General features: G+C 37.7%; 2 protein-coding genes across 3 annotated transcripts; one reads left to right on the top strand and one right to left on the bottom strand.

Moving 5' to 3' along the window:
- The first annotated feature begins 48979 nt into the window (after positions 1-48979).
- On the top strand, positions 48980-128466 carry PFKP (phosphofructokinase, platelet). Of its 2 annotated transcripts, XM_072652048.1 has the most exons (23): positions 48980-49298; positions 64701-64774; positions 75025-75102; positions 77577-77766; positions 80245-80410; positions 81136-81180; positions 82203-82311; positions 85282-85377; positions 87556-87648; positions 88503-88628; positions 90544-90608; positions 92724-92793; positions 96779-96925; positions 100282-100352; positions 102395-102482; positions 103464-103616; positions 112124-112276; positions 119974-120138; positions 122343-122404; positions 124082-124193; positions 124895-124994; positions 125889-125994; positions 127931-128466. In XM_072652048.1, exons 1-23 carry the CDS (start codon positions 49130-49132, stop codon positions 128070-128072), a joined length of 2580 nt encoding a protein of 859 aa, XP_072508149.1. In that variant the 5' UTR covers positions 48980-49129; the 3' UTR covers positions 128073-128466. The 2 variants fall into 2 exon arrangements, with proteins under 2 accessions (XP_072508149.1, XP_072508148.1); XM_072652047.1 differs by lacking the exon at positions 112124-112276.
- Positions 128467-129762: 1296 nt separating this feature from the next.
- PITRM1 (pitrilysin metallopeptidase 1) lies at positions 129763-177642 on the bottom strand. Its single transcript, XM_072652046.1, is given in 28 exon segments — positions 129763-130232; positions 130452-130554; positions 131348-131493; positions 132076-132201; positions 137486-137538; positions 137541-137600; positions 138907-138963; positions 140693-140813; positions 144306-144406; positions 145031-145196; positions 146284-146360; positions 146485-146605; positions 150037-150169; positions 154511-154627; positions 159469-159607; positions 161740-161874; positions 162890-162986; positions 163254-163367; positions 164302-164430; positions 164947-165035; positions 165250-165376; positions 166204-166364; positions 168796-168892; positions 168969-169083; positions 169935-170086; positions 170637-170743; positions 171445-171547; positions 177511-177642. Coding segments are annotated over 28 exon segments (3078 nt in total). The 5' UTR covers positions 177549-177642; the 3' UTR covers positions 129763-130138.
- Between the last annotated feature and the right edge of the window lie 110716 nt (positions 177643-288358).

The following is a 288358-nucleotide window of genomic DNA, read 5'->3' as shown; positions in this document are numbered from 1 at the left end:
ACAGAGCCCTAAAAGTGCTCTGGTTCTGGTGGAGAGGTAACAGTGAGGTATGGAGATTTTCATCACCATGAGGAGAAAACTCATTCCCTTCCACTCCCCAGATTTCAAGGTCAGGAGGCAAAGCCCCATTTGCCCTATATTAATTATGTCTCTACTTCTTACTACCTGGATCCATGGTACAGCACACTCAAAAATCTCATTATAGAACTGATAGCTATGATAATTCAAATCATTAAAATGTTAGAGTTAGAGGGGACTTCAGTGATCGTCTTGCCCAGCTTTGCCATTTTACAGATAAGGGAACAGAGCTTCATTGGGATGACCTGCTATTCGTTGTTTTTCAGTCATGTTCATCTCTTTGTGACCACATGTGGGGTTTTCTTGACAAAGATACTGGAGTGGTTTTTTCATTTCCTGCTCCAGATTATTTTATAAATGAGGAAACTGAGGCAAACGGGGTTAAGTGATTGGTCCAGGGTCACACAGCTAGTGTCTGCGGCTAGATTTGAACTCAGATCAGTGTACACATGACATATTTTTAACTTTAAAATCTACATTACTAACATTTTCTCCATTATTTTCTTAAGTCCAAACAATCAACAAAACAACAAATCAATCCCTTATTTGTGTAGTTTGTATACTGAAAATTTAACAATTGGTTCTTATGAGCTAGTTTGATTTGGATCCAGCTAACCCATATGCATACTTCCTCCATTTGCTTTTCAATGGATGACACTGGGAAGAAGCTAGGTGCAAAAGCCTTATTGGGGCAGCTAAGTGGCATAGTGGATAAAGTGCTGCACTTGGAGTCAGGAAGACTTGTCTTCCTGAATTCAAATCTGGCCTAAGAAACTTACTAACTTGGTGACCCTAGCCAAGTCACTTAATCCTGTTTGCCTCAGTTTCCTCATCTGTAAAATGAGCTGGAGAAAGAAATGGCAAACCACTGCAGCATCTTTGGCAACAACAAAAAAACTGAGCCATAAAGAGTGGGACATAACAACAGAGGCCTTGCTGATGTCCCCCAGGAACTGAGATGATTATTTAAGTGTCCCTTACATGCAAAAAAGCAGAAGCACTAGGAGGATAAACCATGGCACTCATAGCATATTCATATTCAGTAATCTATTTAAGTCTGACATTAAAAATTAAATGACTCTGATATTAAACACTAGGGTCATCTGCAACTGGCATAGCAGTTCTCATACTGTCAACAATAGTGCTGATTTTGAATCATAATCTACACTTAGATAATGATGATTGTGATATACATTATGAAAAAGTTGTATTTCCCCATTAATATTACCATGCATTTGTATAGCAATATACTTTTCCAAGAACTTTCATCCGTATTTGATAGTTACCCCAATGAAAAATCCTGTAATTTAGGAATAGCAAATATCATTGTCCCCTTTGATAGATAAGGTAATTGAGTCAAAGAAAAGCTTAGTGATCTGCCCAGAGCTAATGACAGACCTGCTCCTCAGGACTCAGATTTCCTTTTGATTCCTATTTCCATAGATATTTCCCAGCATTCCTCCCAGGCCACCAACTAATCCACAAATTCTCCTTTGAGCCTTCCCTCCCATAGAGGAAGGGAGCCTGTAAATATTTCTTTAAACCAAACTATTAAATTCAATTTCCTTCCCCACACCTGAGGAAAAGGGTATCATAAGCAGAACTTTATTTGCCCTTTCTGGGAGAAGGGAGAAACAAAACAAGCTTCCAGACCAGGCCCTGGGCAAAAAGTGTGAAACTGGCTAGCTCTAATGCCCCCATCCTTCCTTTTTAGCATCCTTTCCCCTCCTGGTCAGCTGCCTAATGCTCTGGTTCTACCCTTTCCTAAACTCCATTATAAAAACAAATTATAAACTTATCTGTACTAAGATATAAATGGCTGATGAGGCTTACTGCAATGGAGTGTCTTTATTTTACTGAAGGTGAACCAATAAATCATTATCTAACTGATAGAATCAGAGCTCTCCAGCCAGAAGGAATCCTCAGAGGACATCTAATTCAACTTCCTCATTTTATGGATGAGGAAGCTGAGACCCAAGGAGGTTAAGTGCCTAGCACAATGTCACATAGTAGTGAACATCAGGGGCAAGATTTGAACCCAAGTTCTCTCGTTCCCGAATGAATGATCTTCCCACTGTAACTCTGGGGCATACTAAGCATAACACTGTGGGGAAAGAATCTTTCTGGGACCTCTAAAATCACACTACTGAATATGATAGCTAAGTACTCCCTCTACCTTAAAGTTTAACCACATTCCCAGCTTTCTACCTTGCTTAAGATGCTCAGAATGGTTATAGAGCAACCTAAGTTCACTCAGAACAGAAGCATGGCCCCTTGGTGATAGAGTGGATAGAAAGTTGCATGAGTCAGAAAGACCTGAGTTCAAATCTGGACTCCTACACTTACTGGATGAGTGACCCTGGGCAAGTCACTTAACTTCCTTGTGCCTCATTTTCCTCATCTGTGAAATGGGGATAATAACAACACCTATGTAGCAGGGCTGTTTTGAGGACCAAACACAACCATTATGTTTGTAAAGCACATTAGCCTAGTTAGTGCCTCATATGTAGTAGATGCTAATTCCCTTCCTTTCTCCTTTCTGGGATATTGTATCAGGGTCATCACAAGCAAAGACACCCAACCTAACATCCAGAAGGTACACCTTAACAAAGCTGTCAGAAAAAATACAGAGAAGTTAAAGAAACAAAGTCTTCACATCCTCAAAATTCAGCCTAGTCAAATCCGTGTGATGCACAAAGAAAATCAAGACCTATTTCAGTCGTTTGCATTAAAGCCCCAAGGGCTTGGCCTCAGCAAAAAGCCGATGGCTTTGCTTACACTTGGCATGTTTCTACCGCATTTTAGTTATGGTTGCATCTTTGGAAATGAAAATTCTTAAGAAACCATTTAAACAGGGAGAAATCATCTGCTGTCATTCTAAAGAACGTGTCTGAGCCTGCTTTCCATCTGCCACAAGGTACACCACCAGCCTCATGATCCTGCCATCTTTTTCAGCGATTCATTTAGCATTTTTGTTATTAGTGTTTCAAACTGAGCACAGCTTGAGAGGTCAGAGGCTTAGAAGAGAGTAAGGTAGTCTATTAAGGACACCTGGGACTAATAAGCAGTCTTGGGAAGATGGGTACAAAGCATTATGTCTCCCTCTGGCGGCTTCTTGGTTTTATGCAAAGGTTTAATACAAAGACATTCACAATGAATTATTCAAAGAGAAAGAATTCAGGATTCTATCACTCAAGAAACAGCAATATAGACCAGAAGCAACCCAATGATGTTTAATAGCTCTACCCTTCCCCCTGCCTGACTGTAAATTCTACTGTATTTGTATTATATTGTAAACTGTAAATTCTAAATTGATTGTAAGCACACGAATTTAAGCTGTTACGTTTACATAGCACTGTTATGCCACAATACCTCCTTCAATTATTTTAATAAATGTGTAATCTAGTTAAAATAGTCCCTCCTGTTTTACAGATAAGGAAATTGGGAATTAGAGAAGCAAAGTCAGCTTGCCCAAGGATGTATAACTAGTAACTGAGTGTCCAGATGGCCAATTCTCTGTTCTAAGGATCCTTACAGCTAGGATAGTCTAATGTTCTGTACCAATATTGTGGCCAACAATGTCATCATTCCTGGGAACCACAGCTATATCTATTCCTTTACAAAATTCAGTGACATTAGTATCAAGAACACAGTGTTCATCAATGGTAACAACTTGGACATCAGCCATTGCTGTATTCTGTATAGCACTATATACAACTATGCCTATCCTTTCAAAGGCTATTAAAGACACTCCACCTCCCAATTTGGGGCCTTTTCACTGGCTGTTCCCCTTGGTGGAAAAACTTTCTCTGCTTACGTCCAACTTATGGCTTCCTTCAAAACTCATCACTAACCCACGTCTACATGAAGAGTTTCTACACGGATCGCACCCACCCCCAGTCATATCTTCCCTCTGTTATTACCTCCTATTTACACTATGTTTCTTGAATTTACATACTTATTTGTATGTTGCCTTTCTCTGTAACCTCTGAGCTCAGCACAGTGCTTGGCACATAATAAGCACTTTATAAATGCTTGCTGACTAACTTGTTGGACATATAGTAGAGTGGTTTTAGGCATCAAGTAAAAAAGATGGATTAACTTCGAAGGTCCCTTCCAACTCTGATATTCTATATCTCTGCATTCTACATCTCTGCATTTGCCCACAAAATATGCAAAGCTACCAATACCCTGTCTGAATATGATGCCATAATTGCTTTGATACAAATGAAATTTGTTCATATTTCTGAAATCAAGCATTTTAAAGATGAGCTTTAAAAAAAAAAGTAAAATAAAAGAAATCTGATTTCACTGATGTCTGTACTACTGCCTCCAATGAAGAAAAATGCGATTCATCCATATCCTCTCCTCCTCTGTAACTTATGTCTACATCCTCTTATAAATCCTCCACAGAAGGACTCCTATTTTTCTTAATCTTGTATGGATACCAGTAAATCATGGGAGCTCCCATCTCTTACTATTTTCCCTCATCATATTTTCTCATCTTTATGTACTCACCTGTCATATAGTGCCCTTTGCCAACCAAGAACCTCATGAAAGAAGTGGCACGACATTCACAGCCTATTCCCATTCACCACAGGGTTCTCTATTACCCTTTGGGTAACCCATAACTTAAGAGATTTTGCTGTGCTTTCAATATTACTCTTTGAGCATTTCAAGTAATCTATAACTGTTAGTATGATATGTATTTGTACATATATGTGTGCTATTCTGGGGATAATAAAGGTAGACAAGGAATAGTAGTCAGGTTTTCAACAAAGAAATCCTCTGTTGCTGGTAAGCTCTTTTTGGTTAATTCTAACCTAACTATGTACAGCATACAAAAAAGAGAATTTCAGTAGAAAGCTTGGTTCTGCTTCTTTCAATCCATTCATGCATATGAATCTTCCCATGTTTGTCTGACTTCATAGTGGTCATTTCTACAATCCTTTATAAAAGTATTCTAGTTTATTTAGCCACTTTTCAGTGAATGGGCACCTTCTTTATTTACCATCCTTTGCTATTTAAAATGCTATAAATGTTTTGTTATATACTGAATCTTTTATGTCCTTGACCACCTTAGAGTACATGCTTCGTAGTAGGATCATCAGACAAAAGAATAGGAACAGTTTGTTCACTTTTATTTTATCATAATTGTTTTCTAGACTATTTGAACCAAATCACAGCTCCACCAATAGTATATTATTGTTATTATATTATATATTACATGATTATATATTATATTATTATATTATGCCACTTCCACACACATTGGGTGCTTTATCACATTTAAATAAGATTAACTTCTTAGGTGTAAATTATATTTAATTTAAAACTTTAAACTCTCTACATGTATGTTGTCTTCATGGTCTGTTCCTTGTGAAACATATATTTTTACTCATTACCTCAAAAAAATAGAAAGGACATTGGCTGTAAGTTATATGGGAAACCAAAGTTACTTTGCAGGGGTCAAAGTTAAGGGACTTATAAAATAAAAGAAAGAACCCTGATATGGAATTTAGAAAACCTGGGTTCTCATCCCAAGTCTGCCACCCTATATGGGAGATCTAAGGAAACCTTTTTGTCTTCCTTAGGCCTCAGTATCCTCATTTTTAAAAGCAATGTGTTAGACATAGTGGTTTTCAAGTTCTCTTCTTGCTCTAAAAATCACCTGATTTTAATAATTACTCCTATATCAGAGATGAGACCTTCTGTGTATAGAATTGGGTTTGAGTGACTGGCTAAAGGTCATGAAGGATTTCTTCTTCCAAGCTGGACATTCCCTTAAGGTGAATAATATACCAGAATTGAATTGTCATTTGCAAGTTTCTCCCAGTTCCCATTATTTCACTCTCTTTGGAACATTAAGCTTCTGCAAGTAGTAACCTGTGAAGATTCAATTTGATTTTGTTCTTTTGGCTGCAAGATTTCATTTTCAGTTTTACCTTTGTCATATACAAATTGAGAAGTTTCTTTCTCCCTAGCTTTACTTTTCCTTCTTTAATTAGGATGGTTCATTGCCTTGACTGCAATTTGGAGACTTTCTTACATTCTTTGAATACTTCCCACACATTTATTTCTTAGATTTCATATCTTTCTGCCTTCTAGGCTGGAATTTTTCTCACACACCTGTTCATATACAGCCACATTGTTCAAGAAGAGCTAAGGGTTTTCCCTCTCTACTTCAGTACTTTGAAACTTTTCAAAAGAATATGATTTTTAAAATTCTTACTATGTATCAATTTGTCTATCTATAGCCCAAAATAGAAGTCTTCTTTAATAACACAGCACTTATTAGAACTCTAAAACTCTTAAAAAAAAAAAAAGTCCTCAACCAGTCACCTAGGGCTACACTCTATTTTTTGAAAGCACGATAATTTTGTTACTTGATAGGGAGGTTTATGTTTTGTTTTGTTTTTTCAGCCAGATAGATGATTTTATTGGTATGAGAAACTCCCAGTCAGGAAATGCCCTCATCCAATGCAGATTAAGATCTGCTTAAAAACACAGTCTTAGAGAGTTTTCCAGGGTTACATGCTCAATACACATCAGAGTTTGAACCCGGTCTTCTTGTTTTCAAAACTAGAACCCAGTCCACCACACTGTCTCTAAGCTCTCTGTTTAGGCAAACATATTAAATTAATGAAATGAATATGGTAGAATAAAATCACATAATAAGAAAGCCATTTATCCAAATCCAAATTTAGACCTCTTGAAGTCTATTTCCACATTCTGGTCCTATGAGCATACTGCTTTTCAAATAAAAATTATTTCTTGTTATGGTAAATCTGGTTGACAGTTTAGTACTGAAAACCAGACCCAAAGGCAGCTGGGTAAAATGAAACTTTGTATCAGAAAAGAATTAGATAAAGATCTACCATTGTTGGAAATTCCAATCAGTTGCTTGGCATATGTTGAAGTTATTTTGTTTACGTTATCCAACCGTCCTCTACATTCTCCATGTATCTATAAGAATGTACTAACAATAAGGACCTGGGCAAAGGATCACCCAAAAGACAATTAAAAGGCAGGACATGCAAACTAGGTAGGAGTTTCTGCTGCAAAATTAGCATTCATTTCAAAATAGTGATTTAGAAAAGAAAAAAGTGGGGGGCAGAGCCAAGACAGCGGAGTAGAAAGACACACATATGCTGACTCTCCCAACACAGCCCATAAAATACCTGTAAAGAGGGACTCTCAACAAATTCTGGAGCAGCAGAAGTGGAGAACAACAGAGTGGAGGAGATTTCCAGCCCAGGGTGACCTGAAAGGCCCACAGGAAACATCTGTTGCACCAGACGCAGAGCTGAGCCCAGCCCAGCCTTGGCAGCAGCATGTGGTTCCCAAACAGCCCTTGGGGGCAGAATCTCCAGTTGCAGCAGCAGTTCACAGATCCCTCAACCCACAGGGGACAAAGATCAGTGACAGGGCTTTTTCAGCTGGCAGGGAAGAGAGAAGGGCCTTCTCATAGTTCCGGCCTTAGCCAGCAGCCACAGAGGCCACATCAGGCAGGCAGCAGTAGTTCCCCTATTCTTACCTCAGCCCTGTGTAGAGGCCCTGCAGCATCTGATCTTTATCTCACACTGAATGGTGGCCCTGCCCATGCAGCTTATCTGAATCTCAGCCCCCAGTGCTGGCTTGCTGGAACTGGAGGCCAGGTGGCTGTGGAGAGGAAACTGCTAAGATTCTGGGCACAAAAATCTCCCAGACCAGTGTACATGCTTGATTGTGCCACCGTGGAGGAACTAAGATCTTACAGACCCCCAGAGTATACCCTACTCTTGACAAAGGACCCAAAAGTCAAGTAACTGGTTGGGAAAATGCCCAAAAAAGGGGAAAAAAAATAAGACTATAGAAGGGTACTTTCTTGGTGAACAGATATCTTCTCTCATCCTTTTGGATGAGGAAGAACAATGCTTACAATCAGGGAAAGACACCTTTTGTATCCCAAACATCAAAAATAAATATTCAATGGTCTCAGGCCATGGAAGAGCTCAAAATTATCTTGAGACATGAAAATTTTCAAAAGAAACTTGAGAAAATGTACCACCTTACTCATAACCAAATGACTATGATCTCATCAATGTGAATATTCTCTCCAGTGAAATGGATTTCAACCCATTTGTACCTGATCTTCCCATTTTGATTTATCTGTTTCCTCCCATATGTTCACCATGAGGCTACATCCAATGTGTTAAAGGCTTCCTTCACTTTCTTTTGGTATCATGAGGATACCAGTGAAACAAGCTCTGTGTTAGTCATTGCTTCCTTCCTTCTCACCTCATAACCAGTCCACTTTTTTCCATTCATAAATTCACCAACCTAAAAAGAAAAAAAAAAGCTACTAATAACATTTAGGAAGTGACACAAAAGTCATTAAACCAAAGTATAAATTCCCAAAAGTTGATCTGGTAAAGGTTAAGAACGAACCTGGTGTAGTGGGATACTACTGACATAGAGTCCAATGTTCCACAATAAAATTCTATTCTGCTATCTGTGTAGCCTCTCTGGACCTCAGTTTCCATATATGTAAAAGTTGACAGGGCTGTATTATCTCTAGTGTCCCTTCAGGTTTAAAATATTATAGTCTCACTGCTGTATAGGACACATTTTTTTTTAGAAGTTTAATTGATATTTTGTCCTTATATTAGTCATTTCTGGAAAAACCCTCTTTCATTATTCATGTGTTAAATGTAATAGGCACAATAATAAACTATATGCAAATAAAAGTTCACTATTTCAAATGCAAACTCCTTTTCTGTTTTTATGTAATTCTCAAGTTTATTGATGTTTATCAATATTTAATTAAAAAAAGAAAACTTGAAAGATTTCCATTCTCTGACTCCTACAAATTTAACCCTTCCTTGTAATAAAGCAAAACATCCATCTGCCTGATACATATAACAATGGAGCAGAGCTTGAATTTTTTTAAGTATGTATTTCGATTCAACAAGTATTTATTCAGTTATGTACTATGTACAAGATAACATGGAAAACTGACCCAAAACAGCATGACTATCTGGTATGGGAAAGTTGCGGATGAGTACCAAGAGATTTCAGTGGGATTTGAGAACTTGTGTAGCTTTGTAAAATGCTTGTTTTCAGTTGTGCAAGTGGAGCCATCTGGTGTCAAAAGAAGACTACCATGGAATGTGAATTTTAGCCTTTGGAGAAATAAGGAGATAAATGTGAAAGTAGAGCCATCATGTGGCTGAAAAAAGGTAACAGAATACTGACTGTAGTTATTGGATATCTAGAGCTATTGGATAAATTAGTCATGGGAAAAGACTTTAAGGGCATTTAGAAGCCAAAAGTAGAGAAGTGCCTAGAAAAATGAAAACACTATGCTAGTTATTGTACAATGTTATATATCTGTAATATTCTGTTTCATATAGGTATGTTCATTTAATTTGTTTTAAATTTAGATAGCTGAAGTTTGTTGCGGTTTTTTTTTTTTTTTTTTAGCCCAAGAGTTTAGTGACAGTATAACTTCTAGGAGATATACTAGGAAGTGACACAAGGAGTCAACAAACACAAGTTTGTTGTTTTTTCTTTTAAGCTCAAGAGTTTAATGACAGTATAACTTCTAGGAGATATACTAGGAAGTGACACTAGGAATGGCTCTGTTGTGTTTTAATGATCTTAAGAGAAAAATAGAAAGAGAGGGAATACACTAGGAGTGAGTGAGGGGAAAGAACATTATTATTAATTGATATATTAATTATATATCAATTCTATATAGATTATATAATTATATATATATATTATATTCCAAAGTCCTATTTTAGAAATGTTCACCCATTTCTCCATTGTGCCCTTAAGAAGTCCCTAATTTTTTCCCCAGATCACCTAAAATTTTCTAACATTCTTTCCACACCCTCATTCAACCCAAAACATAACTCTTCCTTGAGGATACCATATCAAATTAGTTTCTCCAGTGAAACCTCTCTCTCTCTCTCTCTCTCTCTCTCTCTCTCTCTCTCTCTCTCTCTCTCTCTCTCTCTCTCTCTCTCTCTCACACACACACACACACACACACGCCTCATTCCTCACTTCACCTGTCACTTTCAAATTATCCTTCTACCCCTTCCCTTCAAACTCATATCTCTTCAATTACATACAATCCATTTAGACCACCTTCTCATTGTTGATAAAGGTCACCTTTGAGTTACTTTAGACATTTCTTGCTTTACTTCTCATGTACAGATACATAGTTCAGTCTCTGTATTGATGATGCATTTTTGCTTATTGTTAAGATAATTTTGCTTCTTAATGAGATCTTCCCCACCCATTAAGGGGCCTGCCAATTAAGGGGAGTTTGATTATGGAAGATTTGTAGAAAGTCCCACACTTTTTGTTAATAAGCACTGATTCTCAAGGGTTATGATGCCTTCGGGCTCTGAAAAATGTTTAAGTACTTAGAGGTGAGGTTTTACTTTGGGGCTTACTCTTTGGAAGTGTTTAGTTGGCCAGATAAGACTCAGGGCAGCCACTAAGGAGCCTCTCCTGACCCCTGCTTTGAAAACTCAAATGTTGGTGTTTCTGTCTCTGGTAACTATGTATGCACATAATGGTCAGACAGTTGGATCTGTCTATTGATCTATGATTTATGTATTGCTTATGTCAGATAGTTGAAAGCCATGTCTATTGATTTTGATTTCTCTGCATTTTCTCTGAAGTTCAGGGAGCTGACTTTTTCCCCAGAACTAAGTGAATGATACACGTGCTTGATTAAAGTGATTGTTGACCCCTCAAAAGTTGCTTTCCTTTTAGAAAGCAGATCAAAAAACCTGCATAGCAGGTCCTCCTGTGTATGTCGGAGTCCTTGCTTTTATAGTTTCTTACCACCCTCACCATCCATCCTGTGATGTCTGCATTTCCTAGAACTGCTGGGTCTACCTGATCCTTTGGCTGAGGATATCTGGGCCATGGATCTTTGTAGACTTTTAGCCCTTGGTAGTTGCTTTAATGTTTATTGCTCTTGTTTCTAGGATGAGAATAAAAAAAAAAAAAACTGCATGGCTTGTAAGCATGTTAGTCTGCTCCTATGAAGGACTGAATCCTTCTTGTCAGTATTTCATGATTAGGACTCAATTTAAAGTGACATGATTTTCCCTAATATTCTTTCCCCTCACTCACTCCTTGAGTATTCCCTCTCTTTCCATTTTTCTCTTAAGATCATTAAAACACAACACAGCCACTTCTAGGTCTTGTATAATAAGACTCCTTTTATAATCCCTAATAATGATAGGGTTCATAGGAGATACACGTGTGTACTGTCTCCCCATATTAGAAGGTAAACAGCTTATCTTTGTTTAGTGTTTGTGAGTATTCATCTTCATTTACCTTTTTGTGTTTCTATTAACACCTGTGTTTGAACTTCAGAATTTTCTACAAAGCTCTGGTCATTTCATTGATCATTTCAATGCTTGGAAATCCTCTATTTCATGAAAGATTCATTTTTTCCTCTGTGGAATTATACATAAAGTCAGATTTTCTGGGCAAGTTATTCTTGATTGGTAAGCCTATATCCTTTGCCTTCCAGAATATTGCATTCTGAGTTTTCTGCTCCTTTATAATGATGGCTGCTAAATCATGTGATTGTGATTTGTGGCTCCTTGGTACTTAAAATCTTTCTGGTTGCTTGCAGTACCTTTTCTTTAACCTTGATGCTCTGGATTTTGATTATAATATTCCTAGGAGTTTTTATTTTGGGACTTCTATTTCCATCTTGAGTTCTGGTTCTAAGAAAATGACTGATTTTTTTTTTCTTGGATTTCCCCATCAGGATTCAATATGGTACATTTTCTAGATGTGTTTTGTAAAAATTTTTTGGAAGGAGGGACCTCACTATGCCTTTTTCAGCTGTTTCATCATCTTGGCTATGCTTCTCCAAAAGCTTTCAAAATAAAAATAATATAAAAATATAAATAATGCAGATTAGAATGAAGTCTTTTTTACCACTATTGTCTTATCTGCTATGGAGTTGTTCCAAAGATGCTTTTAGGAAGCCTAAAGAAAATGAGCTAGCATTCCCTCTCAACCCTGTTTCTTGCTTCTAGAATTTAAAATCATGCCTCTCCTATTATCTCACCCTAAATTTCCTTCAGTGTCTGGGACATCCTCAACCCAAACATCCATCATCCTGTGACTTTCTCAAACTTGAATATCCCCTTGTAAGTCCTGTCCCTTTCTCTCACTGAAGAGTTGGTACTGGCGCTTTTGTACTATGGAGGAGCCCTAACTGGTCATCCTTTCCTTCCTAGACCTATTCTTGTCTTCCAGACTTCAAAAGCCAGCTTTCTCTCCAGTGATACCTTCATTTCCCACCCCTCCCCACCCCTTTTTCATCTTCTTTTTGTATATAGTTATATGAGATGTTCATGGAGGACTAGTACATGGAGGACTGGTGGGAGGGCTGGCTGAGCCCTTTTCAGGGCTATTCATCCATCTTTGGTATTCATCTTTCTTCCAACTCTCACTTGTGGTCCCAAAGAGCTATAGCATGTGCAGCAGCCACAGCCCAATAAGACCATCTGCACAGATGGGCTAACCCAGGTTGAGGATAATCCATGGACCTCAGGCCTGATGGTGAGTTAGGGGAATGTCTACCCCAAGTACGTGAAGACGTCCCTAGCAGAATGTTTAGATGAGAACAATTTGTTCCAATCACCATAAAGGCAGCTGAAACGGGTGCTGTGGAGTGCTTAGAACTTGGTCAGACATAAAGATGCCAAAGTCATCCATTACAAACTAGGCCATTGCCAGTCTTTGTCTTACCCCTGGACTCTGGAACAGAGTTGATGACTTTGTCTTTCTGCCTCACTTAAATCCAATTCATGTGCAAGTCAAGACATCACCCCATGGTATCATAGTTCCTCTTCACAAACAAAGGATGACCCAATGAATTTAGCTAGTTCAACATGAAGGCTTAGTTCAAAGAATAGGTTAGAGTACAGAACAAATTTCTGATCTAGTAAATTCCCAAATACACACTCCTTTACAATGCTTTGGCACAAAACCATAGGGTAAGAACTGAGGAATAGAAGACCACTCACTGAATCTAAGAAACAGAAAACATGACATTTACTCAGCACTTCAAACCAGTAGGATATGCAGAAGTCACCAAGGTAAATGTGAGGCTGAATAAGATCACCTTAGTGGTTATCCACCTGACTGTTAAAAAATACATGCTACTCTGTGTCACCTTGGAGAGTAGAGGCCCTGGTCAACTGCTATTTCCTCCATCCTGTGGCTACTAAACTCCTACTCTTTATTTCCCTAATTCTTATGATTCAACATCACTGTCAGCCAAGTTAAGAATATCTTTCCCCTGCTACAGCTGTCTGATTAGCTCAGCTCTCTCTTAATCCTTCTCCTCTGCTCTTTCTCCATTTGAACCCTCTGGAATTTCTAGTCGGTTATTAGCTTAGAATTCTAGAATTCTCATTCATATTTTTCTACCATTTCATGCTCTTGGGAGTCTCTACCTACCCTTTAATGAAAGGAAGTCCTTCATCCATGTGCCAATACATTGAATCAAAAGGAAGAATACTTATATTTTTCCATCCCCACCATTTCTAGAACCTCCATCACACATAATCATTTAGTATCTCTTCTCCTTTTAGGTTGGCTACATCAAAAATTTATCTTGGATCTTCAAAGGCTTATATTTACCTTGGTTGTACGTGCCATCTGTCAATATAACTGAGGTTAGATAAACCCCTAACCCTCTAATCCTCAATTTCTTTCCATCTGCCACCCAAAAACTCACCTGCTATCCTCAACCTATTATCCTCTATTGCTCCTCCATTTCATAGCTAAATGCCTAGAAAAAACTCTGTACATTCTTTATTTCTTTAGTTCCTTCTTTACTTCAACCTCTTCTCTCATTTTTCAATAACTTGCCAACTAGTGACTGACCTCATTCAATTGATATTACCCTGTCCAAAATGACCTCTCCCTTGATTGCCAAGCTCAATGGTCTTATCTCCATCTTTATCCTGTTCGAGCTTTCTAGCATTCAACACTACTGACCACTCTTTTTTACCTTTCTCCTCATTCTTGTTTCTCTTCCTACATAACTGACTCTTCCTAGATCATCTACATCCCATCCCCTCACTAGAGAAGAAATAACAACTACTCCAGGATTTCCTCCATTGGCTCATTTGCTTGACCAGCTCTGAATGAGTCAAACTCCTAGAAAGAACTGTCTACCCCAGCTTCTGGGATAAGAACTCACTGTTTGACAAAAATTGCTGGGAAAACTGGATAACAGTGTGGTGGAAATTAGGCATAGACCCATACCTGACACCGTACACAAGAATAAAGTCCAAATGGGTACATGATTTAGGTATAAAGATTGATACCATGAATAAACTGGAGAAGCAAGGAAGAGTGTATTTATCAGATTTATGGAGAAGGGAAGAATTTTTTACTAAAGAAGAGATAGAAAGCATTATGAAATGCAAAATGGATAACTTTGATTACATTAAACTGAGAAGTTTTTGCACAACCAAACCCAATGCAACCAAAATCCGGAGGGATGTAGTAAATTGGGAAAGAATTTTTACAGCTAAGCTTCGGGGATAAAGGCCTCATTTCTAGAATATATAGAGAACTGACTCAAATGTATAATCATACAAGTCATTCCCCAATTGATAAATGGTCAAAGGATATGAACAGGCAGTTTTCGGAAGAAGAAATTAAAGATATCTATAATCATATGAAAAAATGCTCTAAATCACTATTGATTAGAGAGATGCAAATCAAAACAACTCTGAGGTACCACATCACACCTATATGATTGGCAAACATGACAGAACAAGAAAATGATAAATGCTGGAGAGGATGTGGGAGAGTTGGAACACTAATTCATTGTTGGTGGAGCTGCGAGCGCATCCAACCATTCTGGAGAGCAATTTGGAACTATGCCCAAAGGGCTACAAAAATGTGCATACCCTTTGACCCAGCAATATTGCTACTAGGACTGTATCCCCAAGAGATCATAAAAATGGGAAAGGGTCCCACATGTACAAAAATATTTATAGCAGCACTCTTTGTAGTTGCCAAAGACTGGAAGTCAAGGGGATGTCCATCAATTGGGAAATGGCTGAATAAATTATGGTATACAAATGTAATGGGGTACTATTGTGCTATAAGAAATGATGAACAAGAAGACTTCAGAGAGGCCTGGAAGGACTTATATGATCTGATGCTGAGTGAAAGGAGCAGAACCAGGAGAACTTTGTGCACAGCAACGACCACAGTGTGCGAGAGTTTTTTCTGGTAGACTTGGAATTTCGTAATAACGCAAGAACTTCTTAAAAAAAAAAAAATCCCAATGGTGGTTCTCAAGGCAAAATGCCTTCCACACTCAGAGAAAGAAATATGGAAGTTGTTGGGATTGGAAGCTCAGTTCTGTGTGGACAGTCTCGGGTGGGTAAAGGTGGGAGCTTCTAAATCTTAGAGCTCTCACGAGACCCCCCCAGGAAACGGCAGGGGATCGAGGTGAACCAAGCTATCTCGAGTAATTCTGCCTCTTCCCGTGAGAAACGTGATGGGGGAGAGATCTCCCCGCCCTCGAGATGGTCCCGGATCTGGGCACACCTAGTTACCTAACAGCACGGTATTCAGATGCAAACTATGCAGCTGAAGGTTAAGTAGGATTGAGGAAGCCTGAAAGCTCTCTTAGCACGTGAGGAGCCAAGAGGACAGTAGGCTCCGCTTTCTTCTTTCCTCTCTCCCCTCCCCCTCTCTCCCCGCTTGTACTTCTACTTCCAATCCCTTAAGATCTTAGCCTCCTTAGGAAATCTCCCCCTCTTCCTCCTAAGGAAGACCCCCTGCACTTGTAACCTAGACCCTGAAATAAAGCTCAACCCTTGTTCGACTCTGGAACGTCCTTTCTCTCATATGAGCATCCAGTTTTGGCCAACCGAAGACCTCGGAGGTGAGGTAAGAAGACTCGGGTGCCCACACAGGCCTCTAGGCCTGGCAGGAAGTCATTCGCAAAATGTAGCAGATCATGTTTGTGTATGTGTGTGTTCTTGTGTATCATGTTTTGATTTGTTATATGATTTCTTTCATTTATTTTAGTCTGACTACATAGCATGACTATAGTGAAAATATACTCAATAGGAAAGTATATGTAGAACCTATACAGAATTATATGCAGTCGTGGGGAGGGAGGGGGGTAGTGGGGGGTAGGTGTGGGGGGGATAAAATCTCAATTGTTTGGCAGTGATTGTTAAACATTAAAAAATTTAAAAAAAATTAAAAAAAAAGAAAGAACTGTCTATACTTGTTACTACCATTTAACTGGTAAAACTGCTCACCTCAAGTTTGTCAGTGGGTTCTTTATGGATAAATTCTCAGTCCTCACTCTCATCGATCTCATCAGCTAAGACACAAGGTCCTACCCAGCCAAACATCTTACCATATATTCTGCTTCCTCTCTCTCCACTAAGAATAGTGACCTTTCAGAGACCATCTTCTCTCCTACTTCTTCTGCTCAGCTAATCAGCTCTGATCTAGGCTTCTCTTGTATTAGGGCAGAAGGATTAGAACTACTGGCGTTTCAGCACAGAACTAGAAGATGTAATTTCTATTAGAAATAGCATCAGTCCTGGGAACACTATTGACATCCCTTGTCAAATGAGGAGGAAAAGGCCTCTTGCCTCCATCTTACTGCTTCCTACCCTCACTTTCCTCTGCAACGTACATCAGCACCTTCTGTATGGTCTTGATATGGATATTAGCTGTCATTTCTTTTTTTACATTTCTCTCATACCTCTCATTTATTACCACTCCCCTCAAGACTTTCCTTTTAAAATATCAGTCCTCACGGGAAAATATCACAATAGAACCTCAGAAGTCTATGCATAGAGATCTAGTCCAAAGTGAATTGCCTCCAAATGAGTAAAACAAAACAAAAAACCATGATGGAAACATGAAAATATAGTGTCCAGATACAAATAACACTCTATGATAGAAAAGAGAACAAGGAAAGAACAAAATATTTCTTCCTCATCAAGAAAAAAGTTAGGATTGTTGCCACAATTGTCAAAGTTCATTTTTTAATTATTTTTATATATGTGAAGTTTTCAGGGGTAGAACGCTGTCTCTTTGTTAATGCACGCACTGTGCTAAATAGTTCCTTTCTGAGAATCAGGCATTATCTGACGGAAGCAGGAGAGATAAGAGTAAGACAACTTACAGAAACGTTAGAAGACATGAGATCACTGTAGGAGATATTCCCACAAGAAGACTAGAAATTAGTATTTTGTACCTTTAGTTTTCTGCTCACTTCCTCCCAAGTAATACCTTTAAAGAAAGTTTGTTTCACTCTGTACAGTAAAGTCCATGCAAAAACTTTGTCATTGTGGGAGTCATTATGACTACACAACTGTTTAAATATATGGTTCTATTGTAAATAAACTAGAGATATTTAGTGTTGTGGTCTGATTTTGATTTAGTAGATTAAATTCCCTTAGTTCCAAGTTTAAAAATGGAGTCAAAGGGCTAGGTTAGCTTAATAAGTATCCTCTGATGCAGAATGAATTTTACTAAGAAATAGTGCTCAGTGATTGAGATCACTGATTGAAGGTCAATCAATCAGTCAACAAGCATTTTAAATGCCTACTATGTGCCAGGGTAATTTTAATTCACCTCAAAAAATCCTGGAACCATTATCTTGCCTTTTCTAAGACTTTATAAATTTTATAAGAATAACTACACATAATTTGAAACAGTGGAAACATGCCTAACTCTAAGTGGAAATTGAGACCCAACCTCTCATCCATAGTTCCATCTGTCTGCTAAATTCTTTCCCTGGATGTCCTAGGGGAAGATGGAAAACAAAGACAATGAAGTTGGTGCACCTGGGTTGTAATTCCAGCCCTGACACTTATTACCTGTGTGACCCCTGACTTATAGTGATCTCCTTATGTCCAGTTTCTTCCTTCTTCATTCCATCCTGCATACAGACTTCATAATGTTGGCAAATCTGTAGGTCTGGTCAGGTTACCTCACTTGCCTCGACTTTGTATAGGCTGTCCTCATTCACAAAAACTCTCTCTCTTCACCTCTACTTCTTGGAGCTCTTTGTTGTATTTGTCCTTCGTTGCCGAAGAAGACCATGTCCAACACCTTAGAGACCCAGAGCAGAAAAAAAGATTTGGCTCAAGTGACACAGGAAATACAGAGACAAGATTCAAATAGAGTTAACTTACTACAACTCTAGTCACTTTCACTGATTGGCCCCCATACATGTAATGTTCTCCCTCCTCATTTCATTCCCCTGGCTTTCTCTAGTTTCCTTCAAATTTCCTTCAAATTCAAGCCTTTCCCAATCTTCTTCACTTCCTTCAAATTGTCCCACCTTCTTTTGGAAGCCTTTCCCAATCTTATTCATTCTGGTGCTTTTTCACTCTTATTTCCCATTTTTCTTGTATATGGCTTGTTACATAGCTGTTTCCATGCTGTCTTCCTCATTAGGTGGGCTCTTTGAAGGAAGGGACTTTCTTTGTATCCCCAGTACTTAGCACAGTGCCTGGGATATAGTAGGCACTTAACAAATGCTTAATGACTTACTACAGTACTAGAATTCTCACTATTACACATTTTTCCTTCTTTTTATATATTCTCAACTTTTCTGGAGTAGGGATTGAGAAGACCAGAGAACAGATGCAAGATTATGCCTTAAAAAAAGGCTTAAAGTCTTGAAGGAATAAGAGGTTTGTGTTCGTCCTTCTTTGCTGAAGAAGACCATGCCATCAGAGAAGTGATGACATGACTTGCACTTGACTTTGTTTTGAGTGAGGGAGGGCTGTGCAGGTCACCAGTCTCACTTCTCCTCCAGAGCCATCTGAATCCAGTGACCTGATATTCCTCAGGAATTCCTTGGCCCCTTTAGGCCAAGGTCTTTGCAGGTGCTCACTTAGGGTGAGGTAATGTCCATTCATTGAATAGGCCTCTTTAAAAGGTAGCCCCTTTAATGAGGTACAGAAGAGAAAGACATCAGGCTGAGAGGGAAACAGCAACAGTAACTATTGATAATCCCTCTGTTGGAGTCCCTAGCTCCTCCTTCAAGGGTCAGCTCAATTACTACTTCCTTTAAGAGAGTTTTGCTGATTGTCCCTCATGTCAATGTCCCACCCCTAAATCACTGGGCATTTATTTTCTATATATCCTGTATCTGTCCTTGAACATGTATCATCCTTGATACTACAGCCTAATAGAATACAAGTGCCTCAATGGAAGGCACTGTATTCACTATATTTGTATCTTTTGTACCTTGTATAGAGCCTGACACATAGAAGGCACTTAATAAATGCTTGTTGACTGACAACTTTTTAATCGACAATTTTCTCCAGTGAAAAGAGGTTAAAATAGATTGAAATCACAGTCATATTTTAGAGCTAGATAGAATTATATAGGTAACTTAGTCCCACTCCTAATTTCAAGATTAGAGAACTAAAAAAGTGAAACAACCTGACCAAAGTCACATAAGAAGAGTCAGGATTTTTATCCAGTCAGTGAACAAGTATTTGTTAAGTACTTACTATGTGTTAAGTACTAGGGTGTAGTATGTATAAATATGCATACACGTACAAATACTATACTCTGTTGTAGACACATCTTCTGGAAACAACTTATATTAGTTTAACACTAATCAAGTATTTAAATATTTCTAGCTTAGCAAGAGGAAAGTCCCAATTGATACATTCCCATAGTTCTCTCTTCAAAGCTAATCCCCAAAGATAAAGATTTGAGGTTCCATTAGAGGACTCTTGAAAAGTGAAAGCAGCATATGTCAAAATTAACAAATATAATAATAATTATTCAGTTCCTTCCTTGACCACTCCCCTGAAGGAGAAAAAGGATCCCTGAGATCATTATCATAATCCTTTCCAGAAGAGAAATAGGACACTTCTTTCTAAATGGAAAAGAGGATTCTTTCTTCCCTAAGGGAAGTTGAAGATCAAGAGATAAGGAAGGCAATGATTTTAGAAAAACAAAAATCACTCTTTATTCAAGGTTTGGTTTCTACCTCTCTTCTAATTTCCTTAAAATATTTATAGCAGCTGTCTTTGTGGTGGCCAAGAACTGGAAATCCAGGGGATGCCCATCAACTGGGGAATGGTAGAACAAATTGTGGTATATGAATGTAATGGAATACTGTTGTGCTATAAGAAATGATGGACAGGAGGACTTCACAGAGGCCTGGAAAGAATTATATGAACTGATGCTGAGGAAAGGAGCAGAACCAGGAGAACTTTGTACGCAGGAAGCGCACAGTGTGTGAAGAATTTTTCTGGTAGACTTAGCCCTTCCCAGCAATGCAAGGACCTAAAAAATTCCCAATGGACTCTTGAGGCAAAATGCCATCCATATCCAGAGAAAGAACTATGGAATCAGAAAGCAGAATGAAACAGACTATTTTCTCTTGTGTTATGTTTTGGTTTGGTATGGCTTTTCTCATGATTTCTCCTATTCATTTTAATTCTTGTATGCAGCATGACTAATATGAAAATGTGTTTAATAAGAATGTATGTGTAGAACCCATATAAGATTCCATGCCATCTCAGGAAGGGAGGGAGGAGGAAGAAGGAGAAAATTGAAGACTTATGGAAGTGATTGCTGAAAACTGAAAACAAATTAATTAATTAAAATTTAAAAAGAAAAGAAAATGGGAGGGGAAGGCAAGTCTTTCCAAGGCTAAATGGGTTATTCAATCATTGGTGTGGGTTTGGCATTTGGAAATCATCACATACATTACTATTCCCTACGCTTCTCACCATGTGTATGATAATTATAGAGGAGTCTGTCACATTCTACTTTCACCCAATAAATCACAATTCAAGGATTAAAAAAAAAAAGACTTTTTGTTCTTCACCTAACTCAGCTTCCTAAGAGGATAAGTATGGAAAAGATTCTTAGATCAGAGAAATATTTATTTTTTAATATTTCTAGTTGAAATTAGAAGTTTCTAATATACTACCACAAAAGAAAGGAAAACTAGCCCCTATCTTCAAGGAACTCACTTTCTAATGAGGGGAGGCTGCATAAATAATTAGGTTCCTACAAGGTGTATACAGAGTCAGGTCAAATCAACAAAGATTTATTAATGCCTACTATGTGCCATGCACTGTGATAAGAGAAGATGGAAGGTAATTAAAGAGAAGATATGAGGGAAGGGAAATAAGATTGAGAAAGGCTTCTTGTAGATAATAGGACTTGAGCTGGGTAAAGAAGGAAACCCAATAAGCTAAGAGGTAGAGGTGAAGAGGAAGAGTATTCCAAACATGGGAAACATCCAGTACTAAGTCAGAATTGGAAGCTGGAGTTTTATATACAAGGAATAGCTATTAGACTATTATAGCTGAATCATATACTGTGTAAAGAACCCAGAGTTTAAGGGCAGGATGGGGGAGGAGAAATGGGCATAAGAAGACTGGAAAGGTAGGAAGGGGCCAGGTTTTAAAAGAAAGGCTTTAAGTAACAGACAGAGTATATAATGGAACCCTTCACACTAATAGGAAAGTTGGGAAGAGGAGGTAATTTGGGGAGAAAATATAACACTTAATTTTGTATATACTGAATTTGAGATATCTGTGGGGCATATACTTCAAGGAGCTCAGAAAAGAGATAAGGGTTAGATCTGGAAATCGTCTGCATAGATAGGATATTTGAATCCATAGTCACTGATAATGTTAACAAGCAAGATAGTGTAGAGAAAGATGAGGGCCCAGAAGAGGTCTTTGGGGGAAAGAGAATAGATATGGTTAGCAAATATGACCTGTATGAAGAGCTAGCAAAGGACACTAAGAAGGAGTGGTTAAAGGGGTAAGAGAAAAACCAGGAAAAAACAATATCATGAAAACCTGGAAAGGAGAGAACATCCAGGAGGAGGTGAAGTCTTCAGAGAGGGTAAGAAAGATGGGTATTTTATTTTTAAAAATGTTTCTAGGTATTTCATTAAATATTTCCCAATTACATGTGAAAATGTTTAACATTCATTTTTTAGAATTTTAAGTTCTTAAATTCTCTCCCTCCTGCTACTTCCTACTTCTTGGGGAAGGCAAAGAATATATCAATTACATATATGAAATCATGTAAAATATATTTCCAAATTAAGTACGTTGCAAAAGAAAATACATACAAACCAATAGAACCAAAGTTTAAAAAGGAAAGCTTCAGTCTGCACTCAGAGTCCATCTGTTTTCTCTCTGGAGGTGGATAGCATTTTTCATCATAAGTCCATTGGAATTGTCTTGGATCATTGTATGGCTGAGGATAGCTAAGTCATTCACAGTTGATCATCATACAATGTTGCTGTCACTATGTACAAAGTTCTCCTGTTCTTCATACTTCACTTTGTATCAGTTCATAAAAATTTTCCCAGGTTTTTCGGAAACCAAGGGATGAGTATTTTTTAAAAATCATTAGAGTTGTCTATTGAAAGGTCACTGGTTAACTTTGCAGAGAGCAGTTTCATTTGAATGATGAGGTCTGAAGCCAGAAGGTTTAAAGCAACTGAGAGAGCAGGAAGCAGAAGCACCCAGGAGAGATGGTTTTCTCAATTAGTTTAGTGGAGACAGGGAAAAAAAGATAGAGGATGAGTGCTACTAGGACCAAGTGAGGGTTTAAGGATCAGATAAATATAAGTATGTTTATAGGCATCAGGGAAGGAGACAGTAGGTATGAAGAGATGGAAAATTTTACTATGGGAATCATAGTGTGGTCAATCTGCTGAAAAATGGGGAGAGGGGTGGAATTAAGATCAAAGGTATATTTAGATGTATTTGCCTTAGCAAAGAGACAGGAATGAAGGAGTGAATAGTAGAGAAAAATGTCTAAATGATGTGAGATGAATAGACAAAAACTAAGAATTACCAATGAATGACCTTCATTTTTTCTTCAGTAAGAGGCAAAAACTTCTGATGCTAAACCAAGCATTCTTTCTACTGTACCATGGTAATACTCCTAGAGTCCTCTAAGTTTCCTTCTAGGTCTAGATCCCACTGCTGTTCTTACCTCAAACTGCAAAAGTTCAAAACTGAATTCTTCACTAACTTATTAAAATAACATTTCTATATTAACTTAAGACAAATGTAAATAAATTATAACCATAGGAGCTATGATATTTCTCAAATATATTAACATAAAGTATATTAACATGCCATAATGACAATTACCAACAGAAGAATGACCATAGTTACTGAGCTTATAAAAGAGAATGGAAGGATTCCTTAGTATTTTTGTAGCATTGATTCAGGGAACAGTCTTCTGATTCTTGATAACTAATTCCAAGCTTTAAGGGGGAAATGATCCCTAAGACAAGGGCAATTCATCATTTTTCAATAGCTTAATAAAAAATTATCCTTCAACGGTTAAGATGCTGATTCAATATTCACCAAACCAATTTCAAATCTATAATTGGTTTCCAAAATGGATCCATCACCCAGAAAGTCTGTATACTATGTGAACAGACCCTTTGCAAATTAAGTTAATCTCTTTGTGCTTCACTTTCCTCATCTGTAATATGAGGGGGTGAACTCAATGACCGCTAAGGGCCCTTTCAGCTCTTAATTTATGATCCTTCCCATAAATTAGGAGACAGAAGTTCAGGAAATTATTACCCACAAAATTCCCTCTCAGTTTATTCAACCAAGGGCACTTGGCTTTTATATGCTTCTCTAGGATGTTCCAAAGTAGTCCTGGCTGCTCCCATCCTATGGACTGAAAAAGTACAATTTTAGGTTTCTGTTGTCTGAATGGTTCAGAATGGAGGGGGAGAAATGGTGGACAGGAACTATCTCCTTGGGCTTTAGTGAGCACTCCCAACGCAGATAGTAACAGCTAATATCCCTTCTCTCACCATGCACTTTCTATGTTATCTGTAGAAGAAAGGTTTAAAAACAGCCCAGAGTCCTCAGTGACAACTCTTCTGTAGGACAAAACACAAGGATGATTCCTACAAGGAAATTCATCTTGGAAGCAACCACAGTCTCTGAAACCCAGCTGCTAAGATGCACCAAGGGGTAGCTCTAATCAACCGTTTCATCTTGAGGCAGGCCCTGTCACTTACACTTAGTCAAAAATTATCTGGTGTCCTCTTAGCAAGGTGCCAATGGGTATGTTCACATTCTCTGTGGAGAGAAGTATGGACAATCAAGGTTTGAAATAAAGTCTCATGTCCAGGTAGGTTCTTCATATTAACAAGGGAATTCCCTTGATCAACTTTATTTTTGTTTGGTGGTGCAGTGGATAGAGTGTTGGGCTTGGAGTCAGGAAGACTTGAGTTCAAATGTGATCTCAGACACTTACTAGTTGTGTGCCTCTGGGCAAACCACTTAACCTTGTTTGCTGGAGAAGGTTCTTTGCCAAGAAAACACTAAATAGGGCCATAAAGAGTCAGATGTGACTGGAATTAATGAACATTTCTTCAAAGACAAGAGTTTCCTTTATACCCAATGTCCTAAATGCTATGCAAAGAAGTTTTTCATTGTAGTTTTGCTTCCTTTTTTATGAGTTCTTTCCTAGTGATCATTTGCAACTATCCTTTCAATGTCTAAACCAAATATAACTTCTTTCATGAAACTATTTCTTCCATCATACCTTCAACCAACTCAATTCAACAAGTACCTAACCTAACCTAACCTACTATATCCCAGGCACAGTGCTAAGTATACAAAGATGAAAAGAGTCTCTGTCTTCAGAGAATTACATCATACTAAAGAGAGATATGTGTACACAACTAAACACAAATCAAGGTTAAGTTGAGGGGGGAGAGAAAACACTCACAACCGTAAAGAATGGGAAAGGCAAGGAGATATACAAGATGCTAGTCCAAGGAAATGGCAGGGTCAAGTAAAGGGTTTTTTAAGGTTGGAAGTAGTGAAGGAAGGAAAGAAAGAAGGAAGGGAGGGAGGGAAGAAGGACCCCACTATGCTATCCACTGAATGGAAGATGTTAGTATACATATAGGGAAGGAGCCCAAGAGAGAATTGATCAACAAGATAAGGTCCTGGAGTACATAGAAGAGGAATTCAAGAGTACAAGTAGGAAAGCTTGCCTTTGCAAAGAAGTGGTCCAACTCTTGCTAAGAGATGGGAGGAAAATACCTATGAGTAAAAATATGGAAGAATTTCAAGGTATAGAATAAATAAGTGAAATAAGAGAGAATGATTTCAATTTTCTCAGTAAATAGGCAAGGATATCTGCTAAGAAGGGGCTGGGGATGGCACTCAAGGCTTTAGGAGAAAGGAAAAGATTTAAAGAACAACTTAGAGAAGACTAGAAAGCCAAATAAGAGATGAATAAAACAGATGGTTATATAACACTGAGGATTTACCTGAGATTAAATTACATAAATTATGATGTATGTTATTGACCCAAAAAGAGTGGTGGTGTGACTTCTTCCTATGGTTTTTAGCAAGAGAATGCAGTGTCATTGCTCTTAAAGGAAGAAAGTCTACAGGAGGCATGATGGACTAAGAAATTAGAAAAATGCAGAAACTAGAGATTAAAGTAAGGAAAGGAAAAGAAATAAGTAGTAAAGCAGAGGACAAACTGGGGGGATGGATAGATGGATGGATAGATGGGCAGTACATTTTGAACAGGGAGGAGAATTTTATAGTTCAAAAATCATGTAAGTGTCACAGTTATGGATTATCAAGCAAGACCTAAGATGTGACCATCTTTATAGGCAACAAAAGTAGAATGAAGCTGCAGATTGTGAGATCTGCAATCATAAATTGATGACCCAAGTAGGATGAGGTCTTTTTTCTGGGATTTCAGTCTTTTTAGGTCCTGGTATCTTTCCTTGGTTAATTTTCTTTTTTTTTCCAACTTATTTCTTTTTCTTGAGGCAATCAGAGTTAATTGACTTGCCCAGGGACACACAGCTAGTAAGTGTCTGAGGCTGGATTTGAACTCAGGTCTGGCTCTCTATCTACTATGTCACCTAACTGATCCCCTTGTTAACTTTCTACCCTCAGGAGTACTTGCATATAAGTGGACATAGGAGGATTTGATTCATCAAAGCCTCATATTTTCCATTTAGTACTCAATAAATTCTGTCCAGGATCAATGGGCTAAGGGAGATGGAGATTAAATTGGCATCTAACATCATAAACACACAGACACTTAGGTCCATGTTTACTCTCCTCCTTTAATTATTTTATATTGTCTCCTACTTTTCATGATATGAGTGCACACACACACACACACACACACAATGCTTGTAATAAAAAAAAAAGTTGAAGTACTTATGCCTTAAATTTTTATTATCCTGTCCTTGGCATGGTGATAGAGGAATGACGGGTAGGGCAGGGTGAAGATGGAGAGAATCAGAAATAAAGAAGGAAAAAGCAAACCAGGCAGAACTTCGCATGCAATTTATTATACAAAGACTTTATTTACAAGACAAGTTAAGGGTATTGCCAATCTAATACAGCTGCCTCAAACTCTATGATACTACTCATCTAAAGAAGTCTAACTTGCTACTCTCTCAATCTATCACTCATTAGGAGGGGTCTTGAGGATCATCCAGTCTATCCCCTTATTCAATCCAGAAACTTCTTGCATAAATCATCCAATTTATATTTGAAAAACTTCAGTTCTATGGAGTTCACTACCTTATTCATTCCATTTGTGGATGATTGATTGTAGTCATTGCTTTTCAGCTCTTTCACACAGCTAAAATTTGCCTCTCTGTGATGGATCTAGTGAGCACTTCTCACCATTAGATCAAAAAAGATTAAACATTACAGAGGTTGTGAACCTGGGTGCCTGGAAGCATAGGGGTTCCCTCAAGAGAAGTAAGCAAGTCTGTGAATGGAGGAGGTTTGGAGGAAACAATAAGGTACTGAGATCTATGGAACAAATCATAAGCCATCCCTGTCTGCTCATCCTTTGAGAGAGACACTATTACACCCAGTGAAAAGAGGGAAGAGGCTCCTACAAGTCTCTGCCAAGGAGCATAGAACCACCCTTTGAGAACTGGTGAAATAACGGGGGGAGGTTGGAAAGAAATTCAGTGAGGTTGGAAAGAAAACCTAATGAGGTTAGGTTATTTGCCCTGAGGAGCCAGATCAGAAGATGGGAACTTGGGATCTTGCCTAAGTGAGAGAGAAAGAAGAGTGGGGAAATAATAGGCAATAAAGGTAGGTGTGGCTAGGTTGGATACAAGCCTCATGACTAACTAATCAAAATGGGACACATCCATCTTTCTTCTGACTAAGCAAATTCATACTCTTCTGCCCAAGCCAAACTCCCACTTTGGGAGAACTGCTGATCTAGATAAATAATGCAGATCCTATTATATTCCAGCAAGTAACAGGAGTTTTCTTTCTCTCCACTTCCCTCAGAAGCAATTTCCACCCCAGTCTCCTTCACAGAGACATTAGATGTGGGGTCAAGGCAATCCTCACCTTTTCCGTTTGGAATCTTTTCCCTCTCATTTTGAAAATGGAGAAATAGCAGAACTAGAGGGTTTACTACAGGGTTAGGACCCGAAGGAGGATTATAGCCACTGGAGGGGCTCAGTACAGCCGGATCTAGGTCAGATAGATCCAGAGGAGAACCAGGAACATGGTCCAGTAAAAAGAATCTGAACCAAAACTGGAACCAGGGACAAGAAGAAGACAACTAGATAAAAGTATACTCTCATAAGGCAGAGAAGCCTTAGGTTATAAAGAAAGGTCAAGTAATACATGTCCTGAGTAATAGTGAGAATAAGAGGGAAGGAAAGGAGCACAGATGGACACTAGCACATAAGAAGAGAAGATTCCATGATGAGGATGAAGAAAGCCAACCATAGTATGCAGAGACCTCTGAAGGTCTTAAAATTTTAAAGTACTGCTCAGGGACAAGAACTTCTTTGAGCAGCAAACTAGACAAATGCAGAGAGAAAGTAAGGTCATGGTGGGGCAAGAAGGACTTTTCAACACCCACTCTCTCTTGTCCACTCAGTACCAAAATACCTACAACTATCCATATGTAATAAGCCAAAGGACTGAAGACTTTTTAAAAATGCTGACCAGAAGTCAGCTAAATAAAATAAGGGGAAATGAAAGACGATTGAACCTTGAACCATGGAATTCAGAAGTCAAAGGAGAAAAGAGTATTTCCTAACAGGTACATAAATCTGTCTAGCCACTCAGAGTGCTAATTGACAATGTTTGGAGCTAATTCCAAATTAAGAACCAATGCCTGTCCTAAGAAATATTGTGAAATAACCAAAGTTTATATTTAGGCTTTAGCACTAGCTCACCTCCCCCACATACACACACTCCTTTTATCTTATTTTTTACATAAGCCTGTTTCTCAGTACTTTCATCTTTTATGAATTTGAATTTCATAATTCACCTGCCCCCCATCAGAGACAAATTGGATAATTTGATAACCCAATGATATTAGTGCCTTAAGGTAGAATGAGACAGAAGGGCTAATTCCTTTTAATTACAGCTTTCCAGAGACAAATTTCACTTATTTGTTATCTAACCTAGAGAAACAAAGCAGTTTTTACAGATTGAGAAAAATACTAGCTTGGGCAAAGAGGTGGAGAAGGGTGAATTATCCAAAGGACAGCGAGGATGAGATCAGGCATGTGCTATAGAGCTGTGACAAATAAATCACACACCCCCAAGGAATTGTGTCTATGTTTTAGGTAGTCTTTGAAACTGTTCTGCTAGGAGACCCATGAACTAGTGGTATCTGAAAAGGAAGTAAAACAGGTTAGACTAGAACCTTTTATGTGTCACCTTGGACAGATCCCTTCTCAGTATAATGTTTTTAAATGCATAAAATATATAAGATTACAAAAGAAAACAATCATGCTAAAATACAGTTATTAAAATGTGAAAAAATGCATTTTTTGGTGAAGAATAGCACTGTGAAGAGAAGAAGGAATTTTGCACCAGAGGTTAGATAATCACATATAGGAAGATAGGTCCACAGCTTTTCCTTCCAGGGGAAGGATTATGATATGTGCCAAGAGGGAGTTTGAGTTTGTTATCAAGGAAGGGAAAGAGTGCCATGATCTATGAATAGTGTGACAAATTGTTTTCCTGCACTGTACCTTTTTTAAAAATCTTTTTAAATTTTAGACTTGAACCCTAAAACTTAATGTATATTATATATATGCAATATATATTATATATTAAATATATAATAAGAAAAGAAAAAGAAACATCATAAATTTAAATATTAAAACAAATATAAAATAAGAAAAGAAAAAAGATGCCATGTACAGAACATGAGAGGATTAAAAATACATAGCAATTGATTTTCATTTCAATAAAGCCTACATGTTAAATACTTCATGTTGTGTTAAACACTGTCTTTGCTTCCTTGTAGGTTTTCTTTTGTTCTCTGCTGTACACCTTTTACTTTGTTGTTTTTTCCCCTTCCTCCCCCCCAAGCTACAATTAAGTATGGATATATTTACATATAGATACATACATATGCATATATATACATATACATGAATACATAATATATAAACATATATTTTCCCTAACAGATTCTACTTCTAATCTTTATTTTTATGTTTGTGTATATCTCTTACTTCCTGTCCCTCCTCGCTTCTCTACTTTACTTCTACCAGATACCTTCTTCTCCTATTACTTAACCTATCCCTCCCCCAAAGATTTCTCTTTTATCCTCCCATTTCTGTAAATCTAAATGTCCTTTTATATGTCCCTTTGACCTACTCTCTCATTCTCCCCTCTAAAGAACCCTCCCTTTTCCTCTCCACCTTTCCTATCCCCTTATCATTTTATTTCTTTCTAAATTTAGAAGACTTTTATACTCTTCTAGATATATAGGTACTGTGCCTTCTTGAACCCATTACCAATGAAAGTAGGTTTCCAGAACTACCAGACCTCCACCCCCATCTAATTTCTCTGTGTCTGTTCTTCCTCTTGCACCTCATTTGTACAAGATAATTATTCTTTTTAGTTGTTAATGAATGGTTTTACTTTTTGAAGTCATGTCATGCTCAGATCTACCCCAGTCTTTCTTATGAACTATCCAATTGCTAACAACAATCTTAGACATACATTCTACACATATAAAAAGTAAACAGTCTGTCCTTATTGATGCTACTGTAACTGGTCTTTGGTATGTACCTCATATTTCTCTTGGCTCTTATATGTCAAATCTTTTATTAAGTTCAGGTTTGTTTTTTTTTTTAAATAAAGTCCTGAAAGTCTGATAAGTCATTAAATATCCATTTTTTTTTCATTCAGGATTATGCTTAGCTTTTCTTAAAATTTATTTTTTTTTTATTTTAAATTATACTTAGCTTTGCTGAGTATGAGATTTTCGGCTGGAAGCCCAGTTCTTTTGTTCTTTAATACATGCTGTTCCAAGATCTGGAGTCTTTTAGTATTACCACTGCTAGCTCTTGTGTGATTTTAATTGTGGTATCACTATATGTAATTTTTTTTCTTGTCACTCTTAATATTTTGTCCTTGAGCTGGAGATTTTGGAATTTGACCACAATATTCCTATGCATTTTCCTCATAGGATCTCTTTCAGGTGGTGATCAGTTGATTCTTTCTATTTCTACTTCTCCCTCTTGTTCTAATGCTTCAGGACAATTTTCTTTAATTATTTCTTGTATTATTGTATCAAGATTCTTTTTTTGATCACAACTTTCAGGTAGTCTGATTATCTTATGTTTTCTCTTCTTGATCTGTTCTCCAGATAAGCTGTTTTTCTTATGAGATGTTTCACATTCTCTTCTATTTTTTCATTCTTCATATTTTGTTTTATTATTTTTTAGTCTCTTGTGACTTTACTGGCTTCCCTTTGCCCAATTCTTGATTTTCAAGGAGTCATTTTCTTCCTTGAGATTCTGGATCTCATTTTCTAATTAATTGACTTTCTTTTCATAATCTTGTTTTTCTTGGATTTTTTTTTTTTTAGTTCTTTATCTCTCTCATTTGATTTTTAAAATCTTTTTTTAAGTTTGTCTATAAATTTTTTTGGACAGGTAACCATTTGAGACACAAGAGGGTTTCCTTGCTTCACTATCCTCCTCTGAAGATGAACCCCAGGTTTCTCTATTCCCATAGCGTCTCTCTATAGATGGATTTTTTTCTCCTTTGCCTGTGCAATTTTCTTTTTGGTAATAGCTTAATTTTTGTAATCACCTCTAGTCCTGGGGCGTGGGGGATGGTACCTCTGGCCTCAGATCCTCCTTCAGTTCTCCTTGCTACCTTAATCCCAAACCAAGACCTCCAGTCTCCTGTAAGTGCCCACAGTCAGCCGTGTGCCTGCCCTAATACTTCTGTACTCACCAGGCCTGTGCTGCTTCCTTCTCACCTGGCCTCCTGGAAACAGAACAGCTGGGTCTGGCATTCCTTGTCAGCAAAGGTTCCCTTGATTTTCCCAGGCTCAGACACCCAATTCTCCTCACTGTTTGAGGGGTAAAAGTTCCTGTGGTTGGAGCCAAGGCAGCCTCCCAATCCAGCTAACCCCAAGGTTTGCTGCTTGCAGGTTAAGCTTACCCTAGTCTGGAGGTATTCACTCTGCACAGGGAGCCAACCTCCTGTGATCTTTCTTCAGATCTTCTCGGATTGTCCCCTGGAGGACTTCTGTTCTGTCCCTTCTCTTATTTATTTTTAGCACTCTATGTTTGCCCTAAGGCACTGTTTTATCTCTTTTGGACAGGAAAATCTTAAGGGCTTGGAATTTTCTGACCCATGCCACCATCTTTCCAGAATCCTCACCTATACTGCACTTCTAAATAATAATAGTAAAAGCAGAACAACAGTTTGGCATGGTGCACAGAATTCTCAGCTTGGAGTTCAAATCCCTTCAGAAACTTAGTAAGTGACTCTGTAAGCCTAAAGCAACTCCTTAGGACTTAGGCAGTAAATCTAGCACAGGATCCCAAAACAGGAGTTTCCTATACTGTTAAAAATCACAAAACTGTCATTTATTGTCACGATAATAGCTCAGACAACTGTGTTTCAGGCACTGTGCAAGCTGCTAAGGATGCAAAGACAAAGCAAACTGTCCTGCCTTCAAGGAGTTTACATTCTGCTGTGGAGTTAGGGGAGATGCAATGTGAAAGGAAGTGAGAAAATGCAAAATAGAGAGAGCATCATATTAGTCTGGGGGGCAGGAAGACTAGGGAGAGGAAGATGGCTTTCCACAGGCTTTGAAAAGAGCTTTGGAAGGAAGTAAAGCCCTACAATAGGCAACCAGGTGGCCTACTAATAGTGGATAGGATATTGGATTTGGAATCAGGAAACCTGAGTTCAAATTCTACCTCCGATATGGCTTACCTGTTTGATCCTGGGCAAGTCACTTAATTAATCTCTCTCAGACTCAATTTTCTCATCTGTACAATGGGGCTAATAATAGCACCTACTTCCTGGTGTTGCTGTGAGTGCAAATTAAATGGCACACATAAAGAGCATCTTAAACCTTAAAGCATTGTATAAATGCTACCTATGATTGCTGCTGCTGCTGTGACTGCTTTTGTTCCAAATGGTATAGATGAGGGAGAACATTCCAGGCATGAGAGATGGTCTCAGCAAAGATATAGAGGCAGAAGAGGATACGTCACGGAGGAAGAATAACATAGTACATAGGTCAGTTTGGCTGGAATGTATAGTGTATGAAGGGGCCTATTGCCAAATCAGGCTAGGAAGGCATACTGGAGAGACATACTATAAATTGCTACAAATGCCAGATAGGAAGATTGAGTTAGGTGAGGCCAAGAGTCAGAAAAACTCACCTTCCTGAGTTTAAAGACAGCTTCATACATTTACTAGTTGTGTGACTCTGGGCAAGTCACTTAACCCTGTTTGCCTCAGTTTCCTCATCTTTCAAATGAGCTAGAGAAGCAAATAGTAAACCACTCTAAAATCTTTGCCAAGAAAATTCCAAATGAGGTCACAAAGAGTCAGATACAACTGAGCAACAACAATAAATTTTTATTATGGTGGCCATAGGGAGCTAATAATGGTTCTTAATGTGAGAATGACATGATCAGACCTGTGCTGTAGGAATATAAATTTTGAAAGACAGCTGGGAGAGGCTGGAATAAGAGAGATTATAATAACAGTCCAGGCAAGTGGTGATAAAGGCTTGAATTAGGGTAGAAACCAATGAATGGAGAGATTAATAGGAGAGAGGCTATGAATGAAGGTGGAATGAGCAAAACTTGACATTTGATCATGGAGTATCAGGGAGGAATCAAAGATGAGAAATATGGTGTATCCTTGACATAAAAAGAGAAGTCAGGAAAAGGGATGATTTGGGGGGAGGGGTAGAGATGAGTTCCATTTTGAACACTTTGAGTTTAAGATACCAAAGTGTAGATTCCAAATGGAGGATGGCAGTCTAGCAAAGAACTGAAGACTAGATATGGAGATTTGGGAATCATTTGCATGCAGATTATGATTAAAACTAATGGAAACTAATGAGATAATTGAAAGAGAGAATCTGTAGAAGGGAAGGGGACCAAATGGCTCCTGGGATACACCCACGGATAGGAGTAGGACATGAATAATTACGTAGCAGAGGAGACTGGAGAGTATCCAGATTGTAGGACGAAAACCAAAAGAGAGCAGGGTCATGAAAACTCAGGGAGAAAAGAGTATTCAGGAAGAGACATTAATTATTAGTGTAGAATGCTGCCAAGTGATCCAAGGTGGGGACTGTAAATATGCTACTGAATTGTCATTGGGAGATTATTAGAGTATTAAAAGTTGCAGTTTCAATCAAAAGGTCGGGTGCCTGACTGCAAGGGGCAGAGAAGTGAGTGGCACGTGAAAAAGCTGAGGCAACAACAGACAGCCTTTTCTAGGAATTTCACAATGAAAGGGCGAAGGAACTAGGTTCAGATAAAGTACAGTTTTGTTTTTTAAGGGTAGGTTTGTTTGTAAGTATCAGAAAAGGATTAAGTGGATAAAAGACATTAATGACTAGAAAGAAAGAGTTGCTTCAAGTCACAAGTGGTGAGGGGCTGGGGGGAGACGGGTAGGAGAGAGGTGGCCTTGGAAGCAAAAAGGACCACTTTGTCCTCCAAGGCTGGATCAAAGGGAAAGTAAGTGGAGGATGATGCTGAGCAGATTTGAGGTACAAAATTAAGGAGGAACTGTCCTGAAAGATGGTTTCAATTTTGTCAATAAAGTATAAGATATCCTAAACTGAGAAAGAGTAGGGAGGAGCAGAGGTGTTGTGGAGCCAGCTCAAACTAAGTTTTCATGAGTTTATTGTTAAATTTTCAGTATAAGTACTTGCCCTCCAGAAATCAACAAATGCTATAAATCAGGTCTTGATTTAATAAATCTGTTGATTGCCTAGACTAGTAAAATGATGGAGATACCACTAATAATGCAGATTAAACTTAAAAGTGTGCCACATATGCATTTTTTGCTAAGAGAGCCAGGTAAGTTAGCACATAGTTTGTAGAGTGTGTTCGTCCTTCATTGCTGAAGAAGACTATGCTATCAGAGAAATGATGACATGACCTGCACTTGACTTTGTTTTGAGTGAGGGAGGGCTGTGCAGGTCACCAGCCTCACTTCTCCTCCAGAGTCATCTGAATCCAGTGACCAGGTATTCATCAGAATGACTGGAGATGACCCAGGATGAGGCAATTGGGGTTAAGTGACTGGCCCAAGGTCACATGACTAGTGAGTGTCAAATATCTGAGGTGAGATTTGAACTCAGGTCCTCCTGACTCCTGCACTGGTGCTCTATCCACTGTACCACCTAGCTGCCCCTAGTTTGAAGAGTACAATAGGAAGAAAAGAACTGCTTCTCAGTAGTGAGGGCCCAGTTGAAATGAAATGACATCAATTTGTAGTAGCCTGTCTGTGATTGTATGACTTCCTCCAGCACACATACAACAGTACACAAAATAGGGTCAGAAACAGCAAAAGATAGGTAGGGGTAGGGACAGCTTGATGATGCAGTAGATGAGTACCACATTTGGAGTCAAGATGATCTGAGTTCAAACTGGACCTTAGACACTTACCAGCTGTGTGACCCTGGGCAAGTCAACCCCTATTTGTCTCAGTTCCTCATCTGTAAAAAGGGGGTACACTGGAAAAGGAAATGGCATACCACTCTAGTGTTTTTGCCAAAAAAACCTCATGGACAATAGTCCATGGGATCACATAGACATGACTGACTGAATGAACTATAACAATAGGTAGGGGTAATTCAGAGTTGGTGTTTGGAAATAAAGGAAGACAAGCAAGGAGATACGAAGATAAGAGATTCACAGGTCAGAGGATGGCATCAAGTTGAACTGCAAAAATTAGGAATGGAGGAAAGAGAGAGTAGAACAGGGTTATAGAGACTTGAAAGGCAGGGAAAAATGGAGTGCTGCAGTCTTGTGATGAGGACAGTAAGTGGGGAAAGGTGGTAGACCTAGGGAATCTCTGATCAATTTTGAGAGATGCTGCATCAACTGGATGAGACGCCTAGGTCATTGTTGAGAGGAAATTGATAGCATATAGGGAACTCCTAAAGAAAGAAACACATCTGTATTTGTTCATGTGTTCCTATGAGTCCTTAACATCATATGAATTTTCTATGTGGTGAAATTAAGGCTATCCTGAAACCAATCAATACTCCTAAATATAAGAGTGGGAATTCGGGGAACTTGCATGTGAACTTTATTCTCAAGTTAATCCAAAAATATTCAGATAGAGGCAAAGAGCCAAAGAAAGAATTTGACTTTTTGTGAGGGTAAGTCCCCCAGATTCAACCTAGTGTTTTAAAAACACAGGGTCTTGGGAGGGGAGGGGAAGCCTGAGACATGATTTATAAATATGTTTAGGAGAAATGAAGCATAGGGAAGAAAATGGAAGATGATGAGATCAAAGATAGTATAACTATCCATCCTTGTGGTTGAGTTCATTTTGATTGTGGTAGCTTAGATGAAAATATTGAAATAATATTGTAACCCCACATAAAATGTTCTTTTCCTATAAATCTTTATCAAATTCCAACTTTTTTCTTAAAAGTCCTTTATTCATAGACCTTTGCAAAACTTGCTAGAGAATGTCCCATGTTGATTTTTTTTTTCTACAGTATGTCCTCTGCCATATCTACCCGCATTTCACAGTTTCTCATTGGAGCCTAAGGTACTCTGTAGCTCAGACACCATGGGGCCCTTGCTCCTGCCTAAAGGCTGTCTTCTGGACCCCCCTGCTTTCAGAGGGATTATCAATAGTAACTGTTGCTGTCTCCCTCTCAGCCTGATGTCTTTCTCTTCTGTGCCTCATTTATCATTCTGTGCCATGCCTTGACTACTTCTTAAAGAGGCCCATTCAATGAATGGGCATTACCTCACCCTAGGTGAGCACCTGCAAAGACCTTGGCCTAAAGGGGCCAACGTCTTCCAGTGCATCCTGGTCATCTCCATTCATCCTGAGGAATATAAGGTCACTAAATTCAGATGGCTCTGGAAGAGAAGTGAGACTGGTGACCTGCACAGCCCTCCCTCACTCAAAACAAAGTCAAGTGCAAGCCATGTCATCACTTCTCTGATGGCATGGTCTTCTTCAGCAAAGGACAAACACAATCCTCTTATTTCTTCAAGACTTTAAGCCTTTTTTAGGGCAAAATCTTGCATCTGTTCTCTGGTTTTCTCAATCTCCACTCCAGAAAAGTTGAGAATATATAAAAAGAAGGAAAAATGTGTAATAGTGAGAATTCTAGTACTGTAGTAAGTCAATAATGTGCTTACTATATCCCAGGCACTGTGCTAAGTACTGGGGATACAAAGAAAGGCAAAAAACAGTCCCTTCCCTCAAAGAGCCCACCTAATGAGGAAGACAACATGGAAACAGCAATGTAACAAGCCATATGCAGAAAAAATGGGAAATAAGAGTGTAAAGGCACCAGAACAAAGAGGACTGGGAAAAGCTTCCAAAAGAAGGTAGGATTTTGGCTGGAACTTGAAGGAAGCTAGAGAAAGCCAGGGGAATGAAATGAGGAGGGAGAACATTACATGTATGAGGGACAGTCAGTGAAAGTGACTAGAGTTGTAGTAAGTTAACCCTGTTTGAATCTTGTCTCCATATTTCCTATGTGACTTGAGCCAAATCTTTTTTTCTGCTCTGGGTCTCTAAGGAGTTGGACTAGATGACATTGAATGACCCTTCCATAACCCTACAATTTTACTTTACATTTCAGAAAAAAAAAACTCTTGTCTACATCTGAATTTATTTGTTTATTTAGACTCATTATCACATTAGTCATATTGCATAGAAGAACTAAAATGAATGGGAGAAACCATGAGAATAAGCAAACCAAACCAAACATAACACGAGAAAATATTCTGTTTCATTCTGCATTCCACTTCCATAGATATTTCTCTGGATGTGGATGACATTTTCCCTCAAGAGTCCATTGAGAATGTTTTAGGTCCTTGCATTGCTGTGAAGGGCTAAGTCTACCAGAGAAATTCCTCACACACTGTGGCTGTTACTTGTGTACAATAGTCTCCTGGTTCTGCTCCTTTCAGTCAGCATCAATTCATATAAGTCCTTCCAGGCCTCTCTGAAGTCTTCCTCTTCATCAATTCTTATAGCACAATAGTATTCCATTACATTCATATACCACAACTTGACCATTTCTTAATTGGGGAATGACTTGTATTCTTGTACATTTGACTCAGTATTCTATATATTTTACAAATGAGGCCTTTATCACAGATACTAGTTGCAAAAATTCTTTCCCAGTTTTCTGTTTCTCTCTTCATCTTGCTTGCATTGGGTTTGTGCAAAAACTTTTCAATTTAATGTAACCAAAATTATCCATTTTGCACTTTATAATGTTCTCTATCTCTTGTTTGGTTATAAATTTCTCCATTCTTCATAAATCTAATAGATACATTATTCCTTGCTCCCCTAATTTGTTTATAGTATCAGTATTTATACCTAGATCATGTATCCATTTGGACTTTATTCTTGTGTACTGTGTCAGGCATTGGTCTATGCCCAGTTTCTGCCACACTGTTATTCAGTTTTCCCAGCAGTTTCTATCAGTGAGTTCTTATCCTAGAAGCTGGAGTCCTTGGGTTTAACAAACAGTAGATTGCTATATTCATTGACTACTGTGTCTTGAGTACCTAACCTATTCCATTGGTCTACCTCTCTATTTCTTAGCCAGTACCAAGTGGTTTTGATGATTGCACCTTTATAATACAATTTGAGATTTGGTAGTATGAAGTCACTTTCCCTTGCATTTCTTTTCATTAATTCCCTTGATATTCCGGATCTTTTGTTCTTCAAGATGAATTTTGACATTTTTTCTAGCTCTAGAAAATATTTTTCTGGTAGTTTGATTGGTATGGTACCTAATAAGTTAATTAATTCAGGTAAAATTGTCATTTTTATTGTATTAGCTTGGCCTACCAATGAGCAACTGATTTTTTTCCACTTACTTAGATCTGACTTCATTTGTACAAAAAGTGTTTTGTAATTGTATTCATATAGACCCTGGGTTTGTTTTGGGCATGTAGACTCCCAGATATTTTATACTGTCTACTATAGCTTTAAATGGGATTTATCTATCTCTTGCTGTTGGGCTTTGTTACTAATATATAGAAATCTATATGATTTGTGTGTTTATTTTGTAACCTGCAGCTTTGCTAAAGTTGTTTATTATTTCAAGTAGTGTTTTACTTGATTCTCTAGGATTCTCTCAGTATATCATCATATCATCTGCAAAGAGTGATAACTTAGTTTCTTCTTTGCCTATTCTAATTCCTTCAATTTCTTTTTCTTCTTTTATTGCTAAAGCTAATATTTCTAGTACCATATTAAATAACAGTGGTGATAATGGACATCCTTGTTTCACCCCTGATCTTACTGGAAATGCATCTAGCTTATTCCCATTGCTTATAATGTTTGCTGATGGTTTTAGGTAGATACTGCATATTTTATGGAAAGTTCCATTTATTCCTACGCTCTCCAGTGTTTTCAATAGGAATGGGTGTTGTATTTTGTTGAAAGCTTTTTCTGCATCTATTGAGATAATCATATGGTTTCTGTTAGTTTTGTTGTTGATATGAGCAATTATGCTGATAGTTTTCCTAATACTGGATCAAACCCTGCATTCCTGGCATAAATCCTACCTGATCATAATGTATTATTCTCATGATAGATTGCTGTCTTCTTTTTGCTAATATCTTATTTAAATTTTTTGCATGTATATTCATTAGAGAAATTGGTCTATAATTTTCTTTCTCTGGTTTGACTCTTCTTGGTTTAGGTATCAGAACCATATTTGTATCAAAAAAAGAATTTGGTAGCCCTCCTTCTTCACCAATTTTACCAAATAGTCTATATAGTATTGGAATTAACTGTTCTTTAAATGTTTGCTAGAATTCAGTTGTAAATCCATCTGACCCTGGAGATTTTTTCCTAGGGAGTTCATTGATGGCTTGTTCAATTTCTTGTTCGGAGATGGGGTCATTTAAGTATTCAACTTCCTCTTCTATTAATCTGGGCAATTTATATTGTGTTAAATATCCATTCATGTCACTTAGGTTGTCAAATTTATGGGCATACAGCTGGGAAAAATAATTTCTAATTATTGTTTTAATTTCCTCCTCATTGGAGGGGATTTCACTCTTCATTTTTGATATTGGTAATTTGGTTTTCTTCCTTTTTTAAAAATCAAATTGACCAAAGGTTTATCAATTTTATTGTTGTTTTTTTTTAAAAAAACCCAACTCTTAGTTTTATTTATTAGTTCAATAGTTTTCTGAATTTCAATTTTATTAATCTCTCATTTGGTTTTCAGTATTTCTAATTTGGTATTTAGTTGGGGATTTTCAATTTGTTCTTTTCTAGCTTTTGAAGCTGCATGCCTAATTCATTGATCTCCTCTTTCTCTATTTTATTCATGTAGGCATTCAGTGATACAAAACTTTCCTTAAGAACTGCTTTTACAGCATCCCATAAGTTGTGGTAGGTTGTCTCATTATTGTCATTCTCTTCAATGAAGTTATTAATTGTTTTTATGATTTGTTGTTTAATCCACTCTTTCTTTAGGATTAGATTATTTAGTTTCCAATTAATTTTTGGTCTATCTTTTCATAGCCTTTGATTACATATAACTTTTATTGCATTATGATCTGAGAAGGATGCATTGACTATCTCTGCCTTTTTGCACTGGATTGTGAGGTTTTTATGCCCTAGTACATGGTCAGTTTTTACATATATGCCATGTATCACTGAGAAAAAGGTATATTCCTTTCTATCCCCATTCAATTTTCTCCAGAGAGCTATCATATCTACCTTATCCAGAGTTTTATTCACCTCCTCAACTTCTTTCTTGTTTATTTTGAGGTTACATTTATCAAGTTCAGAGAGGGGGAAGTTGAGGTCCCCCACTAGAATAGTTTTGCTTTCTATTTCTTCCTGTAACTCCCTTAACTTCTCCTCTAAGAATATGAATACTATACCACTTGGTGCATATATGTTTAGTAATGATATTGCTTCATTGTCTATGGTGCCTTTTAGCAGGATATAGTTTCCTTCCTTATCTCTTTTGATTAGATCTATTTCTGCTTTTTCTTTGTCTGAGATTAGGACTGCTACCTCTGCTTTTTTTTAACATGAGCTGAAGCATAATATATTCTTCTCCAACCTTTTATCTTTACCCTGTGATTATCTCCCTGTTTCAAATGTGTTTCTTGTAAATAATTGTGGCAGCAAGTAGGGTGGGATTTGCTTGTTTGGAGTTGTTTTCCAGGCTCGCACTAGATTGTGAGCACCTTAGGGTTCAGTCCCCTTTGATCCCTAATGTTTCACAACTGTGCTGAGTCATGTGGGTTTCGTGCCTGCTGATTCTGAGCCAATCAGAAACCAAGTCTTCGTTATATATACTGGGATGTTAGTATTTTACTTTGGGGTTCACTTATGAGAAGGATCTTGTGATTACCTGGTCAGGACTCTGAGTGGCCATATGTTCAGACCCCCCAACTACTCAGATGTAAACGCTCTATCAATTCAGGGATGTATATAAATTGTAAAATAATATTGCTCTGATTCAGGCAGTAACCTGTCTGTCAGTTTTGATAAAGATAAAAAGATTGTTTTTTGAATAGATGGAAGGCTTGGTAACTTTGGGAATGTAAAAGATAAAAAGGTATGTCTGGAAGCACTTGAATTGATTTAAGTGATTATTGACCCCTCAAAAGTTGCCTTTCCTTTTATAAATGCAGATTTAAGAATCTGGGATAGTAGGCCCCCCTTTTTATGTTGGGGTGCTTACTGATACAACAACATATTGTTGGATTATGGTTTTAATCCATTCTTCTATCTGCCTCCATTTTATGGGACAGTTCATCCCATTCACATTCACAGTTATGATTACTATCTGTGTCTTTCTCTCTATCCTATTTCCCCTCACTTATGCTTTTAGTTCTCCCTTCTCTCTTCCCCTCCACAACAGAGTCTTAATTTTTGACCAATGCCTCCCTCAGTCTTCCCTCCTTTCTATCAGCCCTCCTCCTTTTTATTCCCCTTTTCCCTTATTACTTCTTCCCTCTCTTTAAGCTTCCCTTCCCTTTTCTTCTCCCTTTCCCCTCCCATTGCCTATAGGGAAAGTTAGATTTCTATACTTAACTGAGTTTATTGTTCCCTCCTTGAAACAAATCAGAGTAAATCTCAAACAGTGCTCTCTCCCTCCCTTCTTTCCTTCTACTATAATAGGTTTTTGTGCCTCTTGCTGTGATGTAATTTACCTTTTTCTCACTTGTTCTTTTCACATCTTCTGCTACAATCCCTTCACACCCTTAAATCATGTTTTATCATCAATTTATACCCACTCCCTATCTCCATATATATCCCTTTTAAATATCATAATAAATATACAATTCTGAAGATTAAAAGTATCATCTTTCCTAATAGGAATGTAAACGGTTTGCCCATATTGAATAGCAAGTTATTTTTTTTCCCCTGTTCACACTTTTATGCCTCTGTTGAGATTTGTATTTGAAGATCAAATTTTTTTATTGTGCTCTGGCCTTTTCATTAGGAAGGTCTGGAAATCCCTTATTTCATTGAATGTCCATCTGAAATATTATCCTCAGTTTTACTGGGCATTTGATCCTTGGTGGTAGTCCAAGCTCCTTTGCCTTACAAAATATCATATTCCAGTCCCTCCAATCTTTTAATCTAGAAACTGCAAGGACCTGTGTGATCCTGACTATAGTTCCTCAATATTTGAATTGTTTCTTTCTGGCTGCTTCCAGTGTTTTCTCCTTAACTTGATAGTTCTGGAATTTGGCAACAATATTCCTTAGTGTTTTCAGTTTGGGATTTCTTTCAGGAGGTGATAGGTAGATTCTTTCTATGACTATTTTGCCCTCTGGATCTAGGACCTCAGGGCAGTTTTCCTTGATGATTTCTTGGAAGATATTGTTGAGGCTCTTTAATTCATCATGGCTTTCCAGTAGACCAATAATTCTTAGATTTTCTCTCTGGAACTATTTTCCAGGTCAGTTGTTTTTCCAATGAGATGTTTTACATTTTCTTCTTTTTTTTTTTTTCATTCTTTAGATTCTGTCTGACTGATTCTAGATGTCTCATAGAGTCATTAGCTTTTACTTTTCCAATTCTAATTTTTAATGGATTGTTTTCTTCAGTTAATTTTTGCATCTCCTTTTCCATTTGTACAGTTATTCCAGTTAAGTTTTGCATCTCTTTATCCATTTGTCCAATTTTCTTTTTAAATTCTTCCATGAATTCTTTTATCATATTTTAAAAGTCATTGGCCAATTTTTCTTCTACCTTTGTAACTTGGCTTTTGAAATCCTTCTTGAGCTCTTTCAAGAATGCTCTTTGGGCTTAAGATGAGTTCACATTCCCTTCTGAGGTTTCAGATGAGAGTACAGTCTCAATACTGACCTCTTCAGTATTTGCGTTTTGGTCCTTGTCCCCACAGTAAGATTCTATGATCTTTTCTTTTCTGGTTTGCCTCCTGCTCATGATGATTGCCTTTTTTCTAGCTTTTAAAGTGGATCTCTTCTTCTGGGGCATAGGGGGCTCTGTCCTACAGTTCTTATACTTAGAACTTGAGGCTTTGTGTATTGTGGCCTCTGTTTCTTTCATTTAGAGCTAGAATGCTGCAGCTTACCTGGTGGTGAGTTGGCTGGTGTGCCAAAGCTGAGGCCAGGTGAAGTCTTTCTGACTTTCTCCAGAGTTACCCTGGAGCTTGCTGAGCAAGATGTGGGGGAGTGGTGATCTGGCCGAGGGAGATCTCCTCTCCTGAACTAAAGCACAGGCAGGCTCAAGGGTTGGTGAACCTCATCTGTGCTAGTGTCTTCCCAGTTCCCCTGGCTATGATAAGGCCTGCCTATTGTCCTGGTGTTGGTGCTTAGGGGCTCTATCCCCAGGGTCTCAAAATCTCCTCCTGGTTCACTGAGGTGGGGCTGTCTGGGATAACTCTGGTCCTGCACTTGTCCCCTTTAGCCACAGCAAAAAGGACCCTCTTTGTGATTTTCCTTGCCTCTCGAGATAAGGGAGTATTTACTCCTTCGAGTGATCCCACTATTCTAGGATTTTTCCTGGGGAAATATTCTCTTGGTTTTTCAAGGTCAACAAGGGGAGAGGGAGAGCACTTACAGAACACTCCACCATCTTGTCTCGCGGAAGTCTGCATCTGTCTTTTAGAATGTCAAGTTGTCACAGTCAATATTTCAAGGATCTGTGATTTTGTAAATAGGGGCTTTTGCTATAGCCAAAAATGTTTATTCCCTAAAGCAGTCTTAATGAGGAGCCTCTATAAATTTAGCTATGCTAGTCTTCCAATGACAGGCACATGATATAACACAAGCATTAGACTTGAAGCCTGTCTAGCTTGACAGAACACAACAGAGTATATTTTTCAAGAGGTTACTTCCACGCCATAATTTAGAATGTCTTCCTCAAAGGAAAATGGACAGACTGTTTGCTTTTAGGATCTGTCTCCCAATAAGTTTGAGACCAAAAATTTTGAGAACTGCTGCTGCTAGAGTAACTGCAAAGAAAGAAGATTAGTACCTCCAGACACAAGAAATGAAATTGAAGAAAGGTTTTAAATCCAGGAACTCAAATGCCTATACTCAAATGGAAAAGTTAGAAAACAAACCAAAGGAGCTAGAGGCTCTTATACAAGCAGGTAAATTTGATTGTGTAGTTTTCACTGACACTTGGTTTGAAAAAATCCATAATTGCACTATGATTCTAGATGGGTATATCTCATTCAGAAAAGGGGGGTGAAGGTGAGGAGAGGTAGAATTTTATTTTAAGGAATTATGCTCATGTAAAGAAACCAAAGAACCAGAATGGGGAACGTGACAGATGATCAAAAAGTGAATTTTGCAGTGAAGGTCTAAGGAAGGAGAAATAGAAGTGATTTTGTCATTGGAGTATACTACCAACCACATGGACATAAAGAACTAGATGATGAGTTTGAGAGCTAGATCATCATCTTGTGAAGAAGACATGGGATTAAAGTAGTCATTAAGGACTTCAATTATCCAGACATCTGCTGGAATTTTCTTTCTGCCAAAAGCAGGCAAGTACTAACCCCTGGAACAAAAAGAAAAATCAGAAATAACCCCTGCCCTCAGGGAATTTATAATCTGTTGAAATATCGACCCAGTTTTATACATTTTGTATTTGAGGTGCCAGTGGGATACCCTAGAAAGCAAAGTTAAGAAGGTAGTTAGAAAGACAGGTCTAATGCTCTGAATGCAGGTTATGGTTGAATATATAAATCCAGGAGTTGGGAGTGAATGAGACTGCCAAAATAAAGAGTACAAAAAAAAGCTGAGTCAGTGATTAAAAAAAAAAAAACTTTCAGGATCATCTATCTGAAGGGCTTCAGAAGAGGATAAAAAGTCAGTAACGGAGACAGACAATGGTTGAAAAGGCAAAAGAACCAGAAATCTTTATTCTTTTAGAAACCAAAGGAGCTGACAGTATTCAGGATGAGGGGATGGTCAACATCAAGGACATTTGGTCAAGAAGGATAAGGATTTAGTCACTGGGGTTGATGACTTAGTCATTGGCAACCTTTAACAAGGTAGCTGCAGCTATATGATATACATTGAAGACGTTATTATACTTTGTTAAGAAAAAATAGGTGATAAGGAAGTGAAAGCATTGAATGTAAAAGCCCTGCTATCTTCAAGACTCAGTTCAACCCCTACCTTCTATGGGAAACCTTGAAGACCTAACTTCTAGTGCTCTTCCTCCCTAAGCTCTGTCCTACTTATTTTGTATTTTGGAAGAAAATCTTGAGGATGATCCCTGCTACATTTATATATCTACATGTGGTCTTCACTTAGAGAGCCTAAGCATCTTTAAGTATTTGATAAGTGCTCAAGGATTTATTGACAACCTTTTCAAGAAGTTCATCAATGAAAGGGAGAAAAGACATGGGAAAGTAACTAAATATTAGACATAAAGAGTGATACTATAAACAAATTAGGAAAGCAAGGGATAGTTTACTTGTCAGACCTAAGGAGAAGGGAAGAATTTATGACCAGACTAGAGATAGAGAACATTATGAAATGTAAAATGGATAATTTTGATTACATTAAATTAAAAAGGTTTTGCACAAACAAAGCCAATGTAACCAAGATTAGAAAGGAAGCAGAAAGCTGGGAAATAATTTTTACAGACAGAATCTCTGACATAGGCCTCATTTCTAAAACATATTGAGAACTGAGTCAAATTTATAAGTGAAATTCCTCAGTTGATAAATGGTCAATGGATGTGAATAAGTGGTTTTCAAATGAAAAATTAAAGCTTTCTATCATCATATAAAAATGCTCTAAATCACTATTGACTAGAGAAATGCAAATTAAAACAGCTCTGAGGTACATTTCACACCTGCCAGATTGGCTGACATGACAAAACAGGAAAATGATAAAGGTTGGAGAAGATGTGGGAAAATTGGAACACTAATGCATTGTTGGTGAAGTTGTGAACTGATCTAACCATTCTGGAGAGCAATTTCAAACTCTGCCCAAAGGACTATAAAACTATGAATACTCTTTAATACAGCCCTACCACTTCTAGGTCTGTATCCCAAAGAAATCATAAAAATGGGAAAGTGACTCGTGTACAAAAATATTTATAGCAGCTCTTTTTTGTGGTAACAAAGAATTGGAAATTGAGGGAACGCCTATCAATTGGGGAATGGTGGAACAAATTGTGGCATATGAATGTAGTGGAATACTATTGTTCCATAAAAAATGATGAGCAGGCAGATTTCAGAGAAACCTGGAAAGAATTATATGAAATCATGCTGAGCGAAGAAAGCAGAACAAGGAGAACATTATACACAGTAATAGTCACATTAAGATGACTTAGATCTTCTCAGCAATGCAATGATCTAAGATGACTCCAAAAGACTAAAGATGGAAAATGCTATCTACATCCAGAGAAAGAACTATGGAGTCTGAATTCAGATAAAAGCATAGTATTTTCTCTCTCTCTCTTTTTTCTTTCTTATGTTTTTTTCCCTTTGGTTCTGATTCTTCTTTGCCAACATGACTAATGTGGAAATATGTTAAAATGACTGTACATGTATTGCCCATATCAGATTACATGCCATCTTGGGGAGGGAAGGGGGAAAATTTAGAACTCAAAATCTTATAAAAGTGAATGCTGAAAACTAAAAAGTAATTAATCATTTTTTAAAAAGAAAAAAGTAACTGGATTGAGTAGAAGGGTCAAAATGTTGCTGTAAGATTGAGGAGATTTGAACATGCTTAGGGGCCAAATGAAAAGGAGCCAATGGAGACAGAGACTGGAGATGTATGAGAGAGCAAAAGGGATGACTTCTGCATCAAAGTTCTGAAGGAGAAAAGGAATGGAATCAAAGGTTCAGGTAAAGGAATTACCTAAGATAAGAAAGGAGTCTGAGAAAATAAATAGTAGCTTTTGAGGAACTATGGAGCGCCCTTTCCATGGCCTCATGCTTGCCAGTGAAGTAGGTTACTCATGGTCATTTTTTCAGAGACCATACATAAATTTTGATCTGGAAGGGACCTTAAAAACCTTCTAGTCCAATCTCTTTATTTTACATATGAGGAAACTGAGGCCCAGAGAAGTTACATGACTTGCCCAACAACACACAAGTAGTAAGCATCAGAAATGAATTCTCATCCTCTGACTTCAGAATCAGTTATTTTCATTGTCCTCTGATGCCTTCCTGTAAATACTTACCAATGTACCATGGGGATGCAATTAAGGAGAGAAAGGAAAAGGTTTGGAAAAGTCATTGTGAGGAATGAGTTGGGAGGACTTGGGGAAAACAGACAATAAGGAGCCACTGAAGATCTATTTTTGCCTTCAGAACTTTGTGTTTAAGTAGTTGCCTTACATCCTGTGACAATGGTATATAAGGCAAATGACTTTCAAGGTTAGGCATACAGGATAAAACAAATGTAATGTAGGCACTTTCTCCAGCGTAGAGATTTTGACCAAGGACTGCCCCTTTGGAGATGGTGTGCATGGAAGCAACAAAGTGAACAGCAGGAGGTTAATTTGGAATCTAGGAGGTAACCAAAATGACCTTGATGTGACCTTGGTCAAATGGCTTTCTTTCTCCAGTTCTCAATTTCATTATTTGTTTCAATGAGAATAATGTTTCTGCTATTTACCTCCAGTGGTGTGTAGAAAGCATAAAGTAATTCATAAATGTGGATTTTCCAGTGCACAATAAATACATGGGGTACCTCATGAATTTATTAAAAAAAATAATGAATGGAATATTTTAAATGATCTTTTAAAATTTCTGATGTTAACATTGCTAAATTCTTATTGTCTCATCGATAAAACCTTCTCTCCCCACCCCCACCCCCACCCCCACTACAACTGAACCTTCATTTGTGATCTGGTGTTTTCCGAAAGCTGTTAGAGGCTTTTATGCATGTAATATTTATTTACACAAGTTGCATAGGAAGCAATCTCAAAGCTCTATCACTAGGGTCACCTTGCTACAGGGAGGGTGCCATCAGGCTGGGCTAGGCTAGACTGTATACCTCTGGAGATGAAACCCAACTGGAGAATCAGAAAACGTGAACACCCACTTCTCAAATTCTGACACTGTCTCTATTCCACTAGTTAAATTTCACAGGCTCACAGATTTGCAGCTGGAAAGGGCCTCGGAGATGATCTAGCCCGCCCCAAACCCTCTTTACAAAAGAAGGGACTGAGGCAAAGAGACTTGCCTGTCCACACAGAGGGAAGTGGCATTTCTTCATCTACACTTCATCTACATCTACACACTGACAGACTGAGTGGATACTTCAAAATGCGAAGTTCACTGCGCTGCGGACTTCTGCGTAGTAACCCAGCTAGGGAACAGAGTTTATCCCCGGGCACATCCTTGCTGAAGGACCTTGCAGTGTCCTTCCTCCTCGCTCCATTCAACCATGGAATCCCTTCCCAACCTTTATAAAGGCCTCAACCTTGCCTCCCAGGCGAGGCACTGAGTGACGCCAGGAGGCAGTGGAGGCATGCATCTCGGCACGCAGCAGCTCAGACGCCTCCCAAATAGGGGAAATGCCCGAGCATACTCTAGGCTTTTCCACCCATCTCTCTCCCGCTCCGACCCTTACTGAAAATAGCGGAGATGGGCGACACTACTCTAAAGCAGGGCTCTTTTCCGAGAGTAGCTCATGATATCCTCTGCTCCTCCACTCGCTACTAGCACCTTGAAAGGGACTCCCATGCCCACACTACCTCACATCACGGATTTCCCTCCTGCCTCCACCTCCGCCTCCGCCTCCACCTCCACATCCACCCGGCTCAGAACCCTCCCGGGCCAGGGAGCTTTCAAGCCGGGATTGGTGCAGTGCCCTCCTGTAGCGCGCGGGAATTGGTTGGTGCCGCCGTCCATCGGTGCTTGGGACGTTGCCCGGGAGGAGGCGGGGCTGACCGAGGGGTGGAGCGTGCAGCGGCCGGTAGCTGCCTAGATTGAGAGTGCTCAGCTTCTGGCTTAGACCTCTGTGGATGCGCTGACTGCCCGGCACGGTAAAGCTGAAGCCATGGCTTCCGAGGACATAGCATGCAAGCTCCAGGAACCGAAGGGCCGCAGGAGCCCCACTCCCACCGGGGTAAATGAGGAGACAGAGAAGACAGACAAGAAGTTGTTCGAGAATCTCTCCGGTGCTGGCAAAGCCATAGGGGTCCTCACTAGCGGCGGTGATGCCCAAGGTAACGCCCACGCCCGCGCCACCCTCGGAGGGCGACCGAGCTGGAGACGGGGAGGGGGATGTGGGTACGATCCAGAGTCTTGGTGGCGGAATAAACCCAGATGGGGTTGGTATTGGCTACGAGAGAGGGTTAGCGCTTGGTGCAACTTCTAGGAAGCGATCAGTCAATTACACAGTTAAGCGTCACCTGTGTGCCAGGCACCCACTGTGTTCTTCTACGCACACCCCTGGGGGACTGGACGTAGACTGGACTGTGCCTGCCCGGAGGGGTAAAGGTTAAAGAAGGATAAAAGCGTTTTCCACCCATGCTATCTAGTCGTAGCTCTCTTCCTTTCGAGTGGAAAGAACACCCCCCCCTTTGCCCCCCACCCCGGGTTCCCTCTAGCTTTTGCCGTTTGTCATCTAGTCTTTCCATCGGTTTGAGACCTCTCTCCCGTGGATGGGTGCTGATGTGGAGTCTGAGGCGTGAGAAGTGGGATGTCTTGGTACTTGGTCTTTACTGCATTGCAGGGAGGCAGTGGTGTACGGGAAGTTCCTCGTGTCTGCCCACATTTCCTTGTGCCGCCTGGCCCGCAGAGAAGTTGTCGCGCCCTGTCCACCTCCTTCCCCACTCCTATCCTCCTCCCTCCCAGAACATCAAGGGAGCCTCTCCCAGCTTTCCTCTTTATAGAACTTAATGCCTTGTCTGAGCGTACGGAGAGGCTACTAAACAGAGACCCTGTGGGTGATGCCTACTTAGACTGGCTCTGACCCTTTTCTCCAAATACTACCTCTGATCTTTGGAAATGAGATCTTTGATCTTTTGCGCCCACTCTCTCCCTGGCATCAGTAAATCCATGGCTGCAAACCAATAGGGTTAATCTGGTAAACCCTACCGTCACAATCAAGGTGAACCAGCCATCTTAGAATCATAGCATCCTTAAAGCTGAAAAATATTTTTAGAAAATATTGAATTCGACCTTCCTGGTTTGCACACTGAAGGCAAAGAGGGGAAACGACTTGTCCAAAGTACTTCAGCTTTAGTTAATTGTACGACGCCTGCTTGAAACCCCCTCACACCCACCAAATAACCCTGTGCAATCCTCCTCCTTCTCTGCACTGTGCTGAATTGTATACTTTGTCACACTCAAGCTACAGGTAGTCTCTGCTTTGGTTTCTAAGACTCCAGAGTGCATGGAGAAGGGGGCTTTGGAGGGGCTTGCGTTTTGGGGGTCTTTGGGTTCTGCGTGCCTGAGGTGAGGAAGGGAGAAGTCTGGCTGGCTCTGAGACCCAAGCTGGGTAGCGGAGGCACAAGGAGGCTCCTCCCTCCTTCCCGCGTGTGTACGTGATCCTCAGCCAGGCCTCCCTAATTCCGCCTTCGTGCGTCATCCTGGAAAGAAATTGCCTTTCTCTTTCTCCTTCTCTTCGTCTTTCTCCTTCTCTCCATGCAATTGCAGAAGTGGGAAATCCTCCTCGGGCAGGCTGACTCCTCGCCTCCCAGATTTTAGGGATGGACAAGGCTGCGCTGCGCTGTCCAGCCCGGGGCAGCAGCTCCAGAAGCTCAGGCATCCCTCTCATTCCACACTTCCTCATTCTCTAAACCTGTAGAAAAACCACCCTGAGGCGCCCTAGAGGACTCTGCAGGGGTTGGGGGCGACATTTTTATCCCTTGTCCGAGGGCAGGCACATCCCCATCAGACTTCAGTACGGCACCCTTATAAGGGCAGTTAAGGGCACCTACTCCTTCGCCCCACCTCCCCTCCTCTCCCCCCCCATTACTTCCTGCTAGAGTGAATTGGATTGAAGTGTGTGATTTTCAACGTCAAACTGAAAGTGGAGACATTTCGTGTAAGGAGTTGATTATCTGAAAGAAAGAAGAGTGAAAAAAAAACGGGGCAGCAAGTGGGGGGGGGGGAGAGAAGTAAACCACTGTTGGTGCTTTAGGAATACATTCATTCTTTGAGCAGATGTTTATTATTTCACTAATTCCTCCCTTGTGCTATGCACCATACTAGAAATCTAAAGTCATGTAGGAATGCAATGAAGGGCATGAAGGTCCTGCAGGCCTGAATTAGACACTTTACTAGAACAAAGAAACCTGGGAGGGGGAAGGGAATATGACTCAGTTTTCGGAGGCCTGTCACTTATCAAAGTCACTCAGGGACTTCAAGGTCAGGAGTTTAGAAAAGGGTTTATATATGCATAAAAATGTGTGTGTGTTTGTAATTGAAACGATGCATGTAGGGGCCCCTTTTTGCATGGGGTTCCTTACAATCTCTGTGTAGTTAAAGAAAACCTGTAGAAACTAGAAATTAGGAAGCATAACTAGCCTCACCTTCCCTACAATACATTTGCATCTGATTTGTTTTGGGAAGGGAAGTGTCCCAGTGTCCATCAGAATTAGTCAAGCATCAATTTGCCAAATGATAATTTAAATTCACTTGGGTTATTTTTAAAATTTTATTTTAAAAAATTCTGAACCTTTGTATTACTGAAATCAGAAAATTCAGGCATTGCCAAAATATTTTATTAGTTTACACTCAATCATACGGAGTTGATAACTGAGCTACAGGAAAGTTTCCAGTTTTTCTGTTTCTTACACTTATTAGCCCTGATAAATTAGAGATAGCAAGGGATGACATTTATTGATTACTTATGTATCTAGAATTTCTAAAAAACAAAATGTGATTTTAAGACTTATGTGTACTAAAATTTAAAAGACAAGAAATTGGTAGCTTTAGTTAAACTATCTGGGCATGTAGGTGTTTGCTCTCTGAAAGTAAGCATTACTGATATTTACAAAATAGTTGGAATGCCTATCTTCACTAAATTCCTCTTCTGCTATTAGTCTGTTTCATTTTTTTCTTTAAACGATCTTCCAGTGGCTATTGAATGTCAGTGTCACGGTTACAATATAAATAACTTTAAAATTGATGTACATCTGCAAAGGGCTTTGATCTTCTCTGTAGGGTTGTTGAAACGTTACCGGTAAATCATTAGTATCACTTTTGTGATAAATGCCGACTTCTGTCCATGCTTCTTTTATCCCCTGATCTACAGAAGTTGTCTGGATATCAAGAAATTAAGCAGCAGCTGTTTAAATTTGGAGTAACCTTGCTATAGATGTGGTTAAAAAACTCAAAATTGAGATGAATAGTGGGAAAATAGCCTGAATTTCCTGGTAAGAAAAGTTATAAAATCATGGTGACTGCAGCTATGCAGAGGAAGATGGAACAATTTTTCAGTTAAATATTTCCTCTTTTCCTACTCAAGAGCACATGTGCTCCAAAGTGATTTTCTCTAGGGCCAAAATTTTTTAGATGTATTTTAGGCAGCATTTTAAGGACAGCAGAAAAGAAGTTATATCCCTACATAGATTAATTTATACATGTTTACTAAGCAAATAAGTTCCTTTGCATTTTGTATGATTTAAATTATGTTCAATAAAATAAAACTTTGAAGAGAATTTTTGCAAAGAATGTCATCTTTCACCCTTATCCTTTACAGCAAGTATTCTTTTTTTTTTGGAACCAAATTGGTGGATCAATTTCAATTTTCTTTCTTGATCTGGCAGTTCTGACTACATGTTACTATTCTTTTTTTAACATACATTATTAACGTTCTTTTTTTTTTACATCTAACCCCTCCTCCACCCATTGAGAAAGTAAATAATGTGATTGATATCACTTACACATGTAAAGTCTTGTAAAACATTTCCATATTAGCCATGTTGTAGAAGGGTGAGGGAGAGAAAAAAATAAAGTGGAAAAAAAACCTATGCTTTAATCTTAAAGCAAGCATTCTTAACTTGGGTTCCAGTACCTTTAAGATTGATAGACAGACAGATAGATAAACTCTTTTAGTTTAAAATTGGTTTCCTTTACAATTCTAGGTACTTTATTTTATTCATTTAAAAATATTCTGATAAGATGTCCATCCATAGATATCAACAAGTTGACAAAGGAATCTTAAAACAACAAGAATTAGACCTTGCTCTAAAAGGAAAAGGCCTTCATTTAAATATGTGTGTGTGTATACACACACATTCTTTTTTTAAAAAACTGAGTTCCAATTTCTCTCCTGAGCAGCTCCTCCCTCACTTTGAAAAGACTAGTAATATATCAATTACACATGTAAGCTCTTGCAAAACATACTTCCAAATTAGCCACATTGCCCCCCAAAAGGCAAGAAGAATAAAGAAAGCAAAAAAATTAAACTTCAGTTTGTCCTCAGAGCTCATGGAGATAGGTGGCATTTTTTCATCTTGGTTCCTTCTGAATTGTCATGGATCAGGGCAGCTAAGTCTTTTACAGTTCATCATGCTTACAGTATTCCTGTTGCTATGTATCTTGTTCTTCTGGTTCAGGTCACTTCCCTCTGCATCAGCTCATATAAGACTTTCCAAGCTTTTTCTGAAACCATCTCCCTGATCATTTCTTACAGAACAGTAGTATTTCATCACAACCATATAACACAACTTGTTCAGCCATTCCCCAACTGAAGGTCATCTTTTCAGTCTCCCATTCTTTGCTACCACAGAAAGAGTCACTGTAAATATTTTTGCACAAATAGGCCCTTTTCCCTTTATTTTTTTTTTAAAAATCTCTTTGTGATACAGACCTAGTAGTGGTATTGATTGGGTGAAAGGGTATGTGCATTTTTATAGCCCTTTGGGCACAGTTCCAAATTGTTCTCCAGGATGTTTAGACCAGTTTGCTATTGTACCCAAGATGTATTAGGGTCCCTAGGAAAAGGACTTCTTAAGAATCTCTGTGCTTTACTAACAGTTCACTGAAAACTCAAATTAGGATTTCAAAAGCTCTTACTGGCTCTATGTATGTGAACTCATTCTGCATCCTAGGAGAAAGTGGCTCTCTTTTGAATCCTATAGTTCTAGCCAGGTCTCCCTTGGAGGACATATCTGTAGATGGAGGGAGTGAAGGAGGGATAGAGAGGGAGAGGGATACGGATAGAGATATGGACAGGGAAAGAGGGAAAGGGAGAAGGGAAAGGGGAGAGGGAGGGGGGAGAGGAGGAGGAGGAGAAGAAGAAGAAGAAGAAGAGAGACAGGAGGAGGAAGAGAGAGAAGGAGGAGGAGAAAGAAGAGGAGTTATTTTACTATTTGCTACCCTTGCAACATTGGGTATATCACCTCCCTGGGTATTAGTTTCCTCACCTGAAAAGTGAAGGAATTGGACTACATCACTTCTGAAGTCGCTTCCATCCCTAAATCTATTATCCTTGTACCTAGTAGTAGGAATACCTTTTCCTAACTCCATGGTTGGCCCTTATCAGTATATCATGCTGTCTTTGTTTCCACCTTTTGTTTCATGCTGAATGACTGTTGTCTGGCCTTAGATCAGAGTGAAGTCTGCAAAGAGCTGAAATCTGCAACTTTGGCCCCTGTTATTACTATGCACTAACTAAGCCCCTCTGGTTAATGGCTTCCTAGATTAGTGATTCCCCTAAGTACTGCTTTGGCTGCATCCCATAAATTTTGGTATGTTGTCTCATTGTTGTCATTCTCTTAAATGGAATTATTGATTGTTTCTATGACTTATTCTTTGACCTACTTATTCTTTGGGATGAAATTATTTAGTTTCCAATAAATTTTTAATTTATCTTTCTACTGCCCTTTATTGAATGCAATTTCTATTGCCTTATGATCTGAAAAAGATGCATGAATATTTCTGCCTTTCTGCATTTTGTTGTGAGGAGTACCCTAATATAGTCAGTTTTTGTGTAGGTGTTATGTACTGCTGAAAAAAGGTACAATACTTTCTCTTCCCATTCAGTTTTGTACAGAGAGCTATCATATCTATCTTTTCTAAAATACTATTCACCTCCTTAATTTCTTAATTTTTTGGTTAGATTTATCTAGTTCTTAGAGGGAAAAGTTGAGGTCTCTCTACTGATACAGTTTTACTCTCTATTTCCTCCTTGTAACTCAGCCTCTCCTTTAAAACTTTGAATATGATATCATTTGGTGCATATATGTTTAGTACTGATATTACTTCCTTGTCTATTATACCTTTTAGCAAGATATATTTTCCTTCCTTATCTCTTTTGATTAAATCTCTTTTTGCTTTTACTTTGTCTGAGAGATTGCTACTCCTGCTTTTTTTTTTAACTTCAGCTGAATCATAGGAGATTCTGCACCAACCCCTTACCTTTATTTTATATGTGTCTCTGTTCTTCAAATGTGTTTCTTGTTAACAGCATATTGTATGATTTGAGTTTTTGATCTATTCTGTTATCTGCTTCTATTATGGGTGAAATAATTCCATTCACATTTATAGTTATGATAATTATGTATTTCCCTCCATCCTATTTTTCCCTTATTAATTTCCTCTCTCTCTCTTTTACACACACACACACACACACACACACACACACACACACCCTTTCACCCTGTCCCTCCTCAGAAGTGTTTTGCTTTGCTTTTGACCACTACTTTCCACTCCTTTCCATCAGTCCTTCACCCTTTTACCTAGTCTTTTTTACTTCTCTATATAAGATAGATTTCTATATTCAGGTGTGTGTTACTCCCTCTTTGAGCCAATTCTGATGAGGGCAAAGTTCAGGTTTGGCTTGTCACCCTTCCTGACCCCTTCTCCCTCTAGTGTAACAGTTTTTTCATGCTTCTTTTATGTAAGATAATTTACCCCATTCTATCTCTCCCTTCCCTCTTCTCCCACTGGAATTTTCTTTCTCACTCCTTAATTTTTTAAAATATCCCCTCATAACCAATACCTTCTGTCTGTGTGTACTCCTTCCAGTTGCTCTTATTATGATAAAATTCTTAAGAGTTGCAAGTATCATCTTGTCATGTAGGAGTATAAGCAGTGTAACCATATTATTTCTCTTATGTTTTCTCTTTCCTGTTTACCCTTTTATGCTTCTCTTGAGTCTTGCATTTGAAAATCAGATTTTTTTTTTAGTCAGGTCTGGTCTTTTACTTAGGAATATTTGAAAGCCTTCTATTTTATTAAATGTCCATTTTTTCCTCTTCTTAATTTTATTTTTTTGAAACCATTCCATCATACTCAACTCAAACTGGAGTTACAAGTATCACCTTCCTATCTAGGATTGTAACAGTTTTACCTTTTTGAATCTCTTATGATTTTCTTTGCCTATTTACGTTTTTTCCCTTGAGTCAGCTATGTGAAAGTCAAATTTTCTATTCAGCTCTGCTCTTTTCATCAGGAATCCTTAAAAGTCCTCTATTTCCTTAAATATCCATTATGTTCAGTTTTTCTGGGTGGGTTAGTTTTGGTTGTAATCCTAGCTCCTTTGCCTTCTGGAATATCATATTCAAAGCCCTGTGATCCTTCAATGTAGAAGAATAATATTTGAATTATTTCTGGCTGGTTGCAATATTTTCTCCTTGATCTGTGAGCTCTGGAATTTGCCCATAATACTCCTTGGAATTTTCATTTTGGGATCTTTTTCAGGAGGTGATTAGTGGATTCTTTCAATTTCTACTTTATCCTATGGTTCTAAGATATCAAGGAAATTTTCCTTAATAATTTCTTGAAATATGATGTCTTTGTTCATGCCTTTCAGGTAGTTCAATAATTCTTAAATTATCTCTTCAACCTGTTTTCCATGTCAGTTCTTTTTCCAATGAGATATTTCACATTTTCTTTTATTTTTTTTCATTCTTTTGATTCTGTTTTATTGTTTCTTGGTCTCTTGTGGAATCATTACTTTCCAGTTGCTCAGTTATAATTTTTAAAGAATTATTTTCTTCAGTGACCTTTTGTATCTTTTTTCCCGTTTGATCAATTCTGCTTTTTAAAGTTTTCAGTGAATTTTTATACATCTTTCCATTTGGTTCATTCTGTTTTTTAAGATGTTATTACTTTCAGTATTTTTTGTGCCTCTTTCACCAACCTGTTGACTCTTTCATAATTTTCTTGCATTGTTTCCTTTCCCATTTTTTCCTTCACTTCTCTTATTTGATTGTTAAAAATTGTTTTGAGCTCTTCAAGGAATTCTTGTTGAGATTATGTTCAGTTCAGCTTTTCTTTGAGGCTTGTAGCTGTTTTGACTTTGTTGCTTTCTTATAAGATTGTGTCAGTCTATTTTTTTTTACTGTTGTTTGCTCAGTTTCCCAGTCTATTTCTTGACTTTTAAACCAACATTAAAGTTTGGCTGTGCTCTTGGGGTGGATCCAGGAGCACTGTTCCAAGCTTTAAATTTTTTTGTGTTGCTACTTTCAGAGCTAGGGTCTATAAGTTTTCAGTGGTTCCAAGGTAGTATGATTTAAGGAGAGATGTGGTCATCGTTCTCCCTGGCCTGTCTCTGGTCATTACCCAGGAAGGGACCTAGTTCCCCTGTAGCCACAATTGCTGTCACTCCTGTTGACCCTGGAACTGTGACTGGGTCCCCTACTTTTCTAAGACTGTAATCTAATTCTCCTTTCTGCCTTGGAACTGAGACCAAGACTCCCTTATGATCTATCACAAGCACTCTTCTCCAACCTTGGAAACAAAGTCCATGTTTCCCTGTAGCCTCCAGTGCTAGAGCACCTTTTGACCTTGGAACTGTGACTAGGTCCCTTGCTCTCCTGTGGCTGCATTTCACCCCTGGACTATAACCCAGAACTAGTTTTGGACAATGCAATAGGGTCCTCAATGCAGCACCAGGAAAACGTCCCTGTAATCTCTTTCTGATTAGTAGTTGTCCTACCCCCTTACTGTTTGTGGTCTGAGAGCTCCTGAAGCTGCTGCTGTCACTGAAGCAGCCACCTCCAGGGCCTGCATCACACTATGCTCTGGGGCCAACAACCATTACCCTATGTGACAGACCTTTCCTGTCAACCTCTTATATTATCTTGAGATGAAAACCTGACCTTTTGTTGGTTTTGCCACTCCAGGATTTGATTTGAGACATTAGATTAAAGTTGTTAGCAGTGTTTCTGGGGGGGGGGGGGCGGTGAAGGAAGGGATGGCTTTGGGAGAGTTGAGGTGAGTTACTGACTGTGCTCCATCATCTTTCTTTAAAGAACTATTTCTCAAACTCTTTGTTACCAGGACCCCTTTCTCCTCTGAAAAATTCTTGAATACCTTCCCTAGAGCTTTTGTTTATGTAGGTTATGTCTATCAATATTTGCCATATTAGAAACTGAAATGTGTTATTTTATTATGAAGATAGTTTTGATTTTAAGGACCCCCTGAAAGAATGTCTAGGATCCTCAGAGGTCCCCAGATCATACTTTGATAATCACTGTTCTATGAACATAGAAATAACCAGAAACAGGAAGAATGCTTATGGGTGGTAGTTTTTCAGGTGATTTTAAAATTTCTTCCCTCTTAGAGAAAAAAGAAGAGCATAAAGAAAGTTAGATCTCTTTACTCTGTACTGCTTAATAGGAGGTCAAAGATACCTTTGGAGAAAAATTAATTTAATCTGACTAGCATTTACTGAATACTTGTTATATTACCTAGAAATTTGGGTTTATAATCTGGTTCCCAAAATCATTGTGTGCTAATATTTTCACACACACACACAATGTTTTTGGCCTTTTTTAAAGTATATTCTCCTCTCAAATCCTCTTTTCATGTTTTATTTTGGTGTAGAGGTGATCCTGGGTTCCTAAAGAGCATGCCATCTGGTTTCAGGTACTACATGGTAATGGACTGTATATTCAAGTGATGAAATTTTGGCCATAACAACTCTCAAAGACCATCTGCTAATTCAGAGGGAGGTCATTATCTGGGTCCATGGAAAAAGTAAACCAGAAAAATTACAGATCCTTGAAACAGTATAAGTCTGTGTGTGTATATACATATGGAAACAGTATGTAAGACATAGATTTGATGGTAATCAAATCCAACTTCCTCATTTTACAATTAAGGAAACTGAGGCCCAGAGAAGTTTAAGCAACTTGTCAAAATCACACAAATATTATGCTAATGCTAACATTGGGTTTCACCCTAAGATGTTCTTCCAAATCTAGTGTGATCTTTTCACCGTACCATGAATGACATAGACTTACAGAATAACCATCATTCAATACATTGACTCTTCCTCCACTGGCTTTATGAGAGTATTGGCTTAGATGTCAGAATCCAAATCCCAATTCTGTACTTGACTGCCTGTGTGACTTTGGATAGGGAGTTTTATCTTTATGGGGTCCAAGGGTTTTCTTGATGTAAAAAATCAATAGACTAGACTAGTTTATTTCAAAGTCTTTTGCAGCTCTATATCATAAGTTTCTATGTGTACTTACAAAATGGAAGGCTTTAGGGGAATTCCCTAGGCCTTGGGTGAGATCTTGCTTAGTTCCTCTTTACTGATCTTTTGGTGAGCTCAGTAGAATTCTCTGGCAGATTCTTCAATACCTAGGTCAGAAATCACCTCCTAGAAGCACCTAACTTATTAGCTTCACTTGATATCTGCTTTTTTCTCATAGGTAAAATGACAAAGTCAGACTAGCTTCTATATGTCTCCTTTACTCTTATCTCTTTTCTTTTTTTAGCTGTTGAATACTTAATTTGTTTTTGTATCATGGATCATTTTACCTATTAGGCCCTTATTTTAAATATATTCATATGAAATGCATGTTATGTCATCTTATATTTATATAGTAGCTATTTCTAATGAGTACTTTTTATTAATTTATTGGTTTTCAGTTTTCTACAGTCACTTCCATAAATCTTAGATTTTCTGCCCCTTTCTCTCTCATTCTTTCCCCCTCCTTCTCCTCTCCCTCCAGGAAAGGGCGTGCAATCTTATATGGGTTCCACACATAGATTTTTAGTAAATACATTTTCACCTTAGTCATGTTGCATGGAAGAATTAAAATGAATGGGAGAGAAAATAGTCTGCTTCAATCTTCAGTCCAAGGATGTGGATGACATTTTGCCTCAGGAGTCCATTGGGAATTTTTTAGGACCTTACATTGCTGCGAAGGGCTAAGTCCACCAGAAAAATTCCTCGCATACTGTGGTTGTTACTGTGTACAGTGTTCACCTGGTTCTGCTCCTTTCACTCAGCATCAGTTCATATAAGTCCTTCCAGGCTTCTCTGAAGTCTTCCTGTTCATCATTTCTTACAGCACAATTGTATTCCATTACATTCATATACCATAACTTGTTCAGCCATTCCCCATTTAATGACTATTAAAACTTAAAACTGCTTTTATGATTTTGGAGACACCCTATATTATAATGACCACTATATTTATTTCTCTGCACAGCTTTTTGTTAACTTATAATTGTTCATTCAGTAGACCTAATTAGATTAGAAGTTCCCATTTGCTTTTGAGTTATGTAGTGTGGGTCTTTAGAAGTTCATAGCAGCATTAAGTTTGCTGAAGAAAATAACTATTTGTTTTGGAGGAAATATCAACACATTTGTGTAGATTTTAATAGAGTGAACTAATCTAATAGAGTACATTTCTGCTTAATATGAAATCCTTTTCAGTGAAATTAGATATTTCTTGGGAAGTATCTCTCTGACCTTGAAATTAAATTCTTTTGTTAATGTTCATAGCTTTAAGGAAGCTAAAAGGTTTGGGTGGTTGAAGCTTTGCTTGCAGGACTAAACTTAGTGCCTTTGTCCTCTGACACCGTACCTTCCATCCCTACACAATATACTAAAGATCTGGCAAAGCTTTGACTTTAAAAGGAAACCATGACACACTGTATTTGTTGGTTTTCAGAGTCTAATAGATTGTTTAACAGTAATCTGATGAGAGTTCTCTAATTGAAGAACAAGACATATTTTTTCTTAAGAATCTTTAAATCCCCCCCAAACATTACTTTAAATATAACATCTAAATTTTCAGATTAGCTGCATTGGGAACAAATTATAAAGTAAAAGGTCCCAAGAATTTTGTGTTTCAGATTAGATAATTCTCAATCTGGCCTCTTAGAAAATACTGACTTATTTCACATTTGCATTTTTAAATGACCTGGGCCTCATTAAAAGTCATTAGATAACAATTTTCATTTTATTGTTTTTATTATTTTTTAAGGACTTCAGAAGTTACTCAAAAGAACTTGTCAGAAATAGGGAAGGCATGAAGTAAATTTAATTTAATTCAGTAAATATTTGGGAAAAGCTCTCAGTTTGAAATCAGAAAGCCTGGCTCTTTGCTGCCATTTATATCTTTGTGACCATGTCCTTGCACTTCTTGTTCCTAACTTTTCTCATCTGTAAATGAAGAGGTTGAACTAAATGACCCATAATGTGCCTTCCCAATGTAAATCTAGAATCTCTTGATTTCAATAAAATATTTGAGAAATTTTGTAACACTTAATGCATGAACACAAGTAGAAAACTGTAGATAAAAAATGGATTCAAACATTAAGTTTTCAAAAGCATGAATAATGATTATGAAGGCAAAGCATGAAAACAGAGTAGGAAATAATAATTCAGTTCAAATGTGTTGCTAGGAACTCAAGATTCACCAGTGAAAAAAGAATTACAGAATCCCTGCTCTAAAGCCTGCTCTGGGGATGGGACATGTTGATAGATGAGTATAAGACAAGATGGTGAGTGATGAGGTCAAATAGGCCAAGACAAACTGAGAAACATTTGGGGAAGGAGAGAACACTTATTATGTGGTGATGGGTTAGTGTGGTGAATGACATTTATGGAAGTGGCTTCTGAGGAAATATTACTGTAGAAAGAAAAGAGGATTTTGACCAGTAAGTGTCTTCAAACAATGGGGGCACTTTCTTGAATGAACAGAAATGGGAAATGACAGGTCAAAGGGCAGCAAGAAATATCTGGTACTGGGTTTGTCTGCAATGCAAAACATGAAAAGAACATTGTAAAATAAGGTTAGAGAGGCAAATAGGAGCTAGATTGTGGAAGACCTTAAATGGCAAACTAAGGAGTTTGTATTTTATCTGACAGCCAGTTGGGCGTTATAGAAGGTTTGAATGGTGAAGAGTGATAATGGTGATAAGTAATTTTTTTTAATTAGAAATTTTTTGAAAAATTATTTTGGCCACTGTATTAAGCATGGTTTAGAGAGAGAATCGAGATAGAGGAAACAATTAGCATATCGCAGTGTATTTCTTAGACAGGTACTGTAAGTGGATCGTTATCCTTACTAATAATCCTTATTAACAAATAAATTTTATCATAATTTTATTGTAATATATATTCATATACAATTATAATAAAATATCAGTTATTTGTTAAGAAGGCCCAGAATTGAATATGAAGAAGAGGATGGGTTTGGTTGCATTTGGAAAATTGTTTGGTACTTGCAGCAATTCCAATCTGCTTCCTGACACAAAGGTTTATCTTTTTAACACAAATATTTCTCTAGTGAATCAGATCAAGATCAAGAAACCCTCCAGTATCTGAAAAATCAACATTGTTAACAATGTGACAGGCAATGGAGAGGTGGTGGTTAGAAGGAGGCTTTATAAATGTTATCAGGGATGACTTGTATTCAATAATCCAGTGGGCTTCAGGATTGTCTTGGACTCTCTTCTGTCTTCCTTCTCTTTCAGTGGCCTCCCATGCATTCAGTTATCTCTTTACCAATGATACAAATCCATTTGTCACTTCTTTCTTGAGCTCTAGTCCCACATGTACAACTTCTCACTAGACATTTCTACCAGGATGTCCCTTAGACTTCTCAAAGTCAGCTTGTCCAAAAGGGATTTCATTCTCTTTCTCCCTTTCTTCCACCACTCCTCCCACTATCTCTTTCTGTCAAGGTTACCACCATTCTTCTGGCTGCTTCAGTTTGAAACCCAGGAGTCATATTTGACTTTCTATTTTCACCTACCCTATGTGTCTAATCAGTCACTAAATCCCTCATTCTACTTAGACTTGTCTGTACTCAAACAACCATTTCATTACTTCATCAATTCTCACCTAGACTCTTTGTGAAAGCCTCCCAGTTTGTCTCTTTCTCCAATCCATCCTTTTCTGCACAGCTGCCAAACTCATGTTCCTAAAGCTTACATTCAACCATGTTACTCCACAACTCAAAAAGTTTCAGTGACTTCCTGTTACCTCTGGGATAAAATATAAACTCCTATATAGCTAAGCCCTTCCCTCTGGCTCCAACCTATCTTTCTAGTCTGATTACACATATCCCCTCTCATGAGCTCTACCATACTTTCTAGCTAAACTGGCCCCTTTACTCTTCCCTATAGACCACATTCCCTAACTGGCCCTGAGCTTATGGTCTCACACATATCCATATATCTCTATCTATTTCTACCTATCTATGTGTCAACAACTTAGTAACAGTACAAGAAAATCAGTCTTAGTGGGGTTTGGTAGGTAGCATGCACTTGTAATTCTTACTACCAGGGAGGCTGAAGTTGGTACGTTGCTTGAGTTTGGCAATTCAGAGAGTCGGTGGGCTAAGCCATTTTGATGTGTCTGCATTAAATTTGGAATTAATATGGTAGTAGTGTGATGAACCCCTCACCCTACGACTAAGTAGGGAAGGGCCACCAGGCTGCCCAAAGAGGAGAATTGGTACAGTACCAAAAAAGGAACAGGTCAAATCTCCTATGTCTGTCAGAATAGACTTGGGCCAGGGAGGAGCCCCAGGACTTTCAGCTTAGGCTAGGTAGAAAGATCTAATCTTTTTGTTGTTTAAGAAATTTCGTTACTTTATGACCAACTCTTTTACGCTTCTTTTTCAAGTCAGCCTTATTTACCAGAACCAATCTTCATTTATCAGGTTTGATGCCAAGTGACTTCTGGTTCAAAGAGTCCAGATATATTTTGACTAAGGATGTTCAAAAAAATTCTCACTTGAGAGAAGAGTTTCTGAGCAGGTCACATTGCCAAGTTGTCACTACTTAAACAGTTAGGTTAAGGCTTCTACCTGTCAGTTTTCAGAACCTCTTTTAATATTCAGTCTCCTGATGAGGCTTTACTGATTAACTGACAAACAATTGTACAGCAAATACATCTAAGGATTCACCTTTCTCTGTACCGTAGGATGTGTGCTAGTCATGGGATTCATTTATAAGAAATAAAAGACTTGACAAATGTTCTATCTGCTGCAAAGGCTAGAGAGAATAGAGGAAATCCCATTTAAACATCCATGATGTACTTCTTTTGTACTAAAATTTGTGTAATTACTACTGTTTACTACTGTTACCACTCTTTTTACCCTCTAATTATATAAATTATGACAATTGCTTTTGGGGCTGTGCCTAAGTAGTCCTTTATGAAAATGATAGAAAATGAGCTATACTATCCTCTCCAAATTATGAAAACAATTGTTCTCATTATCCACATTATTTTATTTCAATTTGACTAAATTTAACCTAAGAAAAAAATGTTTTGTATATTTTCAGAACCAGTGATAACTCTCTAGGAACTCTGGAGAGAGGCATTTGAAGTTCTTAGGGGATATGTGATGACCTTTTAGATTTAAGCTTGAATGAATTGAATCATGCTGACCTACCTTCTTCCTTCCCAGGAATGAATGCTGCTGTTCGAGCTGTAGTGCGGATGGGAATCTATGTGGGAGCCAAAGTGTATTTTATATATGAGGTCAGTCTAACATTCATTCCTTTTATTTACATTCAAAGTTTCTTAATTAATAATCCAAATAATACACATGCATACATACATACACACATGTATTTGTATATATGTGTTTGGAGAGATTTTCATACATACACACATATATACATAGATATAGATAGATAAATGTGTGCATGTGTGTGTTTATATAAACTTCTGTATAGTCACATATCCAATACATGTATCTACACAGTTTATATATGTATACATATGTAGATATATACATTCATACACATTATACACATTATGGGTATATATTCTAAATTGTTAAATCAGACTGGGTCTATTAGCATATGCCTGTAATGCCTAAGACTGAGGTGAGCAGATTTCTTGAACCTGGGAGTTCAAGACCTGCAGTAGGGCTAGATCTGATGTCCATCAATATGGCATCAATATGTTAAGTCCGCAGGAATGGGAGAGCCCAGGCTGCCTATGGAGAGATGGACCCACCCAGGTCAGAAATAGAGAGGGGTAAACCTCCCCTAAAGATCAGTGCTGAAAAGAGCTAACGTATGGTCGCTGCACTTTTATCCTGGGCTAAACAGAGATCCAGTCTAAAACATGAATGAATAAATAAGCTAAGTTTTAAGATAATACCACACATGTCTTTTGTGTGTCAACTTGAGAGAAAAAAATACTTGGGGAGGAAAGGAATCCCTAGGACTGTTTGATATCTCTTCTTGTTAATACTGCCCAGTCTTTTTAGAATCCTGTGGCTTAAGTGTCAAAAATGTTTTTTTTTTTTTTGGTTAAGTCAGACCCACATAGCTATTGATTTTTAAAACCAAGCTAAAAAGAAAAGAACATTTTAAACTGCTAAATCTAATCAAAGCCTTTACAGGATTCTGTTTTGCCATTTCATGCTCTTTGGATCCTAGATTCCCATGGGCTGGGAATTTCCATTCCCAGAGCAATTGCTGTTATGACCTGGCGCCACCATTTGTGCCTGCCCAGTCACTTCGTTGGCATGAAAACGAGTAGTTGGCACCTTGCTGCGCCTGGGATTCCTTTGCTCTCTTCTCCTCCAAGTTGCCTTGTGAATTGCCTTTTGAATGGTTGTTGCAATATTTGCATGTCAATATCCAAAAATGCTTTTTTCCCTTGAAGCTGCTTCCTATTCCCCCCACTGAGGAATATAAATAGGCCTACACGTTTTTGTTTCATTCTTAGACAATTTTTGATTGTAAACTCTTAGCACTTGGGATTTTTCCTGACCCTCTCCCCTCTTAGTAAACATAAAAGTATCGTTTAAAGAATATCTTTTTTCTGACTTTTTTCTCCGTAGTAAGTGTGTTCTTTTGTTTTAGAGTATTTTTTAAAAAGGCATAGACATATTAGCTTGTTTTCTCTAAGTCTAAATTTCTCTTTACATTTTTAACCCCCATGCTTAGTAGTTTATGGAAATCTCTCCAAAGAAGAATTAAATTCCTCTTATGCCTGGATAATACTAGTATTTCAGATATAGTATTTTGCAGTTTTCAGTGTGTAGACATGTATTTTCACCTTTGATCCTCATAGTACCTCCTACCAGGTAAGCATAACAGATATACAATCCCATATTCTTTTAGGTGGATTCAACTAGTCTGACTTCTAACATCCTGCAGAATCCCTTTACCAACATTTCTGACTTATCATCCTACCTGTGCTATACATTTTTCATTACTTCACTGCCTCTCAAGAGGCAGTACATTTCATTTCTTTTGAATTACTTTAATTATTAGTTCCTTATTTTGGACTAAAACCTACTCCATAGTAACTTCCATGCCTTCTGTAGAAGGAGCATTGGTTAGAATTCTTCAGGGTCCAGGGATAGCCTTGTCAGTAACAAGAGAGAAGGTGGAAGCAGAAGACCTTTAGGAACAGTGCCCTTACAGTGAAAACTGTCACCAGGCTCCTCTCTGAAATAGTTTGTTGTGACCCACCCAGTCTTGAGGATTTTGATGGTTCTGCCTGGAGCCCTCAAGTAATTATTTTTTTCTTTATGAATCTCACAAAACCCAATTCTGTTTTCTTACCCACAAGGCACTGGGAATTGTTATTCTAGACCTGGTACCTTGACCTTTCCTTTTGTGAATATATGAGGTAGGGAAGCACTCTATATCTTCCTTTTCCTTCTACCCAAGGATATGAGACATTGGGAGACAAGGTGTCAGGTTGGTTACTTTAATTGGAAAAGTACTCTGCTATTTTAGGGGGAAATGAAGGCAATTTTACAGTCTTTTGTAAGCTAATAGGAAAGAGCCATCCATTGTGTAGGCCATTGGAAGATATTTTTGTCTTCAATATGGCCTTACCTCAATTTAACAAACATTTTTTGAGTACCAACTGTGTGCACATCATGGACAGATAAATAAAACACAGTCCACTCAAAGAGGTTACAAGTTTAATAGGAAAGATAAGTAATATACACATAAAGATTATGAATATGATAAATTCATCAGATATAAAATGCTTTGAGAGTTCGGAAGAGAAAAGTTCAGCTTTTGGCTGAAACCAAGGAAGGCTTTATGGAGGACTTTGAATTATGGTTAGTATTTGAACAAATGGAAATGGGGGCAAGGAAAGTGTATACCATTTGTAGGGGATGTCAGGGAGGTAGGTCAATGCTATTTTAAAGAATGTTGATCATATTTTTATTTAATTTAAAAATCTCATTTTTATTGTTATTTTTTGGTTTTATATCATCATCATTTCTGAGTGTTTCTCCCCCACCCCCATCTAACCTAGTAAGCCATCCCTTGTAACAAAGATTTTTATAAAAAAAAAAAAAAGGATGGGAGGCCCCTCCCTGGCTACCACTCCACTTTATATGTTGCCTCCCTATTAGTCTATAAGCCCCTTGAGGGTAAGGCTTATCTTTGTTTTTACTTTTTTAACTCCAGCACTTAGCACACAGTGAGTGCTTAATGAATGTTTTTTTCATTCCTTTAATGACTGTCTGGCAGTATATGCAATACTCTAAAGAACAGTCAAAAGTGAATGTTGCAAAATTTAAAGAAGCTTGATTAGAGAAAGCACCTCCTTTGCAGAGATGGGAAGGCTATAAGTGTTGAACTTTGACTTTATTGTCAGGGTTTTTTTCAATGCATGATTAGTTTTGCTGACTTTCTTCTTCCTCTTATTTTTTTTAAATAGTCTTCTAGGATGCCTGTCTGGGAGGTGGTAGAGGGGAACATTTAGGGAATATGAAAAACAAAAGGTAGCAATAAAAAGACCTGGAAAGAACTTCAGAGATTATCTAGTTCTTCCCCCATCCCCATTTTACAGCTGGAGAAACTTAGACCCAAAGAACTGAAGTGATTTGTCCATGGTCACATTGGTACTGTGGGAAAAGGATTGAGAATTGAGCCAAGGACTTTGGAGTCCAAATCCAGTACTTTTCCCAGTGAATTGTCTTGTCTATACTCTGTAGCTTCTAATGTTACCTAGATCTTTCTTGGTTACCAGCAGATTAAAAAAAATAGGTCAATAATTTAGTTGTTAAAGTATTATCATCTTGTCTTACTAGAAAATATGTGATTGATATGTTAAGCCAGAAGCATTGATAGTCCTGCTAAAGAATCGACATTTTATTTGATTGAACCAGTTCTGCTTGGTTTAAACTTGTACAAGTATAAATCTGGGACACATCTACGTGTGGTGAATGATTAGTAAAAGGCATGAATGAGAGCCAGAAATTTTCAATGTCTGCCTCCCCAGTACTGAATTACTTCTCTAGCAGCAGCATTCCATTACAGAATCCTAAAAAATGTCTTTAGGGTATTGGTCAAACGATGTCCATGGCACCAAATACTTTTAAATTCAGTAAAAATTTATCTCCTTACGAAAGTGTCCTTATATCTAAGTAGTGAAAGGGAGGAAGGACATGTAGAGTTGGCTTGTTGCTACACTAGTTCCTGGATATAAACTTTACCAAAAAAAAAAAAAACATTAAATTTTGGAACTAGAAGGGACTTTGAACATAGATATTTAACCCCCTTCTTTTATGATTAGTCAGATTGAGGCCCAGCAACATTTTGACTTTCCCAAGTTTGTAGAGCTGAGTAATAATGACAGTCATGATTAGAACCTGATTCATTCCCTGCGCTACATCAGGGTACCTCTGGTCTTTGTCTAGAGTTGCATCAATGTAAATGATCTGACAGACTGATGCAATTCAATTGACCTATTTGTTGAGCGTCTCTGATTGCTTGTAAGTGGCATCTAACTTCTATTTAGATAGGAGGAAATTGAAATAAAGTATATAGATTGAACAATGTCCATGGTACCAAATGATTGACCTTCCCAGGATTACCCAGATAGTAAGTAATAGGTTATCATCAAAGGTCATAAGTGTAAATTCCAGAAGGGACTTTAGAGGTCATCTGGTCCAACCTTCTCACTTTACATTTGAAGTTTCTGAAGCCTATGGAGGTTAAATGACTTTACCCCAAGGTCCTACAGGTAACAAAGAACAGAGATGAGATTTGAACCAAGGGTTTCTTTTGTTTAAAATTCAAACAGATTTTTATTGATCTTTGTTGTTTTTATATCACCTACATTTCATTTTATATCCTTCCCTCCCCATCCAACTCCATAGAGAGTAATCCCTTATGAAGATCAGTCTCTACTTTGCTTCCAATTCTTTGTTGCCTTATAAAAAGTGCTACTATAAGTATTTAATATATATGGAGTCTTTCTTTTTGTCATTAAGTACCTTAAGGTACATTTGCTAGAGAGGAATTTCTGTAGTGGTGTACTGGTTCAACAACTGGCTCACCTGAAAAAAAAAAAGAATGTATGCACGACGTACTTTAATTTTCATTATTAACATTTTCTCCATAAGTTTCTTAGGTTTAGACAATAGACAGAACAGTAACTGAAGCACTGATGTGTAGTATTTGCCTGTTTCTAAGGTGTAATGCTCATATTGAAAATTTAACAATTGGCTCCCAAGAGGTGGTTGAAGCACATTCCTACACATTGTCTGGATCTCTGGGCCAAAGAGTATGGATAAGTTGCTTTCCTGAATAGTTGCTCTAATTCACAGATCCACCAACAATGCTGGCCTCCATTGATTATTCCCATGTTTTGTTATCTTTGCCAATTGGCTAAATATGAGATGAAATAACCAGAATTGTTTTGATTTGGAACATTCTTTCATCTTTTGTCAGAAATTATTTTATTAAGATCATTCTAATCTAAACATAGATACTTAGAGGACTAAAGATAAGGCAGTTACTTCCATGATTCTGAAAATTACTCTCTGTCAAGTCATTTTCAAGAAAAAACTGAAAATTAAGAAAACATCACAATAATATAAAACATATTTTACAAGGTTCATATGGAAAGTTCATTTGGCCTTTTGCTTCATCAAAGAAAACAAGTCACTTAAGCTTTTGGCACATCCTTGGGCATTTTCCTAAAGCCATTCAGTTCTTCTTTGACCACTACCATAGATTCTCCTTTCCAGCTGGTTCAAGGTAAATTTGAGGGATTCTTCCATGGACTGAAGTAATTAAAGATTTCTTTCTTTCTCTTAGTCTGATCATTATTCTCATATGACTGAGGTATACTGGCCAAGAGTACCACTCCTAAGTGAACCAGTCAAGGGTCCCTTGTCCTTGTCTACTCCCAGCCTTGATTCTTTTAAAGGGGACAGTAGTGAACTCTCAGCCAGTTTACTTCAAGGAAAGTAGTTAGGTCTTTGGTAAAGAAAAATGATTTAGTGTTGAGCACAGTTTCAGAACTGAGAGTCAGAGTGACTGATAAGGTTTCTCATTAAGATTATTCCATACATTTCAGACTGGGGTACTGAGAAAAATACTGTTTCTAAAAGAACTGGAGAGAAGCCTTAGTCTTTTTCCTCATTTCCCACTTTTTGTTCTGAATATGACTAATACAAGAGTAATCTGTGCTCAGCAATTTCATGACCCCATTATGTACCTGTCAATCAGCTGTGACATATATTACTCTAATTGGACCGAGACAGAGTATTCTATATTTTATTTTATTACATCAGATGAGATAAGGTACTAAAATGACAAAAACTATTCTTGATGTCGCAGGCCAGTATTCCAGCAGTATAACAACCCTGCCTATTAGGGTCAAGGACATTGTCTTTAATACGTGGTACGGAATATCAATAGAAGTCTGTAAGTCTCCAGTCCTTTATTCTTCTGAAGAGTAACCAGAAGGCTATGCAGATTAATAAAGGTGTATGGGATTGAGGTGGTCAGGTTTAAAGACAATTGGAATTTCATAGTAACATTTTTGTGCTGGTCTTAACTTGCACTGGTCAGTAAGTTAGCCATATGCTATTACAAAATAGATATTCTGACTCTATATGCTGCTTCTTCTAACACAGCTATAATTTCCCTTTGGAGAGTGAACTTCCCAGATCTTAACATGTGCTTGCTACTACGTCGTCATCTCTAAATTTGGTATACACTACCACTGGCTGACTATAAAGGTCAGAGCATCTACTAATTCCCTTCCATACCAGATATCTGGCTCACTTCCAGAAATGCTTATAAGCCATTAGGCTCCTCTTTCTAGGGCTTGTTCATCTATGTATCATGATGGACTGCTCAGACCCATATGTTAACTTCCCCTATCGCTGAGTCATTGTCTAGACCCCCTTAAAGAAGCCTTTAGCATGGATGGTACGTTGGGAGTGATTGTGCTTCCAAACTGAGAATCTGTGGGGCACAATTTCGTTGCCATAGGTCAGAAGGAATGTTTGATTCTTGGTTTACACTGTTCATCTAACACTAATGAGTGAGGTTTTTCCTTATGGCTCATAACTCCTTATTTCAGAAATTCTGGCCCACAGAGCTTGAGAAGAGCATGCTCTGTGCTGCTGGAGTATCTAGGTTGTTGGACAATCTCCCTCTTCAGTAAAGAGAATTCTATTATAGTAACTAGTGCAAAAGTGTTGTGGGACTCTCCCAAACCATAGCTGATTTCATGTAGGCTTCTTTCATGACAACGGCTTTCCTAATGGTACCAACTAGTGGTGTTTGTCTAGGCTTTTACAGACATTCTGAACTTTTTTTAATTGAAACTGCTTTTAATATTTGTGAAAAGACAACCCTTGGTGTACAAATGGAGTTGTTTCTAAAGTTCCTTTGTACATAAAGATATTTGAAATTCTTAAGTATTTTCTCATTAGTGCCATGATATAAATGTTGGTTGAGTTCCCAGGACAACCTGCAACAGACTATTAAACCTATAAAGCACCTGAAATTGAATCTAGCCGCCATTTACTCAGTGTTTCTATACGCGTCCAGAGTTCTGACTTGGAATGCAATTGGAGCATTCCCTGTTTCTCTCAATTCTGACAACCCTACAGTACAATGGGGGTGCTGTGAGTAACAACAATGAAATAAAGCACATTCAAGTTCTAATCTTTGCTCCTCTGTTTATTAGCCTTCTGAATAGGGAAGGTTCTCTGGGCTTTGGATTCCTCATGTAAAATAAGGGGACTTGAACTAAACCAGGGGTGGGGAGCCTGTGGACTCGAGGCCACATTGGCCTTCTAGATCCTTGAGTGCAGCCTTTTGACTGAGTTCAAGTTTTACAGAACAAATCCTTTTATTAAGGGAATGTGTTCTGTGAATTTTGGATTTAGTCAGAGTCGCACTTGGGGACCTAGGGAGAAATGGTGAGTTTAAATAGAAGAGGTGTCTGCTTTCATGGAGTTTTAAGTGTAGCAGGAACATGAAATTTTTACTCCATTCTCATACGCAATGCTACCTGATAAGAGCATCAGATGTTATCATGTCTGGAGGCAGGAGAAGAGGGGAGTCACCTTCCCATAGAAGCTCAGTGGGGCTCTAAGGAATGAATAGGAATCCAGCAGCTGGAGGTGGAGTACAAGCTTTTCTGCATATAGGAAACAACTTGCCCCACACAAGGGTAGGAAACCTGATATGGTTACCAAGGGTGGAGAATAGTTCAGTTTTCCTGGATTATTAAAGAGAGGTACTGGAGAAAAACAGTGTAGTGACTATAGCCTTTGTTTTGCAGAGGGCCTTGAATAGGATTGGGGGCAGGGGTAGAGTAGGAGGAATGGAACACTAGCACTCTCCCTTGTCTGAGATGATCTTGTAGCTGAGTTTTGAAGAAAACTAGGTATTCTAAGAGACAGAGGTAAGGAGAAAGTACATGCTAGACATGGTGAGCCACTAGTCCCAGAATATGAAGATGGAAAGCTGGGAAGGAACAGCCAGGAGGACAGTTCGGTTGGACTGTACCGTGACCAAAGAGGACTAATTTATTATAGGCCTGGAAAGAGTTGTTGGAGCCAGGTTGTAAAGGACTTTAAGTGCTACATAGAGGTGTCTATATTGAATTCCAGAAGTAATAAGTAGCCAATGGAGTTTATTGAATAGTGTAGTGACATGATAGTAGAAAGATAATCTTGAATTTAACTATATTTTGTTCCATTTATTTATATGCTTGGAGGAGGAGCAGGTAAAGAGATAGGAAAAAAAGAATCAATTTTGTTATGAACGTGTTAAGTTTGGGATGTTTATAGGACTTTTAGGAAGAGAGAGGGAATAAGCATTCATATAGTGCCTACTATGTGCTAGGCATTATGCCAAACACTTTATATAACTCTCATTTGATTCTCACTACAACCCTGTGAGGTAGGTGCTATTCTGATCTCCATGTTACAGCTGAGGAAACTGAGGTGGATAGAGGTTAAGTGACTTTTCCAAGGGCCACAAAACTAGTAAGTGTGTGAGACCAGATTTGAATTCAGGTTTTCCTGACTCCAGGTCCAGTGCTGTACCCACTGTACCACCTAGCTAGGAAGAGATGTCTCAAAGGCAACTGAAGATGTAGGTTTGGAATTCAGGAGAGATATTAGGGTTCAGTGTACAGAAATAGGAGTTATCTTTCTATAGATGATACTTGAACCCACTGGAAAAGATGAGATCACCAAGGGAGACTATAGAGAGATAGACAAAAGAGGGCCTTGTATAGTGATGTCAAATTCAAATAAATATGGAGGTCACTAAACTATACATAAGGATCCCTGCAGACCACATATTGACTTAGTTTTATAATGTGATATTTCCTCTTTTATTGCATTTTAATTTCTTTTGTTAAATCTTTTGTGATTACATTTTAATCTGGTTTGGGCCACACTCGGGAGGGTTGGGGTTACATGGAGAACATGTTTGACACCTCTGGTCTGGAACATAGCTCTTTATTACATCCAGTGTCATAAGACTACAGAGGATGAGGTGGGGGAGCGTTGAGGGAGAAGTTGTTCAGTTCTCTCAAAAGCTGCAAGGAAATTAAGAAGATATCCCAGAGATTACATAATCCCACCCCATTATTTTGTTGATCAGAAAACTGAAGCCTGAGCCCAGAAAGATGGAAGACTTCCCAACACTTAGATAGGTAGATGATTTCTAAGATCCTTTCTAGCTCTTAAATTTTGTTTCTGTAATCTGAAGTTTAAATGTGGAATAAAATACGATCAGAATTAAGGACCAGACATCAATTAACTACCTTTATCAACTTTTCCTAATCAGCTTTATAATATTTTCCCCTTTCTAACTTAAGCACTGGGAATAGATGGACAAGCAGAAAGAGAGATGATCCTTCTCCTTAAGGTGCCTACATTCTAATGGAGAAGACAGCACATAAAAAGGAGCTAAAAGGAGGGGAGGAGAGAGGATGTCACAGAAGCATGGAAGAGGAAGTCCTGTGGAGAGCTGAGTGCAGCCTCCAGAGGAATTATTAGATTTAATATGATCTTAGTCCAAAATAAACACTTTGGTGTTTCTGCAGTCTCCTGTTTTCTTTGGAGGGCATCTAATAACAATACCAGAGTGGGGAACCTGCTGCCTGGAGGCCACATTCCCCACCCCTGAGTCATATAACCTTTAGAGTTGTTGTCTAAAAGTATACACTCCCCCCCCCCAAAAAAAAAACTAGACTGACAGCATAAAAACTTTAAATTCAAGAAACCTTACTTATTCAGACTCATCAAAGGCGGACTAGTCTGCATTTTTTAGTATTAATTTAATTTTTATTTCTAGATAACATAAAGGTAAACGAAAGATCAACCCAGAATGAAATTCCAATCAGTAGAGTTTGTTAATGAGCTTTGTTGTAACATACTTTTAATCAATGATTGTATTTTTTCTAATTCATTATAAACACTAGGCATCCTTTTTTTTTCTTTTTTTGAAACTACATGTTCTTTCTCTTCTTAGGGTTATCAAGGTATGGTAGATGGAGGCAATAACATCGTTGAAGTGACCTGGGATTGTGTTTCCAGCATTCTCCAAGTGGTATGTAACTTTGTATTTGTATGTATCTAGCTATAGCTAGGCACTTTACTGGGCACTCAAATCAAAGTCAACTGCAAGTCATGTCATCATCTTGATGTCATGGACCTCTTTGATAATGAAGGACAAATTCCAGCCATTATGAGACTTTTAATATTTTGAAATGTCTTATCTCAGCAATATGGAGAGAAGATGAAGATGAAGATGAAGATGAATATAAGACAGGTTTCCGTCTCTAGCACAGATAAGCAACTGAAGCAAACAGGATTAAGTTACTTGCCTAGGGCCCCACGGTTAGTTGGTGTCTGAGGCCGGGTTTTGAACTCAGGAAGAAGAGTCTTCCTGACTTCAGCATATTATATAGTGTTCCACCTAGCTAGCTGCCCCATTGAATTAAATGCTGATAACCAAAAAATATTGGGTAGGGTGGTGTTTTTTTTTCCTAACATCTTCTCATTACTGGATTATAATAAACCTATTAAGAACAACAGTGACATTTCCATCCTGCTCATCTAGTGAGTATTGAACTATGCAATACTTGTGGCCAGAAAGTGTGTGTGTGTGTGTGTGTGTGTGTGTGTGTGTGTGTGTGTGTGTGTAACCCTAACCCTAACCCTAAATGCTATTCTAACCCTAACCCTAACCCTCGATTCTAACTCTCTATTCTAACCCTAACTCAATTCTAACCCTAACCCTAACTCTAACCCTAGCCCTAACCCTAACCCTAAATGCGCTCTAACCCTAACCCTAACCCTGAATAAAACTAGCAGAACTGCAGTTTACCATTCGAAGTTTTCTTCTCTAAGATTATATGGAGGATTTCTATGGGAATGGAGCATTTGTAGCTTACAGATTTCATTTCAACATTATAAATTCCATGATCCTCCAATGATTTAACCATGAGACCATAATAATCAAGACAATTTTTAGCTTCTGTGCTTAATACCTTTGCTCTTCATAGTCATAATTTACTTAATCATTACTATTATCAGAAGGGGACAATCACATGAACACTACTGAACTCTACCACTATTGTTGGTAATAAAAATTATTCCTGAGCAAATTTGAACTTTTACCTTGGGGCACACTGGGTGATTGTATGCATATGTACTTATGCAAAAAGGCCATTTAATTAGTATTGGGTTGTTAGTTTTGTTTTGTTTTTTTAATTTTAGGTGTTATGTCAACTTTTGTTTTGAAAGAAATAAAATGTTTCTAAAAGTCAGTTTTAGATATATTCATATCTGGTATTTGTGTTTATTATGTATGAATGAATAAATGTATCCACACAATTGTAAAGGTTGTTGAAGGTATATATTTCCTTTTATACAAACAGCTTTCTCCCAGTAAATGAACTTCTCTTTGTGCAGAGGTAATCCTGAAAGTTTGCAAGTTCAGATTTAATTATTGCAAACTGAATCATGTTAAATGTACAGGGTATTTCAGCATTTAAAGGAGGCCCTAAGTAAATCTTTTTCGTTTTAAGTGAAAAATCTTTTATGTTACAAGAATTTTTTTTCATAGTTTTGTGCATTTGGATTTTTGAGTATCAGTTTCTATTAAAAAGAAAGCGCAATCAAAAAGCAAAACTTAGAGCACACACCTTCCTTCCCTTTTTATCAATTTACATTGAGACCTGATGGCAAAATCTGAAGGTCAGTCATCCAGGATGATTTTCTAAATAAGACACTCTCTTAAAACAGGTCATAATGTCCAATTCAGGAAGGGAATTTAATTCTTTTCATATCTCCCATAATATGATCATTAAGCACTGATATTATTATTCTGTACTGTCTTCATTATTTCTGAGCATATGCAGACCCTTTGGAGGTTTATATCTGTGTATGTGTTCAGATTTCTCCGTTCTATAGTCTGATAGTATCTGGAGGGCTAGCTTTGGGCTCAGAAAGACCTGAGTTCAAGACCTGCCTCTGATCTACAGGAAGTAACTGGGTGCACCTTAGTGTCTCAGGCAACTGTGTAAGACTGTAACTTAGAGATAGTTGTGCCTATGCATTGTTGGAGAGAGTTTCCACACTGGGAGTCTCTCACAGAGATAAAATTGGTCTCTCTCCTCAGAAAAAAACCCATATATACTGAAAAAATATAATATGGTAAGATTATAAGCTCCTCTGAAAGCTTATCTCTATTATCTTAATATCCTCCCCTCCCTCCTCTAGTTCAATTTATTAGAAACGTTGGGTATTTAAATGTTTGTTGAATGAATGAATGAATAGAATGAATGAATGGCAACTCCCATCCTTTTATCTTTTATCTTGGTATAGTTCAAGAACCTAGGGAGGGATATTAACATATTTTTCTTAGCACCTGCAGATGGCTGACCAGAAAGAAGAGATTTTCATGTTCTCTCATAGCTTCATGTATATATAGGTGGGACTATGCATGTATCCTCCTTATATTGCTATCCATCTATTTAGAAGGAGGTAAATGAATGTGACTTTTTTTTTTTTTACCAGGGAGGAACAGTCATTGGCAGTGCACGCTGCCAAGCATTCCGTACCCGTGAAGGACGTTTACAAGCAGCTTATAACTTGATTCAAAAGGGAATCACTAACCTGTGTGTGATTGGTGGGGATGGAAGTTTGACGGGAGCCAACCTTTTCCGTGAAGAATGGAGCGGACTCCTGGATGAATTGGCCAAAAATGGTACATTTACACTTTCTTGTTGTCTTCTACTGCTTTCTACTACTACTTTTTTTTGCAGAGCAGATTTTGGTAACTTGAAGTGGATTTGTTATGCCTCCAGTCAGGACTTTGGTTTAGCCAACTGAGTTAGATTATTCTTTTAAAGCCTCTTGTTTAAATTGGATAGTTCACCAAATGCTAGATAGAGTTGTAACTTAAATTCAGGCTTTCCTTTGCTGTACACAACTTAGAACTTCTGCAGAAGAATTTCTAAAAATCTTAGTTATGGGATATAATGGAATTTGTTTTCTTATAACCTGTGTCTGAGGTGTATGTGGATAAGTATGTGTGTGTATATATACACACAAGTACACATAGATTTTTTTCATTGTTGTTCATCTTAGTTGTGTCTGACTCTTTGTGACCTCATCCATATATGTATGTGTATGTATGTGTGTGTGTATATACACATTTATATTTTTTTCATCGTTCATTTGTTGTAGTCATGTCTGACACTTTGTGACCCCATTTGGGGTTTTCTTGGCAAAGATACAAAACTAAATGGCAAATATACTAAAACTAAAGTTTGCCATTTCCTTCTCCAGCTCATTTTATAGATGAGGAACTAAGGCAAATGGGGTTAAGTGACTTACCCAGGATCACATAGCTAGTAAGTGTCTGTGTCCAGATTTGAATTCAGGAAGATGAGTCTTCCTGACTTCAGCCCCAGTGTGTGTGCGTATGTGTGCGTGAGTGCATATGTGTGTGTGAGTGTGTATGTGTATGTGTAGTGTGGAAGAAGGTACACATAGTCGTACACATTGAAACTTCCCTTTATCTTGATGATGTCCTTTTGGTCCTTTTCAAGAACAAAGGACAGCCACCAACCAACCGTGTGTGTGTATGTGTGTATGTATGTATGTGTGTGTGTATGTATATATATTACACATGTACAGGTATAAATATGTAAGTATATTCACATATACACCTATAATGTCAAATTTGAATAATATAAAACCTATTAAAAAGTATAGTAATCTCTGCTAAAGTCCTGTTTTAATGTCCCATATAGTATAGAGGTGATCCTGGCTTCTTTAGGACCATTCCCGTGGAGTAGAGACTTTTATACACCCTACCAAGCTAGAAGACAAAACAGCAAGACTGTTCTTTAGTCATCCGGGGAGCACCCTAGCTAAGTCTGGAGAGTGAATTGACTACAGATTTTAACAGACAATGGTAACAGTAATAGATTTGTTTTTCAGCAACTCAGAAAGACCTCTAAAACCTAGCAGAGTGGCTGTCTGTGCCAGTGGAGGGAGTACCTGAAATGATAAAATGACAGATCCTTGAAGCAGTGATTATGGACTAATGACAGGCAGAGGAAAGGCTTGGAGTTGGGCAGAAGTGACTGCCAGCAAGTGGTGTAAATTGCCTGTGGAGAATTAAGGATGTCTGACAAAGGGTAACAAGCCAGAGTCAAACCTGGACTTTTCCCTGTCCGTTTTTTCATGTTTTGTTTATGCTCTTTTATAAAGCAGATAAACAGATATAATCACTTATAAATGTCTCTCCCTTCTTCCCTCTCCTACTCCCACATTTGTCTCTTATGACTACGTTTGGCCTGTCTTTGCTTCCTGTTCTCCTATTAAGAAGCATGTTAGAGAACCCTTAATCATGAAAACAAAGGCATAAGGCACCACATATTTCTAACCTAAGCTGGTCTTTACCATTTCAGCCAATGCTTAGTACAGGCTTATGTAGGTACTTTTTGAGTGCTTAGGAAATACTTCTATCTCATTAGTCTATAACTCTCATTTTTTTAGACAAATCTCCAAATGTTCTTGGGCTTTGGATATTAAGAAAGAAGAGAGGGAGGGAGGAAGGAGGAGAGAACTAATTACTGGGAATATGAATACAAGAAAGGACTACAATCCTTGACCTCAGTGAGTTTATATTCTAAGAGAAGAACACACTACCCAAAAGAGAACTGAAAAGAGGCATGCTCTTAAAGTCCAGCAAGTCAGAAACAGGCCAGGAATGTGAAGAATGAGAGACATAATACAGACACATTATAATATTTCCAATGCAGTGTCTGTATTGGCTGAACTTCAAGGATATCAATATTAATAACCTGAATTTCTACAGTGTGTTGAAGCTTACAGGGTGCTTGCTTTACAAGTGCAAGACCTAGAAGCTATGACTTGCTTACACAAAAATAGGAAGAGTTGGAACTAGGATTTGAAACCCCTTCTTTCAATGCCAAGTTGTCTTCTTTTTAGTTGAAAGGAGCAGCTCATTTTGTGAAAACATTTTTTTTTTGTCTTTGACAAGCCTTCTTTCCCTGAATTCTTGAGCAATTAGTCAAAAAATTTGTGAGAATGAGGAGAAAACCAAATGGGTAAATCACTTGTCATATGAGATCATTTTCCTCTTAACATCATGTTGATCCTGGAACATCAAATGATAATCAGCATGAACGTTGTCAATATTTTTAAACAGGTAAAATTGACAAAGAGGCTGTGAAGAAATATGCCTACCTCAACATTGTGGGCATGGTGGGCTCTATAGACAATGACTTCTGCGGGACGGACATGACAATTGGTACAGACTCTGCTTTGCATAGAATCATTGAAGTCGTGGATGCCATCATGACCACTGCTCAGAGGTAAAACATAAGAAAGAAATGAGCAGGGAAAACACAATTGGACAAAATAATTGCCAAGATCTGAATGGTGGCAAAACATACCTAAGCAAACTGGAGTGCCAGGTCATAAACTAACCCGGGATACATGATATCCTGGCAACAATTTGAGTGTTTGAAATTAGGAGAGTAAGAAAATGAGTCTGTGCTTTATTTATTGATTTCCCCTTTTCTCCTTAGTCCCTAAGCCTTCATTTTTAAGAGAATTACCCCTGTATTTTCTACTATTTTCATGGCAACCCAAGTACCCTACTTCTGGGTTCCTTTTGTGAGAATGTGTTCAATTAATTGTTCTTTTTATTGGAAATAAGTCTGTTAATACAAGTTCGTTCTCTTCCCTGAAATAGCCATAAGAAAGTTTTCTAGAAACAATTTTAAAATCTCATATCCTGTGAATGTCTTTAAAATGGAAAAGTAATGTTTTGAAAGTATGTGTTTTAAAAAATAGCAGTGTTCAATGAGTTGAGAGACTGCTTCATATCAGGTGCTTTGAAGCATCCACTTGAATAAAGTCAGATTTGCATTTGTAGAAAATGAATCTTTACCGTTGTCTGTTTGCATACCTCTAGTGGCTATAGAATGACATTCTTACTTTAAGCCTATTGATTTATTCCTGAATCTTTCTGTTTGGTGTTCATGCCAATGTTAAGGTTAATTATATGTCTGTTCCCTATTTTTCTGTCTTACAGTCATCAGAGGACCTTTGTTCTGGAGGTTATGGGAAGACACTGTGGGTATGTGTTTAGAAAACAATATGCTTTAGGGACATTGGAAATCACCATGTCTAAACCCCTTCATTTTGCAGATGAAGAAACTGAGCCCCAGAGATATGAAATGGCACACTTTCAATCGTTGGCAGACCCAGAACTATAATCCAGGACTCTTGTTTTGAGTGTACTTTCCGTAATACCACCCTGTTGCTATTAGAGCCCACAGATACTTCACAGTATCTCTGATCTTGGTGAAGTTGGGGTCTTCCATCAGAGTAGATGAAGTCTCATCTACACCTTCTCATCCTGTATAGTTTTTGTCTAAGTCTTCTCATAGATTCTCCCTAAATGTTTTGCCCAATATGCCTGAGACCTGAATCTAGGTCTTGGGATGTTATCTGGGTACCAGTACAATACTTGGGCTGTCCATCTGTTATCCCTCACTCTCAATACATGACAAGCCTTCCTTTTCTGATGACTCAGTTCCTAAATGATGCTTTTTATGTTACTTCCTATATATATTATCACTGGTAATTTGAAGGAAAATTTAGTGACAGTGAGAGCTGTTTAAAACAAAGTGGGGCAGTGTCAAGAAGTAGTGAGTTCTCCCTCATTTTAGGTCTTTAGATAAAGGCTGAGTGGATGACCACTTATTGGGTATAGCATCAAATAGATCCTTCTTTAGATATAGCTTGGACTAGCTGCCTTTGAGGTCTCTGAAATGTACTGTGGACCTAACTACTTACGCTACCATCTGTTTTACCATGACTATTGAATCAGTTACAATTTCAACTCTTTGGGGTTTGTGGTTTTCTGTGATTCACAGTCACTTAGCAGCTTAGGAAAAGATGACTGATGGGGAAAAGATGGTTTCGGAGTCATCTCTCCCATCCTCACTCCACCCCACCCATATATAGCAAGGGTATATAACTGAAGTCTTCCCAAATGTTGTCCAATCTGCTCTCTTCCTCCTGTTCAGTTCTCAATCCAGTGCAGTGTCACCTACAAAGTGTAATGTTGTCTGCCTTTTGATTTTTCCTGAATAGGTATCTAGCTCTTGTAAGTGCCCTGGCTTGTGGTGCAGATTGGATGTTTATTCCTGAATACCCACCAGAGGAAGGCTGGGAGAAGCAACTATGCCTTAAACTATCAGAGGTGATCATTTTAATGCCACTTATTGTACATTTTGTCTTCAGAGGTTCATGTGTTTGAGTGGTACTTGCTATATGATGAAATAGAAAAAACCTTCTCATTTCCCCAGAAATACCAGTAATTCATTTAGGCTAGGTAATGGGCCTTGCCTGTGGGTTCAGGGCTTGCAAAACCAGATTTTGCCTGCAAATCCATTTGGCTCTCCATTAGTTTGACATATCACCAAGTATCCTAGCCAGAATGGGCCTGTTTTCTATTCTCATATCCTAATTCCTCTTTAGTATTACATGGAAAATGGTATCTATCCATTAACTATGTTTTTTCATTATGATTAACCTTGCTTTCAGTTTTATTGGCTTCTCATTAAATTACTTTGTAGAATATCTTTCCTCCTTTTTGTGACGTGAAAGTTTTGCTTGTATTCCAGAATATTTGTTAAAGTAGGATGTCTAGCAGGAGATTAAAAAATACTTTCCTATGTTAATGGGTCTAATTAAAAGATAAACTCAATGTACGATACGTGCATTAGTTGCCTGTTATTGCTTACCTGTTCTTCATTTTAATACTTTATTAAAGCATTTATTTTATAAATATACTGAGTGCTGAAGAGATTTGCAAAGGGAGATCAGAAGTATCTATCTTTAGTGAGTTCGCTACCTACAGTAATGACTGGACTGTGTATCACCAGTCCACAGGTTTACAAAATAACGGCTCTAAAGGTCTTTCACTAGTTAAGCCCTTGCCTTGAGACACTTTACAATATAAAAATAGTATATTAAAGTGCCCAAGAAAGGAAGGAGGAGTTCCTTTGGAGTAGTGTGAAGTAGTATGGGGGAAGTAGAAATATTTTTATATTCTAAGAGTGTGTGTGTGTGTATGAAGGCTTGATTTTAACATAAAATAATTTAGTATTTTGTATCAGACTTAATTTTCCCAAATACAGAGTTTGTTTAATATTTTTTTGAAGGAATTGATTTCTCTTTCTGTTGTGGATGTGAGTATGTATGTTTTGGGGAGGATATTACTCAGCTCAAACACAAATGTGTATCCCTGTAGAATTCTGCCCTATTTTGATTCTTCTTAGAATCATGCATGCTTAATTTAATTAGAAGATTTACAATGTGGAAATGGTCCCAAGGTTTAAATTATAATGTTTTGTGTAATTTCTGTTCTGTGACTAGAAGGAGGTTTTTATAGACTACATTTTAAGTTCCCTGTCCTCATTACTAGTACTAATATTAACATAGTATTTTATGAGAAAAACAGGCTTACTTTGTCAAGTTTTGAGACTCCGTGTGTGTGTATGTGTGTGTGTGTGTTCGTGTGTGTGTGTGTGGTGTGTAGGCATACTTATTTTATCTTCCCATTAGATTTTAAGATCCTTGAGGGCAAATATCTCTCAAAACATCCTGGAGGGTCTTATACATAATTCACTCTAGAAATATCTGTTGATTGAATTGGAAGGATATAAATGGCAGAGTTTGACAACATGGTTCTTCCTATTGAATATTAACACATTCAACAAACATTACTTGAATGCTGGTCATGTGCATAACAAACCACTGTGTTAAGTCCTTATCGTGAAAGAGATCAAGGTGAATATAAATTCTAAACAATCATTTTATAATTTAAGGGGAGGAGAAGGGGACAACACTAGGGCACTGATTAACTGTGCTACAAAGTAGAATACCGTTAAGTCCCGTAAGAGAAGGACATAACGATGCTCAGGGCATTTGGAGAAAAGAGAAACACCATTCTGGAGGAGGAATCCAATTTCTTTATGGCTTCATAAAAGAGATGTTATCTGGATACTTAGGCTTGATAGGATATTGATTGGTAGAAAGGAAGGGCAAGGGAGGTATCCTCAGTTGTAAGGAAAAGCATGAACAAAGTTGTTGTAGCAGAGAAAAATCCAGGCCATGTTTGGGAAATAGAAAGTAGTCCAGTTGGCAGGCTGTGGATGTGTTTAGGTAAATAAGGCTGCAATAGCAGATGGATGCCCCTGAACACAATGCTAAGAAGTTTTAGTGGGCAGCAGGGAGCCACTGAAAGTTTTTTAGCATCAAGATGATGGAAACAGAACTATCTTAAAGGAGAATTAATCTGGGAACTGTGTGTAGATTGAGTTGGAGAAGGAAGAAACTAGAGTGAGGTGGGGAGAGGAGCAAGGCAGTTTTTTCAGTTGTCCAAGTGTGAAGTAAAGTCTTGTGCAAAGGTGATGGAAATGAGAATAGAAAATAGGAATAAAAAAGAGAAGATGGTTGTTGGGCAGATTTTGGAGGAACTTTTTGTTGTTCAGTCACTTGACTCCATGATCCCAAATGGGGTTTTCTTAGCAAAGATATTGGAGTGGTTTGCCCTTTCCTTCTCCATCTTATTTTATAGATGAAGAAACATAGGCAAACAAGGTGAAGTGACTTGCCCAGCATCACACAACTAGTAAGTGTCTGAGGCTCTCAGGAAGATGAGTCTTCCTGACTCCAGACTCAGAACTCTTATCCACTGTTCCACCTAACTGCCTAGGGTCACACAGCTAGGAAATGTCTGTGTCTGAATCTGAACTCAGGGCTTCCTGGTTCTCCTGGCTCCAGCTCCAGTGCTCTATCTACTGTACAATCTAGCTGCCCCATCAGGAGAAAATAGCTATAGGCAAACAATAGAAAATGGAGAGCAGGTGGAGAAAAGGTAACTGGATGAGTGGGTGAATGGTGGTGCCCTCCTGCAATCTTCTCCCCAAAAGACCGCAATAAAAAACACAACTTTTTTTAATATAAAAAGCACAATTTAAGAAAAACATCATGAGGCACTGATCATCACCAGTTTCTGCCTCCAATCCTAGAAGTTTTTTTATCTCTGCCTTGTCAGTTCTTTTAGTAGGAGAGGAATTGATTGAATTTGGATTGGAAAAGTGGGACAGGGAAATTTCTAGTTCTCTTTGGTTCAGGTCTTTGAAAAATCCTTTTTTTCTCATAGAACCGTGCCAACAAGAAGAGGCTGAACATTATCATTGTTGCAGAAGGAGCGATTGATATCCATAATAAACCTATTACTTCTGAGCAGATTAAGGACGTAAGTTGTAGGACTTTACTGTAATGCTTCTGAGAAATTATTGAGATATATATATGTATATATACATATATATATGTGCATTTATTTTTTTAAACCCTCACAAAAATAGCACCTTTGAAGGGTGGTCAGAGGCATCTAATTTATAAAAGCAGAACAATTCATATTAAGAATAAAGGTAGGTGCTCACTAGGATATAACATTCTTCCTTATAACTAGAATTTCCTCTTTAGGAATAAGTACAGATTTTAATAGCAAAGAGATTATTCTTTTTAGAGTACCCAGTGACTTTATTTTATCCCAGCACCCCCAGTGCCCACCATACTGCCTGCCATGTAGCAGTAAAGATATGGATGACAGTTCACGTGTATATATAGCACTTCAAGACTTACAGATCACTTTCATTTTTTATCGCATTTGATCCTCACAATGACCCTGTGAAGTAGGTACTATTGTTAACCCCATTTTACAGATAAGGACCAGACCTATGATTTCATTGCTAAAGGGAACTCCCAGATGAGAGCCATCCCCCACACACACAACAGTGTAGGTCAGCTCCTTCTCTGCAACTCAGTCTGAAAGTTGCCTAAATCTTAATGCACTTGAGGTCTAGGCACCTCCCTCTAATGTATCCAAGGTCACACAATTAGTATTTGTCAGGGACAAAAGCAGAGCTTGTTGGATTGAATTGTGTTGCCGGAACATTTCGGTGTCCTCTCTTGCTTGGTTACCTTCTAGCCTGGAGCACTAACTAAGAGGCTTGTCTGGGAATAAAGCCATCTTGAGTTTATTGAAAGTGAATCACCATGTTATTTGCAACTCTAAAGAAGGAACCCACAACACTAGGCTTTTTTGTTGGTTTGCCCTGGCTAGTGGCACACATCTATCAGTACCAGCCTGCCTCCCCAGAGGCTTCTTAGCTCATCCCACAGGATTGCTGTTATTGAAAGCTCCATGAAGGAAATACAAGCAAACTACTGGATGTGGTTTAAGGCAGTGGGACAGGGTGAGGCACTAGGAAGGATTTGGGCTTCAGCCTCAGAACTACCTTCACTGTTCAAGTCTGTTGTACCACACTGTTAGTGATATAAACAACCAACAGGTATTAATTTACTCAGCACCTACGTTATTTTTAACATAAATTGTGCTGTTATAAATTGGATCCTACTATTCTTAAATATGAACACTCTAAATCTGAAGGACATTTACCAGTATTTCCAGGAAGTCATCATTGATTCTAACTTCAGACACACCCCAGAAAGAGTATCTTTTTACATAAAGCTCAAAGACAGTTTTAAAAATTTTCTTTGGTTTTGTTATGCCATTCCATTGTATTTAAGGTAATTGGGTATTCTGTTATCACAGATTGTTAAAACTGTAAAGAACCAAGGGCAGAACTAGGCTAGTCTCTTCCTTTCACAACTGAGGAAACTGGAATGATGTCCTTTGTGTAAGGTCACTCATCTAGTTCTTAATGGATTTTAGGAACTAGAATTGAGGTCTCCTGACTTTTCTGGTACAGTGCTCTTTCAGTTCTATGCTGCCTCATAAGCAAATACAGGTCCATGAGTTCTTCAGCATCTGTGATTTAGAAGACAAAATCTGTAGCACTGACTGAAAACCATGGAGTTTAAGTGACTTATTTGTTCCAGGTTCATTGTCTAATAAGCATCAGAAACCTAAGTCCTCCTGATGCCAAGTCTATCCCTCATTGAATATCATCCTCCTTATAACCTACTGTCACATGCATAGCTTTTAAAACGTAAGACAGTTTAGGTGATTAGAAGAAAATTCCCAAAGCCTCTTTCTTAATTCTCAGTTTGTCTGTGAATAATTTAATATAAACTGTTAAACTTTTTTTTATATAAATCTTTTTTGTTTTTTTACCTTCTTGGGAAACAATTCTTTTCCAGAACAATTTTGAATAGGTTTTTGCTAGCATCGTCAGAGGGTGAAAAGTAGAGATTCAACTTTCCCTCCTCAGATCTAGAAAAAAGAGTGTTCAAAGAAAGCACATTTCCCTCAGCTAAGATGTAAAGCATGTCTATTACTACATATCACTCTTGTGTTATTCATTACCACATATTATTCTTGTGTTATTCATATGAATTTTATTCAATAATGCACAACTCCCTATTGCAATGTTGTATTTCTTCATTGCTATAATGAATTTTTCTGTAGCTTGTAGTTAAACAGCTGGGATTTGATACTCGTGTGACAATCCTTGGACATGTCCAAAGAGGAGGAACTCCTTCTGCTTTTGACAGGATTCTGGTAAGTTTGTAGGAGTAATCACTCTTTTTATTTGGCATGTTTCCAAGAAAAGAGTCTATTTGGGGGTATTCAAAGGAACCAGACCTCAACTTCTTAAATAGTAGATATACTGGTTGACATTCAGGATGAGTTCCCTGATAGGACCATTTGGCAAAGTGCAGAATATCCCTCTTCTGGGCAGGTTAGGAACTTTATCATCTGAGACATTAATGGCTACTTGTGTTTGTTTTAAAGTTGACTGGAGACTAGCCAGCTTAAGAAAAGTAAATCAGACCTAAAGAGTCTAAAGAGTACTAACGGGCCTTTGAACTCATTACTGCAGTAGCTTGGATCCCTGGGAGAATGGAGCCCAGCAGGCAGAAGTGTAATGGGGAAGCTAAGGTCTTGTTAAGAGGTGAAAGATGGGACAAGAGAATAAAAGAATTTATCCAGATTGAGGATTCGTGGTTTCATGCCCTTGCTTTATTTTCCTCAATATCAAGAATCCTGAGTGAGGCTTCTCCTCCTTGCTAAAATTGAAACTGGCACGTTTTGGAGGGGGTTAAAGGCCATTCATGTATAATGGAGGTTTTCTCCTTTTTCATAAAAGAAAGGATTCTAAAAAAAAATGAAAGAGGAGAAGTCTAGTGAGAATGCAGGCAGCTATCCAGGTGTTTTGTATTAGAAACAAGTACCTATGATCCATTTATTCATGGAGATGTCTAGAACCCATAGACTGAGAATGGTAAGAGTTTGAGATTGTAGACCTCTTTCAAAGATCCTTATTAATAAAAGGTACTAATTGACTCTTCCAAGGTGTCCTTTTTAATATGATGTCCTTGAGTTTCATGCTTACCACATTCTTTCCTTTCCAGGCTAGTCGCATGGGTGTGGATGCTGTATTGGCCCTTCTTGAGGCTACACCAGATACCCCAGCATGTGTTGTGTCTCTGTCTGGAAATCAGTCTGTGCGTCTGCCCCTGATGGAGTGTGTGCATTTGGTAAGTTCATGGCATGGAGCCAACTGGTAATTCCAGTTAATTAATTGGACTGGGAAGGTGGTGAGTGACAATTAGTGCCTGTTACTAACTGAGCAGACCAACAGCCTGAGTGAAGCCTTTCTGCCTTGTCATTCACTGAATGAACGAAAAGTAAATTGAAGTCTCCAAGATAATAATTAGTGGTCTAAAGGATATATAGTAACAGCAGTTTCCTAGTGAAACACAGCTAGGTCCCAAGTAGTGTGAATAATTAGCCTTGTGAAGTGGTTGCATGTATTTGAAATCACTATTATAAGTTATAATTATCAAAAATATGGTAATTGGTTCCACCACAATAGAAATATGCAGTATAAATTCAAATAATGCAACTACTTCACAGGATTCATTATTCTCTCTAATCGAGGCGAAGCATTTTTAATTACTCTTTTGTGAAACTGGAGAGATTAGTATCACTTTGTTTAATTTTGTTATTTTTATCTGCACCTTAGTTACAATCTGTGTGACTCTTTTTAATTGCCTCATCTAAATTAGTTGGTTTATTGTTTTTGAGTTTTTTTAAGTGAGTCTTCTCTTGGCATCTTTGGGTTTACGAGTAGATGAGTGAGGGATGATTTACTGAGCACCAGTTCCATTTTAGGTGCTGAGAGAATATAAAAGAAGTATGCAAGGACTGTGCCCTAAAGGAATTTTAGAGTATTGCTGGGGAGTTGGGACATGCACACGCAAAACAGTTGGAACACAGCATGAAACAGTATATAATCAGGCACTAAAGTAGGTGGTATTGGAATTCGAAGAGAGGAGCTCTCTGAACAGTAACCCATGTCTCATAGTTGGAGAGTATTTGAAGCAGCCCACCCAGAACCATCCAAGTCAGTTGAGCTTATACTTCAGTACATGGATGAGTCCATGGTCTTACCAGCATGAACATTCTCTTTGCTGTTACAGGGTGCAACACTTCTATCCCTCCTTCTCTGGTATAATTCTTGTCCCCGTTCTTCCATAAATAGCTTGGCACAGTGCCTGTCACAATATCAGCTCTTAATTATCAGGAGTTGAGTAGGACTGAATAAAGCCCATTCCCTGGGCAGAAAGTGATATGAAAATGATGGACATTGAATTTGAGGGGATACCTTGGACTCATTGAAAATTTTCCAAATGCAGTCTAGCCAGCTAACATCTCCCTATTAAATCTTAGGCCCAGATCCTTGTCCAATGACATTTAGATGACCAAGGTACACATAAAACAGATCACACTATCTGCCTGGTCCCTTAGGGACAGGGGTGGGGAGATAGCCAAATGACAATGGTAATAAAGATACTCATCTCCTATTTGTAGAGCACTTGACATTTTTCCAAATCCTTATGAGTCAGGTAAGGTAGTAGTAGAGTCACATTGGGGTCATTAATGCTAGCTACTATATCATCCCTTACTCATATATAGTAAGGGAAGGCTCATGAGCTTTGTCTACATCTATTCATATAGGTTCAACACGGTCATAGTGGCCATGCATGTGGACTGAACCTGATATTACCACGTGAGCTGTTTAATATCTAGGCCACCAAATCTGTCTACATTACATTCTGAAAGGGAAAAAAAGGAAAGGAAGCAAACTGTTTTCTCTTGTTGATATTGTTCAGACATGTCCAACTCTTTGGGACCCCAGTTGGGGTTTTATTGGAAAAGCTACTGAAGTGGTTTGCCATTTCCTTCTCCAGCTCATCTTACCAGATAAGGAAACTGAGGCCAACAGGGTTAAGTGACTTGACCAGGGTTGCCCAGTTTAGTAAATGGTTGAAGCAGTATTTGAACTATTTGATGAGTCTTCTGGACTTCAGACCTGGTTCAATGTACCACCTTAGGGAATATCTTACGCTTTTACATTTTTAAACTTGCTTTTACTGTTTTTGTTTTAAGACTCAGGAAGTTCAGAAGGCAATGGATAAAAGACAATTTGATGAGGCTGTGAAGCTTCGAGGAAGGTGAGTCAATTTAGAGATGGAACTGTAGAGTCAAATGCTGTTTCCTGGTCAGGGCTCTCAGGAAAGGAGACATGTGCACTTAAAAAGTCTCATTCTCAATAGTTATTTCCTCTGGATTTCCATGGCTGTGCTTTGAAATTGGTGTCAGAAGGGACAAATGACTTCCAAACAACAACTAGTTGAAGTGTGTGATATGAATTTCCTGAAAGCCAAGTTATACTGAAATTAAGATGTATGGTATTCATGGGTATTCATGTTGCTAAGGCTTTAGAAAATGAACTGAAAACCAGGAGTTATCTTGTTAGATAGTGAGTTTCTCATTATTGGATGTCTTCCAGCAGAGATTAGATGGCCGTCAGGGATTTTGGAAATGGGACTCTTGAATTAATTATGAATGGGACAAAAGAGAAACAAGTGGGGCTTTGAAGCAACAGTTTGTAAGGGACTTCCTCAAAATGGGAGGAGGGCAGCCTTGAGCAAATACTGTTTTTGCCATTACATTAAATTACTTCTGATACCCCTCCTGTCGTGGCCTCCATTATTGCTTTCTGTGAACCCTTTTTTCCTCTGTATGCCTTAGACCTCCTTCCCATTTAGGGATTAGCATCTCTCTTGACACCAGACTCCTTGTCTCAGGGCTGCTGTCAGTACCAGTCAGTGACTGAACTTGACTGAGTCCTTCTACAGTAGTATGTAACTCAGGGGCATTCATAGCTCTTTGAGGCCATGACACACAGCAACTCTCCATTACAGGGGTGGGGAACCTGTGGCCTCAAGGCCACATGTGGCCCTCTAGATCCTGAAGTGTGGTCCTTTGACTGATTCCATACGTCACAGAACAAATCCCCTTAATAAGAGAATATGTTCTATAAAATTTGGACTCAGTCAAAAGGCCACACTCAAGGACCTAGAAGGCCACAGGTTCCCTCCTCTGGTTGGATCTTCTGCCTCATCTTGTCCTTCCCTTATCTCTATGGCATACTGGAAGATGAACTGTTTCCTGATCCTTCAAACCACAATGAAAGATGTACTGGCCTGAGCAAGACCTGGGATTGTGGAACTGGGGATGGTGGTAACTTTGGAGTCAGAGGACCTGAGTTCAAATTCTGACTCTGCCCCTTAATACTTGTGTGTTCTTAGGCAAATCATTTCCCATATTTGTAAAGTGAGAGGATTGAGCTAGGTGGCTTTAAAGATGCCTTTTATAGCCATCATCCTGTGGGTGCTGGATAGTGTAACAGCTATGTTGGGAGCAGGCAGGCCATTTAGGGTTGTATGTAGGTCTCTGCAGAGAACCCTACATATGTCATAAACATACAAATGACAGTGAGAATTTTTTTTAATACAAAGTAGAAATTTGATCTTTTCAAATTTGGGAATCATGAAGCATTTTCTCTTTTTGTGTATTATTTTGATCATCTATTATAGGAGGTTGGACCAGATAACCTCTAAAGATTCTTACAGTTCTGTAAGACTAAATTTAGTATATTTTCTTAGATATTTTCTGCCATGACAAAGCTTTCTATAAGATTTTTGAGTTGCACGTTTTTTCTTCCTCCATCCCTTTTTCCTTTCTAAGATGGCAAACAATCTGATACATGTTCATTCCTCAATTCTGACTACATAATATTTTGACAGAATTTTTGAAATGAACAGTCACAACAACAACCACCACTAAAAAATAAAACCCAGAATTTGTCCCATTATTATCTATTGTTATAAGGAAAAGGATGGTCAGAGGAGAAGGAGATAAGCATTAATTAAGTTTCTACTGTACGCCAGGCACTGTGCAGAATACTTTATAAATATTACCTTGTTTGATCCTCAGACCAATCCTGGAAGGTACATGCTGTTACTATCCTATTTTTATAGTTGAAAACACAGAGGTAAACAGGTTGAGTGACTTGCCCAGGGTCACATAGCTAGTAGGTGTCTGAGCTGGATTTGAACTCAGGTCTTCCCAACTCTAGGCCCAGCACTCTGTCCACTGCACCACCTAACTACAATGACATAATATGTTTGAAAAATCCTTTGTGTGATGTGGAGAATAGGTCTGCTTTCTTTCAAGTATTTTAAAATGATGATAAATAGAATTCTCCATTATTTTTATTTTAGGAGCTTTGAGAACAACTTGAACGCCTATAAATTGCTTTCTCAAAAAAAAGCAGATGGAGAGATTAAAAAGGTAAGTGGACAGTGAGACCAAGGTCAGGGGCAGGATGATCATATTCAGGGGAGTGGGAGATTGAACAGATGAAGCAGTTAGATGGAAATTATATTGGGAATGGAAATATTCCATGAACTTGGGGTTATAAGGAAAGTGTCATTAACTCCAGAAAGTTAGGTGCCCTTTTTTCTTTTTTTAAAATGTAAATAGTGTTTTATTATTGCCAAGTACATGTAAAGGCAATTTTCAACATTCTTTTTTTTTTTTATAAGATTTTGAGTTCCAATTTTTTCTCCCTCCCTCCCCTTTGTCTTCTAAGATGGCAATCTGATACAGGTTATACAGGTGGAATCATGTCAAAACGTGTTTCCATATTAGTCATGTTGTGAAAGAAGAAACAGAACAAAGTAAAAAAAAAAACAACACAAAAAAGCAAAGAAAGTAAAAATAGTTCGCTTTTAGCTACATTCACACTCCAACAGGGTACCACTCCCTTGGGTTTGAAAGGCGGTGGGATAATGAAAATAAAGAATGTTTATTTTCCCTTATTACACTGGTACCTTGAAGAAATCTAGTAGATTATACTTGGAGAGAGAGAGAGAGAGAGAGAGAGCAAGAAAATGTTACATAATGTTCATTGAGGCTACTCCTTGAGTCTTTTTTAAGCCCAAAGGGATTCTTTCCACCCAGTATTCATGGTATCTTATTTTATAATTTTGATAACTGTCAAGTGAAGCCAACAAGCATTTATCAAGGGCCTACTATGTGTTTATCCTTGTGCTAAATGCTGGGGATACAAAAAAAGGCAGAGAAAAACAATCCTTACCCTCAAGGCTCTCATAGTGCAATGAAGTATACGAACCACATTAATGCAGGATAAATTTCATTATAATTGTTATCTTTTATAATGCTATGAGTTTTATGGTATACATTTTAAAATGTTATTGAGGAGGGGTCCATGAGCTTCATCAGATTGCTGATGGAGCTCATGCCACAAAAAACGGTAAAGAGCCCCATTAAGGAGAGCTCGGAGTTCTCCCACCTGTTTGATAGGATTTCTCTTTTCTTGACCTTTAGAATAAGTGTTTGTAGTCATAGTCTCTCAGTTTAATATCTGATATCCTCCCATGCAGTCATAACCTTTGCATGGGATCTGAACCTTCAGTCTTTGTCTATGCTGTAGTCTCTGCTTTTTCTTGGTGCTGGAGTTTCATTTGGTCGAACCTCTCTGTTCATAGAAACAAACAGCCTCACCAAGGAACAATACCTTTGTTTCACTACCCTATCCATTGAGCCATGCCTCATAATAATGATGCTAACAATAGCTAACACATTTACATAGTGGTTATTGTGCACCTGCCTTAGCGCGTTTCATTTGACCATCACAACAATTCTGGGAGATATTCCATTTTATTCCCATTTTACAGAGGAGGAAACTGTGGCCAACAGGTTAAGTGACTTGCCCAGGGTCACAAAACTAGTAGGTATTCAAGGCTGGATTTGAACTCAGGGTCTTGACTCTAGGCACGCTGCTCTATCTACTGCACCACCTAGGTGCCTGTTAACCTCATGTATCTTATTTCTCATTTGAAATTCCACACTAGGAAGCTGAGTGGTTACTAGAAATGGAAGGTAAGGATAGTTTGCCAGCAAATGAAGTTCCTTCAAGGCCTTTTCCTTTCCTCAAAGCATTCTAAGAAATACCACCTCCCACTCTTTCCGATTCCTTAGTCCTGATAGCATAGAGAACTTACATTTTTCAGTTAGAACCAGTCAAATAATTTAACAGCTCCATGGTTTATGGTACCATGAAAAACAATTCACTCACAAGTGAATACCTGAGTTGTTATCATGACCAAGCAGTACCACATTGGGTCAGACCAGTAACTCACTGAGCCCTTCTCGGACAGAGCTACTAAAGGATGTTTTGGGGGAAGCTTCATAGAACCTTCCATGGCGTAAGCTTCCAAAGTTCAATCCATGAAGGAAGCCTTAGAACACCACAACATTGGATATGCATTAAGACTTCTGAGAGCTATGGGATATTGAATATTGAAAATCCATGGATAATTATTTCTTCTTGGAATTATTCCTGAGGTAGAGTCTATTTAATAGAAACAGCAACATAATGAGTAGCAATTTTTAAAATATTAAATTATTTGTTGTGAATTAGTGTGGGATAGTAGTTAGAGTGCTGGGCCTGGAGTCAGGAAATCCAGCCTCAGACACTTACTGGCTGTGTGATCTTGGGCAAGTCATTTAACCTCTAGAGGTCTGCCTCAGTTTCCTCATCTGTAAAATGGGGATAATAATAGTACCTCCCTCCCGGGGTTGTTGTGAAGATTAAATGAGAAAATATATACAAACCTCTTAGCACAGTGCCTGGAGTAAAAAAGGTGCTTACATTTGTTTCCTATTCTTCCTTTTCTAAAAATCAAAATCCTCTTACCCATGTTCTTATTTGGTTGTGGAATTAAACCAAATTGAAGATAGTTGTGTGAGATGCACAAAATCAGTTCAGTATTTTAAAATATGTAATCAGATTGGAGTTATGTTATGGTCCATTTAAGCATTCATTAGCTGTACGAACACTTCAGACAGGTTAGTGTATATATAACCTGTAATTCATTATGCATACCAAAAGTCAGACAGAGAGAGGCACAGAATTAACATAGACTTTAATTTAGCAATCATTGTTGACTTTTAGTAACTTCTTAGAAATCTGATTCTGTCAAAAATGAGTGATAAGGAGAGATCCTCTTCTGCAAGGCCATTGTGAAAAGTGCCATTTTAGGAATTGAATGAATGAGTGCTCCCAGATTCCCATTAATAGGAATTTTTATACTTCTTGCTGATATAGTTTGTCCACTGAGTATTTCATTTCAACTACATTTAATAAATACTATTAAACATCCCAGAAGGTAAACATACATGCATGTAAAATTGATCAATGATACTGATTATAAATTTTGACAGATAAAGTTTCATGGAGTCCATTATGCATTGTAATTGCCCAAGGTGTAACTCATTGCTAATGTTTTATAGATAAATTTTTAAAGTCTTTGCAAAAGCAAGTTATGATGGCTACTTTCATGGTTTTATAACGAATGCCAGGCCTTGTTCTAAAGCATGACTCAGTGATAACTGAATCATGCAGCACCATAATTGTATTATGTTGAATGTCATGGGGTGTGTGACTGTGCGAGTCTTGATAAGGCAATAAGAAAGGATGAACTCAAAATAGCCTAAAAGATAAATAGGTTATATATCTGAATCCTGAACAAGCAGTTTTCCTAATGACAAAAATCTCTTTCCTCTGCTATTGTTGTGTTGCTGGCCATCTCTGATACCTTTCTCATCAGTTAGATGACTCATCTGTGACTACGCTGTAAACGCCTCTCTGCTGGGAAGCTTTCCAATACCTATCTATTATCAGCTCTTTGTGTTTGCAGAGTTTCCTCTGTGGCAAATGGCTGTATTAGCTAAGTGCTATTAGGTAGATGAAAGAAAGTGCTATTGTCAAAGTCTTTGCTAATTCTTAATATGGAAATAGAAAAGAGATCTTTCAAGATATAGGTGAAATTGAATTCTAGCCAATTTTTTATTTAGTTATACCTAATGCACATTTCCACACATAAAGAAAAAACTAACCCAAGGCTGATGGTTGTTGATCCAATTGAGGTTGATTATGCTTGAGAATATTAAAGTATTCTGAAATTGATCTTTCAGAAAACCATTGGAAATGGGCAGAGAGGTCTATTGAAATAGTAGAATGTTAGATAGCTGGGTTTAATCCATCTTCTCTAACAGCAATCAACAAGCTTTTTTCTGGACCTAGTGTAAAGTTGGCAGATTCCACCAGTCATTTTCCCCCATGCTTGTTTTGTCACTCCCATTTATTTCAGCAGTGTCAGCCAAAGCATTTCTTTACAGCATTATATTCACATTATTGTGCTATGATCTTTGAAAGTCTGGTAATTTGATTTCTTTTTGTCTTTTGCAGAGCAATTTTAATGTGGCTGTTATGAATGTGGGTGCTCCTGCTGCAGGGATGAATGCTGCCGTCCGTTCAGCAGTGAGAATGGGCATCATTGAAGGTCATAAAATGTTTGCTGTCAGTAATGGCTTTGAAGGATTTTCCAAAGGTCAGGTGAGTGTCACAGGGAAATGAATAAGTACGAGGAAACAAACCAAAGTATTTTAGTGAATGTTGAAGGGACCTAGATGTCATCTAGTTTGTCTTATAGATGATGAGGCCCTAAGAGGTTGAGTGGTAAAGCCAACACTTGATAACCCCTCCAGTGCTCTTTCCACTAGACTAGTAGCGAGTAGTAGCTAACATTTATATAGTGCTAACTGTGTACCGGGCCCTGTGTTACCTTATTTGATTCTCACAAGTAGATGCAATTATTATCACCACTTTATGCATAAGGAAATTGAGGCAAATAGAGGGAAAGTGATCTGCCCGGAGTCACACAGCTATTAAGTATCTAAGTCTGGACTTGAACGTAGGTCTTCCTGAATTCAGGATTCTCACCCCAGCCCTCTATCTACTGGGTCACTTGGCTGCTCTGTCCCAAACTTCCTCACCCTAGTACTGCCCTATCCCTCCATCAGAGGCAATCTGTGACCTATAAGCTAAAAGGGCTGTGATCATTCATTCCTTTTATTTCCTGTTTAAGGAATGCTCATGGAGAGAGGGAGCCAGCAAGCATGTTGGTTCCATGGTTACCTGAAGGCTTACAGGAGCCATCACTGGACATGAGTCCTGAAACAGCCCTATTTCTTCTTACCGCTGTGAACTCTGAAGCCTTTCTCACATCGCTTCTTATCTCTTTAAACACTTTTCTGAATTAGGAGCAAGGATCACTCACTCAATCTCATGTGAATGGTAGAGACTGAAAGGCAGAGAACAGAGCAGAGCTACTTATTGAAAACTGCATGCAGGATGCTATGGGGAACACCAAAAACACCTAAGCAAAGTTAGATATTTTGTGTAGACTAGCCATGTTGATGGAACTTTAAAAAAAAATGCATGGACTGAGTGTCCTTTTTAGATGCTTTCCAATTATGAGATTCCGTGTAAAGGGCACTATACAGACTATTTATGAAGGCAGACTTCTTTCCTAGACCCACACAGTGCAGTGGATCAGACCTGGATTCAGAAAGTCCTGAGTTGAAATTCAGCCTCAGACACTTATTAACTGTGTGACCCTGGGCAAGTCATTTAACCTCCATTTGCTTTAGTTTTCTTTTTCTGTAAAATGGGAATGCACCTACCTCCCAGGATTGTAGTGAAGATCCAAAGAGATAATAATTATAAAATGCTTAGCACCATGCCTGGCACATAATGAGTAACAAATATTAGCTGCTATTGTCTCCTCTCTTTGGCGCTTGGATTCGTTTATCACCTCTGTGCAGATGACTGCCAAATCTACTGAGCCCTGATTTCTTTCCTGACTTGCCAGTTCATGGCACCAAATGCATTCTGCCTAGATTTTGCATTGGCACTTCAAGTTCAACGTGTCCAGAACTGTACTCTTCCCCCTAGACCTCTGTAAAGCACTGTCCTCTCAGTTACCCAGGTTTTAAACCTGAATGTCATCCTGGGGCCTTCTCTCCAAATAATTCCTCTAGTATCTGGTACCCTTCGTTCCACTCACACTGCCAGTATTCGAGTTTAAGCCTTCATCACAATTCACCTGGACTGTTGCAATTGCTTCCTAATTTGCTTCCTTGTTTCCAGTATCTTCCTTCTCTTATCACACAGCTATCAAAATGATCTTCCTAGGTCACAACCCTCTGACTGTGTCACTGCCTTGCCCAAAAACTTTCTGTGGCTCCTCAGTGCCCCAAAGATAAAATGCAAACCCCTTTAGCCTGGAATTTATGATCTTTCACAATCTGGCTTCCACATCTTTGCAGTCTTCAGTCACTTACCTCCTCTCCAGGCAGTTCTGTTTTCTAGTCAAACTGGAGAGTTAGCTGTTCTCTAAGTTTGACAGGCTGATTCTTGCCTCTTTGCTCTTGCAAAATCCATCCTCCCATCCTTGGACTGTCGTCCTCTCCTCATCTTCACCTTTCAGAACAGACTGTATTCCTTGAAGGCCTGACTCAGGTGCCACCTGCTTTATTTAGCTTTCTATGGTCGCTGCTGTGTTTAGCAGCATCTCTCTCCTCAGATATTCCTAGAACACAACGTTCTGGGGAGACCCTTTGCCTCCATCCCTGGTACTTTGTATCTGTATGCAGGTTGTATCCCCAGCATAGAATGTGATAAGTTTCTTGAGGGAAGAGATTAATTTTTCTTTTTGTATCCTTAGCACCCACCAAGTAGATACTTAGTAAATGTTTTCACCATAATTCTCAAGCAAGGACAAATAGGTTTATCCCTTTAGACTAGAGATCATGAAACATAATACATCTTAAGGGTGGTGATAGTATGAAAAGAGAGAAGGGGATGGATACTGCCGAGGTACCGAGATGTGAGGAAGAAAAGAGAGGAAAAAGTCACAAATGAGTCAAGCCTGAGTGACTGGGAGAGTGCTGGTGCAATGAGTAGAAAACTGAATAAGCTGTAAGAAAAGCAGGGGCAGGACAGAAAAGTTGAGTTTGGGTGAGTTTTTAATGACATCCAGATGGGAAAGTCCAGCAAGCTTTTGGAAAAATGAGACTTATGCCAAGGGAAGAAGTCAGAGCTGGAACTGGCAAGCAGGTCAGCTCTGAAGCTATTATGTTGAAATTTGTTATATAATTTTGAAAAGAGAAGCAACCTGTACATATCATAGGGATTTCTGGTTTCATATTCAACCCTCTTGTTCTTGGTATAGGGAAAGGCTCATGTTTGTTGATATTTGTGGACCTCAGGATAACAATTTTTTTTAAAATTTTTTAAAAATTCAGAGGTGGGGACATAGATTTGTGAGTAATTTGCCTAGAAGTGATGTCTAAAGCTGCAGGAGGGTGGATGAAATTTTGTGACTGAAGGAGGGAAAAAAGGAGAAAGCCTGAAACCGCTAAAGAAGACAGAGGAGTGGTCTGGCAAGCTGATGAGAAAGTATGGAGAAAGGAAGGCTCTCACTAGCATCTCATGTTGCAGAGAGATCAACCAGAATGAAAGCTGAGAAGAAACCATTGGGTTTGTCATGGGTGACCTTTGAGGGACCAATTTCACCAAGGTGATAGAGGTTTAAGTCTGATTATGGGGGGTTGTAGTGTACTGTTTCAAGGTTAGAAGTGAAGGGGAGTAGAGAAAATGAGCAGCAGTTTAAAGGGAGGGTATTTTTTTTTTCAGTTAGGGAACACTGGAACATTTTAGTGAGGAAAAGGAAAGGAGCCAATGATTTCTTACAATGCTTTTATTCAGCATTGTGGAAAAGATATTTTAATAGCTATTTATACAGCTTTACACAAATGTCATTGAAGATACAAAAATCCAAACTATTTTCAAAGGTTGCCTAATTTCATTATCTGGAGATTGATTAATTGATTGATTTTACATTTTAGATAAAAGAAATCACCTGGGGAGGTGTTGGAGGTTGGACTGGCCAAGGAGGATCCATTCTTGGCACAAAACGGTAATTTTCCCACTTTAACTCTTTCCAATTCCACCTTGAAGAAGTTAGGTATTGTTATAATGAACCTTGTTGTTAAAATGAATGAGGATACTGAAGATCCCTGTCTTTATTTCAGCACTCTCTATTCCTTATCCATAAATGTCTTTGGGAGGCGCCACTGGATTGGCTACTAACTGTCCCTTCCTAGATGAAGTATCAGTGGCTTTTAGCTATTCATGACTGAGGAATGCCTTACCATTCAATATATTTACTATAAAAGATAAAGAAAGCAAACTCAAGTATTTACGCAAGACAAAAGAGAAAAATTTATTGGAACTATACCTTCCTTCTATGAGAGGTCCACATTTCCAAGCATTTAAGATGTAAGGTAGTAATAAATATCCTTTTGGCTTTTTAATATAAAGTAAAATTGTTTCATTGAAGTTAAGCTATGTTTCAGCAGCCACTGTGGACGTTTTAAAAGAATTAAACGCTGTAAGAACATTGACTCGCATGTGCAGTGACAAAATAGGCTGTCTGGCATTCTTGGCCAGGTATCTGGGGAAATTTAAGCCAGGTTTCAAAGTTATTACCTGAGTAACCCAAAAAGAAGCTCTGTCTTGAATTAGAGAAAACCCCCATTTATTCATTTATAGTTAGTCATTTGTATTCTGGGTAATGAGAGCTAGGTCCAAATTGATGAGAATAATGAAATATTCTGAAGTTGTTCCATACATCTAAATTCATACTGTTCAAAATCATGATTATGTAAACTATGGGAATTGGTTCCAGCCCGATGGAATTATGCAGTATGAATTCAAATAATGTGATTACTTTGGGGGATTCATTATTTACATTAATCAGGACCTAGCTGTATATATTCTGCTTAATGAGCATTCCTGCTACCACCATATGTGGTTAGTCAATTTCAGAAAGTTCAGAGTACAAAAAATGTGGTTAACTGAAATAAACCTAAACATAATTTATTCTTTTGAGGATTAAGAAGGCATTGGAAGATCTTGATAGTGCTTCAGAGTTGTCATTATAAATATAATTTGTAAAATTATGTGAATGTTAGGAAGAAAAAACATTTTAAGTATTTAAATTTTCTGGCTATTTGGATTCTGAATAAATGAGTTTTATTGGAATAGGAGAATTGTCTCAGCCCTTTGCTTTGGCCTCTAAGTGTCTCCTAGATCTAAGTACAATTCCACCTATGGTATTTACCTCTCCTCCAGATATCTTTGGATTTTCTCAGGCTCTGTGGACTGAATGTCACAAAGCCACAATGCCTCTTCAATAGCATTGATGTTTTAGTATGGACCTTCCATAATGCCTAAGAATTCTACAACCTCATTTTTCAGGGTCTACTTTCTTAGACATGATTTCAATTCACAGCTGTGGACAAATCCTGATAGCTTTAAACACGTTAAGCTCAAAGCCACCTACAAGTGAGACTTTGGAGTTTCACAATGTGTCCTACCTTCTTAATGTGAGCTGGAATGATTTTTGTGGTCCTATTTGCCCCATTTTCTTGTGGTAACAAGTCCTACTTTTTGTCCCATTTTCTTTACACACATGGTCTAAACATCTAAACATTATGGTCTAATCTGACATCCATTAGAATAATGGTATCTTTTGAAGTAGATGAGGCTCCATGAAAGGAAAAACAAATAAAATGGTTATAACTTAGTTATAAGTGCAATATTGGCAGCTCAGGAGACTCAGGTCAAATTTTCTCATTCATTTGGAGAATATCTTGTTTACCTTTTGAAAACTCACTGTCATGGTCCTCGATTTCTGGCTGCTGCTGTTTCTTGGAGTAGTTCTCTTAGGGATGCCATGTTTCTGTTTTCTAACATTTTGGAATGCTGTAATGTGGGAAAAACCATTTTATTTTTTATTGAAACTGTTACCGTGGAGGTGGTGAATGGAGGCAGAAGATGCTGAAGTCAGATTCGTCTCTGGCTTTCATCAAATTAATAAGCACATTAATGAATGCTTCACCAGCTGTTCAAATATTTTACACGAGTTTGACCTCAGTTCTTAATTTAACTCTTTAGTACTCTTCCTGCAAAGATTTTGGACCAGATTGCTGAACAGATGCGTAGTCATAATATCAACGCTCTTTTGGTTATTGGTGGATTTGAGGTACATTATTCTGTTTATCTCTTTGCTTGCTTGTTGGCTCTCCTAGTCCTAAGTATCTGTAATCTGTGTCTTCTTCAAGTATGCATAATATTGTCTTTGAAATCCTTTCGAAGTTGAGATAATACGATTAAATTTTCCACTCCAATCCTATACTTACTAAGTGTAAGGATAAAAGCCAGTGATCATTCCAGTGAATCTGGGAGCCTAATGATGGGGGGAGGGGGGGTGGTATTTTTCATTTTGCAGATCTCAATCGAACAATGCCAAGCCCACCTAGAGAGACTCTTATCCATGTCCTCCAATGGGTTTGCCACAGGGTTGAGGAGGAAGGGAGGGTTCACCAAACAAGAAGGACACCACAGATTTCAATTTCGAAAGTTTTGCTAAATAGATGTAGCATCAGTTTTCCAAGACCTTTGAAATCCCAAACTTGCTATGTAAGGAACTTCCCGGTTTATCTTCCTGGTTATAGAAAAGAAAGTCAGCCAGTCAGAGTAGTCTCTGGAGCCTTTATGTTAACTAATCTATTTAGTGAATTCTGGTTTATTTCTTTGTACTATTGTTTTAATTGGAAATTCACTGATCATTACAGAAGGTAGACAGTCTTAAAAATCTTAATACATGTTGGAGACCAGTCCTGTTAATCAAAAAAGCATATTCCTTCCCAGATTTTAGATTAATTTATATAAGAAAATTACTAGGTTAAGTATTTGGAGAAGAGATTTTAATCCTTTTAAATGGGAGATGAGTCTGGATTGGAGTGACTCCTTTAAAAAATACTATTGATGTTTTATGTTCCTAATGCATTTTTACATTGCTTTTTAGTGGTTCCATGGTATCTCAGTATGTGAGTTGTGTGCTATGGTAGAGGTGACTCTCCCTGTGGCTCTCCTGTGCTTTAATAATTCCAGTGATGTCTACTTTTTTACCTCCCCCTAACATCCCTAATTGTGTATACTGTACCTGTGCCTTGCCCAATAGGCCTACCTGGGATTGCTGGAACTGTCAGCTGCCCGTGAAAAATATGAGGAATTCTGTGTTCCTATGGTTATGGTTCCTGCAACTGTATCCAACAATGTACCAGGTTCAGATTTCAGCATTGGTGCAGATACTGCTCTGAACACTATCACTGATGTAAGTCTGTGCATGTCTACTCCGCCTTCAGGCTAATACTAATGTTGAAATTGGAGGCACCTCTCTTATATAACAGTATACTGGAAACAGTCTGCTTCAGATTTGGGTTCTTCTACTGACAAATGCATCTCGGTTTTAACTCTACAGAAATGAAGTCCTTTTTTCTAATTAACTAGACTACACAAATATTTTATGTAGCTTGTGAAACGTTGTGTAGTCCATATTTTCCAGCAATGATTCATTTAGTGACAGGGTTCTTTTATAGCCTACAAAATAGAAGTAGTTCCAAGATATCAAACTCATGCCCGTGGATTGTGAATAACTCCCCAAACTCCCATGGGTGGCCCAAACCGAATTAACAAGTAATTGGAAAGGACTTAACAATATAAATAAAAATAAACATAGATAATGTTCATTTTTGGTTTTCAAAATCAGTATGAAGCCTCCAGAGATCTGTTTCTGTTTTGGGTTTTGACTTTTATTAAAGTGTTGATATTCCCAGAGTATGAATTTCCTTTTTTTTTTTTTTAAATATTGAGACCATGGAGTTTTGTATGAGGTTAAGCATTAGTCATTGGGTGCTTTGAACCAAACTGCCTTTCTGTTTCCTCTGCAGCTTTAATTTTGACTGAGTAAACTCAGTTTCTTCCTCTGTAAAATGGAAATGTGAAAGGAAAACAAGATGATTTTACATCTGGAGCTAGAATTTCCTTTGATTAGTTTTGATGACTTAAAGGCATGCTCTGAATACATATTTTCTTATTTGGCAAAACTCAATATGAAGATGGTTGTCTTTTTACATTTTGGGTTTTTCTCTAGTTTACAATTAAGGATGTTTTTTTCCCCTTTTAAATTTGTACTTGAAATTTATATAAACGTCTGATTTTCATTTTGCAGAGGAACCTAGATCTTGTTTGAGGTTTATATATCTAGCATTCTTTGACATTAGACTGATTCCTAGTACTGATAAATAAAAGGTGGGGATTTTTTCCACAAAAACTGAAGCCCGATTTGAGCAGGTAAGTAATGAGTAGTTCATGCTCCTTGTTTTTCTGTTCTTAATAATCTTTCTACACTGACCTAACTTTAGATCTTCAGGCAATATTTATGAATGAATTTCTTTTCAATACACTAACTAACCCTAGAAAAGTATCCTAATTGGAAGTTTTCTACATTGCTCTGCTAGTATCCATCTATCCAAACTACTCAACATGACCTAAAAATCACTTATATTGCTTCTTTTCTGCCGCTTTCTCAAGGGAATATTGTTTCACTTTGCATTACTTGCAATAGGATCATACTGAAATGCTTAATAAATTGTGCCTAAATAAATTTCACCAAGTGTGGATACGTTGTAAATTTGAAGTTAATTTAAAACTGTTTAACATTAAGAACATGTTTTTGTCCATTAATCCAAAAGTTAATTTGTATTTATAATATGTGAGAAATGCAGCTTTTAAATGTAAAGGAAAAAGATATATAAAAGAGAAATGCGATTTGATGATCTTTAAAGTTGAATGTCAGTACCACTGCTCATTAGCTTATGTAATAGTGTTGACTTTATTGGTGTCATGGACCCCTTTGGCAGTTTGGTGATACTTGTGGACCCCTCCTCAGAATAATATTTGTAAATACATAAATAAAATATATAGAATTATAAATTAAACCAGAGGTTAGTGAAAATAAAAATATATTTATTTTCCCTTCCAACTTCACAGGCCCCTCACACCCTGAAATCTATCCATGGTCCTTGCGGCCCATGTTTTGATAACCTTGCTTGGCCAATTAGCTTTCGTACAGAAGTGGAGAGTGGGGGGATGGAACAGGGACAAACCCAAAACTACAAAGCCCAACCTTTTAGCTCTAGACTAAATCTCTAACGTCAAGCATTCCTCATAAAGGAAACCAGACAAGAAGGTTTGACCAGATCACTGCAAACATTCTACAGCAGCAGCAGCTAAAATGTCTTTGTCTTAATCTTGAATCCATACTGTCTTAGGCAAGAGCAATTCTAGTTATTGCAGTAAGTGGGAAGTAACCTAGTATTACCAAAAAGGTGACAGAAAAGCCAATTTACATTAGAGATTTAGAATCTTCTTCCTTTCGCTGCTGGGCTTCCCTCCTTTTATAGATCTCTATGTTATACTAATCTCCTCTGAATAGAATCTCAGTCCTCCCCCCTGGAGAATCTTTTATTCCACTTTGGAGACGGGTATATTCTTTATACCTAAACTTGTGGCTGAATGTTAATGATGGATGGTATTGAGACTCCTGTTTACCAATCTTTTTCAGTTCCCTGGTGATAGAAACACTACTGTGGATGGTAATAGGAATTGAGACACCATGATGCTAAAAATAAGATCAGCCAACTAATTAGCAAGCATTTGCTGGGCAGTGTTTTAGCTGTTTTTTTTTTGGGGGGGGGGGGAACGTTAACTCTGGGAACCCTGAAGCAACTTTTACATTTAAAGATGGGTTTTAACTGGTTATGTTCTGATAAATACTTTTAAGAAATGGAAAACAGTATTCTTTCTTTATCTGTAAACTTCTACTGCTTCTGCTATAAACATTAAAAGTTTCTTTTAAAATTCAAACTCTTTATTTTCAAGTAAAGTTTTTGAAGTATAGTCATCTTGTTTGGGGTTATCCAAGGTCTCCCATTGCATCTTGGGCCATCTCTAGTCATCCTGATGAATATCTGGTCACTGGATCCAGATGGCTCAGGAGGAGAAAGTGAACCTGGTGACTTTGCACAGACCTCGTTCACTCAAAACAAAGTCAAGTGTGAGGCATGTCATTATTTCTCTGATGTCATGGTTCTCTTTGAAAATGAAAGATGAACATAACAACAACAATTTTGAGGTGTAGAAGTTGAAGTGGCTTTTATATGCAGATCAGACATGGTTCTTCTCCTGTCCATTATTTTCCCTTGTTTTCCAAAGGGACTGATGTTATTTGGGTTTTTTGAAAATTTTTTAAAAAATTTATTTTGTTAAATATTTCCCAATTCCATTTAAAAGAATTAATAATCATCTTTTAAAAATTTTGAGTTCCAAATTTTCTCCCATTCCTCTCCCCTTTTTGAAAAGGTAAGTACTTTGATTTCTATCATAACTGTGAGGTCATGCCAAAGATATTTGCAAATTAGTCATGCTGAAAAAAAAAATCACAAACAAAATACAAAATAAAAATAAAGCAGAAGTAGTTAATTTCATCAGTGATTTTTTTGTACCTTTTTCCATTTGGAGAACTCTGTTTTTTAAGGTATTATTTTCTTCATTTAAAAAAAATTGTGCCTCTTTTACTGAGGCATTATCTATTTGTAATTTTCTTCCTTTGCTTTCATTTCTTTACCTAATTTTTCCTCTACATCTTTTAATTTGTTTTTGGAAATCATTTTTTAGCCTTTCCAATTCTTGTTGGGCTTGTGTCCAATTCACATTTTTCTCTGAGGTTTTGCTTGTAGTTGTTTTTACTTCTTTGTTCTCTTCTGAGTTTATATCTTGACCTTCCCTGTCACAACAGTATCTTTTTATGGCCTGGTTCTTTTTGTGGTTGTTATTTTTTGTTAATTTTTCCACCATATTTGTGGATTTAGAATTTTATGTTAATCTTGGGCTATGTTCCTAAGAGGAAAGGGGTGCAGGGGAGGCAGGGAGAGAGAAGGGCTCTGTCTCAAGTGTGTCAAGTGTTTCACACTGCTGTTTTCAGAACTTCTAGAATGATGTGATCTGAGAAGAGGTAGGGTCACTGCTATCTCAGTCTGCACTCTGGTACTTTCCCAGGAAGGACTCCTTCCCCAAGTGATATTGCCTCTCATTGCTTTTACTCCCTTTTGTTTCTCTCTGCCCTTGAACTATGACCCAGAAGTGGATATAGGCAATGGAGTTGCCAAACAATGTCTGGTCCTTCATCCATTGCTAGCACAGGTACCCTCTAATCTCTTTCTGACTAGCTGTCAGGCCCCCTTACTCTCTCTGGTTTGAGAGCTCCCAAAGCTACTGCTACTTCTATCACCACCACTTAGTCCCACCACTGGCATTTCAACCACGTGGGCTCTAGGCCAGCTTTCACCCTTATCACAGGTCTCCCTCCTATATTGTCTTAGGCTGGCTCATTCTGACCTATTTGTAGTTTTTGTCTCTCCAGAATTCATTTTGAGGTGTTATTTTAAAGTTGTTTGGAGGGGAATATTGGGAGAGTTTAGCTGAGTGCTTCTCTATCTCCGTTCTGTCCCTGGAAGTCTACCCTGATGTCAGCTTTTAACTTCAATATGCAGATTAGAAGCTGAGTGTGGCACCTGTCAAATAGTTTCCAAAGAAAGAAAGTCAGGTTTTAGTCACAACACAAGGTAGTGTCCCTGGTTGCAAAACAATGTACAACACTGTAAGGTGGAAATTCTCAGAGAATGTCTGGCTCCATCTTTACTATACTGTTTATCCCTTGCTGTAGTTTCCTTATTTGTAACTGGAGAATGGCAGTACATGGCTTTACTTCACAGGGATAAGTGAAGGTTAATTAGTTTTTCTTATTTTGAACTTAACACCAAATGGAATGGGAATTTGCATATGTATGAAAAAAGACTGTAGGTATATAGTCTTTATATATAGGTAGGTATCTTATGCATAGCTTGCTTTTCTGATTAGACTTCTTAAAAATCAGTTTTACATTATTTTCAACTACCTAGAGCTAGGGGATGTTTTCATGTTTGAGAATTTCATCTTTTGAAGGAAGTAAAGGAACTGAGTAGTGTACCCTCCCTATATAGTACTGGGTGCAGATCATATGCTAAGTAATTTTGCCTCTGGTGTTTTGTTTTGTTTTTTAACCAAGACACTTCACAGAAACCTGGAGTTCCAAGGAACTGGACTGCTTTAGTAATTGCATCATTTTAGCATCTGGGTCAATGTGTCATAAAGGAAATATTTTCTACTTGTAAATGTTATGATGACCTAATTTAAATGAAAGTCCTTTGTTAACAGCTATTATATTTATTCAAGAAGTCAAGAAAGATTGCCTTCCCTGAAGAGCCTAGAAGCATGTGTATCTCTAGATGGTTAAGAGATGACCTAGTCTTCCCCTGAACTCAGACCATTTGTCTGTTTTCAGATAAGCAGTATTTAATTTATTCAGCTCATTTAATGAGTATTGAATTGGGTCAGAGTCTCCACTTACAGGAATTGGAATGTGTCTCTAGAATGTGAAGAGAGGACCTAGTCACTCCTTGAACCCAGATCATTTGACTGTTTTTAGATAAGCAATATTGAATTTGTTACAGCTTCATTTAGCAAGGACCAGAGTCTTCACTTACAGGAACTGATAAAGTCTGCTCCCATTAGTAGCTCCTGTGAGGAATAAGATTACTAAGTGTGGAGCAACAAGAGGACCTTTTTATTTCATGTAGTACTTTTGCAGTCCTAAAGGACTTTAGGAAGCCAAGGAGGTCCTTCCGAAATCCATCACGGATAAGCCATCTGTCTTTCAGGATCGATCTTCCTCCCTCTGATGTTCCCTAATTGGTTTTCTGGCATGAACTGATACCCCTTAAGAGTAGTCACCCATCATAAGCAGTAATACTAAAATATTGAGAACAAATTTGTCTTGGAACAAAGTTTTAATCTGCTATTTGTGTTTCACACAAGTTAATTTTCCATTTGTCAACAATATTACCCATTTTCCAACTATAAGTATCTTGCATGGCTGTTTCTATGGAAAATAGATCTCCAAATATGTGCACCATAAAGGCACAGATGGCAGAGTTTTTACAGGTATCTGTTTTGTAATATTTGAGAAAGATTATTTAGGAAGTTCTAACAAGGCTGTATGAGGTCCCTAATGTAAGCATTGTTGTTCCATCAGATAATACATGATTTTGCCTTAATGTCTATATAAAAATTATATATTACATATTAGTATATAGCAGCAGTACACTGAATTTATTGGATGCTGCTTGCTACTGAGTGTCACTGAAACCTTTACTAGTATCCATCACTATTTCAGACCTGAAATTATCCCTTTGGTAATTGAACTTCTTTAGAATACATAAAATAAGAACCTCTGGGGTTCCATACATATGGAAAACATTTTTGGTTGGTATCAGCAGCACAACTACTTATGGCAAAACTTTGCCCTTTCCATAGGAGTTATCATAGGCTTTAAGTGACCTGTACTCACCCACCCACCACTATTTCAATCCTTGGGCATGCTGTTTGAAAATTTTCTCCTTTTTCCAAGAGACTCATGGGAGGATGGGGGGATGTGGGCTATGTAACAGTATAAAAAATTACTAGTGGCTTTAAAGGGTTGGTAACAAATGTAATTTTCACTTCAGGGCCCACAAATGACAGGTTTGACAAGCTTAAGCAGGCTCCTGTGTTTGTTTGTTTGATGAAGTCACAGCTGGAGCTTTCTCAAAAAGTAGTCTGTTCAAAGGTGTGGTTTCCTTCCTCATGTCATTACAGCACCTTAAATGATACAGAAGGATACTTACCCTTATACTAATGAAAGAGGCACTGGAACTTTCCATGGGGTTATAATCTGATATGTCATTATGGTATGAAAGTGACCTTGGAAAGCTATGCCACTGAGGCACAAGCTCTGGTAGGTTCTCTCATGAGACAATACCTCTGAATATGCTCCAGGCAACAGACTGTATCTCCTTTCTGAGGACCAACCTGCGTAGGTACATATGAAGAGCCTCGTCAGCAACAGATGGCCACTTGTAATGAATTCTTTGGCCATGGCAACCTATGAACAAAGAAGTCCATTCAAGCTGACCTTAATTTGCTGAATGGTTCTGTAGTAAAGTAAGAGAACATTGACTTAGTTTCTTGGAAAATAAGTTATATATCCTCTGGAAAGTAATAATAGTGCATCCAGTACTAGTCTTGTAATACTAGTTCATTTTTCATACTAGGAAATCCCAGGGAGCCCAAAAAACCCACCCCAAACATACCTCATTTCATATTAAATTGGTTTAAGTGAATGCAATCATGGGATAGCATGCAGGGACAGCAGTCAGGAAGGAAAAGTGTCAATCCTTTCATGGAAGAAGATCTCAAACTGACGGTAGGTCATATCCATTAATTTCTCCCTGGTGCTGATGCTGGTGGTAGTGAGAGAAAACTACTAATAGATAACCTTGTCTATAAAAGATTATTTATATATATATATATGTACATGTGCTATATATAATGACTCAAACCAAATCTTGATGAGGGAGTTATCCCTAATATTAGCATAAGTGGATCTAACCTTTCATTGGTTAAGTATTCTTTATTAATACTCCATTTGAAAGTCAATCAGAAATTCTTGAGGTGCTAACCAAAATGTCACAATAAGAGATAATTCCATTTGGCTCCTTTTGACAGCAAAACTAAAGTATGTTAAAGTTTTGAGGTGCATCATTGGATTCACGCAAACCTGGGGCACCTAGGTGGCACAGTGGATAGAGTGCTGGGCCTGGGGTCTCTAGATGGACTCATCTTCCTGAGTTCAAATCTGATCTCAGACATTTAATGGTTGTGTGACCGTGGGCAAATCGCTTAACCCTATTTCTTTAGTTTCCTCATCTGTCAAATGAACCGGAGAAGGAAAAGGCAAAACCACTTTAGCATCTTTGCCAAGAAAACCCCAAAGAGGATCATGAAGAGTTGGACACAATTGGTCAATAACAAACCCACCCAAATTCACACAGGTTAGTTACCCAGGCAAGGGAGGTAGATTATCCAGAGGTAGAAATAAGAGAACTGTTACAAGGAAAGAGAAAGCTTTTCTTGAACAGCTTCAAAGAAGGAACCATGGAAGTCATCCCAGGGAGAAAGATCATATGAACAATTAATTGGCCTAAAATATACCGGCATGCTTGGTAACACATGTTTTAAATAATTTACTTTTGGGCAATGATGGTAGTAGGAATGTGGCTAACTTCTTACATGTGTGTATGATGCCTGGGGTCTTATCCCATTTTTATCCTTCTTGCCATCCTTCTTGGCTTCTTTGCAGCGGTGTTGGTGGGTTATTGTTCGGTATTGATAAGAATTTGCTTTATCCTGAAGCGACAAGAAGAATGGTGTTTTGTTGCTTTTAATTTTTATTAAAATTTGAGTTCTGCTCATTTTTATTAGGTAGTTTAATCTGATTTTCTTCCTTATCCAATACAGAATCATATGACCAATTTAACCTCCTAGAATAACTGCACTAAACTGATCTGTCCCTCATGTTTCCATCTCAGATTCACCAGTTCTCACTAACCTGCTGCTTTTCAGAAAAGAATTGTGCCAATGTGACACCTCAGTGCATTGTTGTAGATTTTACTACAGCTCCCCCTACCCCCGCCTTGTCCCATATTATTTTCAAAGTTCATTTTGCTCCTGTGAATTGCATGAGACAAATGTATTTGCCACTAGGAAAAGCTAGTTCTCCTCGCATGCAAGGAACCACTTAGTAACTGATAAGGATGGAATACGTGGTGTGGAGTGCCAATGATATTTGCACTGTTATACCAGGGTTATAAGAATTATATACAACTAGCTGAGGCGCATGCCCTACATAGGGAGTTTTGCATCCCTATGTGCATTTTGCCTGCTACTATTAGCAGCAATGTACGAGGCACAGATATTAGTCTTGGTAGTGACACTGGCCTAAATGCCATTGTGGAGGTAAGAAACCATGTCTGCGTTCTTGTCAATTTGTTACTGCTATAATAAGAATAACCAGTTAAGTCTTAGAGCCTTAATTTTTCTTTAAAAACATTTATTTTTTTTAGTTAACAGATTTAAAAAAAAATTAATCTCTTTCTTCCATTATCTCTCCTCCCTCCATAGTTTTGTTGTTGCTGTTTTTTTTTCTTAAAGGAAAAAAAAAAACAAGCAAATACTTTCAGTACTCATCTTCATAGTACAGCAAAACAAATTCTCACTTTAGCCATGTCAAGCCTTAATTTGTCAAGGCTACCCTACCTGAGACCAAAAGATAACATTCAATATTTACGGACTTTAGCAAACTAAATCTGTTGCTCTTTTCTCCCTCCTTCTCCAGTACCTAATATTATGCCATATCTAGCTATATGAGGAGCACTTTTTTAAGATGATGAGTTTTTAGTCTTGTAATAAACATACATAGTAAGTTAGACAGACACTTCTTTTTTCCTTAAGCAAAGGGAAGACAATATTTATCCACAAAGGGTATAAGTAGATCTGATGGTGCAGCTGGTTTTCCTTGAGGGCTGGGGTGGGGAACAAAAAAAAACTAAGTGGAATAGATGAGTATGGTCCCTCATGGAAAGGCCATGGATTTAGTAACTATAGCAAGTTCTTTTTATTGCATAAGAAGGATCTAAGTCCATTGATTAGATATAGTAGCTAAGTTAGAAAAACCTTTGAGAACTAGTACCCATCTATTTGGAGTTAAGTCATCAAGCCATCACTTGGCACATTTCTGTCATTCTGATGAGCCCACTCATTACCTTGGGTGAGCAGTTTATCAACAATCCATTTCATTGTGGGTTCTTTTTAAGATCAGATCTTCATTCAGTACATAGACACACTGTATGTGGAACACAGATAGTAACAAATACATTTACTTGGTGTCCCCCTTTTCCCCACCTAGATTTTGAGAACACAGTTGGTTAGTTCCCGAGTCTGAATGACATCAGGGCAACATTCTGAGTTCCATGGCTATGGTACAATACCCTGGTTTATAGAGAGCACTAATGTGATAGCCTTTGGGTACCAGTGGTATATACTCCATGTACAAGGAGAAGTGTAATTGGAAGCAAGAAATTATGTCAATAATGTGCTCCCTGTGCAAAACTCAGAAAGGATATTGATTTTCAAAGATTTTGACTTAGTTTCTTTTGGTTCAGTCAGAAGGACCAGTGTACTTCCTCAGAAGATTATGTCTGAGACAGTTTTCTACTTTGCATTTTCTAAAAATATTGGAAGCCCTGTTGAGAACTCCCCCAGTGCTGGATAGTTGGTTGTTATCAGGTCTTTCAGGCTTTTAGTCCAAGTTGATTGTGGGTTTTGGGGGGTTGTAGGACCATATACAGAAGCACATAGAGCCAGAAGGGACATTAGGCAACATCTCGTTCAAAAGAGATTGTGTTTGCCCAAGCTCAAACTTAGTTCCTGACTATATTTAACAATAAACGTTTGTCGAAATAAATTGAAAGTCAGGGAGAAGAAAGGGCAAATTATCCTTCAAACATCTAGCTATATATATCCTACACTATGATCTCTAGCAGTCTGCTTAGTTCAATGAAGTTCTAACTTGGTCATGTTTGTTATACGAAAGCTAAGAAGGCACCTTGGATGGATGGTTTTGCAAAAATATTTTGGAAGAATGATATGTTTTAGTACTATGATAGAGCACTAGTTTAATTAAGAGCCAACTAGTTTGGTGGCAGCTCTGCCATTAGCTACTGTGTGAAGTAGCTAATTAGCCTTTATGGAGCCCACTTGATTTCTCTAGGCCTCAGTTTCATCTACAATATGAGAAATTTGAATTAAATTGCCTTAGCTTCTTCACCTCTAAGATTCATTGACTCTTAACTATAAACTTCTGTTATAGTGGTTTCTATCTGTTCATTTGTTTTGTAGTCATTTGTTAATCATTTGTAGAGGTGAAGAGATACATTGGTGTGATCATAAGCTCTACAAGGTAGAGGATATATCTTAGGCACAGCAGTTTGATTCATGGCATGGAACCATGGCTTTGCCTGTAACATGAATCACAACTTGGCCATGAGGATGTATGTTTTACTCCTGCCACAGAGTTGCCAATTTGTGGTCTGGGGGTCACAGTCCTCCAGCTGTGTTGTAAGAAGTCACTTCTTTGCCAGGATGCCCAAATGTCACATTAACTAATAGCTCCCAACATATACCATGCAGATAATACTATGTGAGTAGTAGTTATGCTGATTTTTTTGGCAGAAGCCCTTTTATGTGAACTGAGGATAATGTTGGTTAGGATAAATATGAACTCTCCATTACATGTTGCAGATGTGAGTGAATGTATAATTTATTTTTAACCTCATGGTTCTCATAAATCAGGTTGTTTTTTTTTTCTTTTAAAAGGAGGTCAGACTCATATTAGTGAGCAAAATCAATACCTAACATTAGTTTACATGTCATTCATTTATTGTGTATATTTAGTATTTTATTTTTCCCCAGTTACACGTAAAAACAATTTTTAACATTTCTTTTTAAAACTTCGAGTCCCAAATTCTTTCCCTTCCTCCCTCCCCAACCCATGCCTTCATTGAAAAAGCGAGCAGTTTGATACAGGTTATACATGTGTAGTCATGCAAAACATTTGTATAGTACTCATATCGTGACAGAAAACACACAAAAAACCCCTCAAAAAATAAAGTTCAAAAAAGTATGCTTCAATCTGTCTTCAGACACCATCAGTTTTTTCTTTGGGGATTGACAGTATTTTTCATCATTAAGTCCTTCAGAATTGTCTTAAATAATAGCTACGTCATTCACAGCTAATTATCTTACAATATTGCTATGCCTGTGTACACAGTACATTCACTCTGCATCAGCCTATGCAAGTCTTTCCAGGTTTTTCTGAGAGCATCCTGCTCATCATTTCTTATAGTACAATAGTATTCCATCATAATCACATAACACAACTTGTTTAGCCATTTCCCAATTGATGGGCATCCCCCTAATTTCTAATTCTTTGCCCTCCAGAAAAGAGCTGCTATAAATATCTTTGTACATATAGGTCTTTTTCCTTTTTTATCTCTTGGGATACAGATCTACTAGTGCTATTGCTAGGTCAAAGGGTATGCATGGTTTTATAGCCTTTAGATATAGTTCTAAATTGCTCTAAAGAATGGTTGAATCAGTTCACAAATCCACCAACAGTGCATTAGTGTTTCATTTTCCCACATGCCTGCTAACATTTGCTATTTTCCTTTTCTGTCCTATTAGTCAATCTAATAGGTATGAAGTAGTGCCTCAGAATTGCTTTTTTTAATGTTTATTTATTTTTAGTTTTCAACATTCATTTTCACAAAATTTTAAGTTCCAAATTTTCTCCCCATCTCTCTGCTCCCCCCACCCCAAAACGCTGTGCATTCTGATTACTCCTTCCCCCAATCTGCCCTCCCTTCTATCACACCCCTCCCTTCCCTTATCTCCATCTTCTCTCTTTTCTTGTAGGGCAAGATAAATTTCTATACCCCCCCATTACCTGTATTTCTTATTTCCCAGTTGCATGGAAAAATAATTCTCAACAATCATTCCTTAAACTTTGAGTTCCAACTACTCTCCCTCCCTCCCCACCCATCCCCACTGAGAAGACAGGTAATTCAATATAGGCTATATATGTGTAGTTTTGCAAATGACTTCCATAATAGTCATGTTGTGACTAAATATATTTCCCTCCATCCTATTCTGCTCTCCACTTATTCTCTTCTCTCTTTTGACCTTGTCCCTCCCCAAAAGTGTTTACTTCCAATTACTCCCTCCTCCCTTTTGTCATCCCCCACCCCACTTATCCCCTTCTCCTCTACTTTCCTGTAGTGTAAGATAGATTTTCATATCAAATTGAGTGTGCATGTTATTCCCTCCTTAAGTCAAATGTGATGGGAGCAAGCTTCATTTTTTTCCCTCTCACCTCCCCCCTTTTCCCCTCCATGGAAAAAGCTTTTTCTTGCCTCTTTTATAAGAGATAATTTGTCCCATTCCATTTCTCTTTCTCCTCCCAATATATTTCTCTCTCACCTCTTAATTTTATATTTTTAGAAATCATCCTTTCCAATTTAACTCACCCTGTGCTGTCTATATATGTGTGTGTATAATCCCTCCAACTACCCAAATACTGAGAAAATTTTCAAGTTACAAATATTATCTTAACATGTAGGAATGTAAACAGTTCAACTTTAGTAAGTCCCTTATGATTTCTCTTTCCTGTTTACCTTTTCATGCTTCTTTTCATTCTTGTGTTTGAAAGTCAAATTTTCTTTTCAGCTCTGGTCTTTTCATCAAGAATGCTTGACAGTCCTCTATTTCATTGAATGGTTATTTTTTCCCCTGAAGTATTATACTCAGTTTTACTGGGTAGGTGATTTTTGGCTTTAATCCTAGTTCCTTTGACTTCTAGAGTATCATATTCCATGCCCATCAATCCCTTAATGTAGAAGATGCTAGATCTTATGTTATCCTGAGGTATTTCCACAATACTTGAATTGTTTCCTTCTAGCTGCTTGCAATATTTTCTCCTTGACCTGGGAACTCTGGAATTTGACTACAATATTCCTAGGAGTTTTCCTTTTGGGATCTCTTTCAGGAGGTGATTGGTGAATTCTTTCCATTTCTATTTTACCCTCTGAGTCTAGAATAGCAGGGCAGTTTTCCTTGATAATTTCATGAAAGATGATGTCTAGGCTCTTTTTTTGATCATGGCTTTCAGGTAGTTCCATAATTCTTAAATTGTCTCTCGTGGATCTATTTTCCAGGTCAATTGTTTTTTCCAATGAGATATTTCACATTATCTTCTATTTTTTCATTCTTTTGGTTTTGTTTTGTAATTTCTTGGTTTCTCATCTGCTCTACTCTAATTTTTAAAGAACTATTTTCTTCAGTGAACTTTTGCAACTCCTTTTCCATTTGGCTAATTCTGCTTTTTAAAACATTCTTCTCCTTATTGGCTTTTTGGACCTCTTTTGCCAATTGAGTTAGCCTATTTTCAAAGTTGTTATTTCCTTCAGCATTTTTTTTTTTTTTGGTATTTCCTTTAGCAAGCTGTTGACTTGCTTTTCCTGATTTTCTTGCATTACTCCCATTTCTCTTCCCAATTTTTCCTACACCTCTCTTACTTTATTTTCAAAATTCTTTTTGAGCTCTTCCGTGACCTGAGACCATTGCGTATTTATTTTGGAGGTTTTGGATGCAGAAACCTTGACTTTTAGGTCTTCCTCTGAGGGTAAACATTGTTCTTCCTCATCTGAAAGGATGGAAGAAAATACCTGTAGTAGCCTTCAATAGTCTTATTTTTCCCCCTTTTTTGGGCATTTTCCCAGCCAGTTACTTGACTTCTGAGTGCTTTGTCAAGAGGATGGTATATCTGGGGACCTGTAAGTTCTCAGTTTCTCCAAGGTGGCACAGTCAAGGGAGAGGAGTTTACTCCTCTCCTGGCCTACGCTCTGATCTGGGAGCTACCACAAGCATTTTTGCCCAGGATCTTTGAAGCTGTCTTTGGCATTTGTGGGTTGAGTAATCTGGAAATTGCAGCTGCTGCAGGAGATTCCACCCTCTCCCCACCCCTCCCCCCCCTTCCCCCAAAAAAGCCTGCTCCAGTTCTGTTCCAGTTGATACCACTCAGCCAAGACTGAGCTGTGCTCTGCTCTGGGACTGGTATGATAGAGCTTTTCTGCCCAGAATCTGTGAGTGGGGTTCTCTCTCCACAACCACCAACACCAGTGCTCCTCCTCACTGCAGGACCGCCACTCAGGACTGAGATCCAGATCAGCAGCTTGATTCCCCCAGGGCCTTTAGCAGAGAACTCCTAAAATGGACACTGAGGCAGGGACAGTTGCTGCCCTGGGGCTGCTGGGGCCAGACTGAGTTCCCTTCTCACCTTTCTCACTGACCTTTGAAGCTGCCTTTGGCATTTGTGGGTTGAGTAACCTGGGAACCACAGCTGCTGCTGGCTGGGCTGTGTGCTCAGCTCTGATCCTGGTGTGTTTCCTGTCTGCCTTCCAGGCTGTCTTGGGCTAGAAATCTCTTTCACTCTGTTTTGTGGCTTCTGCTGATCTAGAATTTGTTTAGGGTCATTTTTTACAGATATTTTATGGGCTATAGGGGAACAGCTAGAGTAGGTGTGTCTTTCTATTCTGCCATCTTGGCTCTGCCTCCCCTCAGAATTATTTTAATTTGCATTTCTCCAATCAGTAGTGAGTTAGAGCATTTTGTCATATGGCTATAGACAGCTTTGATTACTTCATCTGAAAACATCATATCTTTTGATCATTGACTCAGTTCTCTTACGTCTGAGAAATGAGGCTTTTATCAGAGAAATGTGTTTCATAATTATTTTCATAGTACTGCTATTTCCCTCCATCCTATTCCCCCCCCCCCCACTTATTCTGTTCTCTCCTTTCACCCTGTCCCTCCTCAGAAGTGTTTTGTTTCTGACTACTCCCTCCCCCAGTCTCTGTCGTCCCTTCTATTACCCTACCCCTTTCCTACCCTATTTTCCTGTGGGGTAAGATGGATTTCTATACCCAACTGAGTGTGTAAGTTTACATGGCAAGGCAACTGGGGTTAAATGACTTGCCCAAGGCCACACAGCTGGTAAGTGTCAAGTGTTTGAAGTCAAATTTGAACTCAGGTCCTCCTGACTTCAGGGCTGGTGTTCTATTCACCATGCCATCTAGCTTTCCCTTCATTATCCTATATTCAGCTAAAGTCTAGGAATCCCAAAGCAAAGCTTTTATGTTAATGAACACTATCTTCCAATATCATTTGACCTACTCAGGTAGAATCCCCAACTGGAAATATTGCCCTTTGGTTACAGGTTCTGTCCCCTTTGTCTTCCACAATTCCTTACACAAAAGAACTAGAAAATAATTGACTAATTCTCCTTGCTAACATTCTGCATTAAGTACAGTACAATAAGACTGAATTAGGTTATGAGAGGAAAAAAGATTCATACCAAAGTATTAACTTGAGCACACATTTTCATGGAAGATAGGGAAGGGAGAATATATGCTTCATCATGGAACTAGATTACTGAAAGTCTGGAAGACTTTCTTTGTATGATCAGTAAATATAAAGCTAACACACTGGCACAACTAATTGCTAGCTGTGATAAAAGTATTCATGATCAAATATTCCAGACAGAGATTCAGAATTACCAAAGTTCTGAGAATATAATGAATTTCAAATACACATACATACACACAATTATTTGTACATGTACAAATGAAGAAATGAAAATAACAAAGTAAGCCATGCCACAGAATAAGTAATCAGCACTTTAATATTCAACATTTTGCTGTAACTAATAAGAATAGCCCCAGCTGCCTACTAATACTAACCCAGATGCTAACTCCTCTTTTTTATACTGGCAATTCTCATAAACTGAGGGCTCAGGTAATTCTAAGGAAGTTGTAATTGTAAAGAAATTGTAAAAAGCTGTACGGAAGGTAAGGAATTTCTAGGAAGAACTTGTGTCCACCAGTGGGCCAGAAAAACTATTACCTTTGAAGATCATGAAATGTTAAATTAAAACAATTTTAAAAGTCCAAGATCCTAACAATGTGAATATTACCACACAAAATTAATGTAAAGAAGTAACTCATTCAGAAACCCTAATTAATACCTCGTTTTATGAACAGACCTGTGATCGAATCAAGCAGTCAGCTAGTGGGACCAAGAGGAGGGTGTTCATCATCGAGACAATGGGTGGCTACTGTGGATATCTGGCCAGCATGGGTGGTCTTTCTGCTGGGGCTGATATAGCATACATTTTTGAAGAGCAGTTTGACATCCGAGAACTACAGGTATGTAACAATTTTAAACTACATAGACTTATTTTATTTCGTGTATGTGTGTGCATGTAGTGTTGGCAGAGACAAGGGGAGGTGATGAGGAATAATAAGTAAAGCTCTTCAGGATTCACTCTCTTCTGGATAAAAAACTGAGAGCACTTACTCTATTTCCAGTGAAAAGTCTGTCAAACAATATGTAATTCTCCAAGCCCTTACCCTTCTGTAACTAGGTAAAGTCACAGTGCGCCCTCTGCTGGTTCACTCTGCATCCTCCATGCAAGGATTTCCTTCCACCCTCCCCACCCACCTGCAAATAGCTAAAGGCAGAGAGAGTATTCACGGTCTTCAGTGGAACGAAGGTCCATTTCTCCCCAGATCAACATTAGGTTGGTCTCTAAATATCTATCACTGGATGTTGTTGAGTCTTCCCACCAGTTTAAGCTCTAATAATTACATAGCAAGAGCCAGATCACACCCATTAGATGATTGCTTCACTCTGCTACAGAGGAACAGGACGACAATAGAATTGAAAAAGGGAGACTCCATTTGGGAAATAAGAAGAATCCAGGAGGCAGGGACAACCCAAAATGAATTTTGCAATGTCATAATAAAAGTCTGTTCTGTGCAATGATATGGTCATGAGTTAGGTATATAATATAGTCTTAGTCATACTCCACTTTCTACCCCACCTCTTCTAAACTACAACTTGAGCAGTATGTAATTAATAGCATAATAATAAATTCACGTGTCCCTAACACCTTACACGTAGGGCATTTAATAGATAATGAATTCTGGTTAAGGAGCATTCATATCACAGAAATCTGCTCATTCTTGGTCTTTCTTAAACCAAATATAGTTTGGTTTATATTTATATAATTTGTATTGCCAATATTTATAGCTAGCAGTGTGGGGTAAAATAGGTTGCAGTTCAAATTCTTGACTTTATAACCCAAATATATATAGGGAATAGAGTTGTATAATCTGCTCTTCTAATTCTCTAGTTAGGTACTTGAAAGATGAATTTACTCACTGACTTTGAAACTAAAACTTGAAGTTTTACCTTTCTTCTGATAATCAGGTTGTTTGTTTTACAGGTGTCTGTAAAAAAAGTAGGAAAGAATAATTCTGATAACATGCACATTATTAAACTTTGTAGTATTGACTTGAGAACTATCAGAACAGATGAACTACTCTCCATTTTTTTAAACCATTGTGAACATAGAATTAAATGGCTGGAACATACCCTAGATATATACAAACTCATGTTATAATGTGCAGAGAATGATTTCTTAAATTATAGGATCCCTCCCCTTACAGCCAAAAAAGTCCTTATTTACTTATTGACCTATTTTAACGTGAAGACACTTGCATAAAAAATTATTTGGAAGACCCATGCATAAAGAAAACAAGGTAGTTTTATGGTTTATGTCAAAGTGAAAACAGGTGAGGAAAAAAACATGATAGCAGAAAATGGGCGAATTGTAAAATTACTACTTTATTTTAATTGTATAAAGCAAACACTTAAACCATGGTCACATGTGTTGGTTCAATATAAGGTACTGATTGACTGTTTCCTGATTAAAAAAAAAAATCTTATCTATGGAACAATGGAAACAATTCCAGATGTGGAGCCAAAGGACATGTATTCAAATTATGATTCTTATCCTTCCAATCTGTTATTTTGGGGAGTTTCCCTCTTGGGGATTCCAATTCCTCATCTGTTTTGTAAGAGACTTGGATTAGGTGCTCCTAGGTCCTATCTAGCTAATTTAAGCTATGATTCAGCTCCAAAATTAAGGATAACACCTATTATTCATCTAAAATCATGGTAAACCACCTATGGTAAATGATTGGAAGCATAAACAGGGATTTAATTCATGAAACATATGAATTGTTCTTTGTTTTTAATGTAACATTTGTTCCCATTAGAAATTATGTATTAAGAGATTGATGGAATGGTACGGTGAGTGGCTAAACAGATATATTCATTGCACTCTGGGAGCTCCAAAACAATATTTTGATGTAGAAAGACAGGAAGATTAATGACACATGAATAAGTATGTTTAAGTGTACTGATTATTAAGTAAATGCAAGTGTCATATCATTGTTTTTTTCTTCCAGCACGGACTTGCTCTATAGAAATTAAGTAATTGTTTACTTGATGGTACCTTAGCCAAGTATTTCTAATGAGATAGGTAATTTTTTTCCCCTTCTAGGCTAACGTGGAACATTTGACAGAGAAAATGAAGACCAGTATACAACGAGGCCTGGTGCTCAGGTGCTAATGGGTTTTTTCTAAAGATTTGGGCTTTAAGCTCTTAGAAAAATAACTTTTAAATGCCATTGGTTGGATAGAGTTTAACTGTTATTTGATCACCTAGGATCTAGCCTTCACTAAGTCCTATTTCATCGCTTCATCATTGTATGTACTGGTAACATTGGGTTTATGAATGCTAGAATCCAGCAGAATGTAAGCCTTGGTAGATTCTACCATGCTGGAAAGGTTTTGAGAATAGTATTAGCTCAAGACCATTTTCTGACAATTAACTTAGCCAAGTAAGCGTGGAGAGGCCTCTCATCAGAAGGCTGGCCATTTGGCTATGTGAATTCTTAGGCTATGGCAACCCATGAGCTAAAGATAAATACATCAAACGGCACTCAGTACTATGCAAACACCTCTATTTCTGCAGAGGCAGAGCAGTAGCAAAGGGGTAAAGTGCCCTAAGAATTGTAGTTTTAAGATCATCTATAAATATTAACAGTCATTAGTATCCTAAATGTGAGAGCCTTTTCTAGTGAGAGACCAAGTACTTCTGTAAGAACAGGATCATCAAACTTGCTGTCTTTGCTACAAACAAAACTGGAAGCCAAAGCAAGTTGCTTCTTATTGAAACGGTGTTTCATAGGCTTCCCCATGAAGAGGAATGTAGCAGTGTTGATACAAGCTGGTTTTGATCATGTAGCCAAGGACAAAAGCATTCTCAGGGGGACATTTGGTCATCTCATATTTAGTACCCACTCTTGCTGCTCAGCTATCTAGTAAGGTCTCACTCTTCAAGACCCTGTGGACCATACTGTCCATGGGGTTTTCTTGGCAAAGATACTGGAGGAGTTAACTATTTCCTTCTCCACTGGATTAAGGCAGAGGTTAAGTGACTTGCCCAAGGTCACACAACTAGTAAGTATCTTGAGTTCACATTTGAACTCAAGTTTTCCTGTCTCCAGGCACAGCCCTCTATCCACTGAACTACCTAATTGCCTCCTTAGTCAGTGCTCATAGTGTGTGCAAAAATATCATTATGAAAATATTCACAGCTTATCTGCCAAAATCTCTAAGAAAGGATAAAAATGAAGACATTATAGGAATATGGTAAGCCCCTCCAAATTAAAACAGCCTTACTTTTAGTGACTTTGGTGTAAAGTTGGGCAGAGATAAGGATGGCAAGCAAAAAAACAAAAGTGCGTTGGAAGATGAAGTTCCAGAGGAAGGAATTAAAAAAAGAAAAAGTATAGACTGCAAAGAAACTTTAAGCCTGTACATCATTAATAGTTTCTCCAAGACAACTATCTGAGGGAACTAGAAATTGTGTTTACCAAAAAAAATATACAAAAATGAAAATGACTATATTTTAACAGACAGAAAACTCCTTGGTTGGGTAGAAGTCATTCCTGAATCAGCTGTACATGTACATTCAGACCACAAACTTGTTATAATAGTAATAAAAAAATTAGTTATAAAGGTAGAATTAGAAAAAAAAAGGGACTGCATATAATTAAAGCTTCACCTATTTAAATAAGTTAATTACACCAAAAAAACTGGGAAACGGGAGGAAAAGGAAAGGCAGGGTTACACTTTTGTACAAAAGTTTTAACCATTTCCATATCCACAAGACCAAAATATATTTTAAATCTTAATGTCTGGTAAACCAGTTGGACTATTTTCCATTTATTTTAGAAATGAGAACTGTAATGAAAATTATACCACTGATTTCATTTATCAACTCTATTCTGAGGAAGGAAAAGGAGTATTTGATTGTAGAAAGAATGTCTTGGGTCACATGCAACAGGTAAGATGCCTCAAACACTTTGGATTAGTTTGTTGATAACAAGTATTGTGACTTCACAAAGCAGAGGGTTTGGGTAATTATCCAGATAATTTAAGCAAAATGGTTCTCTCAGCCTCTAGGTTTGATAGTTGGGGTTTTCTTTCAGATTTATGCCATTTGTTAACATATTACAAAATGATTAGGTCAAAAATATCTTCTGTATCTTTTCAAATGAAAGCACCTGAATAGTTGGCTTTTTTTTCTCCAGTATACTTGGAATTCACTCATTTAAACTCTGATATGAGAAGAGATAAGGTGCTACCCTAAACATTTTGTGCTTGCACTTTTTCCTAAACATGTATATCAAGCATCAAATTGCACTGAGAACAATAACATCAATTCCCATTATTTAAGTGAAAATAAGCTAATAAATGTCTTCTTTAAAAAGAGTATTGTTTCAGACAATTAATATAAACTGGAATATAACATGAATCATTCCTACTTCATTTTTAATACCATTATAGTTATCAAAATCATTAATTTTCTAAAACTTCAGGTTAAGTTCATGAGTTATTTCACCTTGTGGATGTTATATACATGTATGTGTGTGTGTGTGTATACCGACACACACTTGTATATTCTCTGATATTTAGTTAAAATAGTCTATCATTCTTTAATGAAGAGTAAGCCTAAATTCATAATGTCACTTTAAACTCCAATAGGGTGGAGCACCTTCTCCTTTTGACAGAAACTTTGGAACAAAAATTTCTGCCAAAGCTGTTCAGTGGATTTCACGTAAACTAAAGGAAAGCTATCGAAAAGGTATGGGAGTTCTCTTTTAATGGTTGAGCTATAAGTTGCTAACTGTATTAAGCTTATAGAATGCTTGTTACTTGGTTTCATTGGCATTGACACCTATGTGGTATAATTTTAATTTCCATGAGTATTACTACTTATGTCTTACTAGCTTGTTTTATTGAAGAGAATGTCTGTTTCATGTAACTTTAATAGTATTTTGCAATATCCCTCCATTTCTTCCTTAACTGTTAACATAGATAGTACTCTGAGTACATTTAATTCTACATGGATTCATTGTAGTTAAAATTATCATTTGTTTTTTTCCTCTGGTGGCTACATGGAACACAGAAGAAGGTAACTTCTTCTTTCTTAAGCTGTTTTATTTTCCCGTTTTTAAGACTCTTGATTGGCAATCCAGCATTACATAAATAATGTACATAAGGAATAATAAAATCATAGGGTGGGGAGATACTGTCTAGACCATTCCCCTGCTTCTAAACAGGTCCTTTAACACAAAGAGACCTTGCTCTACCCATTTCCCTATTTCTCCATAGGAGGTTCTATAATATTTCTTGATTAACTGCTTCTAGGATTTTATGATATTCATCTTAAGAACCTCATCCTCAAAACTTATCAAAACCCCTCTTGCTGCAACTCAAAACCCTTCTCTCCCTTTCTAATGACTAACAGAGAAAAGATGCTCATACCCACTTATACAACAGCTCCCAAATGCTGATGTGCTTTGTTTTATACAACTAAATTTTACTTTTATAAAAAAGATATTTTAAATGCACTACTGGTATTATATCCTTAAAATCATCCTCTAAGCAAATAATTAACCACTAAATGACTTTCATATATTGATTTCACTTACAGAAATCTGTTTATTTTTACACTCCTGTTTTGTTCCTTTTCTAGGAAAAGTATTTGCCAACACTGATGATTCAGTTTGTCTGCTAGGAATGCGCACACGGAGTCTTGTTTTCCAACCTGTGACTGAACTAAAGAATCAAACAGATTTTGTGTAAGTAAATAAAACCAGAAGAAATACAAGTAGTAAGTGAATGAGAGTTCATGGGTTCTCCTAAGGTAGGTGAAAGTAAAGGAGTTATCAGAATTAGTTTTACCACGTTCCCCCAAAACAACTAGAAACATTACTGTGTAGGGTAGTTGGCCATGTTAGGACTGTAATGAAAGTGTCATCAGAACGTATGCTCCATCATCTGTTACAAAAGATGAAGAACTTGAGAAGATCCTTAGAACTAAGTCATTATAGACTTTATATACAGACTCCATTGCAAAGGTGGGCAAAGGGAACGACAACAAAAATGAGTTAGAAATATGCTTCTAGAGCAAGAAAGAAAAGACTTCCCCAAAGCTTCATACTTGTGCCCTCCTTGAGGGCAGCAGATTCTTTTGCCTTTTTTCTTTCCATCTCTAGTACCTAGTACCCCATAAACTTAAGAAATATTTGTGGAACTGGATTGAAGGTTAAATGAGTCTGAAGTCAATTTGTCATGAGATTCAGCTAAACCAGGTCATCCTGAGAACATGTGAGACAGGAAACTAGATGTGAAATGGGTCAGCTACTGGCCTCACTATGGTGATCTAGTTTTATCAGCAATGATAATGCCCCCAACATTTGATTTTTAACCACCTAGCAGTGCCTGATGTGAAGACGTGGCAAAGGCTCTTAAGAAGCTGTAGTGAGGAAGAGCAATTAGACCTGACCAAAAACATAAAGAAGAAATTTCTAGTAAAACTAACAATTTTAAAGGCACTCAGGTACTGATTTTTTCAGATGAGACATTGCAAAGGAATGGGAGAAAAAATTAGATTTTAAGTTTTTTTCATGTTTACTATAAATCTAGTAACTCATGAGAGTATTTTGATGAAAACAGAAGTCAAATTTGATAGATAATTTTCAAATGACTGAAAGGACATAAGATCCTTCTCTGATTTCAACATTTCTACAAATTCCGGATTCCTCAAATAAATAAGGTGTCTCCTATATGCATTAAAATTATATAAAATTCTGTGACACAACCACAAAGAACTGTTTAATGATACCACTGACTAGCAACATTAAAGAAGGCTTGAGAGTGAGGTAAATCCTTCTTGTGGATATTTTTCAGTTTCATGCAGAATTCAATAGTAAGAGAGATTCCCTTTAAATGCTGATGATCTCCTGTTTGCATTTGACCTTAAAACTAGGACAACATACAGTTATCCATTTTACTGCGCTATGGTCACCTAACTGAAGAGGGAATATAAAGCAGGCTGGTGTGCCTAGGGAAAGCTGAACTGTCCTTTTGCTCAATTTGCTCCCAAGCCATTTACTGCTAAAAGGCTCACCTTTTTTTCCTGGTAATGTTATGTGGGCTTTTGAATACCATGGTGTCAGAATCAAATTTCAGGAATTAAAAGGTAGTGGAAAAAGCATAGTGGATACAACCTGCATTAGATTACCAACAGTGATGTTAAGACATGACTGAGTTTCACATTTCCTAGTCATTCATTTAGTTAAGAGGAGGAGAGAGTGCTCTACTCCCATAATACATGAGAATCACCAGGGACTTCCAATGTGCTGGGGAAATCCCCTAGAAGGGACTTGTAGAAAGACGTGAGCATTTCACAGAATTACAAAATGTCAACAGTTTTGTCATCTGTACTACTGGATCCAGTCTGACCAAATCTGATAAAATAATGCCACCCAGATTTAGAAATTAAAGTTCAAAATTAAATACATGACATTTTTTTTTAAGGAGCATGATTTGCAGAGATGTAAAAGAATTGCTAAATAGCCCTTAAGTGAATGGTTTCCAGAAAATTTGCTCTTCTTTAATTTGAATTTGTACCACAAAGAAAATATCTTCCATGAGGCTGAGAAAAATCAATATCTGATGACAGAATGTAGGATTAAAAATGGCATAAACTGCTTTCTTCCCTTACCCCAACAGGCACAGAATTCCCAAAGAACAATGGTGGTTGAAACTACGACCTTTGATGAAAATTTTGGCTAAGTACAAAATCAGCTATGATGTTTCCGATTCGGGTCAATTCGAACACGTATCTGGCTGTACAATACAGACAGAAAGTTAACTCGCAACATGTTAAGTCATGTAGAGTCACACTGTGTGTCTGAAATGATGCTTTAGAATATTTTGGTCACTGAAGTTTTTGTAACATTTAAGTTATTGTATCAGCACTTTATGCAAAATAAGGAATAGATTGCCGTTCTTTTCCATATTGTGTTAGATATTACTCAGTCACTAACTACAGAGTACCAATTATCAATATCACTCTTATTTACTGATTACCCAATGATCCTTACAAATAAATAATTCAAATGCAAAATAATGAATATACCATGGAGTAAATCTCTTATGTACTTTGTATCAAAACTGTTATTTCTACCTAGAACATGTAGATGTGTTTTGTGTCAAGCTAATGGTGTATATATAAAGTGGAATTAAAATGAGTATTACAATTATAATTTGTTTGTGAAAAGTAAGCTTAAAAAACCTCAAAAACAGGCTTGGTTATATAAGTGAAAAATCAGCCACAAATCTACAGTATTATCACTTCTCAGAAGATAATTTTTTAAAATCTATGGTTATAAATATAGTGACTTCAAAGAATAACTTGACAAAACTTAGTATGTTCTATGTTTTTAACTAATTGCTAGATGGTACTCAGGTTGGATGTTACATATCTGAAAAACAATGTTGATTTTTTCTTGCCCTCAGAGAAATTGTTGGTCACAATTTTAAGAGGTTCACAGATGGGAAGTGCTCAAGCCCTGACTTAGAAGAACACTGAAAAATCAGCAATGTGGAAAAGGAGAAAGTGTATGAAAGTGGAAATTAGGAGATTGTCTGTAATTGTTATTTTCCAAGTTCATGCTTTGGAGCAAGTCACTTAACTACTTAAAGTTTGGCCCAGTTTTTTCACCTATGAGAGATGGAGTAGATGTTTTTTTAATGACAACTCTAAACTGATATGACTCTTAGCTGTGCCAAAGGAAGAGTGAGGTGTAAGGACAGGTAGGGAGAGTTGCAAAGTTAACAGGCATCAGAAATAAATTAATTTTATGACAACTTTAGCTACCTGCCTATCAGGGTAGAAAATTATACAAACTAAAGATCGACTACTGCAATGGATTTGTTGACATAGGCGTAGATAGTAAGATTGTGTTCATGCTCACTTTTTCCAAGGTTAGTTCTGTCGTCCTCAGAGGAGGGTGGAGAAGAGAGAAGGCTCCCCAAACTCCTTGAACGCTTTGCTGCTATTCCTTGAAAATAACAGTGGAGTGGAAGGGGGAGGTTTAGTGTTTGGAACAGAGTAAAAGAAGACATTAGAAGGTTCCATTCGTTCTAGTTAGAGCAGGGGTTGTTTAAATATCTCGCTAACTACCATATAATTTATTTCCTTCCTAACTATCTTATTTATTTCGATTTTATGAATTGAAATGCATTTTGTTACCAGAGGTCCATGACACAGGAAGCAGCAGTTAACTTCTATTTCCTTAAGAATGCCTGAAGAATAGTAGGAAGGACCATAAGAAAAGCAAGTCAAACTAGGAAGCACTGAGATCTCAAAAGATGGTAATTAAAGAGACTCTTCTAAGTCAGATTCAGCTCTCCACCTCTCCTTGAAGCTACCCACTTTAACTCATATTTGGATATGAAGTGAGCAGACTGAGGGAGGAAGGGAAACAAATGAGATGCTATAGTTTAGTTTTTTCTTATACTAAATCAAAATAGTGTTGAAAATAGATAACCAATGCACATCTGGGTCAGATTCTTGTTTTATTTCTTAAAGGGACAGCTGTTTAAAGTTGACATGCCATTGAGGGCCTACAGGGTCAAATAAAAACACTGCTCTTGAAGTTAAAAAATATATATAGTTTATACATTTTTAAAGTTTAGTCATAATCCCTCCAATTAGGCCATTATATTATACAATCACTATTGTTCCTTCTTGATTGACAGAATTTTGTCCTCAAAGTATCCTCTGACATAATTAGGTTCTGAATATGAAACAGTGTACATGATAAAGTCTTACACAAAAGTTAATGATTCTGACCCACTAGTGATTTTAGGTTATAAGTCTAATAATTAATATGTGTTCAGTTAAGCTCTATTTTGAGCCTTTTTTTTAACTAATTATCTTATTACCCACGATGGGTCTTTATCAATGTTCATGTTTTCTGGTCCAAGTATGGCCAATCCTCGTGTGCTCTGTCCAATTCTGAGGTATCTGAAATAAAAACAGAGATGGTCATATGCTTTCTCTTAGTACTCACCCACACAAGAGAGGCAACTTTAACCATTATTTTAACAATAATATCATCCACATAATGAAAACTGATCACACGTTTTAAATCCTTATTTTCACTGAATGGAGCCAACAGTACTGTTAGGAAGTTTTTATCTGGAAGAAAACCACATGCAGAGTAACTTTTAAAAACATACTCACTTGTTGCTAACACTGATAAGCTGTTCATGATTAACACCAAAGAGTTGTTCTCTGTGTGCCTGCTTCATCTCATGTGACAGCCCGTGTAAGAACCGGTCCATTCCTGAAAATAAAACCAAATTTCAAAAGATAACATTTAGTTAGAGCAATAGCATCTCTTACACTTCACAGAAAAATGACAGAATTCAACAACCTTAAGCAGAATGGCTATTTTCCCCTAAGTAGAGTTCAATACAAAAATCATTATAAATTTAAGGTCTAGTTTTATAAATCAACAAACACTGATTAAACATCTGTGGGTCAGGCAGGTGTAAAGAGAGGTAAAGAGGCAAAGGGAGGGAAAGGCCTGGAGTTAGGAAGATTCAACTTCCTGAGTTCAAATCTGGCCTTAGACACTAGCTTTGTGACTGGACAAATCAAATAACCCAGTTTGCCTCAGTTTCCTCATCTGTAAAACGAGGTGGAGAAGGCAATGGCAAACCACTCCACTATCTTTACCAAGAAAACCCCAGATTGGGCCACAAAAAGTCTGACATGACTGAACAATGACTGAACAACAACTAGGTCAAGCAATGAGAATACAAGTAAAAAGAATGAAACTGAAGCAGTTGTAAAGTCTAATAGATATGTAGGTATATAGAGATATATAGGTATATAGAGATAAATAGGTTGCTATAATTAAAAATATTGTTTTTTAGGATGGAAGAAGGGAATGCAAATGAACTTTAATGTCCCAAATGAAAAAAAAATGTTTTGCTGTCCAGAAAAAGTATATTAAAAGAACTATTACTTCTCTAGCATTTTACCTGGTAAGCTGGCAAAGTCCATGACTCTTATTAGGGCTGTTTCACCAAACACAAACACACGCATGCATACACACACCACTTTCCTCCTACCTTTGTCTGAAGGTGCAACTGGAGCATCCACAACCGAAAAAACGGAAAGTTTTGCTTCTTCAATATCAGTCTCTGTGAATTTTCCAGATTTGGCCCAGTTGACTGCTTTTTCAAAAGACTGAAGAGTCTGTATTGAATTTGGATCCCTAAATAATTTGATTGAAAAAAATCTTTTACACATAAAATTTAGATAACGAATGACTATAATTTGGTTACTTTTTATTCAATGTTTGTCTGCATTCACATTATCAGACTGCAACCTTAGTAGCCCATTTTCACAAGAGTTGCTGTGGCCAAAAGAAAACATATCACCTGGCCAAACTTGTACTGATGAGCTTCTCTGCACTTGGTGTGTCTGACCCTCTGACACTGGGAAGGACCAACAAGAGCCTGTGCTCTACTTGTGCCTCTGGGAACCTATGGAGGCTTCTATAACAATGATAAGACATTAGAGCAGACCTTTAAGGGAAAGACTGTCAAGTGAACTATGCTTCCATTAAAAAGTCCTACACTATGTGACATGGTATTAAATAAGCAGTCTATTTTTTAAAAAGTAATTTAAAAAAAAATTTAAGGGATCTCTTCATTTCATCAATATGAGAATCTCTCCTCACCAACAGATCTAGTGTGAGAGATCTGAAACAGAACTACTACAAGCCCAATATTCCATCCACTGTCACATCTCTGTAAATGACCATTATATGCTGTACATATGTCAGACAATTTACCTATAGGAGTAAAAGGTGAATATTCCATTACTGCTAAGTTTAGCACCTCCACCATAGGCACCACCTTTCTCTCTAATTTCTGTATGTAAGAACTTAGCAGTCATCAAATGTGCAAGTATCTTAAGTCTGTAAGAAAAAAAAAAAGTTAAAATATATAGAACACATTTAAAACTTTCCCAAGATAAGAGAATTAGGGATTAGACTTGTATGATTTCACTAGTATAGAAGACTTACAGATGAGGAAACTCCCACCTCGGCTAAAACTAACAGTTTAGATAATTGCCCAGGACGCCAAGAGGGTAAGAGTCTTGCCCAGGATCACACATTAGAGTCTAGGTATGAAGCCAGGTCTCCCTGATTCCAAGGCCAATTCTCTATTCACTTACATGCTGTCTCTCATTTCAACATTCATTTATTTTAATTCTTGCTATTAAACAAGATATATATGATACTAAAATGGTGCAGAGATACTATGCATGACTGTGAGCATGGTGATCCAATCATTAAGCCCACAAGCATTTATGCGCTAGACACTTAAAAAAAAACAAAAAAACTTTAATTGTGTGAAACCAGTTTTGTTCAGTTCACCAGAAAAGGATTATGTTTTATCATATGCTGAGAGGGTTCAGTTCACTATTCAATTTAACAAATATCTCTTAATAACATACTATGTAAAAGGCCTAACATAATAAAGGATATTAAGACATAACAGAAACAGTTCTTGATGTCAAGAAACTTAGATCATATTGGGAAGATCCAAGACACATATGTGGGAGTAAATATAAATACTACTTGGGGGAGGAGGATGTCAGATGACATTTAAGCTGAACCTTGAAGACTTGGATTCTTGTGAAAGACAAAAGTGAGGAAGTACATGATGGATGGATATTGCTTAAGGAAATGAACAGATGTCAAAGACGGAAGTAAAGTTTGGGAAAGAGTTAGCAAGCCAGTTTGGATGGACTGAAGAGTGCATGAAGGGATCAGGGACTAGACCTGTGATTTTGTTGGTATAGGAAACTGCAGGTTAGCACCTAATCTGCTAATTATGGTCTTAGAGCAAGTGCTTTTAATGGGAGGGTGAAAGAATGGAAAGAGGAAAGGGTTTCATAAACAGATTTCAGGAGATCCATGAATTTGGATGAGAAGAAAAAAACTTCTTTTTAAAAAAAGATTCAGTTTTTATTTTGTAAGGTAGCAATTTTAAATCATTTTCCAACTGCATGGCCTGCAATCTGCTCTAGAATCATTATGTTTGGCCGTCTGACTCCTTATAATTGTGTATGTCAATATTACTTTCAAGTACAGTACAGGTTCTCCTAGTATCAAACAAACTGCTAAATGTTTTACCAATTGGTTGTCTGTACTGTAAACATTAAAAATGTAAAGGAAACAAAATTTGTAGCATTCCTTTTGTTCTAACAAGGTACTTGTGAATGAAAAACAACATCTTTAATCTCATTAAGACTTCTATTCCTTTGTGGTCCTGTGTATTTTATTTTATACACTTAAAAACATTACTCTCAGAAGAAGTCCATAGATGCCTTTTGTACAGACAACAAAGGAGTCCATTACACGAGAAGTTTTACTTTAATTATAAGGGCACGAAGAAGCCAATGAAGGCTTTGGAGTATGAGTATGATATGGACACATCTCTATCTTAGACTTCTGAGAATTACGTAGGGGATGGAAAGGAAAAAAAAGACAAAATCTGAGGTAGCCATTCTGACTTGAAATATAACTACTACATCCCTACTTTTTTTTTTTTTTGCTTCTCTGGGCTAAATATCCCCACTCTTTTACCTGCTCCTCAGATGGAACAAACTTTGCCATCCTGGTTTTCTTCCTCTGGATACATTCTAGCTTATCATGTTTTCTGAAATATGACACCAAGAATTGAACAGTGCTATAAGGAAGTAGTCCCTTTGAAAGACTAGAGAATGTGAAAAATATTTCAGAACTGGACAAAGTCCAATGTCCTGACTTTCAAAGAAGCAAAGTGCCTGTAACCCATAGGCCAATACAATTTCCTGGCAGAATTCTGGGTCATATTACCATTGGTATGGTTATTGAGTTTCTAGATAAGTAAGCAATGATCACAAGCACTAGAGTGGCTTCAAGAACAAATTAAACCAAATTAATCTCAATTCCTTTTTCTGATAAGGCCATTTGTCTGTTTGGGGCATCCTTAGATATTTCGATTTCCGAAAAATACTTGATAAAGTGTCATAATATTCTTGCATAAAAATGGCCAATAGGAAGGGACAGAGCCAAGATGGCGGAGTAGAAAGATGCACATATACTAGCCCTTACCCCACAGCCCATAAAATACATGTAAAGAAGAACTCTCAACAAATTCTAGAGCAGCAGAAGCCACAGAACAATGGAGTGGAGGAGATTTCTATCCCAGAGAGACCTGAAAGACTGACGGGAAAGGTCTGTCATGCACCTGGACGTGGAGCAGAGCCCAGCCCTGCCTTGGCCACGTGGCACCAAAAGGAGCAGATCTGAGCAGGCTTCAAAGACAGAATCTCCAGCGTCAGCACAGATCCCTCAACCCACAGGCGCCAAAGGTCAGTGAGAGGGTCTTTTCAGCTGGCCAAGAAGGGAGCAGGGTGTCCCCATAACTCAGGCCTCCTCAGGTAGCAGCAGTAAATGGGGCTCCCAAAGCAGGCAGTAGCCCACATCCATTGTTGAAGGTCTTACTGTAAACCCCCTGAGGGAACTGAGCCCTGGGTGGCGGCCCTGCCCCCTCCTTAGCGGCTGATCTTAATCTCATGCTGAATAGCTGCCCTGTTGAAAGCCCCTGAGACTTGAGAGCAGCTCATCTGAATCTCAGCCCCCAGTGCTGGCTTGGCAGAACTGGAGGCAAGGTGATTGTGGAGAGGAAACTCAGAAGTCAAGTAACTGGCTGGGAAAATGCCCAAAAAAGGGAAAAAAAATAAGATCATAGAAGGTTACTTTCTGGGGAACAGGTGTCTTCCCCCCATCCTTTCAGATGAGGAAGAACAAGGCATACTGTCAGAGGAAGTCAAGGCCTCTGCCTCCAGGACCTCCAAAGGGAACTTAAACTGGGCTCAGGCAATAGAAGGCCTTAAAAAAAAGTTAGCAGCTTACTAAAGGAGAACCAAAAAAATGCTGAGGAAAATAACAGCTTTAAAAAGAGGGTAACTCAATTGGAAAAAGAGGTCCAAAAAGCCAATGAGAAGGAGGTTTTAAAAAGCAAAATTAGCCAAATGCAGGAGAAGGTTCAAAAGCTCACTGAACAAAATAATTTGTTGAAAGAGAGAACTGAGTTCAGGGAAATGAATGACTATGAGTTAAACCAAGCAGTTAGTAAACAAAACCAAAAATTTGAAAAAATAGAAGATAATGTGAAACATCTCATTGGAAAAACAACTGACCTGGAAAATAGATCCAGGAGAAGCAATTTAAAAATTGTGGGACTACTTGAAAGCCATGATCAAAAAAAGAGCCTAGACATTATCTTCCATGAAATTATCAAAGAAAACTGCCATGATGTTCTAGAATCAGAGGGCAAAATAAATATTGAAAGAATTCACCGATCACCTCCTGAAAGAGACCTGAACAGAGAAACTCCTAGGAATATTGTGGCCAAATTTCAGAGTTCCCAGGTCAAGGAGAAAATATTGCAAGCAACCAACAACAATAAGTTAGGGTCCTTTAATTCTTAGTAATACTGTGGAGACAATTAGGTCAAGAATTTGTGAAGTTAGCAACATAAATATTTGTGTCTTGGTTAATGTTTAAAAAAAAAAATTCTTTTGTGGTCCATATTGTAAATGCTTTAAAAAGAAGTATCACCTGACCAAAAGTTTGAACTGTTTTATGTTATAAACTGTGTTAAAAATGAAAAATAAAATTAAAAAAAAATGGCCAATAGGAGAATTCAGAACTAGTAGAAAAGATGAAGGAAGGCAGTGTATTCATCACTGACTGTATGGAAGCCTGGAAGGAAGTCTCTACTGAAGAATCTTAGGAATTGGTAGTAGGACCTAAGTCACCTAACATTCTTATCATTGATTTGGGTAAAGGCACAGATATCAGGATAATTAAATTTCAGATAGTCTAGGGATAATTAACACTCTGGATGACAGGATTCAAAAAAATCTTGACAGGCTAGAACACTGGAACAAATCAAAAAGTACAAAGTTATAAACTCAGATTTAAAAATGATTTTAACTTCACAAGTATAAGATTTATTATTATCCGGTTCACTAACTGTTTATTTAAATTTATTTAAATAAATATTATTTGTTAGTGCTACATGTTGCAAAAAACAAAGTAGTCCCTGTGCTCAAAGAACTTATGATCTGCATTGGAGGAGAAATAACATGCACATAGAAAATTAAATGTAAAACATATACAGTCATTCCAAGAGGAAGTATCAGAAAGAGGGGGAAGGGAGTGGGAGAGGTCTAGATACCTACAGGATGTGACAGTGAGGTGGATTTTAAGGGAAGCCATTTCATGCTTGGAATGTAAAGTCCACAAAAGAAAGCAACATGCAATAGGCATGCATGTTTTAAAAAGGGGTTACATGATGATGGGCCAAACAAAAGCATGGAGCTTCTTAAGCAGGGGAGGGACCCAGTTAATATCAATGTCAGCTCTGTGGACAATGGATTGTAGAGGAAAACAGATGAGAGTTAAGAGACCAATTAGGAGGTAACAGCAACAATCCAGGTGAGACTGAAAAGCTTGAACTAGAGTTATCTATGTGGTTAGCACCAATATTATACTTTAAGGTTTGCCAAACATTGTGTAAGGTCGCCCCTTGGATTCTCACAACAACTCTGGGAAGCATCCCCATTTTATAGATGAAAAAACTAAGACTAAGAGGTTAAGTGATTTGCTTAGGATCACAAAATAGTGACTTTCTGAGGCAGGATCTGAACTCATACCACAAAGGCTTATTTTAGGATAAAAGCAGTGCCAAGAGAAAAGTTTGGATATGAAAAGATATTGTGAAAGCAGAAAAAAACAGGATTTGGCAATTCACTCTGACCAGCAGAGAGGGAGAAGGATAAGTTGAAGAAAACACAGAGGGTTTGAAGTTGGATGACAGAGAACAGCAATGTTATCAAATCAGAAGATTGTGAGGAAAAACGAATGTGAATGTTCTCTATCTGCCAGAAATTTTCTATAAACATTCATCTTCTGAAAGGACATATATTAGGAAGTAATCAAGTTCAAAGCAGTGGCCCAGGAAAACTAACTTCTTTAAAGTGGTGGACGGAATGAATCACAATTCATGAATGCATTACTTTCAGAATTCTATAATAAAAAATTTCTATTAACAAAAAGACACATTTCTAGCTATACTGGTTCCTTAAGCATTAGCCAACAAATCTTATCTGTCTAGGAAGCAGTTCTTAATATCACATACCTGGCATAATCTGGATGTGTGTAAGGAACAGTCCTAACACCTTCTCCTACATATAATTCACAGGAAAAGGAAGTATAAAATGAGTCTTCATCTGACATGGTTTGAAAGTAGGGTCCTAAAGAGAAAAAAAGGGTCTTCTTCAGTCCATGAAGTTTATTAAAATGATGTATGATGACATTAAGTAAATGGATTTTTAAGAAGATATCACCATTCATGGTTTTCCAGTGAAATCAATTATTTCTCACTTCATATAAAGCCCATTAATTTCAGGCAACTCTTCCACTTAACACCATTGTGAAAGACTCATTTTGCAAAATTATAAACATTCTCTTTAAAATATATGTGTTCTAACAACACCATTCATGGAGCTGTGATTGATCTTATTTCTTTCCTTATGATAGAGAATACGAACTTTCTAGACTATGCATGATGAACCAAGTGAATTCCATTAAGGGGACAAAAATAATAAAAGGCAAAAAAAAAAAAGACAATAAAAAGCATCCATTCTTGAGAGTGAAGGACTACATATATGGGCTATAAAAAAACTGGACTAAAAAAAAAATTTACAGGAGAAAACTTTAATCAATACAATTTCAACCAAAGTCCTTGAGTATATATATATATATATATATATATATATATATATATATATATATATATATATATATATATATACACACACAAAAAAAAAAATACATAAATGTTATATAAAAATAAGAGTAAACTGGAAGTCTAATATTATGTGGTGTAGTCTTTTCACTGAGCAGCAAAAGCTTTTTAGACTAACATGGGACAATCAAGTCCTTAGAAAATTATGGGGCACCACGTGGCCGTATTTTAAACAAGGTATCAAACAGGCAGCCAACAACCCTTCTGACAAGACTCCCAAGTGGCTGAACCAGATTAAAATAAAATTAAGAACTGTGTAAGAATGTAAATATAAAATACTCATAATGGTAATTTGCAGTTTCTTAAGTCAATATGTCACTTTCAGGATTCCTTATGTATGACTTGCTGTCCCTTTTAGTGCTGGGTTTGGAGTCTAGAAGACGTGAGTTCAAATGTCGCCTCAGACTTTAGCAGCTGTATGACCTGGGACATCACTTCACTTCTGTTTGCTTCAGTTTCCCTAACTCTAAAATGGGAATGATAACAGCACCTACCTCATGGGGTTGTTGTGAGGACCCAATAAGATCCTAAAAATGAGGTAATACCTTAAAGCACTTTACACGGTGCCTGACACGGAATATAAATGCTTATTCTCTCCTCCTATTTAAGTTTGACATAATTGTTCTAGACAAATCTATTCTAAATTGTAAGAAGAAATGAAGGAAAGCAGTTCTTTTTTTAAAATTCCAATCACAAAGTTCTATAAACTTAACACATTTGCATAATATAGTTTTACTAAATTATTAACTTACAGTAATTAGCTTTCTTGTCATCTGGGGACCGTTTAGTAAATTACCATCAACAGGTTTCTGAAAAAAAATTTCAAGTTTAACTTCAAAACAACCCTGCAAGGACGCATATGTGTATATACATAATAAATGATGAGGCACCTCTACAACAGAAAGAAAATCAGTTTCTTGTGCTTAATTTCCTTGGTACCTCACTTTTTATATTTTACCATCCAGTTTATTTATCATTTTCCCCAAAGAATATAGATTCCTGTCCCAAATTAAGTCTGAGTTTGTGAATTATAGGTAAACATTAACTCTATTGGCCCTTCTAAGCTATTTTGAAGTTTGATTTTTAAGTTTTAGGCATATGTGCAAACATTCCTAAATATAAAAGCTCTACTCATTTTTATTTTTATAAGAACAATTCAATACATTAAAATAAATCGCTTCAAAAAAAGTGGAATGAAAAAAATTTAACAATAAGTAATAAGAAACACTCAAAAAGAATATACCCAAATGGTGACCTCCATTAAGAAAGAATCTCCCTAGATTTTGGAACATGGAACCAAAATAGTTAAAAGATGAATATTAAAAAATTAGGAAGAAAAACTGATCATATCATATCCCTGCTAAAAATTTTCAGTGGTATCTGCTCACTTCATTTTCTCCCCTCCATACCCTGACAGCCTGGGGCCCCTTCAGCAATTTCCTTGCTATGGTTGCAGTGTTTGGCAATCTACTGTTTTTATAACACCATTTTGGGGCAACAAGCATCAATCCCAACTCCGCTTTGCCACCTGTAGGAGGGGTGATGTAAGGAAAATAGACTCAGCTAGAGAAGGAAAGAACGGAGGAAATTTGGGCAGGACAAAAGAATGTTGGATTGTGTCAGGCTTGAAGATAAGGGGACAAATAGTCCCAGAGACACTTGGGGCTATAATTAAGGCACGTGAAGAGCAAATTTTCCAATGTGGGTGGAAGCTGAACCAGCTTCTAAGTCTAGTTCCTGGAGGAAAGTCAGCATTCAAGGAGAAGATGTCAGAAGTAAGAGATAGGGAAATATAACAAAAAAAAATAAGAAACCCCCACAATGATCTGAGGGGAAAAAAATCTTCAGTAAAAACCTTCAGAGCACAAACAAATGAATCAAAAAGACAGATGCTTATATCAGAAAGAGAGATGGCTACCAAGAAAGCAAATAGACTGTAAATTTCTCTAAGTAAATATTGCAAAAGAAAGAAAATGGACCAACATTTGAAAAAATGAGAACCCCAAGGATTCCCAGGAAACCGCAGCAGAATGTTACCAAAAGAGAAATCAGAATCTTGAATAAAGCGAAAAGGGAACAAATCAAAGAATTTGTCATCTGTACAGCAAAAATAATTAGCAAAATAAAAAAAAAAAACCCAACACTTCAATCTGGGGTAGTATCTCCAAAGAAGTGATAAGAGAAAACAACTGATTGAGAATACAATCTGAAAGAAGAAAATCTAAAAGCAATAATGTTAAAAAAAAACCCTTACCACCATCTGCATACAAGCAAAACACAATGATCTTGAAGAAAGGATGTAGAGACAAGGATCATACAACTGCCAGAAGAACACAACTGTAATAATGACCAATGTTAAATCAACAATAATGTTTTACTGAAATAGGTTGTTACAAGAATTTCTGGTTTACAGAAATTCTAAGGCTATAATGCTGGCCCATCACACCAATGACTCTGGCTTTCTCTATATATCACGGTAACTCAAAACAACGAGTACAACATTATACTCACAAAATCTGCTTGCAGATTCGATCTTACCTCAATTACATGAGGCCGGACAGATTTTCTTTCCTTTTTACTTCGACCAAGGCTTTTTATAAAATTTTCAACTTCTTTTCCTGCCTGAGATATCTGTTGAGGGGCAGCATTCACTGAACATCTGTTTTAAAATGTAAAATAACCATATATGATACAAATATGAGCATATACAACATGTATGCATATATGTACGTTCTCAATTAGACCCAACTCTGATGCCTCACTGTGGTGTGGTGAAGACCCTGGGTTCTGAGCCAAGGCCAGAAAGTACAAATAGTTCTTCTATGGGAAGCCTTGACATTAGTCCCACTTAAAGACCATCTAGTTTCCAAGGATCAGCCTCGCTATGTAGAAAGAAGTTCAGCACCAGGAGTCTGTCACTATGTGACAAATGTTTTGACCCTAGCACAAAGAAAAACAGAAAACGCACTTCCATCCTTGGCAGCTCCCTTCTTCTGCTCTGCATCAGTGGCAAAGTGATCTAAAGGTACTAAAAATATAAGCTTTTGAACTGTGTATAAATATTAACTGCTAATACTTGAAATATGACATGTTTGTCCAATTATAAGCACTGGAATAAATGAATCTTATCAGTCTTCACTTGCTCACTATAGAGCATGAGTTCTTATCCCAGAGTCTATGAACCTGTCTTTTTAACATTCTAATAATTGTATCTCAATATAAATGGTTTGCCTAGTATTCTTACATTGTCTTATTCATTTAAAACCATTACTCTGAGAAGGGATCTATAGACTTCATGTGGCTGTCAAAAAGAGACCATGATATAAAAAAGGTTAAGAACCCCTGCTATTCAGAAAACTAAAGGAACTACAAAATGGAAAGATGATTCAAAGGTGCCCCTTGGAGAGGTAAATAAAAGAGTTCATGAATTTAGCTTTATTATAAAATCAAAGACAAGAAGAAACATCATTCCAACAGACACTTCCTTCATATATTCTACTTTTGTGCTTAAGACAAAAACAAAAAACCATAAAGATAAGTAAAACTTATGCCACTTATGCAACAACTGCAAAGGATGAGAACGTAGAGAACTCTACAAGGAAGACTATCTAAACTAAAAAAACATGTAAATTAATGCTTGATAAATTAAGTAGAGGTGAATGAAAGGGAGGAAGGTAAAATATATGTTGGAAAATATGGCTCACTAAAACAAAGGCTAATAAGTTACATGATAAGTTATCTCATACCTATATGTTATGAATACTTTATGAAGAACAGGGAGGTGATAGACACGTTAAACACTATGTTACATAAAAAAAAAAAACTGATTACATCTTTACAGGTAACAAAAAGCTACTTAAGTATGAGTCTTTTCTGAATCAAGTCAAACCATAGACTTGTTAGAAGATCAAAATCAATGCAAAATTAGAACAAAAAAGAGAAGACAAATAATGTACTTAAAACAGCAACAACATTCTTGATTTAAACAAATTATTAACATTCCAAAAATAGGAAATCGTTGAAGGAAGACAGCTCAGTATAGACTAACACCATTTCTGAGGCTGCCTTATTATCAATGGTAATCAACTATCACTATGAAGCTAAAAGAAATGAAAAAATGCCTCAGTAAGTAAATATTTGGTTTATTTGTCAAGTACAGAGATATATGGTAGACAAAGGTAGTATCAGTTTAGAATGTAATCTCATTTATAAGCCATTCCAGAGGAAGAAGGAAGTTTATAAGCATTCTTACTTCACAAAATAACTAGAGTTTATGAAAAGCTTGACTAGATCATCCTGAAAGTACCTAAGGATTAAACTATGAGAATAGATTAAAAATAGCTACCTATTGAGAGAGGTTTATCACAAATTATTTACTCCACTGCTGTAAATGAAATCAGTCCAGATGTGCTCATGTGTGCTCAAATGCTGAATGAGGAAGCAGGACCTAAGGATGAGAAGTGTGCCCAGACTGGACCACGTACACACAAGAGGATAATTATGGAGGTGACCATTTTGGAGATGTTAAGGGATCAATTCTCAAGATACTTGAACAGGAGAAGACACTAAATGAGCAGAGGGAAAAGCAATCACAAACCTTACTGTTATGGGGAAAAAAAGCAACAAAAAATCTTTATGAAAATAGTTTACCGTGATGCAAAGTATGGAAAGGGAACAGGCAGGTTTCTACAAATGATATTCTGGAACAGACCCTATCTTTGAAGTAAGTCACACAAGGGAATGACAGGGACTGAGTGTAAAAGACCTCACAGAGTTCACTGTACTGTGTTGAAAATAAAAAAACAATCACAATTTGGCTAAGCAAATTGCTACTATTAATGTTCCACAACTAGGTATTTCCTAGGTAACCATTAAAATCATACAAGCCAGCCTTCATTCCTCACTGAACTTTATCTATCCTGCCACAGCAACACCTCACCCTGGAAGCTCACTTAGCCCTTGACCTCCTCACAATACGTAAGTACAATCTTCCCTTTCAGACCCTTTTTCCTCTTAGACCTGCCATTTCAAGAGAAAGTACCAAGGCCAACCATATCTGTCTTTACCTCCAGGCTCTAGCCAAGATCTCTGGACTCTTCCACTATGCCCCCTTCTCCCTCCTCACCATCTTTTCAGCTTCCTTTCAGGTACTGTGTTCTCCCATTAAAATATTAGCATCCTGACTGAGACTTCTTTCTCTTTGCATTAGTATCTCCAGAATTTAGCAGAATCTTCAGAATTTATTCTTGAAATAGTTTTGAAAAAGGATCTCTCAACTGTTAATATTAAATGAAGTATAAAACTAGGAAAAATTTGCTAGCCAAAAAAAAATCAAGCATTGTTGTGGATGATGTTCAGTGGTGTCCAAATGGGAGATGCTATATGATTGATGAGATCTTCCCAACGTCCTTTTTAACAGATGACCAGGTGATATCTGCATCAAACCCTGACACATGGCAGAGCCTACTAAACATAACCCAGAATCACTCAATATCATTCAGCATAAAAATCTCACAAAGAAAAAACCAAGAGGAGTTAAGAATGCTTATTGTCCATATCATGATACGTAGCTGGATGGAAAACCAACAAAGCTGTTTCATCAGAACACATATCTTAGATGGGGCTGAAGATGGACAATAAACTAGGCCCAGAAATAATGAGAATATTTTAACTAATATTCTATTAAAAATTTATTTTACTTTTCTTTTTTAAATGCGCATTTTATCAATCTGTTAAGGTGTTGGGTTTGCTTTTTTTTCAACCTAAAATTTCACTGGTGTAGGGCACTCTGTCTACCAATGCAAATCTTCCACATTCTTATAAGTTGTGCTCTTGAGTCATTTTCTGGGGCACTGAGAGGTTAATGCCTTCCTCAGGGAAATATGGAAAGTCAGTATGTATAAAAAATGGAACTAATTATCCCCAAGTCTTTCTGATTATGAGCTACACAGTTATCTACATTTACTCAGGTGAATTACTGTATTGTGGAGATTTTTTTTTTTTAGTATCAATCAAAAAGAAAGAAATCAATCTATCACAGAAAGAAATGAAGGAATTTTTTGAGGTTATATATACACAAAAATATATTTAGCAAAAATTAGTAAACTACAAGATTATTTATTTAGCTATCTGAAAAACCAATGACTCTTACCTCATATTATCACAATTTAATAAATGTTTCTTGATACGTGGAAGTTTTCTTAGAATTGGCTTAATGTCTGACATTTCTGCAACTCGCTTCATTAGTCTCACCTAACCCAAAGCAATGACATACATACAGATGTAACAGGGAAAAAATTAAAAGCAGTTATTTAAAAAACAATTTCTAGTAGTGAGTCTAAGTAAATTTAAGATGCCAGTAGCTTCTGTGACTTTGTTTAGTCCCATACAGGAAAAACTTAGTTGTTTTTTTTTTTTTGCTGAAATGTGAACAAGACAGATTCTGTAAGCATGCATGTTAGCACTTCTCACCTTTGTATAATTTGCTTCTTTTAATAAAATCACATCAACAAATGTTTATAAAGTACCTACTATAAGTGAAGCCACACAGTGCCAGGTCCTAGGGATACAAAGACAAAAACCAAGTACTCCTAGCCCTTAGCAAGCTTTTATTCAATTTAGGGAATGAATTATATGCATGAATAAGTGTGATGAAAGAGAAAGGTACTAACAACATGGAAGTCAGATTACTTTTTCATGAAAGAGATGACCATCAATGCTTAGCCTTGAAGTACAGTGGGAGGCGAAGGTAAGAGTGAAATTCATTCCCAGGATGAGGAAAGGTTTTGGCAAATGCCTGTAAATGGGAGGTGGAATATCCCAATTTAACTACTTGGTTGAGGTGAATAAATCCAGAATAATCAATTATTTCTTTACCTGATCCATTCCATTAAAGGTTTCTAATAAGTCCCCAGCAGGAGAAAGTGTTCTACTAGCTCTAACAGATGCATATAAATGGCCAGAATTAGGAATTCCATTTGAAAGTTCTTGAGCACTCATTTTAACTAACACTTTAAAGTATTCCTCATCTTCAAAGTGTGGGCTATAAAAAAATAAAAGAACAGTATACAGTCAATGCAAAAGACAATCCCCTAGGCAGCAATGGAACAGAAAAACAATTCAACAGTGATTATCTCTCTATGCCCCTCTCAGGATAAGAGCCACACCTCAAACCTCAGCTCCTAACTCAATGCATTGAGTGACCACCTCCCTCAGCCTCGGAGGCTGGGGGGACCGAGTGCCAAACTCTCAGGATCACTCCAGTTTGCATTTGCTGCTCTGCCTGGTTTCAACTCCAGGGAACAAAACTGCCTAGTGTCCTTGCTCCTCCCTCATTTTCTACCTCCTTTTGTATGTTGTCTCCCCATTTCGATTATTTGTAACCTTCTAGAAGGCAGAGACTGCTTTTCTTTCTACTACTTGTAACCCTGGCACTTAGTAAATGTTCATTGGATTGAATTGGATCTCTGCTCAGCTTGGGTATGCAACACTGAGGAGCAACACAATCCCCATCTTTAAGATAGTTACAATCCAGTAAGTGATATTAGACATGTACACCCATAACTACCAGCAGATCCCCAATCATATTTTATCAAATTAAAATATGATTAAATATATTAAATGAAGTCAAATAAAGGTGCCTGAGACAAAGGGGAATGAGGGAAGATTTTGTAGAAGAGGTAGACCTTGAGAAAAGAAAAGAGAATCCTATCTACACATGGTAAGTACTATGGGCAAACACAGTGAGAAAGGGTGGAACAAGTCTGAGAATAGCAGGTTGGATGGTATACGATGTACAAAGAGAAAGAATGAGGAAAACAGCTGGAAATGCTACTTGGAGGCAGATTGTATAGAATATTAAAAGCCAAGCTAGTGTTTCTGCTTTTTTAATAGCCAATAAAGAGGAACTGAGGATATATATCTGAAACTTACTGAAAATCTACTTTGTATTAATTTGTAGTCTATGGAACAATTTGTCATAATCTGGTCCAAACTCCAGAATTACAAAAATTTTGTTAAGGTAAACTATCAATGATTAAGCACTGTGACTAAAGTCCTCTTTATTTCTAGGATTTAGATATCAGAGTATCTAAAAGGCAACATTATGTCAGGTAATCAAGTCATGTTACTTGTTAAATATTTCACTCCATAAATGCATCATATCTGATAGATTTCGATCCAGGCACAAAGATGAAAAAAGCACACCCTGAAAAGAGAAAAATAAAATCCACTGTTAGCCAATCTACAAAAAGACAAATAATATTTTAAAACCCTTTTAACTGATTTTTAAATTGCAGTCGTGCCATGGAAAAGACAAAAATCCAATTTACCTGTTCATACATGTCTAAATCTGAATCATCTGGAATCACATGAGGGGAGGCCGACATTCCTCCTGTTTTTAGTTCTATCTGCTGAGCCTGTTCTCTGTAGTCATAAATGCCACAACCCATCCTGTTGATAAAGAAATAATCACTTAAACTTCATTATTTTAAAATACGTGTATGTAGATATAAAATCTCTACGAAGTACCCTAAATCAATCCGTTATGCTCATAGCCCTGAAGAAGCTGTTCCTCATACTTTATCATCAAGTACCTGTGAATTGTGACAGCATCCCTCTAGATGTCTCTACTAATCCCCTAGGAAAACAAATTACACTTGACAGATTGTATGTGTATATGTACCTACAAATATCTATATAAACTACACTAGTGCTGTAAATAAATCATAAATTTTAAAAATATCTGTCCATCTCTAAATAATTAATTCCTTGAGCCCTTTCCTCTTCTGCCATTTTCTTTACCCCATTTAAATGGTTCAATGTTCTGGCAGCCAAGGAAGGAAAGAATTAAGCAATAAGTGATTATATGGATAGCCTTGGAAGCAGGAAGACTGATTCCCTTAGCCACGTCCCTCACAAAGTTAGGACACTTAAGTTTCAAACAGTTTATAAATCCTGCCTGGGACTGTTCTCAACCCAAACTGCAAATATGGTAGATGAACTAAACTAAAGCAGAGCCAAAAGAATGACTGTCAAGATTCTATTATGTCAAAAAATCAATTTAAAAAAAAATCAGTAAAAAATAAAACAAAGGTCCACTGAAAAAATTATTTTAAGGGCAGAATACTAAAAACAAAAGAAAAATTAACCCAGAAAAATTTTCAACTTGAAATTTTTCAAAGGAATAATGGACCTGGGAAATAAGAGGAAGAAAAAATACTGATATTATCAGGCTTCCCAAAAATTACAAAGAAACAAAATTGGGGTCAAATGATAATCAGTAAGAGAAAACTTCTGGAAAATAGTGAGAAAGAAGGGAACATGGCAAACTGGCACAAAGGAGCTGCTAACAATGATGAATGCCGAATTCAGCTCACTAAAGACAGTGTTTTCAATGTCCAGAATAAAAACACCAATGAAATTACTTTGAAGCAACCAAAAAGTAAGGCATCACATATCAAAAACCTATCACATAGAACTGCACAAGATTTTTCTTTCAAAGAAAAAGATTATAGAAACCGGAATCAGACAAACTCAAAGTTAATAGACTTCATCAAAAAATCAGCTAAGTATAAGTAACCCTTTCAAAGATAAGCAATGGTCATTAAAGCTGTATGAATCTGGGAAATTCACGGTGGTGAAAGTTAACCTTATAGTTTCTGACATGAAAATAAACACAAGAGCACAAGCTGCATCAAGCTAATACTGAAAACAAGAGACACTAACAGTTGTAATGAACTAGCCTCTCTCAAGGCAATCTCCACAGAGGGATTAAAAACAGCAGTAGTAGTATATGGGTTAATAAATGAGTGGGTCCAATAAATGGGTTTGAGGGATAAGGGGGAAAGGAAGGAAAAGGGAAGAGACTAATAAGCTCACTGGATCCCAAGGATAGCGACTGGTTTATGACTTCATCAGTCTACAAGCTCCTTGTGCCAATGCAGACTGGCACCCTCAGTGACTTGTTATTGTTGAGAGTAGCCTCAAGGACGAGGCAGGTATCACACACAGTCTGTCTGTCCGAGAGTCTAAGTCTTCTTTACTTCAAAGCCAACTCAAGCCACTAGTCATGCTGACCCTCAGAGGGTCATACATTTGTATATATGGAGGCAGCAAGGTGTCGGAAGTCATTATATGGATAAGATAGTGCAACTAAACAGGGTGAGAGGAGAAGGCAGAGTGACAAAGGTAAAAGAGAGGTTAAGGGGAATGCTATGCAGAGTAACACTCCTGTCTCAAAATAGTGATACCTATTTGAAAGACTGTACTGGACAAACAATATGATAAATCAAAAAATAAAAATCATGATTATATCAAAAGACACAAAAAAAGGTCTTTGATAAAATACAAAAAGTCTTTTGTTAGAAACTAAGAGCTAGCGTTCTATATACAGGAAAATGTTTTAATACACTATTATTTGACATAGTTTCAGAAATGCTAGCTACAGCAATAAGGAAACAAAGTCCCCCTTACCCCATTTTGCATTTATTTAAAATGAATAAAAAACTTTACCAAAAAAATAAGAAAACAGAAGACATGAAATTTCTCATTGAAAAACTGAACTGGAAAACAGATCAAGAGGTAATTTAAGAATTACTGGACTACCTGAAAGCCATAATCAAAAAAAGGACTTGGACATCATATGGAATAAATTATCTCACATAAAAGAAGTGAGAAAGAGATATTAAGAGTGGAGGGGAAGACTGGGAGGAGTTGGGTGTGGGTGGCAGGCAACACCTAAACCTTACTCTCCTATGAACTGGCTCACAGAGGGAATAACATACACACTCAGTCGGGTAGAGAAATCTATCTTACCATGTAAGGAAGTAAAAAGGGATGGTGGATAAGAGAAATAATTTTATAGCCAAAGGACTATAAAACTGTGCATAATAGCCTTTGATTCAGCAATACCACTGCAATACCACTCACTATGCATAAGTGAGAAAGAGCCACACACACACGCATGCACGCACGCACACACACACAGGCATGCACACACACATGGGGAGGGGGGAAGCAGAGGGAGAACTACAAAATTATTTATAGAAGCTCTGTGGTGGCCAAGAATTGGAAAATAAGGGCATGTCCCCATCAATTAGGGAATAGCTAAACAAGTTGTGGTACTTGATTGTAACAGAATATGTGCTATAAATGATAAACAGGATGATTTTAGAAAAACCTGGAAAGACATATGAACTGATACAAAGTGAAGTGAGCAGAACCAGGAGAAAACTATAACATAGTAAAAACAACACTATACAATGAAGAACTGTGAATGACTTTGCTATTTTCAGCAATACACAACCCCAAAGGGCTCACGATGAAAAATGCTATCCACCTCTGGAAAAAGAACTAATGTTATCTGAAAGCACACTGATGCATACTATTTTTCATTTTCTTTCTTTCTTTTGCTTTCTGCTTTCCTTTCCTTTTTTTTTTTTTGAGTCTACTTGTACAAAATGGCTAATATGGAAATCAATGCTTTACATGCCTGTATAGGTATAACCTATATCAGATTGCTTACTGTTCTCCAAGAGGGGGGGAAGGATAGAATTTGAAATTCGAAACTTTTTAAAAAATGTTAAAAATTGTTTTTACTTGTAATTGGGGAAAAATATTATTTAAAAATATATTATTTCATTGGATCCTCACAACAACTCTGGGAGATAGTTATTATTATACCCATTTTTACAATTAAGGAAACCGAGGCAGAGAGCAAGTAAGTGATTTTGCCCAAGGTGACATACCTAGGAAGTACCTTGAGACTGCATCTGATCTCAGGTCTTCTTGACTCCAGGCGTCGGGCTCTACCACTGTGCCATCTCTGTGTGTTTGTGTTATTGATATGTCTACCCACATAATAAATATCAGAATCATCTTACTTTGTAAGCACACTGCAGAAGAGAGGCACGTATGGCCTGAGTTCCTCAGGAAGCGTATTCAGATTAGAAAAGGCTCTGAAATATACCACACCATTGGTTGGCTGTGCACAGTACTGGACGGGGATTTCACCAGCTGTAGGAGACAAAAAGTAACACATAATTAGTATGGCACTGTAAGAGCTACTAAGAAGTATATGATTATGTTTTGATATTTAAAAATGCTACTGGAAAGGATTCTGGGAAGATGGCAGAGTAGGTCAGAAAAGATGAAGTAGAGCCTCGGAGCAAACACTGAGCAGTAAAAATAAAGGGACAGAATAGGGACAACTGAAGAAGAGCTGAAGAAAAATCCCAGGATGAGGTTTGTCCCTGGGAAGATTTAACATGTCCAGCATAGGTCCGAGGTCCCCTTAAACAGTAAGTGGCAAGCCTTCTGGTTAGCTCAGTTGGGAGGCTGCCTCTACTCTAGCCTAAGACAGGGAGGGGTGTTGGACATCTGAGCCGGGAAGATCAAGGAAACCTCTGCTGAAAAAGAATGCCAGACCTGGCTGTGCTGTGCACATGGAGCAGGGCACCACTGGCTATGGGCACTTAGAGAAGGGTGGAGGTCGTGGTTCCAGTTCCAGGCCAGAGTGGGGAACTGAAGGAGGAACTGAGGCTGCAGGTACCATCCCTCACACCCCAGCACTGGAGATGACTATAAAAACTAAACTTCTACAAATAAAAGAAATGCACAGAAAAAGGAGAAAGAATCCAACCACAGGGAGTTACTATGGGAATAGAGAAGACTGGAGTTCAACTTCAGAGAACAATGAAGCAAAGAAACCTTCTACCCCAAAGAGTAACATGAAACGGTCAGATGCTGAAAAAGAATTCATACAAGAACTTAAGAAGATTATGAAAAGAAAGTCAACCAATTAAAAAAGGAGACCCAGAATCTTAAGGAAGAAAATGACTCCTTGAAAATTAGAATAGGGCAAGGGGAAACTAGCAAAGTCACGAGAGACCATGAATTAATCAAATAAAATATAAAGAATGAAAAAAATATAAGAAAATATGAAACATCTCATAAGAAAAACAACCAAACTGGAGAACAGAGAAAACATACGAATAATCAGACTATCGGTATGATTAAAAAATACTTTTGTTACAATAATACAAAAAAATAACTAAGGAAAATAGTCCTGAAGCATTAGAACAAGAGGGGAAAGTAGAAATAGAAAAAATCCACCTAATACCACCTGAAAGGGAGATCCTGTGAGGAAAATCCATAGGAACTTTATAGTCAAATTCCAAAACCTATTGCTCAAGGATAAAATATTAAAAGCAACAAGAAAAAAAAACTATTTAAATATGCCTGTGTCACAATTAGAATTACACAAGACTCAGCAGTTGCAACCCTAAAAAAATGACCTTGAAAAAGTCTTGGAACACTATATAAAAAAGAGCAAAAGAACTGGGGTTCTCGTAGAAAATATCATACTCAACAAAGCTAAGAATAAAACAATGAAAAAATGCATATTTAATGAACTGTCAGGATTTTGTTAAAAACAAAACAGAAGATGTGACATACAAGAGGCAAGAGAAATGTAAAGTACATATCAAAGATTAATTACAAGGGATTCAATAAGGACAGACTGTTTACCTTTTATGTATATAAAATGTATGTCTAAGATTGTTATTGGTAATTAAGTATTTTGTAAGAAGGATGGAGGTACACATGAGTATATAACATCAAAAGGTAAAACTGTTTAGGAACAGATGAAAAAGTAATTTTTTTTAATATAAATGAGGTGCAAGAGGAAGAACCACACAGAGGAATTGGAGGGGCTTTTAGGTCTGGAAACCTATTTTCATTGCAAATGGGTTCAAGAGGGAACAATACATATATATCTAGAAGAGTATAAAAGTCTTCTAAATTCAGAAATAAATAAAATACTAAGGGAATAGGTAAGGGGGAGAGGATAGGGGAGGGTTCTTTAGAGGGGAGAGGGAGGGAGTAGGTTAAAGGTGGGATGTAGAAGGGTGCTCAGATTAATGGGAATGGGGGAGCAAGGGAGAGATCTTTAAGGGGGAAGGTGAAGGAAGAGGTCAGGGGGTATAGAAGGGTGTTCAAAGTTATAGGAATGGGAGAATAAGGGAGGGATCCTTGGAGTTTTAAGTAACAGAAGGGCAAGATAGAGGGTGGAAGTAAAGTACAGTTAGGAAGGATAGGAAATAAGAGATATGCACAAACATAAAAACAAAGATCAGGAGTAGAATTTGTTAGGGAAAATTTGTCTATATATCAATGTATGTATACATATATGTACATACGTATATGTATATATGTGCATGTGTGTGTTTATCTATACATCTGAATATATTCTCACTTAATTTTAGCCTTTGGGGGGAGGAAGGATAAAAAAATCAAAAAGCGCATAGTACACAACAAAGAAAAGTAACAAGGAAGCAAAGGTGGACAGCTCGCAACATAATACGTAGTTTTCATTATATAGGTTTTCTTAAAATGGAAATTTTTTGCTACATATCCTGAATCCTCTTATATTCTGCTGTGCCCATAACATGCTTTTTATTCTTTTCTTATTTTGTATTTAAGTTTCAATATTTAAATTTTAATAGGTTTCTTTTTCTTTTCTTATCATGTACTTAAGTTTCAGTAATAAAGCAAAAAAAATGCTACTGTTGTTCACACTAAACTAAAATTATATGATCATATTTAGTGTAATTTAGCTCACTTTTATTCACTTTATATAACCTACTACAATTTAATATCAATTGATAAAATATTTAAGATTTTAGAAGTTTTTCATAGTAAATTTTGGAAAATCTCAGTAAATTTTGCAATATAGTCTTAGACACAAACTGTTTTTTCAGTTAAATTTAAGATTGAGAATTTTCTAAACAGTTTTTTTTTTCATTTTGTTAAGTATTAGCTTAGCATTTAAGGCTTAGGTTGGCTTTTAAAGTTTCTACCCTTTGACCTAGTCCCTGAAAAAAGACTTATGAATTCTGGGCTGTCCATCCTCCTCTTCCTGTCTGGTATTTTTTTAAAATAAGATCTAGAACTGGAAGGGACTTCTCATGCAAAGTTCTCATTTTACACAGGAGGAAAGTGATGTCAAGATAAGTTAGATGATTTACCCAAGCTCACATGGCTAACACACTGAAGAATCAGGATTCAAGCAGGGTCTAAATCCACTTTTCATTCCATTACACAGAAAGTTAACAATACTTACAAACTTCTAATTGCTATCACGAAGCTGTCTGACATAAGCCCTCACTGAATCCAGGCGCAGAGACAGACGTAAAGGTGGCAGTGTGCTAAAAGGGATCCAGAATGCAAGTTCTCGGGATGACTATGATCTCAAGCATCTTACCGAGAGCTGTAGCATACGCTACCTTGTGCTGTAATTCATTTTTTTAGATATACAACTTCATTACTAAGCCAGGCCACAACCTCCTTAAAGGCCATACCTTTTTGTAGATACATTAAACCTACACAAAAGTTCAACAAATGATGCTGATACAAATAATGCATAGTCCTTAATGGCAACAAAGCACTTCACATACATGTTTTATACTCATGATGACAATAATCCAAATGATCACTTTTTTATGCCAATACAAACTGATCTAATACAATCATTCCTTCAAGTTATCAACAACTCCAGCATAAAATGGTTCATCTCTCCACAGACAAAGATCAAGAGTAGAATTTGTTAGGGAGAACATATGTCTGTGTATCTACGTATGTATGCATGTATGTGCATGCATGTCTACATATCTGAAGAGAGGACAATTATGCTACAACAAAGGGAGACAGAATCAAGTTAAGCACCTCATGAAAGGTCTAAATCTAGACCATACACCATCAGTGTGACATTGACACCAGAAGTACTTGTGTACACCAGTCTTCTACCACAAACCACGGCAAGATTAGGTACCTACCATGATAATCTAAAAGTGGTACGTTACAAATGAATGCTAAAGAGGTAACTGGGAAGACAGACTACAGCAGTGACCAGTCAGGCATCTGGTCCATTTTTTTGTTTCCTTCCTCTGGACTGATGGACAGTTTCTGTGGTTTTTCCCTGCCTCCTTCTTCCTCATAACTCCAAAAGTCAAAAGGATGTTTTGGCAAAAGAATCACGAGTTGAAGTACTACCCTTGAAAACCTGTACTACACCCAATGCCAGGATTCACACCTTTAAGTAAAAAGAGAAAATTACAAAATCACACCAGACCAAACCCAAAAGTACTAACTGAGAAGGTGAGCAAGAGGACACACTCCTGGAGAAGGCTGGCTGTCACAGACTATAGACAACTAGAGATTCTCAGGAAGATTCAAAGGTCAGAATACTGTAATTCTTAAGAGAAAACAGCATTACATATCTTATTGTTCACAACTCAAATGAAACCAAATTGAAGCCAAAGTTTTCTCCCCCAACAGTTCCATTCAAGTTACAATGACCTGCCAATGCGGTATCCAGTTCAGTATGGGATATAGTAGGCTCTATGTCAGACACTTTTAATGCTGGTAGACAGGTAGCATCTTGTGGTTTACTTTGCAAATCCTGTAATTCTAAACCTAAAAGATAAAAAGAAATGACTGATTTATGATTTCAATTTAAAAATGTATACAACTGATTCTACAACTGTGCAGATTCAATTAAACATTGCAATGTTTCATTTTTCAGCTGATTCCTTTATGAATGCTGTATTTCTAAAAACTTAATATGCTTAATTAATATTAACTAACATTCATTAATATTTCTAAAAACTTAATTAACATGCTTAACAATTATTTTTTAGGCTTTCTAAATCACAAAATGTCCTACACTGAAAGTGAACAGTATGTGATAAGCTAACAGTAGTAGCTGTCGTGGATTCACAGAATCTGAGGGGGAAATGGACCCCTGTGATCACCTCCTTTAATTCATATCTGAACAGGAACCGTCCCATTAAATACCAACTGATTATACAGCTTCTGTATAAATAACTAAGACTGTGTCTCTATAACCTCCTAAGGCAGTCCATTTCATTTTTTTTCTTTTTAATTTATTTAATTAACTTTTAACATTCATTTTCACAAAATTTTGGGTTCCAAATTTTTTCCCCATTTGTCCCCTTCCCTCACTCCAAAACACTGAGCGTTCTAATTGCCCCTATCTCCAATCTGCCCTCTCTTCTATCATCCCTCCCTTCCCTTGTCCCCATCTTCTCTTTTGTCCTGTAGGGCCAGATAACTTTCTATACCCCTTTACCTGTATTTCTTATTTCCTAGTAGCAAGAACAGTACTCGACAGTTGTTCCTAAAACTTTGAGTTCCAGCTTCTCTTCATCCCTCCCTCCCCACCCATTCCCTTTGGGAAGGCAAGCAATTCAATACAGGCCATATCTGTGTAGTTTTGCAAATGACTTCCATAATAGTCATGTTGTGTAAGACTAACTATATTTCCCTCCATCCTATCCTGCCCCCCATTGCTTCCATTCTCTCTTTTGATCCTGTCCCTCCCCAGGTGTTGACCTCAAATTGCTCCCTCCTCCCATTGCCCTCCCTTCCAACATTCCCCCCACCCTGCTTATCCTCTTTTCCCCCACTTTCCTGTACTGTAAGATAGGTTTTCATACCAGAATGAGTGTGCTTTTTATTCCTTCCTTTAGTGGAATGTGATGAGAGCAAACTTCATGTTTTTCTCTCACCTCCCCTCTTTTTCCCTCCACTAAAATGTCTTTTGCTTGCCTCTTTTATGAGAAATAATTTGCCCCATTCCATTTCTCCCTTTCTCCTCCCAATATATTTCTCTCTCACCGCTTAATTTCATTTTTTTAAGATATAATCCCATCCTATTCAATTCACTCTGTGTGTGTGTGTGTGTGTCTGTGTGTGTCTGTGTAATCCCACCAAGTACCCAGATACTGAAAAGGTTCAAGAGTTACAAATATTGTCTTTCCATGTAGGAATGTAAACAGTTCAATTTTAGTAAGTCCCTTATGACTTCTCTTTGCTGTTTACCTTTTCATGCTTCTCTTCATTCTTGTGTTTGAAAGTCAAATTTTCTTTTCAGCTATGGTCTTTTCATCAAGAATGCTTGAAAGTTCTCTGTTTCATTGAAAGACCATTTTTTTCCCCTGAAGTATTATACTCAGTTTTGCTGGGTAGGTGATTCTTGGTTTTAGTCCTAGTTCCTTTGACTTCTGGAATATCATATTCCACACCCTACGATCCCTTAACGTAGAAGCTGCTAGATCTTGTGTTGTCCTGATTGTATTTCCACAATACTTGAATTGTTTCTTTCTAGCTGCTTGCAATATTATCTCCTTGACCAGGGAACTCTGGAATTTGGCCACAATGTTCCTAAGAGTTTCTCTTTTTGGATCTCTTTCAGGAGGTGATAGGTGGATTCCTTGAATACTTATTTTGCCTTCTGGTTCTAGAATCTCAGGACAGTTTTCTTTGATAATTTCATGAAAGATGATGTCTAGGCTCTTTTTTTGATCATGACTTTCAGGTAGTCCCATAATTTTTAAATTGTCTCTCCTGGATCTATTTTCCAGGTCAGCTGTTTTTCCAATGAGATATTTCACATTATCTTCCATTTTTTCATTCTTTTGGTTTTGTTTTGTGATTTCTTGGTTTCTCATAAAGTCATTAGCCTCCATCTGTTTCATTCTAATTTTTAAAGAACTATTTTCTTCAGTGAGCTTTTGAACCTCCTTTTCCATTTGGCTAATTCTGCTTTTTAAAGCATTCTTCTCTTCACTGGCTTTTTGACCCTCTTTTGCCAATTGAGTTAGCCTATTTTTCAAGGTGTTATTTTCTTCAGCATTTTTTTGGGTCGCCTTTAGCAAGGTGTTGATCTGCTTTTCATACTTTTTTTGCATCTCTCTCATTTCTCTTCCCAGTTTTTCCTCCACCTCTCTAACTTAATTTTCAAAATCCTTTTTGAGCTCTTCCATGGCCTGAGCCCATTAAATATTTATTCTGGATGTTTGGGATACAGAAGCCTTGACTTCTGTGTCTTTCCCTGATGGTAAGCATTGTTCTTCCTCATCAGAAAGGAAGGGAGGAGATATCTGTTCACCAAGAAAGTAACCTTCTATGGTCTTAATTTTTTTTCCCTTTTCTGGGCATTTTCCCAGCCAGTGACTTGACTTCTGAGCTTCCTCTTCACACCCACCTCGCCTCCAGATCCGCCCAGCCAGCACTTGGGGTCTGACATTCAAATGCTGCTTCCCAGCCTCAGGGCTTTGGGTGGGATGGGGCTGCTATTCAGTGTGAGATTAAGTTCAGGTGCTCAGGTGGGGGCAGGGCCGCCTCATGGGGCTCAGTTCCCTCAGAGGGTTTATGTGGAGACCTTCAACAATGCATCCGAGCTCCTGCCTGCTTGGGGAGCCCCTGTCTGCTGCTGCTGCCTCTGCTGCTGCCTCCTGAGGGGGCCCGAGCTATGGAGACAACCCCGCTCCCCTCCTGGTGAGCCAAAAAGACTCTCTCACTCACCCCCGGGGCCTGTGGGTGGAGGGGCCTGCTTGGCCGCTGGAGATTCCATCCCTGAAGCCTGCTTGGATCTGCTCCTCTTGGTGTGGCACAGCCAAGGCAGGGCTGGGCTCCGCTCTGGGTCCGGTGGGTGACGGACCTTTCGGGTCAGTTTTTCAGGGCTCTCTGGAACAGAAATCTCCTCCCCTCTGTTGTTCTGTGGCTTCTGTTGCTCCAGAATTTGTTGGGAGTTCTTCTTCACAGATATTTTATGGGCTGTGGGTTCGGAGCTAGCATATGTGTATCTTTCTACTCCGCCATCTTGGCTCCTCCCCAGTCCATTTTATTTTGACAGCTCTAACTTGTTCGGAAGCTAAAATGTAGCTTTCCCTGCATCATTCCTAATTCTGCACTCTGGGGTCAAGTAAAACAAACCTCAGATCTCTGCCCCACATGACAGCCCTTCAAACACTGTAAGATAGCTATTATCTGCCATCCCCAGTTCCTACAAACTTGATGAATATATTGCATGGTTCTGAGTTCACTGCTGGTTGCTTGCTTCTAGAAATACTCTAGCTTGTCAATATCCTTCCTGAAATGGGATTCACGATCCGGTCTGACCAAAGTACAGCTAGATTTTTCATCTTCCTTCTATACCTCTAAGGTAAAGAGAGAAACGTAAGCACTTGTGCCAATGAACTGCCTTACCTAGTATTTTTTTTTCTCCTGTTGTTCCTGCATCCTGGCTCTCTTTGGTACCTCTAATTAAGCCATACGTCCTTCCCTTCTAGACCTTAAAACAAGTCTACAGTTTTAACAGGCATAATTGTTCACAATTATTTCATTTGATTCTCACAACAACCCTGGGAGATAGGTGCTATTATTATCCCTGTTTTACAGATGAGACTTATAAATAACTGACACAGAATGAAGTTAACATAACCAGAAGAACAATTTATATGGTGACCAGAACAGTAAGCTGAGAGGAAATAATGCTGAAAGATCTCAGAATTTTGTCCAAAAGAACAGTCAATTAAGATATGAATAGCATAAGGAGGAAACATGCAGAGAGGTTATCAACTAAAGGAGCAGAACATGTATTCTTAGGCATGGCCAGTTGACTTGTTAAATACCTGATTCTGTATACTTGTTATGCTGGAGGAGAGGGGTGGAGAAGCTAATTAGTAATAGACATGGAGGGGAGGGAAGTTCTGTTTTATTCAGTAGTATTAATTATTTTAATCAAATGATCAATATCAAGTTTTCAAATAAACTTAATTTTTTTACATCCCATGATTTCTCAATTACAATGCAAGTGAAAAAGCAGAAGTTAAAAAAAGTTTAAGACAGGTTGGAATCAACGCTGTTGGAAGTAGCCACAATGATGGCATCACAAATCCAACAAGTATCACAATTATGTGAACACTAAAAGATTGTTTTGTGACTTAAAGACGTTGTGGCTTTCTGTATACATAAGCAAGAATTCACTTATAAAAGTAAAAGGTAGGAATAAGGTGAAAGTTAAAAATCAAATAGTACATTTATTAGTAACGTCACTTCTAAGTTAAAATGTATAAAACTAATCTCTCCCCTCCTAAGCCCATGTTATCTCCTCTTTGAGTGGCAACACCACTGTATTAATCTCCCTAGCTAGAAACTGTGAAGTTTTATTCCTTCTTCTCCTTGCCTCACCCCATACCAACTAAATCCTGTAATTCTTCTTTGCAATTTCTTGCATGCTTTTGTATTTTTCAAAGAGCCTGGTACAATAACTTAACATCTAATGAGTATCAACCATAATACATGATTGACTGAAATGACACCAACTTCTTCATTAACTACACAAATGCCACATACAGGTTTACATTATAGGACATTACAAAAAAGACCTGTTTAAAAAAAAAAAAAAGGACATCCTCTCTACATTTAAAAACCTACGCAAAATTCCTAACCTTTTTCATATATGTGTAGCTTCTCTGTCATAGAAAGAGAATCAACCTTTTGTTTCAGTTTTTCCGTTTCCATTTGTACTTGTTTCTCATAATATTTTTCATCTGGATTCATAGATAAAGTCAACCTATGTTGGTTATTCTGTAACAGAAAAATAGCAAAATAAATCAAGACAATATTAAAAATTACCACAATGAGTTTTCTTTACTTTGTACTCTAAAGTTACCACTAAAAGAGAAAATACAAACAGCATTTATTGGTCAACTCTCAGCAAATGAAATAAAGAACTTTGCTAATTATCTTAATAATCTCAATAATTAAGAGAAAAAAGTTTGTCCAAAATTATTCAGATAATTGTTTTTAGTTCTATTTGCTTTACCAACAAAAACTGACTCTGTGCATAAACAAATAACTATTAGAATTATTTTAACAATTTATTTACATAAAATCAAATCAACCCTGAAATAAAAATTAAGTAGGACACTGACTAAAAACCTAACCCAACATTTATTCACTCCAGTTAATTAATAAACAATCCACACATGTATTGTGTTACCTAAAATGCAACATAAGTAGATACTCTTGCAATTATTATCCTGTACATATACAAGGAAAGCAACAAAATCAACCATTCCAGAGAAAGTGAAATTGTTGTGGGGGAGTGGAGGGCCGAGTTCTTACTCCAAAGGGACAGTTTCAGTCAATTTTAGTCAAATAATTAAAATTAAAATCAACTATGTGTGAAACCAACAACCAAGACTACACTTGTAACATGTGTCCTAAAACTTTATAAAACAGAAATGTTTCCCTTTAAGCAGAGGTGCAATCCAACTTTTTCTTCATATAAGAAAGTATGCAATGAGTATGAATGTTTTTAAAAACAAATTGATAAATGAAGACTTTTCATGACATACCTAAAAATTAGGCATTTCTTTTGGGAAGGTGGCATGACAAATGACTATCAAGGGATAAGAGAATTTAGTAACAGCCTAATTTAGAGAACATCACTTTCTCTTGGTTTTGGACTAATAAGTTTTTTATAGCGAAGAGGTTAGTTTTATTTCTGTGAATAATAATATTATATATTCAGAGCCACATCTGAGATCTCAATTCTCTAAAGCTGTAAAACATTCCAAGTAGCATCTTGGGGGCTTCTTATTTCACTAAATAGACTCCTATCATTATAATGGTTTTTAGATTACCAAAGTAACTCATTCATTCCAACCATATATTGTTATAACCCACTATAAACAACATAATGTGAATATAGCTGCTATTTTAAAAGTTAAAGCAAAGAATCATAATACATACACACACACACACATATATAAAATACATTGTATATATATATATATGTATATATGTGTATATATGTAAATGTGTATATACATACATCCACAGACATGGCCATACATATTGCAAAAATCCTAAAAAGCAGGAACAGGAATCAAACTTGGCCACTAACACTTCAAACAGCTGTAAACAGTTTTGTTTATATTTGTTTCCAATATGCATGGTAATGCACATTTTACTTGCACTGTCTTTATCAGATTGTAAATTATCTGAAAGACTGGACCGTGTCCTTTAAAAACGCACAGTAGATTGCAACATAAGTGGTAAACAATATAGAAAAAAGTAAACTGTTTTAAAACCACGCACATAATTTCAAGAAGTAAAAAAAGAATTAATGATCACTTGTGAGGCTAACAAAAGAATAAGACTGTCACCATATCCTATAGCAATAACATGATTCATTAAAGTGATTAGATCAAGCATAGGCTGGTATCTTCCATGAAATATAACAACTATGTACAGGGAAATAAGTCACTGTATACTAAAATATAAGGGTTAGTTTTACTCAACACTAGGGCTATACAAACAAGGGTTTTACTTCACTTCATCAGTATATACTAAGTAGAAACATGGCATGAAAGATAAGAGTTCCAGCTTTCAAATCATAAAGAACGGGATCCAGTCTGCCTCTGATGTACACTAGACATGGGGCCATAAGGAAGTCACTTAAGGAAGTCTCAGTGTCCAAGACAGCTCTTTAAATTACAGATGAATTGCTGACATTGAACAGGGGAGTAAAATGATGAAACCTAGTCATTAAAAGATATTAGCTTACATGATACTAATACTAATAAGCTATGCATAACAGCCTCAATCCACCTCCCATACTCATGGTTTTCTCTGTAAAAAAATCCAAATTCTTCTTCTAGTTTTTCCAGGTCATTATGAAATCATGAATACAATTTCTTCATTCTTCTTACCTTAAAATATTGCTTGACTTTTTCTTGCAGAAAATTTGGATTTTCTTTTAGGCACTTCCTGAAGTGAGTCACTTGATTTCCTAGATTTAGAAGTTCAATGGGATCCCCTTCATGATTCCAGCAGGAAGCTATATACTACAATAAAGAATTTTCATTGGGCATACAACGTATATTCTGGTTAGAAAACATTACCATGTTAGAAAGTATTGAAGTACGTCTATACTACTTATTTTGTTCCAGATATGAAACCCTCATGGGTATAATTTTATACCTGAGATACTGACAGCAAAATTCCAGTTCAAGCTGGGAAAATAACAGCCACCTATGTTCTCTTATGTTCACTATGGCACCAGGAACACAGAGATAATGGAAGGCTTATTAAGTCTGGCTTCAAGATATACTAGCATATTATGATCTATTATTAAGGAATACTTGACTTATATGTATTCAAAAGAAGAGGATGGCAAGTAAAAATGTACTACAGGATAATTCCTTGTAGTTAATATCCGATATTCCCTTCTTTAACGATCTATGATTTCACTGACACACCACAATGAAGACCACAGCTGTTCTATGCCTGAGTGTAATGAGCTGATAAGCCAAAAAAAATTTCACACCGTGACAGACCTTATGGCGACAGCTTCCCCATATGAACCTGCTCCAGGGTTAAGGCATATATAATCTGTACCTGAAGCTTTTTTCAGCTTGGCAAAACCTGCTAAAGTTTCCATCCAATAAATACCATGAAAATCCAGCACCAGGTTCATGCCATAATGATACGGCACCTTTATACCTATATACCCCAGTCAGCTTCTTCTGTATACACCACAGTAAGGGGAACACTAACATACTGTCTAAAAATAGTAAACTTCACTTTTAAAACTATAACCAGGAAACGACACTAAAATCAATTTAAAGTGGCTATTTCTTGTATTAAATGTGGAAATTTACTTCTTAGAAAAAAAACAAAAAGCATCTCAAAAAAGCCTCATGATGAAATTTTACCTGAAAATGGTTAGCAAAGGCAAATGTACAATGCAGACAAAACACACTTTAATGCAGACAAAACGTGGACTACTTATTAAATATTTCTAAAAATATTAGACACTTTTTTATACTCGAGATAAAACAAAATTAAGTAATTACATACTGATGACAGGGCAAGCCCAAAACTAGTTGACTGGTGTTTCATTTGGATTTCAATTTTTTGCAGTAAAGCTTCAACTCGATCATCTTCAAACCCTTTCCTAAAGGACAAGAGGATAAAAAGAATAAATGAAGCCTCTAAGACTTACAGAACAAATTAACTGCGAATACTATAATCAACTGAGACATAATACATAAGAAGATTAAGGATGAACTAAGTACCAGTTATCTAATATATGAAGCAAAAGCAAAAAAAGAAAGAAAAAAAGAGCAGCTTTTTATAAAAAAAACTAAATGAGATCAATGATTAGAGCTTATGTACCTTGAGAAAATTTGTTCAAAATTCTTAACAATGCAGTCTTACTTACTCAATAACATCATCAATTGTTTTAGTAATAATCTGTTTGACTGTTTCCACGTGTTTGTCAGCAATCCCCTGCAGGCCCACACTAAAGAAAGCCTCTCTTGTACAGCCGTTATACCTAGAATACAAATATGCTGAAAATGCCACAATCAAAACAGCTTTTATAAATGACAACTTTCAGAATCAACTTATTAATATTTTAAAAGAAAAAAATCTACAAAAAGTCTCAAACCTTAATGAATCATTATTTAAAATTTCTAATGTAATTCATGATACTTCTAAAAAAATACAAATCTAAAGAAAAAGAATAGCTAAGTTGCACAAAATAACTGAAATATAAAGATGTTTTCTGTTTAATATAATGCACAGAAAGTAGGATAGACAAAGGACCTGTGACTTCATTAGTATTGGGATCCCCCAGGTAAGGAGAGCCGCTGTACCAAAGTAACTGCACCTTTTTCAACAGATAACTTGGAGAACTGCCTAGAATTATGCCTCAAAATGAGAGAAAAGGGGACAAAATGTACAAAAATATTTGTAACAGATCATTCTGTAGTACCAAAGAACTAGAAAATAAAGAGGTTCAAATCAGTTGAGAGACAACTGAACCAATTATAGTATAAGAATGCAATGGAAAATTTTTGTATCATAAAAAACACTGAATGGTTTCAGTGAAGCTTAGGAAAACCTGAATGAAGATGCAGAATGAAGTGAACAGAAGAACAATTTATAAAATAATAACACTATGAAAACATATAATGTTAAAAGATTTAAGAACTCTGATCAATGCAATGGCCAACTACACTTGCAGAGGGCTGATGATGAAACATGCTACCCGCCCTACACAGAGATGACAGACTCAGGGAACAGAAAGTGCCATGCATTTTTTGGACATGGCCAATGAAGGAATCTGCTTTGCTTCAGGCAAATGCGTATTTATAGAGATCTTGTTATTTCTTTTTTTTTTCTTTTTTTTTCCAATGGGGGTGGAGGTGACAGAAGAGAAAATCGATTTTCATTAATTAAAAAAATAATTGAACAGTAACACTCACCCAACATCTGGAGAAAAGTCTGTGCCAAGACCAGATTCAATCAATGCTTTATAAAATGGAGAATTAGGTCCATCAATCAATAGTGAAGATAAAAGATTTAGGGTGAAGGATTCAAATATATCTGTAATACTGCATTGATAAGAAAATTCAGCAACAGAGTTACAACGTTTATTCCTATGTAAAATGAAAGAAATGGACTAGATGGTCTACAACAGCCCTTCTAAACTCTAGATCTATGACCCTGTGTTTCTTTGTGCTTTCCACCATTCCATAAAATCTGCAAAATGAAGCACCAAGTTGTATATCGCAGTCAAATTCTTTTCCCACAACTCTAGGATAAGTATTCTGCCGCTTCTCTCCAATGACTAGCTTACAAATGTACTAAGTGGAATTAATGCTCATCTTTTTGATGGCATCAAATATTTTCTACTTTTTTTGTTGTTACTCACCCTAGGACAAAGTTTCTAATATACTTTACTATTTGATATTTCCTTTTTCTAAAAATTTAAATGCAAAAATTTCCTTAACATTATATATTTCAAACTAAAACTTTCAATTTATAGACAAAATCAAAATTCATTATATGCCTATTTTTCTTGAATTTTCTAAATTTTTAAAAATACCACAGAGTACTTAAATACTTACTCTGGCAAAAGGAAACTGACACCAATCGTTGTTTGTTTAGTTGGGTCTGTTGCAAATTTATCTGGACCACACATCACATGGTATTCCCTCTGAAAATACAGCAATATTTTAACCAAAAAAAAATTTTTTTTTAATTACTTTATGTCTTTCTTTTTAGTAAATTTTTCGCTTCTCTTTTTGGGGTAAAGCAATCTTAAAAATAAAAACGTGGGCTTTTTTAACCCATCCTAAAAATGAGAGGCCAATCTTAAACCAGTACACATAACAGAAGCTGTAATAATACATTATAGGTCAAATGCTTACAGGTCTTTCCCAAAGCTTCTGGGCTGGCACTGCAGTATTAGGCTCAATTTTCTGAAATTTATTTAGAGCTTCTTCATGAATTTGCCTCAAATGCTGTTCCAGTGGAAGGTTACCATAAGTAAAGAATCTGAAAATTAGCAAAGAAGAGTTAGCTTATTTTAATTTAGTTTGACCTAGAACTAAACAATGATTTGGCTTTTTTCATAGCTTGAAATATATAATTCATAGCTCTCAAAGATATTTCCCTAGCTCAAAATGACTCAGTTAAGCATAGTCTTTAGTTTAATCATAAAGACTAAAGCGAACCACTGCATTCTAAAAAGTGTGTGAAAATTAGAAGGAAAAAAAGGTGAAAAAAATAAGGCAATATAAAAAAATAAAATAGGCAGATATTTCAGTATTCCTTTATCTTAATTTCTATGATTATTTAATTCTGCTGGGTAAACATTACAGGAGATGAAATTCTCTTTGCCTATAATACTCACCATCACCCAAGACAATACATATAGTAAAATACCTTAATAATCTTTATAATAAACACAAATTTTAAGAACAATTAGATAGAAGTTACATTGGCATTTAATACTAAAATCAAGAAACTTTTCAAAAATCCCACATTATGTCCAAGAGTCATTACTCTCAAGTCTATTGGTAACCAAAAAGCATAAATAATAATCTAAGCTAAAAAGGTGCCAATGATCATTAAGCAGAAACTTTGTATTTAAGGTTATTCCTTTTTTCCCTTACTCAACTGAACATTCCCCTTTTATGCCGTGTTTTACTCCATACCAAATAAAAGACCAAAAGAAATTAAAAATATGGCATGCTTCACAAATTTGAATCTAATTCCATAAGAACACATTATCTCACTACATTGTAACTATATAAGCATCTATAAAAGTATATGAGAAACCAAAAGCAAAAAACAAAAAACAATTCTAAGGACCATATTACCTAGCATTACTTGGATGGTAATGAGTAGCATGGAACTGCTTGAGTTGTTCCCATGAAAGATCAGGGATGTCTAATGGATTACCACCAGATACAACTGAGTAAGTATGATCAGGAAGGAGTTGATTTTGGAGAGACTGAGAGAATATCCTCTCATTGTCTGTCTTGAAATGAAAACATAAAAATTACAATTTAGCATAATATACAAATAGTATGTTACAGCATGCAGTTATAGCATTTGTTTAAATTAAAAATCTATTCTAAGAGTAAATACGTATGTGTGTGTATAGAAATGTGTGTATATGTATGTGTGAATGTATGTATGTGTGCATATATGTATGTATGCGTATGTATATAAATAAAACAATGAATAGTTCCAGTAACCAGGCAAGAAAAAATAACTGGAATAGAAGCCAAAGAGCAAGAGTACAGAGAAAATCAATACGGACTCCTACAAAATGGAGTAGAAGGTAAGACTCTGTCATTATAAGAAGGGATTCAAGAACACATCACCTACACCTAAAAAATGAAACCAGAGGTTACCAACAACCCCACAGTCTTGTATCAATGCAGTACACATTTGACCACTATCATTCTTCATACTCTTCTCCCTTACCAGCTCTTCCAGTTTCAGGCCTACTTCTTTTTACCTTGCCTTCTGCCCATTTATCAGTGGTTCCCATCTTTTAGGTATGAGCATGCTGGCTTAATGTTAAAAAAGGAATTAACAGAACCCCCACACAATAGATATTGTACTAACAATTGTACTAACTGCTAACTGAGAAAATATTTGATAACAAAGAATTACCACAAATTCAGTACCCTTTAAAATGCTGCCAATGTCAAAAGCAACTATATATACTTGAAAAATATTGAGTCAGGGCTGCCTATTTTGTTGGAGCTAAAATCAAAATCAAAATGACAGTCCTTGGTATGTACGAACACATTATTGGGCTCCTTGCAATAACTCTGAGGTCCCCCAAGGACACAGAAGGAGTAACCAATCCCCAAAATAAAGGCATATCCCAGCATTTCATCCTATTTTTACTTTCTTCTCTCTTATGATTTCAACTATATCCTCTATGCAATAACCTACAAATCTTCGTCATCGGTCCTGACTTAACTTCATAGCTCCTGTTGCTTATTTCCTCCTAAAGATCTTGCCAGCACCTCAAATTCAGGTCCCAAGCCTAAACCTTCTTCACCATCTTCATCTCCATCACAGCCTCACCTCCTGAATTCTCTGTCAGTGACAATAGCAACGTCACTCTCCTAGCCACACCTGCTTGATATCTCATGCTGATCTTGGATCTCTCTTCTCAAATACCCAACAAGCTGGGAAAGCCTGATGGTCTTTCATCATGTCTTGTCATTGTCCCTTTCCTCCTATTCCCATGATTATTACCCAAATTAGTAACTTCACTGCTCACTCTCTAGCAAAAATGTCTAACTGATCCTCCTTTCTCCCAACTCTCCCTCTACATGCCATTACAAAAAGGTGAAAGAGTACAGCATATAGGAAGGAGCATGGATTTGCCCTGAATTTGCTTAGCATTAACCTTGTCCTTGGTTAAGTTACTTAATCCCTCTGGGCTTGGACAAAATAGTCTCTAAGACCTTTTCCAATTCTAAATCCAATTCTACTATATGGATACTCCCAGGGTATAGATCTGATCATATCACTCTCTACTGATCAAAATTCAATTGCTTCCCAATGCCTTCCTAACTAAGTCCACACCCTTTTGGTCTCATTTATGTCCCTCTGTTTCAGGGTCATCTCCAGTCATCCTGATCTGTATTCTGCCACTGGGCCCAAGTGACTCTTGAGGAGAAAGTGAGGATGGTGACTTTGTACAAAACCTCCCTCACTTAAATCCAATTCACTTGCAAGTCATGGCATCACCTTCCTGAAGTTATGGTCCTCTTCAAGAATGAAGGACAAACAACATGTCCCTCTATAACCTGATACCAATATTCCTTTCCAGTATTAGCTCATGAGGCTCCTCTCCACATGCCCTATGTTCCAAACCTATCAGACTACTAATTATTCCTAAGTTTCCTACTACTGTACCTTTGTTCATAGCATTTCCTAGACCTGGAACAAGATCTCCTCCACCTATTATAATCCGGCCTATCCTTCATGTAACCTTTCCTGATCACCACAGTCAAAAGTGTTATCTTTCTCCTCTGGACTTTAAAGAGTGAAAAAAATAAGACTTGCCATAAGCAATGTAATGTTTCCACTATGCCAGATTTTTACCACTTATTAATGGGATAGATGTATACAGTTATTTAAGGTGAAGATTGTCAACAGAAAAAAAAAAGGATGAGAACTATGCAATAATTTTCAAATCAGAAATAAATACATTTGTCTTATACAAAACAAGGTGAGGAACCTGAAGCCTTAAGGCTATATGTGGCCCTCCGGCCTTTTACAAAACAAATGTTTTTATTATGGGGATTTGTTCTGTGAAATTTGGATTCAGTCAAAAGGCCACACCCAAGGACCTAGAGGGCCACATGTGTGCCCCCACCCCCCCAACCGGTTCCTCAATGGGGCAACTCTTTTAATATAAATTACAAAGGAAAACTTACAAACACTCCTTTCATTTCATTAAAAACTACTCCTTTAAAGATGAGGCTTGTTTGGGGGTCACTTGGATTCTCATGTTCTAGTCTCCAACCTTCTTGCCTAAATGATAAATAATTGTAAGATTATCGATTTTAACTGATACCATTTACAACCAATATGTTCAACTAGTACATACCAGAAGTCCAGTTCCCTCAAACATGGAAAGAAGACTGCATCCAGATACACTGAGAGGAGATTTTGAAAATCCTTAGAATTTTGAGTTGAAAATGGATATAATGTATAATCACTAGCTGGGCACAAATGAAAAGAAAGATTTTTTGTTACAACAAATTCCTAAGAAAATGACACATTTTCAACTCAATTTTTCCTTTAGGTCTATCATTTAACTAGGAATTCATTTTACATTTTCAATTATACATTCACATTCAATTTACAATTTTACATTTTCAATTTTATAATTAAGAAACACTTAAATCTAAGTGATGCTGCTCTGCTAGCTAAAGAGAAGTCCAACTTTTTAAGTTCCATCTCTGCTATACGTACTTCAATTTTCTTTGGAAAAATTGTATGATACTATCCAGAAAGAATCACCTGATTCTTTGAAAAGACTCCATTTGGTGGACAACTGATAACACCTACATCTTTTCTCATGTCTTTTAAGAATGACAAAAATAAGTGACATGGCTCTAATAAAGCTATCCAACATTCTGATAGCGAAGTCAAAATTGAGGGAAAAAAGATATTGTTGCTGAATAAGTGTCTTTACTTTGTACTTTCTAAATCATAATAAAAATATTGTCAAACATATTTTGAATTTTAAATTATTATTAAAAATAAAATATTTTGAAATTTCCTAGTTAAATTCATGGCTGTTTCTGGGATTCTGAAACCATGGTTGCCATAATTCCATCACAAGCATTAACAGCTAATTACTAAAACAAGACTGAATTTACAAAAGACCTCCCATTAGCCCAGCATCTCAAGCTCATTAAAACTTTTTAAATCCACCTAATTACAATCTTCTAATAGGAAAGGCCAAGAGCTAAAAAGAGGATAACCAACTTCCCCAGGTATATCTTCAAAGTTGATCCCATTTCAGCAGTGGTAAATGTTACCATCTCAAAGGGTAGACTGCACTCACCTGTAAATGCATTCATAAAAGTAGCTAATGATCTGTTTAGCATTTTGAAGAAAGGATCTCTGCAAGGATACTTCTGAGAACCACAAAGCACAGTATGCTCAAGAATATGTGGAACACCAGTACTATCCATTGGTGTAGTACGAAACTGCACACTGATTGGGGAAAAAACAAAAAACTCCACTAACTTTAAGATCTAAAACTAGAAAGACTGCAATTTATACAAAGGTCAAAATAAAATCACCCAAGAATTTGCTGCTCCTTAAAATGCTATGTAAATAACTATTTTAAAAGACTGCCTTCTCCCAACATAATACTTTATTACTGAAAAATATTTTCTTAAATTATAGTAAAAAATTCTGATGTAATTGGAAAAAAACTTATCATGGAATTATTTTTTCATCACTTATTTCAACTGACTTTAATCAGCACACATTTCTTAAAGGCTACATAACAAAAAAGTACTACGCTCATTGTCAAGCGAAACATAAAGAGCAATGTCTCCACTTTCAGGGAGTTTATAATCTAGTGGAAAAGCATTTTGGTATGTCCTGTGACACAGCATATGACTAATAAGGAAGGACATTTATTAAAATGTTATTTTAAATTTGTTACCAATGTAAAGTTAGTGTTTCAAGGGAAAAAAATTTCAAGAACATACATATATGTGTGTATATATACATATGTTTACATTTTATAGCCTACCTAAATAAATTATTTGCATCCTCTCTTGCCACATGTAAATATTTAGCACCTGTGCTGTCATGACCAAGTTTCACAGCAACTAAGAATAGATCAGGAATAGGTGTTACCTGCAAAATAAGAAATACATAAGTAACATTTTAATTTACAACACCCAACAAAATTCAAATATGAATTTTAAAAACTGAGTCATTAACAATTTAAACTATTTTATATCAGATAATATTGTTAAACTAACTTAAGAATAACTGATTTCCCATGACTGAAATGTTCTGCTGTAGTTATTCCAGTGTAATATGTATCTATTCATTCATCTGTGGTTTCAAAGTTCTAAAGGTATACTGAATGATATGAAAAATGCACCTGTATTTAAGCAGCTTAGATATTTGAAATATCTTTAATGAATTATTACTTTTACACTTTCAAATTAAAACCACAATTTTGTTTTAAATTTTATTTTCCTAAAATTTAACACTAGCAAGACCAAAATTTAAGAATAACACCAAGAACAAATTGCACCAAAATGAGACAGAATATTTTTTTAATCCATAAAGAAAAGAGAGAAAGAATGAAATTTTTTATTTTACAGTAAAAGTTTTTGCATCAATTAATATGTCTCATCCTTCTAAAGCGTATGAAGGAAAACAAGACCCAAGTAAAGTAAAATTGAGGTCATCAGTAGTCTATTTTGAAAGTAAAAAAAGATCTATCATCTTATTCACAAATTGTAGCTATGAGCTGATAATTTCGACAATCTTTGTACTACACTTAAACAATGTATGTCATAGAAATATCAAACCAAAGAGCATACCTGACTTACAGTGAATCCATGGATTTTGTCACCTACTTTATACTCTAGAGCTCTATCACATGCTGCATTACTCCTCCACCTCCAGGGTTTGTAATTTACAAATCTACATATAACAAACATAAAATCAAATGCTATTAGGCTGTTTTGAAGAAAAGCTATCTAGGCATAATTCAATAACAAGTTTCAATGACTGTGAACAGTTTACATTCAAAGAGTTAATAAAGGTGATAATTTAAATTCTGCACCTTATTCAGAAATCTAGAAATTCTACCTTCTGTTAAAGTTTTTCAATGTCAAGACCTTTTTGTTTTCCTCTCATATTTTCATAATGGTTGTGCTAAAGTCCTTATCAGTTAATATTTTAAAACAATACTGAAAAATATAAGTCACTTTGAGTTAAACTTACTGAAAATGATACACATTTAATTTTATAAAAGGAAAATGTTTTGTCCAAGGTTTCATTTAACTAATTCTGTCCTTGTGTCTTTATAGTATAATAGTAAAATTTTGTCTTTATCACACAATTCATCTTCCAATAAAAAATTGGAAACTTACAATTCTAACATGAGTAAACAAATTAAATCTCTAATTTATGAACCTGGATATGTTAACAAAACACACTATGATCAACTTTGTATCAGATTTGCGAATTTTTGAATCACAGGGCTTGAAAAGGCTTTGGAATGGTCAACTAGATATAACCGGAGTATTTACTACAAAAAAGAATAACATATGCTGCAATGAAACAGAAGCTCTACTAAGATGTTAATCTGCTGATGTGGAATATTCCACTGATGAGGAATAACATAGCAGGGATAAATGGATAAAGAATACATAAACAGTTGCATTATATACTGTGGTGGCAGCTAACAGTTGCAGGGATCAAGGTCTATGCAGGAACTGAGTATGTAAAATACAGTAATATTTCTAGTTGCTTAAAGAAAGCCACAGAGGCTCTTCTCTAACCTTTGCTGGATGGGAGATGGGGTTTTTTTTATATATATATATATATATATACACACACACAAATATATATACATATCTATAGATATATAGATATATATACATATCTATAGATATATAGATATAGATATATATTTTACAATTTCACCATTTCCATTTCTCCCCAAATGTTATTTGTCATACATTTTCACTTTAGTCATATTACACAGAAGAATTAAAATGAAGGGGAGAAGCCATAAAACAAAACAAAACATAACACAAAAGAAAATGGTCTACTTCATTCTGCGATCCAACTCCATAGTTCTTTCTCAGGACGTGGAAGGTGTTTTGCCTCAAAAGTCCACTGGGAATTTTTTAGGTCCTTGCATTGCTGTGAAGGGCTAAATTTACCAGAAATATTCCTCACATACTGTGGTTGTTACTGTGTACAAAGTTCTTCTGGTTCATATAAGTCCTTTCAGGCCTCTCTGAAGTCTTCCTGTTCATCATTTCTTATAGCACAACAGAATTCCATTACATTCATATACAACAATTTATTCATCTCTTTGATTTACAGTTTTTGGCCACCACACAGAGAGCTGCTATAAATATTTCAGTACATGTGGGATCCTTTCCCATTTTTATGTTCTCTTTGGGATACAGTCCTAGAAGTGATATTGCTGGGTCAAAGGGCATGCACAGTTTTTGTAGCCCTTTGAGCATAGTTCCAAATTGCTCTCCAGAATGGTTGGATCAGCTCACAGTTCCACCAACAATGAATTAGTGTCCCAACTCTCCCACATCTTCTCCAATATTTATCATCTTCCTGTTTTGTCATGTTTGCCAATCTGATAGGTGTGATGTGGTACCTCAGAATTGTTTTGATTTGCATCTCTCTAATCAATAGTGATTTAGAGCATTTTTCCATATGACTATAGATAGCTTTAATTTCTTCCTTTGAAAACTCCGTTCATATCCTTTCACCATTTCTCAATTGGGGAATGACTTGTATTCTTGTACATTTGACTCAGTTCTCTATGTATTTTAGAAATGAGGCCTTTATTACAGATACTAGTTGCAAAAATTCTTTCCCAATTTTCTGCTTCCCTCCTAATCTTGGTTGCATTGGATTTATTTGTGCAAAAACTTTTCAATTTAATGTAATCAAAATTATCCATTTTGCACTTCATAATGTTTTCTATCTCTTGTTTAGCCAAAAATTTCTCCATTCTCCATAAATCTGACAAATACAACATTCCTTGCTCCACTAATTTGTTTATAGTATCAATTTTTATACCTAGATTATGTACTTGTGTACAGTGTCAGGCATTGATCTATGACCTGTTTCTACCACACTATTATCTGCTTTTCCCAACAATTTTTGTCAAACAGTGAGTTCTTATCCGAGAAGCTAGGGTCCTTGGGTTTATCAAACAGTAGATTGCTATATTCACTGACTACTCTGTCTTGAGTACCTAACCTAATCCACTGGTCTACCCTTCTGTTTCTTAGCCAGTGATGGGGTTATATGCTAAAGATTTATTACTGGTTGTATGAGAATTGGGGTGAATTAGAGAAAGGTACAGGGGAGGAAATATAATAATTAAAAAGAATTCAAGCTATGGCCAAGACAGAGACCAGATAGGAACCCAAGAATTAAAAGTGTTTTATGTAAAACTAACTTTTACTCTGAGACAATGACTGGAGACAAGCTGATGCATGTTAAGGATAACTCATAAACAATTAAGTCACAGTATGGAACTAAAAAGTGACAAATAACATTTGGGGAGAAATGGAAAATGGACACACTTGCCTAAGTTCAAATCACAGAATGACTATCAGAATGGCAGCCCACTCCATTCACAAGAAGGACCCCCATCCTATACACCTCACCGGGACAGGGGTGGGAGTGGAGCATTCATGCCCTTCTTGAAGATCTTCAAGGAGGGGATAACCATCGCTTTTCTAGGTAGTCTATTCCACTTGCAGACACCTTTATTTGTGAGGAAGTTTTTCCTGACATTAATTCTAAATTAGCCTCTTGGGGTCAAAGTTAAAAAGTCTGATCTTCCCTCTACATTACAATCTTTCAAAAATATGACTTTTTTTTTTCTCATGTGACATGAATTAAAGACCCATCCAACTAACTACCATCTCCAGATTTTTGGAAACTTTGCCTTTCAACACATCCAAAGCTTTCCCTCATTTTTTTGTGTTTTGGCCGCCACAACATTTGTCTGCTCCTCTCACTGACACGATCTTTTTAAGAATTACTACTCAGTCATGTCTCCCTCATCTTAAACTTGGGAAGCTGATTTTTTGAAACCAAGTATAAGATTTTACATTCATTATCTCTACCAAATTTCATCTCATTAAATAATGTTCTAGCCTGGTGAGATCCTTTTGGACCCTTTGTAATCACTTTTAGTTATCCTTTACACTTCAGTTTCATTTACAAATGTGATGGGCACGACATTTGTGTATCAAGTCAACAAGGTTAAACAGCAGAGGACTACACACAGATCCTTAAGTTACTATAGAAACCATCTTCCATACTGAAATTGAACTATTAAGAATTATCCTTTTACTGTGGCTATCTGACCAGTTCCTAATCCAACCAGTCCAGAGACAGATCCCTTCATAAACCAATGAATAATGGATAGGCCATCAAAGGAGACTGAGAAGGAAGAGAGCAGTAGTGACAAATCCAAAGAGCAGAGTGTTTATATGAGGAAAGGGTGATTTAAAAAAAAGTGTTAAATAAGCATGAAGAAAAGCCATAGAGATTTGGCCATTAGGAGATCATTAGTAATCTAGGAAAGAGCAGTTTCAAATGAGTGATGAAGTTGAAAGCCAAACTGCATGGCTTAGGATGTGAATTAGAGATAAGAAAGTAGAGACAAGGAGGTTGAACAGTTTTTGTTTTTATTAAGAGTTTAGCTGTGAAAGAGTGTGAAAAGCTTGATGGGAAAAATTAGTTAAAATGAAGTTCCTTTGAGAATAGGGGCACTCTAGACATCTAGTGTATACACAGGGAAGGACTGAAAATTAGAGAGAGGAGAAAATCAAAGAGAAAAGCTCAAGAAGCAGGGAACAGGATCAAAAATGCCAGGACTAGAGCAAAGAAGAGCGTGGGAGAATGATAGATGTTTTAAAGTACAGTTAGAAGAGGAAGGCTCCCTTTCTGGCCTTTCTCAGATATAAAATGAGGTGGTTAACTTACATTAATAACACATGGGAAAATAATATAATTTGGAGCTGGAATGAAACTTCAGAGCTCATCTAGTCCAAGAGTTTTTAACTTTTTTATGTTTCATAAACCCCTCTTTGGCAGTCCTGGTAAAATCTATCTCAACACTTTTTTCGAGAATAATGCTTTTAAATGCAAGGACCTTTATGCTTAAAAAGGAAACCAATTATATGGAATTGCAGTTCTCAAAATATTGTTCCTACTCAAGTCCATGGCCTCCCTGAAATCTATATAGATTCCAGGACTCCATGGATCCCAGAGTTAAGAACCTCTGGATCTAGTCTAACTTTCCCCCCTCAATTTTACAAATTTACAAAAATTCAGGTCCAGAGATTAAGTAGATTCAGTAACAGAATTCAAATCCATGTCTTCTGATATGTTCAAATGTCTCAGAAATTCTGTGTAATACAAATAATTCCTTACTTTCTTATACTACATTTAAAGAAGAACAGAATTAAGAAAGCAGTTTAGGATCTCTTCTCACCCCGTATTGGGGTAATATTGTTTAAGGACTCAGTGCTCTACAAAATCATGTTTACCTAACAGAATCAAACATATTCTTAACCCTTATGAACCAGGGGCCCTTTTCATTACTGCTTCATTATAATCTACATTAATAACAACCCCTAAACCAACAGGAAGAGAGGGGGAGTCAGGAGGATGGGAAGATGACCATTATGGCTGGTCCACCAGAGTTCTGATGGGGAGGTTCCTCCCTCATATACTTGTTCTTTCATATTTAAATGTCTCCCTTGATGGTGGTGGGAAAGACATGGATTAAAAACATAAAGAAGGAAAGTGCTTGGCAATCTCTCAGGTGGCTCAAATCCTGCCTCAAGCCCTCCTTCTACAGGGGAACCCACTGAACCTCAGGTTCTGTAGGTCGGTAAAAGGAAATAACAGCACACAGCTAGTCAGAAGATCCTGCGAAGCAGGATTATAGATTTAAAGCTGGAAGTGAATTCAGACACCATTCTAGTGCAACCCCTTCATTTGACAGATGGGCAAACTGAGGCCCAAAGAGGTTAAGTGATTTTTCCCAGGGTCATGCGGCCAAGAGATACAACCTGATCCAAGGGTGGGAGGCCACATGGGGCCCTGTCTAGGTCCTCAAGTGTGGCCCTTTGCCAGAATCCAAACTTCTGACTTGTTCTGTGACCTTGAGGGCCACCTGTGGCCTTGAGGCTGAAGGCTGGCCACCCCAGGCCCAGACTTTTCTGACTCCACCACCCCTCAGGAACAAGGAGAGAAGGCCCCTTTGAGGTTGGAGTGGCCTGGATCTGGGAGTGCGAAGATCCCAGCATCCCTGTGTGATGCTGGACACATCGGACAGTCAATCAACTAACATTTACAGAGCGCCGTGTAAGGAGGGGAATGGAGGCAAAGAGAGGTGTGGGGCAGGCCTGGGTCAGGGAATGATAACGTCACTCGCCCTCCCGGAGCTCAGCCCAAAGCACACAGCCTCGCACACAGGACCCACTGGACCAGCAGAGAGAAGGCACTGCACAGCGGGGGGCCACCAAGGGCTTCCTGCACAGCAAACGAAGATGCCCGGCGTCGTCAAACCCTCAGCCAGGAAGCCAGACTCGCGGCCTCTCCGGGCCTCAGTTTCCCCATCTGTACAGCCAAGAGAAAGGAGGAGGCCTGGCCTCACTGGGACCCAAGGGCCCGGCCGACTCCAGACAGAGAAGCCACTGGTCCCGGTTCAGTAGGCCCGGAGGGGACGGCAGCAATCTCCGCGCCACACCAGGGGCCGCTGGAACCCCGGGCCCGGCCCTTCCCCCGCGGCCCCGCCGGCTTCTACCCCCAAGCCAGACCCTGACCAGGCCGAGCCGCGCGAGCCCTGACGGCGGAGCCCCGGCCCTCCAGCTCACCGGCGGCTCAGGTTCAGCAACTTCCAGCGGCTCCACATGGCTGCGCCGGCCGGAAAGACGTCGAAGCTCCGGCGTGTAAAGCGGTCAAACCCACGTCCCGTCCGCCCCTCGGCGTCGTAACGACTGCCCTTCCCGGCGGCGGCTACGGGCTAGACCCCACCGCCCACCGAGCTTCCCATTGGCTAGGCCACAGCCCCGGAGGCAACCGATTGGCTTTGGAGGGATGGGGGCGGAGTCGCCCTCGCGTGCCCCGGGCCGAGCTCGAAGGGGGCGTTGCCCTCGCAGAGGCCCGCCCAGGTGGGCCTGGGACCTGGGGTCTGGTGCGGGGAGAGCCAGGAGGGAGGAGGAGCCTGGGCTGGCGTCTGCCGCTTCCCGGCGTGTTCCAGGCGCTCCAGTCCTGCCCTGCGGACCCAGAAGAATAAAGAGATGTGGCCCAAGTCACACCACGCGGGTGGTTAAGGGTCAGACGCAGAAGCCTCCCCTCCCCGCGCTCCCAAAGCCAGAGCTCTTTCCACTGGGCCCTGTAAAAAAAAGTGGGGGGGGTGGGGACTAGGGGGAAACATTGTATCAAGGACAGACCCACGTGGTAAGGCACCTGCATGGCTTCTTGGACATATTCTGATATTACCCATTGGAGGACCCTGGGAGGGCCACAGCTTCTCTGCCTCAGTTTCCCCATCTGTAAAAGAGGTGGGGATAGCCCCTGCCTTGCAAGGCTGCTGAGCGGATCAAATGAAAAGTAGCAGATCCAAAACACTCTCTAATTGCTAGCTATCTTTATAATTAGCTAACATAGATATAAAAAAATTAACCAAGCCAAAAAATACTCCAAAATGCTAATAAGAGAAATACAAATGAAAACAATCCTGAAGTTTGACCTCAAAGACAGCAAACTGGCAAAGATGACAAAATATCTGTGGTTGTTCAGTCAACTCTGCAGGACCCTCTCTGTTTTGTTTTTTGGCAAAGATGTGGTTTGCCCTTTCCTTCTCCAGCTCATTTTACAGATGAGGAAACTGAGGCTAACAGGCTTAAGTGACTTGCCCAGGGCCACACAGCTAATAAGTGTCTGAAGTCAGATTTGAATTCACATCTTCCTGATTCCAGTCCCAGGGCTCTCTCAGTGCCACCTACCTCATGTCAAAATACAGGAATTATCAGTGTTGGAGGGCTTATGAAAAGATAGGCATATTAATGCATTGTTGGCAGGGCTATAGATTTATACAACCACACCAGAAAGCAGGTTGTTTATAATTATGCAAAGAAAGTAATTAAAATGTCCTTTTGTCTGAGATTCTCTTCTTGTGATACACACATACATATATGCACACACATGTGTTATATGTACATGTATACATGGAATGTTCATATGTATATGGGATGGCTACATATAGAGATGGCATGGATATATTCATACATCTATGTATGCTTGCATACATGTGTAATATGTGTGCATGCTCATATCCATCCCAAGGAGGTCAATGCTAAAAAAAGGTCTTATATGTGTTGACCAGCAACAAAGCAGACATGCTCTCAACCAGTGAATGAATAATGTCACAAGTTATATACACGGATGGAAAAGGATGCAATGTTACTATATATGACTATAAAGAATCATAGGAAGACATGAAATGATGCAAAATAAAGTAAGTGGAACCAGAAAAGCAATATATACATACCACTACAACAACATAAATGGAAAGAATAAGGACAAAAGAAATGAAACCAAATACTGTGAAATTATAATAATTAAGCTTGGCCCCAAAGAAGAGGTATGAGAATGTACCTTCCTTCCTTCTTTAAAGAGATGGGATATGAAAGACTACGTATACAGTAAAACTTAGTTGATATGATGATTAGTTTTGCTGAACTGTTTTTTTTTTCTTTCAAAAAGGAGAAATGTATTGGGAACTGTGAGACATAAAGACAAAAGATAATACAGTTTTTAAAAAGTTTTAAACTTTTAATGGCTACATTCCTCTGGCATCTCTTTTGTCTTTTTTAGCATTTTATTTTGCCAACTATATATATGTCTAAAGACATTTCTTTATCTGGGCCAAGTCTTGTGAAAAGTAAATGCAGATATAGAGTGAAAATGTAGCATTCAATTTACCAAACTATGAAATGACTGATAAAGTAATAGAAGGATTTTCTGTGACTGATTTAACTCTGACTTCCCTGTATCCCTTTACTTATCAGGAGTTAGCCAGTTTGGAAGTTTAATACTTTAAGTCATTCCAAAAAGATGATTGTAATTTGATCCGATGGCGCTCACTGCCACAGAGTCATTTAATAAACATTTTTTCATCTATTTATTCATTCCATCATCTAAGTCCACTATTCTTTTATGCAGAAAAATAAATTATGATAATTTCATCTAGAAGTTAAAACAATGTAAATTAATTACCACAACACATTACACATCCTTCATCTCCTGGCTATAAGCATTTTCACTGGCTGTCCTCCATACCTGGAATGCTCTCCCTTCTTGTTTCTGCCTTCTGGTCTTTCTGGCTTCCTTGAAGGCTCAGCTAAAGTCTCTTTTTCTGCAAGTAGGCTTTCCTGGTCCTTCTTAGTCCTAGTGCTTTTCTATCTCCAATTTATCCTTCCTGTCTTATTTAGGCAGAGTTATTTGCATGTTGTTTCCTGCATTAGACTATGAGCTCTTTAAATAGACTTTTTCGTTTGTGCTGCCTTTCTTGTATCCCTAGTGCTCAGCATTGTGCCTTATACATAGTAGGTGCTTAAGGCATACTTCATTTGACAACAGAGACCAAAGTCAAAAACATCTTAGCAAACACCTGACTTGACAACAGAGAGCAAAGACTGTCAAAGGCAACACCTGGTTAAAATAGAAACTCATTTCTAAAATCTTATGAAGAAGAATGATGGACAATTTTGAGCAGTCATTACACAAAGCAGAGAAAAACAGGGAAAGGTAAAAGCAGTTTAAAGATAGCCTGGCAATCTATTTGGCTAAGCAAAGTCATCCCAATGGCATTCAAGGATGAAAATGGAAAGAGAATTATAAGCAGCAGAAAACAGAACAAAAAATATTGCAATAAGCTGAAGTGGAAAATTTTTTCTATGAAGGCTAGTGGAAACACCACACTTGGATCTTAACACTATAGTTCTTGAGTTGTTTATAGAGGAGTGAGTAAATCATTTAACATCGCTGTCTCAATTTCCTTATCTATAAAATGGGAATAATAGTTATTTGCAAGGTTGTTGCGAAAATCAAATGATTATATGTGCTCTACAAACCTTAAACCTTAAGGAGCTATATAATGCTATTATTAATATTATTATTAAGAACAAAGATGAGACAAGTTGCAAAACAGGACCGAGTTTATAAAGAGGAAATCCATGCTAAAGGTGATAGAATTATGAGGGTACTGAAGGACTGATGTACTAAATATCTGAAGGTGGGGAAAATACCAAAAATAGGGAAAAACTCTTGGAATTTATTAATACTAAAAAAGTTAAAGAACATTAACAACTACCAAACTAAATGTTTCTTCTTCCATTTGTACAAAATATTTATGATAATTATCTGTAAACAAATTAAGGAATCCTAGTAAGTAACAAAAAAGGCTTACTCCAAGCAATATTCAATAATGGGCCACCTCTTTACCATTTCATAATTTACTAAAAGATGTGGAAATTATTGAATACCATTTTGTTTATTGTTTGTTGATTACTAAACCAAAAAAAAATGTATTTCCAGAAAACAATGCTTCACTTGCTCTTTTATAACAAGATGTCTGTGATCTATACATCAAGATCCTTATAAGACAGTGCAACAGAAATAGTTTTGCTGAATGACCCTCTCCTCCCACACCATGATAATAAATATTAGGAGAGGCATAAAACAATATATCTCTGTTATAAAGGAGATCTGAAGAGTCCTAGTCAGAGAAGGATTGTCTTTGAATGGCAAGATCGTCCAGATGCTCCTGTTTGAGGATGACATTGTGGTATTTGCATCAAGCCCCAGAACATTGCATAGCCTACTGGAAGAGATCAGTAATCACTCCAAAGAATATGTCTTCTCTAGCCAACCAGGGAAAGATCAAGAGGATGAAAAAAATTTCATATGCATTTGCCCAGATTTCATATGCATTTGGGCGGACATCTTACAGAATCTGTCCAATAGTGTGTATATTTGGGGAAGTCAGTACAAATGTACTGGGCCCAGAATTAAAAAGAAGGAAAGTAGATTGGATTCCTTTAAGGAAATTACAAAGTCCTTTTACAGATCCCAGACTTCTCATGAAAACAAAATCCCATCTTTTTGATACTAACATTTTACTTGTGTTGCAAAATGACGTCAAGATGAAGAACACCACAGTCTCAGGAGAAATATAGATGAGTGGCCCACAGAGGACAATGAATGATGATGTAAGAATGCACATCATCAAGGAATTATATGACTGTGACATGAAAAGAAGACGGGCTTGATAGGAGCAAAGGATAACAAGTAGATGCCTAGAATATTCCACTAGCACCCTTGTCATGACAAGGGAAAGTGGAAAAAACTTCCAGTACATTGGTTGTATCTAGTGTCAAAATTCTGAGTGACTATGGACAAGAGGAATACAGCATGAACAGATGTGTGTGTCTTGCCATCCACATCGTGCGAGGGAATGCTTGAATGAATAAGACCACAAATCCATTTGAGTATTTGAGTATCCCTCTAGTGGTGCAAAGTTGCTGTGAATCACGACACATCACCTCAGAGGAACCAAAACTATGAATAAACCAAAGGAATAAAGAAAGATGCACTATGATGGATGTAAGCAGTCTGCAATCCTTTACTAACAATGACTCAGTCTGTCCATTTTGGGGCTCTCATTCTTGATGCAAGCCTAGCTCATGTCTTTTTCAGGCCTGGTCATTTCTTGAATACATCATACTTACCCTACTTAATCCCACTATACACGAATCTTTAAATTACTGTTAGGATTACTATACTGTGCTGCATCATTCCTTCCTGACTTAAAGAATGAGAGGAAGATTTCCAGCATGTTGGGTAGGTAACATATTAAAGATTTATGAAAAGACATAACAAGAATGGCTCAAGATGAGAAAGCATGGAAGGATTATAATCTGTATTCATGAAGCTGGTAAAATACATCAGCAAAGATTTCTTGAAGATCTATTATATGCCAGTCAGTGTGTGTGCCACTGAATATAGGAAGACAAAAATGAAGTACTCTGTATCCTCTAGGAGTTTATATTTTAGGGAGGGGAAGTGGTAGGAAGTGGAGACAATATACATACGTGTAAGTATATGTAGAAAAGGTAATTTTGATGAAGGAGTGGCAGCTAGAAAGATCATGAAAGGCTTTATGTAGAAGGTTGGTCTTTGAATTAAGTTTAGAAGGAAATCAGAGATTCTAAAAAGCAGAAATGAGGAAGAAATACCTTTTAGGCCTGGGGACAACCAATGCAAAGGCACAGATAAAACTCTCTGCCCACTTCTTGGATCTTTTAAATTTTTAATTCTCAAATATTATGGTATGAACTTGTTTCCAAGTGTATGCTTTGAGAGTAAACCTTGGAGTGAGAGTAGAAAAGGCAGAAACAGAACCATGACAGTTGTCACTGAACCAGCTTCCCCGAACTTCCAAATAGGATAGCCAAAATACAGAAAGTTTAGGAAATAAATGCTTCCTTGTCTGAAAGGCTGATCCATGCAACTCCAAACTCAGAGGGGAAAAAAAACCCAGCATAAAGATTGGGGCTCACTAGTATAAACATCTATGCATTCACATCAAGTTACAAACATCAATGAAGCATCACAACGTCCCTTTGATGACTAGGTATTATTATCACTATTATATGTATGGAAGGAACCAAAGCACAAGGATATTTAGGTCAAACATTTTGATCTCTTTGGGAAAAGAGTTCTATGTGAATCCAGTAATTACTGTTTATTAGTATGTTCCCATGGAATATGTTATTTATGAAACTCATGTTTGGGGAGAGAGAAACAAGCAGAAAAAAACAAATACTGCTGAGAGGCCATGAAATAATTATTTTTGATAAAGACTCAGGGAAGGACCTTTTGCAAAGTTTATTAATGATCTTAAGCTGTAATGCTGCCAACTTTTGCAGATACAGAAAGGGATAATTGTAGTTTGTACCTGTGTGTCCAACACCAATGTTACACATGGTATTTTAAACTAAGATTTATAGTTCACAGAGAAAATATCACAAAAATGCATGGTTTTCTAAAGATTAATAAGGTCAGGATTAGAGGTGGCATAAGACTGGGGTCTGGAAGACCTACTAGAAGGCAATTACAATAATTCAGGTGAAAAAGTGATAAATTTCTGCACCTTCTTGCCTGTGATAATGAAGGAAGAAATGAATTATACAGTTATTTTGAGGGAAAAATCATCAGACTTAATAACTGGTTGAATATGGTAGTTGAAAGTGAAGGAAGAGTCAAAGATGATTCCAAGGTTTTGAGCCTAGGCAATGGAAAATCAACCAATTCATCTGTATCGAACCAATATTTCTTAAGTACTTACTATTTGCCAGGCACTGTGCTAGGTCCTGGGGATACAGAGACAAAATGAAACAGTTCTTGCCTTTAAGGAGCTCAAGTGACAAATAGATAGACACAGGAGTATCGTATGTCCATGGTCTTGTTTTGCGGACACAAGAATTCTCAAGGTATATAGCCTCTGGTGTTCAGAACTCTGGAAATTCTAGAGGTAGCAAAGCAGGGCCACATATGTATGCAATTATATATGTATGCATGTATATGTATATATGTACATACACATGTGTGCATGTATACATGTGTACAAGATATCCAAGAGTTAAGTCCAGTTTTAAGCTTAAAACTAAACTAAGACTTTTAGGAGCCCCTGTATATGGCAATATACCCTCTTTTCCACCCCCACACACATATAACAATATGAGGCACTAATGGGGGGCAGTGTGGAAAGGTCTCATGAAATGACATTTAAACTGAGTTTTGTTTTGGGTTTTTTTTGCGAGGCAATTAGAGTTAAGTGACTTGCCCAGGGTCACACAGCTAGTAAGTGTCATGTCTGAGGTTGCATTTGAACTCAGGTCTTCCTGTTCTAGCTGCTGTGCCATCTAGCTACCCCCTAAACTGAGTTTTGAAGGAAACTAGAGACAGAGGTAAGGAGGGAGTGCATTCTAGTCATGACAAACATCATATGCAAAGGCACTGGGTCTATTGACAGAAATGAGAAAGGAAAGAAGGAAACTAGATCAATTTGGCTTTATCTGTTAAAGAGGATGTGATAGCAAGGGTAGGTAAGAGGACGTATCTTATAGGCAACGGACAATATTGGACCAGAATTTGAGCAGCCTTGTTTGGAAATGTAAGCATCAACAAAAAAATTGTAGTAAAACTATAGATTAAGATGATATTTTGACGGAATAAGTATAAAGGAAGAAGAGAGGCAGAGCCAAGATGGCGAAGTAGAAAGACGCACATACACATAGCTCCGAACCCACAAACCACAGAACGGCTAGAGGGGACCAACCCAGGGCGAATTCTGCACCCAGAGACCACGGAATATTGGAGTGAGGGAGATTTCTGTTCCGGAGAGACCTGCAAACCTCTCGCGGGGGGTCCTTCGCGCCGTGGACTGGGCGCCGGGACGGGGAGCAGAGGGCAGCCCTGCCACGGCCACGACACCGTGAGGAAAAGATCAGAGAGTGCTACAGGGACGGGATCTCCAGCGGCCACGCGGGTCCCCCCACCCACAGAGGGACCTGCAAACCTCTCGCAAAAGGTCCGTCATGCTGCATACGCGGAGCCCAGCCTGGACCTGCGGCGGCGGCGGCAGCCGCGGCTCCTAGAGGCACAGATCTGAGAAGGCTCCAGAGACGGGATCTCCAGCGGAGGCACTAACCCCCCCACCAACAGGTGACTGACAGGGGTAGGTGAGAGAGTCTCTTTGGCGGGTTGAGAGGGGAATGGGGTGCCCCCATGGCTCGGGCCCCCCCAGGAGATAGAAGCTGAGAGGCGGCTACAGACAGGGACTCCCCAAATGGGCGGGAGCCTGGATCCATTGTGGAAGGTCTGTGCATAAACCCCCTGAGGGAACTGGGCCTGAGAGGCGGCCCTGCCCCGACCTGACCACCTGAACTTAATTCTCACACTGAATAGCAGCCCTGCCCCCGCCAAAAATCCTAAGGCGGGAAGCAGCACTTGAATCTCAGTCCCCAAACGCTGGCTGGGAGGACCAGGAGGCGAGGTGGGTGTGAGGAGAACATTCAGAGGTCAGCCCACTGGTTGGAGAAAATGCCAAGAAAAGGGAAAAGAAATAAAACTATTGAAGGGTACTTTATCGGAGAAAAGACACTTCCTCCCTTCCTTTCTGATGGGGAGGAACAATGCTTGCCATCAGGCAAAGACACAGAAATCGAGGATTCTGTGTCCCAGCCCACCCAATGGGCTCGGGCCATGGAAGAGCTCAAGAGGAATTTTGAAAATCAAGTTAGAGAGGTGGAGGAAAGACTGGGAAGGGAAATGAGAGGGATGAGGGAGAAGCATGAAAAGCAGATCAGCTCCCTGCTAAAGGAGAACCAAAAAAATCTTGAAGAAATTGGCACCCTGAGAACTAGCCTAACTCAGTTGGCAAGGGAGGTGCAAGGGGCCAATGAGGAGAAGAATGCTTTCGAAAGCAGAATTAACCAAATGGAAAAGGAGATTCAAAAGCTCACTGAAGAAAATAGATCTTTCAAAACTGGAATGGCACAGATGGACGCTAAGGACTTTATGAGAAAGACAGATATCTCAGAACATACCGCGAAGATTCGAAAAATGGAAGATAATGTGAAATATCTTATTGGAAAAACAACTGACCTGGAAAATAGAATCAGGAGAGACAATGTAAAAATTCTGGGACTACCTGAAAACTATGATCAAAAGAAGAGCCTAGACATCATCTTCCATGAAATTATCAAGGAAAACTGCCCTGAGATTCTAGAACCAGAAGGCAAAATAAATATTCAAGGAATCCGCAGAACACCGCATGAAAGAGATCCAAAAAGAGAAACTCCTAGGAGCATTGTGGCCAAATTCCAGAATTCCCAGGTGAAAGAGAAAATATTGCAAGCAGCTAGAAAGAAACAATTCAAGTATTGTGGAAATACAATCAGGATAGCACAAGATCTGGCACCCTCTACATTGAGGGAGAGAAGGGAATGGAATAGGATATTCCAGAAGTCAAAGGAACTAGGACTGAAGCCAAGAATCACCTACCCAGAAAAACTGAGTATAATACTTCAGGAGAAAAAATGGTCTTTCAATGAAATAGAGGACTTTCAAATTTTCCTGATGAAAAGACCAGAGCTGGAAAGAAAATTTGACTTTCTAACACAAGAATGAAGAGAACCATGAAAAGGTGAACAGCAAAGAGAAGTCATAAGGGACTTACTAAAGTTGAACTGTTTACATTCCTACATGGAAAGACAATATTTGTAACTCTTGAAACATTTCAGTATCTGGGTACTGGGTGGGAGTACACACACACACACATGCACACACGCACACACACATAGAGACAGAGTGCACAGAGTGAATTGAAGAGGATGGGATCATATCTTAAAAAAAAAAATGAAATCAAGCAGTGAGAGAGAAATATTGGGAGGAGAAAGGGAGAAGTTATATGGGGCAAATTATCTCTCATAAAAGAGGCAAGCAAAAGACTTATTAGTGGTTGGATAAAGAGGGGAGGCAAGAGAAAAACATGAGGTCTACTCTCATCACATTCCACTAAAGGAAAGAATATAATGCACACTCATTTTGATAGGAAAACCTATCTCATAATACAGGAGAGTGGGGGACAGGGGCACAAGCAGGGTGGGGGGGAGGATGGAGGGGAGGGCATGGGGAGGAGAATGCAATATGAGGTCGACACTCATGGGGAGGGAAAGGACCATAAGAAAATAGAAGTAATGGGGGACAGGATAGGATGGAGGGAAATATAGTTAGTCCTATACAACACAACTAGTATGGAAATCATTTGCAAAACTAAACAGATATGGCCTATATTGAATTGCCTGTCTTCCAAGGGGAAGGGGTGGAGAGGGAGGGAGCTAAAGAAGTTGGAACTCAAAGTGTTAGGACCAAATATAATGTTCTTACCACTGGGTAACAAGAAATACAGGTTAAGGGGTCAAGAAAGCTATCTGGCCCTACAGGACAAAAGAGAAGATGGAGACAAGGGCAGGGAGGGAGGATAGAGGAGAGAGCAGATAGGTCACAGGGGCAATTAGAAAGCTTGGGTCTGGGGGGGGAGGGGATAAAAGGGGAGAAAATTTGTAACCCAAAATTGTGTGAAAATAAATGTTAAAAGTTAAATAAAAAAAAAAAAAAGGAAGAAGACCAGAGCAGAGGAATACCAGTTAAGAATCAAGAGGAAAATACAGCACAGGAGAAAAAACCAGGAGATGATATCATGAAAGCAAAAGAACTTCAAAGAGGAATGCTGTGTGTACACTGTTAGACTTCCTTTGGGTCACAGAGAATGAGAACTGAGAAGCGGCTATTGGTTTTGAACTACATGTAGGTCACTGGTAATCTCAGGAAGGAGACCCAATGAAGGATGTAGATGTGGCACAGACTCCAATGCTAACAATTATAAAGAACTGACAAGTTAATGGAGGTAGCAGGTTGGGATCACTTATTTCAGAAGTGTGAGGAAGGAATGAGAGAAAAACGTACTGGAAAAGGCAACAAGGAAGGTTGCAGGTTTTTTCAATTTAAGGAAGACCTATGTGTTTAAAGGGAGAAGGGAAAGAGTAGGGAAACTCATTATAATATGCCAAAGCAGTAAAAAGACAAAGAAACAAGCCCATCTAGATCCCCTGAACAATTTAGAAATGCCTTCCAACCTCCTTTCTGTCCCACTGAAAGGAAAGAAAATATAAGAAAGGGGAAAGTTTCAAATAGGTATATAGAAAAATCTATCAAAAAGCATTTATTAAGCTTGTAGTAGATACCAGACACTGTGCTAGGTGCTAAGGTGAAATAGTCCCTACCCTCAAGAAACTTAATATTCTTTTGGAGCATTGTTGGTTGGGTGGTTGTTGTCCTTCATTCTTGAAGAGGACCAAAAATGGCTTCATTATGTTGAAGTCAAGGTATGGTGTGTCTGACCGTGGTTGATCAGACCACAGGCTGGTCACATTGCTCTATAACAAGTCAAGCATACATAGTCCACATGAAGATTTGGAGAGGAGATGTTTCTAAATGTGTGCATCTCACCTTTCTTTTGAGATTCTGTAGTTTTGCTTCACTCATAGAGCATGGCACTTTCTTTGATGTGGGTATGCTATGCTGGGTGGTCTTTTGCCAGTGTCTCCCACATCACTCAAATGATTCCAAAGTTTCTCTTTCTTGTAATAGTTCATCTGACTTTCAGGTGAGGACTTGCCTTCTTGTGAGTTCTCCATAAAATAGTCTTTTAGATAAATGCACATTTGGCATTTGAACAACATGGCCAGTCCTTTGAAGTTGTGCTTTCTATGGTGGAATTTGAATACTTGGCAGTTTAGATGAAGAAAGAACCTCAGTGTCCAGTACCTTATCTTGCCAGGTGATCTTCAGAATATTTCTAAGACAATTCAAATGGAAGTGATTCAGTTTGCTGGCAGGGTGATGGTATACTGTTCAGGTTTCACCATCATACAACAGTGACATCAACACAATGACTCTTTAGACATTCAGTTTGGTAGGTAGTCAAATATGTCTTCTCTTCTGTACTTTCCTTTGAGACCTCCCAAACAAAAAGCTAACTCTGGCAATGTGTATATCAGCCTCATCCCTGGAGAGCACACTGCCAGGGTAGATGAACTTAATCCACAGTATTCAAATGGTGTAATCAATGGTTCCGCATGTGGATGATGGCATATTTACATGGGTTTTGGTTAATGGATGATGCTCTCATGCTTTCCCAGTCACCAGTGGAGAGAAACAAGGCTGTATGCTTACTCCCATGCTTTCTAGCATAATGCTTTCAGCAATGTTGTCAGACACCTTTAGGGGCAGCTAGGTGGTGCAGTGGATAGAGCACCAGTGCAGGAGTCAGGAGGACCCGAGTTCAAATTTCACCTCAGATACTTGACACTCACTAGCTATGTGACCTTGGGCAAGTCACTTAACCCCAATTGCCTCATCTTGGGTCATCTGCAGTCATCCTGATGAATATCTGGTCACTGGATTCAGATGGCTCTGGAGGAAAAGTGAGGCTGGTGACCTGCACAGCCCTCCCTCACTCAAAACAAAGTCAAGTGCAAGTCATGTCATTATTTCTCTGATGGCATGGTCTTCTTCAGCAATGAAGGATGGACACACACACACACACCTTTAACTAGGATGAAAATGGTATTGAGGTCAGCTATTGCACTGATGGTACATTATTTAACTTGAAAAGGCTACAAGCCAAAACTAAAGTGGAGAGAGTGTTGGTACATGACTTTTTGTTCACAGATGAGTGTGCACTCCGTGCAACCTCTGAAGCTGAGATGCAACAAAGTGTGGGTTGATTTTCTGCTATTTGTGCTGGTTTTGGCCTAACAATTAACGCCAAAAAAACACAGATTCTCCATCAGCCAGCACCACACCATTTATATGTGGAACCATTAAGGCATTGTGATATAGTAGAAAGACTCTTGACTCTGAATTCATAGGACCTAGGGCTCAAATCCTGCCCAAGTGACCTTGGGCAAATTGGTTAATCATCCTGGTCTTCAGTTTCTTCATTAGTAAAAATGAGATTTGTTCTGAGATACTCTGAAGCCATTTCTAGCTCAATATTTGATCTTATCATGGATGGGGGAACTAAAGTGAATGTGGATAGCATGATATACTATCAATGACTTTTTAAATTTGTGTTTGTGTATTTATTTTTATTCATGTTTATATTTGTGTATATTTATCTATTTTTATTTTATTTTTTATTTCTGTCAACCATGCACATTTAAGGCTATGTGTAATAGAGAAAAAAAGTGAAAGGAGCAGTTAGTATCTTTTTGAGACCTTCACTGGTCTTATTCATTGTACTGCTGTAAAGAGCTTGCTCTGCATTTGTTGCATATTTTCACTGTTTACCTTTAAAACTCAGATTTTGTGCTGCACTTATTCCCCCAAAGTGTAATGCAAGTCCTTTAGACTCTGAGACCTCACCTGTTTGAGTCTTCCGACAGAAACAACTAAAGTGCCAGTAACCTCTCCTTTGGTTTTCAAGTTTGGCTAAAGTAGAGAGGTTTATAGCAGTATAAGGTACGGTACAACATCCTCATGTCACCAGTGGAAGGTAAGATTAGGATAAAAAAGTTCTAGATTTAAGAATTTTATTTGCTGTACAGTATTTATGGTATTATAGATTTCATGTGTTACGAAAAGTGAATATTGTCTGAAATCAATGGGGTCTTTTTTATTAAGATGGTAGCACAAAAGGTTACAGAATTCTAGGGAGTTACAAGTAAGAAAAAATGTTTTGCATGTTACTAGTTTTATTGGGTATACTGCATTTTATGGGTTATTTCATGATTACTGTGTTAGGAAAAGTGTATATCATCAGAATTAACCTTCTGTGATAAGGACTTGTATGCAAAAAATTGTGTTTTCAGTAATCTCTAGCAAAAAAATTACAGTTATTAGTGGCCATAGGAACCTAACTCCTTATTTCCCATAGTTTTAATGTATCAACATTCACATTTTTAAATTTGTGCCTTTTCTGGGAATTTTACCCCTATGAAAGTTGAGGATTGATTATATGTAGATATATATGGTTATATTGATTGAAGTCAGTGTGGGTTCAAGGTTGTTTTGTGGAGAAAGGCATTAGAAACTGAGGGAATTAAGAAAGGCTTTCTGTAGAAGGGGGTGGTTGGGCTGAGGTTTGAAGGAAACTAGGGCTTCTGAGAGATATAAGAAAGGAACGAATGCATTTCAGGCATGTGGAGAGCCATTGCAAATAAATGCATGGAGACTAGAGATGGTGTACCATGTATGAGAAACAGTAAGAAGACCAGTTTGACTGGCTTGTAGAGTAAATGACATGAAATGGAGTAATATGTATTAAGGTTGAAGAGGTAGGTTAGGGCCAGATTGTGAAAGCCTTTAGATGCCAAATGGAAAAAGATTATATTCAATTCTAGGGCCTAGGAAGACACTAAAGTTTATTGAGTAGAGAATGTAAATTATTAACTTCATGAATTGTGCTGTGCCTATAACCATCCAGCAAATGTAATTGAATTGGAACAAAGAAGTTCAAAGCCAGTATGGAAGCATTTTCTTAACTACAATATAGGGAAAAACAAAATGGAGTAATATTTAATTGTGGTCTTAGATGATCAAACTTAATTTTGCATATCAAAATCGTTTATTCCTCCTTTGGTAAAAGGCAAAATAGATAAGAACACAATGACAAAGCGAGTAAAATTGAAAGTTGCAAAATTGTAAGATTAGCCCCAAAGAAGATATATGAGAGTCCTCCCTATGTCCCTACCCCCTTTGTGGAAGATGACCTCCATGGGTATGGAACCTTTAATATAATGTCAGATTTTTCATTTATGTTGCTCTGTTTTAAGGATTTTTTTTTTTTTTTTAGTTTCTCCTTTCTTTTTAAAAAAATTTTCTTATAAGGGATGGGTCTCTTGGAGCAGAAGAGAGGGATATACAAAGAGAAATATAAGTGAAAAGGTATAAAAAAGGTATAAAAGAAAAGAAAAGGTATAAAAAACACTGTTTTAAACATTTATAAAAGTATAGTATCAAGTAGGCTTCAAGTCTAATACAAATTGCATTTTTTTTGGAAGGTTGAACTAGGTACTCTGAAGTGATTTTTCTGTCACTAAGCTGCTGATTCTGTGATATTTTTGTTGTTCAGCTGTTTTCAGTCATATCTAACTCTTTGTGACCCCATTTGGAGTTTTCTTGGCAAAGATACTAGGGTGGTTTGCCATTTCCTTCTCTGATTAATTTTACAGACCAGGAAACTGAGGCAAACAGGGTTAAGTGACTTGCCTAGGGTCACAGAGCCAGTAGGGTCCTAGGCTGAATTTGAACTCAGATCTTCTTGACTGCAGGCCTAGTGCTCTAATTACTGCCCTGCCTAGCTGCCCTTCTCTGACTCTGGAGGAGCAAGTGAGGCTGGTGACTTTCCACAATTCTCCCTCCCTTAAATCCAATTCAATTACAAGTTATGGCATCATCTTTCTGTTGCCATGCTCCTCTTCGAGAAGGACAAATCACAACCACCACAATCTACGGCTATAGGATGCCTTAATAATTAACTGAAATTACCATTTGGCTTCAGCCCCACATCAAAACAATATTCATCAAATCCAATGAATAATCTTTTTATCCTTCTGAGCATATGCCCATTAAGAGGACCAAACCAATTCCCAGGTCATCAGTCTTTTACTAATCAGTCTTTTTCACTTTTGCTTCTGCTTTAGGCATACTTGATTGGTCCTTCACTGATGGAGGTCAGTCCTTCCCTTGAAGTCTTCTTAATTTTGGGTGGAGAAGGTGGAGTTTACAGGGTGTCAGGATTTTTTTTTAGCCTAGGAAGGCATTGATGCATCAAAAAGAGGTGTGAATAATGATTCCTCAGTGATTCAACCTGTCTTGGTATAGGGAAAGTTCATTTTTTTTAAGTCAATCAATTCTTTGTCTCTGTGTACATGGACATAGAACATAGTACTCAGATTTTCCTCATTCTAAAACAATTACTGTGTTGCCTCCCTGTCTTGCACAAGGGTAGAGCTAATAGAGGAAGCCTCAGCCTGACAGATTTACTAGCAAGAAAACCTTTCTTGAAAGTTTCTTTTTTCAAGAAAAAGCTTTCTTGCTAGCAGTGAAAAGCATACAGACAACAAATTGAACTCTGGTAATGAACCAAACTGAATTGGGACCATAACTAGGGTCAACTTTATACAGGGAGAGAAAATGTATAGTTATACAATAAGACTTCAAGTGAGGAGCTTGGGATGGGAAAGTCTCCCCTCTCCATCCCCAGCTCCAACCCCCCAAATCCCCTTTCCACCTATTTACCAATGCCTGAATTTTCTTAAAACAAGAATCAAAGCCTCCTCTACTGAAATTAGGGATAAGGCATAAATAGGAAAATGCCCAGGAGGAGGGGTGATAAGATGTCACGCTAAAGTGTAATTGGCAAACACAGAGTTAAAGACTTTGGGAACATCCTGTATATAATACTTTTCAATTTGTTTTTGAGGGGGATAGCTTAGGATGGATATATATTAGTTACATCACCTAGCTTCCTCTGAAAATACTCAATGTGAGAGGAAATATATTGACTTATATTTACCTTAAGGTGCAGTGGACTTATAGATCCTTTCTAGGTTCTTTTGGCATCTTGTTCTAGGGTGTGGGTGGCAGGGAAGAAAGGTGTTGGTAAAAATATGACAGAATCAGTTACTTGAGGATAGAGCGAAGAAAAAGAAGACCTCACAGAAAAAGTGGAGGGACCAGAGTGAAGTTGCTACAGAAGCCAAAGTAAGTTTCATGGAAGCTTTTGAAATTTTGTCTACAAGCTTGGCCCTAAGAAGCTATTCAATAATATCTAAAAGAGAGAGTAATTATAATTTTCTTCTGAATGATCTGGTTGCTTGTATAACTCTGTCATGATGATCTCAACCAGTGATAGACTTGTGTTTATCCTTTGTTCTCAAAGAGGACCATGACATCTGAAATAAGGAAGCCAACCTCTTGTGTTTGATTCTTACTGGAACTGGTTAACTTCATTCTCTCACAAGGCTATAGACCCTGACCTTGGCAAGTTATTTCCAGAGTGCATATCATTAGTCAAAACAAATATTAGGCAAGAGAGTGTGTATAAAATAGAGCTACAATTAATTCAAGGATGTTTCCTGTGGTGATGAATCAATCCATTATGTCGAAATACAAAGGAGAGGATGTAATTGCCATGTAAGAAGTCAGAAAAATCTCATTTAATCAAACTTTTTCTGTGTCAGTAGAATGTAAACTACTAGACAGAAGAGATTGTTTCGTTTTAACAATAGCTAGTAATTGTATAGTGCTTTAGTTTGCAAAGTGCTTTATATATAAAATCTACATGATCCTTATATCAACCCTGTGAAATAATTTCATTATCCCCATTTTACAGCTGAGGAGACTGAGGCTGAGAAATGCTGAGCAACTTGAGCAGTTACATATCTAGTATCTGGGGCAGGATTTGAAGCTAGTTCCCTCCTACTCCAAGGCCAACCCAATAACCTAGATGCTTTTGTCTTTTATATTTTTAGAACTTAGAATAGTATTTGTTTCATAACAGGTATTTAATAAAAAATCTTGTATATTGTATGCTAGATGCTGAGATCATAAAGATGACTGACATATGGTCTTTACCTTCCAGAAGCTTAAAATTTTATGAAAAAAAATGAGACAAGTGCACAAATAACTATGATGCTAATTAGAGCATGATAAATGATCACAGGAGGTATCTTTATTTAGCTAAAGGAAATTAATTTCAGGTCTTCCCATTGTCAATATTCTGGACAATGGAAAGTATACACAATAGGAAGATGCACATTCCTTTAAAAGCTTATAGTTTATTGATGTTCATTTCTTCTTCCTTGTTCTCTTGCCAGATGTGACCAGATGCCATAACTTCTCTCTTGAGTGCCTTCTTTTCATAGACAGCATTATCTTCCCAGGCAATGTTTGTTCATTCATAATTTGGAGGTTACATTATAGATGACTGGTATTTTCAGAAATGAAATAGTGCTATGTTTTATTCAGTGGACTTGGAGGTTGGATTTTAAGTGCCAGGGGCAAGAGAAAGGAAATGAATATTCACAATTAAATTTTCATGCATCACTGTATGGAGCATTGAAATAAATATCCATCAGCAATAAATGGGTACACATCAGGGATCAGAGGAAGGAAATGGAATACCCATGATAACATTTATATTCCCTTTTTTATGTGTTATTGTTTGTGGCACTGAAATAAATACCCATTAGCGAAATGACTTTTTAGTGGATATATGCCAAAGTTGATAAGGGATTATTTATGTACCATAAAACCCAATGTAAAAAGCTTATTCTACATCAGAATCTCTTCCCTCCCAACTCATTCATTTCCAATCCAGGCAAAATGGTGTTGCCAAAGTAGCTTCATCCCAATACACTTTCCCTCATCTTGATTTTTAAGATCAATGGGTTTCTTCCTTATAAAAACTAGACTTTCTTTCAAGAATGAAAGAGTTTGGGAATGGAAAGGGGACCCTAGAGATCAAGTCCATGCCTGTCCATTCCACCTCCCACCATTTTACAGAAGAAAAAATAGAGATCTAGAGAATCAGAAGGCAGCTTACACTTCAGCTTCTTGACATTTGTCCATTTCTGCTTCTGGCTATCATGTGCTTCATTCCTGACTATTCCTTTTCTCTATTTTGCCTTCTTATACATTGTAGTGCCAATGCAATATTCACAGTACCTACAGAAGCCATGAATACGCAGGTACAGTTCTGAATAATGAAATACAACAGACTCTCCACATGGAAGACAGAACCATAACATTTATTCAGATACCAGAAAGCCAAATCCATCATAGTCTACACATAATAACAATGCAGAGGGCAACACTTGCCCCAAGCCTTCCCTCTGTTAGGTTTCCCACAAACCAGGTCCCTTAAACAAATCACAGGCTCCCTTAAACAAAATGCCCTTTTCTCACTCACAGCCAGCTGCAGGCTTGCCTATATCCTTCAGTTCTCACTGCTCTCTGACCAATTTTTTTTTCTCAGTTCTGCTCTAGCTCTACCTCTTACTGTTCTATGTGACTTCATGGACCTAGTAATGAATGGGAAAGATCTTCCCATTTAAAATACTATTACATACATTCATGACCTCCTTCTCTTGAGTCTTCTTTGTCTTTGTTTTTTTTTCTTTAGGGAGAATGGAAAGAACACCAGATTTGGATTTAGGAAGTTGGGTTAAAGTCCTGGCTCAGCTGGGTGACCTTAGCTATCATATCATCTCCTGGGACCTCAGTTTGCTCATTTTCAAAATGAGGGAATTAGATGATATGATCTCCAAATTCCCTTCCAGATATCCAATCTTATGTTCATACACATCACTTTACACCCTCTTCTTTTCTTATGATTAGTGGTATGCTGGAACTAACTTGTATTGAAGCCAATTACTACATTTTCAGTGTCAGTATTTCCATTTCAAAATCATTAAATGCTACAAGTCAGAGCTTGATTTATTGTTTTGTTGATTTTCTAGACTTAAGAAAGTGATAGAGAAAATGTTAATAATGCAGATTAAACTTAAAAGTGTGTCTAGTGTATGTTAGAGAGCTGGATGTTAAACACTGACCAGCACATCTTTGCAATAATTCTGATGAATGTCATAATATTGATGTTAGCTAGCCTGAAGAAGTTAAAAAACAATTTAGGACATTCTGATTTAATGTAGAAACTGAGATTGTATCTACCTGATGCCAGAATACCTGGATTTTAAAAATTATTCTGTTATTTCTTCTCTAGGATAATAATTATGGTTTTTAGTAGAGGATTTTTAGTAGAGACTACCAAATTTTCTATTCCTGGTGCACTGGGGGAATTCTTTGTTCCAAGATGTCATGAGTCCCCCCAGGAAAATGTCCCCAGGTTATTTACATAATCTACTTTAGAGGAAATAAGGGTCTATATGAATAATAGGGAGATAAAAACTAGAGGCTCGGCTTAGCATCTATATGAACTATGAGCAGGCAAAAATACAATTAGGGTGCCTGGGGAAAAGAGACATTAGACTGTGAATCTAATGACGACTCAATCTGGTATATCAGCAATAGAAATCCAGTTGAAAATGTGGGGGCAAAGCTCATTACTGATTCCTGGAAGAACTCTTCTATGAAGCCAGGAGTCAGGGGCGCTGTAGGAGAAGGGAATATTTTAGAAGCAGGCACATATATAGCTCTGCTTTGAGTGGTAGCACAGTATGCAGTGATGGGAACTCTGAAGTGCTCTTCTACAGAGCTCATGATTCCCTAGCAAGAAAATAGACAATGCCAGTTGCTTTGGACTGAGCAGAAACTGAAGGTGCAGTGATAAGAGCTATAACTGTGCAGAATGACAGAAGAAAACCAGTGCCATCTGCTGGGAGTTAAGAAGAACCACAGTCAGGTTGAGCTACGTGGTACACTCGATGAAACATTGGAATGGAGGTCTGGCCAGCAATGTGAAGAACCTTGGAGCTGTGCAGCCACTCTAGAGAGAAATTTGCTTGGAGCTCTACACAACGTAAGACTGTAAGTGATTGAGTCTATGCAAGCCTCTGGAGAATGGTTACCGAGAGTCATGTTTTTGGTAATTTTGATGAGAACATCATTTGTTTTACTTGTTAATGAACTTATTCTTCTAGCCTTGTGAGCTCAGTGAGTTCAAGGTAAAGGACAACATATTGCTGGTGCCATAGTGATGAATACATCCTCATTAATTAATTGATTGGTGGTATATGGTAGAATATGGGACATTGTCTACCTGGGAGAAATCACCCAGAGAGGTGGGAAGTCTTCCTAAAGTGAAAGAACCTTTGACACAGCGGTTATATTGCAAAACATAGCTGAAGGGTGCCTGCATTTGTTACTGTCTGTTCACCTGGATTTCTGGCAAGAGACAACGTTGTTGTTCACCCTTTGTTTTCAAAGAGGCTCAGTGACATCATGGGGTGATGTTTTGATTCAATCATAAATTGAATTTAGGTAAGGCCAAGTTGCATAAAATCATCCACCTTATTCTCTCTTGTAGAGTCGTTGAAGTTCAGTTGCAAGACAAAAGCCAGGAAATCTGGCAATGGCTTGGGATGCAGTGCATGACCTTGATATCCGCGATATCTGACCAAGCTCTAGGCGTTCCATAGCGCCTGCTTCAGCTACCATCATGGCCATTGGAATAAATTGTTCTTATCCTTTCATTCTACTGGGGTGGGAGGAGAGTCTTCACATGCTTGGGGTAGACATGCCCCTAACTCACTGATGAGTTTGAGGTCTGCTGGTTCCCCTCAACCAGGTTTAGCCTATCTACTGAGACAGTTTTATTGCAGCTTCTTAAACCTATTGTGTTTGGCCCCAGAGGACAGAACAAAGATGGAGATTTAAGCTTGAGGTCAATTACAAACTTCCTAACCATGAAAGATTCAAAGTTGAATGGACTCCCTTAGGATATGGTGGGTTCCTCCTTGTTAGATGTCTTTGACCAAAGACTGGGTGGGGCCTACTTATCAGGGAAAATGTAGAGAAGATTCTTGTTCAGGTAAAGGTTGTTTTAAATCACCTCAAAGGATCCTTCTAACTGAAGTTCTATGACTCTGCTTTTTAAAAAATTCCACAGACTTGGGATTTTATTGGTTTAAGAAATGCCTAAAGAGGAAAATTCCTTGACCAATGCTGATTGCCACCTGTTCTGATACTAGTAGTCTTAGAGAATTACCTAGAAAGTGAAGAGACTTGTCCAAGGTCACATAGTATGTGTCAAAGGCAGGACTTGAAGCCGGCTTTCCCTGACTCCAAGGCTGGCTGTCTGTCCACTATGCCATGGCTTCCTCTTGGGATTTTATTTTTCTTATTATAGCAAAAGTTCCACAAACATATTCTGAATATGGGTAGGGTCTCACTTCAAATAGATATCATCAGCCAATCACATATGTAAGGGAGGTGTATTATTGTCTTTGTCTAAGACGTGTTTGGAATGCCAGAGGATTCTATCCTAATTACAGGACCTTTCAGGATGAAGGAACTTGGTTCTTTAGACCAAAAAGAACTCAATAGGGTCTGTCCTAATGGGTAGCACTGGTATTTGATGCTCGGGACCCATTGTTGCATCCCTTGGGATTAAAATATTGGGGTACTGGGGTATACTTCAGAGTTTCTGAGAGAGCCTGGAAAAAAGTATATCACTATCCCAGGTTTCTCTGTCACCTTCAGACTAGACTTTTGAGAAGATGGGCTATTTTTAGCCTGAGGATCTCAGGGAGTAAGATCTTGCTGGGCCTAGAGGTGACTCAATATTCAATAACATTGATCACCAGCAACAACCTCAGGTGGCAGCCATCAGAGTGTATTCCAAACTTGCTTTCTCTAGGAGAGTTGTTGGATCATTCACCAGCACTGAGAGCCAACTTGACATTGCTCCCTGCAGGTATGACCATGGGTGCCTGGTGTGATGCCGGGATAACCTAATGAGCACAGTACAGTTTAATTCAGGAAGAAGAATGAGACCAACTTCAGCAAAGATGAATGAGAGTAGGATCACCTTTCCCTGGCTCCCAGCTTCTCTTCCTTCAATGCAGGAGATAGAGAATTTATAGAATGGAGAAGACATTTTAACTTTATCCTGTGTGGATCACATTCTACTTCTGTGCATGGCATCACTATATTTAGCAAACCTTGATGGTAACAAGATCTTGCTTGACACTTTACTTAGAAAAAATCAAGGCAAAGGTTTTTATTTGAAACAGAGATGTAGCCTTCACAACAGCTGCAAAAAAGCAGAAGTGGGGCATCGGCTTGTTTTAGGTTGTTTGAGAAATTCTGAGTTGTTAGAGAGCAGACTTATCCCCCAAAGGACAAATATGCACATAAAAATATAGATTGTTATGGTTAGCACAAATCTGTTTGCACCTCTGTTGTTCATTTCAGCTGCTGGACAGAGGATTTCTGGCTCCAAGAGTCAAGAAGAAGGTAATAGGTCTGAATAGCTCTATATAAATACCTTGGCTAGTCTCTTTAAAATCAAATTAGTGCTTAGCCCATAATTGTTCCCTAAATGTCTGTTGAATGAAGCAAAGATGAAGTTTTTGAAATACTGAGCACCATAACTGCATACTTATCACCTTTTCACAATGGTGAGGTGGGAGAATAATTTCTCAAGTAGTTGTTCAACACTACCCAGGAGTATTTGAGAAGGTACCACCATCCACACTATTTGTATTTGGCCCAAGAAATATAGCACCACAAGGTAACATAGGATAAAGCAAGGCAATAGGGAGGCCAAAGTCAGAATGTGACTTCCAGTGCCTAATGCCTCCCCATCTCCAGTGTTGTCCAGGGACAACACTGTCTGTCTTCAGAATAACAAAAACAAAAAAACAAAATAAAAAAAATTTGGAGAAGGAATGCAGGGGTATCCATGGCTATTAAGGACTGGTTTCTTTACATTAAGTGAGATCCTATTTAGGACCAGGACTTGACTTAGGAAAAATTGTGAAGCTTGCAGCTGGTCTCCTATGTCTTGAGACTTCATGATTCCTTCCTCTCCAATGTCTCATTTATTTTTGTATCTTCCATAATATCTAGAACTTTTTTTTCATGGCACATGCTTAATAAATGTTCATTGAGTGAACATTTATTTTATTGTGTTAGTCTTGAAATTTTATAGTATAATGAAGTAAGCTATTTTCACTAATTTTTTTTATAAGAGTTTTAGAATCTCTGAAGAGTTATACTGTAGAAAAACCCAATATTTAAAGAGGTTTCAAGCTGCATTAATGACTAAAAGGACTGGACAGGACTGGACACAGAGTAGTTACTCTGGTTTTAATGTAATTGAATTGGATCAATTAATTGATTGTTTTATTTATTGCATGACAATTAATTAGCCCAAAGTAATCTGTTTCCCTCAGATAGTTGATTATGTTTTACATAGAAATACATACATACATGCACATGTGTATACATTCATAGATATATATGCATATATATATCTACCAGAGCAAAATTATATGGTTTCATAGTTAAAGTTATTAAATTTAATCAATTGTTAGCCATGTAGTTGGCTATTTATTGCTCATTCTTCATATTTAAAAAAAAACTTGATTCCTAAAATTTCAATTAAGTGTCATCAGACTCAACCAAAATTACTCTGAATTGTGTTCATATAGAAAAAATTTAAATATGTTAATAAACATTAATGATCAGAGTACATATTGAATAAGTAAACAACACATCCATTCGCTTATCCCTCATTTTGAGTGGAAGGGAACATTAGGTCTTCAGAATCATGTCAAGGAAAATTACTTCTAGTTTATAATCCTTTTGCCTCCGACAATTCCATTTCTATCTTTATGTGTCTTCTAAATAATGGGAGTAGAGAGCTCATTAATAGCTAATAATAGAGAACATTATTATAATGCTTTAAAGTTTGCAAAGCACTTTACATGTATTATCTCATTTGATCCTCACAACAATCTTCATTATAATATACTTCATATATTTCATGGTTCATTGTGTTTAATATCATCTTGCCAATGCATTTTTTTTTAAAACTGGAGTATGCTGTTATAAAAGATGATGGTTAAAATAGATAATTCAAATTCAATAAAACTTTATGAACTGAACACTATGCTAGGCAGTAAGTGAGGTAAATACAAAGTTTAAATTGCTAGGTTCCTATTCCCTCTGCTGAGGATTGTAATCTGATCTGTCTTTCACAGATCAAGAGAGAGAAGACATACCCTGGGAAATCTGTGGTTCAAGCTAAGACCCAAGGAGGTAAACAGAAAGCTGGAGTAAGAGCAAATTCAGGTGTTCATAGAGACAACTGTTACAAAAGGTGAGAGAGGAGTCAGAAACAGTCCAAAATTAAAAGGTCTAAAACTGGGGAAATCCAAATAGAATGAAAGAGAAATAATACAGAAAGAGGAAGTATAAAGCTTCATTGTTCCTGTGAGTAATCAGCCTGAAAAAGTATGGTGGAACACTAGCCACGTGCCTTCCTTCCTCAGTTGTCTGCACAGATCTAGTCCCAGACAAATAACACACAGGTCCTACCTTCATGGAACTTACAATCTATTGGAAGAAATACTGACCATTCTTGTTAATTCTTCCATTTCTTTTACCTCCTACACTTAATGAGTTACTAGTTCTATAGATTGCACCTCCTTCTTGCATCTTTCCCTCTTCCAGGAGAGAAAACAGCAGGAACACTGAGCATAGATAATGATTTTTTGGAAGAAAAGCAAGCAGTTCATTGCAAAATTCTTCATGGTCTTTGGAAGATCCAAAATCCTTTGTCATTCTTTTGTAATAGAAGTTGGTCAGTGCTTTGGGAAAAAGTAGGAACCACAATCATTTTGAAACATCTTGACAGACTAACAATGTAGAAATTCCCCAACCATCTGGCAGGAAAGTAAGAAGAAATAAAAAATAACAACTACGTAAGAACATAATAAAGTAGATTATTTCATCCAATGTTGCAACAACAACTTACTTTCCTTGGATAAGAGACCTTAAAGTTTTGTCTAAATGAACTTCTTTCACAATTGGAAAAGTATTTGGTCATTTCTCTTTGTCTCCTACCCTGAAACAGGGAACATTTTCTTATAATAAATCCTTTCAGTTGTATTTCAAATATCCCCCTTTTCTCTACCCCTTCCTCTTCTTTGAAATGCCTTACTTGTCTATCCTAGGTTGCTCAGAATGCTCCTGACTGACTACGTAGTCCAACATGGCCTGAAAGGTTATAAAAACCTAACCTTTACCTAGGAATCTGGTTCTTGTCCTTAGCATGCTGACAAATCTCTTTGCTTTCAGCTTGACTTCCTACCTTTGACCCATAGTCATCAGAAGACAGCTATGCTTCTCCCAAGATATTGAGAGAATTCCCCAGTTCCCTGCATGTGAAGTGAGTCTCTGATCAATTTTTCTAATTTTTTTCTATCAAGTTGATGAGATCATAGAGTGTAAGCCTTTGTTTGGGGGCATCTAAGGGACACCTTCCTACCATGAGAGTTTAGTCATGCGGCCTCCAAGTTGATGAGCTGATTAAGGCTGAGAAGCATGGACAAGAGTCCTTGTTAAATGAGATGCTCCTCTGGGTGTTCTGTAAGAGTGAACTTTAAGGGCACTAACCATCCAAAATGAGGTTCCTTTCCCTTTCCTGGCTGGCTGTGTTCAAGTGAGGAAGTAAGGACTATTCTCAGTCCTTTTTGGCCCTGGTAGGATTGCATGAGGCCTGTGAGAACATGGCCCTGTTGCTACTTCTGCATTTATTGTGACTGTTTTCATGCTTTTAACTGAAGGCATATTGGAGATGATAATCTTGTAAGCATCCAAATGTCTCATTAGCTATGAGTACAGAATGGATAAATGAAGAAATGAATAAAGCATTTATTAAGCACTTACTATGTATAAAGTGCTGTGCCAGGCACTGGGGATAGAAATAGAAAATAAACCATAGGTAAGACAGTCCCTGCTCTTGGGGAGTTTACATTTTAATGGGGGAGCCAACACATGTACTTTGGGGGGAAATATGTACCACAACAATATGCAACATCTGCTTGCTTATAATCTAGTGGGAGAAATGCTGGCCATTCTTATTTATTACCTCTTCCATCTCCTATACCTCCCTCATTTAATGAGTTCCAAGTTCTTTTGCTCTTGGACTAAGTTTCTGACTCCTGCCTAGTCTTCTGTAGAGTTGTCTCTGTGAACGCCTGGATTTAATCTCAGCCCACCTTTCTGTTTACCTGCTTGAGTAAATTTTAATGGGAGAGAAAACACATATGGAAAATTTCAACTGTGGGTCAGATGAAAAAATTCCATGGTCCTTAGGTACAATGACAAAGCAGATGATAACACTTCTTTAATACCATTTCCACTGATAAGGACTTTGATGGTAGGGACTTTCTTTTGGACTCTTCAGTACCTGTGGAACCTGTAGGAACAGTTGCCTGGCTCCATTTCCACAGAGGTTACTTCCCAGGCTGATGGCTTAGGGTACTGGGCTGAAAGCACTGTTCTTTCCAAGAAAGCACTGTTCTTTCCAAGGCTCTTGGGATCAAGGTCCTGAGCTGTCTCCATCAGGACCTTAAGGGAGGTGGTGGTTTGATGTGGTGGACTCACACTCCTGTCTCTCCCTTAGGGCAACTTGCTACTTCAGCTAGGCTGGCTTGCCAACTCTTGGTGGCGATTCATTTAAAGGGCTATCTCAGTGCACAGAAGTTACTGTTTTCCTACATATACCTGTTTGCCTCACTGTGGGACATGGAGAAGTCACTCTCTTCTGTCTTGTAGCTGCCTAGCCACCTGGCTTGCTATTCTGAAGAGTTTCCTATTCTATTTAAACCTTGTTTTATTGTTGTGGTGGTGGTTGTTTGTACCAGTATAAGAGGTCTTGTCTTGAGATAAAGATAAGTGAATTTTTGTTGTATTCTGGGTACTTGCTATAAATAGGTGGACTATACAAAGGGAGAAAATGAAACCTGACACCATTGACTTTGTGTAACTTTTCTTTTTGCTTTTCTGTTACATTTCTGAACTGGGAAAGAACTCCTTTGTGTCAGGTCTCCTATTCCCAAGAACTAGGTAAGTGTGGATAAGTGACCAGCTATAAGGCCAAACAATTGGGAGAAGCCCCATTTATGTGTGGAATATGATCTTCTTAAAAGGTTGGCCACAGGTTGATGAGGTATGACTTTTCCATCTTATAATACCCAGCGATCTCCAGACATAGATCCAGAAGCAATATTACATGCCTCCTGACTAGTTTAAACACTGAAAAACCCAGAGTGACAATGGACATGTGAGCCTCAGAGATAGAGCCCCCAAAGGGAATTCAGTAACAGAAATAAATAATTAAGTTTTTGCAACTGTCAACCTACAAACCTTGCACGGACATTAGTGTTTATATTAGTGCTTGTTGTGGTGTTTTGGACGATGGATTAGGTCCCTCTAACCCTCGCTTGGAAGCACTAAAGGGGGCTTTTAGCAGCTGCATTCTCTGCATTCAATATTCTCCTGAGGTCAGGTCAGCTGTGTCTTAGCCTTCAACATGCCTCTTTTTGATGTATGAGTCGTATGAAAAATCACTCTTTCACTTGACTGGTGTGTCTATAGGTTTACAGCATAATGATCTGAATAATTGGGAACAGGCATGAAAAATTGATCACCTTGCTGATTCCAAGTTAGTAGCCCCCAAACCATATACCCGCTGAGCATATGACCATCTGGCATACTTATTCACTCACTTAGAATTAAGAAAAAAAATCTGTAGTTTTGGAAACTGAGTATCAATAAAGCGATGGTTGGGTAACATATTAATGTTAAATATGGAAAATTAAATATGGAAAAGATCTCTCTTCATAAACTACAAATCCTATAAGAGTTTCTAGTAATGAATGATACCAAAAATAGTGTTTTTTCATAGGCAACCTGTTCCTTTTCAGATCTTTGTTAGGTACCTTGTAAATGGCAACTAATCCTAGAGTTCTACATGCAGTGAAAGGTAGTGAGCAAATATATTTTGAGACCTCATAACATAAAGTTTCATTTTTCAAATTAGTAGGTCTAAAATTGTTGTTAGAAAGTATTATGGTATTTAGGGAAGAGTACTGGAATAGAAACCAAGAGACCTGATTTTTAGTTAAGAGTTCTGCCACTAGCTAGCTACATGACCTGAAGCAAGGCATTTTTAACTTCTCTGTTTTCTATATGGACAGATGATCTCTGAGGTTTCTTTTAGCTCTAAACTGCCATGATTGTATTAATTAGTGGGAGCAAGAAATCTTTCTTTCCTTTAATCCTAGGAGAGGATTCTTAGTTTGCTTTTTTCCATAGCCTCCCTTAAATACACATGGTTTATGTTACATGTCTTGTAAGTTATTGCAATTTCTACTGGTTCTAATAAAGTTACTGCTGGAAAAATTATGCTCACCTTACTAGAAGGACCATAGAGTTGGCTCAGTGTGTGATGGTTGCTATTTTGTTCCAAAAGAAACTTTGGCTTAATCTTTTCTTTTGAAGTTGCAACTCTGAGGCTACAACAACTAATCAGAGTTTGTATTGAGCACTCACTAGACGCCTAGTACAGAATGCTGGTCCTGCTTCCACATGTGTAGGAAATGTTTTTTTGTTTTTCTTTTCTCCTAACCATTTTCAGCCCAGTTTCAAACAGCAGTAGCAGCAGCAGGAACAACACACAGCAGGGATGCCAAAGAGTGTTTTCACAAATGTGCTCTTCATACTTTCCAGAAAGGAAAGTAGAGGATCTAGAGTTTTTCTGGCCTGTAGCTAGCAGTGGGCTGGCACTTGGTAGGAATGCCTGACCCCTTCGCCATAGGGGTTCATGACTTCAGGGGCTCAGCTAGAAGTAGGATCACTGTCAGTACTCTTGGATCTAACTCTGTGCCAGTTGGTCAGCAATTGATGTTGGTGATGGTAAGGAAAGTGATTCAATCACATAATGCCATTTACTAACAAGACCATCTAGAGAACCTCACTATTTATAAGAAATCCCTCTTCCACTTGAACACTGTACTAGTTATCTTTGTGACACTTGGGAAAACTTTGATGAATACTTTCTATTGCAAAAATCCTACTCTGTTTTTTTTTTCTTTTGTGGTATGTAAGGGTCCCTGAGTTCTTGAAAGCTATGTCAGTGGATGCACAAAGTCTGACAGGTTCTGCTAATCTAGGAAGGCTTTGTGTATGGTCCCAGTGTGAGTACTAGCTCATTTAAATATGAATAGATAGGCTCATTACCAGTAGATTGACCACTGAGTAAAGAATTGTTCTGGTTATGAAACCTGTGACACAGATCAAAATAGAAAACGCATTTGATATGGTATAGCAAAAACAAAACGTATCTTTAAAGACTCTCCTCCCAGGAACCTCACATTTGTGTTCATTTCATTCAAAATTCCTTGAAAGATGCAACCACAGAGATAACTTTGTTCAATGGTTCTCTTATTATCTATGTCAAATGAAGCATAAAATACACTTATTAATCAATTATCTTCATCTCCCTTAAACAGGAAATGACACTAATATGATTTTTCTCTACAAGTAGATATTTTCTTCTGAGTAAAAAAATTTTACTTTTTCTAGAGCAAACAAATAAAAAAAGAAAAAGAAAGCCACTAGATGGTGCATTTCCACTGAGCCTTCAACAATAACCTTGGCAGGAATGCTACTTTGGATAAATATGTCCTTTTCTGCTCTTGATTTGTTATTACTAAAGCCACTTTCAATGACAGTTATTCAAACTTACAACCATTTCACACTGCCAGTGCTGCATTTTAAAATGAGACAAGTGTCACACAGAGCAAACCAGTTATGGTAAATAAATCAAAAGCGATGCTGAGATATGAGTAGGACAGAAATTCTGTTTTGCATTTTGCTCGATTCTGCTCCTCATTTATATTCAGAAACTATGAATAAATTCTGTGCTAATCCTTTACTTGATACCTCCAAAATGCTCCTGATCAGGGAGCAGGTCTTAGCAAGCTAACTAATCATAGTTCCCAAAATTATTTTTTTCCCTCTCATAGCAGTTCTCTAAACTTCTTCCCTAGATCTGGAGCAGCTGACTACAATTCACCTCTAGGAGGCAAAGAACCAGACTGATGAGCTCTCTACAGATCTATGTAGAAGAGGAGAGTGAGCTTTAGTCAGAGAGGAACAATGGAGAGGGACCTAGCTTAGAGCAGCTTGTACAGATGTATTACTAGCCAGACAGCAGCTTCCACTCTTTGTACACATGGAAGACTTGATCTCTATCCTCAAGGAACATAGAGTTGGAACAATCAATCAATCAGTGAATCAACAAGCTACTGGAATTGTCTGAATCCCTTTTATGTTCTTACTGTGTTGTAATAAATATGTTTATTTTCAAAATAGTTCTTACTTGCCTTGGTTGCTAGGAGATTAACTTTGAAGTAAGCCAAATTGTGATATTCCCAGAAAGAAAACTCTCTGCAAGGATGATGACCCATGAGATTATTAAATATTGAATATTGAATGTGGTCCATCTGTTCTCAGTTTACCAACCCCTCCACTTGTACACCATTTTTCTCTTTTGACTTTTATAACATCGCTCTCTTTACATGTTCTCCTTCTGCCCATCTCCTTTTAGACTCCTTAGTCTCTTGCTAGATCATAATCTTTATCTGCCCCTTAAATACAGATGTCCCTCAGGGCTCTTCCCTGGTTCCTCTTTTCTTCCCTTTCTGTAATTTTTCTTCTGCTGAGCTTAATTATTCCTATAGATTCAATGATCAGTCTCTATGCAGATGACTCCCTCATCTATATATCCTGTCCTGTTCTCTCTCCAGAACTCCAGTTCCACATTTTAAACTTTCTGCTAGAGATCTCCACCAAATGCTCAAATGCTATCTCAAATTCACTATGTCTGAAACAGAACTGATTATCTTTTCCCTTCTTCAAATTTGTCTGTTTCTGTTGAGGGTATCACCATCCTCCTGCTTCCTTCCTTCCTTTCTTCCTCTCCCTCCTCTCCAAGCCTTGTCTCCTTCCTCTCCCTCTGTCCACATAGGGAATCATACCCTTACCTGTGGGTGCTCTACCTAAAGGAATATAAATATTGATTGCTGAAATCTTGCAGGATATCTTCAGATTCAGGGGTTGATTTCTTTTTTTCTCTTTCCTACTTATTTATTCTCTCATTTTTAAAAACCATGCCTTAAACCTAAATCACTCTGGCTCTCATTGATTGGCCAACAATAGGTTCCAGTCCAAGCCTCACTTGGTCATTGTTTGGGTTTTGATGACTCAGAGTGCGTGTGAATAACAATTGTTTCTATTTTGGCTAGAAACCCTGATGTCTTCCACTCCCAGATTGTTTATATATATTGACTAGGTAAAAGAGGTTTTTTTTTGCCTCATTTCTTACCTTGCCTTAATCACTGAATGGGTGCTACCTTAGACAAACTGACACCTGGGAAAGACCTTAGCTTAAAATGACCAAGGTATCCCACTGCATCCAGACCCATCTCCAGTCACCTTGATCTGTATCTTACCACTGGACCCAGATGGCCCTGGAGGAGAGCGTGAGGCTGGTGACTCTGCACAGAACCTGCCTCACTTAAATACAATTCACTTTCAAGTCAAGGCATCACTTTTCCGATGTCATTGGTCCTCTTTGAGAGCAAAGGCCAAACAACAGAAACAATAACATTACCATCTTTCTATTAACCCAGATTTTAAATAAATAAAAGTATATATACATATATATATACACACATATACAGATGCCTATATCCATAGATCTGAGTCATCCTTGAATCTTTCTTCTTCTCTATTCCCTATACCCAACCAATTGTAACATTTTGTTAATTTTATTCCATTTCTAGAATCTTTTTGTCTACATGACCATTACCCTAGTTCATCTTCTTAACACTTTATAGATAGGTTATCATAACAGCCTCAGAAACAGTGTATTCAGTCTTTCCACTTCAAATCATGTCTCCATAGTAGAGGATTTCAACACACGTACTGATATTTCCTCAAACTAATCAATTCCTTAATCACTCATTTCCTATGACCTCTTATTCCACCTCAGTTACATACATAGATGATCATATCCTTGATCTTGCCATAAACTACAAGTATTCCACTTCTCATTAACTGAAATTTCTTTATCTAATCAACATTTTTATCATTCTATCTCTTTCTCTGTATATGTTATATCTCCCACTAAAAGGTAAGAAACTTCTAGGAGGAAGAATACATTTTTATCTTATTTTTGCATTCTCAGTGTATACATATAGCTGGTGCTTAATATATATTTGTTGGAGTAAGTTATAGATGAGGAAACTAAGTTCCAATTATAAAGTCTTACAGCTTAAGATTTCTTTAGCCAGCCCAGAATGATCCATTATAATGCTGTCTTGAATGTAGCAAGTATCACTAACTCATCTTCTAACTATGCTTACTTCCATATCTGGGTTTGGGACTTCTTTGGCGGTGAGCTTCTGTCTCCTTTTTGCTAAGCCCTTTGTGCAGATCAAGATGGAATAGCCTTATCTGTACCAATAACCATTCTTTTATTTTTTTAAAAAAGTTATTTTTTCCCAATTACATGTTAAAACAATTTTTAAACACTTTTTTAAAAAAATTGAGTTCCCAATTCTCTCCCCTCCTTCCTCTTCTCCTTCCTCATTGAAAAGGCAAGCAATTTTATATAGGCTATACATATGTAGTCATGTAAAATACACTTCTATATTAGTTATGTTGTGAAAGAAAACAGAGAACCTCCCTCCCACAAAAAAAAAAATTAAGAGAAAATTTTTAAAAGTATGCTTTGATCTGCAGTCAGACTCCCATCAATTTTTTTCTTAGGAGGTGGTTAGTATTTTTCATAACAAGTCCTACAGAATTCTTGGATCATTGTATTGTGGAGAATAACTAAGTCATTCACAGTTAATCATCATATAATATTGCTGTTAGTGTGTATGCCGTTTTCCTGGTTCTTCTCACTTTATTTTGCATCTGTTCATGTGAGTCTTTCCAGATTATTCTGAAAGCATCCTGCTTGTCATTTCTTATAGCACAATAGTACTCCATCACAACCATATACCATAACTTGTTCAGCCGTTACCCAATTGATAGGCATCCCTTCAATTTCCAATTCTTTGCTACCACAAAAAGAGCCACTGTAAATATTTTTGTAGATGTAGGTCTTTTTCCTCTTTTTAAAAATCTCTTTGGAATATTTATAGCAGCACTCTATGTAGTTGCCAAAAACTGGAAGTCAAGGGGATGTCCATCAATTGGGGAATGGCTGAATAAATTATGGTATATGAATGTAATGGAGTACTATTGTGCCATAAGAAATGATGAACAAGAAGACTTCAGAGAGGCCTGGAAGGACTTATATGACCTGATGCTGAGTGAAAGGAGCAGAACCAGGAGAACTTTGTGCACAGCAACGACCACAGTGTGTGAGTTTTTTCTGGTAGACTTGGAATTTTGTAATAACGCAAAAACTTCTTATAAAAAAAAAAAATATCAAACGTGGTTCTCAAGGCAAAATGCCTTCCACACTCAGAGAAAGAAATATGGAAGTCACTCACAAAATGTAGCAGATCATGTTTGTGTATGTGTATGTGTTTGTGTATCATGTTTTGATTTGTTATATGATTTCTTTCATTTATTTTAGTCTGACTACATAGCATGACTATAGTGAAAATATACTCAATAGGAAAGTATATGTAGAATCTATACAGAATTGTATGCAGTCGTGGGGAGGGAGGGGGGTAGTGGGGGGTAGGTGGGGGGGATAAAATCTCAGTTGTATGGCAGTGATTGTTAAACATTAAAAAAAAAATCTCTTTGGGATACAGACTTAGTACAGTATTGCTGGATCAAAGGGTATGCACAGTTTTATTGCCCTTTGAACATAGTTCCAAATTGCTCTCCAAAAGAGCTAGCTCAGTTCACAACTCCACCAATAGTGCTTTGGTTTCCCAATCCACATCCCTTCCAACATCTGCCATTTTCCTTTTCTGTCATATTACCCAATCTGAGAGGTGTGAGGTGGTACCCCAGAGTGGTTTTAAATTGCATTTCTCTAATCAATAGTGATTTAAAGCATTTTTGTCATATGATTATAGATAGATATAACATATAGATGTTATATGATTATAGATAGCTTTGATTTCTTTATCTGAAAACTCTCTGTTCACATCCTTTCACCATTTATTAGTTGGGGAATCACTTATATTCTTTTAAATTTGACTCAGTTTTTAATATATTTAAGAGATGAAGTTTTTATCAAAGAAACTTGCTACAATTTTTTTCACAGTTATGATTACTGTGTATTTCCCTCTATCTTATTTTTTCCCTATTTATATTTTTTCTTTCTCTCCTTTTACCCTGTTCCTCCTCAAAGGTATTTTGCTTCTGACCACCACCTCTCTCAATCTTCCCTCCCTTCTATCATCCCCCTCTTTCTCTCATTCCCTTTCGCACTAAGACAAATTTCTATATCCAATTGAGTATTTATACTATTCACTCTTTGAGTCAATTCTGATAAGAATGATGTTCACGTATTGTCTGCCACCTCTCCATCTTCCCCTTCACTGTTAAAGTTCTTTCACACTTGTTTTATGTGAAATAATTTACTCTATTCAACCTCTTACTTCCTTCTCCCAGTACATCTTTTTCTCACTTTAATTTTATTTTTTTAGATATCCTGTTACAGTCAACTCACACGTATGCCCTCTGTATATGTATACTCCTTCTAACTGCCCTAACAAAGCTTAAATTCTTAGGAGTTGCAAGTATCATCTTCCAGTGTAGTAACATAAACAGTTTAACTCTCTTAAATCTCTTGAGGCTTCACTTTCTTGTTTAACTTTTTATTGTTCTTTTGAGTCTTGCATTTGAAAATCAAATTTTCTGTTCAACTCTGGTCTTTTCATCAGGAAAGCTTGAAAGTCTTCTATTATTAAATGTCCATTTCCCCCCCGAAGGATTATACTCAGTTTTGCTGGGTAGGTGATTCTTGGTTGCAATCCTAACTCCTTTGCCTTCTGGAATATCGTATTACAAGTCTTCTGATCCTTTAATGTAGAAACTGCTAAATCTTGTGTTATCCTGACTGTGGTTCCATTATATTTGAATTCTTGCTTGCAATATTTTCTCCTTGACCTGAGAGTTCTAGAATTTGGCTATAATATTCCTGGGAGTTTTCATTTTAGGATCTCTTTCAAGAGGCGATCAATAGGTTTTTTCAGTTTCTATTTTACCCTCTGATTTTCTGATATCAAAGCCATTTTCCTTGATCATTTCTTGAAATGTGATGTCTAGAATCTTTTTTTTGATTATGGCATTTAGGTAATCTAATAATTCTTAAATTGTCTCTCCTGGATCTATTTTCCAGGTAAGTTGTTTTTCCAATGAGATATTTCACATTTTTTTTTTTTGTTTTTGATTTTGTTTGATTGTTTCTTGGTGTCTCGCAGAGTCATTAGCTTCCAGTTGCTCAATCTTAATTTTTAAGGAATTATCTTCTTTGGTGAACTTCATACCTCTTTTTCCATTTTTGTAAGTCTACTTTTTAAGGAATTCTTTTTTTTTCCAGTAAACTTTTGTACCTCTTTTTCCATTTGACAAATTCTGCTTTTTGAGGAGTTCTCTGTAGTGGATTTTTATGCCTCTTTTATCATTTGGTCTATTCTGTTTTAAGATGTTATTTTCTTCAGTATTTTTTGTGGCTCCTTTACCAAGCTGTTGATTCTTTTTTTCATGATTTTTCTTGCATCATTCTCATTTCTTTCCCTAACTTTTCTTCTACCTTATTATTTGAATTTCAGGCTCTTTCAGGAATTTGTTTTTGGTATGAGACTAATTCATATTTTTCTTTGAGAATTTAGATGTAACTGTTTTGACTTTGTTGCCTTCTTCTGAGTCTGTGTTTTGATTTTCCCTCTTACCATAGTAGCTTTCTGTAGTCATGATCTGTTTTTTGTTTGCTGATTTTCCAGCCTATTTCTTCATTTTAAACTTAATATTAAAGTTAGGCTCTGCTCCTGTATTGGAGAGGGCACTGTCCCAAGCTTCATGCTTTTTGTTCTGCTTGTTTCACAGTTAGTTCTGGGAGGGTGTAAGTTTTCAATTCTTACGAAGTCATATGATCCAAGGAGAGATGTGGTCATGGTTCTCCTTGACCTGTGCTCTGGGCTGTAAACAACTTTAAGCACTCTTTTCTACCCTGAAGCTGTGACCAGGATCCCCACTCCATTGCAGCTGCATGCTCTAGTGCTCCTCCTTTTCCTAGAACTTCAACCTGGAACGGTATATGGATTGTCCTGTATCCAGTATCAACAAAGGATCCCCTATATTCTCCTTCTGAGCAGTTGTCCAACCTCCTTACTGTTTGTGGTCTGAGAACTCTGGCAGCTACAGTTGTAGATTCAGTTGTTCCAAGGTCTGCTGCTGGCTTGTCAGGCTAAGCCGGTGCTGGACTGTGTTCCACCCTCACTCCAGTGAAACAAACCTTTCCTGCTAACCTTCTAAGTTGTCTTGGGCTGGAAAATTATTTTACCCTATCCATTTCTTGGTCCTGCCATTCCAGAATTAAATTTCAGGCATTATTTTAAAGTAGTTTGGAGGAAAATTTGGGAGAGCTAGTGTGATTCCCTACCTTAACACCACTATCTTGGCTTCAATCCCCTTGGACTTCCATCTGCAACTATTCATCAAGGGTTGGGTACACGGGTAGTTATACCAACTTTCCCTGGATGTACCACGTACAAAATAGATTAATAGGATTGATACATATTTGTTGAATTGAATTGCATTGTTGAATTGCCCCAATTCCTATCTCTGTGTGTCTTTCTGTGGATTAAAAGGAGAGTAAGGTAATGAAGAGGCAGCTAGGAAAGGGGTCCATCCATGGGTCAGGGTTCTTTGTCCCATTATTATACTAAAGGAGAATAGGATCTGCAAGGGACAGTCAGGGAGAGATGTGGAAAGACACTAATAAGTGATAGCATTTATATAGCACCTTCAAGGTTCACAAAGCATTTTATAAGTGTTACCTCATTTGATCCTCATAACAACCTTGGGAATTAGGTGAAATTATTTGTTTTATTTTACAGACAGGGAAAACTAGGAGGTAGAGAGGTCAAAGACCTTGCCCAGGATTATGAACCTTGTATATTTGAATTCAGGTCTTCCTGACTCCAAGTCCAAACCTCTATCCACTCCCTTGTCTACCCATTTTATGCTATATTTGCTCTCTCTTATCAAACACGTCTGAAAGGGAAGAGTCTACATTTCCTGGGCCAAGAATACGAATATAAATCGAAAGGCATATTTCCTACCGATCAGCTATGGAGGGTGCCTTTTGCCTCTTTCCCTCAGCAAAGGAGGCAGGGGAAGAACATTTTCTCACTAAGCTTATGGATGGTTCTGCCAGGCTTTTGACCACATGGAACCAAGTAAAGATGATGAGACATCCCGGATGGGGAAAACTGATGAATAGGGACTGTGGTCAGGAGTGATGAGTGGTTCCTGAGGCTAGCCAAGCTGGGAACTGCATGGAGAGCTTACAAACATGGTTGCAAGGGAAATGAGCCATAGAATCAGGCAATCCTAGGCACAGACCCAACTGTTTTACCAGTCTTTAGTTCTCTGATCCAAGAGTATACCTTAGTGAATGAGAGAGACTGAATCTGTCTTCATTGAGCTCAGAGGAGCTCAAATCCAAAACTGCTTTGGGAGGAATTTGTGATCATTTGCAAATGTGGCTAAGATTATTTTTTTCTGCTTTATTATTCCTTTCTGTCCCTATTTAATGTTTTATTGTTTCAGAGCTGTTCTTTGTCTGGGTTTATTAACACAGTGAGCAATTGGATATCTACAATTCCAGAAATTCCATTTTTTCTTAACTTAATGGGGGCAGAAGACACGTCAGAGAAAGGTAAATTATTATTTACAATTCTCAATATTTGAACCCAAATCCAAGAGGGTCCATGGAGTTCACTTCAATAAAGAGGAGAGTCTCTCCCTTTAGTATTCCTGTGGGGAACAGAGTGGAAGCAGCTTGTACACCAGCTTGGTGTAGTGGGAATAGTACTGGATTTAGATCTTAAATACTTGAGGGTTTTGTCTCAGCTTCCACACTATCTCTCAGATTTTAGACAGGCCACTGCAATTTTTCTGGTCTCACTTTCCTCATTTGTAAAAAAAAAAAAAAAATGAAAGAGTTAGATATGACTTTAGGAAATCTCGGCAGCTGCTAAAAGTAAGCAGGGGGAGCTGAAGGAATGGCAGAAGGACACTGAGAAGCACGTGGGCCAGCTACTCTCTTCTGGGAAGCCATGACAGCAGATGGACTTGTTCAGTGGGTAGCCATCCAAGAAGAATGGTTCAATTTCAGCCAGAATGTTCTGGAGCCCTTGAGACACCCAGCTAGAACCATAAATAACTTTATCCTGGAAGCAACAACTAACCCAAAGTTCTCCTGCATTCTGTGTATGATAGAATCTGTCATTTGTCTATCTGATTTTGTAAGGTGTGCTTTTTATATAGACTTATGAGCAATGCAGCAAATTTATACTGCTGGAAAATAATAGAAAGCAAACAAAGTGGCAAAGAGAGCTATATCACAGCAAGTCAGCGACAGTCCTTAGAAAAGAGGTAGAATAATTTGCTCTGGTTTGTAGCCCATAACAGTCCCCTTTGCTTCCTTATTCCGCCTGCCAGGCATCTCCCACCTTTCAGCTTTCTGAACTTCTGTCCCATTCTTACTCTTACATGATTCCAAATAATCATTATAAGTGTTAACTAATAATCATGATGTTAAATTATTATTAAACTACCCCAGGTGGGGGGGAGGGGGTCTTAAAGATGTAAAAGTTTTCAAAATCCAAATGAATGGTCTTCTAATGGTGGCATGACTGACAGTTGAGAGTTTTGAGCAGAAGACCCAGACTGATGATGTTTCAAACTATATGCCTGAGGTGATTGCCTGTTCTATTTATTTTGAAGACCTAGCAGGCAGTAACTGAAGATAGAGTGGATGATTAGTAGTCTGCAAAGCTATGAAATGAAGCTGCAAACCGGCACTGACCTTGGACATAGTTGCCAATATAAGAGCCATCTGGAAACAGACTGAATATTTTCTCAGTGGTGGATGGCATCAGATCATATGTCTGCCTTTGTAGCTGCTGTCATCACCATTAAAAGCATTTCTCAAATACTTCTTTGCTCTTCCTCATGCAATACATAGTATATAAAGTCAGTTGATTACAAAGTTCTTAGAGAGCAGAACTTATAAGACCAACAACACTGACACTGATGGAGATATTGATGACATTAAAAATATATACATTGAAACAATGTCATGAATTAGTCAAATTTATGCCAAATTCAAACAAAGGAATTGATACTTTTAGTGGGGTGAAGAGGAAATCCAAAGTCCTGAGAATTGAACATGATGAGGGAAGAATTATAATTCTTTCCATTAGTCAGGGAAGGCTTTCTGAAGGAGATAGATTGAGGTGGGGAACCTGCAGCCTCGAGGTCACATAAGGCCTTCTAGGTCAAGTGTGGCCCCTTGACTGAATCCTAAGGGATGCATTTGAGGACCTAGGGGGCCACATGTGGCCTCCAAGCTGCAAGTTTCCCACCCCTGAGAGACTCTCAGGAGTTTTTTAAATGACAAAAGGCAGAGTTCTTGCTAGGTGAAGTATGGAAAGTGTTTCAGTCATAACTGGTATCTTGAGAGAAAGTTCAGAAGTAGAATTATACTTAATAAAAGGGTTTTAAAATATATTTTCCTTGTGGAGTGGAACGAAGGGATGGAGAAGGGGAAGAGACCAGGGAAGGGAAATACATATATAGGACACACTCTGGTGAAGGGTCACTTAAGTAGAAATACCAACAGAGAACTGCATACTCTGTCCTTTGGGATTGTGAAGACCTAACTTAAGCATTCTAATGTTCATAAACAAAAAACCATTAGCAAATTCAGGCTAATGGTTATAACCATAGCCATGTATTTATTGAGAATAACATATCCTTAACTTGTTATTGTATCCAGTGTTATGGCTGTTATTATATTTCAGGGCTCTCAAATTTTACTAATATATGGGCATTCCACATGATTCATATTTTCTCTGGGGCTCATTATACCTAATATTATTATATAATGATTTTTCTTTTTACTTATTTTTTTTGCCTGGGTCTCCCTTTCTTGCCTAGGCAAGTGTGGCGGCCACTGATCCTACCACTGTTTGGCAGAGGAGCTTTAACCAGTTTTGTTTCCAACCTGGGCTGGTTTTCCCTTCTTTCTGCAACTTAGTGGCCCCATCCCTGCTCCAGAGGGCTTACTCTATTGCTATGTGTATATCTGATTGGCTGAGCCTGCTGCTGCTCAGAACTCCTGGGCTCAAAAAATCCACCAATCTCAGCCTGGTAGAAGGATTACAGACGTGCAAACAACCAATTCAGGATGACTCTTCTCAGACACAGAATCTTACTTTAAACTTACAAGTACTTATCTCTTTCAACAAAGTTATAAACACTAATGAATAAATTGGCTAATTCTCTTGTTTATGCACTTTAGCCACATGTTGAAAGATGATACCAGGGATACGTCTTCTGCAGCACTTGCCAATGAAATATTTTCTAGTAGTGACTATGGATTTTATACAATGATCCATGCAACCCTCTTGTTTGGGCTGCCATATAGATCAGTTTCTATAATCCATAACACATTTATAAGATGGCAGTCACATTTTATGGTTGTGGAACAGACTTTTCTTTGTAAAGCTGACTGATTCATGCAGGCTATGTGATAAAATAGAGTAGAATATTCTCTCATTGGTGTTAAATATAAAATTAATTTCTAGCTGCTATTATAACTAGAATAAAAAGGGCAGAAAGTTTTTTTGTCCAAGACTGTGCCCTTGTGTTATGTCTTTTTCCTATGTCCATTTTCCCCCTTTTTTTATTTTTCATTTCTTTCCCCTACCCTGTCCACTGTCATAACACACATAATTACTTCAAGGTCATGACTAAACTTTAAATCACACGCTCAAACTCACACTTTTTAGTTGGTTAGGCTTTCATTGAAAGTATTCAGGTTCTTCCAGACATGACTTTATCATCAAACCACATAGTCTATAGACCCTTCCTTTAGTTTCAACCCTGTGAATTATAGTTCTTCATGCTATCCTATTTTGCTGCCACATATAATGGCATTTTGAGTCCTGGAGTGAGTTACTACCTTTTTCAGTGACTAAGAGAATTATTTACTTTCCTGTTTAGACTAGAGTGCATTCTTAACGGATTCTTGTTGCATGTTGAACAATCTGTCACAACCTACACCATTTCAGCTGAAATCCCTTCGATTCCCACCCCCCCTTTCACCTCTTCTTTAAATATTATCTTTCCATTCTGTGTTCCTGGGCATTTACTCTGAAGATATTCCTCTCTTCTTCACTGGAGATAATAATTATGATAGTAATGAAGATGAAATCCCAAAAGTTTATAGAAATGGAAAAGTAGGCATATGGTTAGTTATTGATACTCTCTCTTAATACTTTTTCAAAAGAAATCAAGTCAGTCAACAAGCCAGGTAAACAAATATTTACTAAGCACTATATGCCTAGTACTGTGCTTGGAAGATATTCAAAAAGTCTTTGATTTTTTTTCCCAAATGTTCAGTACTCTCTCTTCTTCTCAATGTGGTAGCCATTTACAAAGGAGCTGTCTTTAACAATGATAACATCAATTTGTTAGAGCAATGACCAAAATCAATACCAGTGAGGGAAAAAAAAGGACAAAATGAGAAGACATGATGCACAGTTGAAACGACGTGTGGTGGGAGCAATATCCTGACCTCTCCCCCCTTGCAAGTTACGCTCGTATTTCCTTAAAAGGTATTAAGCCATTAATCAAGAGTTGCTTGGCTCAGGGCATTAAAGGCTTAGACTGTTGGCATCACTTCCTCATTGCCTGACTACAAAGCAGATATGAAAAGCTCCAGAGAGGGCTCTCATGCTCTCAGGCCTGGAGATTTCCCTTAGTAGTTCTGTGCTCAGCTGAAACAACTTAAGGTACCCACAGTGCCTTACATAGCTTTCTCGTGCTATGGCTAAGCATATCTCCTTTTGTTAATTGTTGAATGACTTGCAAGTATCTCCGTTTGTTCCAGTATGGAACCTAACTGCCAGTGGACAAGCCTAATTTAAGCATTAGGATATTACTCTCACTACACACCTCTAGCCAAACCTATTTAAACATTTTTCAATGATACTTTAAAATGGGAAATGGATTAAAACAAGACAAAACATATGTCAACATAGAGTATCATTGTTTCTTGGGGCATTTCACCGATATAAATCAATTGTCACAAGGAGAGAACCAAAATACCTAGTCACTTCAGCCAGCAAATATTTGAAGTCTTTGCCAATCATAAAGATATAGTTGCCAATGGCAAACATGATTTGGAATGAAACTTTTTTTTTTTTGTAGAATATTTTGGGAGAGGATAATATTAATAACCAACATTTATATAATATTCTAGGTTTTGCAAAGTGCTTTATGCATATTATCTCATTAGATCTTCCCAACAGGTCTATGAAGCAGGTACTATCAATATGCACATCCCCATTTTACAGATGTGGAACCTGAGGTACAGAGAATTGACTTTCGTCACACAGATGGCCTTTGAGGTAGGGTTAGTAGGATTATCTCCTTTCTGTCCTTGTCTTCTAGTTTTCCTCATAAAGAGCTATTTAAGTCCTCACCCCTCCCATCTCTAGCATAATTTGGCAGCCTGAATATAGTCTAAATCATCCCTTTGTACTGTCCCATTCAGTCACAATGCTCATATTCATATTAAATACCCTTGTTAACATTTTAACACAGAGTCTCCCTGTCTGGGTAGCCTCAGATTTTGAGATATCTTTGGGAGAGGGGGTATTTTGTCACTGTGTGAAATTTATGGGGAATGAACCCAGGAGCCTGATCTCATAAACTAATTATCCAGAAACAAAGGCAATATGTGTGGCCAGCAGCATCACTTTCAAATCTGAAATTAACTGGCATTACTACCTATCCCATGTCAATACTCAAGCCATTTTTCATTATATAAAGGGTTAATTCATTTGCGCACTTAGCTTAAGGCATGATTGGATATTTTGGTGAAGAAGGAACTGTTTTACACAATTAAGTTTGAAAAACCACTCATGGGAGATTAGTTTTGAGAAAAGATTGTAAAGAGAATTCAATACTGGATGATTAAATTTCAATTGAGTTTAAGTTTTAAGACTTGAGGACCCCTATATTAGTGAAAACAGTTTTACAAGTGCTTGGGGGGGGGCAGAATATTTTCTTTTCTATTATATTAAAGAATGAAAAATCTAACTGCACTTTTTCATTTCAATATAAGCCTGTTCATAGTGATATGGTTCTTTGCTCAAAGCTGCAGTTCTGTATTTGTACTTTTAAAAAATAAAAATAAAATTAATCACCTAACCACAAAATATTCTCATCCTGTGCAAATGTGCACAGACACTTCTGTGGTCATATTTCTAAACTCTACCCACAGATGTTGAATTTTTTTTTTAGCGGTTTGTTGCTTCTAATGCTAATTGTCTTTACTGCACATGTCATTTACCACATACTATCTTGAAATGTGCATCCAGTCAGCCAACAAGCACTTACTAAACACTGGCTATTGATAGGAACATTGTTAATATTAAATGTGATATTACCTGCCCCTCTCTCTAAAAAATTCTAGCAATATTATAATTTTAGTAATTTCCTTGCATTTATACTCTTGAGACATTTCCTGTCAGGTTGAGGAGAGGTTCACCCTGAATCCCACCTGGGACGCTAGTTGTAAACAAATTCTAGCTTTGGCTAGTCACAGCCAACAAATATCCTTGCTCCATTCATTAAGATTCATGGCTATTTAGATCATAAAGGGTAAGACAAGCAGAATGAGGTGGGTTTTCTCCCTAGGATTGCCAGGGCAGCTAGTGCCTCAAGACCATAATATATAATCTTCCCACTCCTCCACCATGACCTTTTCCTCCTGAAAGTATAAAAACTTTTTCTGTAAATTTCTTTGTTGGACATCCACATACTCAGATATGGGTAACACAGGGTCGCAGGCTGGCAACCCTTTTTATCTCATTTAAAGATACCTTTTCCCTCCACTTATGAGTTGATTTCAGGACTAACACTGTATATAAAGTACTGCAAAAACACTGGGGATATAAAGAAAGACAAAAAATAGTCCTTGCCCTCAAGAAGATAACCTGTAAATATCTAGGTGCATTCATGATATGTATGTGAAAGTAATCTGAAAGGGGAGGAAGGTATTAGTAGCTGAGGTGACCAGGAAACATAAGGTGGGTTTACAGCTGGGTCTTGAAAGAAGCCAGAGAAACCAAGAGGTAGAAGTTGAGGGGCAGAGCATTCCAGGGATAAGAGATAACCAATACAAAGGCCTGAGAATGGTTAAACCTGAACACCTTGTTAGCTGATGGATTGAAGTAGTGGCTTTTTGAGCTGAGACATCAGTTAGAAGGTTATTGTGGTAGTCCAGGCAAGACTTGATAAAGCCTGAATTAGGATCATGATTGAATGAGTCAAGAGCAGGGGACTTATATGAGTAATATAAAATCTGGCAATGAGTGAATGAGCGTAAATAGAGACTAACAGAATCTCAGTAATAGGGAAGTTCAGAAAAGGGGATGGTTTTAGAGGAAGAATGATGAGTTTTGATTTGAATATGTTCTTGGATTTGGATATGGTGAGATCCTTTAGGAAAGGGACTGTTTTTTTCCTTGTTATCTTTGCATCTCCAGTCCCAGTGCCTAGAAACAGTAGGTGCTTAATATTTATTTAATTGAACCGAATTATATGTTCTTGGAAGGCAGGAAATTGGCCATATTGAAACAATAAATATTTATTGAATACTTTCTACAAGCAAGATATAAGTTCTCTATTCCTCATAGTATCTCTCAGTGCCCGGCACATAGTAGGTGATACACAAACATATGATGATTGATTTTCTATCTGTATTATAACCTTTCTTCCATTATAATATTGTGTCGTTGCTGTTTCATCCCTCTACTCCATAATATAGTGGCCCAGTGGATAAAGAGTTGGGTTTGAAATTAGGAAGACCTGAGTACAAATCCAGTCTCTGACATTTACCAGTTGTGTGAGTCTGAGCAAGTCACTTAACCTCTGTTTGCCTCAGTTTCCTCATCTGTAAAATGGGGATAATAGCACCTACCTCACAGGACTGTTCAGAAGATCAAATGATACATTTGTAAAAAGTGCTTAGCAATGCCTGGCACATATCAGGTACTATATAAATATTTATTTCCTTCCCCCATTTCTCTTGCAGTTAGGCAAAAGTGGACTATTGATCACTGGCCAAATGCTCTCAGCACTTCACCAATCAGCTTTTTAACTACAAACATTTGTAAATATTTAGTTGGTGCCTACTATGGGCATGTGCCTGTATTAAGCACTGGGAATATTAAGACAGAAAAAACTGTGGAGTCCCTGCCCTCAAGGAACTTAGAATTTAATAGGGTGAATAGGGTTGCAGCTGCTTACAATTAAGTATAACAGTAGAATACAATGTTCTAAGAAAATCTGAGTATGAAGAGATTGATAATTTTCAGCTAGAGATATCATCAAAGGCTTTATGGAAGAGGTAGTACTTGACTTTGACCTTGATGAAAGAAAATTGAAGTTTCTTCTTGATAATTTCTTCTTGAAAGCTGACCTAGAAGGGCTATTTTAGGAGGTGGTGTCTAGCATGTCACTCATGGTAGAGGGTGACTACTTGTAGGCAATGTTGTAGGAAGAATTGTGGCTTAGGTGAGGAAGGGAATTGCACTAGATGACCTTTGAAGTACCTTCCTTTCCAACTTTGAGATTCTGTGAAAAAGGAGAAGCAAATAATTGGCAAACTGAATGTTCTTGAATTATGGGATTATTGTTATGGATCAGATTCCTTAACTTGATTTCATCCATGTAAAAATCCATGACCATTCATAAATTTAGTGCTCAAAGGAACCTTAGAGGCCATTTGGTCCAATGCCTTCATTCAAGAAATGAAGAAGACCCAGAAGTGCTAAAGATTCATCCAACATCACTCAAATAGGAAGTAGGAGAGCAGACAAATTCAACTAGGTTCTTTGAATTACAAATCTAGTACTCTTTTCAATAAAAAGAAAAACATATATTTTAAAAAATCAAACACAGAGTGGTTTTTCTTGAGTCCAGCACTTCCCTGTATATACATGAATATTTTACACTACTTTTCTTTTCCTCATATTAGTCTGTGAATTTATAACAATCTCTTGGCACATGGATGTCATTTCAAAACAGGTTGAGGTTCTTCTAGAGAAAGTTCTTTAATGACAGATCTAATGATTTCTAAAATGCTATGCCAGGAAGATGTGGAAAATCAATTGACATTTAACTCTCAGCCATTAAACTGAGAAGAAAGGAACCACAGGGATATTAAAAACCTACAAATAAGTTGGAAACCTCATTTCTATCAGTACAAATTTCACCTCCTTCCCTACCAATCCCCCCACTTTTTTAAAGAACTGCTGACAAGGTAGAGAATTAACTTGGTTGTTTCACCTCCTTTAATTTTTCTTTGACTCTTTGGGTTGAGCAGGGCCAAATGAGAGGAACATTTGCCCAGAGGCTAGCAACAGAAGAAGCTATTGGGAGGAGGGTTATCAGGGACACATCCTTGATTTTTTAAGGCATCCCTCTCAAGCAGGCTTTGAACTCAAGCCAAGACAATTGACCTTGCCTTTTCTGGGCCGGTTGTTACTCCCACTTCCAAATTCATAATGCCATATCTTAGAAAGGCCATTAACAAACTGAAACACTTCCCCCAGAGGAAAAACAGGAATGATGAGAGGATTGAAAGCCACACCCCAGGAAGACTGAAGGATGCCCAATCTGGAAACCAGAAGATTTGACAGGAGACACTATAGTGACTTGTCTTTGAAAAATTGTCTTGTGTAAGAGGCATTAGACTTGTCCCACTTGACCCCAGAGAATAGAAAGAGGGGCAGTGGGTGGAAGCTATAGACACAGATTTCTGCTCAATTTAAAGAAAAATTTTTATCAAGTAGTGCTGTCCGAATGTAGAACGAGTTATTTCAGTAGGTACTGAGTTCCCTCTTGAGGTCTTTAAGCAGAAAGACTGCTTGCTAGGGTGAGGATTTGGATTAGAATATATGACTTCTGAGGCGCCTTACAACTCTGAGATTCTCTGAGGGAGGTGAAGCAGGTAGTAGACAAAGTAGATGATATGTCCTAGAATTGTGGATGTATTATCAAGGATTCAGTTTCTTAAGAATGGTGAATTTTCTCTGTGATATAGCCTTCCCCAGGAGGTAGATGTTGATGAAATAATGTATATTGCTCTAGTTAGACTATTCCCCACTCTCCCATATAGCTGACTTTTAATTATAGCTTATACTTATATGTGGCAGAGTAGATAGACTTGGACTCTGGAAGACCTGTCTACACTGTCTAAGACACTCCTTGTATGACTGTGGGCAAATTACTTAACCCCTCTCCATCTCAGTTTTCCTCATCTGTGAAATGGGGCAAATAATGGCACTGATTCATAGGGTTATTGTGAAGATAAAATGTGATGGCTTGTAAGGGGCTCTGTAAAAATTAAAGCTCAATATAAATACTTTTATTGTTACTTAAAATTTTCAAGGACCTTTGCATTTATTACCTCATTAAAGTCTCCCAACAATAGGTAGTTATTCAGGGTGAGACAAACAAAGATAGTTCTACTTTTTTTTTAACTTTTTATTTTATTTTATTTTATTATTTTTACAGTTTTCGATTTATTTATTTTTAGTTTTCAACATTCATTTCCATAAGTTTTAAATTTTCTCCCTCTCCCTTCCTTCCCCATGACAGTATGCAAACTGATATGAGCTCTACACATACATTTCTATCAAACATATTTTCACTTTGGTCATGTTGCATAGAAGAATTATAATGGATAGGAGAAATCACGAGAAGAAAAAAAATAAAACAAACGACAACAAAAAAGAAAATAGCTTGCTTTGCTCTGCATTCCAACTCGATAGTTCTTTCTTTGGATATGGATGGCATTTCCCATCATGAGTCCTTTGGAATTGTTTTAGGTCCTTGCATATGAGTCTATCAAAATCAGTCATCGAATTTTGAGGCTGTTTCTGTGAACAATGTTCTCCTGGTTGGTAGTTCTACTTCTTGATGTTAAAAAGAACTGAAGGTACCATCAATATCATTAGCCTTTTTATACAACCACCACCACCACCAAAATGACCACCATCACAGCACCAGCAACTACAACAACTGAAAGTGCTATATTATTTATGCTACCTCTTTGGTTCATGAAGTCTTTGACTCATTTCTTTCCTCGTAACTTTTTCACATGTTACCAGTTCAAATAGAATGATATCTAACACTCATAACCCCCAAACAACACGCAATGGAAAGGCATTAGAGTAGAGTTCTAGCAGAAGATATCAAATCAACATGGAACACAACAAAACACGTATCATCCCCATCATTCTGTTTACTTACTGGAGTAATTTAGAAGTTCCTTTCAAGGATTCTACAGATGAGCCTGCATTGCAATACTTTCATTCAGTCACCGAAAAACACAATCATTTCATACACCTTTGAAATCATTTGCCAAGCACTAAACAAGAAAGAATATAGTGGGATAGAGACTTGTTCCAGGATCATTTGCACCTGTTCTTTACCCATAGAACGTAACGATAGGAAGAATGAAATAAGAACAAGAACAGACATTTATATAGTGTTTTGGGGATTGCAAAGTGCTTTTCATACTTCATATAGAGCCAAACCTGAAGTTAGAAAGACCAGAGTTCAAATTTACCCTCTCTGAATTCCAGAGAGGTTAGATGTTGTAGTAAATACTGGGGGACTTGGGCTCAGCTCTTTCTGAGCCATGTCCAGCACTCTTCCAACTGCCCATTTGCCCACCCTGCTGCCCTGTAGAATCTTCTTTCCCTCTACTCCCCCTACACTCAACTTCCTTGATGCTAATGGTAACCTGTCTTCATCTATATTAAAATCTTAGGGGTGACAGAAGTGGATGAAGAGGTTGAATACAGTTTGTGATTTATTTCCCCTTAGAAAAAGCCCAAGCTCAATTAGTTTAGAAGAAACTTAACTGGCTTGTAAATTTATGGTTTCCAATTTATAGTTCCCATATTCTGCTAATGTTACTCCTAAGTGACACTGGATGGCAGCAGAGATCCAGATGACTGGCTACTGGCCAGAAGCATGTAATTTTTAGGGGAAGTACTTGCAAAATTTTAACTAGGATTTCCTACTATCCAGATCTAACTGTAACAATGCTAGTTGTGTGGATTCATATTAATGGAAACAAGGTCAAATGCTAATCTCCCAATTACTTCAAGAGCAGGGAAAACTCATTCCTGCACAGCTTTTACTGCAAGTATTTCTAAGAATTTTCACTGGAATGTCTTCCAAATTGTAGCAATTTTCAAAGATGCTTTTCTGTCTCGGGATTTCTTGGAGTTGAGTCATCATGACTAATATGGCTTATCGAGTATGAAGATCTTTGCTGTAGTTCCATTGAGAACAAAACAAACAGAAAGGCTCTTTCAGACTCAGAGTGGCTAATTCATGTCAATGTGCCTAATTGCTGGGTTAGTGTGTTCTTAATTTCTTAGAGATGGTGCAGCATAGACTCTCCATACTGAGGTAACAAAAAAGACTGTAATAAAATTGTTTTTTATCTAAACTGAATAGATAGCATTTAGGAATGTAGCCACCAAAGATAATAAAAACTATGTCTGCCCTGGCATATTTATGTAAGTATGGGAGCATTCAATCAATATTTCAGTTATTTCCATTTTTTTTTTCAATAAGGGTTGATGACCATTTTGAAGTTCTGAATTTTTTTTTAAATAACGTTTCATGTTTAATAGAATTCCACATGTCTCATTTTAATCATTTTCCAAAACACTAGAGGTTTTAAGGCAGAGTGGTAAGGAGAAATGAGTATTGGATATGTCTTCTTAGCCATAATACACATCCTCTTTGGGCCTCAGTTTTCTCACATATAAAGTGAGTGATTAGTTTAGAAGCCTCCTGAGGTCCTTTCCAACCCTCAAACTATGATCCTATGGGATCATAAAAATGGAATAGGACATCACTTATGGACCATCATTTTAAAGGTACTGAGAGCGCCCTCCCAAGATCAAGTCTACTCCATTGACTTTTCCTTGATGTTTGGTTAAACATAACCTTAATGACCTTGGGTAAATTCATTTAATTTCTCTGAGCCTCAGCTTTCTGTTTTGTATGGTGGGACTAATAATACTTGTTCTAGCTGTCTCAGAGTCTTTGAGAGGAACAACTGAGATGATAGATGTGAAAGTTCTGTTTAACCTTAATATCCTACAGGAATATAAACCATTGCTAAAACCAGACCTTTTTGCTCTAAACTGGGGTAAGCTTTTTTTTTTTTTTTTGCATATTTGTATATACCTTGAACCCTCAAAGGCACTAAGGGTACAAAGAAAGGCAAAAAAGAGTTCCTGTCTTCAAGAAGCTCACGCTCTAATAACACTGGGCCATTGTAGCTTTCAGCACAAGATCACATGCCACCAACACAGGAGAAATAGATAGAAAGTAAATTCACAAATCAACTAATCTAACTTACTGCATTTCCAAGAAAGTCAATGGGCTTCTTTTATAGAAAAGGCTCACTTCACATTGATCCGCATGAGAAATAATCAAACATATCTTTAGAATTTGGGGATAGTGATTCTTAAGTATACAGCTACTCTTTACCTCTCAAGAAGGCATTGTGATACAGCTCATCTTTACTATGTTGCTTATTCGGTTTCTGCACAGCAATGACCTACTTTGAATCTAAATGAATAAATAAGGAAATTTAAAATAAAAGCACAGATAAACATATACATGATTATTGCAAAGGATTGGTATGAAATCTCAACTTTAGTGATGCCTTGATCTTCAAAGGACTGTAAGTCAACAGCCTTAGTGTGAATCTCAATATTTGTAGGCCATTACAAGCAATCCAAATCAAGGTTGTGGGAACCCCAAGTGATAACATTTCAAAGCTACTCAGAATAGGCATATCAACCTAGATTTGGGATCCCAAAGGACTATTTTCAGCAACTTCTCAGATATTTTCTCATGAATTCTTCATCAACCAGGGAAAGCAGTATAATTCAATGCAAAAAAAGCACTGAACTTAAGAGTCAGAAGATCTGGGTTCAGACCCTGACATTTACTCATATTTTGTTCTTGAACACATCATTGGACCTTAATTTTCTCATCTGTACCTGGAGTTAGGAAAACTTAGTTCAAATCCATCCTCAGACACTTAGCATGTGAGTTGGGGAAAGTCACTTGCCTGCCCCAGTTTCCTCAACTATAAAATGGGAATAATAAAAGCACATATCTCACAGAGTTGTTGTGGGAATCAGATAGGATAAAGTGTGTAAAGAGCTTCTCACAGTACCGGACACATAGTAGTGCTTAGTAAATTCTCTTTCCCTTCCTCCTCCCTACTCAATCTTCACAACAACCTTGTGATGTTCTTATCCCCACTTACAGATCTTTTCCATTTTTCTTCTATTTGTTTTCCCCCTTCCAGTTTCATCCCTAGATGAACTGGCTTCAGGATGACTTTGCTTACGTGTGTTACTTTCCAAGCATTCAATAAAGTGGTTTCCTATTCCACTGAATCTCATTGTTTTATGAGGCAATATTGCCCATAGAACAGAAAATCACAGAATTTTAAATTTGAGTGGCCATATAGTCTAACCCATACCTAAAAAATAATTATTACCACCTCACAAATAATCTTCCAGCCTCTGAGTGAAGTTTCCCAGTGTGGGGGAGCTTACTACATTCTGAGGCAGCCCAATACACTTTTGAATGAATATTATTAATTTCCTGACATTAAGTCTATGTTTTCTAGTCAAAATAGAAAATAAGGTTAGTCTTATGTCACCTGTTTTTATTGAAGACACATTGACTCTTGGAAATGACTTTTTAAAAAGAGATATTTACTAGCCAGTTATTTAATAATCCATTCTACAACCTCACCAGGAATTGAGATCCAACACACTGACCTACACCTTTTATACTTCATTCTCTTCTTTAAAACACATGCACGCACACTTGCTTCTATCCGGTTTTGGGGTAGTACCTCTTGCATTTTCCATTATCTTTCAAATATCACTGACAGTGGCTCAGCAAATACATCTGCCATTTCTTTTAAGACCTGTGGATATAGTTCACATGTGCTAGGTGATTTAAATTAATCAATGGAAACTAGGTGCTTTCCTACCTATCCTTATTCATACTGTCATCAATTCCTTATTAGCTAATTTTATTCTGTACTTTCTAGTGCAAAGGTCCTTCTCCTCAACAGAGAAAACAAAAGCAAAATGAAAATAAAGTAGTTTGCCCTTCTTACATTGCCTGTTACCATCATTCTATCCTCTTTTACCTAGTATAACTACCCCATGCTCCTTTTGTCATCCTTAGCTTTCCTTAGCCTAATATTCTTTTAAGAGTGTCATAGGCCACTTTTGTGTTCAACTTCTATTATCTATCCTTCCATCTTCTGCACAAATCTTTGTAAATATGTAGTTGGTGAGTGCTCTATGCATACACTTCAGTGTCTTAAGACAATTCCTCATCAAAACATTTTCCTTTTATTCAAAATTTCAAACTTTAGTGTTTCCCATTCTTCTTGGGCTGAATTCTTCTAATGAATGTCAGTCAGTGGGATCCTAATTATCTTTTTCCTGAATTCTTTGAAATCACTCATAAAAGGTAGGGTACATGTTAGACTGTGCCTGACTTTCCTCTCCATCTCTATAACAAACTCTAACAGGGATTGGACACTTTGTCCCAAGAGTCCCATCATTTCCAACCCAGCATTCAATTTGTCATGTTATTTAGAATAAAATCCAGAATAGGATTTCCCCTTATTGGTTCTTCCACATTTTGAATGATGCAATGCAGCTAGTCCGAACAATGACTGAAAAATAATGCCTTCAACATATTTGATAAGTATGTTGTATGTATAAGTAGTTAACCTTTCCTTGAAAAACTCCAGTGGTGGGGGAACCCATGAAGCCACTGTCCTTCCAGCATAAACTATATTCACCTTTTATCATTTTTCACAATTTACTGTATGTGAGGTAAATAGTTATTTTAATTTCATTTCTGTTATTTGTGATTTGGAGAGTTTTTCAAATGGTTGTTGGTGGCTTATATTTATTTTAAAAACTGTTTATAACTTTTGGCTGTTTACCTATAGGTATTTGACTAGAGGTCTTCTACATCGGCGTAAATTTCCTGTACATTTTTCCAAGTGACAAATTCTCTTCTCATAATAGTTACATTTTGTTCAAGCACAAGCTTAAAAATTTCCATCAGAATTATCTGTTTTCTCCTTTGTTATATCCTCCTTTATCCCTTACTTGGATATTAATTTTTTCCCAAACCATAATTCTGAAAGGTACCCCTTGTCATCAGTTTTTGTTTGTTTTTAGTTTCATTTTTGAATGATGTGACCTTTCACACTAAGGTTGATTATCTTTTGGGAGCTTTTTTTGGTATGTGGTATAAATGCTAGCCTAACCTCAATTTCTGTACAACTACTTAAAATTTTTCCTAGAAGTTCTTGTCAGAAAGTAAGTCTTTCTTTCTATTGTTTAGATTCTTGGGTTTAACAAACCCTGGGCTACTGGGTCTTGCTTATTTAATAAATTTCACTGATATTTCCAGAATGAAGTGTATTAACATGCTTAATCTATGCTCCTTTGAAAGTGGCAGCACTCTTTTCATAATTATGATAAATTCATCTTTCATGATCTTTTTGCCCTTATGTTTTGTGAGATGTGACAACCATCCTTTAAGCAGTACCCAAACAGGGATATACCATGATTTCACACGAGGGAATGATTCTGCTTTGTCTTGTTCCTAGTACCTTTCTTGAAGATGCCTGTTTATTTTGTTGACCTTTCTAACTGCGGTTGCATAGTTCCACTTGGGGTTTTGGCCATAAAACAGGAATTTCTTATGTTAGCCTTTAAGACAAAAACACTGCTAAGTTTGGTAGTTGAAGATAAGTATAGCTTTGTAGTAAATCTTGTTTTTCTCCTTTTCCCATTGCAGTATGTTTGCCTGAACTCTGTTCCTTTCATGAGTTACTCAATTTTGTATTGAGAAACACCAGAGTGATACTGTCTCCAAGGAACACATTGCTGAGGTACATGAGGTGAGGACCTGGTCTTACGTGCCTTGTTTGTTAGTGGATTTTTGTATGTCCAATATTTTTAGTTCAAAATAGTCTTTTCTGGAACACGTTTCTAAGTCCCTCTTCTTCTTTACATTTTTTGTGTTGTTTTTTTTCTGCCCTAGTTAATAGGATTGAATTTTTAGGTTTAGGCTGGTTATGTTGACAAATGTATTTCTTCTCAAATTTGTTGGACTGATTTGAATAATAAAATTACTTGGGAAAAAAGTCAGTTAAGCAATAATTCAAATTAGTCAAGCGTTAGCATGTGTAGGCAAAACCTGAATCACTTGGGTAGGTGGTCTGTAAAACATGTGGCCTTCAATGGTGAATTTGGTTGTGCTGAAAATGATAACATGTAGGAGAGAAAATAATAAGCATGGATGGTGGAAAGAGCCAAAGAGTAGGATTTAGGAAACCTGAATAGTAAGTAGTCTTGGTTCTGCCATATAACTGTATGACCTTGGACTATAGCTTGATTCATGTGGTCACCCTTCCACAGATGCAGAGCCAGTCCCATAGGATATCCAGTCCCTATACGTGAACATTCACTATTTTACCTACTTGGTACATCCTCACTTTTGACCCATCTATGGGACACTTCTCTCATCCTCCTCTACTTTGTAATCTGTAAACTTTTATAATTGAAATGTTATTGGCTAGCCCAGGAGTAGGGATCCTGCAGCCTTGGGGCTACATGTGGCCTTCTACGTCCTTGGTGTGGCCTTTTGATTGAGTTCAAGTTTTACAGAACAAATACATTTATTAAGGGGATGTGTTTTATGAAGTTTGGATTCAGTCAAAGGGCTACACTTGAGTACCTAGAGGGCCACATGTGACCTTGAGGTCACAGGTTCTCCACCCCTGGAGTCACTTTTATTTTCCTAGCTGATTGGTGGCTTCCTGTCTGTGATCTCAGGGTTGGGGAACCCACCATGTTTTATTTATCAGGAGCCCTCTCCTTGCTACAAAGCTCTGAGTATCTCTGATTTTGGAACTGCCTTAGAATTCTAGAACATCATGGACTCATTCTTTCTGATGTAGCCAAAAGTCTACTATCTTATCCCAGACTCTGTGGTAACGTCCTTGATTGTGTCCTTTCCCTGCTTCTTCCCAGTATCTCTTTAAAAGTGTTAGCCCTAGCTCCATTATAAGGAAAGGCAGAGGGCTGCCCTAGTTTGGAGGTGTCAATTCCAGTCTCATTGTGATGGATTGTACTAGTTTGGAGGTGGTGATCCTTGCCTTCAGGGTGAGGGGTTCACTGGGCTTTTGTTGTCCCTGCCTCCTGATGTCTTATGTTCCTTCAGTTACTCTTTACCTTTAGTTCCTTCCCTTAAAAACAACAATTAAAAAGCCCTATTGCTTTTATCATCTACTGGTTTGTCAAATTCTTCTGTGAAGCCCTTTTGGTCCTAAGAACAAACTCTGCTCGGTAGTTTTTAAGAGTTTGCATGGCTTCAGCGTTCACTATTTTGTAGCCAACCTGGTGATCATTCTCTTTGAACTTACCTGTCTGGACTTGGGACAACAGTTCCATCAACAGGCATGCATTATTATCAGGGCAATGATCATCTTAGCAGTAGAACAAATGAATTTTTAAGACTAAGACTTTAAAATTTAGGTCTCCCACTTTGTCATAGTTCTTCTTAACAGTATAAGAACAAAGAATTGGCATGCATGACTTCCTATTTCAGTACTTCATGGTGAAATTTTGGAGACAAGTCACAGCACACTGAAAAAGAGACATTTTATGGATTTGATCTGGTTCACCTAAACTCAACTAGGTCATTCAAGCCACAGACCTAGCTATTGAGTGATAAATGGTCTTGGGCATTGATCCTAAGAAGATGGGAGACTTCCAGTCTGAATTTTCTCTGTGTGCCCTGGCATATTTATGGTGTCTTTCACCATAAGAAAAGTTAGTAGGTCCCTCTCTTAAAAGGTACTGACAATTTAGGAGGTATTTAATAAAAGAACATTTAAAGTTAAATATCCTTTTCTGTGAGTTCATAGGTATAGTGAGGCAAAGAGAGTTGAAAATAGACAAATTGGTATTTGAGCATTTCTGTCTCATCCTAAATACAAAATTGAGATGTTTGTCTTTAGTTTGCCCCTCACTTGGTCTTCAGTACCCCCCTCACTTCTTTTGATTCCCTAGACATCTTCTGCCCTTATGATATCTGGCCCTCATTTGAACCCTCCTCCAGTTGTGCAAGGCCTTCAAACCTTCCCATTCCAGGTAACACTACATATTGTCAAACCTTTTTTGATACCTGCCCATTCATCAACATTTACCAGATCTTGTCCTAGTTCCCTGAGTAGTAATAGCTACTCTTAGACAGGTAGCTATTCTGATAAATGATACTGTATCAGAAGTGTAGACTTCTCAAATAATATGTGTAAATTTACAAGGTTTTTACCTTAGAAATTTCTGGTTTTATGGATTAAATAACACTCTGAGATAAGCAGACTTTTTGCCAGTCTTAAAATCATACCGTGTGGGTATCCTTCAGGTAAGACCAATACTATATTTCTATCTGTTGTTTTCCCTTATGTTGTAAATAAGCCTAAGTACAGAGAGGGAGTTCCTTTCCTCCTTTTTCTTTGCCACCAAAAAAAGAAAACAACCCACACAAAAGTCTTGGCCAGCCATTGGCGTCAGTTGGTTGTGCCACTAGTGGAAATGTTTATGCAAAGTACTCAAACTCAAGAAATAATGAGACTTTATTTTCATTTTTACTTGGAAAAAAATGGGGAAACTGAAGAGGAGGACAGTCATTGGATAGCTATTTTCCTGAGTGGCTGTCTAAAAAGTTTTGTTTTGTTTTGTTTTTGTTTGGTTTTTTTAAAGACTACAAGCACTTCAAAAGGGCTCCACTACTTCCCAATGGCTTGACTCCCAGGAAAATATGTAGTAGATGAAGTAAATAAAGCCAAGAAAAAGATTAGTGCACTCCAGTAATTCTCATGGCAGATGCATTTTAAAATGATTGAAAACAATCACCAGGAAAGATTTTAGAACTCTAAGCTATGCTACTAGTTGGCCTCCCAATGCTATGTAATTTTCCTCTTATTATGCTGATTAAAGAAGATTACCTTTAATAATATAAAATTTTTTTCTTTTTCTTTTTTTGGTTCAACTCATTTGTATTTTAAGCTTGCCTACAGCAAGGAGAGAAAGAAAATATCTATACCTGTACACATAAAGAAGGCTCTAGAGAAACTACCCCAGAAACAAGTAAGGTGGGTGGTTTCTATTTATTTTATTTCTACATTTAAAATTTTATGTAGCACAGTGTATTTCAGATGCCATAATTATAGGCTCATACTCATTAAAGATGACACCATTCTTGGTATCACATAATCGATTGCAAGAGTGAACATGAAATCCCCCTGTGCTTATTATTTGTGGACTATAAAAAAATCTATTGATTTAGTAGAGCAAAATCCAAGGATTTTCCCCCTATAAGGTGTTTCCTGTGCACATCCAAAATATACAAGACTGCTTAAAAATATAATAGCAGAGATAATCATTAAAGGTGCATTGAAACTGTAACCATTAATATCAGGTAAGACATAAAATAGGGATATGTGTGCTGACCAAAGGTGTTCACTACTCTCCCAGAAGAAGTCCAGCATAGAGTCCAAGCTGATGAGGGATTCTTTATAAATGGTGAGGTCCTCCAGATACCCCTTAGATCTGGCCCCAGAATGCCATAGAACTTCTTATATAAGAACCACAATCACTCCAAAATGTTTGATCTAATTCTATCCACACAGAAAAAGCCAAGTGGATGAAGAATCACTATTGTCCAGATGCTGATATGCTGTAGGATAGATAACTCATAGAGTTGTTCAACAGAATAAAAACACCTCGGCCAAATGCTGCATATGAGTATTTTATAATGTTGAAATTCAGAAATCAGCTTCATGAAGTAGGTCACATCATCTATAAATGAACTATAAAAAACGTGATTCATAGGAGCATACCCCTATGCTACCTAAAAGCAGGAAAGCATGTGTGAAAATATTTATAGCATCTCTTAAAAATGTCTGATTATCTATCATCACAGCTCTGTTTATGGCCATTTTACACATGGGCAAAATGAAGCAAAAACCTTGATATGAGTTGTCTAAAATCAGATGGGTAATATATGGTAGACTTGGGAATTGAATCTACCGTACTTGAGTAGTTAATTCAATGCTGAATTGGTTGAATGAGAAGATTTGATGGCAGTCCATCAATCATTAATAAGATTGGTTTCTCCTGACATACCTACTTCTGTTTTCTTGTAGGAAATAATTTCTATTTGTAAAATAAAGGGTCAAATGCTTTCCATGGGCATGTGCACACAGTCTCATTTGGGGAGTTGTGTAAGTTGAATCCAAGGACAGAAATTTTCTTTAGACTTTTCTTTCTCTATTCCTTGATTTACCTGAAGTTTTCAAACAGTGAAGTTTTTCTAAGCCTTTTGTTTATGAATACTGAGTACATTTATTGAGAGATAGATTGGGCAATGCGATTTAGTCAAACTGAAGCTTTCCTTTAAGTCTGTGGACCATATGTACATTACATATATATACATATATATGCATATATATACATATATATTTACACATGTGTGTGTCCACACACATACACTCAACTATTTGTCTCCTTGACATCTTGGGCTTTCACTATTAACAGCACTGAGTCTGTTTAATTACAAGTGAACTGAAATATTGGAAAGCTCTGTGATCCACCCACAAAGATTAAAAGGGATCAGGACTTTAGCAGTTAAGTTCCAAGGAGTTTCCTGTAGCACATCAGAGATTAAATCAGTTACTCAGAATCATCCAGTTAATAAATAAGTATTGGAGGCAGAATCTGACTTGAGTATTCCTGACTCCAAGCTCAGAAGTCTACCTACTAGGCAGTGTTGCCTCTAATGGTACTGACATCAGAATATGATTACCCACACACAGAAAAACCTTTTGAATATATCTCATCTGTTGTAATCAGTAAACATATTGGTCTCCCTTCTGTGTATAGGAGAAACCTCTGCCCTGAAGTCTGCTTTCCTGGCTGGTCATTCCCTAGCTGGGAACACAATTTCATGAGGGACCTCAGTCATGCTCACTTCATTCATAGTTTAATTCACTTTCTGGGTTTCTCTACTACACTAGGCCCCTTTAGGGTACTCTTTTACTTCCTTCTACTTTCTGATTCTTTTATGTATTCCCTTCTCCCATTAGATGGTAAGCTTCCTGAAGGCAGAGACTCTCATTTCCTTGTTTTGTATTCCTAGAATTTATACAGTTCCTAGAACAGAGTAAGCATTTGATAAATGTTTTCTCTTTCTCTCTCCCCCTTCCTGAGCTCCCCACACTCCTTCTCCCCCTAGAGCATAGAGGATACTTTTTCCTGGGCCACGTCCTGAACTGGGGAATTTGAAGGCAAACTTTTAGTTCAGAATCAGGGCCTGAAACCCCTGTCTAGAATTTTTATGACTTAAACTCTGTCAAATCACCCATTAGGTAACCATCATTCTTGTTACCTTGTTCAATTGTCAAAGAAAAAAGCTCTGTCTGCAGCAGAAAGGTACATCAGAAAAGAGAAATGATAAATTCCTTTTCATTTAGGTTGACTCATGCCATGGTGGAACTGGGGAAGCTAAAGACTGCCCAAATTATGTCTGTTAACTCTTTAGATGACTTTCAGTACCTTGGGTATTAGTGGTCCTAGAAGCTTTCTTTCTTTCTTTTTTTTTCTAGTATTGCTCTTAATGTAACAGGTTTATTGACCCTTCCCACTGGATAGTAACCAGTACCATAGGTGTTAATGTATCTTGGACTGGGTTTGCTGACCTAGCCTGGGGAGCATTCGGATTAGTACTTGTTTTTCTTCTCAGGAAATGGAAATATTCTCTAAAGGTGTATTGCCATACCCAACCTATGTTCTAGGCATATCTATGGTCTTACATATCTAAAGTGTCTTTTTTCTTGCATTCTTCCAGTATCCTCCTCCTCTTCTTCCTTCTTTGTCTTCCTTCTTTCTTCTTTCTCATTAATTACTTTTTTTTCAAAAAGCTGAGGAAATTAGATTTATGTTTTGCAGAGTTTTCACTGATAAATTCTTGAAATATAGCTGAGTAAAAACAGGCAGTAAAAAATTTCACTGTGTTTTAAATGGAGCTTCTTGACTACCCTTTAAATCCAAATCATTCTGACTTTCATTGAATAGCCAGTAATAGTCCCTAATCCAAGTCTTTGTGGTTCATTGTTTAGATTTTGATGGCTTGGAATAAGTGTAAATGGCAATTGTTTTCTGTTCTGACCAGAAATGCTGAGGGTCTTCCTCTCCAGACTGATATCTTTGGGATGTTAAATGAGGTCATCTTTTGTCTTCATTCTTACCTAGCCCCTAGTCACTGAATGGACCTGGCCTCAGACAAATTGAGACCCTGGAAGGACCTTAATTTAGAAAGGCCAAGGTCACCCTGGGTCATCTCCAGTCATCTTGACTTGTCTTGCCACTGGACTATGGTGGAGGGGAGAATGACTTTGTGCAGCTCTGCCTCACTTAAATCCAATTCATGCACAAGTCAAGACATCACCCATCATGTCATTGGTCCTCATGGAGAAAAAAGAACAAACAACAATCCATGTCTGTTTCTACAGAGTATGTGTTGGTGGCCTTGAGTTATATCTCTTTCACAAAATAACTACAGGTATGTTAGGCTCATCAGTCATCCCTCTTGGATTCCAAATCCCGGATTAAATCTATGCCAAACATTGCCACTATACTAATATTTGTAAAGCACAATTTTGACTTTGTCCTCTTTTATCTTTCCCTTGTTTTATCCCTCTTCTACTCACCTTCAGAAACCTTAAGTAGTTTTTCATTTCCTAAGGGCAGGGGAGGGTGGAATTCTCCTTAGTCTGACACTTAAAAATCTTTCATGACTTGGCCCCAGACCAACTTTTTTTTTAGTCTTTTTTACCAATGTTCTCCATTACATATCCAATACTCCAGCCAAGTTACACTGTTTATTCTACTCCAGGCATTCCTCTCATTTTCTCATCTCTGTGCCTTTGCTCTTGTTGTTCTGTCCACTTGACATGCCCTTCTACCCCTGGTTTCAGCTGTTTAACTCCTATTCATAGCTTCAAGGCCAAGCTGAAATGCTACCTCTTCCATGAAGCCTTCCTTGAGTCTCCAGTTGAAAGTTCCTTTGCTCTCCTCTAAGCAATGTGTGTAGTTCTCTTGTTGCACATTTGCACTCTGCCTTCTGTTATGGTTGTGTGCATATTTGACTCCCCTTATCAAATTATAAATTTAAATAGGGTAAGGATCATGTAACTTCCATAGGACTTAATAGAATATCTTGGACATAGGAAGCTCTAAATAAAAATTGAATAAGACTCAGTTCTTGATTTCTAGAAGTTATATTCCAAGGCTTATTCCTAAGGATTATTTTTGTCTAGTTTTAAAACTCCTCATGAATTCAGGCCTGCTTCAGAAACTAACACAGGCTCTCAGGCAAATGAAAAACAAGGTATGATGCCTCAAAGAAATCAACTGTTAAATAAAAACAAATATAAATTGGCTATATTCTCCTCAAGCAGTGAGAGCAGACTTTTTCAGGCAGCTGAAGTTGAATCTCATCTGAATTTTTGTTGTTATGATACTGTGTGGAAGGAGTTGACAAAAATGTGTAATAAATTTGCCTCTCTCCATATACACATATGTATGCATGTTTATATGTTTTATGGGATAAGAAGGTATAAAAGAGTTGCAGTTTGCACTTTGGCTCTGCTTTGTCTGCCCCGGAGGACTCCAGTCTTATGGATGGAAAGGAAAGAACAAAAATGGGTAATAATGAGTTGGTATTCAAGATAAATAACGAGATAATAGGAAAGCACTCACTTGTTCTCAATGAATTCAAGTCACCTGGTCCAGATGGACTTCATCTTTGGGTGCTGGAAGATCTGGCTGTACCACTCGACCAATTTTTGAAGATTACAACCTTTCTTGATATTCCCTCACCCGACTCTCCATAGTTGCTAGTGTAGTTCCTTCATCTCCAAATTATCATGTATTTATTTCATACGTATTTTGGACATATTTATATGCATATCTATTGTTTCTCCCAACAGAATGTGGAAAATGGCGCATGTACAAATATAAGTAAATATAGAATAAATACAAAAGAAAATATAAGGTTGCATAGAGAGGGAAGGCGTTAATAACTGGATTTAGGAATTAGCAGATTAGAAAAAAAGCTTCATGTAGAAGATAATGCTTGAGTAGAGTCTTGAAGGAAGTAAAAGATTCATTTAGTGCCTACTATGTACCAAGACCCTCACGGTGTAAGATTTGAAGTGTCCCCTTGATTTGTCATATTGAAAAGATGATTTTCAAAGACAGCATGGCATAGAGAGCCAGCCTTGGAGTCAGAGGACTTGAGTTCAAATCCTGCTTCTAAGAAATACTGGCAGTATGTTTCTGGGCAAATCACTCAAGTTCTCAGAGACCCTGATATTTTACGCTAGTGTGGAGTTTAGTTTCTTACACTGATGAAATCATGTAGGATTTGGATAGCTTGAACCAGAGGCAGGAAGACCCAGGTTCAGATACATACTTGCTGTGTGACCCAGGGCAAGTCTCTGGGCCTCTGTTTAACTTTAGTCATAAAATGAGGGGTTGACACAATGGTCTTTCAGGTTCCTTCACTTTAAATCTGTGATTATGGTGTCTCTAGACTTCAGCTTTTTCATCTATAAAATGAGAGGATTGACTACATGACCTCTAAGGTCTCTTTAGATGTCTCTAAATTTATGATCTTTAATCCACACCTCCTCTAATCCTCACCAAAAAAGTAAAGATAATTTCTTTCTCCTCAACCTGCCAAACTGTCTGAAATTCCCACTAATTACTCATGCTGATCTAGACATTTTACAACTCCTGTTAAAAGCTAAATATTAGGAAAGGAGATCTATCAAGTTTTTAGTAGCTATTAACATCTCAGCACACATTAGTTTGTCAGATTAGCTGTTAAGGAGAAGAAGGGCCAGAGGTGATGGGAAATGACAAGGCTCAGTTTTCATTCAAGAAAGGAGGTTAGGGAAAAGGCAGTGCCTGATGGAGTTTCATAGAGAGCCATGAGGAACCAGGGGGAGTTGGATCAACCCAAGGAAGAATTCTCCCTTGCTGAAAGGGGGATGGAACCAAAGAGGAATTTAGCCTATTTCTCAATATTGCCTCTGGCTGACCCTGCCAATACCAACCCTTTAAATTCCCTGCCAATCTCCTACCTCCTGAGACATATAGTTAACATATAATAATTTTCTTAGTACACTTTAATGCATGCTTTAACAATAAAATGGGAGTCACAGTGACAGTATGAAGGATTAATCCCTTTGCATAGACTTCACAGAGGGTGAAAACTGGACGGAGTAGAATATAGTTCTATTTCACTGCCTCTAGTTCCCTGAGGGAAGACTTTCTGTTTTTTATTTTACATGCTGTGCCCTTTAACTAATGAGTCTAATCTATTCAGTCAGCTCTACTCCATCCATCTGGTTTCGGAAGTGCCAAGTTTTCAGTTAAACATTTCTCTTTTCAAATGGGTCTGGCCTGAGAGCAGATCAAACATTTGGGTGATGAGAGTTTCAGATTCATTCTTCCCCTTCACCTCCTCCTACCAAAAGAAAAAATCCTTTTTCAAAAAAGGTGAAAGGAACTGAAACTTTTCCTAGACTAAAAATATAATAGAGCAATGGTAGCCTCTTGGAGACTTCACAATAGTGCCTATCTTCCCTGTCCGCCATAACCCTCTGTCTTGGAAAACTATCTTTCTTGGAAAGAAATTAAAGGCAAAGGGAAACTGGCAGCTTCTAGAGATGAGCTTGTGAGAGGCCTGGAAAATGATCTCACACTGACATTATGAATCTACATGTCTTGCTTTACCTCTGTTTCATTTTGAAGGTCCCTGCTTAGTCTGTGGAAAGAAGCCACAATGAATTTCCAAGATTTCTCAGAAGGTAACTTAATATCTATGCCCTTTCTAACAGGGAGAGAGTTGATCCTCTGGGCAAGCTGCAAGGCACCTGATTTATACCAAGAAGATCTAAGATATCAGAGATGAAGGACTTCAAGTAAGACAAGAGACATTCCTGATTCTGCCGTGGCTCACACATTTGGTTTTCAGTTTTAACAGCAAGCAATTAGTCTAAATAGTAATATCACCAAGGGAAACATAACTTAGTTAAAATTTACATTTAAATGAGATCATTTGAAGACTCAAATCCAGGGCAATCTGTTATTTTTAATGTAATGATTCATAATATTTTCCTTTAGTAGGTATTCTGCACAATAAGATTTTATTGCTTCTTAGTATCAAAGCATCATTGTGCATACTTGAAGAGTTTTGTGACTTCTGTGAAATGTAATTTCTTATCTGATACTTATTCTTTGTAAGGTTAGACAATATTGCTGATTTTCCATGGTGTAATTCAAATACTTTTTTTAAGAACTTCTGTGCTAAGAACATACTAGTTTAACTGATATTGAATTGGATGAATGATTGATAAGTCATTTTAAAAGCACTCATTATGTGGTTGGTACCATGTGAAAGGTGCTGGGGATACAAAATACAGTAGTGAAATCTTTCCTTCCTAAAAGAGTTTGCATTCTAATATGGAAGATCACACATGTATGACTTTGATTCCAGGTCTATGGACAGCTTCAGCTAAACAGAACCATCTCTAATCCTGAGCAGCCAGTGTTATAGCTAGTGTCTGTTTCATTGGTGCTAGAATGGTGGACAGAAAAGGGACAGCCTCTGCACTCAATCTCTCCATTGTCCTAGGTCTCTCATAGCCTGAGAGTGTCTTGACATCCTTTCCAATTCCTAAGGCATGTCATGTTTGAACTGTTTTTTCCTCTGGATTTTGATTCTACCATATGGGTCAATCTTTGGGTGCCAAATATTCATTTATAATTAGTGGATAGGCACATTTGGGGCCAAATTCCTCAATTCTTCTATTTTTTTGGCTCTTCATTTGACTAATACCCTTTTGTGTAAAAAAATAGTCGTGATACATCACATTTGCAAGGTCTGGACCATTCTCAGGCACTATCTTGTTTACCAACAAATTATCTAGACATTTAACTGCTTGATCTGCAAGACTTTTGACCAGGGCACTACCTTCTGCTTTCCTACCACATTGAGATTTCATTACAGGACTCTATACTATAGCTAGAATTCTTAACAGTGAATTCAAGTATAATGTCATTGGTTATCATTTGGGCTTTTTTGTCCCAAGCCCATAGGCAACAGGCCTCCTTCAACTGTTCTCTCAAATGATTGATGTACTATTTGTACCTCCACATTTTCCGTCTTTGGAAAGTATAAAACACAGGTCAATAAGCTACTGTGGCTCTTGCTCAAATATCAACAGGTAAGAAGTAAAACCTGAAGTGGGAATAATGGAAAACTAACCTGTGGGACAAAGGGAGAAAAGTGATAGTTCTTTGCAGTAATTTGTGAAAGAGAAAGAGAGAAATCCGGAGATAGTCTGACATGTACTCTGTATTTATGGAAAGAACATATTTAAAATGGTTAAGAGAATGACTAGGTAAGAGCCCATGGACTAAAATTATATAAAATAAGTAAATCTAGGAAAGGAGGGAAATTCTCAAGAATGCAATTTTGAAGACAGCAGGAGAAATATTTCAGTTGAGTAGGAAAAAGGATGTTTATATAGGTGACTAATTTGGACTTTTAAGACATGTATAGAAGATCAAAGTAAGGAATCAAAATAAAGAATGGATTGTTATTTGTCCTTTATTTTCAAAAAGGACCGATAACCTCACAGTGATAATGATGTCTAGATTCGCATATGAATTGGATTTAAGTGAGGCAGAGTTGCACAAAGTTGTCAGCCTCACTTTCTCTTCAAGAGTCATTGAAATCCAATGCAAGACAGAAGTCATTGCAATCAGCAATAGCCTGGGATGCATTGGATGACCTTGGCTTTTTTTATGTCTGACAACCTCTAAGCATGTTGCAGTAGGAGTCCTCATCTGCCCATTCTGCTGGGGGGAAGTCTTCACATGCTTGGGGTAGATATCCCTCTAACTCACTGAGAGGCTAGAGGCCTGTCAGTTACCCTCAATCTAGTTTAACCCCTCTGCTGAGATGATTTACTAGGGTATGGTCAGTGCACATGCTACAGTTTCTTGGAGCCAAAGGTGAAAGTTGGGTGAAGATGGACATCAAAGGTAGATAAGCAGTCCTGAAAAGGGTTTGAAACCCTCACATCAGAGGTTCTAGTCCTCTAGCATACCATGTACCCCAAATAATAAATACAAATACAATATACATTATACAAATACAAATAAATACAAATGTGTCACATGATCCTATGACGTACTAAAGGATGAGCTGAATTTCAGGGCGTGGAATTTAAGGGCAACACAAAAGGGGTTCTTCTGTTATATGACAGATGGAAGAAGGGAGATTACCATTGCTCAGGGTAGATGGAGAGGTGATGATGGACAGCAGAGAAAAGTTGAACTATTTTTTTTTTTTGCTTCTGTTTTCCTTGCTAGAGAGAATGATCTTTAGAAGGGAAAGTATAAAATTTGCGAACAGGTAATTACTATTCAAGGTAAGTCAGAATTTAGGGAAAGATCATGTAAGTGCCTTTAATCGTTTCAGTTCAAAAGGTCCAAATGAATTGAACTGCATCCCAGGAGACTGAAAAAAATATAGCAGATAATGTGCTGCAAAGATTGTTTTCCCCAGTTAAACTTTTTTCCCTTTTAATTTAGCTTCATTGATTTTGTTTGTGCAAAAACTTTTCAATTTTATATAAAAGAAAACTGCATTTTTTTATCATCTGTGATACTCTCTATCCCTTTTTTGATCATGAACTCTTCACCTATTCATAGATTGGAAATTTTTTTCTTTGTTTTTCTAATTTATGCTGTGGTTTTCTGTATCTAACTCTGGCTTTCCCAACAATTTTTGTCAATGGGTCCTTATCTCTGAACCACTGATTGTGATTTTTTAAGGATTGTGAATAACAGAAGACATAACTTTTGTTGCCTCTCAGATTACACCAGGGTTATAGGTACTTTCTTTACTTATACATAAGGCTAACTCTATTTTTCACTCCAAAGGGTCTATGCAGAATTTAAGAATAGAAGAATTTGAACCATAGCATATTTTTAATTTTTCTTCATTTCACATTGTTTAAATTGCCCAATATTTGACCATTTTCTTTTAAAAAATTTAATGATTAACTTAAATGCCTATATAATGAAGAATATTGAAAATAGAAATAATTCAAATCAAGACTTAATTCCTGCTTCCCCCAACCCTACCTGCCTTCAAACTTTAATGAAAGCTGCCTGAGCACAGTGAGAAAAACCTGCTTGGGCAAGGGCAAGAAAGAGTGGGTCTTGGTGACACAAGCACAAAGTAACAGCCAAGTGCTGAGGCCAAAAAGTGATGTAAATTAGTACAAGTTTGGTCATTTTAAAAGCAAATCCCAGACTCATTATTCATTCCAGATCAGCTCTGTGAGTTCCAGCATAATAAAACAGGATTCTAAGCAGTCTCATTTTGACATGTTTATGTGCTCCTGGTACACTGCCTTTCTGTTTCAAAGACTCATTCTGGCCCTCTCAAGAGGAGAGCCAAAGGAGAGATTCCTTTGGAAAGTAAACCACTGCACTATCTCTGGCTGGGGGCAGAGTTAAGGGGCATTTGTGGGCATGATGTTTTAGGTTCATCAAACTGTTCTTTATCTTACAAAATAAAGTCTTTAGTCTCTTCACCTAACGTTTCTCTATATCCATGGAAGGTTTCATACTTGGAAGGAAAATTGCATACCACAAAACCCATGTAGACTGATCAAAGTGTATGTGTGTGTGTGTGCGTGCGTGTGTGTGTGTGTGTGTGAAATCTCAACACAAGTTCTAGCTGATTCTTTTACAAAACAAAGCTATATTAAGATCATCATAGTGATAATCTCCCTCCTCCTCTTGTAAGAAATTAAGAGAAAATTAATCAACACACATACACACACATATGCACACACATTGAACACCCAGCATGCCAATTCTACCGTCCACCAAGCAAGATCAATGTAGTACAGTAGATAGAATGTTTGACTTGGAGTAAGGAAGACCCAGGTTGAACTCCTGTTTTTGAAACTTACCAGCTGCAACTAATGTAGCTATGTGACCATGGGTAAAGCTCTTTAGCTTGAAGAAACTCAGTTTCCCCTTTCCAAACCTGTTAGCATTATATCGATGTTAACTTTATTACTGTAATCCACAAATAACCTTTAAGTTTTTCAATGAATACTATGCTATATGAACTAAAGATGTATATACCCACTAATCCTATCACCCAAGAATTTTCATATTAATGTAGATCCAATTAAATTTGTAATAACACATACATCACTGGCCTACATGCATGAATTAATGTAGCAGAGAAGCATTGGAACATAGTAGGAAGTGTGCTGATCTCAGAGTCAGAAGGCCTAGGTTCAAATGCTAACTAAATGACCTTGGTAAATCATTTAGCTCATCTACATTTTGGTTTTCTCATCTACAAAGAGGTAATAATAATTAAACTCCCCATTTCATAGGATCATTTTAAAAACAGTACTTTGTAAACATTAATGTGCTATATAGGATTACTGTGAAAAATGAGCCACTGCCACACAGGCCCTGTGTCCACATATAAAAAATGGAAAGGAATAAACTGAATTCTTACGTTGGATGCTGGGTATTAATTTCTCAATGAAGTAGGTGGATTGGCCGCCACAGATTTTTTTTTACTCAAATATTTATTTCAGACTTAGTGAATTGTATTACATAGAGATTTTCTGTCAAAAGTCCATGGCTCTTAAGGATGAGGATTTTTGTTATGGACTGTGATTGACAGGTTGGCAGATCTTTAATCAGTGGGGGATATCATGTAAATCATAAAGCTAGAATCTTAGAGCTCAAAGGAGTCTTTGAGATCATCTAGTTCAAAATCCTAAGTGATAAAGAAACTCTTACTACAGAATCAATAGCAGATGAATATTTCAGCTTTAATATCTTCAGTGATAGAGAACTCACTACTTCAGGCAGTTCATTTCATTGCTAGATAGTTCTAATTATGTAGAAATTATATTGAGCTAAAATCTCCCTCCTTGTAATTTTCACCCATATTATTTCTGCCCTGTGCAACTATACAATGAATCTACTTTTTCTTTCAGTCCTTCAGATATTTCAGGGAAGCTTTCATGAACTTTAGAGGTCGGAGGTACCATTCACTTATTCTACTTGGCAGGCACTTACCATGGTGCTCACTTGCCTGCAGCATGAAGAGTTCTTTGCCAACACCAGTACCCAGTGTTGAATATAGTCTGCTAGCATGTTCCAGCAATGGGATCAATGCTAACTGATGTCTATGGTTTACTGACTGAATAAAAAAATTAGGAGTGAGGGGAGCATGCATATAAGGGCAATACATTTTTATAGATTTCCCAGCACCCAAGCTATTATCACAATGACTACTGAGGCTCAATTCAGATCACCTAGGATTAAGTTTCTGATTCTGTCTTTATAATGAAAACTAAAACAGATGTTTTATTGAACAGTAGTAGCAAATAGTAGTGTGCTCGTATGTTTTATACTGGATGCTGTTTACATAGGAAAACTATATAGGACACCTGCTGTGATTGGATTGAAGGCAGTAATTTGGTCAAGGATTTTGCTGACATTGGGAACTCTATTGTGGTTCATACTGTTGAATATAGACTCAGTACTGAATTACAGCTCTTGCCTCTATTGAATTGCATGTATTGTCATTCATAATGGAAAAGGACAATTCTCAAGTTTAAAAAATGGCTGCACTTGAATAGAGCCAGAATATTTACCAACTTGTCACCCCACAGGAAATTATTATAGTCAGGCAAGCAAAATTTCACTGAAAGACTTAAGTGACTAAAGATGGCAAATGGACTTATTTGAAATCATCCTGCCTTATGAACACTAGGCCTTTATTTTTGATGCTATTTTCTTGGAATAATGAAAATATTTGATTATTAAGGCACATTAAATCAGTTTTCAATCACATTAATGCTAAGCCAATCAGTCCTTTATTAGTAATAGTAGAACAAATGAAATTCAAAGGATAAAAACTGAGAAATAAGCATGAATTAACTTTCACTGCAGGGTATTTTTCTAGGGATTTCTTTATTTTATTATTTCTCCATTTATCATCACTTAATAGGCATTTTTGAATATCTACCTTATGTACTTTAGTTGGCTTTATAAAAGAAGATGATTAATTAACAATAATGTATTAATGAGGCACCTAGATGGCACAAAGGATAGAGTACTGGACTTGGGAATCGGAAGACCTGAATTCAAATTCTGACTCCTCCACTTCTTAGTTGTATGGCCCTTCAATCTACATTCACATCCTTCTCTTCCTTTTATATTTAAAATCTCCTACACCATGCTAAGGACTTTTGAATGCATAAAAGCAAATTGAAGTTCTCACACTTAGAAAGTTTGCATCTGCATTATTCTACCTGTACTCACCCAAATCAGGGCTTTGGATCTGAGGATTTCTCATGTTACCGGCAAAGACTTTCAGACCAGGGAGCTTGGAAAGTTTGTGGTCAGAAGATTTTCTCTTAGGGAGGGCCCAGAAATGTCTGGCTGGAGTTAGTTACTGAAGATGTACAACACTGAGGTAAACAGAGGCAGAATGCAAACTTTGGATCTAAAACATGTGTTGGTCTCTGATACTGGGAGACTGGAGGTTTAAATTCTGAACAGAGTTTATTTAACACAGTTTGTAGCACTTAGTAGGGAGGGTTTTCTGCAGCCTTAGAGGATCCCTAACCCAGGGGCCAGCTTACATATTTTCCCCTTTCCCCAACATGGCTAAGTATTGCTGCTTGTGGAGGGTGGAGGGTGGTAGATGGGCAGGAGGTGAATTAGTTCAGCAAATACAGCAAGAAGAAAACCCAATCCTACTCTCTGAGGTCAAGCAAAATAAATCTAACCCCTCTTTTTTATGGTAAGCCATCAAGTATTTTAAGATAGTTATCATGTCCCTTTTGAATCTTTGCTTCTCCAGGCTGATTATCCCCCAGTCCTTCAATGTGTGGTCATTGAGTCCCAACACCAACTTGGTTACTCTCCTCTGCTTGTGCTCCTTATTATCAATATTCTTCCTAAAGTGTGTCTATGTGCAAAACATAGTATATTCAATTTTAAAATGATTTACTTTTCAAATTAAAGGCAAAAAACTTTATTCTATAACAAATATTACAAAATGTGGGAGGGCAAGGGATAGAAAACTTAAAGAAGGAGGGGATATGAATCAGCTTCCAGGGATATGAATCATAGTATGATAGAAAGACATCAAATAGAGATAATCTCTATTTGGTCATCTAATCCAAACCCTTCATTTTAGTGATGAGGAAACTTAGACTCAATGAGATTAAGCAACTAGCCCAAGCCCACACAAGTTGTGAGTGACAGAACTGGAATTCACTTCCGAGTCCTTGGAATGTGAAACCATTGATCTTTCCACTGAATCACACTGCCTCCTTAGTAGCACTGAAATACTAGAGGATTCCATAGACATTCTTAAGCATGTTCTGAGAATCTTGGAGACTGGACGTTGGAGTTATAGAGTCATGAAGAGTTTTAAGATGGAGAGGAAAACTAAGCCTCTCACTTTGAATAGAGAAGGTGATAGGGCCCGGGGAGCTACAAGGTAAGACAGTACTTGTGGGGAAGGGCCTCCATCCCAGGAGCTCTCATACTTGGGACATTGATTGTAAATTTACATATAGACAAGTCAATTCTGTTGTAATGCTTGTTTTGATAATACAAATTTGTTTCAACATGATTGCTATATTAGGGAATATTCTGAGTATAACATGAATTTCATGTTTGCTTATGTGAAATTTCATACGGTAGAAATAGCAAGAATGCAAAAAATGATGCCACTTCACAATAACTCACAGGGCTGCAACCCTTCTCAGACATGCATCCACAGGCAAATTTCAGGTATTTTTTATTGTAAATCTTCTGGTGCAGTAGTAGGAGCAGTGGTGGAAGAAGGCTGGTTCACACTCATGAATTCCTTAACCCCTCACATTCCAACACTGCTACCCAAGCCTGGCACTTATATACTGGAGCTGCAACTCATAACCAGGTCCTACACTTTTCATAATCTCACAGTGCCGTATAACAAAGGGAAGAAGACAAAATGGGAGGTATAAACAACAGTGCCTTGAAATCAGAGGCCACCTCTTGGGCTGGGTAAGAGGTTCCTGAGGCTCCTCCTCCACCCGGAGACCCATAGTAGTTCTTGCTACTATGTAAGTACTAAGTTGTACTTGCTAGGAAGGAAACACAGTGAGTTTCTCCAATGGGGAGTCTTTTGTACTCAGTTCTAGCCCAGAAGCCAACAAAAGGCCTTTTCTTTACCCTGTACTAAGCAGAAAGGAAATTGTCAGGGAAAAAAATCCATGTCTGCTTTGAAGTGTAGAGCTGGGTTCCTTCATTACATGTTATTATAAACTTCCTAAAGCAGATTTACCAAATGTTGGATTAGGCAGATAGATCATCTTCAAAGAACTAAACTCTTATTGGTCAGTTCCCCTTTACACTTGTTACCTGCCTTTTAGAACTTGGCCAAAAGAGGTGAAAACTGAACAAAGGAGGATGGGAAGGAAACTGCCTGCTACTGGACTGCCTCCTTTTCAGTTTACCCTTGTTCAATGTCCAAGTGTCTTAGTTAGACCTCTGTAGGATGGACTATATTCTTTAATCTGCAAAACCTTCAGCATAAGCATTAAACCTAAATTCAGATTAGTGCAAATTAGGAATTCCAAGTGGATACATTATTTGAATTCATACTAGCTGAAGTTAACATTTCATGTCAATTGTGGTCATTGGTTCTAACTCAATGGAAATATGTGGTGTGAATTTGAATAATGTTACCACTTCATGGGATTTATTATTCACACCAATCAAGAACTAGCTTCTCTAAAAGGACTTTAATCCAGTTTTGGCAGCAGTTTCTACTTGGTCCACTGACTAAATATCTCAATTTTGGAGTTGTGAAATATACTCTATTTCCAGGGCACTTGTTAAAAGACATAGGCAAACTCAAGCCAATGACTGGAGGCTTCCCACTTCCTATTTTAAGCCTTTCTTGATTGTATTTAATTAAGGAAGAAATACTACAAGAGGTAGAGACCTGTTTGAATGAGTGAAAAAAACCTTTGCAAAGTTGAGAGAATGGACCCAGAAAGACTACACAGAAACGGGGACTGAAAAAGGAAATTAAAAAAAAGGTATAAGAAACTCCCTGGTCTTCAGTTGCCTTATCTGTAAAATGTCAGGATTGGGTTTTATTACCTGTAATGTTCATTTATGTCTAAAAATATATGTCTAAGATGAATTTGAATGGGAGGAAATAAGGAGGAAGGGAGACAGTAAATTTACTTTCAGTTGAAATTATGACAAATACAAACTTTATCTGATTCCCACCCCCACAATTTTTAGCCAGTTGGCTTGGTAATGTGACCAACCAGTCTTAGACTTTCATAATACTCCCAAGTCACAGAATGGTGATATCTGAATTATTTTACTTTAGACATAAGCTAAAGTGTTAGCTTTACAAAGTACAGTGACAAAATAACTGGTATGGGATCTTCCTGCTCCCTTAAGTTCATAGCAGATAATAGGTAGCAACTTTGTTGGAGTGGAAGACCCATCCTAGTGGACGGAACGATGGAAACATCTGTCTCTCTCTCTTTAGAATTCTCTCATGCTGCTGCTTTCTTGACATTCATGTTGTTTGGGTCAGTCTAGGTAAAGTCCAAGAGAGTGGAGGCGGTGGTTATGTAATAGTTTTGGTCCCTAGCCAACTACCTACCACATACAGATGGGTGCTTAATAAATTATGTTTGGTGGTGCTTCCGTGGGTAAGAATAGTTGCTCTTGATCTTTTTGTTAGCTTGAAGTTTTGTTGTCTTCGAGGCATCTGTAATTCTAAAAGTCATGCCTCCTAAAAGCTGGAGAAGAATCTCCAACCCCATGTCATTTTCTTTTTTAACATTTGGCAACCCTTGATATTTCTCCTATTTATGTTTTGCTCTTACATTTGGCTTGCTGATGTCATCACTGAGGTAAGTCCTCAGGCTGGAAATCTGGATGAAATCTACATTTTTCTTTTTTAGCTATATCTTTCCAGAGTAAACTGTCTTTTACTTCAGACGTTCTTGGTGAAAGATCAGTGGGTTGGGAGGGGGAAAAAGCCATTCATTCCCAGATCAAATCAGGTTTAAAATAGGTCAGATTCAGTGCTACTGTAATTGTATTTGACATTTACACTTTAAACAAAGCTACACCATTGCCCACAACTTAAACAAACTTTATTCTTTAGAGCTGTGGCTGAAAAATGTCACCAGTATCTCACTGTGTGGGTGAAGTATACAATTTAGGTTGAATTCCCTAACACAAAGAGGATGGAGGAAGGGAGGAGGAAGACTTATAAAAATAAAATAGCTGCTGGACAAATATTTATGTGCATCGTGATCTGTGAAAGACCTTTGCTGGGCTTTTGGGTGACAGTCTCTTTTTTTCTTCCTTCCTTCCTTCCTTCCTTCCTTCCTTCCTTCCTTCCTTCCTTCCTTCCTTCCTTCCTTCCTTCCTTCCTTTCTCTTTCTTTCTTTCTCCCTTTCTCCCTTCCTTTCTTCCTTCTTTTCATTCTTCCTCCAGTTATGCTATTGAACTTGGGTTTTCTATGACTATCTATGATTTTCCTGCCACAGCTTAATTATGTGAGGAGAATTGCTCCCTTAAGAATATTTATCATCAAATTTGTGACTATATTCAATTTAGTTCAACTGAATACACCTCCTCTTTGCAAAAAAAGGTTTTAGGTGCTGAAGATACAACATTAAAAAATTAAATAGTCCCTGCCTTCAAGGGGTTTATAATCTACTAAAGGGGATATGCATGTGGAAGAAACATAAGGGACATTGCAAGGTATGAAATATTGGGGGCAAATGAGCAATCCAGCTCAAATATTCCAGAAATTTTTGAGGAAAGAAAAGATATTATTAAGTTGGAAGATCAATACAAATGTTCAGAGTGGCCAGCAACGTTGAATTGGAATGCCTAGTCAAGAGAAGTCCCAAATAGGCTGTTGCAAAATGGACTTATGGGAGGATATAGAAGAATTCCAAAGGATTTTCATTCTTACAACCATAACCAGTAGGGGGCAAGTATGACTTTGATCCAGGCTTGGTTGAATTTAGAGGGCATCAGATTGTCACTCTAAGTATAGGTGCAGTGACTATAGGTCTTCATAAGGGAAAGCAAGAAGGGATGGGGGGTGAGCTCCAAAGCTCTAGGTTTCTCCATATAATGCAGTTTTCCTATCACTGACCCTCTAGAGAGTAAGGCAAAAATTCATTCAGGGGTTTCTTTCTTCTGATAACCATAGCACCACTACATGGGCACCTCCCATCAAAGCCAAGACTAGGAGGGGGATCTGGGAATGGGAGTGTCTCCTCCTCTAAGCTCCTAAGAGCTCTTATCCCTTTGGCTTGGAGATGGCTAGGTCTCTTCCCCCTTGAAGCCAGGTTTCCCCAACAGTGGGAGAACATGACAAGTGTCCAGGATTAAGTATGGACAGTAGGGGTACATTGCCTTTGAGAATGTACTCCATCCTGTCATCTGCCCACACATACATACTCTCACGCATGAAATGCACACAAGGGAGTTATATTACCACTGGATCAGAAATATGATCACTCTAGGTCAGGTGAGAAGATGAATTTCCATTATGCCTCTGGTGATCATGTTGTGTGGAATGGGAGAGGAGAAGAGTGTGACCAGTGGAGAAAGGTAGGGATTTCTCTTTTTTCCACCTATCACAACACTTTCCAGTCTACTCTAGCCAGTTAGTAAGAAGAGTCAAAATAGACAACTATCATCCTATTTCCTATCTCTTCCCTTTCATGGCCAACCTCCATTGCCTTTCCTTTTGCTCACTTCTTAACCTTTTCTAATTACATTTGCCCTTATCACTCAAACTGAAACTGCTCTTTCCAAGGTTACATAGGATTTCTTAAGTGCTAAGTCCATAGCTTTTCATTAGTCTTTATTCTTTTTGTCTACAACTTTTGATACGGTTGACCACCATCTTTTTCTGCATATTTTCTTGCCCTCAGGTTTCCCTATACTGTTCTCTCCTGAATTTGCTCCTATTTTTTCTCATCACTTTGTCACTTCCTCACTCAGTCATCATTGGTGACTCCCTTCCAAAACAGAGTGAACCTGGATTTATAACCATAATGTTCTTTCCATTTATCACACTGCCTATATTATCTGTGTATGGGCTTAAGGTCATTCTCCTGCTCAGACATCTTTCATGGTTCCTAAATAAAATAAAATTCAAATTCTTTATCTTGACACAGAAGACCCTCCACAAACTGGCTCAAGCTTATCTTTCCAAACTCATATCACTTTACTTGACTATACCAACATCCTACTCTAACGACACTGATTCATTTACTATCCCCTGATCCTCATTTTTTAATATGTGCACTTTTGATCTTGACATGTCTCCTTACTCCCTATATCCCCCATTCTTCCCCTTTCCTCATGGAAATACTGTCAATACTTTAAAACCCTCCTTAAATATTACTCCTTAGGAAACTTTCCATGATCCTTGTTCTCTAGCCCAAAGTCATGGCTTCCTCCTTTGAACTCTAAAATCATTATCTACATCATTTAATCATTTACTATCTTGAATAGTTTATTTTTTTCATATCTTCATGTCTCATATCTGACCATATGGTAAATTTCTTGAGGGCAATGGCCATGTTTCATACATACATACATACATACATACATACATACATACATACATATATATATATATATATATATATATATATATATATATATATATATATATATATATATATATATATATATATATATATATATATATATAAAACTTCTACAAAAGAATAGCACAGTCCTCACCCTGACCTGTGTGACCTTGTCAAATTAATTACCCTCTTTGGCCCACAATTTTCTCATTTGTAAAACAGACATTAACATATTTGTGCTTCCTGCCTCCCAGAGTTATTGTGAGACTCAATTAGGATAATGCATGTAATATGTTTTGTAACCATGAAGCTCCCTATTAATATGCTTGTTATTATTATCATCATTACTATCTGAGCATTAAGGTGAGATTGCTTTTCAGGCTGTGTTGTCTTTTCCAGTGCTTGAGAAATTCAGGAATTTGGACAATGTGTAGCTGTTGGGAAATTTGCTGAAGCAAGTCTGAAGGGAGACCATTAGGGGGTGTGTGTGTGTGTGTGTGTGTGTGTGTGTGTGTGTGTGTGTGTGTGTGTGTGTGTGTGTGTGTTAGAGACAGGCATCCACCTTGAAGACAGATGGTTGGATTTGGATTGACAGTCACAGGAGAATACAGTATGTCACCTATTCATCTCTTCCCAGACAGAAGTACTTTCAGCCTCCCTAAACCCATAGGCCCCACCCAGGCTAGACTGATTCATCCTCTTTCCCAAAGAAGATAGAGTATCATCTTGTGGTTTGCAATGTGGGAGTCCTTCACAGAAGGATTTTGCTTCTGGAAAATAAAGATTCCATCATAGTTCCTATAATTGAAAATTATTTATATTCTTATCCAGATTTCTAGGACAACCTCACCCTCACACCAGAATTTTTGGGAAGCTGAGAATCTATTTCTACAAAGTATTACTTTAGGTGATGTATTATTGTCCAAAGCTCTTTATTTCTCTTTGTGTGTGTGCATATATATATGCACACACACACACATAAATATGTGTGTGTTTGTATGCTCATCATGTAAAATTAGAATCATTTGAATAAGAATCACAAAGCCTTCCAAACTGAAGGGACAAGTAGAGGTCATCATTGCTGGGATCGTCTCTTCAATATTCTTGACAGATGGCTATCCAGTTTCTATTTGAACATTTCCAGACATGGAGAACTCACTCCTTCATGAGATGGTCCCTTAAAGAGTTGCCACTAGGGGGAAGAGTGAATAGAGTGCCAGGCCTGGAGTCAGGAGGACTCAGCTTCCTGAGTTCAAATATGGCCTAAGATACTTGTTAGCTGTGTGCCTCTGGGCAAGTCACTTCACCCTGTTTGTCTCAGTTTCCTCATCTGTAAAATGAGCTGGGGAAGGAAATGGTAAACTGCTCCACTCCGTTGAGATGGAGCCACGTAGGTGTGACTGAGACAACTGAACAACCACAACCATAGCCTGATGCTGAGGCAACATCTGCCTCCCTGTACTTCCATCCATTGCTTTTAGTAATTGGTTTTAACCTATTGGAAATATGCAGTATGAAACTGAAAAATGTAACTTGATGGCATTTATTATTTGTTCTAACCATTTAGTTCATAAAATATCTCTCTTTTTCAGGTCTGCAATATTATAGTTGTATTTGTATCCATAATTATTTTTAGAGATTGTAGAGGAAGCATGGGACAGTAGAGAGAAAGTAGTAGCTTAGGATTCAAGAAGACCTTGGGTTAAGCTCTACCTCTGCCACATCTTGGCAGCGTAACCATTGTTTAACTTTAATGACCTAGTCATATTCTATGTCAATAAATTGAGAGCTTTAGTTGATTTGTATTGGTAGAATTTCCTCAATAGGAATACCCTATACCAATGAATTCATAGGTCTGGTCTTTCTTCCCAAGTATATGTTTATCATGCAGATAAAGTTATATGTATATTTTTATGTATGTGTATGTATATATGTACGTTTGGATTTGTGTGTATGTATTGTGTGTATATGTAGAGTATCCCAAAAGTCTTATTACACTTATAACCTTTAATAGATTAAAATTTTAAGTTTTAATAGCCTCAGGTTACACTAGGACTTTGAAGACACCCTGCATATCTATCTCTTTTTTCTGTTCTCATCCATTATATGTAGCATTTCCATATATTAGAAAGATGTATGCACACACACACATACACTCAAAATTTATAGTCACAATGACACTTCCAGTTATTGTAAAAGTCATCTTAGTGATTGAAGTAGTGCCAGACATCTGTTTGCTTCAGCCCAGCTGTACACCACTCGGGCTGGTTCCCACAGTGGGTACATTCCGTTCTCTCGACTGATGATCCTATCTAACAGAGGCCAACCTTGCACTCTTTTGACTTGTTCTGTGCCTGTTACATCCTGCAGGCTGACATGGCCAGGGGTCGGACCCTTCTTCCATCTCCACAGCTGGAAATTATTTCTTCCTCTTTGAAACTTTCAGAGCACTTTGTACCTTTCCTATGTAGGTATCCCATTCTAATTTGTGTTACAGTTATTTGGATGTTTTTCTCTCTTAGTAGATCATAAGCTTCCTGAGGTTAGAGGTGTTTTATTCATCCTTGAATGTTCACCACCTTGCATATGTTAAGTTCTCATAACATAATAAAATTTTATAGCTGGAAGGAACCTTAACATAGTACCTTAAACATAGGAAGTATTTGAAAAACGTTTGTTGAATTGAATTGAATACAATTCCAACCCTGGCATACTTCAGATTCTGGGCAGGAATTTACCCTTGGGTCAATGAGTCCCAGCCCAGGACCTAGTGGAGAAATACTCTTATATGAGGATCTGATTCAAGCTTGGTGAAATGAAGAAAATTCTGGACTTGAGTCAGGAGACACATGGGTTTAAATCTTTCCTTTAACACTAGTTGTGTTAATTTGGGCAAACTGCCATCTCTCTGAAGCAAAGTCTCATTGGGAAAGATAAAAAGTAATACCTATGGTGCCTGACTCACAGAGTTGTTTGGCTCAGATGATTATTAGCCCCTTGAGGCCAGCCACTGTCTTTTGCATTCTTTTATATCCTTGGCGCTTAGCGTGGTGTCTGGTACACAGAAGGTGCTTAATAAATGTAAATTGCTTGCTTGATTGGTTGAAATGAGATAATGTCAACTCTTACTATTATCAGCAGGGAGTAACATTGGAATGAATAATAGGACAGAGTTTGGATTTACATTCCATTACAACCTCTCTTAAAAAAAGTAGTAATTGTAACTGTGCCAATTACGCTTTAAGTTTCAATGCGTGTCTATCCTTGTTTCTATAAATATGCTTTCTGAAATAACCACTTACCTTTCCTATCCAAAAAATAAGTAGAGTTTTCAAGGTTATTTTTTTTGACAATTTAAAAAAATGTGCGTTCCACTCGGAGAAGAAATGTGGCAGGGTGAATAAAGGACTGGCCTTAGATATGGGAAGACCTGAGTTCCAGTCCTGTCTCTTAGCCTATGGATAAGGTTTTTAATTTCTTCATGCCTCAGGCAACTCTCCAAGTCTCTAAATTGCAAATGAGTTGCATTAAGTAGTACCAAGTGATCAACTCCCTATAGGGTTGAAATCATAAGCCTAGACCAAAACCAGAAAAGCAAATCCCACTTGACTCCATTTCCCTTATCTATATAAGAAGAGAAACTATCATTCACCACCTTTTCTGTAAAGGGAACTGGAGCATGGAGAAATGAGCAGGGGGAAGGGTAGAGGAGTTGGCTGTGCAGCTAGGTGGGTACAGTGGCTAGTGTTAGGCTGGAAATCAGGAAGGCCCGAGTTCAAATTCTGCCTCAGATACTTATTAGCTGTGTCACCTTAAACCGGAGCAATTATTCACTTCTCTTGGTCTCACCCTAGTTTCCTCATCTGAAAGATGGAGATATTAATAGCTTTTACCCCACAGGGTTGTTGTGAAGATCCAATGAGTTCACACGTGCAATGCGCTTTACAAACCTTAAAATGCTATTTAAATGCTATTAGCATTATTTAATTAAGATTTGTGAAAGAAATAAGCAGTTGAGATACTTATAACAACAGGAACTCAGCCAGGCCAAACACGAAATAGGTTAACCCTACTCATTGGGAAGCTAAAATATTCAAGGTCATCATTGGTATCAGCTCAGACTAAATGAGACCACTAATCTGTGCATAAAAATCCCTGCCAGAGGCAAGTAAACTTCATTTTAAACTGTAATATTATCTATATCTTATTGTATTTTTATTTTGTTAAGCATTTCCCAATTACTTTTTAATCTGGTTTTGGTGGCACTTAGAGACTGGGGGAGGGGAGGCACCTCTGCTCAAGAAGATCTAGATACAGGTTTGGGGGAACCTGCATGCTCAAGGTCACATGTGGCCTTCTAGGTACTCAAGTATGGTCCTTTGAATCCAAACTTTATAGAACCACATGTGGCCTCCAGGCCACAAGTTCCCCCACCCTGGACCTAGAATCTCATCGTTTCAATTTTCTCCAGGAATGTAGACTGCAATTTACTTTTTTAAAAGGTACAAACCAGAGATGACATAGGGCTGTAACAATTCACATGAATTCAGCACTGCAACGTTGACAGAATATTTTCCTCCCCTTGCCCCTGGAAAGGAGGTAGTCTCAATGTTATTTAATTGGTTTTTTGGGTCTGAATCTGTAGTTTCATTTGTGTAAAATGAGCTCCAGCTGAGGAACTGTTAGTCAATGAAATTTAGCACCTGCCCAGCGGTTTAGTCTTAGCTGTCTGCCCTGAGAGACTGTGGGATTTGCCCAGGATCACATAGCCAATTCATGTCAAACTGGGTCTTCAACCCTGGTCTGCCTGGGTCTGAGGTGGATGGGGTACTCAGGGAGGACAGCCCCCTCCAGGGTGAGGGCTGCTGAGCTGCTTATCCACCTTTGGTATCCAACTTTCATCCACTCCATTTTGAGTAGTATGCATAGCTGCCACACCCCAGTAACACTGTCTCAGAGGCAGACTACCCCAGGTCGAGGGTAACCAACAGGCCTCAAACCTGTCATCCAGTTAGGGGGATGTGTACCCCAAGCATTTGATGACTTCTCCAAGGGAATGTCATTGGTCTTCTTGGAGAATGAAGGACAAACAGCGACAACAACAGCTCTGTTTCAGAGACCAGAGCTATATACTACTACACACTATCTCTCTAAATAGATAAATACTGATGCCACCAGCAGATGAGGAGGCTGAATCTCAGAGCCACTAAGTGATCAGTCCCATAACTTGTAAACAGGAGAATCAGGACTGGAACCTAGGTCTCACCTAACTCGAAGGACACCCAGGATCTAGTTTCAGCTTTACCGTTAACTAACTTCATGACTAAATAAACTTCTTGGGCCTGAATCTTCTCAACTATAAAATGAGGGAGTAAGATTAAATCAGTGAGGCCAAACTCAAATAGAAATTGATGCATTGACTTAGAAAACCATGAATTAATATTATGTATGTTGCGTTAGAATTTTATTTATTTAGTTAAACATTTCCCAATTACATTTTAATCTGGTTCAAGTCACACCTTGGAGTTTTGCCCCACGTGGGTACAAATTTGATACCTCTGGATGTGATGATATTAGGTTTATTCTAGTTATAAAAATTTTATTATTTTATGAGAATTGATCATTTGCTAATTCAGGGAGAAGGATTAAATAGAGATATTTTTCACCAAGTCTAGTATCAACCATTCTCTATTTTTCCCCTAGAATTGGAAACTATTTAATATTTTTATGCTGAACTCTGAGAAATAATACAAGTTTTTAGCTGTCATCATCAATATTATCATCACCATTATGATTTGTTCCGAGGTTTAAATAGAACTAAATGTAATAAGCTAGAAGTACTCATGCTTAAAATATCAAAGTTACTGCTTGAATCTAGCACAGAGTACATTCATTTAAAACAGAGGATTTAAAGCATTGTCTCCTTAGAGCTCTGCGAATGAAGTAGGCATATGACTTTGGTTCATTGGTAGAACGGTTACAACCAGGCAGCCTCATCATAAAAGATGTACACAACAGCACTTTCAATTCATTACTAATAATTTACATTCAATTTATAATTAAAATGAAAAGCCCAAAGATAGAGGGGAAGCATCAAATATAAATGACCTGGGCCAAGCAACGCAGTTAAGTTCCAGAGTTGGAATGAGGTCACGTATTAACTTTCATAATATGCAAAGCCTTGGTGAGCTCCAATAAAAGCCTGTCAGATGCTGAGACTGCAGCTGAGCCTGGTTGTATACCAGCAAGGCAGAGTGACAATGGACCTTGTTGTTGAAAGACATGATCCTTCTAGGCACCCATGTTTGAAACCTTGGCTCTTCCCTCTCCCTCACCCTTGAGATCCAACGAGCTACTAAATGTTGTTATTTCTCTCTTCTCCCTGTTGCTATCACTTGTATCAATCTCTCCATTTAAACTGTACTCTGGTTAAGACCTTCACAACCTCTCTCCCCAGCTGCTCTTAAAATAGCCTCTTAATTTGTCTCCCTGCTTCTACTCTTTCTTTTCTGTAATCCATTCTCTACAAAGCTGACAAAATGATGATTCTGAAATTAGGTCAGATCATACCACTCCAGAACTCAAACATTTTCAATAGTTTCCTCTTTCTTCTAGAAAAAAATACAAAATTCTTAGCCTGAGATTTAAAACCCTCCACAATCTGGCTCCCATCTTATTTCTGATCTTATTTTATGTTACTCCTTTCACACACTCTCTGATCAAGTCAGATTGGTTCACTGGTTGTTTCCTGAATGTGACATCTCATCTCCCACCTCCTTGCTTGTAAACCCTTACCTGCCTGGCACAACTCACTCCCTCTTTAGTTCTATCTCCTAGAATCTCTTACCTTCCCTTAAAGCACAGTTCAGGTGTCACCTTCTCCCTGACAGTCTTTCCTGATTTCCATCTCCCCCAGTGTCACCCTGCTTCTTGTTAGTGCTTTCCCTCTCTTGTAATTACCTTTCATTTATTTGTGTGCATGTTTTTTTTTTTCTCCTAGTAGAATGTAAACTTCTTTAGGACAGGAACACTTTCTTTTTTGTCTTTGTGCTTCTAGTACCTAAGTCAGTGCCTCCACATGAAAGGTGTTTCTTAAATAGCTTTTATTGAATTAAATTGAGTTAATGCCTCTGGTTTAGCTTCTACTGGTGTTGGTATACCATTTTTATACCTACACTCTCTAAAATTGGGAAAGATTGTGCCAAAAGATTGTTTGTATTTGACCCCTCCTCTTTTATTAATTATCTAACACCACTAGGCATTTATTGTTCTCATCTGACCCAGGGTTGGCCCCTCATTTTGGTTTCATCTTTAAGACGGCCCCCTTCTTTGGGAGCCATGCTTTCATTTCTAGGCTGCCCACCCAAAACAAAACTAATCTATCCTGTGTCACATTGCCTGAAAGGAGGTTCTCAGCTTGTTTTCCTGATTTAAAACTGATCTTCTGAGCTCCTTTCCTGATAAGGTGTTATACTTGATAATATCTTCCTTCTCCTAGGGCTAACTTGCCTTTTAATAAAAGACTAAGATATTAACCCAAAGAAATGAATCAACTAACCTACCAGGGAGGGAGAGATTTAGGAACTATAAGGTGAGGCTTTAGTGCCCTCCAAATCACACCTTTTAGATTGCTTTGTACTTGGTTGACACTGCCCCCTAGCTTAACAATATTCCAATTTTTTTCCTCCTGGAGGGGTCAAAAAGTTCTTATTAACCTAGGCCCACAGCCTATTAGCAAATGGAAACTGTATTAAGGAGGAGTCTTTAAAGGCACCAGATCCTTTGGCATTTGCCAGAATTGCCAGATGGTCATACCGCCCTCATATTCCAGGGTATACCTCTCATTAACCACCTGGTCCCTGCAGGAATCGCTGCAGTCTCCATATTTTTTGAAAATATTATTCTTCATTTGTGCCAGCATAGAAACAGCCACCATCAATTATAACCATAATTAAGTACTCAGTATGGCATCAATTTTTTTCTTTGCTTAAACCACAGTGGTTTTTTTCTCCCAAATTATCTATAACATTTTCCTAGTTCTGTTCAAAGGCACATACATTTTTCTACACAAGGCAAGTTACTGATCCTTGAAGTCATTTTTGCACAAGGCAAGCAGATTTGGTCAGAGACTATGATCCGACCCTTCTTTTTCCACTTCTCCCACCTCTTTTATTTCTTTTAATTTATCTACATTATATTTGGCAAACTGGAGTTGAAAATATCTATGTCTAGTAGACTATAAGGTCTTTGACTTTCATTTTACCCTTTGTTAGCCCAGTCCTTAGCTACCATGGGCATATACTAGATGCCCAGCAAGTAATTATTGAATTGAATTAATATAGTAACTTTGTAGGATTGCCCCCTAGCAGTTATAACAATAGTGGCCTTAGAAATGACTTCCAAGGAATATCTCATTATGGAACTATACAAATCCTGAGACATCTTTGGCTCTGCACTGGGTTTCCTGGGTTAGCATAAGGTTAGCATGTGTCTCCTAAGGCTATAAATAGTCCTAAAGCTAGTTTGGGGATTCATTCTCCTAACAATGTTTGGTTGGTTGACAACGTGTGTGTATTGTGGGACAGAAGAGAGAGAGAGAATTAGTTAGGAATTCCAAAAGTCCATCCACAGAATCAGTCTCAGAGTTTGAAGGCACCTCTGAGAGCACATGTTTCAATTCATACTTGAAGGAGAATATCCCTAACAAAAGAACATTTGTCAGTGGCTGGAAGTCCTTTGCTACCACTTCCCAATGTATCCTATTTCACCTTTGGATCTCTCTAATCATGAAAAAGTTTTGTTTTTTTTTACAATAGGCCTAAAGTTGTTTCTCTGAAAACTCCATGTACTTCTCCTAGTTCTTCCCTTTAGGGCCAAGCAGAACAAACCTAATCTCTCTTTTGCCTGATAATCCTTCAACTATTTGGAAGACTGCTACCTCCAGGTTAAATATCTCAGCTCCTTCACCTGATAGTTTTGTGCCATGGTCTCTCTCGGATCTTTGCCATCGTGTCTGTCTTCTACTTGCTCTCCAAGCTTTTGTATGTCCATCTGAAAATATGGTGTCCAGAACTGAACATAATCCTCCCCATGTGGTCCAAACCAGGGAAAATGGGGAGTAGTGCTGTCCATCTTCCAAAAACTACACTACTTAATGCAGTCAAAGATTACAATAACTTTTTTACTTCCATATCACACTGTTGAACCATATGGAACTGGCAGTCTACTAAAACCCCCAGATCTTTTTCAGATGAATTATTAGTCGCACCACTCCAATCTTGTCCTGGTGACTTGCTCTCCTTCACCATACTCATCCTGTCCTGTAGTTGCCCATCTAGCTTTGAGTGCTCTGTGAATACTTACATAAGTAGATCAGAGAGTTAGAGCTGTTAACATGAGTGCAGTAAAATTTTTGCTTTTGTTACTTGCAGGCAAAACACATCCGTTTAAAGCAAACCTTATATTGAAATGTTTCATTGGGTAGAGTCACATACACCCCTCCCCTTCTACTCCCTGTGAAGAAATGCTAGCTTATCCCATCCTAAAATGTAGGCCAGATGTGATAAATAAAAAGAATTGGAGTTATTCTCTGTCCACTGACAAATGAATCAATGGCATTCCTACTGGTTGGATAGAAAAGACATGTTTCTCTTAATTCTTCCTTTCAGGTTTTCCCCCTTTTCTTTCCAGTGAAGTTGCTTTCAGTTTGTGACACAGCTCTTAGCACTCTAAAGGTTATGTTGACAAGTGTCTCTTTTCCACCATTTTAATTTGCATCTATTTATAAATATGAATCTTAATCTGTGTCTAAGCTTCCAAAGGCAGCCGTTTCCTGTCAACAATATTTAAATAAATCCAAATAAGTTCTATTCCTTCTCAGTGTGGCAGAATTGCATTTTAACATCTCTATGTTATGGCACTTTGCAATTCATATATACAGTAGCAATGTCAATTTCCTCTCTCTGAGCAAAAAGGCTTTCCACTTTCTCCACCACAATTTTCTGCACATTTCTAAGACCATAATAATTATAGTGATAATAACAGGCTCCCTTATGCTATCCATAGACAAAAATCCCATTGAAGACAGTTTTTAAAACCCTTTGAAATCAATCGACACTTGAAGGAGGATTCATGAATACAGTCAAATAGCAACATTAACAATTTTTGTAATTTATAATAGCATTTTTATTTCAATGAGTTTAGGCTGTTTGAAGCTACTAAAAAAGTCTGATGCTTACTAAGGGATGTCTGCCCAAGTGTTTCAAACAATATTTTGGTGTTTGGCTCAAACCATGATGCTGGGAACATAATAGGTACTCAAGATAGGCATTTTCATTGACATAGTTTCTCTCCTCTTTCCCATGCCCTCATTGATGGCATAATTCAATTTAGAGTGTGTGGAGAGGATGCATTAGAGGAGACTTTAAGGTTGGGGAAGACTTAACCTGTTGCCATAGTAGGACAGTATAGTGGCACTGGGGAGAGAGAAGAGGTTAGAAGATGACTGAAAGATAGAGGAGAGGTGAGAAAACCTCAAAGTCTTTGAAATCTTGCCACTTTCCTTCTCCTTTAGACTAAGAAAGGAAAAAAATGGTTAATCATGAGGACCTCACTAAGCCCCTGGCTTCTGTTGCTGCTTCCTTTCAGAAAACAAACAAAAGTTGGGTCCAAAAGGAGGAGTGCCCTGCCTGCCCTGACCTAGGGGACTTGGATAGGTATGGAGAGGAGTGGGGGTGTGCTAGAGCCAGCTCAGAACTTCAGGGTGAGCATTTAGACCTTGGAACTAGGCAAGCACTACAAGTCAGCCCTTAGTTTTTGTTTTGTTGACTGTTTAGACCTAAGAAAGTGATAGAGAGAATGTGAATAATGCATTTAAACTTTTTTAAAAAGTGTTACCATTTTTGTTCCAGAGAGTCAGTTAAACATTTATCACATGAGCCTCTACTTAGGCTCTAGCTCCCTAGGATGATAAGAAGAGCCCACTCTGTGGATTGACCAATAAAGTTAGTCTGGTATAGTGAAAAGAACACCAGATTTAGAGTCTAGAAACCATAAGTTCAAACACTGCCTCTGTTACTCAAAATCATTTGACTCTGGGCAAGTCACTTAGCCCATCCTGGGACCAAATGTAGTCATTTGTAAAATAAGGGGGTTGGTCTAAGGAGCTAGGCTTCTGAGGTTCCACCTCTAGATTTATGATGAATCACACTTAACTTTTCTAGATCCTGTTTCCTCATTTATAAAGTGGGGGTTGCAGGAAGAGGGTTGTACTAGAAGATGACGTCTAACATCATCATCTAGCTTGAAATTTTCCCTTCCATTGGCTGCCTGTAAACTCTGAAGCACACCCATTGGGTCAAAAATGCCCTATTAGGCTTTATTTTTTAAAAATAATTGTTCAGCGATATTATTAAAGAACTTTCCTGCTCATGTGTGATTAGTACATTTCAGAGCCAGAACTCAAGACTAGGTCTTTCAATGAGACTGAAAGTCCAGCATTCTTTTGACTTTGCCATACTAGGACAGCCAGAGAGAGTGCTGCTCAGTTATGTCTGACTCTTCATGACCCCCTTTTGGGGTTTTTGTTGAAAAGATACTGGAGTGGTTTGCTATTTCCTTCTCTAGTAGATTAAGGCAAATTGAGGTTAAGTGACTTACCCAAGGTCACATAAGCTACTGCATTTCTATGGATGGATTTGAACTCATTTTTCCCTAATTCCAGGTCCAGCACTTTATTCACCGAGCCATCTAGCTACAGGAGGGAACAGTTATCTACAAATCACTGTTGTTTTTGTTGTTGTATTTGTCCTTCATTGCTGAAGAAGACCATGCCATCAGAGAAATGATGATGTGACTTGCACTTGACTTTGCTTTGAGTGAGGGAGGGCTGGGCAGGTCACCAGCCTCACTTCTCCTCCAGAGCCATCTGAATCCAGTGACCAGATATTCATCAGGATGACTGGAGATGACCCAGGATGTACTAATGAAAGGCAGAATGAATTAAGCCCTTCTATTTCTGAGCTCTTATTCAAGAAAAGGATGGCTCACTTATGCCTGTGGTGAATAGCAAGATTTTCATGGATGAGTTCTGAACACATGAAACTTTAAGGGAACACTGAAACTGTTTGTACTGAACATTTGGTAAGTGCCTATGGTATACTGAAACTGTGCTTTAAGGAAGGGGAGCCCCTTAGATACACCACTGTCTTTGCCTTCCCTAGAGTTTAGAGTGTAGCAGGAGGATTTCACAGTTTTGTGCTCCAAACATTAATACAGAAATGGAATTGGAGGGGTAAAGGGGAGGGAACCCCATCCCACATGCTTTCCCCACATCAATTTCCATCTCTTCTTCCCAAACCAACTGAAATAGAAAGTGGTGCCTTTACGTATGTGGACATCATCATGGCACAGAGCCTTGACTTATACCAAAATTACTTTCTGACTCTAAGTTTTCAGGAAAAGGGATACTGTCTAGATGCTCAGCAACATCTCCTTCCTGGCCACTGCCTCAAAAAAAGTACCTGGTCTACTTTTGTCACTTGAAAGGAATGGCAAAATTTTAGCATTAAACTTAGTAGGAATGAGTCTTGTTAAATTAAGATGTTTTCTCCTTTTTGTGTTTGACCTTCAGATCCCTTTAGCTTAAAGGGTCCTAGACTATATCATCTCAACATCTCAACATCTTTACATAAAGGGGAAGGAAGTAACTATCAGATCTCACTGATTACTTTGCTTTTGGAGGGTTCATAGATGTTCTAAGAACTGTACCATTATGTTCTTTGCTCCACTATGTAGAGAGAACCCAGGCAGATTAGGTTGGAATGTGTCATTGAGGGCAAAGAAGGTAGTGGAAGTGAGACAGGTCAGGAGTCTTTCAGCCTTTTCCAGCTAGGACATCTTTTGCTATTTTCTCAAGATAGAAGAGCATGATAGATGGAAAGTTAAAACAATTTCCTGTGTGTTACCAACTCAGTTCTTTTACCATTTGAGGAAGAGGAGTCCTGGGGATATTTATTTCAGCTAAGAGATAGGATAAGACCTAAGAACTAAAATGCATTTAAAAATACGTTAAATGGTAGTTGAATGGAGAAGTTCAAAGAAGGCAGTAGAGAAGGAAGTCCATAGAAGAGAGAAAACAGAAGAATTTTGATCTGGAATTCCTTGCCCTTGCCCTCTGACCAATCATCACTTGCCATTCTCAGATTTGTACTGTTCCCAATATTTGCTTCTTTCCCTCCTATTCACAGGCTACTGAACAAGGCTGGAATAAGTTACTAATTGATGACTGAGTAAATTACAAATTCATGTTATCCAACTTCATCATGGCCCTCACTGCAGCAAGTCCATCCTTTTATCTGCTGCCTCAACTTGATTCAGTTTCACTCCAAACAGAAGCCATTCTGAATCTTTTCCCCCTGAATAAGCTTCACACACTTCCCGCAGTCCCAACCTCTTTTCTTTTCTTTTTTTTTTAAATTTTATTTTATTATTATTATTTTTTAATGTTTTACAATCACTACCATAAAATTAAGATTTTATCTCCCCCACACCTATGCCCCACTACCCCCCTCCCTCCCCATGACAGCATACAATTCTGTATAGGTTCTGCATATATTTTCCTATTGAGTACGTTTTCACTATAGTCATGCTATGTAAGCAAACTAAAATAAATGGAAGAAATCATATAACAAATCAAAACATGACACACAAAAACACACACACACACAAACATGATCTGCTACATTCTGTGAATGACTTCCATATTTCTTTCTCTGAGTGTGGAAGGCATTTTGCCTTAGAAAACCACCATTGGGATTTTTTTTTTTAAATAAGTTCTTGTGTTATTATGAAATTCGAAGTCTACCAGAAAAAACTCTCGCACACTGTGGTTGTTGCTGTGCACAAAGTTCTCCTGGTTCTGCTCCTTTCCCTCAGCATCAGATCATATAAGTCCTTCCAGGCCTCCCTGAAGTCTTCTTGTTCATCATTTCTTATGGCACAATAGTACTCCATTACATTCATATACCTTAATTTATTCAGCCATTCCCCAATTGATGGTCATCCCCCTGACTTCCAGTTTTTGACAACTACAAAGAGTGCTGCTATAAATATTTTTGTACATGTGGGACCCTTTCCCATTTTTATGATCTCTTGGGGATACAGTCCTAGTAGCGATATTGCTGGGTCAACGGGTATGCACATTTTTGTAGCCCTTTGGACATAGTTCTAAACCACTGTCCAGAATGGTTGGATCAGCTCACAGCTCCACCAACAATGAATTAGTGTTCCAACTCTCCCACATCCTCTCCAGCATTTATCATTTTCTTGTTCTGTCATGTTTGCCAATCTTATAGGTGTGATATGGTACCTCAGACCAACCTCTTTTCTGAGGACTTTCTGTCTTACTTAGCTGAGCAAACTGGGGTCATTTGATATGAGCAACCTCTTCTTTCATCCTTTGCATCTTTAAACCTTTTGATGTCACTCCTCCTTTTCCCTGATTGTAATAAAAATATGATACTTTTCCTTTCAAAATCTAATTCCTCTACATATTTGGGGATCTCTTCTCCCATCTTCTTCAGCTGAGTGCAACTTCAGTCATTCCTTCTCTTGAGTCTCCAACTTCTCCATACAATGATTGTTTCCCTGTTTCCAAACATTCCCAAATATTCCTCATCCTTTACAAATCTTCACTAGACCCTACCATCCCCTCAGGCTATCTTTTACTATCTCTCCTTCCTTTCTCAACCAAATTGCTGGAAAAAAAATCCTCTCACAATTGTTTCCTCTACTTCCTTTCCTCTTTATATTTTCTTGACTTTTTGGAAATTGAACTCTTACTTCATCACTAAACTGAAACAACTCTCCAAAATTACCAAATAATTGTCAGATCTGAAGTATTTTTTTCAATCCTTTTTGACTTATTTATTGAATTTGACACTGTTGACCATCTTCTTCTACAGTCTGTAGAGTGTAGAAGACAGTGACGTTGCTCTCCTGGTTTTCCTCCTACCAGTCTGACCACTCCTTCTCAAGCTTATTTGCTGGCTCATCATCCATCTCATGCCCCCATTCTGAAGACTAGATGTTCTAGTAGCTCAGTGAAGAAGCTGTTAATTGTAGCCTTAGAGGCAGAAGAGAGTGGTATGATGGCAAAGCCAGCTGCCAAAAGATGGAGTCATGAGAAAAATCCTAGTGCAACCCTAGGAGGATGTATTTTCTAGGAAGTATTCTCTCTCCTATGAGCATAGGAATGTGGAAAGCTGTATGTTCTATATATGTAAAGCAGATTTTATTATTTGATTTTTCCTTATTTTCCAGTTTGTATTAGATTAAATGTTCTGCTATTTAAAAGTGAATTTGATAGGAAATTTCACTATATTTGCATAGCTATGATTATCTAAATAAAATACCCCATACTTAACCTACGGTATTCATGAGGGACCCATGTTACAGAAGCATTTTCAGTGTCAGTATTGGAACCACAGAAAAACTCAAACTAAGACTGGGAATGGAAAATGCAGGGAATAAAATACTGGGATTTGTAGGGAAAAAGACTTCTGTCCCAGAGATTCATGGATGATCAGGGTCTTTACAGGGCAGTTCTATTATCATTTTTTAAAATATATATACATTTATATATGCATTCCTCCAAAAGCACCAACTTATACAAAATCGTGCAATAAAAACCACAGGGCTTAGAGGAAAAATATAATCAAGGGAGGGTGTAGCTAACTAAAGGAACTAAAGGCACAATACTAAAAAAACTTCGTCAGTGACCCGTTAGAAAAAAAAAAGATAGGAACCTAATAAAGAACAAAAAGTAGCACAGTTTTTAAAATATTCAGTGGTTAAGAAATACATAAATGCTACAATAAATAGTGGCCACATTCTCAGCCTCTGGTGGTGGCTCCATCAATGTCCACTTGAGACCAGGCAGGTCTCAATTCTTGGCTTTTTGCCCAGAGGTCACAGCTGAGGAGATTGGGGGTGTTATGGAACATGCATTCTCCATTCACAGCTACTATGGCAGCAGAAGATATACAATAAATATGGCACTTTACCTTAACAGAGACCAGAAGTTTGCTTGTGGAAGTGGACTGCTGAAGGGTTGTAGCTTGGAGTTACTCAGTTAAGGATCAGTTCTCTGTATTCTTGATGTTTCTAAGAAAAAACACAGGAGTAAACTTGAAATTTGCATTACCCTCAAAGTTATAAAATGACACTAGCCAAACTATAATCCTTATTAGACTGAAGGCTGGTACCCTGCTTCAAATACAGTTTGGAAAGAAATCCTACTATTTTATTTTCCAAAATATGTATTTGAGGGGTAACATTTCATCTCAGTGAAACACTCTCAATGGCTAATCTATATAATGATGAGACTGGAAAGGTAGGGGGTTAATTTACACTGACTGCAAAGTATCATACTTAAGTTCAATATTCTGAAAAGCTTTAGGGGCTACCTAGAGGGTGAAATGTGCTAAGTCTGACAAGGCCATTCCATGACAATAGCTATCTCATCTTATTTCTTCCCTGGAGTCTAGCTCTTTTGCACCAAAGAAGACAACAAGCCCATTATCTGGGCCGTCTCTAGAGACATTTGGGTAGGCTTAGGGCAGAAAAATGTTGGGCTCTCCTCTCTCTGCATTTTTATACAGGTTTAAAGTGGGTTCAATTAGGTTGAACTTCCAGGGAATCTGAATAGGAAAGAAAGTCACAAAAGGGAGAGAGCATAAATTTAGTTCAAGACGGGATCTGTCTTAGAAGTCATTCAATCCAAATCATTCATTTCAAAATTTATATTTTTGATCAAGATTTGTGGTTTTATTTCTATAGGGAATACTCCTTTATAGAGCAGCAGCTGTTTTACAGTTTGTGGTGTTAAGGGAACCAAGAGATCTGGGGGCTTGCCCAAGGTCTTACATCTTGTATGTCAAAAGCAGGACATCAACCCAACTCTTCTTGCCTTTAAGGCCATCTCTCTGCCCCGGCTACTCCATGCTACTTCTCACCATCATTTTTATAGATGAGGAAACTAGGGCCCAGAGCTACTTCATGATTTGCTCATGGAATTGGACCCAGGTCCTCTGGCATCCAGATTCAGTCTTCATGTCAGACTACTCTGCATGAGGCCTTACTTTGGAAAATGGTAGAGGGAGAGGATATTACTGTGCTACCCAGCAAATAACTTTACCTCTCTGGGCCTCAGTTTCCTCATCTGCAAAGTGAGGAAGTAATATACTGGATAGATCACTAAACATGGAGTCAGGATAGACTTGGGTTCAAATTCTGCCTTAAATATTTACTAGCTATATGATCTTTTGATCCTCGCATACAGATTACTTTGCCAGGGCCTGGGAGGGACATGTAAAGATAAAAAAAGTCATTACTAAACTCTCTTTTCTAAACGCAGGGTTTAATACTCTCTTTGAAACACCTCTGCTTTAAGAACTCCCTAAACCATCACTAAACAAGAGGGAATCACCACATTCTTCTCTGATTTCTCTTCTGCAGGCTGCAATGTTTGGGACTGAATCAGAATACTGGCTCAACTAGGAAATGTGAGGAAAGTCATTCCAGGATTCGGCCCATTATTTATATGGAAAATCCAAAGCATTGTAGGGTGTCACTTGCATCTCTTTTACTCATTGTTTTTCTTATAATTTTAATGACATCTATTAAAGAATCAAGTACAGAGTACATAGATAAATACACACACATATATGTACTCAAAGTAAGTAACGGGTAATGGGATCTTCTTATTAAAAAAAATAACATTGATAACTTTTATTTTTATATCATCTTCATTTCCTAATATATCCCTTTCTTGTCCTGCACCTGTGAGAGCAGAGGCTCTCCACTCAGTGAGCCATCCCTCATAACAAAGCAAAAGAAAAGCTAAATCAGAAAAAAACCAGCGCTAAATAGTTTAGCTAACTAGGAACTAAGTTTAGTTGTTTCTTCCTGCTGAAGGAGTATAAGTACTAATATCTTCTAAATATCAAGTGAATGAATGAATAGAAAAGCATTTATTAAACACTTGCAATATGCCAAGCAAGGTGCTGAGCACTGAGGCTAAAAAAGAAAAAAATAAGCCCTGTTCTCAGGGAGCTTATGTTCAAATAGGAGATATAACACACCTAGGAGAATGGTGGTCTGGGAAGGACACTTTAGTCTGAAAAGTGTAGAAATGATGAGTGGGGCCATACTGGAATAGAGTGTTACAGCTCATCTTGGAACCATGGCAGAGTTGATTTGATCATAGTTCAGTAGTTCTAGACCTGGAGAGAGAGGTAGAAGAATTTCATAGTCTTTGCTGAGACCTTGGCAAAGAAACCCTCAAAAAGGTAGATAGAAAGGAGAGAGGGCAAGAAAGCATGGCTGGGACTTTTCTGAAATAGTGGTCCAGGAGAGGCAGTCATCAGTCAGGAGGGAAAAGCCTTCCCTCACAGCCCTGAGGACAACTTGAGCTACTGTGTTTTTTGAGCCAGACGAGGCACTTGAGTCATGCCTGATAGTTTTTAAAAGAGATACCCAGCCTGTGAGAGAGCAAATTTAGAAAAAGGAGAAGAAAGACAACGTTCAGAGCCCCTCCTGGGACATAACAAGCTGAACTATGGTGGCACATGGGCAACAAATGACAAGAACCCAAAAGAAATGTAAAGGAGAAACGGAGAGCAGAGCCGAAGCAAAGAAGGGAGAGAGTGCGGTGATCCATCAGGCTTCTGGGGGCATCTTGGCCTGAGTATCTTCAGGAACAGAGAAAAGTTTCAAAAACAGGTTTGTGATTTCCCCCTCTTTTTCTCTGAGTATCTATCCCGTAACAGATGCTATTATATTTTCTGCTTGTTTCTTTTACCTAAATATTTCCTGTATCCTGACCTTGTCTAACATTGGGAGTCCAGAATTTAACTGAAGATACTCTAAAGTTTTAATTAGGGCAAAGAGCCAAACTTCTATCTGGATGTAAAGACTTTCCTAACTGGGAATTCCAAACTCTTAGGATAGTATCACATATTTTTTTGTCTGATATAAGTCCATAAAACAGCAGAAGAAGGGACCATATGGACCTAAGAGCCATGTTGTTTTCCCCAGACTAAAAAGTAAGACAATTGTTTAATAGACTATGACTGATTAAACTGTCAGAAAGGGGGTAGAAATGATGGCCAAGGAAAATATGACTCTTAGTTATTCATTATTCATATTCAAACTACTTTCTACAGAAGATATAAGCAAGATTTGGGAAGGATTTAGTTCTGTCTTTATGCAGCAAACAATATAATGGAAATGGTTAAGAATATCTGGCTAGCTATATACTCCACAGTGATATCCAGAGGTGTTAACTCACCCTAGTTTTGGCAATGTGTAACAGAGCTAAATATAAACTCCTCCATTTAGGTTTAAAAAAGTCATTCACACAAATATAGAATGCAGTACATGTTGCTAGACAAAAATTCATGTGGAAAAAATACAAATAAAGCTTTTATTTGAAAACCAATGAACTCTAAGGAACTCAACAGTATAATATGTTGCTAATAAAGCTCATTTTAATTGAAATATCAAGTTCAGGAAAAGAGAATAAGAGCTTTTTACTGTACTGTGTGCATTTATTTGTTTCTGAGTGTCACATCTGAAAAGGGATGGTGACATGGTATAAAATATTTAGAGAGGAGCAAATAAAATGGTAAGGAGCTCAAAATAGGCAGAAAAGTGGAAAGAACTAGGGATATTGAGTTTAGCTAAGAAACAACCTACTGGATATGGTAACTGTGTCCAAAATATCTAAAGGACTGATTTGTAAAAGAAGACTAGGAGCATTGTTGATAGTTCCAGAAGAAAAAAAAAAAAACTTTTACAAATGAGTAGAAATTTTGGGGAGAGAAATTCCAGATTAACATAAAGGAAAGAAAAGTAGCATTTAGAACTGTCCAAAAATGTAACAGACTCCCTAGTAAGTTAATGAGCTCCTTAGCAGCAGAGGTCTATCAATAAAGTTTCAGAGGGGATAAAACTAATAGTAATAAAAATAATTATCACTTATGTAGCACTTCCTATGTGTTGAACACTTATAATTATCTTCTTATTTCATATTCACAAGGTGGGTACTATTTTTATCCCCATGTTGCAGATGAGAAAAAACAGAAGTTAAGTGACTTGCCCAGGGTCATACAAATCTGAGGCCAGATTTGAACTCAGGACTTCTTACTGGCACTTTATCCATTGGTTCCCTTATAATTATCATTATTATTCTAATATAATTCTAATAATAAATGCATATCTTATGATTCATCAAGGAATCTATCAATATCCTTTAGTGAAAGTACTTTGTAAGCCTTAGAATTCTGCATGAATGTGAGTTACAATAGAAAAAATAAAATTATGCAGGTCAAACAGTATAAGAATGTCATAAAAATGCATGACTCTCCCCTCCCAAATCATGTATCCTGGGTGCTCCATTGGTATGTCAAGAGAATGTCCCCAGCATACAGAATATAAGCCTTGCCCCTACCCTCCCACCCACTATGGTGGATTTATGAGAGGATAAAAATGAACATCCTATAAGATAGGCAGGCATGAATGAGTCACTTATCTGCATCACTAGAGGAAACACCCACATTGGTGAGGTCACAGATCCATTGTGGCACTGGAGTGTGAAAGCTAGGACAACGGAAGAAAATTAAACCGGAAATCTTACTTCGTATTATCTCATTATCTCGTTCCAGTCCATCATTTTCGGTTTTGTTAGCATACAAGGGTTGGAGGGTAGGAAGCAATAGTTTCTGTTTTGTTCCATCTGTGTGTCTGATGCTTGTGATTATTAGATGAAGACATATGTGACATTTACCAACAGGGTCCATGATGGAATGTCTGGTGGCAGAATCTAAACTTGAAAGGCCTGGGGACATAGTTTCTTATCCACTTATGCTCATTTTCATCAAGAGGGGAATCTCTCACCATTAGGCAATGCCTGAAGATAATTAGAGGACTGGGAGCCACAGGAAGCCACCAAAATGCGACTTGGCATGCCCCTCACCGATTAAAGAGAATATTCAATTACAAGGCCTTGACATAGCTGCATTTCCCAATACGTTCACTAGGTGTCAGCCTGTTCCTCTGAATTAAAGTCATTTTTCAGACCAGTGATGCTCACCATAGAGATTTACTATAACTAAAACCATAATTTCAAGGAAACCATCCTTTCTAATAATAACAAGATGATAATTATTGAGGAAAATGGCATAGAATTATATTATCACTTCGGTGCAACTATGATCCCAAAATACACTTAAAATACTATTTTTTTGCTCCTTCATCTACAATGCCTATTGTTTTCCTCTTCCAATGGAAAAATTTGAGTTTGCTAAACAAAATGAATGGATTTCAGGGAATTTAATAGCACTTGTTCTGCTTCCTTTGTCCTCTGACGTTTTCTGAGTCTTTTTGGAGACTCAGGTTAGGCAGTAACTAGAACAGCATAGAGAGGAATAGATGTGGGCCTTTCATCCTCCCTTGCTTGTCCATTATGCCAGGGAGGCCTGGGAGAGCAATTGAGCCAGTGCCTAAAGACTTGACTTCAATTTGGAAGGGGCTGCAGAGGGACCCACCTCACTTACTACCCATGCTCTAAATTTGAATGGATTGTCCCCTCCTAGAGGGGAAAAGGATAAAGGGAAGCACATTCACCGGCTCCATTTTATTAGCTCTTGGGCCTATACCATGACTTTAGTGTCTCCATATCTGTGACTACATACTTCCCCCTTTCCTCTTTTATCTTACCATACACACACTCAGATCTCAAGACAGCTGTCTTCCACAGACTTGCCACAGGATCCACAAAAGTCTATTGTACACTGAAAGTAAAATTACTTATGAAGATCAGTAATCTATAATGAATGACCTTAGCATATAAATCAATAAGCATTTAATGACTGATATAATTAAAATCAATCAATTAATTAATTCAAACATTTACTAAGTTCCTATGAGGTGCTGGGCACAGGGCTAGACACTGGGAATACAAAAACAAAAATGAAGATAGAGCTTGTCTTCCAGGAACCTATAATCTACTGGAGAAAACAACATAGGCATAGATAAGTAAATAAAAAGTATTTTTAGTGTGTGTCGGAGGTGTGAGTAGGGAAAACTGCAGGGATCAGGAAAGGCTTACCATAGGAGATGGAACTTAAGCTGAGCTTTGAAAGGAGCTGGAGATTCCAAGGGAGAGAGGTTCATAGTTTATGGATTTATAGTTAATAGATTTAGAACTAGATAGGAACTTAGTCTAACTCTCTCATTTTACAGATGAGAAAACTGAGTCTCAAAGAGTTTCAGTGACTTGCTCAAGGTTACACAAATAGTAAATGGCATGTGAATGAGTTCTCTGTCTACAGAGCTATTATAGGAGGAAGTGCATTCCAGGCATGGAGTTGAGGGATGGAATAGGATATATAAGGATCAGCAAATAGGACAGTGTGCCTGGAATGCAGAATGCCTGAAAGAGAGTTATGTGGAAAGAAAAAAAATAGCCTGGAAGCAATAGCTAGACTGTAAAAAATTTTGCAATCTAAAGAAATGAGCCTGTATTTTATTGTACAGGCAATAGGAAGCCACCAAGTCTCTTTGAGAAGCAGAGCTATGTTGTTAAGCAGATGCTACATGGAGGATGTGTAGGAGAGAGAAGAGATGGGAAGGTAGGAAGAACAGGGACTGATGGTTTGACCTCAGGTGGTGGCTGAATGTGAGAAATGGATCAATGAAATATAATTCAAGAACTGGAAGGAACCCCAGAAGACACTGAATAAAACCTCTTCATTTTACAGATGAAGACACTGAACTACATGGAGGAAAATGACTTGTCACATAGCACAGAAGGGTCTATAATTTTGTCATTGTGGGAACTCCACACTTCTCTGACTTAGATAAATTCTTGGAGTGGGATGTAAGCTGTATCTTCTTGCCCTCACTCCAGTACGCAGTCTCTCCACTTTAATAAATGTATTTTAGAGTCAGAAAAACCCAGTTCAAATCTAGCCTCAGAAACTTATGAGTTATGTGATCCTGGGCAAATCACTTAAATTGTTTGCCTTAATTTCCTCAATTGTAAAATGGGGACTAAAAGAGCACTTACCTGGCAGATTTGTTGTGAAGATCAAATGAGATATTTATAAAGCACTTAACCCAGAGCCTGGTACATAATAGGTGCTATATAAATGCATATTTCCTTCCCTGCTCCTTAATATATAAATAGAACAAAACAATATGTGTATAAAAATTGTCTAGGTATACACGTCTATTTCTCCTCCTTTTAGAACAAGCTACTTGAAAGCAGAGGCAGCATTGCTTTCCTATTTGTACTCTCAGTGTGCTAAGCGCAGTATGTGCTTGGCATATAGTAAACAATAAGTCAATTTTTCTTCTTTTATAGTATGTGCTTTGTACATAATGTGTAAAGCTAGCTGGTATAGTGGGTAGATCACGGAACCTGGAATCAGGAAGACCCAAGTTCAAATCCAGCCTCAGATATTTACTGAGACCTTATTAAAGTCACTAAACCACTATCTGCCTCAGTTTCCTCATCTATAAAATGGGGATAGTAATAGAATTTACCTCCTAGGTTTGTTGTGAGGATTAAATGAGATAGTATTTGCAGTGTTTTGCAAACCATAAAGTGCGGCATAAATCCTATTATTATATAAATACATGCACATATCAATACTTCACAATTCTAGAAAACATATGCCCGGTACTTGACCTTTTAAAATGATCAAAACCAAAAAGCATTTAGAAAGGAAATGTAGACAAAAATAGAAAGTTTCTTTCATAGAAAAAACAAAAAAGAGGGAAAGGATAGAGATCATGACTTATCTTTCCAATGCAGCTCTGTGTTGAAAAGAATATCAGCTTCGTCATTGATGATGGTAGCAGGAGCCTATTTTGGAAACACCAAATAGGATGTTTTCAGGACCAATCATGATAAAGTGTAAATGAGTTAAGGGACAAATGTCAGGGTAGAAAGAAGAAAAGTGTATGCTTTCCTCTCTGTTTTATCAGCCAGAAAGAAAAAGTAGATAAGACTCTGCCTCCCGTGCTATTGCTTCCCAGGCTTTTTCTCATGAAGAACCTTAATACAATTTCCCCAACAGACTCAATGTCCTGCTACCAGCTCACTTAGTTCATTACATAATTTACTTTGTCTGCAAAAACCTATATTTTTAGTAAACCTGCATGAAGCATAGTATAGGAAAGATAGACTGGCATAGGGAAAAGAACATTGAATTTGGAGTCAGAAGACCTGGATGTAAACTTCAGCATGTGATGTAGTTTTTCTGAGCCTCAGTTTTCTGATCTGTTAATGGCGATCACTGTGGATCCTTCCAGTTCCAAACTCAGTGGCCTATTTATAGATGTGGGCTCTGATTTTAAAAATCAACTCCGACTGCCAAGGTTCTAGTTCAATTAACGTCAAGAAATCCCAGCCTCAGAGAGGTGATAGCAAATAGGTTAAATCCACTTTGTTAATATGCTTCCTTTTCAAATGATAATGCAAGACTTAGAGAATGCTTCTTTTATTATGGGATACAGAGTATGTCTGTACAGTAAGTTGGAATTCTTTTGAAATTCCCTTCAGTAGGTCGTTGCTATAGGTGGCACCACATTCCTAGGAATCAAAGCCCAGGCTTCATTAGAGCAGGTATTATTTTGTGTTTAGTAGAGCACTAAATTGATGATCTACAGTGGTGATTTTGCTGGTGAATATCCCTGTTGCCATGGCAACAATATTATGTCATGTGAGCTTGTCCTTGGTGTTTCTGAGAGCAATGAGGTCTTCATGAGCTCCTCATTTACTTTGGAGACGCAAATAGGCCATTTTTATGTGTGTAGAATAAAATCAGGCTTATTAGAGCCACAGATGCCACGTGTGCTAAGAATGCATTCATGTCTATTATTTTGTCAATTTACTACAGGTTGGCTCAATGTTAACATTAAGACAAAATAGGCAATTAATGAACTGCAAATGACAAATTTGCAGACATTGTGCAAATTTGCCCTTTCAGTGTCCAAGTCCTTTGTAAAGGCCTGCGTCCCCTCCCCCCAATTCTCCAAACTCAGCCATTAACCTCAGGGGTTAAAAAATGGTCCATATTTACCTCCTACAAAACCTCCCAGAGGGAGAAAAGGCAGTCCAAGATGGAATCTTATCTATTCTACGAGAAATCTCTCTTGGTTCACAGTGAGAAAAAAAAATCAAATCAAAAAATACACATATTCTCCCTCTGGAAGAGAAAACAAAAAGAAGCAAAATGGACCCCTGGGAGGATGAGGGGATTGGAGAGGGGAGAGACAGGAATGAGACAGGTTAATAAGGGATTTACTTATCTAGTTACCTTTGGGCTTCTGATGGACCCATTCATCATAGTATGCTTGATAAAGACAATATTGGAGAATGAATAATAAAAGGAGTCCTAGCGATTGGTGAGCTGTGTGTATGTGTGGGGTGAGGTGGGAAGTGGGGGTAAATTGAGAGGGAGGTATGGACCTAGGAAAAAGAACCTGCACATGTCCATGAAGAAATCCCCTTTCCGACCGGTTTGCAGTTTGAGCATATGCCATACTGCAGACCTCCAGTTTTTGAATGGAAAGAGCTTAGGCTACTTACTGGCTGACTTTCCATCAGTTTCGCGTCTCACAGAGCACAAAGCTGTCCCACAGGGGATTCTGAATCCTGATTGGGTTGGGGATCAGGCTGATTTTGACAATAAATCTTTAAGTTATAGTACTCATTGGCAAAACAATTCCTTGTGATCCTAATGAACGCCCACACTTGCCTTTTCCTTTTCTGATAGGGATCAGTCTGTAGGAAGCTGGCCAGCAGGTGGCAGTTCACCTGCTGCTCTCACTCACAACCTTGGTAAGCAGTCAATGAGAAAGCAAGGGAAAAATGTGCTCTTTATTTGCCACTGGAAAGTAAAGAGATTGTAACACCCCCACAAGCTGGGGAATAGAGTGCATGGAACAGACAGCTTAAAAAATAATAATGCAGTCCCTGAGCTAACAGATTACAAATGCCCTTGTGTCTCCACAACTTTCCCTTCCCCACCAGCCCTGAAAGCAAAGCTGAGCCGCAGTGTTTTTTTTTATTAAAAAATGGCTAACAGTGAGATGTAGATGAACTACAGGTTATCTGATATGTAGGGAAGGAATATTTCTGAAGGGTCTTTGAGGTCTTGATGGACTGAATAATCGAAACTAACCAAAACATAAGAATAACTTACTAAGCCACTCACTGGGGCAATTTGGCTTTTTTGTAGATTTAGTACCCCATTCTTTGATGTCGGGCTAGAAATGTGGAAAGAAAGGTAAATCCAGGGAAGAGAAATAATTTGCTAAATGTCACAAAAGCTGTGTCTATGGGATGTCAGAATTCTGGATAAATGCAAAATTTTTTTTTGAAAGTTAAGTGATTTGTCTGGATCACACAAGTAATAAGTGTCTGAGGCTGAATTTGAACTCAGGTATTCCTGACTCTAAACCCTAGCATTGTACCATGTAGGTGCCCTATTTTTTTTTCAGCAGAAAATTAATTTCTTTTGGGTATAAGTAAACCACAACCAAAAGCTTAATTTACAGGCATAAGTTAAATTAGCCATAGAAAGCATACAATATTCCTTAGGATACAAAAACAGCACAATATTAAGCCCAGGGAAGTGAGTGGGAGGGAGAGACTTAAGGGTTAGGAATCTTTAAATCTGGATGCTCTGTTTATACCTGGATGTCTATGGGTAGAATTTAAGGAATCTATGAACTTGGATTGAAAATAATTATATCTTTATTTTCCATAGCCAAGAACTAAAAATTAGTATTTCTTCCAGTTATAAGTGTAGGCAGCAATAGGGACAGTCAGTCAACAAACATAGTTTTCATCAGATGACCAAAGGGGACCATGACACAAAAAGGTTAAAAACCTCTGGTCTACAGAATACTATAGATCTAGAAAGGAGGAAGTGTGAAGGGCTACTGGCTCTGGAGTCAAAGGGTATGGATTCCAGTCCTGACTTGGGCATTCTGCTTGTGTGTGACCTCAGGTAAGTCATTGGTTTTTCTGAGCCTTAGTTTCCTCATCTGTAACATGAAAGTGCTGGACTAGATGACCTCCAACATCTCTTCCAGTTCTGTACCTATAACCTAAAAATATTTAAATGTCATGGCTTCTTAGTAGATTGTTTTTTTTGGGGGGGGCAGAGGAATTATGACCTAAATCTGTGAAAGGGCAAGGATATTGTACCCTATGGGAGAAATCTTGGGGTTAACACTCTGTTACTTAACAGCTCTGTGCCTCAGTTTACTAATTTAGAAATTGAAATACATGGAAAGCAATAGCATTTCACTGTTTCTCTAAGTTATTTACTTGTTCATTATTTGTTTTGTTATTTAATATTGTTATATATTAATCCTAGAGACAGTATATTAATCAACCAACAAGAATTAATTAAGTAAATCCTATGTGCAAGATACTGGAGATTAAAAGTAGTCTCTCTCCTCAAGGAACTTACATTTTATATGAAGAAACAATATATGCACCTGTAAATAAACACAAAAAGGTATAAAGTAAATACAAGCTAATTTGGGGAGGTAACAGCAGATTGGGAAATTGGGAAATTTCTTATGCTTATGATTATATTTTTGCTGAGGTTGGCAGTAATCCAAACATTCTTCTAAGTCAGGAGTAGCACATCTTCACTCTGGAGCACAGCTTACTCAAAAGTGTGGAGAGGAGAGATAGATTGTTATTTAAGAGGAAAAGCAAGCAGTCCAGTTTGGTACAGTATATGGAAGGAAGGCTAGAACACCCTGGGCATGGGGTCAGAAGGACCTACTTTCAGGTCTGGACTTTGACACTTAGTAGGTGTGTGACCCTGGACTGGCAGACACCATCTATGTGCTTTAAGAAACTCTCTGGGACCTAAGTCATCAATGGGATGTGAAATGGGTATCTTTTTTACCAGTGGTTTCATATAAAACATTTTCATATTATTCTCAGTATGTTATTTTATTGGATTGAATTTTGGTTGTGATGTGTAGTATCTATCATACTTTTCAATTCATACTTTTTAAAAAACATAATTTTGACTGTATGGCATTATAGAATTCTAGAGTCTATAACTGAAAAGGTCCTCAAAAGATCATTTGGGCCAACTTGTCCTCTTGTCTTCAGACAAGTAATTGTTGATATTTCCTGTTGTTGTTCAGTTGTGTCCAACTCTTCATGACCCCATTTGGGATTTTCTTGGCAAAGATAGTGGAGTGGTTTGTCATTTCTTTCTACAGATCATTTTTATAGATAAGGAACTGAGGCAAATGGGGTTAAGTGACTTGCCTAGGGTCACAAAGCTATAAAATGTCTGAGGCCAGATTTGACCTCATAAAAATGAGTCTTCCTGACTATAGACCCAGTGCTCCAGCCGTTGCACATCACCTACCCATTTCATAGATAAAATAATTGAGGCCCTCTGAGGTTAAGTGATTTTTCCAAGGACCATTTGGTTAGAAGAGATTTCTTAGAAGTTATTTCACCTACCTCCTCCTTTAGTGTGCCTTCCTCTGTACCACACCTGGCACAGGTATTTGACAAAAGGTTTTTAAAATAATGATTATAGACAATTAACTCCTGAACCATATTTGTCTTTAACTGGCCATTTGAACTCGCATGTGCATGCCAGTGCTCTGGTGAGTCTGTTTATTAAGGCAGCTGCAGCTGTTCTGTATTTTAGTTAGGTCATTACCTGCAGGCTACTGTGGGCTAGGTGGTTATCAGCCTTCTCCTTTGAATTGGTTGTTTTGGCTCAGTTATTACCGACAATTTCATCGTAACCACAGGGCAGTAGTTCATTGTTTATTTAAGTAAATTTTCTTCTTAATGGACTTAATCTGCTGTCACTTCAATGATGTATTCTTTAACTTGCATGATAAATGGATGCCTTTTCCTGAATGGGTCTTAATAAAGTGTCCCTACATGTGTCTCTAAGTACATAGAGATAGGGACCTTTTTGTCTTTTAGATATCTACATGATATGATGGTCTTTTTTTCCCTTTAAGCCAAGTAGGTAATTCATAAGTCACTTACAGTCTTAGAGAGTTGCTGGGGAAAGTGAGAGGATGATCATACAGTTAGTCAGAAGCAGAACTTTAACTCAGATCTTCTGGCCCATGGCACACTGCCTCATACTATATGACAGTTAAAATGAGGCTTTGGGGAACCATAGCCTACCTTTACAAAACTTATAAATTGACTGGCCTGATTTCTTCTCCCTTGGCTATTGGAATTATTGAATATTGCAGACCTCAGAGATCTAGGAATCTTACCTCATCATTCTACAGAAGAGGAAACAGGCATAAGAGGTGAAAATAATTAGCCAACGTCACAAAGATATTGTATGTATTTAATATTAACTTTTAACTTACTGAATCAGCCCTCTATGTTAGTACTGAAGGAAGTTACCTAGGAGGGGTGACTTGAATGTGATTTTCTAGGCTGTCTCAACCTGAGAATCCATGGAACAGTTGGAGTTGGAGTCAGGAAGACCTAAGTTCAAATCCCATATCTGACAGTTACTACTTGTGTGACATCAGAAAAGTTACTGCTCTTTAGATGCCTGACCTATAAAATAAAGGTGTTGGATTAGGTGGCTTCTAAGGGCCCATAATCTTATGACACTACAGCAAAATATTCCTCCTGGAGCTGTAACTAGCATATGGACAATGTCTTTTTTGGGGGATGGGGGAAGAAGAAGGTAAAAGCATCTCTTCTCTAGGAAGGCTTGGTCACTGGTATCCTTTCTCCCTGAAAGAACCACAGTCCTGTGGTATCTTGCTTCACAGTCCTCTGGAGGTCCATTTACCCTTTGTAGGTTTCTAGGGTATGGACTGCCCCTTCCCATAATGACTACCTATGAATGGACTATTGTATCTATTGCCTTCATGCCCCAACTCAAAGAACTATACTTGAATAACTACATTTTTCTTTCAACTCTCATTCAACTCTCAACTAAATTTGGCCCAGGCACAGTTTCAGATAGTTATGATTGGCTCTGATCTCTCCAACTGACCTGTTGTGATTCCGTGGTTGGATAGCTCAGTGATCTCGTCCTCAGTTATTTCTTTTGCATCTCATCCACGGTTTCCTATCTTTTATGGTTCTCCTTCCACATCTTCCAATGAGAATTCATCAAAAGTGCCTTCCATCAGGTTTTCCAGTTCTTCTTCCTCATTCTTGCTACATGGCTGGCCAACCTCATTTTCCAGTCACCCATGTCCTTAATGATGTCTTAAAGCCACAGTAGCATGCTATATCCTACTTATATCCACTGCATGATCTTCCATTTATTTGAAATCACTTGTAGTTTTTATCCATCTGACAGCATGAGGTTCTGTGATCTGAGGCCATCAAACATTATCGGAATAGCATTAGATGCCATGTTGCCTAAACGTTTCATTGTGACTTGCCCTAAGGTCATACAGAAAGAGGCAGGGCTGAAGTCTTCTGAGGTAGAGACAAGGAGGTGGCATGTACCTTCAAGCACCATCCCACCTCATCTTCTAATGGGGGTAGCTCAGGACTTGGAATCCAGGAGCCTTAGGAAAAGCAGTGCCTCTCAGACTATTGACCCTGTTTTGGGCAGCCCCTGCAGCCATCATCCTAGGAAGCAATCTCTGACAAGATAGGATCTGGCAACTGTTTGTGCATGTGTAGCAGCCACAGCTAGTGAATACCCAGTTCTTGACTTCAAAGTCCTTGGTACTAAAATGATTCATCAGAAACACATATGATTTTATCAATAGAAATGACATTAAAGTTGTATTACCATTGACTTTGTTGTTACATGCTAAGGACCGTGGAACCTTTCCATTAGACTTAGAGCTGACCCCTGTTGGATGTGTCTTCTTCCTTGGAATGGAAATGCCTCCAGTCCAGGGCCTGTCTTGCTTTTTATTAGTTATAATCAGAGCTCAACACATTTCCTTTTCAGAGTAAGTGCTTAATAAATGCTTATCCATGGTTCATTCATTCAGACTCCCTCTTTTAAAGGGGAGCCACTGTGCTTTCACAAGACACTGATTGAGGAATAAATCAGTTATAACAAGGGCCATTAACATTACAATGGATTAATTTTCCAGATTTTAGCTAACTGTTAATTTAGAAAGCAGGAATTGGCCTCAGGGCAAGTACATTTTTATAGGGTGATAGGAGGGAAGAGACAAGACATGGAGCTTGAGACCCCTGCTTACGGCGGAGCCACCTTGAAGTATCCTGGACAACCACCAGGCCGCAGGTGATCACCAGGGCTCCTAAAGGTGAGGATGAAGAAAGAGGGTGAAAAAGGAAGGGGGAGAAAAATGAAAAAGACTCTATAGGTGTGATGGAAAGTACACTCTACGAAGGATCTGAAGACCTGAGTTCTAATCCTGGTTCTGTCACATGTTCTGTCACATGCCTTCTCTGTCCACTTGATTTACCCTCTGGGTCATGGAAATCATAATCCCTCTACCACCATCTTCCCAGGGTTGTTATGAGAAAAATGCTCTATTATTTCCTGTACAACCTTGGTTGAGTCACTTAACTTCTGGGTCTCAGTTTCCTCATCTGTAAAAGTAGGGTTAATAATAATAATAATGGCTATCCCACAGGCTTGTTGTGAGGATCCAAATGAGATCCTATTTTTAAAGTGCCGTGTAAATGTTAGGTTTTTTATTATTATCTTAAACCAGGTGTATGCTGGCAAATGTTTAACAGCAGGCACTTTAAAAGTGAAAAACAAAATACTTTAAAGCTTCTTCTGAATTATTAACATTTTCTCCATCATTTTTTTCAGTCTAGATAGTAACAAAGAAATAAATCAAGCCCCGATTTGTAGTTTGCCGTATTGTGAGGTATGAATGCTGACGCTGAAAATTTAACTATGGGAGCTTGGTACAGCTGCTTCAACATACCTCTCAAGTCCATCTACATAAATGTGAGCTATTTGAAATTTTGCCTAACCACCTGGGTGCCACATACAGAACAAAATCAGACATCTTCCCCTTCCTCACATGGCAGGCTGGAACAACTCAAAGTATGCTTCTTCACCCTATGCCACCAAAAGACTTGAGATATGAGCAAGTATATGGCACCTTTTGTATACCAGCTCAGTTTTACTTAGCGGCTTCTGAGTTTTCAGTTATTCCAGGTCTGAGCCAATTGGAAGCCTTTTTGTGATCACCTGTTATCAGCCCGTCAGGCACGCAAGGATGGTAACACGTTTTAGGTTTCTCACATTATCTCTTAGACTGAAATCCAGAGAATATCTATGCCTGCCTCCCTCACTCCAGACCAACTGAGCTCTCTATTAAATAAAGAACTTGGCTCACAACTGCCCTGGGAGGTAATTGGTTCAGGTATTGTAATTCCTATTTTACAGATCGGGAGACTGAGGCCTAGGTTTGTGACTATTTTAACATCACACAGTTAATAAGTTTCTGAGCCAGGATTCAAAACCCAATGTAAGGTCATTGTGTGTTAGTTATTTTATCTTCCAGATGTAAATAGATTAAAACTTTTTTTTCCTGAGTATCTTTCTCATTTGTTGGTTGATTTACATTTTTCTCTCATTTCCCTGGAGGTGATTTATAAGAATCAGAAGCTAATCCACAGTCAAATTTCAGATGATAACTTGTACTCTTAGAAGCCACTGGAAGAATCAGCAAGTGCTTTTCTTTCAGGGCTATTAAAGGAACCATCCCATCAGATCCCTCCCACTTCTACCTCAATGGCAGTGAATATATTCTCTGCAATGTGCTGATTCTCGATGCAAAATGAACATAATAATGCCTGTGCTGTCCAAGTCACAGAGTTCTTGAGGGGATTCATTTATTCATTTGTTGAGGGCTCTCTAAGTGGCAGACACTGCTTTGGGAGCTAAAACTACCCAGAGAAAACCCAAACAGATCAAGCCCTCAAGGATCATTGTTGAGTTAGAGACAGGGGCTATCTAATACCATGTTCTCATTTTCCAGAAGAGGAAACGGAAGTCCAGAGAAATGAAGTGACCTGGCTAAAGTCACACAGGTACCAAGTGACAGAGGAGACATAGGTCCTTTGATTCGAAGTCCAATGCACTTTCCACCACGGTATACTGCATCTATTGGGAAAAAACAACATGATGATGAAAACATCATGGAAATAAGTTATAAAAACATATAAAACA

This window comes from Notamacropus eugenii, chromosome 3 (assembly GCF_028372415.1).
Source record: "Notamacropus eugenii isolate mMacEug1 chromosome 3, mMacEug1.pri_v2, whole genome shotgun sequence".
NCBI classification, from domain to species: Eukaryota; Metazoa; Chordata; class Mammalia; order Diprotodontia; family Macropodidae; genus Notamacropus; species Notamacropus eugenii.
The sequence above is the reverse complement of the archived record's forward strand: the minus strand, read 5'-3'. Positions and strand labels throughout refer to the sequence as shown.

Excerpts from the sequence above, each read along its gene's own strand:
- PFKP (XM_072652048.1), top strand. The coding sequence starts at position 49,130 with ATGGCTTCCGAGGACATAGCATGCAAGCTCCAGGAACCGAAGGGCCGC. Across the intron at positions 90,609-92,723 it reads GCTGTGAAGCTTCGAGGAAG|GAGCTTTGAGAACAACTTGA; the intron begins GTGAGTCAATTT and ends TTTTTATTTTAG. Across the intron at positions 122,405-124,081 it reads CAACGAGGCCTGGTGCTCAG|AAATGAGAACTGTAATGAAA; the intron begins GTGCTAATGGGT and ends CATTTATTTTAG.